The sequence below is a fragment of the Balaenoptera acutorostrata genome, chromosome 16 (genome assembly GCF_949987535.1).
Source record: "Balaenoptera acutorostrata chromosome 16, mBalAcu1.1, whole genome shotgun sequence".
Taxonomy (NCBI): Eukaryota; Metazoa; Chordata; class Mammalia; order Artiodactyla; family Balaenopteridae; genus Balaenoptera; species Balaenoptera acutorostrata.
In genome coordinates, this window is record NC_080079.1 from 76,709,968 (window position 1) to 76,998,325 (window position 288,358).

A 288,358-nucleotide genomic window follows, 5' to 3' on the forward strand; every position below is an offset into this window, starting at 1 on the left:
AAACTATGGTAAAGTGCCTCAGCCAGTAAATACCCACTACAGTGACCTTTTTTTTTTTTTTTTAGACATTTCTCTTGTCTGACTTTATTTTTATTTATTTATTTATTTATGGCTGTGTTGGGTCTTCGTTTCTGCGCGAGGGCTTTCTCTAGGTTGTGGCAAGTGGGGGCCACTCTTCATCGCGGTGCGCGGGCCTCTCATTATCGCGGCCTCTCTCGTTGCGGAGCACAGGCTCCAGACGCGCAGGCTCAGTAATTGTGGCCCACGGGCCCAGCTGCTCCGCGGCATGTGGGATCCTCCCAGACCAGGGCTCGAACTCGTGTCCCCTGCATTGGCAGGCAGACTCTCAACCACTGCGCCACCAGGGAAGCCCCTACACTGACCTTTTTTAAAAAAGTGAGAAAGATATATGAGAACTGCATTTAAAATTCAACAAATCCAAAATTGGGCTTATTAGTTCCACTCCCAAATCTGTTTCTCCTGTACTTCCTGACTCAGAGGCACCACTCCCCAGTTGGTTGGCTAAGGCAGAATCCTCAGTGTCATTCTTATCCCAACTCCCATCTCAATCAATCCCAATCAGGCAATTGTAAGGGAAATCAGTTTCCACCCTTTCAGATTCCTCACTCACTTATTTTATCTTTCTAATTTATTACAATACCCCTTAAAGTAGAATTATGTCCGTTTTAAAGAGAAAGAAGAGGGTCAGTTTGAGCCCATGGCTCCAGAGTGAATCCCTAGACCAGCAGCATCAGCTGGGAACTTGCTAGAAATGCACATTCTCAGGACCCATCCCAGACCTACTGAATCAGAAACTCTGGGGCTGGGGCCCAGCAATTGGTGTTTTAAGCCCTCTAGGTGATTCTGATTCTGTCTATCTCTGTCCATCACCCAAGACTGCTGTGTTGACGAAAATTCAATTAACAATCAAACTAAAGAGAAAAAAAGGGAATTTTATTCGAGCCAAACTGAGGATTATAACCCAGGAGACACACTCTCAGAAAGCTCTGAGAACTGTTCCACCTGTTAGAAGTCAGAGGCGCAGTCATACACATTTTCGAGACAAAAGATTGTATATCAAAATGACATATTGATATTTTACATAAAGTTCCCCAAGGATAATGCAGTCCAGGTAAGCCCATACAAAGCAGCAAGTCACCATGACCCCCTAGCGTTGGGAAAGAAGGCTATTCTTTTACATTGATAAAATTAGAAGAAAGAGGGGGAGAAAAATGACCTGTGGCCCAGCAGGCACTCTCATCTCTGAGAAAGTCTGGTTAACGTGTAACAAAAATGCACACTGCACATTAGGGAGGGAGGAAGGAGGCATAAAGGGACAGAACGAGACAATTTTGTGTTTAAAGTTTCTTGTCCTGCCTTAAAATTTAAATTTTATTTCATTAGCAGCAATCACCTGACACCGGCTCCAGACCCTGGACATCCATTTTCCTTCTTTTGCCCCCCGTTTTGATAGCTTTGTCTGATACCGATATAGCCTCTGCAGATTTCTTAGATAGGTGTTTGCATGATTTATCTTTTTCCATCCTTTTACATTTAACTTATCTGTATCTTTATTCTTAAAGTGGGATTCTCTATTGTTGCAGACAGCATAGATTTGGATCTTGCTTTTTTATTCAGCCTGGCAAACTGGGCCTTTTAATTGGAGTGTTTGGGTTATTTACTTCATATGTAATTATCATGTGGTTGGGTTTAAATCTACAATCTTGCTATTTGTTTTCTATTTGTCCTATTATTGTGCATTCCTTTTATCCTGTCTCTCTTTTTTTATAATTGAAGTATAGTTAATTTACAATATTATATTAGTCTCAGGTGTACAACATGGTGATTCAAAATTTTTATAGATTACACTCCATTTAAATTTATTATAAATATTGGCTATATTCCCTGTGCTGTACAATATATCCTTGTAGTTCATTTATTTTATAAGTAGTAGTTTGTATCTCTTAATCACATACCCTTATCTTGCCCCTCTCCCATTTTCTCTCCCGACTGGTAACCGCTAGTTTGTTCTCTATATCTGTGAGTCTGTTTGTTTTGTTATATTCATTCATTTGTTTTATTTTTTAGATTCCACATATAAGTGTTAACATATAGTATTTGTTTTTCTCTATCTGATTTATTTCACTAAATACCCTCCAGGTCTATACATGTTGTTACAAATGGCAAAATGTTATACTTTTTATGGTTGAGTAGTATTCCATTGTATATATATACCACATCTTCTTTATCCATTTATCTGTTGATTGACACTTAGGTTGCTTCCATATCTTGGCTATTGTAAACAATGCTGCTGTGAACACTGGGGTGCTTGTATCTTTTCAAATTAGTGTTTTTGTTTTCTTCGGATATATGCCCAGGAGTGGGATTGCTGGATCATATGGTAGTTCTATTTTTATTTTTTTGAGGATCCTCCATTCTGTTCTCCATAGTGGCTGCACCAATTTACATTCCCACCAATGGTGTAGGAGGGTTCCCTTTTCTCTTCACCCTCTCCAGCATTTGTTATTTGTAGACTTTTTGATGATGACCATTCTGACGGGTGTGAGATGATACCTCATTGTGGTTTGATTTTCATTCCTCTAATAATTAGCAATGTTGAGCATCTTTTCATGTGCTTGTTGGCCATCTGTATGTCTTCTTTAGAGAAATGTCTATTTAGTTCTTCTGCCCATTTTTTGATTGGGTTGTTTGTTGTCAATTGTATCCCAATAAAACTGGAAAAAAATAAAGATAAGTCACATAAAACCTAAATTCTTAAAATTTCAGATATTGTATGCTTATCTCTAGAAGTTGCATTTTGTTTTTCTAATTTTCCATTTTTTCTCATTAAATTTGTTTTTCTTTAAATCCTTGAGCATATTGAGCATATTTATAATAGCTATTTTATTATGCTTCTCTGTGAATTGCATTCTTTCTTTTCTTGGTCTCTTTCTTTGAAATAAGTTTTCTACTGTTTTGGGTCACATTTTCTTATTTCTTCCTATATCTAGTAATTTTTAAATTAGATGCTAGACATTGTAAATATATGTTGTTGTGTGCCTAGATTTTGTTGACTTAAAGAGCAGGGACTTTGTCCTGGCAGGCAGTTAAGTTCCTTATGGATCAGTTTGATAGTTCGGATATTTATTTTAAAGGACTTTAGCCTTTATTCTAGGACTAGTTTAGCCTTCCTACTATAGTATGACTCTTCTGAGGTCTACAACTGGGTGCCTGTATGTTCAATGAACTCTTCCTCTCTGATTGGTTGGAACTCAAATGTATCCCAACCCCCCGGGAGCTCTGGGAATTGTTCAGCTTACAGCTCCTTGGACATTCTTTGCTCAGACCTAGGGCATTTTATCTCCTGTACAAATGACAGCATTCAGCCAGAGCCTCCAGGGGCTCCACAACCGGGAAACTAGTTCTCTTGGTCTGGGCAGCAACCTTCTGATGGAACTCTGTGCCACAAATTCCAGTTTCTCAGCCTCCCCAAACTCTAATCTCTGATCCTCATCTCAAGATGTATTCTTCTTAGGATCCCCTTTTGCACCAAGGTTTGTTAAGTGCCCCCAGGCAGAAAGCTGAGGCAATGACAGGATTCACTTAGTTTGCAGCCTTTTTCTCAGGGATCGCAGACCTATGCTGCCTGTTTTTCACTGTTTGAAAATCCTTGTTCCACATAGTATCTCCAGTTTCCAGTTGTTTATGATGGAAGGGTGAGTCTGATCCCAGTTTCCCCAGAGTGGATAGGAGCAGGAGTTCTTGGCCTGTCTTTTTGGTTTAATTTCCCCTCATCCCTTCACTTTTACCTTCTGTCCCTGACACACGGACTGCTTCTACTTCCTGCTTTCTTACACCTTTTGAGTCTCAGTAACACTGGTTTCCTTCTACCCTGGCCCAAATCTAGTAAATTTCTGTTTTCTTCAAGATTCGGCTAAATCACTAATATCTTTGGGAAACCTGACCTGTTTGCTTTCCCACTTTCCATTTTAGTTGGTCTGATCTATAAAACCTCTATTATAAAATGTACTTCATTGTATCAAAAAAAAAAAAAAACATACCTCTTTCCACTATACAATGAGTTCTTTAAGAGCCCATCTTATAAATATTTGCGTGTGGTATGTTATAGAGGCTGAAGAAATGTGAAATGGGACTCCATGTTTAATGGGACATCAAGAAAAACCATGTGCTTATTAATCTGCTTAATTTTAAATATTTTTAAGGATTTGGCAAAGGCGGTTTGGTGTATGACTGGCCCCACTTAGGAGGAAAATTACAAAAAGCCTTGCCTTTTGAACATTTTTCCTGGATAAAAAGTTTTCAAGGATCAGTGATAGAGTGATAAAGACTGCAAAATATTGTCTGATATGGAGTGATCTGTTGCACAAAGAAAACACAAGGATTACCAGATTGAAAGAGACTGATTGCTTCTGGCACAATTCATCTCTGAGTGATAAGCAAATTTTTTGGTCTTAAACAGGGTCTAAATGAGCCTTTTTTGGTGGATCTATAAGGAGCTATTGTGATCCCTGAATGGACATGTGTACACAACTCTGTCATTCTTATCCTATTTTTATATTTGTGTAATAATTATCCTGAGATAAACATGGATCTACTGAAACAGAGGACAAGAAAGAGGGTAAGAGACTCTTTGGGGGAAGTCAAATAAGTTCACTGCATGGTAGGGAGTTTCTTAGCAAAGAAGAAACTTAGGAAAGTGTGTAAGTGAAGATAACCCAAGTGTGGGCTTCAGGTTCTGTAAAAAGACATTATCCAAAGATAAGGAAGGGTAACCTAGGACTTAGTTGTTTCTTTTGAGTTAGAACATTTTCTTAAAAACAAGCAAAGAAACAAACAAATGAGACATACTGTATCTGTCCACCCACCCATCCACTTACCCATTCACCCACCCAACCATCCCTCCATCCCTCCATCCATCCTTCTTTCCCAGTATATGCCTAATCTACCCTATTCCAATGATACTGTAAATTGCTCAAAACATTTAAAAATTCCTCTTTCAGAATTACCTGCAGAATCACACACTTTTTTTTTAATACCTTGTAATTGTACTTTGTTTTTGACTAAAACAGTTATCAAATATTTCATTTATCAGATTTAGTTCGGAATGACTTTTGGATGTTTTCAAAACTCATATATGTTCATAGGAGAAAGATTTCTCAACACTGAGTATATTCAACACAATCAATTGTAATAATTGAAAGATTTAAAATTCAGGAAAATGCAGTAGGAGAGAGACCACCAGTCTAACATAAAGCAGTGGGGAAGAGGATGGCCCACTAAGTGAGCACTGGTATAAAGCACATGTATCTAATGCAGCTGAACTGAAGTTGCAATGATGCAAATGATGCCTGTACTGAGGACCAAAGAACGATGCTTGTGTATAAAGATGCACAGGCTAGAAAGGTGTGGAAGACACCTGTCCTTTCAGTCTCAACTACAGGCTGAGAGGCATCAGACCTCACAACTGTGTTCTCCAGACCACCATCAAATATAAAGCAGATGTGTAATTCTTATCTAACTAGGAGTACACGAGTTGATTTTACTTAGGTGTAATAAAACTATGTACAATATTATCTGTAGAAAGCACATAATGAAATTAGCTAAGTAACCATTTGTGTTTAGGTCATATCAACAAGTATGAAAATTACAGTTTAGTTTTTTCCTAAAATCTCAGAAAAGATGGTCTTTTATCTTAATGCTTGAAACAGGATTCTAATGATTTTTAAAGCTCTTTTAATAAAATTAAGATCTGAGAATGAACGAATGACTTATTGTGATCAGCCTTCAGAAATTTTGATAAGACCAGTTTAATTTACTTTGGAAATCAGCCAAACTTTGCCACAAAACACTCTTTTCTAAACTCATCTCTCATTAACTTTGGTCATGAGAGAAAAAACAAGCTCAGCACTAGAGCAAGAATACTGCAGCCCAGGTTCAAATGATCTTCCAGTCACTTTGGCCTCAAAGGACACATTGTATTATTTAGTTTCTCTCAGATAGCTGAGCTGCAACCCAGCGTGGGCAAAGTGGCAGGATGTATTTTTCTGTTCAGCTCATGTAACACAATACAATTAGTGGCACCTCCTTCCCAACTCAGTGTACAGTCAAGTGTGTATATTTTGTATTGACAAATGTAGCTGCTTTTTATTTTTATTTTCTTGTAGCTGCTTTTTAAATTGTGGAGTTTAAAATTGGACATAACCTGGGGGGAAAAGCTGATAAATACCGTGTGTGTTGCTACTCTTTTGTGTGATACTCCAAAATACCAGTTTGTGCTGAACCTGAAACCTCTTTTGTTTCCCTTTGATCTCAATCTGGAATTGTTATTTCAAATGGCAATTCTTTGTTTTGTTTTATCCCCCATCTTCCCTCCTCCCCACCCCAACTGCTCCTGCAAGGTTTTAAGCCTGTTAACATTTTGAAATGCTTTGGCTTCATAGTATATGGAGTGTTATCTTGAGTATATTGAAAAATAACAGCTGTCCAAGGATTGGACAGGTTGGAAATCAATGGGGATATTTTGCCCCCAATTTGGGACAAACTGGAAATAGTTGAAGGATAATCAGCAAAGTAAGGGTAACATGGATAATTCAAAACCTCCAGTAGTTTCAATCTCCAAATGTTAAGCTATTGAATTTCTTTCCTCCCTACTCACTTTTCTAAATATTGCCTTGTAACCCTTCCTTAACTTCTGGCAATGTTATTATAATGTATCTTGGTGTGGGTTCCTTTGGGTTCATTTTATTTGGAACTCTCTGGGCCTTCTGGATCTGGACTTCTGTTTTCTTCCCCAGGTCACAGAAGTTTTCAGCCATTATTTCTCCAAATAAGTCTTTTACCCGCCTGTGTCTCTCTTCTCCTTCTGGGATCCCTATGATGCAAATACTGGCCTGCTTAATGCTTTCCCACAAGTCCCTTGAGCTCTCTTTACTCTTTTTCATTCTTTTTTTTCTTTTAGCTGCTCTGATTGGATGAGTTCCACTGCCCTTCCTGTCTTTGATTCACTGATCCTTTCTTATACTTCATCTAGTCTGTTGTGGAACCCCTTTATTATAGTTTTCAGTTCAGTTATTATATTCTTCAGTTCTGTGATAACTGTTTGGTACTTTCTGATATTTTCTTTCTCTTTTTTTGTTGAAATTCTCACTTTGTTCATGCATCGTTCTTGTAAATGTCAACAACGACAAAAAATCAATAGTCAATCTAAGAAAGAAACGGAAAATTTTTTGCAAGCCAAACTGCAGATCGTAATCTGGGAGACAGTCTCTCAGAGAGCTCTGAGAACTGTTCCAAAGCGGTGGAGGGTCGGGGAGGTTCAGTATATACGTGATTTTGGTGAAGGGTGCATGAAACCAAGCACACATCTCAGTAGAAGCTTGCTGCTAGCCATGAGGAACAGACATCTTAGTTAATGGTTTTAGTACTTTTCTAAGTGTGGAAAGATACAAGAATCCAGGTTCATACAAAATTTCCCCTGAAAATATCTATCCTAGGGCCAGTTCTGTCAGTTTTCCCAGAGCGCAGAGTGCCTCATCCTGATCTTCACCCTGAACTCCTTTCAAAGTGGATTGTAGGTCGGTGACTGCAGTGGCTAATGGCTTGATTCTCGTAGAACTGGGTAGTAAGCAATATTCTTTATTTTACAGTCCCTTCCCTTTTGCTCTTAATTTTGGCCAAGGTTTGGGAGGCATTTCATGACCAGTGTGTTCCACGGTGCTTGGGATGCTCATTCCCAGGCCAGGCGAGAATTTTGTGGATAGGCCACTTCCTGTGCTATTACTGGACTAGGCTCTGTTAACAGTAGCCAAAAGCCTCTGGACCCGCTGTCTCGCCAGTCTGTTATGGGCCAGGAAATCATTCCCTCTTGTTGCTTCTTCCCCTATCTAGAGTACACTATTACAGTCATTGTTCTTATAGAACTATATATCTGGTCAATTGTTGCAAGTTGCTTAATCATCATTAATTTTATCTGAGGCTCAGTCACACATTTGGTAACGCAAGAAACAATAAGCGTGTAAACTAGGCAGAATACAAGTAATATAGCTAGTGACATTAATGAGATCATAAGTAAGTAATTAAGCTAAGAACTTCCATTAGGTGCAGTCCAGTATCTCTCCACATCATCTGACCAGTCTGCTCTGCACCGATCACGATCACTATCGTTAAGGGAAATGATAAATTATACATAAAGTTCACCAAAGACGTCTGCACGTAAAAGGTGAGTGGTGGGTCACTGTGACCCCTTACAGGATTGAGAAACGAACGCTATCTTCTAGGCAGTTACGTGGCTGGTGTCAGAAGGAGGCCATGGGGGAGGCCTGGGTAACATATAATGCAGATGCACAATGCACGCTGGGGCCGGGGGGCGGGGAGGAAGCCCAAACGGGCAGAGAAATCGTTTTATGTTTAAATTTTTCTTGTCTTGCCTTAAAATGTGAATTTTTTATTTCATCAGTGCATTGTTCTCCCGCCCTCAGTGAGCATCTTTATGACTATTTTCAGGTAAGACACTTATCTCTGTTTCATCAAGGTATTTTTCTGAGGTTTTATCTTGTTCTTTTGTTTGGAGCATATTCCTGTTTCTTCATGTTCCTGGACTGCCTGTGCTGGTTTCTATGCATCAGATAAAACAGCCACTTCTCCCAGTCCTGAAAGAGCAGATGTGTAGGAGATAAATCTTGTTCAACCCTGCCCTAGCTCCTGGTGTTGTTTGTATGCCTGTGTGCAAAGCCAGTTTTCTCTTCTCAAATGAGGCTCGTCTGGGGAATTTTCAGGGCAAGACTTCCTTGTGTCTTCCTTTCCTGACACCCCTCTGATGTCTTGGAGAGGGAACCCCTTCAGGTTGTCCGCACTGAGAATGTGGCTCTGGTATCTACCAGAAGCTCAGTTGGCTCTCCCCCGACTTCTGGGGTAACTGGGGCTCCTTGGGGGAGATGGGGGGTGGTGTTTTGAGGGGCCAGTTGGGGAGCTCCCAGGCTGCTTCTTCAGTTAGCAGGAGCTGAAAGGAAGGGGGTTTAGCTCAGGCCTTCCCCCTCTGTGGTTGGTCGGGGCCTTCCCACTTTCTTGCAGTAAGTGCACTGACTAGGTCCCAGCTTTGCTGGTGGCCTGTGTGTCCCAAGTCCCATGTTGGGGGCAGGGGCGCTCACCTGTGGAGTCTTCTTATTCTCTCCTCCCGGGTACCTGGGGTGGTCTGCAGCGCTACTGCAAGGAAGGCGCCTTGCTTCTTCATCTTCTTTTTCTTCTTCTGCCACATCTTAGTTATTGAAAACCAGCTGGTAGGTGGGGGTGATAGGTCCCTACAGCAATCTTTTGAAGTTTGCAGTGAGTATTTGGAGCACTAGGGGCAAAGGAAAATCTAAGGGGTCTTCAGGGGATCCTTTCAAAACGGGGAGCGAGGGCTTCCCCCCTGAGTTAAATTGCTGAGCAGCCTTAAGTCTGCATTTCTTCTGCAGCCTCTGCTCTGGTAAAGGGCCAGAAAGCGCTGTACATAGGGAGTCTCACCTCATTTCTCTTTTCTCATGGAGTTAAGTCCAGTTGGAGTATGGTACTATGATTTAATGAGCCATTCTCTGGCCATTTTCCCTGGTCACCTACTTGTTATTGTGGCCAGACAGTATTACAAAAGAAAATAAGTGGATTTTTTTGTCATTTGGAGTAGAACCACAGAGTTTCTGATGACTCAGAATGCACCCTAATGGGCTGTCCGAGGGGACTGATGTCTGGTACCCACATCCTTGGATCTCGGCTGAGAATTTGCCTTCACCTACCAAGAGCTCTATAATAAGTGTTGGTGGAGACACAGATTCGGCTGTTCTCAGCCCACTGAAACTCTCCTTCTCTAGAGAGTTGGTAAGTAAGTTCTTGCAACTGACAATTTAAAAGTGCACACTCAGGTTGTTCAGGTACACCAAACTGGCGCCCCTCTACAAATAATTCAAGTTACCAGGACCCTCTAACAAAAGTCATAACCAGGGCCCCTTTGGGTTGTCAAAGCCAGGACCCCCTAACGAGGGTCAAAACCAGGAAGAGGGACACAGATTATTTCACTGAAGCTTTTAGTGACCAGGGTCCCGATCAGCCTCCAGGACTCAGGCAGACAGGGGTGAAGTTAGTATCTCCCATTTTGTTGAAAATGCAAGTACTGATACACAGAAATACAAACAACAAACACAGTCGCACAGACAAAAGATCAGACTATGGAACTGTAGCCTAACAATTCCATCCCCCCTCCCAGATGCAGACCTCAAGACCAGATTGGCCCCGCTCCCAAAAGAGAACAGCCCAGATTGGCTCATTTCTCGAAAGGGCATGAGCCTGGATGAAGGAGGGTAATTCCCAGCCTGCACGAGCCAGAGCGACTTACCCCCAGATGAAACAGAAGGCTGATGGTAGGTCAGAATGCGTCTGCTCAGAGTTCCCTGGAGCAAAACGAGCCCCAGTAGCTCCTGGGGACCCAGGGAAGGGGCTGCCCCCAGTCAAGGTCGACCTGCCACGGGCACAGGCTCCTGGCTGGCTTGTCAGAAGTTGCTGCCGAACCCAAGGTCGTGTGCCCCATGCACAGGGAGACCAAACCGAAATGTTGGAGTTTCGAGCAGAGAAAGGTTTATTGCAGGGCCAAGCAAAGAGAAGGGGAACTCGTGCTCAGAAGACCCAAACTCCCCGATGGCTTTCAGGCCAGGGTTTTTAAAGACAGTGTTAGGGGAGAGGGTCGTAGGGTGCGTGAGCAGCTCGTGGACCTTCTTTGCATTGGCTGGTGGTGAAGTAATAGGGTGATGTTTCCGGAATCTCAACCTTCCGGTTCCAACTAGTCTGGAGTCTATGGGTTGGGAGCACGTCGTTTCTGTAGAAGAGCTCAAAGGTCTGCATCAAATTGTTGTGCATTTCCCTCCAGGAGGAACTAGGCTTCCCGCGAGTCTATTGTTCTGAGCAGTAACTGCTTGAGTCTGCTCTTTGGAAGTCAGCGAAGGCCTAGGAGACTAAAGGCTTTTTTCTGAAGGCTGATTGGAAGCTGGACCCTCAGGCAGCAGCTTTTAAAGTACACCAATAGACCTCTCTTTGGGGAAGACCGGAGGATGGGCGTTTCTGCCTGCTCCCTCTGCACTGAGCCCTGGGGTGTTAGTTAATTGTTTCTTTGCTACCATCCCATTGAACCCGTGAACACAAGCCCTGCTGGCCACCAGAGCCAGGCTTTCAAGGGATATGGCCTCTGGGTGGCAATGCTAGAGATGCCCAGGCTCCTTTCTCTGAGACACTGGAGACCTGACGGGGCAGAGGGGGAGCACGAATGTGACACCCACTGGCTCCCATCTCTGGAGAGGGCTGCCCTCAGCCTCAGGATGTGTGTTTAATTAGCCGCACCCCAGCACCCCCACCCCACCCCACCGCAGCTATCAAGATAAGCTCACAGCCTCTTTCACGGAAAGACCGGGGAGTTTGCTGCCTCTGGGCTCTGGCCTGGGTGGTAGCTGGTTAAGAACTGTTTTCGCCTTGTTACAGTTCTGTGGGACCCGGGAACGTAAGCCTGGCTGGCCACCAGAGCCAGGTGGTCAGAGGGCACCCCCCGGCAGGCAGCGCCAAATCCGGAGCCCCAGACGTGCACACCCCCGTTTCTGGGAGATCCCCGCAACCCCAGGGAAGGAGAGGGGGCGCACAAAGATGGTGCCTGCCGCCTTGGCCGTCCTTGGGGCGCAGTTCAGTGGCCTCCAGAAATGTGTTAAACGCCCGCGCCTCAGGCTGAAGCTTTCAAGATAGGCAACAGGCCTCTTACACAGAAACACTGGGCACAGTTCAGTCCCGGCCTCAGTGCTGGGCCCTGGGGTGTTAGCCTGGTGCGTCCTGCAGAGCCCCTGAAGGTCTGCTTCTCAGATGCTATAGCCTCGTGGGTCTCGGGGACGCAGGCGCACTGGCTTTCCAAGCTAGATGGTTTTTGGGGGTTCATCTCTCAGGTGTAGGTCTTAAAAGCTGGGGTGCCCGACGTGGAGGTCAAAGCCTCACTGAGGGAGAAGCTGGGAGCCGTCAGTCCCCAGCCCACCCCTGACCGTGGGTCGCTGTGCCAGGAGTGGGGTTTAAGGTGAGCGCGCGTCTCGGCCTCTCCTACCCGTTCTGATGTGGGTTTTGTTCACCAGATTCTAAGAGTCGCTTTGCTAGTTCCTGGATTTCTTTCAGAGGAAATTGTTCTATGTGTAGCTGTAGATTCAGGGTGTCCGCGGGATGCGGGTGAGCTCGGGGTCCTCCTGTGTCACCATCTTGAACCGGAACCCCTTGTAGCTCTTCTGTCTTTGATTCAAAGCATTAACAGGTCATCCAAAAGAGTGACAAGCAGATCACCAGGAATGAGCTCTGAAGGGCTGGAAAGAATTCCCCACTCCTCCCCTCCCCTCCCCCATCACCTAGTATTGGGCTTGCACGTGATTGGCAATCAGTGAACGCTGCTGAAAGGAAGAGTCAAGCTGAGATGTGCAGGTAAAGTGGGGACATTCAGGTTGGCAGGCTTACACTGATAGATGCTGCTCCTGAGTTCTTTGGGAACAGACACCTAGAAGCAGGTGTGCCCTCGTCTTGAGAATCCTTCAAACACTGCAGATGCAAAGCAGAAAAAAAGAGTAATTCTGAGTTCCTGGAGTGCTGGTGGTTGAATTCACCCACCTTCTGCAGGGCCCACCAGAGGAGCTGAGGTGTTTCCCTCACTGAGCCTCTGTTCACTGACGCTCCTGCCTCAGGTCTTTGCACATGTACTGCCTGGAACACGTCTGCTCCCATCTGCGCCTGTCAAATTTCTCTTCATCCATTAGACAGCGGCAACAATTTGACTTTCCTGGATGCTCTTGATTTAGACTGAATTCTTTGGTTGTATTCTCTCAGAGGACCCTCCACTCTTCCTTCACAGCACTTACCACGTTTTGTAACGACGCACGCTGTGTTACGGACAGCATGTTGCCCTGGCAGTGCAGGGAACAAACTGGACCTCAGTGCTCAGTGTGGCACCTGGTACAAGTAGGGGCTCAGTGCAGATCTGCTACTGGGGGTGGGGACGGGGGAGGGACAGATAGTCTTCTCTTTTTAAAAATGAGTGGTTTGACCTTAGGACTTCTGTCTAAACTCCATTTAAAGGCAGTAAAGATTGAAATATACAAGTTCTCACAAAGACCACAATTAAGAAATGCAAGTTATCCTTTTCTAGTGACATAAATTTATAGGGGAGCTAAAGAGAGAAACTATATGGGTTACCAAAAACAGCCACCAATTTGAGATCTGGTCATAATACTTAAACTGCAATGAGAATAGGTCCTCAGTCTATTTTTATGAAATTTATCCCCACTCTGAAGTGGCAGTGTGTACAAAGGTAACAGAGCTTGTGATAGTTTACAGAAATATTGGTTACAACATGCATATTATGAAGTGCTTCAAACATATACATACTAAGTTTCATGCTGAATAAATAATCCCCCCAATTTTATTTTTACATAAAAATATAATATTGCACTCTTAACAAGACCAGTCATTTTGCATATTTTTCTCTTTAGATAAATGATGAAATTCAGCCTTAAAAAGAAAAAAAGATTGAGTAGCAACCTTATTCTAATAAGGGACTAATGTAAAGTTCTCAGTAGAAAAATGAAAGACAATAGCTGCGATTTTTTTGTTTTAAACAAAGCAAATCACTTCAACGTGAATAGGAATAGTCTCATCTCTGCACCTATTTGGACCTCAGAATTAATAGGTGGTCTGTGCAAACCATGATCTCAGTGCAGCCGTGAGGTGTTCTTACCTCTGTATGCAACTGAAGGTTACAAGCATACATAGCCACTTGCTTCCTCTTGTATTTACCTTGACAGCAGAGACTTTGCAATTGTATTTTATACAGTTTTTAAGCGGAATGTTTTAGAAAGTCTGGAAGTTACAAAAGTAGTTCTGTAAACACCATATGAATTAAATGTCCATAACAAACACGCAAGTAATTCTTAGGCAGGAATACATCTTTTTATCTCATGGTAACATTACTGAGCTTATTTTACAGTGTTTTCAAAGCCAATAAAGCAGCACCCCAAGTAAAAATAGAGCCATAATATCATGATAGACTATTCCAGGATTTTTAGAAATTCTGTCTTTATCATGTGTAAGTTTGCTGTGGAGTACACAGATTTTTCTATTGTTCCTAGAATTCTCAAGTGGTATAGGTTAGTAGAAACAGTGGAAACTGCTTCCTAAAAGAATTATTCTGCCTCCTGTTTAAAACGAAGTAAGCTGTGTCCTTTTCTTTTGTAATTCTGTTTTGGGGAAGAAAACTCCTCCTGCATATTAGATTAAATGCCTTAACTGGACTGCATTATTAATATCTGTGCAAACTTTTTCTGAAATGGAGGCTTTCTATTGCAAATTGTTAAGTATTCAATGCTCTGTAAATGGCAGATATTAAAAGAATTATCATTGTGTTTAAATCTTAGTGGCTCAACTAAGGATATTCCATATCTAGTGCTATGGATTTTAAGTAGGATTTTTATGAAGAAACAGAATGTGTCTGAAAATCAAAGATACTTGTGTTGTTGTTTGTGACTGTCAAAAAGTCTGGTTCTACTTTGAGCTAAGAAGGCAACAGGCAAAAACTGCCTAACACTGAGATTCAAATATTCAGATATTCCAAAAAATGGTGCAGAGGCACCTACTGAATTTCATACTTCTCAAAGAAAGCAATGATTAAGTCCTGAATTCTTTATCCTTATCTTTCCTTTTTTGGGGGTAGTGGAGTGGGTGTGTTATCTTGGCAGAAAACTTTTAAAATATAATCTTTAGAGCATTTTATACAAACAGCTAACCAATTTAAATTCCACTGGCTTTTTTGGAGTAATAGAAAATAGAAAGTAATAGAAAACAGAAATAGAGAGATGCTCATCTTTTCTTTAGAATCCTCTATGGAAAAAAAACTTTAAGAATATGATTTTAATTTACTGTGCCAGACTTCAACCTTGTTGGTTAGTGCATACTGACACACCCTCCAGGTTATTACTAAACAAAACTTTCCTCTCAGGACCTTGTGAGGCTGCAGAATTTTGTGCAGATGAATAGACTTTATCATTACTTGGATGGTTTGTTTGGTCATCCATTTCTTCGGGTTTGACCTCCTGTAACTGGCGAAGTCAGCAAATCTAGCTTGGAGTTAAAGTGCCTTGCAGAATGCGAGGTTCTCCTCACTCATCCAGCTGCATAGCTGCTGAGGAAGGAATAGAACATTGGCTGTTTCAGGCGCTGCTGGTCCTTCCGACACCAGGCGATCACGGTCCCATCACTGTTTGCGGTGTACAAATGGTGGCCATCGCAGGAAAATGTAAGGCTGTGAAAAAAAAATCCCATTTGTATATTGTGTCTCTGAAAAGTGTATCAGCATATTGGTGATCATATGGAAATCAGTGTAAGGGGGTTAAGATATCTTTACTGGAGCACAGAGACAAACAAAATGACGGCCTACAACTCATTGGTTTTGACTGTAATTCTAATATAGTTGCTCTGCTGGCATGTTTGTCAAGCTCCTTCTAACCAAGTGATACAGACTAAACCAGGACCAAAAGGATCGGTATGTTCTGTTCCTTCTTTGCATATTTTCTTTTCCCTTCTTGTTTAGCCTGATTACTTAAACAACAAATACTTGGGTATAGGAAACTTTGAAAAATACAGCAGTACTACATTTTCTCTCTATAGAAATAAATGGTGATTATTTTATGGAGGGATTTTATTTCCCTGAAAGGGGAAAGGGTAAAAAATGTAACATTAATGCATAATTAATTTAGGTTCATTAAACTTTATATTTAGTGGATTAAAAATAAGTTTATTTTAATAAAGTAGAATTTGAATCACTTCCTTCCAATTGAGTTTTTAAAGTCAAATTTGTTGACAGAGCACAGGGTAACTGGTTGTTTAGCAGTCCTGTCAAGCACACTCCTGTAGCCATCAATCACCATTATGGGATTTTCCATAAGGAAAGGGAAAAAATCCATCACTTCTGCAGTTCAAGAGGCCTTCCCTGGCGCGAGCCCAGCATGCCTGCCTGTGGGACTGTGAGCTCCTGACCCAGATTCTGAGCTCCATGAAGACAAGCACTTTGCCTCCTCTTGCCACCGGGCCCCGGACATCCTGGGCTTCGATAAATGGCCGGCTGTTTATAATGACTCTCATAACGCACTTCTGTACCTCTGTGTGCTTTACTGTCTCTCCAACAAAAGAGTCTCAGAGTATGTTATGAAGAAAAGAAGAGGTGAGGGAGGTTTTACCTTACAATAGGCTTATTTGATTTAGGAAATGTAATTTCCCGCACAGGCTTTAGGTCCCAAGTACTCCATAACCTGGAGGAAGAAAAAAGTCATCATCTAATTATGCAAACTAACGTTCCCTTCCCTAAAAATTGAACCTACGTGTTTACTTGTTAAAAATCATCTGGAAGGAAACACAATAAACGATTAACAGTAGTTACTTCTGGCAGTTTGCCCAGGTGGGTGGGGAGAAAGGAAACCTAACTGTATATTTTCATATTGTTACTCTTTCATAGTTGACAAATAATATAAAATTTCAAAAATGTACTAAAGCTATCTTTACTATTTATAAATAAAACAAAGAACTGAAGAACCGATATCCGAAGGTGATTTTAAATCTCTAAATATTAGATATTACTATGTTTAGATAGTAAAAACTAATTTTTGAAACTGCTGTGCCCTCACAAACAAAAGTACACAAAGAAATAAAAAACTCCTCTTACCTTACAATTCCATTTTCTAATCCCCCAGCAATCACGTTGATAGATATCCCCTCAGGCTGGTTAGAGAAAGCCACGGAACAAATGATCTCTCTGCAGTGGACATGTCCAACGAGGTCCCCGTTCACTGTCCAGAGTCTGAGGTCACTGCCCCCGCCAGCTAAAACGCCACAGTCACCCGCAGGTCACCAGGCTGTGGGTGTCACAGAGCCCCCTACACCGGGCCCCAGAGGGGCACCCCTGAGGGCCTAGCTTGTTTGTTTTAGTGATGAAGTTTATAGGCAACTCACGACTGAGGACGGTATAAATGGAACTACTGCACTGTAAGTCACACAGAGTTGGCATATTTATCTAGAGATGACGACCAGTGAAGAAAATGAAAATAAAAAATTAAGCTACAAGGTAGAGCAACAATGTAAATTAACCATGAATCTTTCTGTAGTCATAATATTTCAGCATACAAACTGCCAAGTCTGAATTTGAAAGTACCTAGAAAGCTAAACAATCTCCAAAAAGAGAAGAAAATATTCTGTGAAACTATCTATAAGAAGTGACTTCCGGAACTTCTGAAGAAAAAAAATGTTACAGTAAAAGCTGAGTTAAAAACTAATTCTTAAAAAAAAAAGAAAGCTAATTCTTCAGAATGTCTAAGATTGACTCTTACAAATCAATGTCTTATTAAACGAACTTTTTTTCCTTTCAAAGACCATGAGTAACCAAACTTTTTGTAGTTTTCCAGGGGGTGGAGGAGGCACTAATTGCTTTAATATCCTCTATAAACTCGGGCTGTGGTTTGGGGCCTCATGGTGATGTGTCCAGCCTTCTCTGGAGAAATATTCTCATACTGATAAGACAGAGGTTAAGAGGCATGATAAAGTTTGGATGACATAGTGTGTTACTACACTTAATTTTATCTCTCCATTAGAACTAACAGAAAAGCAGAGAATGTGTTTCTCTCTTTATTAAGGAAATGAAAAGATTTTATAGCAAAGAAATAAATATTGGAAATACTTCTTTACCTAAAGGTATGCAAAAGACCTTCAAATGTCACCAACCGAAATGCCTAGTGTGTTGCAGTATCATTCACAATAGCCAAAAGGTGGGAACAACCCAAATGTGTATCAAGAGATGAATGGATAAACAAAAATGTGGTATGTCTATATGATGGAATATTGTTTAGCCACAAAAAGTAATGAAGTTCTGATACAGGTACCAACACGGATAAACCTTGAAAGTGGTACGCTAAGTGAAATAACCCAGACACAAAAGGACAAATACTGTATGATTCCACTTATATAAAATATCTAGAATAGGCAAATTCACAGAGATAGAAAGTCGAATAGAGGTTACCAGGATCTGTTGGGGAGGGAGGAGTGGGAGTTACGGTTACAGAGTTTCTGTTCAGGGTGATGAAAAAGTTTTTGAAATGGACAGTGGTGATGGTTGCACAACATTGTGAACGTAATAATGCCACTGAATTGTATTCTTTAAAATGGTTTAAATGGCAGCTTGTATGTTAAATATATTTTACCACACACATAAACACACACACATAGTGTAGATTAAAAAATGCCCAGTGGTCTACTTCCCATTGTGGAATATCGATTAGGAGAGATTATCCAAATAAAGCATCAAGATATAGGAGACTCTGGGACTTCCCTGGTGGCTCAGTGGTTAAGAATCCGCCTGCCAATGCAGGGGACACGGGTCCGATCCCTGGTCCGGGGAGATCCCACATGCCGCCGAGCAGCTAAGCCCGTGTGCCACAACTACTGAGCCTGCGCTCTAGAGCCTGCGAGCCACAACTACTGATCCCACGTGCCACAACTACTGAAGCCTGCGCGCCTAGAGCCCGTGTGCTGTGACAAGAGAAGCCACCGTAATGAGAAGCCCGCGCACCGCAATGAAGAGTAGCCCCTGCTCACCCCAAGCAGAGAAAGCCCGCGTGCAGCAACAAAGATCCAACACAGCCAAAAATAAATAAATTTAAAAAAAAAAAGATATAGGAGACTCAATATGCTAAAGAAATACAATTGTAGATGATAAACTCATCTTTTACGTAAGTAGAGATTTCACTCTTTCTTTTGTATTTAATATCTAATAAAGATTTTAAAAAATATATAAAGTAACCAGATGTGTACTAGTAAGGTCAGAAGGCTTATTAAAGTCATTGGATACATATCCATAAAAGATATGGATGTAGGGGTTGGTAACTGTAAGACACAGCTACTGCATGGCTTAGTTCTTCAAAATAAAAAATCTAAATGTGGTCCTCAACTCTGAAGTATGGTATGGAACTTAATAGGCAAAGAATTACCCTAGCAGATTGCCCAGAAACTTGGTCTACCACAAAACCAAGTAAACACTCATCTGCCTAAGATTATAAATATATATTAAAAAAAAAAATCAAGGCCCATACCCAATACCGGATTGCTTTCATGTATAATTTAACATATCAACTAAAAGTCAGAAAGTTGGGCATTCCTGAAAAAATCTTTATTCTTCCTATACATCTTCATCAAAATTAAAAGACATTGGAGAACTACCCCCTACTCTGAATCTTAGAATATTATATTAACTTCAGAGTACCACTGGCAACACAGGAAAAGGCTATGAACCCTAGTTGAAATGCATATATTTTGATATAGTGGCAGAATGATTTAAAAAAATACAGAAACCATCTACTATAATATTTACATAGTTTAATAAATTTTACATCTTATCACTATAACAACCACATCCCATAATAAGCCCTGGGAAATTAGGATCAGGAGGAGTGAGTTTGCCAGTGTTATCTTCAGCCCTAATACAGAAATGTTTGAGATTATATATGTGTATACATACACATATACATATATTATATATACATATACATACACATGCATATATATTTATTTCTCTTAAATTTTGATTTTAAAGTTACTTGGATGGTTCTCATTGAAGTGTCAAGACTTTTGGTAGGCTACATCTGATAACTTTCTTCCCTTCCTGGACTATAAGAATAGGAGAATGAAATATATTCTGGATCACTAAACATAAATTTGTCCTCTCTTTTAAAAAATCATTATTCTTATTATGCTCTCTATATGCCACATGCTCTTTATGAGTACCCTTCTATATGCATTGAGAGGCCTCAAGCAAGTTGAGAAGGCCTTTTTGTTCAAAGTGGAAAGAAAGTTCTAGCCATTACTCTATTCTACTGTGCGCACTACCTAGGGGCACCTGAACACCCTACTAGTGAGCTGGTAAGTGTAAGCAAAAGTAATCTGGTTTCTTGTTCCCATATGACTAGCTAATATAATATCACAGATATAATAAATCACTGCTGGCAGCAGGAAAGTAATTAACTTTACAAAATTCGGTTCCCTCGGGATCAGTCCTAACTTCCAAATGTTGCCAAAACAAGAAAGTAGAGAACTCTATATAAATAATCATTATATGATTCCCCCAAATTCCCTCTTGATGTGACATACTAAAAGCCACTAATGTACAAATCAAGGAAGAACAATCAGCAAAGTCATCAATCATCTGCCCACACTTATATTACCAAAGTCAACTATTTAAGATCTTTCCCCTTAGTTATGCTGATTAGGAAATAAAAATGTTTTCATGACATTATTTTATGACTAGGGGTGAAGACTGGCAAATACTTCACATCTGAAATCTTGAAGCATGACTGAAGATGTTACTTTTCTTAAATACAAGCATGAATGAGTGTTTTGTAAAAACAAGAGCTTTATCGTGGTATACTACAAAAATAAATATTCGGACTTTGTCCCAGGTCCCTGGCATAGAGCTCCTAAAACCCTTGTTAATTTACTGTCTTTTTTATGCTAATGAGATGACTCCTGGGGGGAGGCCCAGACAGCTTCAGGATGGGAACTGCTCACCCGAAAAACCAACCCCAAGTTAGAACTTACAGCACCTCCCACTTCCAGGGAAGGGAGAGGGGCTGGAGGTTGAGCTCAGTTCCTACTGGCCAATGATTGAATCTACCTTGCCTACAGAATGGAACCTTAGAAAAACTCCTAAACAACAGGGGGAGGAGAGTTTCCAAGTTGATGAGCACACTGACATGCCAGGAGGGTGGACAGACCCTGTGACCTCACCCTACCTACCTTTTCTTCTGGCTGTTCCCATCTATCCTTTGTAATGAACCATAGTAGTAAGTACAGTGTTTTACTGAGTTTTGTGAGTCATTCGAGAGAATTATCAAACCTGGTGGGGGGTCTTGGGACTCCCAAATTTGCTAACTTCAACTAGTTAGTGTCAGAATTGAATTGTACTGTTGGACACCCAGTTGGTGTCACAGAATTGGAGAACTGTTTAGTGTCTGGAAAGACCACACATTTGGTGTCAGGAAAAAACAAACAATATGAAAAATGCAAGCAAAGGATAAAAGACCACCCACTGTAGATGTGTCAAAGATATCTGTACTGAGTGGACAAAAAGAAACAGTTTTTCAAAGGATCCTTTCAATTAATGGAAATGCAAACAGAAAATTTATGAGCTTTTCAACAGTTCTTTCCCACTGGATGCATCAAGTTTTTTTAATATGTATACATGAAAAAACAAAAACTAAAAGCCAGACCTTTGATTAGGAGATATATCTTTGTCATGTAAATTTGGGGCAAATTATACTTCCATTTTATACTACTCTCTCACAGGAACTACAAGACACATGTAGGAAGTTGATCATCTGCTGATGCTTTTCATTTAGTCAGGAGGGAGGTAGCAAAGTCAGTAGTTAAAAAGCAGAAGCAAAAAAGGATGGAAAAACAAAACCAAAGGAAATTCAGATAATTATGTAACAGTAATTTGCTTAACTTACATGTGCTCAAATGCAATCTTACATATATCTGAAAAAAAGTTAAATTACGACAATACTAACTTTTGCATAAGTAGATGCCTAAACTGATGAACTCAATCTTCAACCTTACTGGTTTTTTTTTTGGCCTCGCTGTGCGGCATGGCGGATCTTAGTTCCCTGACTAGAGATCGAGCCCATGACCCCTGCATCGGGAGTGTGGAGTCTTAACACACATACATGCTATCCCCTAAGCATACAGATCTGGCAGGGGCCTGAGAGATGGAATGCAACCGTTGCACCTGTGATGTAACCAGCTGGCTGAATGCACTGCGACTGCAGCCACCCTGTGCTTTGGTTTTGGGGCCAGCTCACCTGAGTCACACACGGTGGCAATGTCACCTGTAGTCTCACTGGCAGAGACGGCTGTGACAGGGCTTTTGTGTCCCGCCAGACTTTGTACGTAGCACAACCTGAAACACCAAAGACATGAATTTGCATATGATCATTACATATAATTATATTCTCTTATTTGTATAATTCTTTTCCTCGGTGTATATGTATCTACTATTTATAAGGCATTCCTGACTATATTCCTAACTGATTGTTTAATTCAATAAGATTACAAAGGTAAAGTCTGTATTTCATGCTTAAAGCTATTATGATATAAAGATATTATTTTAGTGCATCTATTTCTCACAGTGAGAACTGAAACATTAAAAGTAGCTATTTTAGAGTTGGAGATTTCTGTACCTGTTTAAATCCCATATGATGCAGGTTCCATCTCTGCTCACACTTATCATTATACTGTATGGTTTGCAGACAAACAAGCTGGTTATCTCTTCTGTGTGCCCATAGAGATGTATCTGAGACTCCATTTCTATCTCTGAAGGCTAAAATTAAAAACATAAGTAAAGGGCTTCCCTGGTGGCGCAGTGGTTGAGAATCTGCCTGCTAATGCAGGAGACACGGGTTCGAGCCCTGGTCTGGGAAGATCCCACATGCCACGGAGCAGCTGGGCCCGTGAGCCACAGCTGCTGAGCCTGCGCGTCTGGAGCCTGTGCCCCGCAACGGGAGGGGCCGCGATAGTGAAAGGCCCGCGCACCGCGATGAAGAGCGGTCCCCGCACCGCGATGAAGAGTGGCCCCCACTTGACGCAACTGGAGAAAGCCCTCGCACGAACCGAAGACCCAGCACAGCCAAGAATAAATAAATAAGTAAATAAATAAAATAAATTAAAAAAAAAAAAAACATAAGTAAAGTGTAAGACAAAAACCATGACAAAAGGTATCCTAGTGTCGTATCTCAAAAATAAAAACAACCCAAGTGATTCAAACATTCTTCTCAAACATCTCATTTTTCAATCTAGTTCAACTTTTTCTAAAGAGTAAAACTAATTAAACATTAAAAAATTTTTAATTGACCATAATTTCATCAACAAATAAGCTTTTCATTTTTGTCTATTCTTTTCCAGTCTTTAGCCAAATACATATGTATTTTATAGCTGTGATTATTGCCATACAAATAATTCCCTATTTTGTATTTTATACATTCTCCCATAAGCATTTTCCATTTTTGACAGTGTCTTCAAAATGATTTTTCAGTTATAATACTCTATACAGTTAGTATACCAAAATTTACTTGAGCATCCTTTTTAAAAATTAATTAATTAATTAATTTAGGCTGCGTTGGGTCTTTGTTGCCGTGCGCGGGCTTTCTCTAGTTGCGGTGAGCGGGGGCTACTCTTCATTGCGGTGCGCGGGCTCATCGCGGTGGCTTCTCTTGTTGCGGAGCACGGACTCTCGGCGCACGGGCTTCAGTAGCTGTGGCACACAGGCTCAGTAGTTGTGGCTCGCGAGCTCTAGAGCGCAGGCTCAGTAGTTGTGGCGCACGGGCTTAGTTGCTCTGCAGCATGTGGGATCTTCCCGCACCAGGGCTCGAACCCGTGTCCCCTTCCTTGGCAGGCGGATTCTTAACTACTGCACCACCAGGGAAGCCCCCTTGAGCATCCTTTATGATAGACATTTAAAATTGTTTCAAATTTTTTCAAAATTATAGATGTCATAATTAAATCCTTCATTTATATAAGTTTTGTTCCTCCTCTAAATCATTTCTTTAGAATTTCCAGAATCCTACTAGTGGATCAGTGAATATTAATAATTTTACAGTTCTTTTGTGTACTTTTCAAAGGCTTTGTACCAATTCATGATGCCACCAATGGTGATGTATTACTCATCAATAGTTGTGGACTGATTTTCTAAATCAAACATTGCAAACTGATGTTCCAAGTTCCACATGGCTCACAGACACCAGATGTCCACACAGGGTCTAACTTTTGTTTTCATTAGGGTAGCAGTTTATTGTCATAAAGTATTTCAACACAAAGAATATAGAAAAGTATAAAGTATAATAAAAAGCTGTATACTGACCACTCAGTTAAACTAATCCTAACATTTTATAAGATCAGCTTATTTTTTAAATAAAGAAAACATTAAACATTACATTGTGTACTGTTTTACATCCTATTTCCTCTCTCTTGTCAGAAGTTACTATTATCCTGAATTTTGTATTTGTTTCCCATATATGTAGAATTTATGTTCTACTATATGTTACTATAACGATTGTATTGTTTTCCATGTTGCTAAGCTTTATATATATGGTATTAATTATTCTTTAGGTATCTGCTGCATCTTGCCTTTTTGATCACCACTGCTTTTGAAACATATCTGTGTTGAGTTATTAGCTGCAGCTCATCTATTTCAAGTGCTTTATTTTTCACATAAAAATACCTATTTTAGGGCTTCCCTGGTGGCGCAGTGGTTGAGAGTCTGCCTGCTAATGCGGGGGGCGCGGGTTCGAGCCCTGGTCTGGGAAGATCCCACGTGCCACGGAGCGGCTGGGCCCGTGAGCCACAGCTGCTGAGCTTGCGCGTCTGGAGCCTGTGCCCCGCAACGGGAGGGGCCGCGATAGTGAAAGGCCCGTGCACCGCGATGAAGAGTGGTCCCCGCACCGTGATGAAGAGTGGCCCCCGCTTGCCGCAACTAGAGAAAGCCCTCGCACGAACCGAAGACCCAGCACAGCCAAAAATAAATAAATAAATAAATAAAATAAATTTAAAAAAAAAAAAAAAAAACCTATTTTATTCTTAAAGACTCAGATGACCAGGCAATACCAGGCTTACAGTTCCCCTTGGAACCACGGGCTTGAGCTGTGTGGCAGTGGCTTCTGTTTAGCTAGGGCATGTGGCCTTCAGCTGCACACAACCACAGCAACCAGATGGCTCTGAACAAGGGCACGAGTTCTGCTTCTCCTCCGTGACCTTCCCCGCAGGGCCAGGAGCCTGCAGGGCCACAGGGATGTGTCAGCGCCCTTGCAGACCATTCTTCAGGGTCCCTGGGACCAAGGAATTCCTTGCCCCAAAAGGCCTGAGCTCCTTCCTTCTCTGCCTGAACTCTGCAGCATTTCAGTTTGTGACTCAATTCCCATTCTAAATCTTTGAAAATTTCCTGAGTTTTAAACGGCAATCAAGGTTGTTTTAACTTGAATTTCTCTTATTGTAACTAAGTTTAACTTTTTCACATATTCATTTTCTTATCTGTAAATTTGTGTGCTTGGTTTTGTGTATTTGTTACTACATTAGAAAAATTATGTGAAGGAATTCCTCTATTTGTGGAATAGAATGCAAGTACCTTTCTTGTTTCTTCTGCTGGATGACCTGGATCCCCATGCCAGGCTAGGGACGCCTTACCCAAACTCAAGTCTTGAGGATCCTGGACAACCCAGGGAATTCCAATCCAGGCTGTAATTCCAGGCAAGAGTTGGTCCTATCTGACTCATCCTTACTCTTAGGGACCAGCCTTTTGGACAAGGGCCTCCTTGGGACTCCCCAGCTTGCTCTGTCCCTTGTTGTTGTTTTCTATTCCTCTCACAAGAGGCTGTCCAAGGACAGGGTCAATATTCTAGGATTGACAAATGCCCTCAAGGCTAAAGCTCCCTCCTTATTAAAAAAAAAAAAAAAAATATATATATATATATATATATATATATATATGTATATATATGTGTGTGCGTGTGTGTGTATTTTTTTTTTTTTACTTCATGATCATGAATAATATTTATGGGGTAAACACAAGATAGGTACCCTGTAGTGGTTATTGAAATTTTATAGACTTTGCACTTTAAAATGATTATAAGAGCTAGTGTTACTAGATGATTCCCTGATGGATCAGAAAATAACTTCCATGGGTAGAACAGGAGTCTTGTGCTGGCCTACTTCTTCATAAAATGTTCTTGAATGGTGTAATACTGCCTCGGATAAACGGCATATATATTCTCCTACCACCATCAATTTAGAGAACAGAAATACAGGTGTTCACTTATATGAGGACGATGTGGCCACACTATTTAATTAGGGAAAAAACGACTCGAGACCAACTATTTTAAAATCAGTTATCACTTTTAGAAGACATTCTTCTCTAATACTGTACATAAATGGCTTATAGATAACAATTCCCTATAACCAACCAACGTATTCGTCATGACACATGTAGAATGCATTTTAGCCGACTATCTTGGGATAGTCAACAGAAACTCACAATGCTCAAAGTTATATATGCTTCACTAGCTCAGGAAAGTACTTCATAAGATTCCCTTGAAAATATTTTCAGACGACAATTATTTTGGTCATATCCTACATGGTGCTACATGGGAGGTGGTCTTTCGTATGTGTCAAGGCCAACACAAACAAGAGCATAAATACTTTTAGAACCATGGCATTCAATGGGTTGGGAGAACAGAAGCTAGTAAACATGAGGTGTTTCCTGCCAACCTCACAGGCATAGGGTCACATCTGCAGCTTCGGGGACCCCAAAATGATGAGACGGTCCCCAGTAAAAAGCAACAACAACATCTACAAAAACCCAAGTAACCTTCTCTCAGATCAAACAATGATAAAACCACACAGCTAAGATACAATTTTGGACATGGTTTAAATAGTAACTGTTAATCTCATGACTTGATTAACTAATACTATTAATACTTAGGAGAAAAAGAAAACCCTTACAAATAAATTGAAAAAATCCATTTTCAGGCAAATACAGAACTGAGGAAAGGTAAGCAACCTAAGAATTCACAATAACTTCAAACTAAAAGAGGCATGTGTCTTGCTGTATTCAAATGATAATAACTACATCTTTGATCTATTTCAAAGCTATGTTGTGCAAAATGACTCCTATACCGAGTACAGCTTAATCTTTTTTTTTTTTTAACCAATACTGTATACTGTGCTAGTGTACAATTAAAATTTTAAATTATAGGAAGAATGGAAGTAAGGAAAACTAAGAGCAAGGCTGTTCATAGTGTTGGGAAAAGCAAGAGGAAATAAAAAACAAAAGATGAAGCTAGTTTTTAAATAGGTGTCTATGATGGTGCAAATGATCTGAGTGTACAAACAGACAACTGCTCTAGCAGCAGAGATTAGAATATATTTGTAGAAAAAAGGAAACAGAGGGTGAGCTCAGAAGGTGAAAGGCAATGGCAGTGGTAAATATTAGAGACGTTATAAAATAACATCCGCTTTAGGCCTTGGGGAGTAAAAAGGAGAAAACAGAAGATATTCCAAAAGTGAAGGCGCCTCTCTGCTCAGACTCCTTAGCATGCTTCTTATTGTGGCCTGTTTATAAGACCCTCACCTCACTCTACTGTTCCTGCCCTGAATTTGGCACTCCTCCCAGCATGTTATACTCTAAACTACACATAAAAGTATCTGCCATCCCCCAAACTACCATGCCTTTGTTTCCATGTGTTGGTTTACTTTGCTACAATACTCTTTCCTCTTTTCTCCACTTAGTAAAATGGTCCTTTAAGATCTAGCTCATGTGTAACTTTTCAGGCTTCCTGACATCTGGTTGGTCCCACTTCTGGCTCTTCTAAGCTGTCTGTGAATCTTTCTTAGAACACAACCTCACTGTCCTGCAATAACCTGTACATGCCGACCTCCTGACACAGAGCCCTCACCACGGCTGGCCTGTATCACTACAGCGCCTCTGAACTGGTACCCTCCCCTCCAGCCTCACACCCCTTTTAAGCGATTCTCCTTGTAGGCGCTACAGTGATGGCCTTAAAATGCTGACTGGATCATATCACTCCTGCTTCAAACATTTTAATGACTCCTTAGACTAAGAGACAGAAACAATATTATGATCACATTTATACCCCAAGGATCGTGGCAAAGAACCTTAACAAGGGCTTAAAAGGGAATAAACTTGGACAGAAAAGTAAAGAACTGAGCATCACCCTATGCTAGAAATACAGGTTTCACCCAGTAAAACATGTTTTATAAAATGATGCAGAAAATTATAATTTAAAAAAAGCACAGGGGCTTCCCTGGTGGCGCAGTGGTTGAGAATCCGCCTGCCAATGCAAGGGACACGGGTTCGAGTCCTGGTCTGGTAAGATCCCACATGCCGTGGAGCAGCTGGGCCTGTGAGCCACAACTACTGAGCCTGCGCGTCTGGAGCCTGTGCTCCGCAACAAGAGAGACCGCAACAGTAAGAGGCCCGCACACCGCGGTGAAGAGTGGTCCCCGCTCGCCGCAACTAGAGAAAGCCCTCGCACAGAAACGAAGACCCAACACAGCCAAAAATAAAAATAAATTTTTAAAAAAGCACAGAGCACATTTTAGACTAGAATGATAATCACTAAGTTATCACCCTAAACTTGCCACTAATGCTCAACAGCACCACAGCTGATTCAAGAAAGGAATGACAGACCTACAGTGGAAATGCCTCTTAGGAATTGGTCCTTTAATTAACTACTAAAATACTGTAGGTTTAATCTCTTAATAAAGTAAGTACTGTTACTGCAAAAAAAAAAAAAAAAAAGGAATGACAGTCGATTAAAAGAAGTATTGCATAATGTCTTCTTCACTAGAGTGTTTTAATAATTTAACTCTCAAATCCAAAGGATTCAGTGAATGAAAAAATTTCTTCCAGTAAGTGGTAGAAATCAAGACTGGCTACTTGGATTTTTCTGTCATTTAATTCACCCAGAGGGCACAGGAATGTTGAACATCAGGAGTTCTGTACTTCCAACTTTTATAGAATCTTGTGGAATACTTGTAAGCACTCAGGTTGATACTGAGAATGAAAGCAAGCAAGCAAGCATCAAAATGCCATGAAAAAGCCTAAACTCAAAACAGGTCATAACTCAAAATACTGTCTGTCTCTGACCTTTACAGTTATTTTCAAAACTTTTGTGATCTTAATAAACCTAAAATTAAAGAGTTAGACATGTGACCTTTTAAATTTTAAAAGCTTATGTGAAGAGATTAAAGTAAAAAAGATTAATGTACAAAAAATTTAATCTTATACCAAATTTATGCTTCATAAAGGGTTTCTTTCCCTCACTGACATGAAAATCCCACAAAACGCGCCCAGGACCTACCGTGCCGCTCATGAATCTGTTTGTGTAGGCCGTGACGACACCACATCTGCTCCCAGTAAACAGCTGGCAACTGTCCGGTACCCAAGCACAACTAGTCACCTAGAGAAAGGACAGGTCAAAGATTATCATGTGTAAAAAGCATGAGAAATGCTTCTACTTTTCTGACAATTATTTTAAACATATATGATCACAAAATTTAAGGTAAACATTTTACTTGAAATGATTAGAATGGTGTAAGATAGAATAATATTCTGTAACTTTAAGCTATCTAAAAGCTGTTTCCAAATTAAAATGTATTACAATGCATTGTCTATGATTTTACATTTTTCTGTGTACACACACACACACACACACACACACACACACACACACACACACAAATACACATAGGGCCATTTGTTCCTCAGAAATTTAAACAAAATGATCCAGGATTGACTAGATCCAAGGTTGAGAGGGGGTGTGTGTGTGTGTGTGTGTGAGAGAGAGAGAGAGAGAGAGAGACGCAGTTACCTGCACCACCAGGGAAGCCCCATTGTCATCTTTTTAAAATAAATTTATTATTTATTTATTCATTTATTTATTTTTGGCTGCGTTGGGTCTTTGTTGCTGCGCGCGGGCTTTCTCTAGTTGTGGTGAGCGGGGGCTACTCTTTGTTGCAGTGCGCGGGCTTCTCATTGAGGTGGCTTCTCTTGCTGCGGAGCACGGGCTCTAGGCGCATGGGCTTCAGGAGTTGTGGCACGTGGGCTCAGTAGTTGTGGCTCGCGGGCTCTAGAGCGCAGGCTCAGTAGTTGTGGTGCATGGGCTTAGTTGCTCTGCAGCATGTGGGATCTTCCCGGACCAGGGCTTGAACCCGTGTCCCCTGCATTGGCAGGTGGATTCTTAACCACAGCCCCACCAGGGAAGTCCCTAAATTGTCATCTTTTGGTTTTCTTATTGCATTGTCAAAAGAATGTTGTCATCTTTTGAGAAAGTATAAAAGAAGACCAAAGACACCATTTCTGTAGTCTACTTTCAGCTGTCATCGAACACATTTGGAAATTGAGAATTTTTCATTTTCCAGCAATAATAGAAAAGAGAAGAAAATTGACAGGAACATGTTTCACAATTACGAGATCAATCAGAAGATAAAGGCTAAGAGACAGCAGGACTCTAATCTGTAATGATGATGATGAAATTGATCAGATAAGTGAAATCTCAGAGTGTGAGTCTTCATATGATAATACCCTGGACAAATTTTCTCAAACTAAACAACCAATGAGTGAACAACATATTTCTAAGAACAAAATGAAATATGGTATTCTTATCTAGTTAGTTAGGTACTTGACCGGAAGTACTTTATCACACCGTGTTTGCTAGAAATCTGGATCATCCTGTTTTGCTAAAAGGACTTAATGAGAGTATTTTTTCATCTTTAATGATGTTTCTGTGCCCAACTTTACATGATAGAAATAATTTTTCAGTGCTTAAATTCTTATTAAAATTTATAATAAGGTTGTCTTTCACTGTCCTTTATTCTTACTTTTGTTAGTTTACTGGTAAGCCAGATGACAAAAGGCAGTGACCTTTCTTTCCAGGCATATTGAAGGTTAAGCAAACAAACCATTGCTCTCCTTTCTTTCACTGCCAAAAATTCCCCAAAAGTAGCTTACGCTATCTTTAAAGTGCTCAGGGAATGGTGACGAATGTTAGGACTATATGAATAGGCACCAGGTGCTATGTAGGTAATGGAAGTCAGAAAACAGTAAAAGAACTTCCTATGGAAAGACAGTCAAAGAAAGAGGGTTTAACATACAATTTAGTACCGGAAAAAGTTATGGCAGTACTGTGTGTGTGTGTACGTGGTGTTTTAAAGTTTACAAAGCACTTTCAGAAACATTGGAGACATTTTTACAACAGCTTTATGAGAGAGTGGTGGGAGTATGACTAGCCCAGTTTTAGAGAAGAGGAAAGAAACTCAAGTTGGGTAAGGTTAAATTACTTGCCAAAGGCTACATAGTAAATAACAGAGCTGGACACTAACACAGATCACAGAGCTACAGTTAGCCCCAAGGCTCTTTCTACCATGTTGTGATGCCTAAATACCCGGTTCATTTAGAAAAAACCAGGTATAGAAGATGGCACTCTGGTTATTGAAAATGACATAGTAAAGGGACTTCCCTGGTGGCACCGTGATTAAGAATCCGCCTGCCAACACAGGGGACACGGGTTTGAGCCCTGGTCCAGGAAGATCCCACATGCCGCGGAGCAGCTAAGCCTGTGCGCCACAACTACTGAGCCTGTGCTCTAGAGCCCGCGAGCCACAACTACTGAGCCTGTGCTCTAGAACCCGTGAGCCAAACTACTGAGCCCATGTGCCACAACTACTGAAACCCGCGTGCCTAGAGCCCGTGCTTTGCAACAAGAAGCCACCACAATGAGAAGCCCGTGCACTGCAACAAAGAGTAGCCCCCGCTCACCGCAACTAGAGAAAGCCCGCGCGCACAGCAACGAAGACCCAACGCAGCTGTAGAGAGAGAAAGGAAGGAAGGAAGGAAGGAAGAAAGAAAGAAAGTGACACAGTAACAAAAGGTAAGTGGACACTGAGAAGAAAGCAATGCTGATTTTGTTCCAATACTGAGCCATGAGCTGATGCTGCCTCAACAAGAGACTGGGTAGAGGACAAACTCTGGGGACACAGACAGCGGCAGTTAGGGAGTCTGTCAGCACTGTAAACAAGCATACATCCAGCATCACCAGCTCCTGGACTGACTGCAGGATATTAAAGACTGGCTGCCATCAGTCTGACTCCTTTTTAAAGCATTATATTTAATTATTATTGTAAAGCACTTCATAAAAATGTTTACCTGATACTGCTGTGAACTTTGTATAAAGTTAATTGGAGGCTCGCTTTGTTTACTCTTCAACCTTAAAATGTTATCAGCATATCCCCAGCTCAGGATGGCGGACCACTGAATATCAGTACTGTTCATGCTTCTCACACCTCAAGAAGGAGAAATAAAAGCATCAGTTGCCACTGCTCAGTTATTATTGGACAGCCGGCCACAGTGGCAGGTTAAAGGCTCAAGTTCACACAGCAGAACACGGTCATTCCAGTGTAAAATCATCTTTATATCCATTAAGATGGACCGAACTGTGTTAGTTTTATTCCTTTAAGGCTAATGGGATTCTAAGGGTGGAACTGTATTCTTTTTCACCTGTGGTGTTTTGGTTGGGATTTATATGACTTAGTACTAAAATTTCTGTTAAGAAATTTTTATAAAAGACAACGATAATCAAGCTTCCTCTATTCATGTTCTGTGACACCTTACTTTTAACAATAAATATGAACGAGAAAATGTTTCAAAAAACTTAGATACCCTGTTGAAAAATCAGTATGGACAACTAGTAATACCAGAAAGGGGCCATTGCTAGAGCAGAAGCAACCCTGAGAAGGGATAATTTAATCCTCTCAACCGCAAGGACTGCACGGGAGACCTTCGTTTAACAAGGTTCTGTTCTTTTCTCATTGGACCTGTAACATAGTATTATGTCCTTTTGGGATAAAGATCTGGACCTCCTGACATCAGCGTTTCTCATAAGCTATGCCTTGTTGGCACATTGACTAGGGCAAATGCAGCCTAAATGCTATAGCTGGTGCTGCCCTGGAAACTTAGAAGCTTTGAGTTCCTTATGGAGAGAGAATGCGAGTACCTAGCATAATACCCAGCATATAAAGCAATAAAACAAATAAATATTTGTTGAATGAATCAACAGCGCACTGAAAATGTAATTCACAGATTTCTTTTTGTTTTGTTGAGTACAATCCCAAACGTGGACATCACTTTTGCAATAAAGAAATTGGGATATCTTTGTTAAATATAAACTCCTCTCTACGTAAGCTGCTATGGAAAGGAACCACACTTCATGAGCCTCGGGACCTTGCAAATTCCACCATAAAGCCTGGCATGTAGTAGGAACTCAGTAACTGTTCCTGGTTTCTCATTCCAGCAACCCAAGAGGCACCATATTTTTAAAAAAAGAAAAATAAACTTCTGCTTTATCTGTTTGAACAGTGGATTTTAAACAGGAGTTTGCAAGAAAATGGCTTTTGTAGCATGCACAGGCTTAGACTCAAGCCCCAGAGATACTGAAGCGGTATGTCTCCAATGGGACCCAACCAAGTATCAATATATTTTGAAAAAAAGTACCTCAGGCAATTTTGAGGCATTGTCAGTTCTCAAGTAATTGGCCTATGCTGGGCTAAAGATCATGAAAACCATGGCAGTTTCGCTGCTATATTGTATTATGCATATATAGCTAAGCAAAATGACACAGTTATTTGATATAACAGTGCTTAACACACATGACCTTCCATCTGCCAGGTGCACTCCCAGTCAGTCAAGGCCTCTCTGAAACGCCCCCGTGGACGGTTCCACGCTGGGCACAGCAGTGAACACTCACACAGCCCCTGGCCCCAGGGTGCTAACTGTCCGATGGTCATGCATTTATTAATCGCTTAGAATGAGTCAGGCGCTGTGTTAATCATTCCTTATATTATTTCCTTTAATCCTTACAGTGAATTACCCTGTGAGATAAGTCCTTTCATTTACTCCCATTTTATAGATTAAAAGCCAGGATTCCAAAAGTGTAAGTCATTTTCTCAAGGTCACACAGGTATTAGGCAGCAGAAGTGGGATGCAACGTGCCGCCAGAGGCCATGGCTGTAACTTGTGTGATACCACTTCCCTGGACACACCTAGATTCTGATAAATCCCTAACACGTTCTATGAGGAGATAAAGTGTAATTTGAACGAACACAGCTATTAAGGGCCACTAAGGGCTTGTGACTGAAGTGGCCCAAATAAGACAGGTTAGCAATTATACTGGACATATTTAAGTCCCATCATTAGCATGATAATACCAGCCCTTTCTCTCTGCTCTAAAGAGATAAACTTCAATCCACCCTAATTAATTTTTTAAAGATAAATTATTCACGCATTTTGGTACTTTAAGTATTATTAGCAGTAAATTACTCGTGACATACCTCATAGCTAATTGTAGCATACTAGTGAGAATAAACTACTGATATTACAGCGATGATCAAACAGATTTTACCTTCTCCTCCTAGTTCACTAAACTTAGATAAAATGGTACGCAGCCTCTTTTAGTACTGACAACTATAAAGGCAATCAATCATTCATTTCATGACAGAATGAAGAGTGAGTCTGAAAGAACTGCAGCCTAGCCAGCACACTGAATTTCTTTAGGTGGCCGATGTTTGGCATGGGTCCTGGCATCCCTGCACTGCAGTGCTCCATGGTGGGGGAGGCCATGTGGACCATGTGGACCACAGAGCACAGTGCACAGAACGCAAGGTTCAACACTAGCCGCGCAGAACGCTAAGACATGTCTGGTCCACACGTGGGCTTCCGGGCAAATCTGCACACACCTGATACGAACAGATGGGTGCCCTCAGTCATTCATTTTAGTGCTTAAAGCCCATGCCTAGGACGTAGGAACAGTTCTTTCGCATTAAGTAAAACGGTTAATTTGGGAGGACGGAGGGATTACTTGAGCGGAAAATGTCACTAGTTTTCCAGGGTGTAGGTGACATTTAGAAATATGAAGAGGGCCTCTACTGACAGCACTTTTCCATGTGTTGCTTTCAGTGAGTCAGTGCACAGAGAGGTGAGAAAAACATTGCTTTCCAGACATACATATTTTTAAAACCTATTTTCAAGGCTATAATGACTTCCTTGTTTTGTTTTAATCTCATGACTGTCTCTTCTGAGGTACTAGATTTGCTGGTCAAATAAGTCTGTCTATTCCGGAATTCAAGAGTCTCAAAGTGTACATTTATATAAAACTGTTAATGTTTTCATTTTGTGAGACATTTATTCTTGTCTCCTTCAACACCTCCTCTCATTTCAAATGACATTGCATTTAGTTCCCATTTTTTTCATGTACTGTTTTAATTCCTACGTTGCATTAAATGAACACAAATTTGAGTTTAGTTTTTCACCAAGGACTCAGAAAACCTAGAAATAAAACAAAATATCAGCACAGATGAGAGGAAACATTCAACTCTCACGAAAGATACACCTAGGATGATTTTCATGTTTGATTTTACCTTGTTCTTTGCTGTACGTCATCAGAAGACAGAAATTTCGGGACAAACCGCAGATTGCTCTAGTGGGCAGAGCCTGGAGAGAACCAAATCTTTCTCCGTGGGGCTGGCTGAAGCAGACCACAGGTACTGGGGCACTTGGGGAACCGACATACTCCCCCCATTTCAAGCCTTTTATCCATGACAAAGGACTCTACAACCGAGGAAAGTAAAAAGTACAATTTTAAAAAAGGTAGTAAATATAGAATCACTTCTAATTTAAACTCCAAACAGAGTAAGAGAAAGCAGCCTGATTATAAGCCCTTTGTGGGCAAGAATTATTTTATAATTTTTTACTTCCCCCGTGCTTAGCATATGGAAATATGTGTTCCTGGTTGCTAGACACAGTGATGAACAAGACAGATGAAGTCCCAGTGCCCGTGGAGCTGTCTGATAGCCGGGAAGCAGGGCAGACAACAACTAAACAAATACATACACAAGATGTCAGCTGGGGCTTCCCTGGTGGCGCAGTGGTTGAGAATCTGCCTGCCAATGCAGGGGACATGGGTTCGAGTCCCGGTCTGGGAAGATCCCACATGCCGCGGAGCAGCTGGGCCTGTGAGCCACAATTACTGAGCCTGCGCGTCTGGAGCCTGTGCTCCGCAACAAGAGAGGCCACGGTAGTGAGAGGCCCGCGCACCGCGATGAAGAGTGGCCCCCACTTGCCGCAACTAGAGAAAGCCCTCGCACAGAAACGAAGACCCAACACAAGCCATAAATAAATAAACAAATAAATAAAAATTAAAAAAAAAAAAAAAGATGTCAGCTGGTGCAAGTGCTACAAAGAAAGTCAAAGAAGGGGAAGAGGACCGAGAGTGACAGAGTGACAGAGCTGCCCGTTTAGATGCGGGGGTCGGGGAAGACTGCCTGCGGAGATAATGTCTGAGCAGACACCTGAGTGAAATGAGAGAGCAAACTGGGGTTCTATCTGGGGACAGGGCACGCCAGGCGGAGGGAACAGCCAGTGCGAAGGTCCTGGGGTGGGAAGGAGGCAGGTCGGTACACGTTCCCACTGCAAACAGACATACTGTTCAGGTCCTTCATACTCACCAACTTGAATCAGTTAATGAGCAATAAGCATAGTGGCAAATTAAATGACATTTATTACTTTTCAGGGATGTACTGTTATTTTGACATGTTAAAGTAATAGATTCTAGTTAAAAAATAATGACCCTGGTAATGACAATGACTAAAATGATTTGTAAGGCTTCAAAAGCATATGAGTTTCGTTGACAAGTAAACACAAAACAAAAAATACAGCTTTCAACTATGAAACACAACACTGGTGATCTGGGTTCAGCAAAACAACATTGTCTCTCATATTGATGTTTTAAAATTTAAATTTCAATTTTACTAGTTGTATAAGTTTTGTTTGTATTTACCATGCAAATTTGATATATATGAGCTCTGAGCATAAAGAACTTACATTCAGTGTTCTATTTGTGTTCTACATTTAGTATATTTAAGAAACATCATTATAAGAAATGACTATCAAAGCAAGATCTGTAAAAAGCATTTTCTCTTAAAGTGGCTCACAGATGACTGCAGTTTGACATCTGTGCTTTACTTTATCTCCAAGTCCTTCACAACCTCTTTCCGTTGCCTTTTCATTTTCTACGATTTCCTTCTGCAAACCTTTGTAACACTTTACAATTCACAATCTCCCATCTTTGCTGCTTTTACAATGAAGAATTTAGTTGAGGATTAGAATCCATTTTACTCTTAAGGCTTGCTTGCTTTATTTTTCTATTTCAGAGTAAAAATTATACCTACTTCCCATTTTAAGAGGCAATACTTCTTATCATTACAATCTGGAGGGGCCAAAAAAACATGTACGATTTCCCCCTTAATTGTAAGCCCAAACATTCACACTTCTGGCCAGCACCTCTGGCGGAAAATGATGACCAGGACCACGCTAGGCATGTTTGCACTGGCACAGCCATGCTCAGACTCTTCTCGGGTCCTGGATGGTTCCTTTCCTCTCATTTGCAATGCCTGTTATGTCACTGCCTGGTGAGGCTCTCCCCAGTAATGACCCTCAGGGAGATTACAATCTGACCTGAGCTCTCAAAGTACTCTCTTCATAGCACTAACGCAGCATTTCCCATACACAGAACGTAATGCAGGCATCCGTGTTCACTGGCTGGCACTCACCTTCAGGCCGGGACCATGCTACTCATTTCCCTGCCCCTAGAGCCTGGGAGGGGACCTGACGGCTCAGGAGTTGAGCCAGTTTTTGCTGAATTCTATTGAAATCCAAATGACATACCGGATAGGGAACTTCCTTGACCTGTTCTCTGGTTTCTCTGAAAGCAAACTGCACTAACAACCCCACGGCAGCAGGAAGCTCCCCTTCGATGTTGAGCTTGGAGCCAGGTCTGCTCGCATGGGCCGCCTGGAACAGCTGGCGAGGGGTCTGGCCGTAGGTTTTTATCATGGTTTCCAGTGCTCGTCTCTGAACTGGATCTTCAACTGCAGAGACATCCATTCCAAAATATGTCTGAAGAATAAAAGAAAACGAGAGGTATGTAAAAAGCAAGACTTGGCGATAACACTGAAGGGGAAAACAACAACTTGTTTTATTCTCTAGGCAATGGTTTACTCTTCTCTGTTTCAAATGAAAAGGATTTTTCAATGTTTTTGAACAGGTTAACAATCATTAATAATCTCAATGAGATCAGAATAGGAATGATCAATGCTTCTGAACGGATGAATGAAAATAATGTACCTTGATTGGTGCTAATTAGGTATGTTTATAAAATTAATTTTTAATTTAAGAGAATATCATATAAGACTTCATTTATCTGCACAGCAAAGGAATCCATCAACAAAATGAAAAGACAACCTACTGAATGAGAGAAATTGCTTGCAAATCATATATCTGATAAAGGGTTAATATCCAAAATCTATAAAGAACTTACACAACTCAGTAGCAAACAAACCCATCTATTTAAAAAGGGGCTGCACTGTTGGTGGGAATGTAAATTGATACAGCCACTATGGAGAACAGTATGGAGGTTCCTTAAAAAACTAAAATAGAACTACCATATGACCCAGCAATCCCACTACTGGGTTTATACCCTGAGAAAACTATAATTCAAAAAGAGACATGTACCACAATGTTCATTGCAGCACTATGTACAATAGCCAGGACATGGAAGCAACCTAAGTGTCCATCGACAGACAAATGGATAAAGAAGATGTGGCACATATATACAATGGAATATTACTCAGCCATAAAAAGAGAGGAAATTGAGTTATTTGTAGCAAGGTGGATGGACCTAGAGACTGTCATACCGAGTGAAGTAAGTCAGAAAGAGAAAAACAAATACCGTATGCTAACACATACATATGGAATCTAAAAAAAAAAAATGGTTCTGAAGCATCTACGGGCAGGACAGGAATAAAGATGCAGCCGTAGAGAATGGACTTGAGGACACGGGGAGGGGGAAGGGTAAGCTGGGATGAAGTGAGAGAGTAGCATTGACATATATACACTACCAAATGTAAAACAGATAGCTAGTGGGAAGCAGCAGCATAGCACAGGGAGATCAGCTCGTGCTTTGTGACCACCTAGAGGGGTGGGATAGGGATGGGGAGGGTGGGAGAGAGACGCAAGAGGGAGGGGATATGGGGATATATGTATACATATAGCTGATTCACTTTGTTATACAGCAGCAACTAACACAACAATGTAAAGCAATTATACTCCAATAAAGATGTTAAAAAAATAATGGGAAAAATTACGGAACTTTTTCTGCAAAGGAATATTATAAATAAATAAATAAAGGAATATAATAAATTTAAAAAAAAAATGGTGTGGGGGGCAGAGGACCTGAATAGACATTTTTCCAAAAAAGACATACAGACGGCCAACAGGTATATGAAAAGATGCTCAGCATCACTAATCATCAGGAAAATGCAAATAAAACCACAATGAAATATCATATCACACCTGTGAGAATGGCTAGTATCAAAAAGACAAGAGATAACAGCAGTTGGCGAGGATGTAGAGAAAAGGAAGCCCCTCTGCACTGTTGGTGGGAATGTAAATTGGTGCAGCCACTGTGGAGAACAGTATGGAGGTGCTTCAGAAAACTAAAAATAGTGCTACCATACGATCCAGCATTTCCACTTCTGGGTATTTCGAAAACACTAATTTGAAAAGATACATGCACCCCTATGTTCATTACAGCCTTATTTATAATAGCCAGGACATGGAAGCACCCTAAGCATGCACCAGTGGAATGGATGGAGACGATGTGGTAAATACATGCCATGGAATTATTACTCAGCCATAAGAAAGAATGAAATCTTGTCACAACATGGGTGGACCTTGAAGGTATGATGCTAAGTGAAACAAGTCAGACAGAGAGAGACAAATACCATACAAATAAGTAATGATCTCATGTATATGTGGAATCTAAACAAACAAAAGACCAAGCTCATAAGATTGGTGGTTGCCAAAGGTAGGGGGTGGGCAAACGGGTGAAGGGAGCCAAAGGTACAAACTTCCAGTTATAAAGCAAATAAGTCCTGGGATGTAACGTACAGCATGGTGACTGCAGTTAATAACACTGTACTGCAGATCTGAAAGTTCCTAAGAGAATAAATCTTAAAAGTCTTCATCCCAAGAAAAAAAATTTTTGTAACTACGTATGGGGTGGATGGTAACTAGACTTACTGCGGTGATCATTTTGCAGATGATCGAAAATCAGTACGCTGTATACTGGAAACTAATATAATGTATGTCAATTATACCTCAAATTAAAAAAAAAAAAAGAAAAACTAAATGAGGTTTTTCTTTGGTCTTGTCTTTCAGTGAGAGTTGATGAAAAATGGTCAGGGTTTTCAATTCAGTTGACCCAAAATAGCTTCTGCAAGCAGGTTAGTAGGTGGCTCTATTTCTTCTGTGGCCGCCTGTCAGATACTGGTCAGAAAACTAGAGTCAGGGAACTGGGCAAAATCATTTCAGGTGGTCGACAAAAGCGAAAGGGACAAGAGAATGCAGCTACATGGCAACACGAAGACTGAAGAAAACTAGGGGAACCTGCCCCACCTCAGTTTCTCAATTCCTAAAAATGAGAACTAGAAGTTCAAAACCATCTGTGTCTGCCTGAAATTACATGATATCCAAATGCCCTTTTGTTCTTTGATGGGAGCATGCTCAAAGAAAGAGTCTGATTCCTCTCAAGGCACAGTGGCTGGTGTCACAGGATGACTTTGTGTTGCTACCCCATCTTGAAGATGTCTAAGAATATCAACTATTGAGATGTATTTTCTTACACACAGAGACATTAGTAAGGAACCTAGATTTTTGTAGGTCTATATCTCTTCTCCTGTCTGGGCTGAAGAATCAGGATTCTAAACACCAGCATCACTGAAACCCAAGCAAAGTCTTTGTGATTTCCATCCTGTGAGCTCAAGAGCCACTCATCCATGCTTTATTTATCCTTGGAGAGGATTAATTGAATTCTGATTCCCTCTCTCTGTGTTTGCTTTGCAGGTTTCTACATATATTGCTGAACCTGACTAGAACCTGGCAGTGAGAAGGCTGTAATGTGATGTATATCCTTCCAGCCTCCCTCAGCCAACCAGGCAAAGCTGTCAATGCAGGAAGCAGGACAGCTTCACCTCCCCGGCACAGGGCAGAAGGCTGGATGAGAAACAAAGTCAAAGTATTCCATCTTCAAACAAAACACTGCAGAGAGGTTGGCACACTTAATGTTCCACGCGACTGGTGTCCTCCATGCTGTCACCTTTCTTAGGACATGAAGCTAGAGAGAAAGGGGGTTAGGGCAATAATCAGTCTAGAAAAGGAGTAAAAATTCAGGATTTGTCACTGTCCTTTTCTTTCCCACCTACTGTTCATACATATATATAAAAAGACTTCATGTGTAATACTAAATTATTGAAAAAGTCATGTGTCCAAAGTGATATATAGGAAAAGGTATATAAAAATGAAATTGCTATAGAATGTTGGTAGGTAGCTTAAGAGACCATTATTTAGGTTCTAATGAAAACTGTAAGTGGATCTGAAAGAGCAGCGGTGAAAATCGCAAGCTTTTTAACGTGAAGCGTGTTGTTGCACTTTTCTTCTGAGTGTTAGAGTCAGATGGAGGGTGGTGTGCACTTACTTTATTATTTTTAAAGCTAGCAGTCAGTAGCTGGGTATAGATCTGTCATGCTTGTGCATCTCGCTTGTGTAATTTAGCTTTTAGCACTGAAGCAGTCAGCAAATTTCATTTTTATATCTGCATAGAACATCTCTATAAATACCAAAAAAAAGTTTCAAAGATTCTTCAGAAGTTAATCTTCAACATCCACTCCCCTCGCCACCACCCTCGCACGACCACAAGGGCTCAAATACCTGTTATAAACGCTTATCTAAGCAGGTCATTCCTAATGGTTGCTGGATTTAATATAGTTGAAAATTCAAATGAAGAATGGAATAATCCGATATCCAGGACTCTTAAAATTTACTTTAAATTAGTACTTCTTCACATTCTGTGGTATCAGTTTCTAGTGAACCCCATATATTGGTGAATGACGAATTAAGATCAAAAGGCATTTTTACATTCCTTCTAAAATATTTTTTCTATTTTTTTAAATTAATGAATGAATTAATTTATTTTTGGCTGCATTGGGTCTTCGTTGCTGTGCACGGGCTTTCGCTAGTTGTGGCGAGCGGGGGCTACTCTTTGTTGCAGTGCGCGGGCTTCTCATTGCGGTGGCTTCTCTTGTTGCGGAGCACGGGCTCTAGACGCACGGGCTTCAGTTGTTGTGGCACGTGGGCTCAGTAGTTGCGGCTCGCGGGCTCTAGAGCACAGGCTCAGTAGTTGTGGTGCACGGGCTTAGCTGCTCCACGGCATGTGGGATCTTCCCGGGCCAGGGCTTGAACCCGTGTCCCCTACAATGGCAGGCGGATTCTTAACCACTGCACCACCAGGGAAGCCCCTACATTCCTTTTTAAAAAGTTAACATTTATTTGCACTTAACTGGATGGCAGACATTACCCTGCATGCATTTTCTTATTTATGAGGCTGCTATTATTGTTCACATTTTACAAATTTGTACATTAAGGTACAGAGAAGTTAAGGTCACACTGCAGGTCACACAGTAAGTGGCAGAGTCACAGAGTGAGGATTTGAAGTCAATTGTGGATTTAGAGACTGTGTGCTTAATTGTGACACTTGGTTTTGTCCTATGAATTACTAAATTTCTAAAACAGGACTTCCCTGGTGGTCCAGTGGTTAAGACTCCACGCTTCTACTGCAGGGCGCACGGGTTAGATCCCTGGTCAGGGAACTAAGATCCCACATGCCGCGTGGCATGGCAAAATAAATAAATAAATTGTATTTAAAATTTCTAGAACAATGGTATAAACTCTATCCTTTTTAAAGCTCTAAAGTCTCAAAGAATTAATGAAAAAAATTCTAGTAAGATGAGAATTAAATGGTATATTTCAGCATGCAGATACTTTTAATGTGAATTTTAAATGAGAACAATTGAAAATTTGCACCAGTATTATAGGCACAGAGTATATTGAGGTTAATGTCCAAGTTCTTAATTGCTTTTAAAGTTACATTTTACATCAAATATGAACAAAGTGTAAAAGTTACACCTCAGTCTTTAAAACTTATAAAAATTTTATATACATTTTTATAGAGGTATATTTTACATACAATAAAACGATACAGATTTCTATAGTACCATCCCATGCAACCATCATGCAACTCAAGGTATAGAGCAATTCCATCACCCCAGAAAGTTCCCGGGTGCGCCTGTGGCAGTCACTACTCTACTCCCCAGAGGCAATTAGGTTGGAAATTATCTTAAAGAAATAAAGAACCGTCTTTAAGATAAATTCCCCATGATTTCTACCACTAAGACATTAATTTTCCTTGCTCTTGAATTTCATGTAAGCGGAGTGGATCATACAGAGTGTACTCTTATGTAAGGCGTCTTTCATTCAGCATAAAATGTTTTGGAGATTCATCCATGCTGTCACATACATCTGAAATCCATTCCTCTTCACTGTTGAGTAGTATTCCACCTACCCAATACCTGGAATTGTTAGTCTTTTTACTTTCAGTCATTCTCAAGGATATAAAGTGGTAACTCATCGTGGCTTTAATTTGCACTTCCCTGATGACTAAAGATGCCAGCATCTTTATCATTTGCTTACTGGCCATTCATATATGTTCCCTCCCTACATGAATCTTATTCACCTTCGTATCCCCAGAGCCTAGCAAAATAAATGTTTCCTGAATAGATAGATATTTTTTTTAAAAAGGTAGACTATCTAACAACATTACAAAATATATGTTAAAGTGTAACAATTCTGCTTCTAGGAATTTATCTTGAAGAAGTAAAGAGGTACATAAAGAAATAATCTGAGGAATATTAATTTTAATAGCAAATGCATACTAACTAAATAAATATCCAACAATAGGGGACTGGTTAAATAAATTATTGGATAGCCATACTTTGGAATAATAAGTAGTATTAATATTATATAAATGGAGTGATACATATGTACAGACAAAAGTCTAGAAGGTGGTTTGATATTTATCTTTGGATGATGATATCAAAGTTGATTTTAAAATTTCTTCCTTTTGCGGTCTGTATCTTATACATTTTTCTAACAAGGCACAAATATTGCTCGTGCAATAAGGAAAAATGAGGCCATTTAAAAAATAGAACATGTATTGATATATAGGACAGTATGCAGAAAAGAGTTACACGGCAGGCCTGAACTGCTCTCCTTGGGATGGCGTGCCTGCAAATGTGGTCCTTGGCTGGTGTCTGGGAACACGGATTTCAAGAGAGTTCCCACCTTCTCTACCTGGTAAGAGTGGCTCACTGCACCCAAACTATACAAACAGTGTGGTGTATACTGAATACCTGTTTCCTTCTGGACGCCTGGAATTTCAGGACTTGTGAGAGAGAGGGTGCCTGCATGACCAGTCCTCAATAAAAGCGCTGGCACTGCATCCCTCATGAGCTTCCCTGGTAGACAACATCACACGTGCTGTCACAATTTGTTTCTGGAGGAAGTGAGTGAGTCCCTTGTGATTCACTGGGAGAAGTCTCTTGGAAGCTTGTGCCTGGTTTCCTCCAGCTTTGCCCGGTGCATCTTTTCCTTTTACTGATTTTGCTTTGTACCCTTCACTGTAATAAACCTTAGCTGTAATTACAACTATATGCTGAGTTGTTAAGTCCTTATCCAACCTGGGGATGGTCTTGGGGAATCCCTGACAGATAGCATCTTAGTAATTCTTAAAGAGGTGAAATATAAAACCTGAAAAATCTTGGGCAAGTTTAGTGTCTTTGTCAGTTCTCTTTGATAACTTGGGTATTGTAAAGAAACAGTGTAACCTTCTACCTTATATAAGTGCAGAGTTTTGAAAGAGTCACTTACAGCAGGATGAAACACATTGATGGCTTGGACAGAGGCCTTCCCTTTTTGCTTATACCCGAATACCAAGTCGATCCACTGACAGATGTTCTGGGACACGTAGTCAGACTCTAGAGCCTGTCTATGGATGAGGATAAAAAGACGAGGATCGTTACGTGCCCAAGGCGGGAGGTTGACGTGATTAACCCGTTCACCATTCTGGCGTACACCAAAATCGAAACCTAAAAGAGAAGATTAATGTCAATGTTTATCTCCCCCAGAGCATGCTTCCTTTGGCCCACTGAGGAGATTGTACGAGTTCACAGAAACAGCTACTGTGTGCTATAACCTGGAGAAGGAGCAGCGAGGGGATAGTAACACCGTTGCTCACCTGCTGACTTACCCCTCACAGAGCTACATGGATTAACGCTATCTATCCTAACTGAATCTGAGATCTTTCAACTTTACCCTTCCACCACTTTATATCATATTGAAAAACAAGCAGAAAATCATTGCCCACTAATTCCAATGTTCCAGTTATCAAATCTTCAAATGCATCAAGTGAGAAAATATCTGAATTGTAAACCTGATTAAAATAAAGTGAAGGCTTTTGTATAAGCATTTCAGAATAATTGGTGTTAACATATAATAAATTCAAGACTACTTATATGTAGTAAGGATTAGCACTCTGTAGTTTAAAAACTCAACGAATACAAAGTATATACATTCCTAGAATGAACTGTCTTAGCCTATTAATTTTATGGTAAATCTATAGGTCTGTTCTTATTTCATTTCCACTAAGCATTCCTGTGGACAACAAAATTATACTAACACACTAAGAGGGTTCTTCTGCGATGTAAATAAAGTGTTATCTAATTGCCTCATTAGTCTGCTAGTGTAGACAAAAATCTCAGAAGTGTTTCTTTAAAAAATTGTCCTAAAGGAAATGTTACCTTTGAACAGAAATTTTTTTTGTGCTACCTTTTTTTTTTTTATGGACAGAAAATCCGAACACCGTAGCAGAATCCAAATTTAAAAAGACCTCTTAAAAGCTAATTATGCTCCATGTAAAATTAAGTTGCTGTCTGCCTACTTCTTGATCTTGTGAAAACAGTTAGAAGGATCTTCACTAATTTTGGAAGTACTCTGAAATGCTATGAAATAAAATATAAACTAAGGGCTTATATAAAATTAATACGGGGTGGGGGTGAGGGTCACCTCAAAAATCCCAGCAGTCATCCGACAGAGAGCTGCAGGGTGACAGCGTTAGGATGTACTGGCTGAGCACCTCCATACTCTATGTGGCGGCTTCAGGGGAAGCAGCAGAGACTTACTGGTTGAGCAATGGTGATGAGGCATCTCAGGGCTGAGCTAGGAGGGGCTGAGCCGCAGGGGGTCTCTGTGAACTCAAATCATTCCCAACTTTTTGGTGCTCTGGGGACACATCACAGAGGTAGACACTGTTCACCCAGAGCAGATGCCTGGAGGTACCATGAGAGGCCTATAGGAATGCCCATAGGAAAGAGCAGGATGTATGCTATAGCAAGTTATCGTTTCCAAAAATGGCTATAACAGCACTTGCTGTTGTGCATGCTTTTCTAGAATCTTGCTGTTCCCCTATCAAGTGGCAAAGTCTATGCTCCTTCCTTTTGAATGTGGGCAGGCACTTGTGACTACCTCACAAGTAGAATGCAGTGTAAGTGCCACCGTGTGACTTCCAAGGCTAGGCTGGAAGAGGCCATGCAGCTTCTGCTCATCTCTCTAGGGACACTTGCCTTTGGAACCCTGAGTTGCCAAGTAGGGTGTCCGAGGCCGCCATGCTGTGAGGAAGTCCACACTAGTCCACGTGGAGAAACCACGTGGAAAACCATGGACACTACCTGAAGAGAGAGATGCCCACCAGCCCCGCGCTGCTCTGCTCCCCTGGATGTTCCAGCGCCAGCCAATCTGAATGCACAAGAGACCCTGAGCCAAAACCACAAAAACCACTTGGCTGAGCTGTCCCTGACTTTCTGACCTGCAAAAGCTGTGATGGATAATACATTGAATGTTGTTCTGAGTCACTAAGTATTGGGGTTATTCGTTATGCAGCCATAGATAACAGGAACATACATATAAGAAACCACAGAGGAACATGGTTTTTGGACAGAGAAATGAGTCCCTGATTGAAAGCCACAAGGCAGGTAGCCCCAACTGCAGGTGCTGATATTTCACTGAGGCATTTCCCACTTGGGCAACACTATGAAGCTTGCTCCAGGTAATTAGCAGCATGGATTTATCTAAATAACGGATTCTCTAAATAACTCCAGAGAGGCCAGTTAATATACGAAACAATTCTGAAGTAATTTGTCCAACATTAACCTCTCTAAAGATATAATTCTCAATTTCATGTACTTCCTAAAGGTCACATAAAAATATGAAATTAAGTAATGTAGGAAAATGACCCAAAGATACCCTGTAAAGGATGAACTGATCTTACATTAAAGAACAGGTAAGATTACCAAGATTGTTGGTCACTGGCATCACAGAAAATCTGATTTTATCTTCTAGTATTCCTTTTCATTATTAGATAACTCTAGTTAGAGTGTTTTATTTCTAACTTGGTCATTCCTCATAAAATCACTGAGATTTTGGTTAATTTACATTGTTCTTTATAAATTCATGACTTTTTTTATAATCAGCATATTATAACTTTTGCAATCAGAGAAAATAATAAAGCAAGTTCTGTAACAGAATTAAAATACACGTTTACAAATACTTTTAATAGTTAAAAGCTACAGTTTTTCAGATAACCTAGTCCTCTAAAATATTTAACATCCTCAAGCTCACTTGGAAATAACATTATATACTTAATAAGTAAAGGTATTTCTCTTATTTGGGGACTCAAATTTTAGGGCTTACAAAAGGTATTTTTACTTTTGGAAAATTATAAAGTAAGTACAAACACTCAGAAATTTAAATTAGAAACGATTTACTGTTATACCTTCACGGTTAACTAAGAATTCTGGAAGATAGAAAAACTCTGGGATAAGTTCTTTCACGTCAGTCATAGACTCAAAAGAGGAGAGACGCCAGGTTGTGTTTGTAGAATGAAAAGTTCTGTCTGGGATGTCAAAACTCTGATCTGAAAAGAAATACAAATAACACACTTAAGACACAAAGACTTGATTCCATTTGAAACTTGTTACAATTAATTCACTTTTACTACTTCAAAAAGATTAAAATGATGTTTACTTTGTCTACAGTTTAAAAGAGATTATTCGTGTTCTTGAAAATAAATATTTGTCTACATAATTTGCGGCTGCATTATGTTATTTTTAATCAGTATTATGCATTCATAGTACATATAACTAGATAAATGTATATCACTTATTTGTTTAATTGATTACTGTCTGCCCAAGTAGAATGAAAGTTCCATAAAAGCAGAGACCTGGGATATCAACCATACCGAGCACATTCTAGGAATTGGATAATCATTAATTTATTGAATGAAAGAATAAGGAAGGAAAATTAAAGTTCAAATAGGTAAAATAAGTTTTTTCCCCCATCAAGAAGCAAGATTATTTCTTTACCTCTTTTCTTCTCTCTTTTCTTTTTTTTGTGGGGGGGAGGGGCATTGCTTTTTAGATGTTCTAACTCTAACTTAAAAAATTAAGTAAAATTTCCTATGAATGAAAATAAAACTAAGAATACTTCCTCCTTTGTTAAGTTTTTCTGGTGAACACTATTAATAATCAAGAACTGAGCTTTGACCCTGTCTTTTCTGTCAACAGCTATCAGACTTTCCATCCTAGAATATGAAATGATAGCTAAGGACCAGCCAGTGAAAACAGCAGCAGCGTGGATGCTTCTTCGGAACCATGCTGTACCATCCAAAACGCCTCTCAACTTGCTGAAATTTGAACACATCTTTCTATCTGGAGACTGTTAGAGACGAATTTCAGCATCAAGCAAGGCACGATTTTTAAAAAATATGCTAAATCTTCCCCAAGCCTGACCTGCTTTGCCGAGCAACATTTTCTGTTACTACTTTCTCATCTGTTCTGTTGAGTCAGCATTGGCTGGGCACTAAATAAAATCTGGGGAGAAATTAGGTTTATAAATATTTCTTTTTTTCTCAGAAAGTAGGGAGGGCCACTTAAAGAAATATTTACTAACTCACGCAGGAGAAAAAGTTATTAATCTAAGTGGAATCCGGAAAAATTAAAAGGCAGTTCTGTGAGGCTATGAAGGAATCACAGCATCTACAGTAGAGACTACAGAACTGTGGAACAGGAGAAGCACACTGAGGTTTCTGTTTGGATTTCTAAATTCTCTGCAGTTTCTTAATAAAAAAAAAAAGTATACTACATTTCCTATAATTTAGAACATGTATGAACTCAACTGGTAGTTGTTAACCTAGCACTTTTGTCCCCCGGGGGACACTTGGCAATGCCTAGAGACATTTTTGGTTCTCACGGCTGGGTGGGAGGGGATGCCACTAGCCTCTAGTAGGTAGGGGCCAGGGATACTGCTAAATGTCCTACAATGCACGGGACAGTCGCCATAACAAAGAATTATGTAGCTCAAAATGACTACGGTGCCAAGGTGAGAAACCCTGGACTAAATGAAAAGTCTAGAAATAAATTAAAAAGCCATCACACATCATTTAAAATTAATCAGAAGAAACTGAATGGGGACTTAGGTTGTCCCTGTTGTCTTTTTTTTTTTTTAATCATTCTTAAATACACAATGAGGAAAACCTAGCATAATAGTTGATTGGGAGTTTTATATTACTATATCCTTGGGCTACATGAAAAGAAACAGAGGGCAGTAACAGTTCTGTTATACACTGCAGTCATCCCAAACCACATCTGAAATATTCTTTTTTATTCTGACTGCCACCTTTTTAATAAGAGCATTCACAAATCAGAACATGTCCAGAAAGATGAGCAGAGCAGTGACAGGTTTGGAAACCAGAGCAAACACGGCTTAAATATGAGTTTTTAAACGCTTTACTAAGCACAGAACTGTCTTATTTTTGTATTCCTTGCAGCAGCTGGGATAAGGCCTTGCATATAGGAGGCTCTCAACTGGATGTCAAATTAACTAAGGATAATTAGCCTGGGAATAAACAAGAGTGAGAGGAGAAGGGGGACAGGGCAGTAATGTTCAAATATTTGAACAGCTGTCATACAGAACGTTTGTTTTGTGTACAGACAGAGGAACAAATATAAGAAAGCCCCTTTTATAGACCAAGTAGTCTACAGTCTATAAAATTCATTCCTCCAAGAGGTTGCATATGAGTATAAATATATACAGAAGTTCAAGAAGCGTTGAGTAAATGAATGGATAATGATTCCATAAATGATTCTGGGCACCAGGAGGAACAACTACAGGACTAGTACCACGGTTCTCACTAGAAACTGATACGTGAGTGTGTCCCTGTTTGCACGCAAAGCAGTAACTTCGTCTCTATCTAGGTCATCCTCAGGCCTGAGGGCTGCCACTGAAAATGCCGAGGTAGAATATTAACTAGACAGTTACTATGGTGAAGGTGGCAGTGTGGCTCTCCTATAACCACTTACAACTCACTCAGTTGTCAGAACAACTGACAATAACATATTCCCCTTTAGGAGCCAAAGATAACTTAGGTGATCTCAAATAATTATTAAGTTGAACATTTTAAAAAAGTGAATTGCATACACTTTAAAAGGGTAAAAAGGGTAAATTTTACGCTATGTGAATGACATTAATTTTTAAAAAGTGAATTGCACTTTTATAAACTTAGACATGTTCAATTTGAAGCTAAAATGTAAGACATTAGCAAGATCATGTGGCTTACTGCTGGTTTCTTTTTTTTTTCTAACATCATTATTGGAGTATAATTGCTTTACAATGTTGTGTTAGCTTCTGCTGTATAACAAAGTGGATCAGCTATATGCATACGTATATGCCCATATCCCCTCCCCCTCTTGCATCTCCCTCCCACCCTCCTTATCCCACCCCTCTAGGTGGTTGCAAAGCACCGAGCTGATCTCCCTGTGCTATGCGGCTGCTTCCCACTAGCTAACTATTTTACGTTTGGTAGTGTATGTATATATGTCAATGTTACTCTCTCACTTCATTCTGGCTTACCCTTCCCCCTCCCCGTGTCCTCAAGTCCATTCTCTACGTCTGTGTCTTTATTCCTGTCCTGCCCCTAGATGCTTCAGAACCTTTTTTTTTTTCAGATTCCATATATATGTGTTAGCATACGGTATTTGTTTATCTTTTTCTGACTTCCTTCACTCTGTATGACAGACTCTAGGTCCGTCCACCTCACTACGAATAACTCGATTTTGTTTCTTTTTATGGCTGAGTAATAATTCCATTGTATATATGTGCCACATCTTCTTTATCCATTCACCTGTCAATGGACACTTAGGTTGCTTCCATGTCCTGGCTATTGTAAATAGTGCTGCAATGAACATGGTGGTACATGACTCTTTCTGAATTATGGTTTTCTCAGGGTATATGCCCAGTAGTGGGATTGCTGGGTCATATGGTAGCTCTATTTTTAGTTTCTTAAGGAACCTCTATACTGTTCTCCATAGTGGCTGTATCAATTTACATTCCCACCAACAGAGCAAGAGGGTTCCCTTTTCTCCACACCCTCTCCAGCATTTATTGTTTGTAGATTTTTTGATGATGGCCATTCTGACTGGTGTGAGGTGATACCTCATTGTGGTTTTGATTTGCATTTCTCTAATGATTAGTGATGTTGAGCATTCTCTCATGTGTTTGTTGGCAATCTGTATATCTTCTTTGGAGAAATGTCTGTTTAGGTCTTCTGTCCATTTTTGGATTGGGTTGTTTGTTTTTTTTGATATTGAGCTGCATGAGCTGCTTATAAATTTTGGAGATTAATCCTTTGTCAGTTGCTTCATTTGCAAATATTTTCTCCCATTCTGAGGGTTGTCTTTTCATCTTGTTTATGGTTTCCTTTGCTGTGCAAAAGCTTTTAAGTTTCATTAGGTCCCATTTGTTTATTTTTGTTTTTATTTCTATTTCTCTAGGAGGTGGGTCGAAAAGGATCTTGCTGTGATTTATGTCATAGAGTGTTCTGCCTATGTTTTCCTCTAAGAGTTTGATAGTGTCTGGCCTTACATTTAGGTCTTTAATCCATTTTGAGTTTATTTTTGTGTATGGTGTTAGGGAGTGTTCTAATTTCATTCTTTTACATGTAGCTGTCCAGTTTTCCCAGCACCACTTATTGAAGAGGCTGTCTTTTCTCCATTGTATACTCTTGTCTCCTTTATCAAAGAAAAGGTGACCATATCTGCATGGGTTTATCTCTGGGCTTTCTATCCTGTTCCACTGATCTATATTTCTGTTTTTGTGCAGTACCATACTGTCTTGATTACTGTAGCTTTGTAGTATAGTCTGAAGTCCGGGAGCCTGATTCCTCCAGCTTCGTTTTTCTTTCTCAAGACTGCTTTGGCTGTTCGGGGTCCTTTGTGTCCCCTTACAAACTGTGCAGTTTTTTTGTTGTAGTTCTGTGAAAAATGCTATTGGTAGTTTGATAGGGATTGCACTGAATCTGTAGATTGCTTTGGGTAGTACAGTCATTTTCACAATGTTGATTCTTCCAATCCAAGAATTTCTCTGCATCTGTTTGTATCATCTTTAATTTCTTTCATCAGTGTCTTATAGTTTTCTTCATACAGGTCTTTTGCCTCCTTAGGTAGGTTTATTCCTTGGTATTTTATTCTTTTTGTTGCAGTGGTAAATGGGAGTGTTTCCTTAATTCCTCTTTCACACTTTTCATCATTAGTGAATAGGAATGCAAGAGATTTCTGCACATTAATTTTGTATCCTGCTACTTTACTAAGTTCATTGATTAGCTCTAGTAGTTTTCTGGTAGCATCTTTAGGATTCTCTATGTATAGTATCATGTCATCTGCAAACAGTGACAGCTTTACCTCTTCTTTTCCAATTTGGATTCCTTTTATTTCTTTTTCTTCTCTGATTGCTGTGGCTAAAACTTCCAAAACTATGTTGAATAATAGCGGTGAGAGAGGGCAACCTTTTCTTGTTCCTGATTTTAGAGGAAATGATTTCAGTCTTTCACCATTGAGAATGATGTTGGCTGTGGGTTTGTCATATATGACCTTTATTATGTTGAGGTAAGTTCCCTCTATGCCTACTTTCTGGAGAGTTATTATCATAAATTGGTGTTGAATTTTGTCAAAAGCTTTTTCTGCATCTATTGAGATGATGATATGGTTTTTATCCTTCAATTTGTTAATACGGTGTATCACACTGATTGATTTGCGTATACTGAAGAATCCTTGCATTCCTGGGATAAACCCCACTTGATCATGGTGTATGATCCTTTTAATGTGCTGCTGGATTCTGTTTGCTAGTATTTTGTTGAGGATTTTTGCATCTATGTTCATCAGTGATATTGGCCTGTAGTTTTCTTTCTTTGTGACATCTTTGTCTGGTTTTGGTATCAGGGTGATGGTGGCCTCGTAGAATGAGTTGGGGAGTGTTCCTCCCTCTGCTATATTTTGGAAGAGTTTGAGAATGACAGGTGTTAGCTTTTCTGTAAATGTTTGATAGAATTCGCCTGTGAAGCCATCTGGTCCTGGGCTTTTGTTTGTTGGAAGATTTTTAATCAGTTTCAATTTCAGTGCTTGTGATTGGTCTGTTTATATTTTCTATTTCTTCCTGGTTCAGTCTCGGAAGGTTGTCCTTTTCTAAGAATTTGTCCATTTCTTCCAGGTTGTCCATTTTATTGTCATAGAGTTGCTTGTAGTAATCTCTCATGATTCCTTTGTACTTCTGCAGTGTCAGTTGTTACTTCTCCTTTTTCATTTCTAATTTGGTTTGAGTCTTCTCCCTTTTTTTCTTGATGAGTCTGGCTAATGGTTATCAATTTTGTTTATCTTATCAAAGAACCAGCTTTTAGTTTTATTGAACTTTGCTATTGTTTCCTTCAGTTCTTTTTCATTTATTTCTGATCTGATCTTTGATTTCTTTCTTTCTGCTAACATTTTTGTTTTTTTTGTTATTCTCTCTCTAATTGCCTTAGATGTAAGGTTAGGTTGTTTGAGATTTTTCTTGTTTCTTGAGGTAGTATTGTATTACTATAACCTTCCCTCTTAGAACTGCTTTTACTGCATCCCAGAGGTTTTGGGTCGTCGTGTTTTCATTGTCATTTGCTTCTAGGTATTTTTTGATTTCTTCAGCGATCTCTTGGTTATTTAGTAGCGTATTGTTTAGTCTCCATGTGTTTGTATTTTTTACAGTTTTTTTCCTGTAATTGATATCTAGTCTCATAGCGTTGTGGTAGGAAAAGATACTTGATATAATTTCAATTGTCTGAAATTTACCAAGGCTTGATTTGTGACCCAAGATATGGTCTATCCTGGAGAATGTTCCGTGAGCACTTGAGAAGAAAGTGTATTCTGTTGTTTTTGGATGGAATGTCCTATAAATATCAATTAAGTCATTCTTGTTTAATATGTCATTTAAAGCTTGTGTTTCCTTATTTATTTTCATTTTGGATGCTCTGTCCATTGGTGAAAGCAGGGTGTTAAAGTCCCCTACTATGATTGTGCTACTGTCGATTTCCCCTTTTATGGCTGTTAGCATTTGCCTTATGTATTGAGGTGCTCCTGTGGTAGGTTTCTTCCCAGGTATTTTACTCTTTTTGTTGCAATGGTAAATGGGAGTGTTTCCTTAATTTCTCTTTCAGATTTTTCATCATTAGTGTATAGGAATGCAAGACATTTCTGTGCATTAATTTTGTATCCTGCTACTTTACTAAATTCATTGATTAGCTCTAGTAGTTTTCTGGAAGCATCTTTAGGATTCTCTATGTATAGTATCATGTCATCTGCAAACAGTGACAGTTTTACCTCTTCTTTTCCAATTTGGATTCCTTTTATTTCTTTTTCTTCTCTGATTGCTGTGGCTAAAACTTCCAAAACTATGTTGAATAATAGCATATGTCTTTTGGTTGGAGCATTTAATCCATTTACATTTAAGGTAGTTATTGATATGTATGCTCCATTTTCTTAATTGTTTTGGGTTTGTTTTTGTAGGTCTTTTCCTTCTCTTGTGTTTCCTGCCTAGATAAGTCCCTTTAGCATTTGTTGTAAAGCTGGTTTGGTGGTGCTGAATTCTCTTAACTTTTGTTGTCTGTAAAGGTTTTAATTTCTCCATCGAATCTGAATGAGATCCTTGCCGGGTAGACTAATCTTGGTTGTAGGTTTTTCCCTTTCATAACTTTAAATATGTCCTGCCACTCCCTTCTGGCTTGCAGAGTTTCTGCTGAAAGATCAGCTGTTAACCTTATGGGGATTCCCTTGTTTGTATGTTATTTGTTGCTTTTCCCTTGCTGCTTTTAATATTTTTCCTTTGTATTTAATTTTTGATAGTTTGATTAATACATGTCTCGGTGTGTTTCTCTTTGGGTTTATCCTGTACGGTACTCTCTGTGCTTCCTGGACTTGACTATTTCCTTTCCCATGTTAGGGAATTTTTTGACTATAATCTCTTCAAATATTTTCTCAGACCCTTTCTTTTTCTCTTCTTCTTCTGGGACCCCTATAATTCGAATGTTGGTGCGTTTAATGTTGTCCCAGAGGTCTCTGAGACTGTCCTCAATTCTTTCCATTCTTTTATCTTTATTCTGCTCCCTGGCAGTTATTTCCACCATTTTATCTTCCAGCTCACTTATCTGTTCTTCTGCCTCAGTTATTCTGCTATTGATTCCTTGTAGAGTTATTTTTAATTTCAGTAATTGTGTTGTTCATCACCATTTGTTTGCCCTTTAGTTCTTCTACATCCTTGTTAAATGTTTCTTGTATTTCCTCTATTCTGTTTCTGAGATTTTGGATCATCTTTACTACCATTACTCTGAATACTTTTTCAGGTAGGTTGCCTATTTTGTCCTCATTTATTTGGTCTTGTAGGTTTTTACCTTGCTCCTTTGTCTGTAACATATTTATTTGTCGTTTATTTCTTTTTCTTTTTCTTTTTTTTTTTGATGGGTGGTGCTGTATTCCTGTCTTACTGGTTGTTTGGCCTGAGACGTCCAGCACTGGAGTTTGCAGGCCGTTGGATAGAGCTGTGTCTTGGTGATGAGATGAGGACCTCTGGGAGGCCTCACTCTGATTAATATTCCCTGGGGTCTGAGGTTCTCTGTTAGTCCTGTGGCTACCACAGGAGCTTGGGCCTGACCTCCGGCCTGGGAACCAAGATCCCGCAAGCTTTGTGGCACGGTGAAAAAAAAAAAAAAGAAAGAAAGAAAGAAAAAAAAGAGCAGTACAATATCAAAGAATAAAATACAAAACAAAATTAGAAAGATAAAAAATATATCAGGAAAAATAAAACTATAATTGAAACAACTGCAACAAGGCAAAATAAAACCACAACAGGAAAAAGAAAAAAAAAAGGGGGGGGGGTGGGAATAAGCTAAAAGGAGAGAATGATAACAAAGTATAAAGAATAAAATAAAATTAGAAAAATAAAAGATTTAGGAAAAATAAAAATATAAAAGAATCAACAACAATGAATCAACAGAACAGAACCCCAATTTACAAGAGAAAAAAAAAAAACTGTTGGCTATAGGGGTGGGGTTTAGGAGAGGGGTGGAACTTAGGCAAAGGCAGGGTTTAGTGTGGCGCAGGACCTAAGCGGGTGGAGGGTGACGTTTCATTGTGGGGTGGGGCCTAGGTGGGGCGACGTTCAAGTGTGGGGCAGGGCCTCTGCTTAGGACCTGCACAAGGGGAGAGGCAGCGCGTGGAAAGAAGGGTCTCTGGAGTGTGGAGTTCTGGGGTTTGGAGGTAAGGCCCTGCCTGAGGGTGTGTGGGTGGGGTTTAGGCCCAGCACATTGGAGGGGGTCTCTGAGTGCAGAGGTGGGGCCCCAGGTGGGGGGCAGGGGCGAGGCTTGGGCTCTGCCTGGCAGGAGGGAGGCTCCGAGGGCAGAGGATTAGGCCCTGGAACCCAACAGGCTCCCCTGGTGCCTGAGTGGACAGGGAAAGCGCTGGCCCCGTTCCCCTCCGTTCCTTCGTGCCCCTCCCCCACCATGTCCCCCAGGGCCTCCCCCGTCGCCTCCGGACCCCTAAGCGTGGGTGGGTCCCGCTGGGTGTAGGCACTCCTCACCTCCCCCAGCCGCCCCTCAGGGGTGCTGGTCCTGGAGATCCAGCCTTTACTTTTGCTCCCCCTTCCCTCCCTCCCACTCCCTCAGGACCCGCGCGGCTGGAGGGGGCCTCACTGGGCAGAGGATCAGGCCTGAGATCTCAGTAGGTTCCTGGGGGTCCAAGTGGGCAGGGGAAACCTAGCCACGCTCCCTTTTGATCCTCTGCCCTCCCAGTGGTTCCCCAATTTCCCCCTTCGGGCCTGGGATCCCTTCCCCTCAGGGGGGCCAGTCCCGTCCCGCCTCCACTTCTCCTCCCCCTTCACTCCTCCTGCACCCCACGTCCTACCCGGTCGCTGGGGGTTCCTCCCGTCCCCTTAGGTGTCCGCAGTCCCCCACTGGGGCCTGGTAGGTGCCCTAGTTGTGCGGAGATGCAAATTCTGCGTCCTCCTAGTACCACTGCTGGTTTCTTGAAGAGAATTTTGTTGCGGGAATATATACAATTCTTTTTCCTATGGTTTGATTAGTTTCAGTACGTTCTCAGGACGTCAGTCAAGTGTTTTATCCCCGATGACCAATCTGACCTTTGAGGTAGTTATGAAACAACCCTTACCTTGATAGGCTAAAAACATCTTTGTGAACGGAGGCATCCTGACCAGGAAGTGGAGCACGGTGCCGCTGTTGGAGTAGTGGGAACCGTAGTGGTAGGGCTGCACCGGCGGCATCGGGTCGTCTTCCCGGGCTCCTTTGCGGTACTCCTCCTCCAGGTACTGACGGACACAGGGACCAGAACTCGTGACAGTGAGCTCCAGGCAGAGCTGGAGCCGCCTCGCTTGTCTTCTTTCCCACCCTTCTCTGCTGCCCGTTAGACGCCATTCTCCATGGCTTGCCCTCGGCCCTCCTGAGTGTCCAGGGGTCTGGTGCCCCACTAAGGCCTGACCACGCACCGTGTGCACGTTCACCCTCTCATTTGCTCACAGAGAACCCACCTGTTCTGTACCCCACCTCCCAGCCCCCTGGCTCCCAACTAATACGTAAATCTAAACTGATAATAATATCAGTTTAGATAATATATATCTAATATATCTCAACTGATCAAGGGCTCAATAAATAAGAGCTGCCATTCTCACTAGAGATGTCTGCGTCTTAAGAGGGTTTCAAGCTGTAATGCTACATTCTTTAGAGAAATGCTTCTCTAGCAGAGGAACTGCAATAGAAATGTAAAACCTGTATCGTATTATTGGAATTCTTTAATATAACATGTTATAGCTGTTTTGCAGTGGAGTTACACAGAAATAACGAAGAGTGTGGTGATTTTTCAACTACTCCTGTCTTCCCATCATAAAGTAAGAAGCTCAACCAAATTTTTAATATCTGTCACTATTCTCATCTCCTGTAGCTTCTGTCTCTAATAACAAAGTCAGGTGACAGTGAATTTTCTGGAGTCACTTCTCTTTGATTCCCATAGCACTGCTGCATTTTTAGCTGCAGAAGAATCAAGCATTGACAGTTATAAAATGCTTGGATGGACCTTTCTGGAACTTTGACATAAGATAACGTGGTGAATATGAGAAAACTGCTTCAGCTGCTCCTATCTTGATACTGTTGTGAAGAATGTAACATATGACTAATGGGTTTTTAAAAATCTCCAGCAGGATTCCATTAATATTAATTTCACAGAAATGGGTAATTAATTTCTATTTTTAAACTTTACAATCCAGTATTTTTTGTTAATAAACCTGTGCACAATTTGCTGAGATGAATAATAAGGGATTATGGTACAGTATAAATATATTGATATTATTAATTATAACACTAGGGGATACAAATAGCAGGTCCCTGGAAATCTTTGTGATTTTTATAAGGAATATAATTATTTATATATTTGAACATTACAACGGATTATGAGCTTCCAATTTATGTAACAGTAAGTGTATTTCTTTTTCTGGGCAAAGTGCTTTCAGAGAATTAAGACAGAGAATAATATTTAAAATCACATGATGATTTCCAGTTGTCTGTCAATCAAAGCACAAGGAAGTGGGAAACAAAAAAATCAATACTATACGTTTAAAATTAGGTAAAACAGTCTGCAAAACAAAAATCCAGTTTTTACTTATCAAAATACATGAGGAAAAACTAAACCTACCTTGTATGTGTCCACGTAACGATCTTCTTTTTCTTTGTACTGCACAGCTATGGGCTTGGAGAGATTTCTACAAAGGAAGAGATGATGGAAAACATCGAAGTATGCTGATACTGTCAGGATTAAGCTGCCTTAGATGTTTACAAGTAAGTAAGTGGTCAACAAAATACTCAGCCCTTGGTTTAGCGCTTACACATGTTGCTTTGCAATTAAGTCACAATGATGATTTCATAACCTATGAAGATAGAATTTTTCTAAACAGATGCGTACCATCATTAGGAATTCCTGACTTACGAGTAACCTACACAAGAAGAGCTGCTGTTCTTTCTCCCTTCTCTGGTTCCTCTACTTCCTCCAAATCATAACTGATGCTGCCCATGGCAGCTGATTCCTACCAAGCCCTGGAAGTTCCTGCCCCCATTTCCAGATTCTACACCCAGCTCGGCAAGGAAGAGTGAAGGGCAGTTTGGACAGGAGATATGATCATGAGGAGATGTTATGTAATTACTAGGTTAGTGAAAACTGAAGAAACAACACATGCTTAAAATGAGCACCCTGAGATCTGGAGTGCGAGTACTGACAGAAACATTCTGTTAGCTAATTCGCGGAGAGTGACTGACACTGTGTGCACCGTGGAGCAAACGTGTGCACGTCTGTGCTGGTGTTCACACTGTATCAGGGAGGGAAGAGAACTCAAGGATGAAGCTCCACTCTCACAAGCTACAGAGTCAAGCAGCACCTCTGTGAGGCCCAGGAAAGAGCAAGAGAACAAGACCCAGCGAGGGAGGGCAGGCTTCTCCGGCTGAGGGGCCATGTGCTCTGGCACTGGGAGGGGACCACCTGGAGTTTCAACACCTGGCGCCACCACGAGGTCAACATCGAGATTTGCTCAAGTTTCAGTTAAGTCAAACCAGGTCTGCTTAGCCAGATGCTGACATATCTATTTTTTGGGAAAATTATTTCCTAGGGATATTAAAATTAGTGATAGCAAACACATTAATTTCATTTTTTGTGAGACTTTGATAATCCTAAAAACTTTGTTAAAAAGTAAAGACAGTTTTATAGCATAGATACAAATTCACCTCAATATAGGAGAAATCATGTTCAAGATCCTGGCATGCAATTTTTTTCTAAACAGTGTAAGTAGTTTTTTGGAACACAGGTAATACTGTTGTGGTTGGAAAATCAGAAGTTACTGATGAGCGAATAGAATAAACCAAAAATCAACCACAGTACTATTACTCACAATATATCTGGAAGGGTACATACCTTTCCAGATGCTCTCTCCTTATGTGTGTATGCATAATTACTTTTTAAATAAAAATCTCCCCCTCCCCCATAATATACATTTCTACAATATCATTCTTTTTTTTTTAAATATAAATTTATTTATTTATTTATTTTTGGCTGTGTTGGGTCTTTGTTACTGCGCGTGGGCTTTCTCTAGTTATGTTGAGCGGGGATTACTCTTTGTTGCTGTGCACAGGCTTCTCATTGCGGTGGCTTCTTTTATTGCGGAGCACGGGCTCTAGGCATGCGGGCTTCAGTAGTTGTGGCTCGCGGGCTCTAGGGCGCAGGCTCAGTAGTTGTGGCGCACGGGCTTAGTTGCTCCACAGCATGTGGGATCTTCCTGGACCACGGCTTGAACCCGTGTCCCCTGCATTGGCAGGCGGATTCTTAACCACTGCGCTACCAGGGAAGCCCTCAGTAGTGTAAAAATTTAAATGTACATTAGCAGTGTATAAAAATGTCTAAAAGCTAAATAATGTGCCATTTGCTCGTTTTTAAATTGACAAATACATTAAATTGAATCTGATTTCTTGAAAACTGTCTGAACTAGGCCTAGTTCAGACTAGGCCTAACTATTCAGCAGTTATAATTAAAATATTCTAATACACTAAGTAGTATACTGGCAGTCAATTTTTCTTTAAACTACATAGATCATTTTTTAATTGAAGTGTAACGGACATATAACACTATATTAGTTTCAGGTGTCCAACATAACGATTCGATATTTATATATTCAATATTACAAAATGATCACCACAGTAAGTCTAGGTACCAGCCATCACCACACGTAGTTACAGGACTTTTTTTGTTGTGCTGAGAACTTTTAAGATTTACTCTCTCAGCAACTTTCAAACATGTAATGCAGTGTTATTAGCTAAGGTCATCGCGCTGTGCGTTGCATCCCAGGGCTCATTTCATAACTGGCAGTCTGTACCTTTTGACTCCCTTCACCTATTTTGCCACAATCCCACCCCCATAATGCTTCTGGCAACCACTGATCTGTTCTCTGTATCAGTGAGGTTTTCTGTTTGTTCCGTTTTTGTTTTGTTTTTATTTTTAGATTCCACATACAAGTGAGATCATACTTATTTGTATGGTATTTGTCTTTGACTGACTTGTTTCACTTAGCATAATGCCCTCAAGGTCCATCCATGCTGTCACAAGATTTCATTCTCTTTTATGGATAAATAGTATCCCATTGTGTGTGTGTGACATTTTATTTATCCATTCATCCACAGATGGACACTTAGGTTGTTTCTGTATCTTGGCTACTATAAATAATGCTGCAGTGAACATGGGGGTGCAGATATCTTTTCAAGTTAGTGTTTTCAATTCCTCTGGATAAATACCCAGAAGTAGAATGGCTGGATCATATGACAGATCTATTTTTACTTTTTTAAGGAACCTCCATATTGTTCTCCACAGTGGCTGCACCAATTTACATTCCCACCAACAGTGCACAGGGTCTCTTTTCTCTATATCCTCGCCAACAGTTGTTATTTCTTGACTTTTTGATCCTAGCAAGATAATGTTATTTAAAACTAAAGAAACAGAATATTCCCTCATCAACTAGGGCTATTTGGTTACTCTAAAAGGCAACTCATTCAGGAACGGCAGGATAAAAAAGCTTAATTCTTTTCCTTAGTTGTCAAATTTCAAAAGCAAGGAATTGGTGCCCTATCCAACAGTGACCAGTGAGTTTAGTTTTGCTTTGTTTTGGGGGCCTTTAAAAAGTGCCATTGTTAACTTAAGTATTTTTTAAATTCAAATGTGTTCAATCAACTGTAGTCATTATTCTTTCTGATGCTTAGATTGTCCTATCTTTGGCAGTGAGAGCCACTTCAAGTTGGCTCCTAAGTCTTTTATTTTTTGTAACTGTGGTAAAAAAAACGCACATCACAAAACTTACCATCCTAACCATCCTCAAGTACCTAGTTCAGTGGTGTTAACAATATCCACATTGTTGTGCAATAGGTCTCTAAAACTTTTTCATTTTGTAAAGCTGAAACTCTACACCTGCTGAGCAACAACCCCCTATATCCACCCCCTCTCCTCCTGTCACCCACACCCACCATTCCACTCTGTCTCTCTGAGTTGACTGCCCTAGACAACTCATGAAGAGGAATCACACAGTGTTTGTCTTCTGTGGCTGGCTCATTCCATTTAGCACAACGTCCCCAGGGCTCATCCATGTGACAGGACTTCCCTCCTTCTTAAGGTTGAATAATATTCCTCTGTATGTATGCACCTCATTTTCCCCATCCATTGATCCACAGACAGACACCTGGGCTGCCTCCACCTCCTGGCCACTGCGAATAAAGCTGCAATGAACATGGGTGTGCAAATATGGCTCCCGAGTCCTTCCGACAAGACTATAGTAATTTCCTTGCTCTCTGACACAACAAAATATCGTGGGCTCATCTTGTATGTTTTCTTCTAATAAACGCAGAAGAAATGAGAGAATAGGAAATCACCATTCTGTAACCCCTAGTGAAATAATAGACTCGAACAATAATCATCAATGAAAGAAACAAGTTCAACGGGAGGCTGAACCCACGGACCAGCCTGAGCATCCTTAGAGTGGGATATCACAGGCCTCCTGATATGGGGCAATATAAAGTCCACACCATCTCCTCTAGAGGATTCTTGCCAAAAAAAGTTGAATCTGAATCTAAGCAAGCCTTTAGAAGTAATTTGCAGTCTCTAGGAAGTACAGAGGCTAGAGGAAAAAGCTAAATGCTAAAATGGAATGGGGGACATCCTACAAGATAAATGACTTATTTTTGTTTTAAAAACAAGTCAATGTTAGGAAGAAAGAAAGAGAAAAATACATACACAAAAATAAGGGCTGTTCTAGATGTTATATCTTTAGACACAAAGCAACCAAAGGTGACAGTGGGCCTGACTCAAACAAATCAACTATAGAAAGACAACTCTGATATAATCAGGGGACATTTGAAAACAGACTGGATATTAGATGATACCGTGAAATTACTGTTGATTTTCTTAGATACGATAATGGCACTGAGGTTATGAAAGAAAATGTTCCACTTTTTTCTTAAGAGATGTGTACTAAAGATCATATGAATGACATAAAAGATTTGTGTGGTTCATCTTAAGAAGAAAAAAAAAGATGACGTAAGTTTGGCAAAAATCTTGATAATTGTTGAGCTGGGGTCATGGTCATATGGGGCTCATTATACATTCATTCTATTTTTGTGCATGTTTGAAAATTCTCACAATAAGAACTTCAGTAAAATAAATACAGCATATTGACAAAGCCAAAAGGTGATGATGTCTTTAGTTACCTGTACACTGATGGATCGCTGAGGTCAAGGGTCTCACTAACGTAGTCAGCTAGGATAAACGGGAACACTGGATACTGCATGAGATCATTAAAGGATCGGCCGGCATGTTTGTTTAAGTGAGTCAAATATTCAAAATTAGTAATTTGTCCAGTATACCACAAATTTGTCAGAGCAGTGATATTGCCATATTCCAGAAGATTAGGGAGGTTATTCGTTAGTATACTGTGGTACACATCGTCACGAACCTGTAAGGGAAGGAGAGAAAAAAACCCAGATTTTATTTTTAGGCTTGACATTTTCCTCCAAAGAATCCATGGTATTATAGGCATGTTACTAATCTCAAGTCCTCCAAGAAAATACTTTTTGCCCAATAACATTGACTGGTGGGGAACTGAGATTCAAATCCACGTCTTCCTCCAAAGGTTGGGCTATTTATTTATTTATTGAAGTGTAGTTGATTGACAATATTATATTAGTTTTAGGTGTACAAAATAGTGTTTCAATTTTTTTTATAAATTATACTCCATTTAAAGTTGTTATAAAATGTTGGCTTCATTCCTTGTGCTGTACCATATACCCTTGTAACTTATTTATTTTGTACATAATAGTTTGTACCTCTTAATCCTCTTCCCTTATCTTGCTCCTCCCCCTTCTCTCTCCCCACTGGTACCACTAGTTTGTTTTCCATATCTATGAGTCTATTTCTTTTTTTTTTATATTCATTCACTTGTGGCTCTTAATCACTATGTTTTGCAGCTGGAGAAATCAGTAAGAAACTAAGAAGTCTGTATAGAGAAGTCACTTATATACAGACCCTAAGAAAAAAAATCAATAAAGGAAAATGAAGAGTCTTCATCTAAATAAATGCAACATGATGTAGTAGAAAGAGCATAGTTTTCTGACAGACAGAACTGGTCTTTTTTCTTGCTTAAACTCTTTGTGTTACAGTTATCATACCTGTAGTATGAGGGTAATAATATTTATTTCCTGAGAATGAAATAAACTATCCTATGTAAAACAGAATACTTGATTTTCACTACTGATTGAAAACTAGTATATAAACTCTTTTTTTAGAGAGGCACAAAAGTTCTGTCACAGAAAAAAGGTATTCTGATTTCTTCTAAAGCAATTAAATGATAATTGATAATAAATGGAAAAAAACAGACGAGCCAGGCCTTTGCTAAAAACAAATTTGAATTACCCCTCTTAAATGTGTATATGCTTTAGGCATAGGAAGGTGAGCCACGGATGTGGATAATCAAAGATGAGACTAAAAGTGAATGAGAAGAATGATCTTGGTTATGGAATAAGCAAGATTACAGGGTGTTTAAGAACCTAAACCTGAAGGTCTGTTTCACAACAATGTGAATACACTTAACACAACTGAACTGTATGCTTGAAAATGGTTAAGATGGCAACTTTTATGTTATGTATTTTTTATGATAATTTAAAAAAAAAGAATCGGTTCAAAGCAAAAACAAAAACTAAACTTATATTCTAAATCTGGAGGTTACAATATGGAGGTTCCTTAAAAAACTAAAAATATAACTACCATGTGACCCAGCAATCCCACTACTGGACATATACCCAGAGAAAACCATAATTCAAAAAGACACATGCACCCCAATGTTCACTGCAGCACTATTTACAATAGCCAGGACATGAAAGCAACCTACATGTCCATCAAGAGAAGAATGGATAAAGAAGATGTGGTACATATATACAATGGAATATTACTCAGCCATAAAAAGGAACGAAATTGGGTCATTTGTAGAGACATGGATGGACCTAGAGACTGTCATACAGAGTGAAGTAAGTCAGAAAGAGAAAAACAAATATCATATATTAATGCATATATGTGGAATCTGAAAAAACTGGTATAGACGATCTTATTTACAAAGCAGAGATAGAGACACAGACGTAGAGAACAAACGTACAGATACCAAGGGGGAAGGGTGGGGGTGGGATGAATTGGGAGATTGGGATTGACATATAAACACAATTGATACTATGTATAAAATAGATAACTAATGAGAACCTACAGTATAGCACAGGGAACTCTACTCAGTGCTCTGTGGTGACCTAAATGGAAGGAAATCCAAAAAAGAGGGGATATAGGTATACATATAGCTGATTCACTTTGCTGTACAGTAGAAACTAACACAACATTGTAAAGCAACTATACTCCAATAAAAATTTAAAAAAAATAAATCTGAAGGTTGCCTACTGCTGAAGCTAAGGTTGGTGGAAGAGAATTTATGACAGTTTGCATACTAACCTCTGCAAGAAAAAGGAAACATTTATTCATTCTACAAATATTTATTGAGCACCTATATACCAGCATGTTTAAGGTGCTAAAGCTGAAGCACTTAACAAAACAAAGTCCTTATAGTCTATTGGGGAGACACTGTTGGATGCTTTTAAGTGCTGTGAGAAAAATAGAGCAAAGCAAAGGAGGTAAGGGATGCTTGGGGGTAGCAGTGAGGCAGGGGTTGCTGTTTTATTTAGAGTAATCAGGGAAGTCTCTCTGATAAGAAGACATTTGATCAGGGAACCTGAAAAAAGTAAGGGAGTGAGTAATGTAGTTCTAAGAGGAAAAGCATTCCAGGCAGCATTCTAGGGAGCAGTAAGTGCCAAGGCCCTGAGGCATCAGTGTGTCTGCTATAGTCAAGGTAAACAAGGTCTCCACAGATGGATTAGAGAGAGTGAAGGATAGAATGGTAGAAGATAAGGTCAGAGAGATAAGGAAGTGCCAGATTATTCAACACTGTAAGGTCTTTGCCTTTAATGGAGTGACACAGAAAGTGGTCGGAGGGTTTTGAGCAGAGGAATGGCACGATCTGACACACTTTAGCTGCTGTGTTGAGAACAGTCTGAAAGAAGAGGGAGTATGGAAGCAGGGAGGCCAGTTAGGAGGCTAGTGTAATGATTTATGCAAGAGGTGGCAGTGGCTTGGACCAGGATGGTAGCAGTGGAAGCAGTCAGATTCTGGATGTATTCTGAGGGGTGAGCCAACAGAACTTACTGATAGAGTAGATGTAGTAGATGAAAGAATAAGAGGAGTCGAGGATAATCCCCAGGTTTTTGACCTGGCCAATCAGAAACACTGGAGTTGCCATTTACTGAGATGGGGAAAACTGCAAAGAGATTTTGCGGGGGAGATTAGAAGTTCAGTTTTGTCCGTGTAAAATTTGAGATGCCAATTAGACTTCCAAGTGGAGATGCCAAGTAGAAACTTAAATATTTGAGTGGGCATCCAGGGAAGAGGTTTGGGTGGTGATATAAATCTGTAAATTGTTATAACACAGATAGTATTTAAAGTCACAAGATGGGATGAGAAGAGAAGAGGTCTGGAGGGTGAGCCCTGGGAACTCCCTAGCGTTCCAGTGGTTAGGACTCGGCGCTTTCACTGCCATGGCCCGAGTTCAATTCCTGGATGTTCAATCCCTGGTCCGGGAACTAAGATCCTGAGAACCGTGCACTGCGGCCAAAAAATTTAAAAAATAAAAAATAAAATGAAGAGTGAGCGCCGAGATGCCCAGAGGAAGCATCTGCAAACAAGACTGAGGAGGAATGGCTGGTGAGCTGAAAGGAGAACTAAGAAAGTGATAACTCAGAAGCCCAGTGAGGAAGGTTTTTTATTTTTCCTTTCTTTAAAGAAAGAGAGAATAATCAGCTGTGTCAAATGCTGCTGAGGAGTCAAGTAAGATGAAGACTAAGAAATATGATCATAGGGTTTAGCAACACGGAGGTCACTGGTGATGCTAGCCAGAGAAGTTACAGGCGGAGTGGTGAGAAGAAGGTCTGCCTGGAGCATTTCCAAAGAGAACCGGAGGGAGGAATTGGAAGCAGCAGGCATTCACAGTTTCTTCCAAGAGGTTTTCTATAAAGGCTAGCAGACACATAGTAGCTGAAAGGATGTGGCGGTCAAAAAAGGGTTTGCCAAAAATGGAATCTACTATCAAGGTTAAACTACTTTCAGGTTGGTTATACATTCGTTCATTTGCTTTTTACAGATACTGTCACTCTGGGGAATGAGAATTTAGTACAGTTTTGGAGGACAAAAATAATCCTAATATAACTAAGTATTAACTTTAATCAGTACTAAGAAATAAGGCAATTTTTATTTGATTTCAGAAACAAAGTTTAAATAAGTTAAAACTTCATTTAATCAGTACGAGTGTAGTTACACTGATCCATGATCGCTTTGAAAAAGTATATGTATTAATAAAGGCAAATTTACCTTGGTGTTATCAAATGCCAACAGGAGTGTTCTGCCATTTGTTAAAAAGATTTCTACTGCATTATCTCTCAATTGCCACCAACGCTTGTGAACTTCTTTAATTTCTTCATATGTCCAGGAAAATGATGCTGGTTCCAATTCTCCCTGAAGGCTCTAAAGACAAAGGAAATAACATGAAAGTATTTGCTCTACATGAAATAGAAATAATTGTTTTAATTTTAGATTGTTAAAAACTATCAAAATGCAATAGAAAGTCTTCCTTTTGTGGCCAAATGGCAGGTAAGATTCTCTGAAAATCCTCCCACTACTAAACACTTCAAAATGCTGGATTAAAAAATCTAAGAAAAAGAATTTAAGTAGACTTTGCTTAAACTTTTTTAGTAGGCTGTATTTTTTAGAGCAGTTTTAGGTTTACAAAATTGAGCAGACAGCATGGCGTTCCAATGTATAGCTTCCCCACACTCAGTTTCCCTACTGTGAACATCTTGTTCTCATGTGGTGCATGTGCTACAACTGATGAGTCACTATTGAATAGGTTATTCTTAACTAAAGTCCATAGTTTAATCTTGGTGTTGTATAGTTCAATGGGTTTTGACAAATGTTTAATGACATGTATCCACCATTATAGTATCATACAGACTAGTCTCACTGCCCTAAAATTCCCTTTTGTTCCATCTGGCAGCCACTGATCTTTTTATTGTCTCCATTGTTTTCCTTTTTCCAGAATGTCATATGGTTGGAATCATACAGTATGTAGACTTTTCAGACCGATTTCTTTTACTAAGCAAATATTCTTTTAAATGTATAGTTGAGCTTGCAAGAAAGTACGCGAAATGACATCTCCAGGAGTCAAAAATAAAGAGAAATTTGAAAAACAGCTGTAAGGAGGAAGTGACACTTTGGCCTGCTCTATGGGTGCTTTACTATTGTACTGGGTCCCAACTCATTTCTAGAAGTAGAGACAGGAAATATATTACAAAGAAAATAAAATATTTTAGTGAAAACATAATATTCTCATTCTTAAAACCAAAATCCTCCCTGTTTAGCTTCGACATTCAACATGAATTCAAGTTAATAAACATTAATTAAGTATCTACAGGCAAGGTGCTCTGCTAAGTGCTCTGCATAAAATAAATCTACGTACGATAAAAAGGGGGAACGAGATATTTGCACCCACTTTTAAAAGGCAAGATAGCAAATGTCATACAGGAAGTAAGAAAAAATGCTACAAAAGGACAGAGAAAAAAAGAAGCCTTCAATCTATTAAAAAGCAAGGGTCTTTTTAGAGTTTTACAGGTGGAATATGTAACCTTTTGGATCCAGAAAAAAAGCTGGTTCATGTATCAACTATTAAATTCTTTGGTTGCTGAAAAGATATATCTTGAAAAATAACATAACTATATTTTTACTAGCTGGGATAAATACTGTAGTAATTGCTATATGAATCATGAAGTAATGCCTGCTCAATTTTCAGGGGCTATATTAAATTAATTATTTTTTAACATGATTTGCTTTACAACCAAATTTTATGTTTTCACTCGTTAATTTCTTTGAATCAAATATGTATTCACCATTAAACCATACATAATCTTATTTACTTACATCCTTAGCAGTTTGTAGCTTTAGAAGTTCTGAAACAAAGAACCTTACTTCTCCTGTTACAGGGCTCTCAAAACAATATTTTAATGGCATGTAAATGAATTCACATGGATAAAATGCTTTTCTGTACAAAAATGTGAATTGAGTCTTTTTTGTTATTTTCCGATTGATATCAGTATTTCCAGAAGAATAAAAATCATGACTACTAAGCTATGTGAATATCAGGATTACTTAAGTTATTCAATTAGACAATATTTTTCTTTCTTTTTGAAGGCAAATGTACACGATAGTAAACAGGGAGTGGCAGGGAGTTTGTTGCTACTGAGGACAGTAGTGAGAAATCGAGTGGACATACACAGAAATAACAGGAGCACTTTAGAATATGACTCATAATACTCTCGGCTCTGCGAATCAGACCATGTGCCAGAAGGGATGGCATGGTCTTCTTTTCAAAATTATCTTTTAAAAAAAATTGGAATTCAGACAAATTTACACAGAGTGCGACAATTAATGAACTCTAACAGTTCTACAAGCTCTCTGGTTGTATTAAATTTATACATTTTGGGAATTTGTCTAGATTCATACAAATGTAAACTTAAGCCTCTACTCACGGAACTTTCAACTGTGTCAGAAGCGTTATCTTCCACAAAATACATTCCACATTTACCTGCAGAAAAGAATTGGTATGAGTTTAAAAATGTATATGCACTATTACCTTATATGGTTAAAGGCATGCCTCTGGAGTCAGTTGGACTGAATTTGAATCCCAGAACCCAGAACGAGTTCCTAATACTCAATAAATATTTTTGAAGAGCATCCATGAGATCTTAGGCAAGTTGCTTAACCTCTTTGTACTTTAGCCTCATTATAAAAAGAAGAGGGAGGACTCTATTTCACAGGGTTACTGTGGGAATTAAATTAGAATATATGTAAAATGTTTATTAACAGTGTCTGCCACTTCATGCTAAAAGGTTTAGGCTATTAATTATTACTAGTATTCTTCTTAGGTTACTAGCATATTACTTTGCTTTATTTTGTCATACATTAACTGAAGTCAAGTTATCAACTAAATTTTCTAGCAAAAGAGGAACCCTTAATTATTTTGCTGACTTAAACACTCAATAGGGCAGAAAAGGCCTTACAAGATACTTCCCCAATTTTTCCTGCTTGATAGGCTGTTGTTAATGCATGTCCCTACGTCATGTATCCAAACAGTAGAAACATCCCTGGGGCTCTGCAGTGGGTGCTGGTCACCTTGAGCACTGGCACAGCTGGCTCGGAGAAAGGCACCATCTCCACCCTCGTGACCATGGGGCTCAGCCCTGGCAAGCTTGAAACTCTACCTGTCAGGCCTTCGGGGCTATAGCTTTAGCCAACTGCAGTGACTCTCAAATTTGAGGGTGCATCAGAATCTCTGCAGGGTTCATAAAAATGCAGATCGCTGGGCCCCACCCACAGAGTTTCAGATTCAGCAGGTCTGGGCTGGGGCCTGAGAACGCGTATTTCTTAGAAGTTCCTATGTGATGCCGATGCTCCTGATTTGGGGACCGTGCTTGGAGAACAACCGGCCCAGAGCGTACAAATTGGTTCTTTAAGGGAATAGAGACTAGAGTGATAAAACCTTATTCCTTCACGTCTCGAGGAAAAAATTTCTCACCAAATGTAACTATCCATGGATCGACAGCCTTGGCCTTTCTCTCAGAAGTACAATAGAGAATATAAATTATGAACAATCTCAAGGTGGATATATTTCATATGCATAGGGGTATCTGTTAAAACAGTAGGCTTATAAGTATACCAATAATTCTTTACTTTAAAAATAAAAATTGATATATAATAAAAGGAATGATTAAATATAAAAATGTATACTCATGAAGAAAGTCAATTTTATAAAAATTAAAATGCTGTTCATGTGCTTTTCAGAGAATAAGATTGTCATTTTTCACATTCATGAGTCATACACATTATATACAATGTTAAGGCAAAATAACCTATAAGAAAGAGGTTATCTGTTATAGAAAGTTCATCTCATTTAATGGTAGTGTGTCAAAACAATGCTTCAAATTATCTAAGAATAAAATAGGCAGGGTGAACATGTGTAAATATCTGCAAAATGTGACTTACCTAACAACAATTCACCAGCTGTCTCTCTAGATGGTGCGACGCTGATACATCTTCGATTCACTCTGTCAAAACATATTTAAAATTACTATGATTAAATGTTTTGACCGATTTCAGAGAGTAAAAGCTTTATTTTATCATAGAAGATTTCAGCAAAGCAGACTAGAGTTTCAAAAGCATAAAACATCTTGTTAAAATCCACATGAAAATATCTCATTTTTTGACATTATAATAGAGGAGAAAATAGCGGAAACTTTTAGAAAAGGTGAATAATCCCAACACTCTTATGCAGAATACAGGGATTCCGTTATTTAAAAGAGACTTCAATATTTTATATTTTCCAGTAAATAAGCAAACATTGGTTCATGGCTCTGATATTTCAAACACAGAAAAGAAGCTTAGCATTCTAGGAAAAAGGGGGGCTTCAGAGTCAGAAAAGTTCCTCTATTCTTTAGTCAAGTCAATTATCTTTTTTGAGTCTCACAGTTTTTTATCTATACAATGGGCATCATAACAACCTCGACCACAACAATAATGATAAGACTATCAATAGTTACCATACTGACCCACTGAATAGTGCTATGACTTATCTTCCTCATGTAACAGATGAGGAAACTGAGACAGAGAGAGGTTAAGATCAGATGGCTAGTAAGAGGAGGAACTAGGATTTGAACCTTTAATCAATACACTAGATTGCCTCTTGCGATGCCACCAGCAGCGCTATCTATTTCACAGAGCTGTTAGAAAAATCAACTACAAAAATATATGTATGCAACCAAGGGCCAGAGCATGATGACTGAAGTCCAATGAATCCTCCCTAACAAAAATGTCTGTTCTTTTTGGATTCTGGCCATTCAGCTTTGTCTTCTCTTTGAGCCATGTTTGGGATCTTTCCCCAAACCACGGCATTATCTAAAATAAATATTACATAAGCGCAACAATAGACTATTAAAGTCTAACACTTTCAACAAAACAGAAAATGTCTTACGGATTCAAATTTACCTTATAGACTCACTTGCAGCTTTGTCCTTTACAGTAGAAGAGAAAGAAGAATGAGTTTTGTCTTCAAATAGGTAAGAGAGTGGTGGTTTGACCACATCTGCTGAGGAAAAAAGGACATTATTATCTTTGTGTAATGCCCATAGTTAATCTGCTATATTTACATGTTGAGTCAAGAAGCCACTATCACCTTCTGATTTTTGTCTATCCCTAAGGAGATACTTATTTGGAATAGTTAAGTAACATCTCTGTAAGCGCCTTCTCTCTCGATTTGGCCCTTCTGTTGGATCCAACTGCCATGAAGTTGGATAGTAGATGGGGTCATACCAGACTGCTCTGCAAGTGAAAAGAAAAGATTTTAAGTGGTAACCTGAAGTATTTGTAGTTTGAAAAAAACATTATAGAAATTGAATAAATAAATCAAAATTTATCTATGCAATTGAAAAATCCCAACCAGTTATATAATTAGACTAGGCTATGCATACACATTGTACAAAAGAGTAACATTAAAAAAAAAAGTATCCCTCTGCTCTGGAGTCCCTGTGTCCCTGCCTCGAGGCAAGCGCTGCTACCAATTTCTTGTATCTATTAAATTTTAAAAAAGATATAGCATGACTACTATGTATGCTTTAGCAATATATTAGACTTAGTATGGTTAACTAAAGAAAAAAATCAATTTTCCAAATTAATTTTCTTCATTTCCCATTTTGCCTATTATCTAATATAACAAATAAAATGAGTTCACTTTTGTAGTAATCACATTTCTTAAAATGTTTTAAAGTAAATTAATATTTTAAATGAAAGGGAATAGTAGAACCATACTAAATACATTTTTAGAAATAGATAAGAGAAAAAAAAATTACCCTTAATCCCACTACCCCAAACATACCAAAATACTGGTAGTGTTTACTTTCTTTCAGTTTTTAAAATTGCAGTTAAAATTATGTATACACACTTCTATATCCTGCCTTTTTTCACTGAACACAGTATAGTCTTTATTATTACCATTTTAAATGGCTAATGTTATATTGAGTGGATGCATAATAATGTATTTAACTCTATTACTATTATTATATATTTAAGTTGTTTCCAATTCATTCACTAACAAATAATGCAGAGATGAAAACCTTTATGCTTATTGCTTTTCCATATTTTGAATATTTTCCTTAGGACAGAATCACTAAAACAGGATAACTGGAACTAGAAATAAAATGTTTGTAGGGTTCCTGACACATGTCAAAGTGTTCAATGCCACCAAACCTCTGACCAAGGGCTAAGATACATTTCTTCCTGCTGTGGAGATTAGCACCTAAAAAAAATTTTTTTTGTAACATAAAAGGTAAAATATGGTAACTAAAGGTTTTAAATCAGCTTCTAGCAATAGTCAATATTTTCCCATCTGTTTATTAATTCTATTTGTCTTATGTGAAGAGTATATTCACGTCTTTTGCTTATTCAAACTTTTGGGATCTTGATATTTTATTTTCAAATCTTTATGCATTTTTAAAACCATAAACATGTTAACTCTGTGAAATACTTGCTAAAAATAAACCTTGATGTTTTGTTGTGGTTATGCTTGTTAAATACACTGGAAAATGTGAAAGGTCAAAGCCATTCATTTCTTCTTTGTAGTTTCTTCAATTGTGTTTGATCTTAAGAAAGTTATCTGTCCATCACCATTGATAAATATCCTATTTTCTTCTACTTTGTAAACTTTTTGAGTTTTGTTCATTCATTCACCTGGAATTTGCTTTAGTGTATAATGATTAGTGTATAATGTTTAGTGCCTTAAAGTCATAATACTAATCATTTATCTTAATGAAATTCAGAGAATAATACTTTAATTTCCCTCTTTTCCTTATTTGTGATGCATCTTTTTAACTGTGTTATTAAAGTCTTAACTAGAAAAAGGTCTATTTCCCAACTATCCTGTTTCAGTGATTTCTCTATTCTTTTGCAAAGATCATATTTTAAAATGAAAGCCGAGGGCTTCCCTGGTGGCGCAGTGGTTGAGAATGTGCCTGCTAATGCAGGGGACGCGGGTTCGAGCCCTGGTCTGGGAGGATCCCACATGCCGTGGAGCAGCTGGGCCCGTGGGCCACAGCTGCTGAGCCTGCGCGTCTGGAGCCTGTGCTCCGCAGCGGGAGAGGCCGCGATGGTGAGAGGCCCGCGCACCGCGATGAAGAGTGGCCCCCGCTTGCCACAGCTGGAGAGAGCCCTCGCACAGAAACGAAGACCCAACGCAGCCAAAACTAAAATAAATAAATAAATAAATAAAATGAAAGCCGATATATAGATTTTTCTCTCTGGAAGAGTTAATGCCTCTCCCTCTCATTATTTTTTCTCTCCCTAAAAATTAAAAAAAAATATTCTCATAGGATTATTCTTCAAGATGAAATAAATCACAAATGAGTAAACAAAACATATTTAAACTAATGAGATAATGTAATGAATCTTTACTCTGGAGTGAAAATAACACCAATATATAAAAATTCATGCTCACCTGTCATGCGTCAGTTGTTGAATAAGCTCCTGCCAGTGTCTGCTGGCACTCAGATCCACTTTATACATTCCTCTGATGTGCTGGATCACCTTTTTTCTCTCAATTCCTTGGGAAAGAGACACTGCCTGGGTGATATCCGCAGCTATTTTAGATATATCCTTTGATTTTGAATCAAGACGCTGAAAGAGACTAAACAAACAAGATGCCCATAAGTTAAGCATACGTGGAACATTAAATGTATATCAAAACATGATATTTTAAAACTAACAGTATATGTGAAATCTAATGGGTTCCTAAAAAGACACAGCTTTTAGAACACATAAAATCCTACCTTTGCTGATTATTATTAACTGTTTTCTGCCAGTTGGCTTTATTCACATGTTCTTCAGTTTCATATTTCTTTTGTTCCTAAAAGATTTGGATCATAATATATTATATAAAACTTATTATTTATCATTTAACACTGGCACAGAGCCCAACAAACTAAATTTAAAACAAAGTTAACAAAGGAAAAAAATATTGTCCCCACGAGACCAAGATATTAAGATACATTAACCACTTAAATAATGCTATAACTCCCCTTTGTTTCCACACAATTTGGGTCAGAGAAGTTAGGGTGGAATAGTTAACTAGGGTTGCCAAACCCTATGGGTGTGCGTAGTTGCTTGCTTCCTTATCTTGCCTTTTCATTAAAGAACCCAGAACTTAAGGTTGATGATTCAACTTGCTTGTCACTATTAAAATCTTTCCTTCCCTGAAAGCTAGTGATAATGGATGAGCATGACCACAGAGAATAAAATGCTCCTTAAAACAGGCTAATTTGTTCTCTCATAGTAAAAAAGCAATATAAAGTAAAAAAGAGAAAAAAAAATCAAATTCATTATCAATGGTACTCTATAATAAAAAAAACACTTTCAATCACTCTTTAGTTATATTCAATGGGATATCCTAAGAAAATTGTTTCTTATGTTTTCACTGACTCACCTCTTTAATCACTTTAATAAGGTCTGATTTTGTCGATGCACTGGGGGGGATGCACTTTTGACCACATAACTTTAAAGCACTCATAAGCAGCTCTGCTGTGTCTCGTTCTTCTTCAGTCAATTCATCTTCGTGATTATGTATCAACTCTGACAAATACAAAACTAACTTGGCTCCATGCTTTAAAAAAAAAGTAACAATTTTTTTTAATTAAAAAAATTTTTAAAGTCATAAAGAATTTTTATTTCTTACATTTAAATTATTTAACAGTAAATTAAATTACATTGCTAGATTTATTTGGTTGGATCTGGTTTAAATAAATCAGCTAAAAAAGACATTTTGGAAACAACTGAAGAAATTGTCAAACGATTATGTGTTGGGTAATATGATGACATTAGGGTACATGTTAATTTTGTTAGGTATAATAATGTTGTTATGGTTACATAAAAAATGTCTTTTGAAAAATGTCATGATTACCATAATTTACTTTAAAATACTTCAGAAAAAAGAAATGATGTTAATATGATAAAAATTATTAACAATTGTTAGATCTATGTGATGGTCATATGGTATTCATACGGTATTCATACAGTATTCACTAGTCTCCATTTTTCTTAGTATGTTTGAAAATTTTCATTGTAAAAGGTAAAAAAAAAAAGAGAGGAAAAGAAAGGAAGAAAAGAAGGAAAGGAAGGAAGGAAGGAAGGAAGGAGAGGGAGGGAGGAAGAAAAGAGGAAGGAAGGAAAAGAAGGATGCATGATTATTCTTTCTCCTTTAATTTCTGCCTGCGAGAATAAACATTGGAGAAAATTCCAGAACAAAAATGTATCTTTGGATCTGTTTGTAAGCATTCACTATTCCCTAGGGAGAACAAAAGGTGAAAAACTCTAAACCAATAAGATGTCATCACTCAGGTCTGTGCATGTCCAGAGAAGGGTTAGTTTAGGCCAATCTTCTATGAACAGACCCTATAAAGAAAATTAGAGTGTTACTTAAGGTAATGACAATGGTCCTTCCCAGTGTAAACCTAAACCAAACTTTGATTCATGATTTTTTAAGTGGCCCTTTCATGCCATAGATATTACACCTGATGGTTATGTGTACACTATGTATATTTAGACATTAATTTTGCCAACAAGTGAAACATACATAATTTTACTTTTTTAAAAATTTACATTGATACAAATATCACTGCATTTGGCTTTATGATATTTTAAACTGTGAATAGTCAACAAATGGATTTGGAAACTATTACATTTTGGGTGATATTTAAATTAACACGCTGAATCGCATCATGTCATTTCGCAAAAGCATAAGATGAACATATGCAATGATGAAAATAGCAAAGCTCATTTTAATGCAACATTTTAAATTAGTCAGGAGACAGCTGCTACCTGACCAAAAGAGAAAAATGAACAGATGCTCTGCAAGTAAAAGGCCTGAAGAGTTGGCAAATAAAGAGAAATGGTAACTGACTAGAATATTTTCATATGTGTATCTTAAAGGCAATGTTCTTGATAGAACTCTAAAAATATTTCAGTTTAGTATTCAGTGACATTTTAAAATCATCTTGAAAAACTAGCAGAAATGTTTTTATTCATTCTGGATATCCAAAGAAACACATGATTTTTCTAGACACTGAAGTTGTTTCTAATATCTCATTTTAACATCCTCTGATCAATCATTTATTGGCTGCAGTTCCTGGGACTAGAAAAGGTGTTATTGGAGACACACACACACAGAGTCTTGTTTTCAGCTCTCAGAAAACTGATTTAAGGAATCGAATCTATTAAACACAAATCCTAAGAAAATAATAAAATGTTAAAATGTGTAAAAATAAAATTTTCAATGAAGTTTCAAGAAGGAAGAGTTCTGAGTGGACTAAATGAAGAAAGGAAGGAAGGCTTTGAAGGTGGTACCACGTGATGTGGGTACGTGCCTAAATGGACAGAACGGGCATATAAACAGACAAAGGGGAGGAGAGACGGAGTTGTGTGCTGAGTGGACACCATGAATAAAGCAGCTTGTCAGTAGGACTACAGGGATGTGAAGAGGTTATAAGAGAAAAGATGGGACTATCTTGAAAAAAGGAAGAGCCATAGACTAGAGAATTAACCAGACTCAAGTTGTAATAGTAGAAGAGAAGCTTGGGGCTTTAAAAACCATGCAGAATTAAAAAAAAAAAAAAATCAGGCAGATTACAAACGGAACACAGCTTGTAGGCAGCTGTAAAAAGGCATGAGAAGAGCTCTCTATATTGCTGCGGAACGATCGCTAGGATACACTGTTACTTGAAGAAAGTAGAGTGAGAAGGATATGTATGATTCACTATCTTTCTTTGTATTAAGAAGTGAGGGAGATAATATACACGTGTGTGTGTGTCACAGATTTGCTTATATGCCCAAAAGAAATTAAAAAACCAAGTAAGGATGGTTACCTTCAGGGAAAGGGAAAGAATGAGGGAAGGGTATAGAGATAAAAGCTAGAACCTCTTCGAATGTGCTATGTTTCACAATTTTGATTTTGGAACCAGGCAGACATTTTATGTAATTAAAAACAAAATTCAACAAATAAATACCCAGTGGAATCTCTAAAAACAGAAAGCAAATTGAAGGAAAAAAAAAAAGAACCTAACTAGTTACTTGATGCCAAGTTGGTGGCATAACCAAATAGAGATAATTATTTTAAATGCTTTTACAATACACTATTTTCGTGGTACACCCATAATGGTATCCTAAGGACAGAAGAACCACCAAGAAATCTTAAACTGCATTCAGTAGGTTTGTTATAAGTGATAATGTTGTCATCTTATTTTGAAAATGTTTTATAGATAGATAAAGCAAATAAGTAATTATGGTAATGTCATCAGGAATTTAGCTTATCAACATTAATAAAAAGAAATATAAACTCCAAGAAAATCATGAATTCATGATCTATTTTTCTTCCTAAAAAAATACACAATTCTTAGCTTTGTTCACTAAAAAGGCTGAGAAGAAATGACAAACCAATAGAAATAAACGTACCTAGTCCCTAGCTTTATAGTCTCTAAATACTATTATCTCATTAAAAGGAAATAGGGGCTTCTTGGGGGAAGAGTTTGGTTCCAGGCCCAGGGAAGGAAATGTACAAGATGAGCCCGGGACATTCTTCTGCTCCAGAATGGAAGGAAGTTAATCATATTAACTTGTTAAAAATTAAAAAGGCCATGTTAAAAGGATAAAACAACTTGAATCTACAGAGGTGTTAATCTGAACATCAAACAGAAAAATAACTGCAAAGGTGTGAAACTACTTATGAAATTTATAAAAAAAAATACCTGAGTTCATGACGAGACCTCAAAAATAAAAACAAATACAAAAATTAAAGGTTGCCAGGGCACCAACTTATTATTCTAAAAACAAACGGAGGAAAGAAGCAAGCATTTACCTTGCGCCTTTCCTATACAGACTATATTTCAGGGTAGCCAAATAGCTGACAAGGGAATATTCTTCCCAATAGAAGAATCAGAGCTAATAGATGCTGGTGGAATGAGAAACATAGAGAAATCACTATTTTGCAGCTCCTAATCAAAAAATGGATCCTGGCAGCTGTATCATCGATGGCTGCTAAAACTATTAGGTTAAAGACTGAGGATGAACTTCATAACGGATGAATCACGCTGCCACCATCTCAAAGAGCAGAGCAACCAGACATTCTCTGCCTCCTGCCATGATGTAACGGAAAACGGAAAGCACTCCTACTAAAGTATTCTTTTAAAACACCAAGCACGAAGGCAAATATGAAATCAAGAACTGAAATCTAGTCAAGCCTCTAGATCTAGAGCCACAAGGATGCAATCAGCCAAATCCAGAATGTGGGAAATTCTACAGAACAAATGACCCAGTGTCACCAACAAATACATGACATTAAAAAAAAAAAGGTTTGGGGAGGATAACTGCCAGGATTAAAAAGATGTAGCACACATCAAACAAATGCAGTATAAGGGCCTTGTTTGGGTCCAGAATCAAGAGAACTATTTAAAAAAATATAAGAAAATTAGGAAAATTTAAACACTGGGTATTAGATGATAGTAAGGAATTATTGTTACAATCACAGAGAGTGATAAGTTAAAACAAAGTCCTATCAGTCAGAGATACATACTGAAGTATTTACAGGTAAAACGATTTGATATCTGACATTTGTTTCAAAATACTACAAAGAAAAATTAAAGCTGCGTAATGTCATGCGGGGTTCTTTTTCTGATTTCTCCCAACTTTTAGGTATGCTTGAATGTTGCCATAATAAACCTTAAAAAAATTACCAGATAAGAGTTTTTGGTCTTGAGGTGGAGAGGAGGTTATTCTAGTGATTCAAGCATAAGGGGTGAAAATGTAAACTAGGATGGGTGGGCAGACTATAGAGAAAGGCAGGACTAGACAAATAACTGGCCTTGGTAATAAAATGGATTCAAAAGAGAGAAGAAAGTCAACCGTAGTTCCAATGTTTCAAGCCGAAAGCAGTAAGGAAACCACCAACAGAAATGGAGCAGTAGAGAAGGGAGGCTGGTGGGAGAGGCATGGGAACATCAGGGCTGGATTCAGAGAGACGGCAGCTTTGCTAAGTATAAAGCAATGAAAGAACATCTCTTTGAATTCTCCACAGAAGGAAACTATGGGCTAGTTATGCTTCTGCCTTGGGAAAGGAAAGACAATGCCCTTAGTGCACCTGAGAGAGTCTTAATACTGGAAAGAGCACCTAAAAGTATCACTTCAAATCTATAACCTTCTGGTTCTTAGTATGATAAATCTGAGTTTCCCAGGGATATAAAAGGGATACCCGTCCTTTCTTAAATATCATCTAATACTTTATTTATAGGGGTATAATTTGCATTCAATAAAGCATATAGACATTAAATGTTCATTTCTACGAGTTCTGACAACTGCATACGCCCATGTAACCACTACCCAAACTAAGATGCAGCACATTTTTATCACCCCAGGCAGTTTCCTTATGCCCCTTTCCAAGCAACTCCCCTTCTCACTGCCCCTCTCCTCACAGAGACAACTACTGCTTGAATTTTATGATCATATCTTAATTTTGCCTGTTCTTGGGCTTCATATGAATAGAATCACAGAATGTCTACTCTTTTGTGCTTGGCTGTCCCTTTCACTGACACAATGATTTTGAGCTTCAACCATATTGGTGGGTGTATCAGTAGTCTGTTCCTTTTTATTGCTTGTATAGTAGTCTACTGTATAAATATATCACAACTTAGTTACACATTCTCCCAGTGACAGACACTTGGGTTATTTCCGGTTTCTGGCTATTAGTAAAAAGGCTGCCATGGATATTCTTCTACTAGTCTTTTTATGGACATATGTTGTAATTTCTCTTAGGTAAATACCTAAAAATGGAATTTTAGGGTCACAGGTTAAGGGTATGTTTAATTTTATAAGAAACTGCTGAACAGCTGTCTAGAATGGTTGTACCATTCAAATTCTCCATCTATCACTAGTTAAGTGATAGAATTTATAGACTTTAAAATTCTTTAAGTATTTTGATTTTATCATTCCAGATGATCAACAAATATTTTTTATTTTAACTTACTGTAAATATTTTTGAAATATGTTATATGTACTGTTGTTCGAGCTATTCACTATAGATGTTTCATGGATAATATATTGCTTAAAAAAGTCTCCAAACAGTTCTTAAAGAAAACACTTCAAGATTTAGTAACAAACTACAAAGGGTCTTATAAGAACTCAGATACAGAACTTCTTAAACCATGGAAAAAAATGGGGAATAAACAGAGAGGTCAAATTGACTCTGGTAAAGAGCATCTGAAGAAAGACCTCAGAAAATATTTATTTGGTAAGAAAACTAATTTATGGTGTTTGGCATGAAAATACAGTTTAATTTCAGTTCTTGTTTTGCACAGTTTTATATTTGACCAATAGTTTTTACTTACGAAGTACTGGGGTACTTACTTGCAGGGATGGGCTAAGACAGTCTCGTAGTATTTCCTGGTGATTTGGTTCACGAACTATTTCAAAAATTTGCTTTCTCTCTTGTGAAGGGTGGGCTGGTGACAAAATATGCACGAGCAGTCTCCCAAGCTGCATTCGGAAGGTTTCCTTACAAGACCATAAGATTTTAGCCCACTGCTGTCTGGAACCACTGGCTTTACTTGAACCCTTAAATCAAAACAGGAATGAATTAGGATCAAACTTCTTAAGCAATAATATCCTAACCTCAACACAGTCCTAAAAATCACAGAACATGTTTTACTCTAGAATTTTTAAACAGTTGAAATTAGAAAGACATGTACACCCATACAAATGGGGTTTAAAAGAGATGGATATACACCAGTGTTTACAGCAGCATTGTTCAAAATAGCCAAAAGGCAGAAACAATCCAAGTACCCACTGACAGATGAATGGGTAAACAAAACGTGGTATATACACAGAATGGAATACTGTTCAGCCTTAAAAAGGGAGTTCTGATACATGCTTCAGTATGAATGAACTTAAAGACATTTTACTAAAATGAATCATGAAATAAGCCACATACAAAAAGGACAAATATTATATTAAATATTGTATGATAACTTATATGAGGTATCTAGAAAGTCAAAGTCGAGGTATCTAGAAAGTCAAAGTCATAGAGACAAAGTAGAACAGCGGTTTATCGGGGCTGGGGGAGAGGCTAATGGGGAGTTACTATTTCATGGGCACAGAGTTTCAGTTTGGGACAATGGAGAAAGCTCTGGGGATGGATAGTGGTAATGGTTGCACAACAGTGTGAATGGACTTAAGGTCACTGATATGTACACTTAAATAGCAAAATTTATGTTATGTATATTTTACCACAATTTTAAAAAGGAGAGACAAAGAAGCTAAAGTCCGAAGCCGCTTAAAAAAATTACCTAGGGCTTGGAAATCTTAAAAGGGAAAAAAAAAAAGAACCATCAAAGAACAGTGGTAGATAAGCCTACATTGATTTTGCAATATAAAAGAGAAAGGATTCATAATAAAGACTTGAATTAGTACTAAAACACTGAGTATAATTGTCACAAATTAAGAACTACATGTAAATTGACCATCAATATCCCCTAACAAATAACCAAATAAGTTGTTTTGATTGTGGTCCCACTAAGGTTAACCCAATCCTGATCAAATATCCTGCATCTGGTTTAAAAACTGGAATCAGTACATTTTAGAGTTTATTCTGAGTTTTGGAAAAGGCTCTCCAATTACTCCTAGTCCTAAGGGCTCTGTGTGAATGATTCAGCTCTAAGTGGAACCTGCAGACAACAAAATCTAGTTTAGATTTAGAGACTGGCAGAATCATGATTTATGAGTTCTGCTAGAATGAGATTAGCCTTTGGTATCTACGGAGTGTACTGACCAATTTGTTCCCTATGGTCAATTGTGAGTGGCCCACGGAACCCTAAGTGAGTTGATGATAAATGGAGCCTGACGCTTGTCAGTGTTCTCTGTGTCACTTTGAAGCTGTTGGGTATGCTTAAGGCAACATCTACATACACTTCATAATTATTCATAATAATAATAATTCTAGAGTAGGTAGCTATAAATAAAGTCCGTTAAAAACAGGTTATTAGTTTAAACCTCATAGTAATCATCAAATTCCTACTCTTTTCTGGTGCTGTTCTTAGTTACAAAATTACAACATTAGAACATGGTTGTTGGGTTACAGGCTTAAAAACCAATGCTGCATGAAGTGAGTCCTTTTCGAAAGGATAAATTAGCAATACATTTTACTCTGTTATTAACATTCAAGTTGTCTGAGTTTCAGAAAACGCTGTGAAAGTGTAGGAATATGATTTTGAAAACATATAATACAGACATATAAAACCCCTGCTCCTTTTCTGTGAATGAACGTTTCCCATGTAATTAATTTACTTACAGTGGATACTTTGAAGCCTTCCACCAGATATGTGAACATTTCTTTCTGAAATGGATTGAAAGCAGAAGGCTGTTCATGATAAATAATTTCTTCAGAAATTTCAGTCTGGGAAACTGAGGTCTTGCTTTGCGGTGCATTTTCTGGAGTACTCAAAATGTCAATAATGTCTGGATTAAACTCTTTGAATTAAAAGAAGAATAAAAAATTAGTCAAGTCAAAAAATTAGTCAAATCACTAGCCATTACAAATGGTAATGATGCTGGCAAAAATAGTCTATGTAATTTCTGATTCAGTTGTCACAATATAAATGTGTAGTAGGTGTATTAGATGTAGAAAATACAATATACTAGAGAAAATGAATTCACCTAAAACAATGTAGAAATTTAAACATACATAAGTCACGCAGTTCTAAATCAAAGGTTTATTTTACTAATGAAGATGAATTAAACTGCAAAATTATTAAAGTCATAAAGGTTCTTGTACAAATTAAACATAAAGACCATGTGATATTTACATTAGACAGATGTGCAGACCTGTTTCACTGGACATGCTATCCCATCAAATGCCATGCATGTGATAAAAATGGTTCAATTTCACAGTTTACCCTGGAGGCTGGTTGCCCCAAATATAAATTAGAAAAGTTAAAAAAAAAAACACCTTGTGTGTCACTTGAACGTTTTTTAGAATTTTGACTTATCTATAGTGTTTTTGAGTCTATTTCTTTGCATAGCTTTTTAGTGGTTGCTGTAGGTATTAAAGTTTATATATAAATATACAAATCATTTAGCCCCTGTAGAAACGCACATTGAAACCACAAGGCTATACCCCTATATTACCTATCAGAATGGCTGAAATTAAAAACAGTGAAACTCTTAATGCTGGTAAAGACATGAAGAAAACTGGATCACTCACACATTGCTGGTAGGAATATAAAATTATACTGCCACTCTAGAAAAGTTTGGCAGTTTCTTAACAAGAACAAAACACACAACTACTGTACAACCTAGAAACTGCACTCTTGGACATTTATCCCAGAAAAGGAAAGCCCCATGTTCACACAAAAATTTTACATAAATGTTTATAGCAGCTAGCTTTATTTGTAATAACCCCAAACTGAAAAACACCCAGATCAACTTTCAACAGCTAAATGACTAAACTGTGACATCTATGCTATGGACTATTACTCACCAAAAACAAAAAAGGAACAAACTATTGATACGTGCAACAACCAGGAAGACTCTACAGAGAATTATGCTGAGTGATAAAAGCCAATCCTACACAAGGCTGCATACTGTATGATTCCATTTATTTAGCATTCTTGAAATGATGAAAATATATAAATGGACAACAGATTGATAGTTGCCAGGGATTGAGGAAGGGATGGGGGTGGGAGGAAGATGGGTGTGGTGCTAAAAGGCAACATATAGATTCTTGTGGTGACGGAAATGTTCTTTTTCTTGACTGTATCCATGTCAATATCCTGGTACTGATACTGGACTATAGTTTTGCAAGATCTATCGGGGGAAACTGGGTAAAGGGTACACAGGATCTCTGTAATATTTCCTAACAACTGTATGTGAACCTATGATTATCTCAAAGAAAAGTTTAAAAAATATATTGGAGGTGCTGTACTATTTTAAACTTCAATGGTCAGTCTAGGCCAGCATTTAACATATTAAAAAGTGGAATGTTATTCAAGGCTATTAGTTCCAAATGAGAGATTCTTTTACCAGTGTGGATGCTAACAATGAAAATATAATGCTGTTAAAAAATGTGAAACCTAGTCAGTTCTCTCTTATTTTCCTTTTAGTTCAATATCTGAGTAAGAACGTATTTATTCTCTAGTCCTACCTTGATAAATAATCCTGTTAACTGCTAAAATGGTGAGCCGCTGCAGTCTCTGTGCAAGCTCTGTTTCGGTTGCCTGGACAGGATTCTCCTGGCTCATTCTCCGTTGGATCATCATATGAAGTTCATCACTTGCTACTGAACGCATTTTCATCAGAAGAGAGTCAGTTTGAGCAAGGGGAAATTTTCGAGGACCTTCAAGTATATAAATTAAAACGTCAAACGCCAGAGTTAACAAGGACCAAAGAAACTATTCCTGCTGTAACTTTTTGATTATCAGACCATGAAAAGAACTTTAATTCAAAGGTAATTTAAACAAAGGAAAGAGAGTGATTATGAGAAAGTATGTTTTCCCTCTTTGAAGAAGTGCAACAGTACCTCTGATGTCAAAGTCCTAAACAAGAATGTTGAAGCTTGTGACACAGCTTAGTAGGGTGGATATCATTTGGCAAAATTTTAGTCCTCTGAAAAACTCGAACTCTTAGAAGGGTGTGTGTGTGTGTGTGTGTGTCTGTGTGTATATATATATACACACAGACAGTTCAGAATGTTTTGACAAAATATTTTCAAATACTGTTTCACTTCCTTGTATTCCAAAATAATCAACAGCTTTTTAAAGCACATCACATTTTAGCATGAACATTACTATTTCCGGGTAATTAACATTGCTGAATTTTATAAATTAGTTTTGAAAATCGTATATAGTGATGTAGTAGAAATCAGCCAAATAAAGTGAAGAGCTCAGATATTAAAGTGATTTGGAACATACGCATCACGTGGGATTCAATCCTAAAAAGCGTTTCCCGAGAAATGTTTCCTCGGGTTAAAGAGGCAGGAATGGGGTTTCTGCATCGTTACTGCACCTGCTCTGACAGGCACCACACAGGGAGCGGATCCAGGAGAAAAGGAGGGGACTGAGTCTTCATTTAATGGACTGAAGGAGAAGGGCATCGGAAGTTGACCACAGGAACCAAAATGACGTCTTGGTAGGTGAGGAATAATGAAATCCTTCATTGGAATTGAACCTTTTTTTAAATTATGAAAGCATATATATCAAAGTCCACAAATAGCCTCTATACACATTACTTACAATAGGTTTTAATGACTCGTCCTGCAAGATATGTAAATATTTTAATGGCATTTTAGATTGTCCAGTATTTTAGGTAATCAGTATTTTTTATCAGTTAATACATTTTGGTAGGTGGAGTCACCTTTGAGGCAAAAATGAAGCAAATAAAAAGAAGAAAAATTCATATCTGGGATATCCTCAAGAATAATATTATCAGATGATGTCCTTAGCTTAAGCAGATTCTTCCAAATGTCTACATCTCTGACAGCTTTCATGCTGTATAAGCAGCTGATAATCACAATTCAGAGACACAGCAATACACCAAATAAGGAAATGTTAAGTCTTCTTCAGTTCTATGTGCTTGAAAAAGTGGGAGGGTATCCCAGCAGTCAGGCCGTGAAGCTGCACTGAGCTGGTGTGGCCTCACATACTCTGCTTTCTAAGCCTCAGGTTCCTTATATGTAAGATGTGGATTACAAAGTAAAACAGAGCCTACCTCACAGGTAGATATGTGTCACTATCTGACACTATACTAAATATATCTGTTTACAGGCTTACTGACCATTTTCTCCAGTAAAGTATAAGTTTCATGAGACCAGAGGAAATAATAACTGATACATGGCTGATGCTCAATAAATATCTGATGGCTGAATGAATGGATAAAGAGGTTTGTTCTGTGGATTAAATGAAATAATGTACGTGAAACACAATGTCTGTCTCATACAAAGAATTAAAAGTTAATAGTTGGTATTGTTATTAATGGTTGAAATAGAAAGGAAATTCATTGGCAGGTGAATTATATCAATAACACGATATATATCTATATATATACACACACACATATATATGATTATTTATGACAGTTTAAATGTATGTGTAGCTCTTTAAATAATACCCTAACACTTACTTCTTCCTTTGTATATTAAGGTGATGTGTAAAGTTTTTTATATTGATAAGCAGACAAGGGAAAAAATACACATGTAAGAATGTACATTGCTATCCTGTTATAATAGCAAAAACAAACAAATAAAAAAAAAAAACCTTTGTTTATTGATAATGGTTGGGGAAGAAGATCATGGCAAATCTAACAGATTATTAGGCATTCATTAAATATAAGAATATTTATATTATATGGAAAAGTATACTATATTGAGTAGAATTATAAATCAGTTTACAAACAGAAGGTTGAGTGATACTAAATAGTGATGATACTATTCAAGCAGAATTCTCTCTCTCTCTTATACATATCTATGTATATTAAAAAAAAAGACACAGACACTAAGGAATCGGCGCTTTGTTCACCGGTGGTAGGGAACCATCGGAGCTGTTGAGCAGCATGGTACACGAGTCAGGCTGCAAGAAGGTTAAGCTGGCAATAAAATACTACCTAACGCCTCCAAGAGCAGGAGACCTCGCAATCTAGATGCGGCGGCCGTGCTGCTGAAGAAACGCTGGTCCCAGGCCACGGGTATCCTGGGGTCCACAGCCTGAGCGAACCTGGCTGCCGTCAAACACTGTGGTGTGCGGCCACAGGAGGAGCTGCCCCCACGAGGCCCGCGGGAGGTGCAGGGGTGGCGGCTGTGGGGCTGGAGACGCCCGCCGTCTCAGCAGTTTTCAGTAAACGCTAAACAAGTCTATCCAGGAGAAAAACATCCCTCCAAACATCTGTCACTAATGAGAACAGCGTGTATGAAATCTTTGAAGGAACAGTTCATTATCTAAATGATGGAAATATAAATCCCTCTTAGTCACTTCAGTATCATGAACAAATGGACTTCAGTGAGTTTTTAATAACCACACTGCTCAGAAGCAGAGGAGCTTCAGCACTGTGTATGTTTTGCACCGACAGTGTACAAGGCCAACACACTTTTGACAATAATTTTTGACTAATACTGAACAAATAAAGCACAGGCTTTGCCAAATACATGTGTAAAACAACATGGAAGGAAATACAAAGCAACAGTTTAACACATGTAAAATGGAGTTTTATAAACTGGATTCACAATGACAGAATTTAAATAAGGTAGTATTTAAAACAGGAAGAATTCTTGGGAGAGACCTGGGAGAGACATAAAGATACAACAGACCTGGGAGGAGTGGGTGTTGGGTAGGACACAAAGAGACGAGTGCAGGGGCCTCGCTCCAGCAGCCTCTAAGTCTAGGCCTCGGTGCATCTGCAACAGGAGCAGGCTGGACTGGACGACTTTCAAGGTCTTTTATCAAGTTCAAAATTTTTAGGATTCTATAAGCCTCATGTGGCCTTACAGTAACTGCATTTACTTAGGTAGTGTGAAAAATATAAGCCCCAGCAGCAGAAGAGGCTAGAGGAGTCAGGAACAAAAAGGAGAATGGTTTAGAGAAAGGACTAGAAGTCTATTATCCACTTTAAAATGACTCACACAAAGAAAAAATAAATAATACAAACGTGGAGCTCTGCGGGGCTCTTAGGCTTAGGGTGATAAAAGCGCTAGTACATAAAGAGAGAGATGACAGACTGTTAGAGAAATCACAGACCAAACAGAAAATAGCAAAAGGGCTGCTGTGTTAGCCCAGGCACCAGCTGATCATAAACTAAACCAGGGAACTAGGTAGAAAAGGGAAGAAACAGATATGAGAAAGAGAAACGTCAAGAAGGAAGAAATCGCAGGCATTTGTTCAGGTAGTAAAGGTATACTTTCCTCTGTCAAAGAGGGTGAATTCCATCTAAGCAGTCTCTGACTAAGAAATCCTGCAAAGGGAAAGTGGTCCAAAAGTCACCTTCTGGCATGCAGGCAGTTGAGCACTACTGCCAGACTTGGTAAAAGATGGAATTCTACCCGGGACAAAAGAGGCACAACTGGGAGGGAAGCTCATGAGGACAGATTATATTCAGATAGTACATCAAGGAAGGATAAAGAAGATGTGGCACATATTTACAATGGAGTATTACTCAGCCATAAAAGGAAACGAAATTGAGTTATTTGTAGTGAGGTGGATAGACCTACAGTCTGTCATACAGAGTGAAGTCGGTCAGAAAGAGAAAAACAAATACTGTATGCTAACACATATACACGGAATCTAAAAAAAGGTTCTGATGAACCTAGGGGCAGGACAGGAATAAAAACACAGATGTAGAGAATGGACTTGAGGACACGGGGAGGGGGAAGGGTAAGCTGGGACGAAGTGAGAGAGTGGCATGGACATATATACACTACCAAATGTAAAATAGATAGCTAGTGGGAAGCAGCTGCATAGCACAGGGAGATCAGCTCGGTGCTCTGTGACCACCTAGAGGGGTGGGATAGGGAGGGTGGGAGGGAGACACAAGAGGGAAGAGATATGGGGATATATGTATATGTATAGCTGATTCACTTTGTTATACAGCAGAAACTAACACACCATTGTAAAGCAATTATACTCCAATAAACATGTTAAAAATAATTAATTAATTAATTAATTAAAGAAGGATGTATAGGGAGATAAGTTTAGTTACGTGGATGCTTTACAAGTTTTATTTACATAAGCTTTCATTTAGCATAATGTAAACATACTCCTGCGAAACAATGTATATTTGATAGCTTTTCTCTACAGATGAGTGTTTCACATGGTTTTAAACTTTGGCATAGCACCGACCACAATGAAGTAGTTTAACCAGGTAGAAGAAAGATTTGGATTTAAAAGCTCTCAAGACTGTATGGGTGATTAAACTTCAAACAATTTACCAAGTCCTCAGTTTGGAGAAATATGTGTGCGTGTGTGTGTGTGTGTGTTTGTGCGCGCGCCTGTACCTATGTCCAGTATATACAGACGTATATATATATATATGTGTGTGTGCATGTACCTATGTCCAGTATATACAGACGTGTATATATATGTGTGTGTGTGCATGTACCTATGTCCAGTACATACAGACGTATATATATGTATGTGTGTGTGTGTGTGTGTGTGTGTGTGTGCGCGTGCATATATAGAGCCAATGTGTATGTGTGGGGGGTGTTTATGCTATCTTTCAGAATTAATGTGTATATAGGGCAGAGCAGATTTTGTGGAAAAAATAAGTCTAACAATATTAAAAATTAGAATATGATGACATGTCCTCACTTAGAGCAAGCCCTATAGTCACGTGCATAACATAACCATATCCGAGCCACCATCACCTCCTGCCCTGACTATTGCAATAGCCTCCTCCTTGCACTTCCCACTACCTTTCCTACTTTCCTCTAATCCACTCTGCACAGAAACCAGAATGGTCTTTACAAAATGAAAATCTGGTTATGTCATGCCAGCTACTTAAAAACCTCTGACAACTTCCCATTAGGATAAAATCTAATAAACTCCTTAACATGGCCCATATGATGACACATGATCTGGTTCATGCCGTCCCGTACAGCCTCATCTGGCAGCACTATCTCATCAAGGGCTATACTTCAGCTACATGGCTTTCTTTCAGTTCTCTGAACAACCTTAGCTTTTTCCTGCCCCAGGACCTGCACGTCAGCTGTTCATTCTGCCTGTAATACTCTTCCTCTGGCTCCTGCTAACTCCTTTCTCATCCCTTATATTGAAATCCCACTTCCTCAGAGACTTCCCTAACTCTGGATGTAAATCAGGCTGCCCTGTTACAGTCTCTATTCCTACCTTCTACATTTCTCTACTACTTTATGGTAGAAGGGAAGAATCTGTGTCTTTTTTTTTTTTTTTTTCATCACTGTATCGTCAACATTTAACACAGTGCTTGGCACATGGCAGGTGCTCAAGAGATAACTGAATGAGAAGAGCACTGAAAAGAAAGCAGTAGGAAAGTAGCAGTTTTCCTCCTCTGGGAGGAAAACCTTCTCAAACTTTATAGTTTAGCTTTTGAAACAAAGAAATGTTTTAAAATGTGAATGCCATCAGAATACAGGAGAGTCAAGCTACCTTCCATTTATAATTATTAAAATATTATTTCAGCACTCACCAGCAATGCTCTTTCGTTTTTGAAATATTGCATGATGGGGAGCAGATGGTGACTGAGATGAATCTGTAAGGTTTTCAGTGTCATGATTTGCGGTGGTCCTTATAAACTCCATAGCAGCCTGGAGAACTCTATACTGTAGTGCAACAGCCATATCTAAAAACAGAAGATGCTAGAATGTTTTCAAGCTATGTGGTTGTTAATTTTTTTTTAATTGAATTGATTCTTACATTCATGCAATATCAAAACTGCCAATAATGTTTTATTAGAGATAAATTAAAAATTTTTGATCAATGTGGGTTCTCAATGGTAGTAAACATTTCTTAACTGTCTTTAAAATCAATTTTAAAGCAAATTTCCAAATGATTATTATAAAAAAATTCAATAGAAAAATACTAGCTCACAAATTTATTTTATTTTATATAACTGTTTTAAAGAACAGCCTTTTTAATATATAAGGCAAAAGTTTAACCAGAAATCCTCACACTTTTCTGCCCCATATTCACTATAATATTTGCCACTAAAGAAAACTAATGTTTTATGTTACTATTCAGCATAAGCCTTTTCATTCTACTTGGTAAGAAAAATCAGCAGTTTGTTTGTTTTTTTTTAAAATATTTATTTATTTATTTGGTTGCACCAGGTCTTAGTTGCAGCATGCGAACTCTTAGTTGCGGCATGCATGTGGGATCTATTCCTCGACCAGGGATCGAACCCAGGCCCCCTGCATTGGAAGCGTGGAGTCTTAACCACTGCACCACCAGGGAAGTCCCAGCAGCTTCTTTTAGTGATGTGTTGGCAGCTACTAATTACATCAGGGCATCACTTTTAAATTTTTGCCACTTAAAAAGGCTTCTTTTTAAAGCCAGTAAACAAAGTTAAGGATGAACCTTTAGTAAAACAGTTTCTCTCCTCTATCCCACTCTCTCTACAGAAGCCAGAGAAAGAGATTAGGTTCTACTAACATTTTTGGCTATTATACAACTGCCCCCCACAAATCCATGAAAATTAAATCTTACTTTGGGTCCTCTTGCTTTTGCTATTTTGAAGATATCCAAGCAGTACAATAAGATCTTCAATAACTCTAAAATATTGTGAGCCTGAGGAACTGCAAGCATGAATTGTAACTGCTATGAAAAGTTGCTGCAGATCACAAACAAGCAATCTGTATTCATTCAAAGGAACGCTAAAGAAAAAGAACAAATAATTTAAGGCAAAAAGAACTGGTTTAAATTCCTGTTCTGCCAGTATTCATTCATTCATTCATTCATGCATTCATTCGATATTTATCCATGCTTACTCTATGGCAGGTTACATAAACTACATGCTAGGAACAGAAATAAGAAGACACGCTTTGACTCCTGTGAAAGTTCAGCTTGCAAAGGACCAGACAAGTGAACAGATAAATATAACCAGTAAGTGGTGGTAAATGTAACGACAGAGACTAACACAAGATACTGTGGGAAGGCACTGGCAGGTTCCCAACACACTAAAGGTGAAGATTCTGTGGGTATCAAGAGGGATGTTCTGAGAAGGCTTCACAGAGATGGTGAATTTGAATACATTAATTGACCTCTCTGAATCTCACTTACACAAAGTATGTTTATTTTAAGGATTAAAAGAGATACAGATTTGAATATATGTATTAATCACTTACAACTACCTAATAAATATGAATTAGTATCTTCTATCCCTCAATTTTTAACCTTGATAATCTACCTCAGTGTGTGATATTAAGCCTCTCCACTTACTTTTTCAAAATCAAGCAAGAGTTAGAAATGGTATATTTGGGCGGGGGCGCAATCAATAGAGTAGCATATAGGGACATTCCGTAAGTACAGTTTCTTTAAAACAACAACAGCAACAAACTGCTCTTAGCAGGAGCCTGCTGGTACTCTTCCCAAGTTCCACCAATTTCATGCACTGTATTATAATCAAGACTAAATGTTTTGAGGAATATAATACTTTGTATTTCTCATATGCCCAGCACACAGATCCTAAATAAAACAGGTGCCCAATAAAAACCGAACTGAGCTGACTACAAGGAGTCCTCTCTAGCACCCAGAGAGCCTCCTTGGCCTAGAGGATCACCGAGGATATGCTCTGCCTTCTCTGCAAAAATATATTTAATATTTAATGTTTTTTTTTTAATTATTAGCACCTTTAATTATTATTTATTTATTTATTTGGCTGTGTTGGGTCTTCGTTTCTGCACGAGGGCTTCCTCTAGTTGCGGCAAGCGGGGGCCACTCTTCATCGCGGTGCGCCGGCCTCTCACTATCGCGGCCTCTGTTGTTGCGGAGCACAGGCTCCAGACACGCAGGCTCAGTAGCTGTGGCTCACGGGCCCAGTTGCTCCGCGGCATGTGGGATCTTCCCAGACCAGGGCTCGAACCCATGTCCCCTGCATTAGCAGGCAGACTCTCAACCACTGCGCCACCAGGGAAGCCCAATATTTAATGTTTAACGTGCAGTAAGATGATGCTTCTGGAGATTTGTACCTTAACATTATGCTAATAAAAATGTTATACTGTACATCATAAATGCAGACACCGAAGGCACAAAAATCCAAATAAAAATATAATTGCCTAACATATTTTTTAAAGCTGTTAATCAACTTGGTGGGCAGCCATTTGCCAATGTACTTTTCGCTACTAGAAATTCATTTATGGTAGTAGACAGCGGTACAGCACGCTAAAAGTGGGAGAGCATGGTGACTGTAGAGCACAGGCTTCTGAAGTGAGAAGATTCAGCCTCAAGTTCTCTGTTTACTAGCTGTGTGATCTGCAACAAGTTACTACATCTCTCTAATCCTCAATATCCTATTCCTGATGGGGATAATAATTTTTATAAGACTACAGTGGAAGCTTGGTAAATATATTTGAGGACAGTTAAATTTATTCATCTTGTCTTCAGGTTCTAAATACCTAAAAGTACGTCATATAAATATCTTATTTTTTTTAAACCAAACTTTGTTGAAAATGATGGAAAAATATGCCCTCCAAATTTAATTTAATTTAATTTAATTTAATTTAGTTTTGGAGGAAAGAAATTCTTTGAAAGTATTATGAAATATCAGATGCTTTAATGTAACCTGCTAGTAAAGTTTTTCCCTTTCCAAAGTTTTTATCAGATGTAGTTTTAAATAATGATTTAAAACTTACTTCTTTTCTAATCCATTCAGAGCTGCTACTGTATTACATAACACGTAGAGTAGACCATTATCCAACAACATATCTGCTACCTTAGAACAAGAATTTAATACTTGGAGAAGAAGTAAGAGAGCGTTATGCAAGAGCACGTTGTCATATAAGGAGGTCTCTATTAGTCCCAGAATAGGAATGACAGACCACTTCTGAAAAAGTCCCATGTTTTTCACATCTTCCAGATCAAATCTATAATAAATAATACAGTTAAGAGCACATTAGAAGCAATTAACCATGAAATAAGGAAAAATGATTGCAATATGGGCCATTTTGTTGACTTGATTTTGAAGCTATAAAGCATAAATTAGGGAAGCAAGGATTCTTAACCTTTTTTTAGATCATAAATCCCTCCAATAAAAAGATAAAAGGTGTTGCTAGAAGTCTGTTCCAAGGCAAATACACAAATATTCAAGGGAAACATTTATACAATTTCATGGTTTTAATTGACTCACTTTAATTTGTCCATGAACCACTAAGTTGTCCAAAGATCCCCTGCTCTAGGGATCTATATAACAAGTGTGCAGGAAAAAAAATGACTATTATTTTACACAGTATTTCAGGGAACTAGTAAAAAGAGGTCTAGTGAAAGGAATGGATCTCGAGTTCTTGTTCCAATACTCTTTGTCTCTGGGATGGAGGGAAATTATTTACATGTTTTATACCTCATTTTTTTTATCTGTCAAATATGTGTGGTGATATTTGCTCTACTTTCTTCTCAAGACTGCTGTGAGAATCAAATGAGATGATGCAGAATTGCTTTGAAAGAGCCAAAAGCTGTATGCGAACGGAAAGTACTATTGTCATTGCTGCAACTAATAAGTAAATTCTTCAAGGTCTGAATTGGTCTACTTACAAATAAGTAGGAGACACTTAATAATAATACAAAGACACACATTTCTCTCTACTTTATCATACACAGAAATCACAGCTTAACTTTTCTGCCAAACTTTTGGCTTGGGAGAAAAATATTCTTTAATTTTTGTACTTATTTGCTAATCCTTCAGCGTTATACCAGGGACAAAGCTCAGTAATCAGTGTGCTGGAATTCCAGGTGGGGGATTTATTCTTCCCCAGATAACCCGGGTCTCTGAGGGAGTGAGGAGCTTGTCTACGGAGCCCTCCTTTAATCTGCTGCTGGGACCACAGAAGCCACCTTCCTCTCAGTTAACCTCAGGTTAACACTGTAAACCAAATCTTAACTATCACTTTCTTTCATCTGATGCAGCATTTCTTTCTTTCTTTCTTACTAGTTCCTAGCTAATTAATGACATAAAAAGGAAGAAATTATATTAGAAAGAATATAATATGGAAAATAATAAATTGATTCACCTGGAAAATGACTTTTAGCAGATTTTTTCTAAGAGTGACCAAGTAATTTTGTTAAGAGTCAGTTTGACAAATTTTACATTTAAGACAAAAGATCCCCAATTCTGGTGGAGGGAAGAACCCACTTACTCTTCATCAAGGCCAGCATGTCGGCCAAAGAACATTTCAATGAAGGATTCTAATAATTCCTGAGTTCCCCGATGAAGATACAACTGGTTGGCTAGCAAGGAAAAGCCACGATTCTTCAGAAATTTATCCTTTTGTTCCTTAGATGCTCTATTAAAATATGCATCTAATAGCTAAGGAAAAAAATTAAGTTAGACAATATATTAAAATTTTATATAATATATACAAGTCAGACAGTGTATTATATTTGTAGTTGTAAGTTATTGTTTAATTTCATCTGTATAGAACAGAGAAAGCTCAAAAAAATGCCACCTCCATAGCAAAACAAAAATGAACTTTGTCTCTGATTATTATGGAATGCTAATGATGACCCTGTCTTGGAGACCTTAATATTTTTGTGATGGGAAACTAGCTTATTAGCTGAGCATGGACACCTAGCAGATTGGCAGCCTTAGCTGAGTATAAGTAGAATATTTGTGCCTAATTCTAATTCTGAAAAAAGCAAAATGAATCAACACTGTATGATGCTTTCTCTGAAAAAAAAAAAAAAAATATCCCAGACCTCTATTTTTCTAGACTTCTTAACATTTTATTTATCTTGAGCATAGGCTTAAACTTCCATCCTTTCCCAGCATCTTAAATGCAACATGTGTACAATCTAAGTAATTATTTTTCCTTCCAAACTCACTTCTTCCATGGTTCTGATCTTAGAGCACAGTAGCACCATCCTATGAGACTTCAAGGCTAATCTCACTTTTGGCTTTTCTTGTCCTGATTTCCTACATGTAATTATGAAGGTCTCTCACCTCCATTCCAGTGAATGTCTCTCAAATCTGTCTGTCCTTTGACTTTCCACTTCCCCAGATCAGGGACTCATCATCTCTCCCTTGGACCACTGTGATATCCTGCGAACACAATGCTTCCACCTCTCTCTCCCCTGCAATCACTCCCTCACAGTGGTGACAGACTATTCTTCCCAAAACACACACCTCTTTACCACCCTACTTAAAAAGCTTTCTAAGTTTACAGCATAATACAAAATACACCTTTTGCATGAATCCTTCCCTGGTTCCCGCATCAGAATTATTTGCTTTTCCTGTGCTCCCGTTCTTCTTTATTAATACTACCACTGAAGCACTGATCACACAAGTCCTTACATTTTACTTAGTTGGGTATATGTCTCTCTTCCCCACTGGCCTATAAACTCCTAAATACAGAGGCTTATTCCCCTTTATATCCCACATAGCAGCTAGCCCAGTGTTTTACACATGAAATGGAAGCTAAGTAAATAGTGGGTTGCAACTGATTTAACAATATCCCACATCAAACTAAGAAAATGAGAATCTTTAAAGACCATTTCAATATTGGGTTGTCTCCTAATGGGAACCATTCATATCAAATATTTATTCTTCCAACCATGTACTTAGGACCTTTTATATATTAGACACAAGACGCCTACCCTCACAGGACTTATATTTCAGGATGGGAGGTTAAAAAAAAATGAATACACAAACAAATTAAAAAGATAATTACAAGACACACCTAGGATGCTATTATAGAACAAGTGAGGAACAGGGCTAGACAGAAACTGGTTTGAAAGGTGAACAGGGAAGGCCTCTTTGAGAAGGTGACATCTGAGCTGAAACCTGAAGTAAGTGTCTAAGATTTAACGATACTACACTGCAGGAGAGACTTGCAATGACCTGTGTGTTCCTTGTAAGTAGTAGACTTTAAAAAACATACGATATGAATCAATATATGGAGGAGGGCTTAAAGCTGGATGACAAGACATAGAAAAATAGAGGTAAGAAGTAACAAACTACATCAGCTCATTATGCCTAAGAATAAAAGAAAGCTTCAGGTCTATTTGAATACGTACATTCAAATTTTAAATTACGCATATGTTTATCGTTCCAAATGAAGACAACGTATTCCGCATTTGCCCTTACTTTAATAACTCCTTGTTGCACAGCAGGTGATGGGTGGTTAACGAGGACCAACAGCGTATCTGCTTGAATGAGCCTGTCCATCACGTCTTCCAGCATAACATCAGGCAGGATGAGAAGAACTCCGCTTAAGAGTTCATACAACCCACAGCATACAGGTACCAAACAATCTTCAGTTACACTAAAACAGAGACCCAGAAAGTCTTACCAAAACAAGATCAGGGAGGAAAGTAGTGCCTCATGATTACCTTAAGAGCTGTGATGAGTAGTAATAATTTTCACAGATGAAACAAAAGTGCATAAGGTTTAAAAAATGTTTCCTGATTTAACTGTGATTAACAAATTTGCCATCACTTTTTATCACCGGTATTTTTTAGGTATATCGTCTATTAAACACTAGTCTATTCTACATCTGTGAGTTCCATTAGCCACTTGTGCTATTTAAACTATTTAAAATTAAATTAAAAATCCAGTTGCTCAGCTGCACTGGCCACATTTCAAGTGCGTTATGTGTCTCCTGCAGTGGACAGCGCAGGTGAACGTTTCCATCATCGTGTGGAAAGTTTCACTGACGGTGCTAATTGAGATGCTTTTGGGAACGATAATAAATCGTATAATTTCCCTAAACTGAAGAGTTTTTCTCTAATAACCATATGGAATTAAATAAACCATAAGATAATTTTTTCTTCAGGAACAATTTATGGTTTATCCTTTGGTTAAATATGGAATTCAATATCACCTAGTATTAAAATAAGGAGAAAGGTACCTTTGTTTGTTATTAATATATATGTTATATGAGATCCCATAATAAAGACTTTTCTACAAGTACAGAAATTCTTCAAAGAACAGTTAAAACAAAAAAAAAGCGGGGAGGGGTTTGGCATACAAAAACATGTGAGTACCTGTGAGCACTTCTATTTCGGTTGTGGTTTGGCTCATAACGGAGAGAAAAGGCAAAGTTTTCCCAGTCTTCGGTGTTCCTGTCAACAAGACTTGGCCACCGGCCGACAGCTGCAGAGCCATTCTGTGAGGGAAAAGCTAGACCAAGGCTTGCAATAGTGCTGTGGCTTTGCTGGAACGAGGCCAGTCCCTTCAGGTAATCAGGTCGGCGTGGGCAGAACTCATCCCCAAGACTGTCATCATCTGATCTGGGTTCTGTTCCCACCTCTTTCTGATCTACTTTGACCACTGGAAGTCCCGATGTTCCTTTTGGGACACCACTGACAGAGGCATGGGCTGAAAGGACAGCTTCCATTTCACAAACCGTTTCTGCAGACTCACAGCTACTGACAAAAGCATCTTCTTTGCCTTTCTTCAGCGTCTCGGAACTCCGCTGAGGGCTCCATTTCTCTGGTTGGGAAGCAACATCATTACCTACAACGCTTTGTAACTTGTCAATACTACAACCCAAACTTCCAGTCAATTTTCGTGGTTGTATTTGAGGTGAAGAAGTAGGAAATGCTGGTAGGCTTCTAGAACGCAGCATGCTGGCAGTCATCTGCTGTGGAAGAGTACTGGAGGAATTGTTTCCTGGTGAGAGTAGACAGAAAAACAGTACTGAAAAATCTTATGAGCGGGCCCACTTCTTTACTGCACTATCGGTCCCAACCAGAGCAATAACCCATTTATCTAGCGATATTAAAGAACCCATACAGGCTAACGATCACAGTAACTAATGCTTAAAAATTCTTAAGGTTAAAACTATTTTTCTTTTAACTACTTTTTATTAAAATTTTCCCAAAATACATATCTTTACCTGTCTCCTTAACAAAATACAATATTGCCTGAGTGATTCAAAGTTATTAGGATTAATGGTGCTACTGAAGTGAAATTAAGTGAATTAAGTGAAACTCAATGTACCTCAGGCTAGCAGTCACTAGGATGCAGTTTGATACAGTGGAAAGAGTGTGGGCTTTGCAACAAGATATAACAGGATTCAAGCGATAGTTCAGCTAGTTAGGTGGCTTAGGTAAATCATTTAATTAGATGAGTGTTCATTACTGCAAATGTAAAATGAGGGTTCAGAACATCTACTTTGCAAGGCTGCTTTAAGGATTAAGTGAGATCATATCCATGATGCACCTAGCATAGTGCCTGCCATATAATAGGTGCTCAATAAATGTTAGTGATAGTTGTACTTGGTGTTGTTATTACTAGGCTGAATGTCCCTAGACTGTTCTCTCACTCCTCTCTTTCTGTAGTCACTTTTTGCTGCTATTACTGAGAAGAAACAGTTTTTTCTCTTCTTGCTATAGCTCTCGAATTTTCTGCTTCTTATATTCTATGTAGGAGGAGACCAGAAAAATCACTCTCATCCTTAGTGCATGGGATATAAGTGAATGCTACTCAAGGTATGGCCTGTGGGCCAGGAGCATGGGATCAGCATCTCTGTGTGACTGTTCGAAATGCACATTCTCAGGCTCCACCCTAGATCTACTGAATCAGAACGTGTGAGGCAGGGGCCCAGGGATCTATGTTTTAACCAGCTCTCCAGTGATTTTTCAGCAAGCTAAAACTTGAGAAGCACTGATATAAAGTAAACAAGCACTGAATGAACTGCTCAGAGCTCAGGCTTCGTGGCAATAAAACAGCTCCATAGCTCAGAAGTTTTTCCTAGTTATTTCTGGGTTTTGGCTGGAGGAATAAGGTTGCCAAAAGAGACTGTTCAAACGACCTGGAAAAAATGGGGGCATGATTGTACTAGAAAATGTTTCAGAGTGATGCACAATGATTTAAAAAATGACACTTCCTATGAAATTCCAAATAAAACTAATTAAAACATAGCTTTAAAATATTATAATAAAAGGCCATAAAATGTGCTAGAGAATAACTGAAACACTTTGGGAGAGAAGGAAAACTGGAGGTTAATACCCAGATACTGTGTCCTATCTATCCATGTCTCTATCTTACCGGTCTACTTAATGGTTTGTATTGGAGCTGGAGAGAAGAGTAGGTGGGACTAACAGTCTGGGAGAAGGAATGTCTCAGTCTGGGAGAGGATGGCAGTCAGGAAGGGAAAAGACATACAGTCAGTTCACAACCAGGAGACATGTACCTATTTTTTCTCTATAAAAATAGAGATGAGGTTGTCTGTTAAGAACAAGCTAGGAAGAAAGAAAAGTACTGTTAGCTTAAAGACTTGAATATACTTGCTACGGAGATAGAAGAGGCAACTGATTCTGAATATACAGAAAAATTATAGGGCAGCATTAAAAGGCCAACTATGCCACAGACCCTTTTAATGGCAGGAATTCTAAGCAGCGTGAGGATGGTTAGATTGAGGAAAGGTTCGACTTTTTCAGGTCAAGCGTGCTAAAAGGCCAAGAGGACAAGGAAAATGAAGAAATAAAATTATTGGCTGCTGGGATCTAGGCTGGAAGGGGAAAACAGGCAGAGGGAACTTGGGAGGATGACAAAGAAACCAGAAGGATAGGAAGTTGTCATAAAGAGTGGGAGACTGGAGTTTTAGGGGTGGGAAGCATTCTTTGATGGTGTCTAAGACAGATGCAAGCAGACTGGCAGATAAAGTAGGGGGGACGGTCCCCAGGGTCAAGGCTGGAGTACGGATGGCCACTCACATGGCAAGTGAAGTTGTCTAGAATGAGCTCAGGTGGAAAGGAGACAGTAAGCCAAACAAAGCTTTTGAAGAAAATGGGAAAATAAATCAGAAGCTTAATGAAAGACAAATGCCTATGATAGAAGGGGAGAGAGAATTCCAGAGCAAGAGAGCAGGAGGCTCATCCACTCCCTAAGTCCTCCTGAGAGTCACCTGTTATCCTGAGTGTGAGTTACTGATATCAGAAAGTAGTGAAATGGATTCCTTAAACATATTCTATTATTTTTAAGTTCAGCCTTCCATTTATTTATTCTGAATATCAGGTTGTATTATGCTGCTAAAACATGTACAATTTATTTATCTATTAAATATTCAGAACTAAATACAGAAGGGTTATACTTTCATCATTGTTTTTGTTTGTCTGTTTACCTTCAGGTGGTGAAGCAGTGAAACCAGATGGGCTTATTACCATAAATCCAGGGCTAGTAACAGACTTTCCTCCACTGCTAGAATGCCTCAGGTACATGATTGACTGTACTTTCTCCTGAAAGATCTTGCCATCTAGGATCAAAAAAAGTTTTCAGACAATTTTAAAGAAGGATAAAACAAAACTATAACTTTAAAAGCAAATCGTTAAATACAAATGTTTACAAAAAGATGTTCAAAGCAAAAAGAAAAAACGGCATCCTTTATAATAATGCACATTTGATACGTGAGGACACTCTACAACTTCTTACTCTGGATTCTTTTCTTGACTATTACTAGCCACGTTAACTTCTATTTTCTTTGAATTCTAACTGTATTTATAGTTATTCCTATAGTTTAGCAGCTAACTGTTCACTTTTTATATGCTAATATGATCTCTCCAAGGAGACTGTTCATCAATTCATTCCTTGATGGAAAGGCTGTGTCTTCTCTATTTTCACACAGCCCCAATATGACTCCAAAGTTGATACCTCCAGTTTAATCTTCATTTTTGAGCTTCATACTTCTAAATTCAACTGCTTGATTTTTTAAATGCACCACAAATGCAACAAATCTAAATGTGAGTCATCCTTCTACCCTAAAGTCACTCCTGTGTTGTTCTCTGGTTCCTTTGGTAGAAGTACCCATTTCCCATGCAGGATCCGGGAGCCACCCTTGACCACAACCTTTCCTTTAACCATGTCAAGTCAGTCTCCAGGTTCCATTGACTTTATTTCTGTTTCTGGAACTCTTCTCATCCCTAGCATAGAGCTATAAGGCAGGCTCTTATCCCCCTCACCTGGATTATTACCTCGGACTTCTAAATGGTATCCGTGATGGACCTCTGGTCACCCTCAAATCCTCATAGCTACCAGCCTTCTCTCTATCAAATGTCAATCTCTGCTTAAAACCTTCCAGTGGCTTTCTGCTGCCTCCTTACCGCTACAAGAATCTCCATGACCTGTCTCCACACCCTTCTACCAGCCTTTTTGCTTGTATTATACTTCAGCAAAACCAAGCTGTTCGCTTTGCCTGAAAGGCCCCTCCCTTCCACTCCTACTCAGTCTTTAGACTCAGAGCAGGCGTCACCACCTCCAGGAAATATCCCCTCGCCATGCTCTATGCTACCCAAAATGAAATATTGACATCGCTGTGCTTTCCACATGGTATACTTACCTGTTTATGTCTCTCTCCCCTCTACTAGACTGCAAACTCCTTAAGGGAGGGGACCACATTTTACCCATTGTTGCAACAACCCTGTGCTACCAGAATCTTGGCATTGCTTTATTCACTAAATGTTAGCTGAACCTAACACAAAGTCATGCTGTATAATTTCACTTGGATTTTTACTGCAGCGGAATCATTTTATTCACTTATTATATTGCTTAAAATGGCTGTTGGACAACCAGCTTCCCTCCCTAAATTTACTATCTAGCTTTCTCACAGGTATACTCTTGCTTGCTTTCTTACCACATCACCTTTTCCTAGTTCTTTTAAAACTCTGATTCTTCCATCTTTCTTTTACACTGAGATTACTCTTTCTTGTTCCACCCTCTGAATAGTATTATCACCAACAGTTCCATCCTTAGCTTCCTTTTTCCTTCTCTCTCTCTCGACACTTTTCTTAAGTGGTCTCATCTGTTCCCAGAGCTTCAACTCACTTCTATGCAGGTGGTTTCTCTATACTGAATTTTACTGTAATAATTTACTTACATTGTATTCCTTGGCTCAAAACAAACACAACAAAACAAAATCCTTCAATTACCCCCAACTAGAATACAAGTTCAAATTCTCTGACCTTACATTCAAGGACTCGTTTAACATGAGCTTGGGTGGGGTGGAATAAATGATGGTCCCAAACTATATTTATGGTATTATTTCTCACTACTCCTTTATAAATCCCCTATATTAGGTAAAATTCATTATTCTTTATTTTCTCTATTTTTCCTCCCTTTAAGTCATTCTCTTCACCTGGAATGCTAATTCTCCAATCTACCTATTAAATTTTACTTAAATTCTGCAATGCCCATGGCAGATATTAATCTATTAAATCTCTCTCCATACCTGTCTGATGAAACCCTAACTCCTCTGAAATCTAATTAGTTCTTCTTTTGCATCTCTTACGTACTTACCAGATATTGTTTCTTATTATAATTATTTCAGCATATATATCTCCCCTTGCCTCTTGGCATTTAAGCCCTCTGAAGGCAGAGACTATGTCTGGTTCATTTTATGGCCCTCTGCCCTGTCCCAATCCCAGTGTGTAATTAGTTTCTAGCACAGAGGCCGTTCAATATATATCAAACAAACACGAATCAAGCGGGAAGGAAGAAACAAAAGTGGAAACAGCCAAGACCTAACAAAAATGATCATACCTACCTATGTGCAAAGAAAAGTAGAAGCCTGCAGGGTTATGGCAAACGTAAGTATTGGTAGGAGGGTGAGCTGCTAAAAGGAAACTGAAGACGGCTGCCAATAATTCCAGATCTGGAGGAGACCCAAGGACTTCTGCTATAATTTTCACAAATGATCTACAAACCTCTCGGGGCATGGATGTAAGCTGCCCCTCTTTGTGTTCCTGAAAAAAATAAACACTCTCTTTAGATTTAAAGAGAACTGTCAACTTAACTAACATTTCTCACTGAAGCAAGATAATTCTGTTTAAGATAGAACTGTGTTGGTTTACTACTCCAGACTGACCATATTTACCATACAATTGAGTTGCTATTTCTCAATTCAAGCAACCTTGCTATTAAAATTCATTAAAACCAATGTCCCCATATAAATGTTAGCTACTATTAGTACTCTTATCACTACTACTACTACTACTTCTGCTACTACTACTATGGGTTCAGAAGGGAAATTTTTTGACAGGCAAAACTGATTACATGAATACACTATGTTCCAGTCTACAAAGTTATTTCTCACAACAGCTCTGAGAGGTTTTATCCATCATTTCTAGAATACGGAGGCCCAAAGTGGTTATATGACTAACTTAAACCACATAAAAAACATGTCAGAGTAGTGCAGCCATTAACTCAAACTCAGACATCTGATCTCTTTCTACTGCATCATCTACTGCCTGGAATAATGAGACTTGGCAGAATGCCAAGTAATTACCAAAAATAAAGACGGATATAAATAAACTATTTATATTCTCCAACCCCAATCTCCCCAATAGGCAGCAGCTGGCCTCTAGATCAAGGCTACCAGAGGTAAACCTCCTCATGTTTCCTGTCTGTCCAAATATACAATATATCTCTACATCCACTCTTCTTCAGCTGCTCTTGTGTACTGGTCAATCAGAAAACGTAAAATCTAGATGTTAACTTTGACACAGTTTAGTCTTACTACCTCAGATTTAAGAAGACAACACGGAGTCTACAAAAGTAAGCACAAAACCCCTTTGTCAAGATCTCACAATGGCCAAGTGGCCAAGCCAAGACAAGAATACAGGTGTCCTAACGTGCAATTCAGCGTTATTTCTGCCACAGCCATTTGTCTTTTTTCTAAATCGCACCCCTTGTGACTTCCCAACCTCAATTATTCATTCCTAAGTTCATCCCAGCTTATGTTTCTTCAATCTTGCCCTCTCCACTGACTCCTTACAAATAGTCACTGGTAACCTATCTCATTAAAAAAAAAAAAAAATCCCTTAACTTGACCTGTTGGGAAGTTTTTGTTAACATTCTGTTTCTCTTTTCTTTTGCTGCTGGACTTTTTAATAAAAACACTTTTAAATTCTCACTGCTTCCAATGATCCACCACACATGCTGCCTAAAGTCCCCAGAAATCTGGTTCTTGCCGTCTTCACTCCGCTGAAATCGTATAAGCCATTAAGAATTTCCAAGTTGATGGCCTTCTGTCTACAACATTTTCTTGGAACTTTCTACCTTATTTGGCTCTAGAGACCACCTCTGTCTGGGCAGGTTCTCCTCCCTCTGCCCACCCTTGGCTTTCACTTTGCTGGGCTTCCTGGTACTTCTTTACCTTTTCAACTACTCTTTTTTTTTTTTTTTGGACTATTCTTTCTATATCACTCTCAACAGCTCCTTTTTCCTGTTTCATGCCCTGAAAATGGGTATTTTGCGAGATGCAAACCTCAACTCCGTATGATCCTTTCACTACATTTGTGTATCTTGTAGTGCTTCTCTATCCCCATGGCTTCACGAACACATCAATGCAAACAAGTTCTACTCTCTCCCCAGCTCCAATCTTGCACATCCAAGGGCCTGGCGGTCAGTGTCGCTGAGCATCCCACCGTAATCTCCCATGCAGAATGCTCAAGTCTTGCTCAATTCATGTTCAATACTGCTTTCTTTGATGATACAATCATTCTTCTGGTCGCCCAGCTTGAAATTTTACATTATATATTTGACTTCTTTTGCAGCTTCTATTTAAACAGAATCAAGCCCTATTAATTGCTGTTACATCTCCTCCATTATTTGCTCCTTACTTTTGTTTGTTGAATTGTATTTTTAATACAGCAGGTTCTTATTAGTTCTCTATTTTATACATATTAGTGTATATATGTCAATCCCAATCTCCCAATTCATCCCAACCCCCCGCACTTCCCCCCCTTGGTGCCCATACATTTGTTCTCTACATCCGTGTCTCTATTTCTGCCTTGCAAACCAGTTCATCTGTACCATTTTTCTAGATTCCACATATGCATTAATATACGATATTTGTTTTTCTCTTTCTGACTTACTTCACTCTGTAGGACAGTCTCTAGGTCCATCCACGTCTCTACAAATGACCCAATTTCGTTCCTTCTTATGGCTGAGTAATATTCCATTGTATATATGTGCCACATCTTCTTTATCCATTCATCTGTCAATAGGCATTTAGGTTGCTTCCATGACCTGGCTATTGTAAATAGTGTTGCAATGAACATTGGGGTGCATGTGTCTTCTTAAATTCTGGTTTTCTCTGGGTATGTGCCCTGTACTGGGATTGCTGGGTCATATGGTAGTTCTATTTTTGTTTTTTAAGGAAACTCCATACTGTTCTCCATAGTGGCTGTATCAGTTTACACTCCCACCAAGAGTGCAAGAGCATTCCCTTTTCTCCACACCCTCTTCAGCATTTGTTGTTTGCACATTTTCTGATGATGCCCATTCTTACTGGTGTGAGGTAATACCTCATTGTAGTTTTGATTTGCATTTCTCTAATAATTAGTGATGTTGAGCAGCTTTTCATGTGCCTCTTGGCCATCTGTATGTCTTCTTTGGAGAAAGGTCTATTTAGGTCTTCTGCCCATGTTTTGATTGGGTTATTTGTTTTTTTGATATTGAGTTGCATGAGCTGTTTTATATATTTTGGAGATTAATCTTTTGTCCACTGATTCATTTGCAAACATTTTCTCCCATTCTGAGGGTTGTCTTTTCATCTTGCTTATAGTTTCCTTTGCTGTGCAAAAGCTTTTAAGTTTCATTAGGTCCCATTTGTTTATTTTTGCTTTTATTTCCATTACTCTAGGAGGTGGGTCAAAAAAGATCTTGCTGTGATTTCTGTCAAAGAGTGTTCTTCCTATGTTTTCCTCTAAGAGTTTTATAGTGTCTGGTTTTAAATTTAGGTCTCGAATCCATTTTAAGTTTATTTTTGTGTATGGTGTTAGGGAGTGTTCTAATTTCATTCTTTTACACGTAGCTGTCCAGTTTTCCCAGCACCACTTATTGAAGAGACTGTCTTTCTCCATTGCATATCCTTGCCTCCTTTGTCATAGATTAGTTGACCATATGTGCGTGGGTTTATCTCTGTGCTTTCTATCCTGTTCCACTGATCTATATTTCTGTTTTTGTGCCAGTACCATATTGTCTTGATTACTGTAGCTTTGTAGTATAGTTTGAAGTCAGGGAGTCTAATTCCTCCAGCTCTGTTTTTTTCCCCTCAAGACTGATTTGGCTGCTCCTTACTTTTACACTCCCATTTTTAATCTCCTACAGGTTCTTTACACTGTACTCATGGACTAATGAGACTACCTAACAACCAATATACTGCCAACTTATTAATCTTCCTTAACTATACTCAAATACCTTAAAGGCAAAGACTAAGTTCCATTCTTTATATACTTCTCACAATACCTAACATAAAGTTATTGTTAATAAATAACTGTTAACTTGACAAACAGGCTCTTTGAAAAAAGAAGGGTGAAGAAATATACTTTCATTAAAAGAAATTGGTACCTGAATTTTTCTAGCATTTTTATAAATAAAATGGAAGTGAGAATATATATTGAAATCTCCAAGTTGATAAGTGTCACTCTTCTGACATGGAAAGACTGAATAAGAACTTCACACTGTCATATGAACTCACTTAAAACTGGCCAACAAGTTTCAAAATGGATAGACAAAGAAAGTGAGTTAGAGGAAAACTGACCCATAGATGATACATAAAACATTCAGTAAGCAAGGGGTCTGAGAGATCACTGTATTGTATTCCTGAAGACAATAGTCTCATTTACCACAGGGGCCAAGAAAGGCATTAAATGCTTTTGTTTTGTTTTTTTCACAATTCATTCATTCAAAAATTATTTATTGTGTGCTTATGTGTTTCAGGTACTGGGATTACAGTGTGATCAACAAACTATAACAACCTTATCCCTGCCCTCAGGAAGTTTGCAGAGAGAAATAAACCATAAAGTCCTAAATGACATAAAACTAACAAATCGTATATGGGAAGAGTGAGAGTAAGTGCAGGAAAAAGAAAGAGTTAATTTAGACAGAAAGGGCAGGGAAGGCTTCTCTCAGGAAGGCAATTTTAAGTTGAGGCACAAAGGATAAGCAGGAGTTGGCCAGATGAAAAGAATGGGATGGATAACTTTTCAGTCGGAAAGAACATCACGTGCCCTGTGGTGGGAAAGAGGCTCACTTGCTTAAGGAAGGGAAACAAGGCTGGGGGTGGGGTGGGCCTGCAGCGGTATAAGATGCGGCTGGAGCGGTGGCTAGATCCTACAAGCCTTCTTACAGAAGTTGTCACAGATTTTGGATTTTATCCCAAGTACAATAAGAAGCCAGTAGTGCACCTGAAACAAAGGCATTTAAAACAAAGAAACGATTACTGATCCCATGGAATATCTGTCCTTATCTGACTTGATAGAGTTCTAATATATGCCTCAGACCCTGAAAAATCAAACTAACTTGAAAAATAGTTCAATACACCAACCAGCCTAAAACCAGACACCTGTGAAGGCAGAGAAAATAACTGAACTAGAAGCCAGGCCGCAGCACAGGCCCTACAGTGTGACTGGTGAAGTTAGTGCCACTTTTTGATATAATTTAAAAAAAAATAAACTTATTTATTTATTTTTGGCTGCATTGGGTCTTCGTTGCGGTGCACGGGCCTCTCACTGTGGTGGCCTCTCTTGTTGCGGAGCACGGGCTCTAGGTGCGCGGGCTTCAGTAACTGTGGCACATGGGCTCGGCAGCTGCAGCTCACGGGCTCCAGAGCGCAGGCTCAGTAGCTGTGGCGCAGGGGCCCAGCTGCTCCGCGGCATGTGGGATCTTCCCGGACCAGGGCTCGAACCCACATCCCCTGCATTGGCAGGCGGGCTCTCAACCACTGCGCCACCAGGGAAGCCCTGATATAATATTTTTGATATATTTTCAGTATACTAATTCTAGTACATATATAACAGATCTTCAACAAATACGCACTTATTAAAACAACACATACTGGTACTTGTTATTTAAGGAATATGGAACAAGTTAAAATATCACTACTGTTGATGTCCAAGAGACTACAAAATTATTATTTTACCCCAAAATAAAGAAATATCTCCGGAATTTAGTAGTTGTTCTTTTGTAACTGAGTTAGGAAAGGTCAAGCTACAAGAGGCAGGGGTTAAAAAACTCCGATACTATCAGCTGAAAGAAGGGATCCTGGAGAGCAGGGCAGACAGAAAATAACCTCACTGAAAGTCCCTCAAAAATCTGAGTCCATAGCGTTGAGTTATTAAACAGAAATCATCACAGAAAATATCTCCAGAAGTAAAGTTACATGAAAAGTACCTGCAAAACCTGGCAAGTCAGTAGAAAGTGATGCACCACTCGAGCTTTCAGTAACTGCTTAATATTAAACATCTGCTGCTGGTGATCCGCTCTGAGGAGGACTTCTAGGGCTGCCAGCAGAGTTTCCCAAACACCTTGCTGAGAAAAGAAACATACCAATTAGCACAGAGTTACTGAAAAACATGCTGCATGCTTTTTAGAAGACATGCAATACATCAGTTTAACACTGTGTATATACTCAGGGTCAAAGATTAAATTTGTCTGAAAAAGTAAATCTTAAAATCTATTCCCAGACTATTATTTTTTTTAACAATAGGTCATTCCTAAATACTTATACGGAATGCAATATTGCATTAGGTGCTTTTACTACATTAACCTTTCCGTGGCATTAAATGATATACAGTACTTTCAAAAGATGAATTATCTTGGGGGATTTATTTACTATAAAGAAACACATGAGGGGGCTTCCCTGGTGGCGCAGCGGTTGAGAATTCGCCTGCCAATGCAGGGGACATGGGTTCGATCCCTGGTCCGGGAAGATCCCACAGGCCGCAGAGCAACTAAACCTGTGCGCCGCAACGACTGAGCCTGTGCTCTAGAGCCCATGAGCCACAACTACTGAGCCTGCGTGCCACAACTACTGAAGCCCGTGCGCCTAGAGCCCGTGCTCCGCAACAAGAGAAGCCACCGCAATGAGAAGGATGCACACCGCAAGGAAGAGTAGCCCCCGCTCACTGCAACTAGAGAAAGCCCGTGCACAGCAACAAAGACCCAACGCAGCCAAAAATAAATAAATTTGTAAAAAGAAAAAGAAACACATGAAACACATTATCAATATTAACTATTTACAAATAATTTATTTTCAAAGAGCATTATTAAAAATGTACAGATTTCAATGTTAATTTCTGTATGCAGCATTTAATCAAATAATTTTAGAACAAGATGTACTAAATTGAAAAAAGTTAGACAATGTAGAAATTCTGCATTTTGGATTAATTTACTTTTAAGTCCAAATAATAGAATTCTCTGCGCAATTACTAAGTGTGCGGTTTCAAACAGCAGTTAGCATCCTTTTGAGGTGCTTTAAAATGCTTCTCCCATACTGAATCCATCTTAAATTATCCACAGTAATAGAGAAAAAGGAATCTTACATAGATAACTACTACTGAAAGATGATCTTCACCTCATTTTATTAGCCCAAATAACCTTTCAACAAAGTCATTAACAAAAAGCAAAATTAACTGCCTTGGGTTGCAGGTCTTGCTGTTTTTCTTGCCATTATTGATGGAAATGAATAATGAAAAGGCCAAGGAATTGATAGACTTAATCATACTATTCTAACGAAGGCCTCTCTCTTTATAAGACAGGGCCAAGGTGCCCTGAGAGAAGAAGACATATGAAAACTGGAAGACGAGGCAGGCCAAGTATGAAAACTTGATTCAGGCCTGAAAAATAGTACTCAAATAGAGCAGTGCCAAAGCAAACAGACAACCAGCAACAAAAACAAAACAACTCAGCTAAAAAAATAATTAGGAAAGAAAATCTTATTTCAAACCCATAGAAGTATTTGTGTATATCACTTTTGAATTCAACAAAAAATGTTTTGTTTTTTAATCACACTGTTTTTTAATGCTCAAATTAGCATCCTCTTTTTTTTTTTTTTTAAATTTTATAGCTACTTTATTTATTTATTTTATTTATTTTTGGCTGTGTTGGGTCTTCGGTTCGTGCGAGGGCTTTCTCTAGTTACGGCAAGTGGGGGCCACTCTTCATCGCGGTGCAGGGACCGCTCTTCATCGCGGTGTGCGGGCCTTTCACTATCGCAGCCCCTCCCGTTGCGGGGCACAGGCTCCAGACGCGCAGGCTCAGTAGTTGTGGCTCACGGGCCCAGCTGCTCCGTGGCATGTGGGATCTTCCCAGACCAGGGCTCGAACCCGTGTCCCCTGCATTAGCAGGCAGATTCTCAACCACTGCGCCACCAGGGAAGCCCTAGCATCCTCTTTTGAAACACTAAAATAGCTGTCCAATTTTTAGTTAAGATTTGATCTTCCAATCTACAATTGAGCTATTTCTTTATTACATGTTTATATTTATACTGCCTTTGATCCAACTTGTTTGTATTTACTATCACTATGTTTATTTGCTTTCTCTCCCTGAAACATTAAGTGTATTTTTATACATATGTATATATGTGTGTGTGTGTGTGTATATATATATATATAAATATATATATATGGATTTTTTAAATTCTGAAAGTATTTATTCAGAATGAGAAATCACAACAAAATAGAAAGTTTTAAAAACTGACAATACCATAAAACCCAGCAAAAGCAATAGTTAGCTGCCTGACACAGTTCTGTAATACTTTCGCCCTGTGTTTTGCAGGAGCATATTCTTTGACTGATTCTTCATATAACGATAATTTTGTAATATAATTTTATATAGGAAGAACAGAAAAATAATTCTGTCTTTCCTCTAGCATGTTTGGTCAAAATTTGTTTTTGTTAATGACAGATTAGAAATGTTTCCTTCAGCTTCCTAACTCATTATTGATAGTGAGTAAATCTGGGGGGACTGTTGCCAAATTTGGAAGTAACCAAATTTCTAAAAATTCTAAAGGTACACACTTTGAATTGGTCTTTAATTACGTTTGATGAACCTGTTGCTATATGCTAAATAACTCTGGACAATCTACAGTCTACACTAGAACTAAGGAGGCTCTATGAGCCACACCATGAAGACTATGCTTATAACTAGGGCAGAAAGGAAACAGCCCTATATTCATTCCCTGGCTGGGTCCTTGTGAAGACTACCTGATCCATCCAGCTGTTGAGATGCTTTGCCTAGACCTAAGTTCAAAGCATGTTCCTTAGCTTATGCCTATCATGAAGCCAAGACTTCATAGCCTTGCCCTGTATACTGATACAGCTCTGACTTCTGGGTAACGTTGCTCCCTTACTCAGAAGTGTGTCTATTTCCCTCTCCTTGACTCAACTCTCCACACTCTTAGCAGGACCCCTTTCAGAGTTTATGGTAAATGCAAGTCTCCAATTGATTCAAATGTTCTCCAGCCGAGTACTGCTCTAGCTACTACCAGCAGCCCAAGCTCTGATCCTGACCCTCCACATCAGCATTATCCATGGCTGTCTAAAACCTTGCACAGAAATTAATCTCCAGATTTCCATCTATAATTAACATTACGTTGAAGCGATAAATTTGTTCTGTTCTCCAAAAGAATGATTGGATGAATATTTAAAAGTAAATGCCTTTTTGTGCACCAAAGGAAACAATCAACAGAGTGAAAAGGCAACCTACAGAACGGGAGAAAATACTTGCAAACCATAAATGAGATAAGGATTAATATGCATAATATATAAAGAACTCCTATAACTCATTAACAAAAAATCAAATAACCCAGTTAAAAAATGGTCAAAGGACTTGAATGGACATCTCTTCAAAGAAGATATGCAAAGGGCCAATAAGTATATGAAAAGATGCTCATCATCACTGATCATCAGGGAAATAAATGCAAATCAAAACCACAACAAACTATTACCTCATACCCTATAGAATAGGCACTATCAAAAAATAACAATTGTTTGGTGAGAATGTAAAAAATTTGGATCACTTGCACATTGTTGGTAGGATTGTAAAATGGTGCTTCTCTTATGGAAAATAGTATGGAGGTTCCTCAAAAAGTTAAAAATAGAACTACTATATGATTCAGCAATCTTATCTGCATACATATCTAAAATAATTGAAAACAGGATCTCAGAGAGACCTCTGCACATCCATGTTCACTGCAACATAATTCACAATGGCCAACATGTGGAAGCAAGCTAAGTGTGCGCGACAAATGAACAGATAAAGAAAATGTGGGATACACATACAATGGGATATTATTCCGTCTTAAAAAAGAAAAAAATCTTGTCATATGCTACAACACAGATGAACCTTGAGGACATAATGCAAAGTCAAATAAGCCAATGACAAAAAGACAAACACTGAATGATTCCACTTGTATTAAGTATCTAATGTAATCAAACTCATAGAAACAGAATGTAGAATGGTGGTTGCCAGGGACTGGGGGCAGGGGAAATGGGGAGTTGTTGTCCAATGGGTAGAGTTTCAGTCCAACAAGATGAAAAAGTTCTAGAGAAGAGCCATACAACAAAGTGTATACAGTTAATACTGTACTGTACACATAAAAATTGTTGAGGGTAAATTCACAAGTGTTTTTTTACCACAAAAATAGTACATGCCTCTGCTTTATTCCATATCCTCCAGTCTAGCAATAGCTCCTCTAGCAGTTTAACATCCTGGATTATAGCATTAGACTCGGCATCCAACTTAAATTCTCCATTCTCACTGATATGAATAATATCTTCACCACAGCAACCTTCAAGAAGGGTCTATGGAAAAATAACATTAATACAAGATGCATCAACAATCAGTTAATCCAAAAATTCAACAGAAATACTAAGCTTTCAATCTTAGCAGTCATAACATTAAATTCAAAGGAAAACTAGTGAATAACTCAGCATTTCACCAAGTATCTTTAACTTGTTTTGTAAAACAATTCAAGTAATGCGAAAACCCCCAAATTTCAAATATTTATAAATGACTATTCAGTTTCAACTATGGGGTAAAAGAAACCACATCCTATTTTTTAAATTCAATGAATCTGTTGGGTTTTAAATTTTTTCCAAGAAGCATTCATGCCGCAAATGTATGGATCTTGACAGTTTCAAGAGTTGGGGTTTGGGGGCATGGGAAGAGGCATGGTCTTTTGCCTTAGTACTAGTACCCTCAGAGAGAAATACTTTCACAGTGTTACCAAATGCTTTTAGTTAGAAAGGTACTTACATATATGGTGACAGCTGGATCACAATAAAAGCTAATAAGGCTTTAAGATGCTAACTCTGTAGCAGCATTGCCTAACGGGAACGGCACAGCACTAGGTGTCTGCAGACTAGGTTCTCTTCCATAACTGGGGGAGCTGAAGCAAACAGCGGTCTCTCTGTGGGTTTCACTTTCACTAGTCTACAGAATGAGGGGCCGGCCAAGGAGACATCGCTGGCTAATCAAGATCTAAAAATCTTAATTTTTTTTCTTTTACTCTTCTAAAATGTTTTAAAGGCGATTAAAATGTAATTATTTAAATGATGAAAAACCCAGAAGAGCCTTACTTTGATTAAATATATACTATTGAGTTTCCTTCATTTTCTTCAGGAATAACTGAAACACAAAACTCTATTATTGGAAGACTTTAATGAAGAGGTATCACTGCATATGAAACTCTGAGAATAAGTTTTATGAGAACCTACCTTCAAAATGTGAAAGCCCACAATGCATTTTTGTTTGATCAACACCTGATGAATCATGGAAAGTCCATTACAATTTTCTAATTCATGTATTCTCTGTTGGTTGTATTTAATTAATGAGAGTATAATTCTCAGTGCTAATGCTTGAGTTTCTTCACAGATACTGAGTTCCACAACCTAAAAAAAAGTAGATATATTTTTTCTAATTTGTTGAGATTAAAAATTTAACATGTGTGGTTATCTTCCATTATGTAATATCAACCCATTAGTTTCATTTGAAAGCTTATTTTTTTTATTGCTGACACTGTTTGTAATTACTTAAGAATTGTAAAGAAACAAAACTAAAAAACATAAATTCTCCCCTCACACCAGTGAGACTGGCCATCATCAAAAAATCTACAAACAATAAATGCTGGAGAGGATATGGAGAAAAGGGAACCCTCTTGCACTGTTAGTGGGAATGTAAATTGATAAACTGATACAGCCACTATGGAGAACAGTATGGAGGTTCCTTAAAAAACTAAAAATAGAAGTACCATACGACCCAACAACCCCATCACTGGACATATACCCTGAGAGAACCATAATTCAAAAAGAGTCATGTACCACAATGTTCACTGCAGCTCTATTTACAATAGCCAAGACATGGAAGCAACCTAAGTGTCCATCGACAGGTGAATGGATAAAGAAGATGTGGCACATATATACAGTGGAATATTACTCAGCCATAAAAAGAAATGAAATTTGAGTTATTTGTAGTGAGGTGGATGGACCCAGAGTCTGTCATACAGAGTGAAGTAAGTCAGAAAGAGAAAAACAAATATCGTATGCTAACACATATAGATGGAACCTAAAAAAAAAAAAAAAAAAGGTTCGGAAGAACCTAGGGGCAGGACAGGAATAAAGACACAGACATAGAGAATGGACTTGAGGACACGGGGAGGGGGAAGGGTAAACTGGGACGAAGTGAGAGAATGGCATGGACATATATACACTACCAAATGTAAAATAGAAAGCTAGTGGGAAGCAGCCGCATAGCACAGGGAGATCAGCTCGGTGCTTTGTGACCACCTAGAGGGGTGGGATAGGGAGGGCGGGAGGGAGATGCAAGAGGGAAGAGATATGGGGATATATGTACATGTATAGCTGATTCACTTTGTTATACAGCAGAGACTAACACAACATTGTAAAGCAATTATACTCCAATAATGATGTTAAAAAAAAATAATGAATACACAGTGCAAAAAAACCTCCATAAATTCCATGTTCATTTGTCTCTTAAATATTCTATAAATTGACTAAAATAACACTGATAACCTTAGAAGTCAGCAGCATTTTATTAGTGATCTGAAATGTCAGCAAAATGCCTCAAATTTTGATGATTAGTCACTCAACATACAGGATCTGTGCTCTGTGCTGTGGGAGATGAAGAAGTAATAGGCGTGCTACCTGCCTCCAATGGGGGTCAAATGATAAGATGTACGTATAGAAACTACGGATTGTGAATTGTACTTTGATTCCCCCAGTGCTTTCTGGAAACTACTATATAGAAGAAACACACACCTTATTATGATGATAAAAGGCAAAGAAGAGTGAGACACACTGTGAATGCACGAGAGCATAGAAACTACTTCTGACTGCACTCTGCTTGGGACAGGCAAGCCTACGTGGAGAAGATGGCCTGGAGAGAGAGCAAAACCCTGGGAAGCAGGGATAAATGGGTGGCCAGGGGTGGGCCACAGTCAGGAGAGAGGTGAAGACTGGAAGTTCACGGTACATCTAGGAGGATGCAGATTGCCTGTTTGGTTGGATGGTGGACATTAGGCTCAAAAGGCAGGCTATACATGTAAGGATTTTTTTTTAAATTTATTTTTGGCTGCGTTGGGTCTTCGTTGCTGCGCGCAGGCTTTCTCTAGTTGCAGCGAGCAGGGGCTACTCTTTGTTGCGGTACACGGGTTTCTCATTGCGGTGGCTTCTCTTGTTGTGGAGCATGGGCTCTAGGCACGTGGGCTTCAGTAGTTGTGGTGCGTGGGCTCAGTAGTTGTGGCTCGCGGGCTCAGTAGTTGTGGCTCGCGGGCTTAGTTGCTCTGCGGCATGTGAGATCTTCCCGGACCAGGGATCAAACCCCTGTCCCCTGCACTGGCAGGCGGATTCTTAACCACTGCGCCACCAGGGAAGTCTCACGTGTAAGGATTTTAAGGAGACTGAATTTTATTTTTGTAGGAACAGATGGATACTGAACAAAGTTTCTAAGTTTTAAGTGTAAAAACATACTTTAAAAGTCTTATTGGCAAGATCCTATATGTATGCAAGATAAAAAATTAACCATTTTCTCTAGGATCTAGTCACTGTGTAACAGTAAACATAACAAAATTATATTCAATAACTTGATGAAAGAGGAAAAACCGTTTTGAAATTATACAAAGCTGTAAAAGTAGATCACAAAATGCTGATAAGTTAAATGAAAAGCTTTTAATTTTAAAACACTAGGTACTAGATGCAAAAAAAAAGTCTGAAAAAGGAAAAGGAGGAAAGACAGACAGCTTAGAGTATGGCGGGTCAAATGCTAATCAAATATTTTTAAGAACAGTAACAATAACAACAAACACTGATATGTCTCTTATTGCAAAATTAATCAAAAGGTTAAAAGAAAGAAGGCCGGTTAGGGAGACAGTATGATAATGTTGCAGAAGTTATACTTAAGGAGAAAATTTTGAGGATGAAAAAAGATCAGGGCTGCTTTAATTAAACAAGGATACAGACCACAAGGAAGTAGAAATGATTTGTACAGAAGAGAGACCATTTGTACCCCTATTTGGATTTTACCAATCCCTGAAACAGTCACATATACTATTGACTGCCTACTCTGCATCAGGAAAGATATCGTGCTGGCCCTCAGATGACTAAATAGCACAGATAATTCAACATGTTTCTCTAAAACAGTACCTATGGCATGAGTCAAAATTTTTGTATTTCTCCTTCGCTTTAAATAAACTTCAAACCCGAACAAATTATTTTTGTACTTATTTGACCTTTTTTTTCCCCATGCATCTGGAAGCTTCAAGGGAAAAAACAAGTTTCACAAACATTATTTTAAGGAATACATTTCTTCCATATTTTTACTATGGTATGCTTTTCTTTTTTCTCATTGGCAATTTTAAATCTTGTACATTTAACAATTATTCTAATTGCATTTCTGGATAATAGGAAACTTCTAAAATCTTCATAAATTAAAAAGAAATTTTAAGCAAAAATTACCTGTGGCAGAAAGTTTGATGACATTTTAAACAATATGTGCTTTTTTAATCTTAAAAGTTTAATATAGTTGATATATAGCTTTATTTGTATTCGAAAAGAAATCCTAAAATGTATCAATAATAAAGAGGTAGTTTCTCTTTAAATAAAAGTATAAGCAGTGATTCTTACCCTAGCAAAGAGAAAGACAAATATACCAGTTCCACCAATCTCGTGCAGAATGCCTTGAAGGGTTTTACATTCAGTGGGTCGGAGATTCTTTAGATGATAAGGTTCTAGTAAGATGCTGTGAACTTCTTTTGAGCTGAAGGGTCTTTGAGAGAGTTGGGTTTTCATTTGGCCTTTAAGTCTAATAACTGGCTCGTAGATGGTGTACTGAGCAGGGCAGTAAGTGGTATACACAACTGAAAGATTTTCCTGAAACACAAATATTGTCCTTCAGTAACTAAACAAAGTTTAAAAAGTAAGTTATTAACTAGCAAATGAATATTTCAAAGTGAAAAGACAACCAACAAATCTTTTTCTTTGTTTTAAAAAAGAGAGACACTACACTAAACAAAGATGGACATGAGAAGCAAGACAGCTCCCCACAAAGGAAAAGATCAGTTTCATTTAGCAGTGATCAATATGTGTAAACCACATCAAGGCTGAGAAAAATTCCAGCTTTGATCTTTTGAGAATAAACATGAAATTATACCTATTATCACCGATAACAACAAGCCCATACCACATTCATTGCATGCCAGGCACTGTTCTATGCATTTATAAATATTAACCAATCTTTACAACCCTATGAGTTGGAGACTCTGGGTCAATGTATTCATTGTATGAAGACCAATGTATTCAAGACCAATGTATCTTGGTCTTGAATTTGCTCATGGGCTGCCTACTCATTTAAACATGACTCTAAACTAGATCATTCTTTCTACTAGAATAAAATTCCAGACTATCAGCATACCTAACTGAAATTGAATGGAAGTTTCATTATTTCTCCCATGCAGAGGGTAGTTTTGATCAGATTCTGGCTGGCTGTCAAATATTCTATTAACTACTTTTAAAATGATGGTAAATTTTAAATGCAAAATATACTGAGGCACTCTCCGTGGAGGCAGCTGCAGGAGCTCAAGCTTAGGGAAATCAGGTAGATTCAAGATCTTCTCACAGAAGCCGGGGCGGGCGGGGGTGCCTTGGGCTTCGATCATTTTCAACTCGTGGTGATTTAAGCATAGTTTCATCAGGCATCACCTAGCATATATGCATACCAACTAAACTGACTACACAGTCTACTGTATATGATTATGCTGGGTAAAACAAAATTGTATATCTGTAGTAGTTTTCATTAGAAACCTGATAAAATGCCCAGTTACCTGAAACAAGTCCCACTTGACACCGATGCCTTGCCAGGAGGGCACCATCTCTGCCTGACTGCTCACTCATACCTCGTAACCCCAAAATAATGAAGTCAGGCTTAAAAAATCTGCTTTCTAAAAAAAGACCTTTCCCATAAAATCTGTATAATTTTTATCTGTGATAATTTCTGTTGAATTTTATGACTTACAACCTATATTCTTTTTGGGCAAAATAAAAGGATTAAGAATATGTAAATTTTTGTGAAAACAAATGGATTAACCAAGAACTAGAGAGTTAAAGTTATGTTTTGAACAGACATTTGCTGTACGAGCGCCTTCGTCTTCCTAAAGCAGAGATGCTCAATGTGTGGTCCCCAACCAGGAGCATCAGCACCACCCGGGATTTGTTAAAAATGCAGACTCCTGGACCACACTTCAGATCTGCTGCATCCGAAACTCTGGCCCAGCAATCTAGGTTTTAACAAGTCCTCTGGGTGATTCTGCTCGGAGAAATCATTTCACTAAAGCATGTTTGGTCAACGGTGGGACATTTGGGGTGGGATTAACTCTTAGGTGTGTGACACCGCCCACGCACTGTAGAATATTTAAAATCCCTGGCCCCCACTCAATAATAGTGGACAGCCAAAACGCCCCCAACCCCCATTTTAAAATACTCCTTAGGGAGAAAATGATTGTGTGCCTAATACCAGATCTTTAGTTAAATTCCACAGGTATCTACTCTATATTTATTTTACCACAGATATATATTTAACACCACTTAAGACTTACATATGTTTTACAAAATATCTGAACTAGAACTTCTCCTTTAGTCAAATGTTACAGCTTTAAAATATATTTTGATTGTAAAATATACACCTCATTAACACAATAACAACAAAATATATCCCAAAGTAGTAGTCTCCAAGTAAGAAATATCTCTGACCTATAATTGTACCTCTCATAAGAAAGCAAGAGAAGGAGGAACACAGTTTCATGGCTAGGCCTACCACCTTTTAGCAGATCTTCTAAGACCATGAAGGGTCAGTTTCCTAGCTGCTATAATGAAAAATATCCATCACAAGCTCCTAATCTATACTTAGTATAACAAAATATTAGAATAATGTATAAAATGCAATCAAGAGTCTCATATAAGCAGAGTTAGCAAAAATTTGAAAGCAAAATTCCTAGTTGTTATTGATATTAAAGGAAGAAACATTCTAAAATCTGAATATGTGTAATTAAAATTAATATAAATAAAAGTTAGTATTTATTTGTAAGTATGGGAAAGAAAGGTAATAAGCAATTTTTTAAGGCTAACACGTGTTATATTTTCATTATATCATAAACATTTTTCTCAAATGATTAATAGGTATAACCTAAACTAAACTGATACTTAGTATAGAAATATAGTTCCAAGGAAAAGCACATGAAAATCTGAAACCTGAAAACGAATTCTGAGGTGGTCAAAGTATTTCAATTAAAAAGAAAAACACTTCTAAGTAAAGAAAATATTGAGAAACAAAAAAGAAAAACTCTAAAAATCTAATTCCCAGCTAATAACACATTCAATAAACATAAATAACAGTTACTATAAAGTTAAAACTTATAAAATGAAAACTTACAATTAGAAGACCAATGTCGACATCTTTGTTGGTCATAAAAAGTTCTCTGATTTGTTCACACTGCAAAATTTCTTTATTAATATATTTGGAGTAGTCATTCACAGGCTTGCCATATTTACATGGCATTATGGATGTATGATTGGGTCCACAAGCATATAAATAAAATGCCTCTTGTGAGCCAATCTTAGCTCCTGAATAGCAAAAAAATTAAGTTATTTACTTAAAATACTCCAACCAAAATTTTTCGTAAAAAACAAGAAACCAAGAGGGTTTTTTTGCTAGATTAAGTCTTATAGTTGTTCACTGTATCTTACAAAATTGATAAAGCCTCAATTTCCAAATTGGTGTAATGAGCAAATAATTTACAGCAAGATTATCTGCTGGATGTAAGATGAATTAATATAGATACATATATAAAGTTAACTTGAAAGCTCTTGGTATAATGAAGTCATGAAATTTCTAGTTGCTCTTTAGGCTAAAAGCAGGTTTTGTTTTGTTTTGCCTCATTTTTTTTTTTTTTTTTTGTAAATAGAAACTATACCTCAGTAAATTCCTTTTAAAAATAACATGTGGATCTTTATTCCTTCATCCATCCATCTATTCAATAAACACTGTCTGAATGCTATTACGTGCCAGGTTTAGTGATATATTTTTTAAAATCACATATTTCTTTTTCCCCTAAAATGTGGTATTTTTTAATATAATATACTAAAATTATAAATAAAAGAGACAACCAGTCTAAGGGTACCTGTCATAACAGTGCATTTTCCAGGATTATCAAGTTGATTTAATATAAGCTTCTCTTTTGGGGAGGGTATGGGGGTAGGATGTACACCTCTACATCAAATGTATGTATCAATTATAAGAAACACCTAGATTATAAAAATGTTGAAATATTTTAAAAGTACATCTTGGAACCTAGGAAATACAGTACTTACTAAGTACAAGTGAAGGAACAGGGATTAATACTTTATCCAGGATAATTAACTTAGTTTAATATTTGTTAACTGAAAGAAAAATTTGGAAATGGTTTGAAGGGGAAAAATATACCATTGAAGAGAAGTAAATTTCCCAGGTCCCATTTGCCAGCCAACTGCAGAAATTCTTCTTGGGATGATAAACAATGGCCGACCATGCAAAATGTTTTATTGCTGTCAGATGACAAACTTGTTTTTCTCGGAAGCGTAAAATCCAAAGTAACATCAGGCTTCCTACGTTAAAAACAAAGTTAAATCAGTTACTTCAGCGAGTACTAGGGATTTTTAAAGTATGAATGTTTAAAAACGGGAAATTCTTGAACAAGTTTCTTGGCTCAGTATCAGATAGCTGGTGATGGGAGAGAGAGGAGGACTGATTCTCTTGTGTCTTGGTCCAAGGTGCTGCTGGTCCACAAACCCCCAGAGGATGGGAGCAGAACAGAGATGCCTGATGGTCCTACACCAGGCCATGGGAAGTATGACCGGACATTTGCGGCAAGCTTTCTTTGCCACTTGACTTCTGCATATTCACCTTCCTGGTTTAAGATATAAATCTACCACCTCCCCCTGATTTTATCAGAAAGTCTCCCATCTCAGTAAACAATTCCTAAAATCTCATGTCCTCTATGAGGGCTTCAAAAACTAATCAGAAAAAGAATATCACTTCTTCAGGTTTTGCTCTGACAAGGCACTAAAACGCCAATGCTTTTTGGCATTTTCTGTTTTTTCAGTGCTAAATCATTACCGAGCTTTTGATTAGTCTCTTGCTTTTCTTCATATAAAGGTTACAGGAATCCTTACAAAAGGCAGAGTAGGAAGAGGTAAACTAACGGTTTCTCCTAGAGAGACACCCATGATGGGAGAGCTTCATCCTCTAGTTGAAACGGCGGAGTGCCAAGCTCTACCCCCATTTTAGAAATGTTTTAACCTCCATATTAAGATAATGAAGGTAGCTTATAAAGACAAAGTTTGTGAATAAGACAAAGGACTTAGAATAAGCTAATAATGAGATATTCTATTTTGGTATGTATGTATTTAAAAACTTTCCCTTAAGGCTTTCTGTTTCATACTTAACATATAAATTTAACTATTTTAATAGGAATATTTTTAACAAAGGAAAGATGTGAGCTAACTTTTTTTACTGAGGTATAACTGACATACAACATTATAGTGAGATAACTTCTATTACTGTACAGGCATCTTTCTTGAACCAACTAAATGGCTGTGACTGAAACAGTACTGCCACCTAGTGGCATTATGACAATACAGTTTTTATGGGTAAAGAAAACCTACTGTAAGATCAACGCAAGATGAGCTCAACAAACCCTAAAGTAATTCATACTATCTACTATGTGCCATATATTCCTACCATATTCGTGTGCTGTTCATCAAATAAAAATTAATAGAAAATATTAATAGGTTTTTTCAGTGTCATTACATCTTGAAATGTATTATTTGTAGAAATCATTCTATTAGTTCAGAGAGTGATGAAGACAGTGCTGAATTTAAATCAACAGAGTAATATATTCATCCTTGGTCACTTGCTCATTGCTCTATTAATAGATAAAATCATTAACTTGTACCAAAGGGGAAAAAACTCCCTCAAAGTAATGAAGAAATAAGTGGGTGGGTAAAAATTAGTGCTATGTGAATCAAGTGACTATACTCGTAACTTCAGAACTGGCCACAGAGAACATCTAGACTCTCACTCTGAACATGTCTAATGATTAGTTTATGATTCCTGTATCTGTCAGCTGGCCTGATTCACCAAAACGCTGTCAGGTTAGTAAAGTGCAGGGTTTTAAAGCAGGCTCTGTCCAGACTCAGAGTCCAGTTTGAGTTTCAGCCGCCCTCCTCACTACTGGTAGGGCTTTGGGTCAGTTATCTTGCCCTACCCTGGGTCTCAGCTGCCTCACATGTAAAATACACCTCTTTCATCGTGCTGTTGGGAGGACTAACTGAGGTCATCCATGTCAAGTGCTTACTACACCGCCTGATGTGTGCTGAGAGTTTAAGAAATGAGGAGGAGAGAGTCCAGGAGACTCTCTCCCAGCCCCATCCCCAGTCCCAAGCAATCTAACTCAAGGCTCTGGAAACAAACAGTGATTGGCTACCGCTGTCATTCAGGCTTAGGCAGTTGTGAAGACAGAACTTCTCAGAAAATATTTTATTTGGACTATGGAAATTGAGCTTCAATGACATATTTTCATGTATTTTTTTAAATTAATTAATTTATTTTTGGCTGTGTTGGGTCTTTGTTTCTGTGTGAGGGCTTTCTCTAGTTGCGGCGAGCGGGGGCCACTCTTCATCGCGGTGCGCGGGCCTCTCACTGTCGCGGCCTCTCTTGTTGCGGAGCACAGGCTCCAGACGCGCAGGCTCAGCAGTTGTGGCTCACGGGCCTAGTTGCTCTGCAGCATGTGCGATCTTCCCAGACCAGGGCTCGAACCCGTGTCCCCTGCATTGGCAGGCAGATTCTCAACCACTGCGCCACCAGGGAAGCCCTCATGTATTTTTTTTTAAATGAATAAATTGTTTCCTGTGGCAGACACTGTGGACTGGCTACCCTAGAGCCGTTCACAAGCCCCTTCCCCTGCCTTCCTGAGGCTGGATGGCTGTAAGCAATCAACTCCCACAGCCACCGCAGCGCTGACTGGTACAAAGCCTTCCCTTGGTTCCCACAGGCCCTTTCCTCTGCCTGGCCCACTCACTCTTCCTCCCTCCTGCTCACGGAAAGCTCCATCTCCTTCAGGTCTCAGCTTAAATAAACTGTTCCTAGATAGGTCTTCCCTGGTGTGCCTCTCTTAAGTAACAAACCTGGTATTTTCTGTCTCAGGACACATTTGTTATCCCCACAGTCCTTGTCATGCTTTGTACACACTCATTGAATCGTGTAGGCTTGCTGTCTGCTTCCTCAAGGGACTGAGAGCCCCAAAAGGCAGGGAACGTGTCTGTCTTGTTCACCAAGCCCCTAAGCCTGATATAGCATGTGCTCAGCACATAACAATTCCTCAATAAGTATTGGATGAACGAATGAATGAAAAAAAAGGTTAATTTGTGCTAAGGGTATATGTTATCTCTATGATCTAATCTACTTCGAGGGACTTTTGAGAGAACTGGAAGATCATGTATATAACGCACCTGGCAAAAGGTCTGCAACATAATTGGTACGCAATATTTTAGACCATTCGATTAAATCTAGACTCCTCATCCTGGATTCAAAGCTGCTGTCACATAGTATCACCATGCCCACTCATTTTTCTTGCTCATTATTCAACTTAGACTGTTCCTTCCAGCCAGCTTGGGCCTTTCCCATGTTACACTAGTTTCCTATTCTGTATCCCCTTTCATGCTATTTCATTCAATAAAATACTTCCCAATGCTTACAATTTCCAAGATACCTTATAGTTCTCTTAGTGTTACAGTTTACATTAAGATATTCTACAAAACATTTCTTATTAATTTGACTCACAATTCTCCTGGTTTGTAAAAGTCATATAGTACTATAACCGAATCTATCACCTGGCATATTTCTAGGACCCTATCTTAATCTATCACCTGATACATCGGCTTATATTTTTCTCTAGTCATTCTAATTTCTTTTGCAACTCTGATTTAATTTAGGTATTAGCTTTATTAGTCATTTAATTTAAATAATTCCTTATGGATTCATTTTATAACATATGGGCTTGATGGACTAAATTATAGGTTCAGTTGCTTGATGTAATATACGTTCTACATGAGTGCCTAAATGTTCAGATTTCTGCATGCTCCACAAATCCAAATATTAATCTTCAACAATTATTTCTAAGGGGAATTAATTTTGTATGAAAGTGATAAATAGGAAAAAACATCTAACTTGACAGACTCTTATGTTAATATATAGTAAAATTTTACCTATAGTTTTCTGCAATGTTTCAGAAGCTGTAACAGAATAATTAAAATTATAACTGACATTAATAAGTATTTACTAAAAATGTTTCATACCTCTGTCCAGAGACCCATATGGACATCTTCCCATGGATATTCTTTTTCCCTTGGGGCTGCTGCAAGTAGGTGAGTACTAAATGTTGCCATTTGCTTGGAAGGAAAATATTCTCCTGTGATTCAACCTGTGCTAGTAAAACAGCTTTCGTATCGTCATTTGAATCCATGCACACACTGCACAAAAAAAGAAAAGGTATAGGCTAAAAACATGAAATTTCTGATCTCAGTTTTTAACATGTATATCAACTACAATTCTAGATATTTAAGTGAAATTAAAAAATCAGTTCTATTATTAAACTAACTTGAAGTCAGTAGGTCTTTTGTTTTACACCGTAATCTGCTTAGTTATTTTATTATACTATTACCTCAATTCATGAACTAAAATAGATTTGGCTCATTTGCTAGTGTTAACAATTTGGGCAATAATCTTCAGAATTCAATTTGCAAAAAAAATTTTTATTAGTACTATCTATACAGTCATTGCCTTTTTAGAAATTACAGTGTAATATTTGGTTCATACAAAAATTAATACATGTTATACATACATATCTAAATGCCAGGATGTACTGTTGGTCTAACCTACTTCAAGGGATTACTAAGAGAATTAAGATATAATTTATATAATGTACCAAGTAACCTTTATTACATTTACAGAGCATAGATCCTTAAGCAACATGTTTCCTTTAAAGTTTTATAAAGATAGTATCATACTAGTCATACTCACTCAATACAAATAAAAGACTTGTATCTATACTAGTCAACAACGGAGGTAGGAAAAAAAGGACAAGACAGCAAGGAGAACCTAAGCTTATTGGATAGTGGCTCTTAAGTATATAATCTGCATGAAAAACAGCTGTCTGATAACAGCATCATAAGATCACTGCAATCTGATGGAATACTTTCATAGATAAGACTTCAGTAAGTATTTGGTCTAAGATACAACTGTGAATTAACATAATGTACTTCAGAGTTTAATTATAGATTTTTAGATAGAATAAATATATTGTTACAAAGGCTGTATTAATAACTGTTAGAATGTATCTTCTTTTTTTAAAGAATTTTCTATTTTGCTGTAATGATCTTTATTAGCAGATTTCACATTAATGGCTCTTACATAAATTATTTAAATACATGAGCTATTCATGATGGGTTGAGGACAATCGTTACCGAAAGATTAAAGTGCCACTGTGGGGATCAGCCCACACTTGGATCATCAGCGCTTTGGATCCCAATGAGATCATATGAATACAGCCTTCCTCTATGAGCCTTTCACTGGGACTCACGTACTCTGCACCTTCCGGTCTGCTGTGCTCTATGAGAAAAAGATGTTAGAATGATCAGCTAAGCAACTGATAAAAAATGAGTGGAAAAGTGAATCTAAAAGATTACAAAGCATGGTTGTTCATTTGTAGTAAATTATTTACCTGGAATGTCTGAACATTTCAGGTAAACAAACAACATTTATTTCCAAACAACATTTCCAAAGTTTAGATGTTAACTCCAAAAAAAAAGCACGAAGAGTGAAAACAGTAATTGAGCGCAATAGAAGGTGTTAAATGTTTTAAAATACATGATAACCGAGGGCTAATTGCAGGAATGAAGAGACCACTGTGACGTCACTGTGCCATGATTCTTTTATCGACTGGACTGGGTCACGGTGACATCGGGGCCCCAGCCCAGGGAGAACACACCATTGTCACATGTCATGCGCCACCAAAAACTCTATAATAATAATAATAATAGCATGCTTTTTTAAAAAAAAATTGATATTAAAATTCCTTTTAGAAAAATTGTGGTGTTTGAATATATTCCTTGTTTAGACTCCCTGGTGCGTGATCTCTGAATGTAAGTGTTGAGCGATTCTGAAACTCTAACCTGTCTCTCCAAGGCAAGCGAAGGTAAATGCTAGAGGCTTTGAGCCATCGGGTTGTCATCCTGACTTCTCTTTCTCACCACTTAAAGCCTAGCACTGCCTGAGTATGTATGATGCGCTCAATCCTCAGCCATGCGACCGATTACCATGATTCATGACTTCATGTAAAGCTCCATTAAAATGTACCAAAATATAAAATGCATGCCCAAAGGCTCAGACTTTTAGAGAAGATAAACACTGCCAGCTATCAGATTGCATATATATTGGTTGTCTATTTTCTACGGGTATAACCACCGCCAGGGACTTCCCTGGCAGTCCAGTGGTTACGACTTTGCCTTCCAATGCAGGGGGTGCGGGTTGGATCCCTGGCTGGGGAGCTAAGATCCCACGTACCTCGCAGCCAAAACACCAAAACATAAAACAGAAGCAACATTGTAACAAATCCAATAAGGACTTAAAAAAAATGGTCCACATCAAAAAAAAAAAAACCTTATTAAAAAAAAACAACAACAAACCACCACCAATTTTTAATACTCCCTCTAGCAATGATAATAGTCTTAAAAAAGAACAGTTAAATTCATTGATTATCTTGAGGATTATTGCCCAAGATATAAGATATATAGAGAACTCATACCTGAAGTGATATCGAAAAAAATGTTTCCATATCAAATCTGAACTTGTACAATTAAGAGACCAGGACAGAAACCAGTGTGTATTCAGGAATTCAGAGTAGCTATATTATAAATATTTCTTAATTTAGTGCTCATGACAATCTTGTGAGGTAAATATTATCATCCCCATTTTGAGGGTGACAGAACTGAGGTGCTGAGAGGTTAAAGAACTTGCTCAATGGCACACGGGTTTAGCGGCAAAGCATGTGTTATCACTGTAATATTTTCTTCACCTTTCTTCAATTTTTTTGTATGCATACTAGTTTTAAATGTTAATTTTAAATGTTTATGCAAGATTATCTTTCTAAAACACACGTTTTCTAATACATCTTTACAATAAGAAATTTTTAAAATGTTCCCAATACTTAGTTTTCTCAGGTCATTGTATATATTTATTCATTTTATAAGAGACTGTTTATATTGTGATTGCTCCCACTTAATATGTAAGAAAGAGATCTGCAGTTTATAGTGTAGTGGTGACATTTAAGCTCTGGAATTAAATATAGGTGGGTTTAAATCCATTTCCAGCACTTACCAGCCACATACATTGGTCATGCTGCTTAACTTCAACTACAAATACGGACAGTATGAGCACTCACCTTACTGAAATGTTGTGAAGATTAAAAATGTATATAGCAAGAGCAGAGCAAAGTGACACAATCCAGAAAGCTCTCCATGTACATGAGACAGCACCATCATCAACAACATCACATGTATATCGTTCAGAGCTATCCATTCTTAGGTGGCAAAATGCCATTCACAAAAGAAAACACTGTAACTACCTAAAACATTAAATTATCTGCTAAGATTTCTTAAAAGTTCAGCTTCCTAGGCTAACCCATAAAAGTACCTAAGTGTGTTCTGCTAATAACTTGGAAATAACGTCTGTGGAAAAGTAGATTCAGAGCTCCAACTGTGGATATCAGGTGACATTTCCCACCCTTCAATCTCGACAGTGTCGTTAAGGTTTTCCGTTCCATCTACAGGTCAGCGGTAGAAGAACTCCCTGGAAACCAGATACTGGTGAAGGCCTAGTGTCCTGAAGCAGAGGCTCTGTGGGCGTGTGTAAACCTTGTGGAATGAGCAGCTATGGAGGCCAGCACCTCCTTATAATCATAACCCCCTAAACACCTGTCTCATTCAGTCATTTCATTCATTCATGGACCCTAAGAATTAGCCTACCTGCTTTACTTACCACCACCATAAACTGCTTTCTAAAGAACAGCTTCTTTCTACCTAGCAGTTTCCTAGTAGCATAATCGCAATTCGAGCAGTTATAGAAAGAACTGCAATGAAATTTATTCTCACTCTGGAGGTTGGTTGACACATTTAAACTTTCTGCGATGGGAACGAGGAGAGAGGCACTGAGGTAAGATACAGCATAAGAAAGAGAGCTTGAACTACGAGAGAGAAAGGAGATGAAATGGAGGCGGACTAATAGGAGGTGGGAAACCGGTAGCAGAAGGATGGAAAAGTGGCTACAGGGTTTTATCCTTTCCTTTTCAAACACCAGGAGCCACCCCAACCCAGTGACGGGACCAGGAAAGAGGCAAGCAATGGGGCTGGTGAGCCCCGCAGCAGTTGCAGATGTGGCCCACCTGCCTCCCCCACCCCCCGCCCCCCATACACACTAGGCAAAAGAGCAGAAGAAAATGGAGTTTTCGGGTCTAGCTGACCACCCAGGCTGCGGTAAGTCAGAGCCTGCCCCTGCTGAGGCATTCCATGTGAAGAACACGTTGAGAGTAAGTCAGAGCTTCGCTGTATTCTCAGTGCTCAACTACTATAAAACCACCGTCGGAAAAATCTTAGTGCAACAGATAACGCTGTTGTCATACCTGATCCACCAAAACTACTATCCAGTAGAATTAACGATTTGTTTCTTTTCTTTGTCTTCTTTCCTTTTTCTGTGGTACTCTCAGCTTCGTGAATGCGCTCCACATTAAACCACAGTGAAACGCTGAAACCTTCCGACAGGTGTGGCCAGCAGTTTTGTCCTAGCAATGGCAAGTGGACGGGGGCTACGTGCCAAGAGGAAAGCAGCTGCTGGGGAAAACTGTCACTGTCACCTTCCTTCTTGCTCCGCGAAACTCGTGCTCTTCTTAATAACCCCATGGCCTTACTGTTTAGAATCCCGGGACACTTTTGTGAAAAAGATGAAACACCATTGCTTAAATTTGGAGTATGTAGCAAAGGGAAGGTTAGATACTGTGAAGGACTCATAGTAATGTCACTTTCAACAATTTTCAGAATACCCAGAAGAAGAATTTCCTAGAGGAGAAGAAAACCACACGAAACTTTACAATCATGTTACAAGGTACATAATAATCTTGAAAGTCAGGTTATAAATGAAAATGCAAACATACACATATGCATATCAGCATTCCTATTTATAAATACCTTCCTATCTACTATATCATTAAAATTTTCATTTTTTGTGTGTAGTTAAGATAAAATATGAAACAGATTTCAGTCTTAAAATATATAATCTCTTGTGGTTAATTTGTTTTAGATTTAGATGCTTTTAAGGTACAAACCTAAAAAGTTATGAGTTGGTTTTAAGTACTAGCAATTAAATACAATGATTATATCAGGAATCATTTCTAGCAAAGAAAGATGTGTATTACCAAGTACACTATAGTTGCTTCTATCAATTATTTTTAAATGAGGGATAGAATCAGAGACCTTACAAATTCTTCAGATTTCTGAATGGCATTTACAGCATGAATGACTTCACAAAATTGAGTGCTCCGTTACTTTCCACCTTATTTTTCATGCCTTTTCCCTAATCAAATAAAATTTCTTTCATCTCTGTTTGGTAAACTAAAATAAGGTTTTTAGGTTTATTTATAATTACAAGTTTTTGGTTAAATTCAAACACAGAATGTACAGAAGAGATGACAGGAAACAAGTATTTAATTAAAGGGAAAAGCAACGACTAAGGAGACAAGTAAAAAAATAGAAAAGATTAACCCAGTACAATGCCCTACCCATGCATAAAATAACATCTAATGTTGATTATTACAATGATAAATGAACTCAGAAAAATACAATAGAAACATTCCATAAATATATAGTCAGTTCTCAATTGTCTACATGAGTGGTTTTTTTTTTTTAACATCTTTATTGGAGTATAATTGCTTTACAATGGTGTGTTAGTTTCTGCTTTATAACAAAGTGAATCAGCTATACATATACGTATATCCCCATATCTCTTCCTTCTTGCGTCTCCCTTCCTCCCACCCTCCCTATCCCACCCCTCTAGGTGGTCACAAAGCACGGAGCTGATCTCCCTGTGCTATGCGGCTGCTTCCCACTCGCTATCGGTTTTACATTTGGTAATGTATATATGTCCATGCCACTGTCTCACTTTGTCCCAGCTTACCCTTCCTCTTCCCCGTGTCTCAAGTCCATTCTCTACTAGGTCTCAGTCTTTATTCCCATCCTGCCCCTAGGTGCTTCAGAACCATTTTTTTTTTTTAAAGATTCCATATATATGTGTTAGCATACAGTATTTGTTTCTCTCTTTCTGACTTACTTCACTCTGTATGACAGACTCTAGGTCCATCCACCTCACTACAAATAACTCAATTTCATTTCTTTTTATGGCTGAGTAATATTCCATTGTATATATGTGCCACATCTTCTTTATCCATCCACCTGTCGATGGACACTTAGGTTGCTTCCATGTCCTGGCTATTGTAAATAGTGCTGCAATGAACATTGTGATACATGACTCTTTTTGAATTATGGTATTCTCAGGGTATATGCCCAGTAGTGGGATTGCTGGGTCATATGGTACTTCTATTTTTAGTTTTTTAAGGAACCTCCATACTGTTCTCCATTACACTAGTGGTTTTTGACCTCGTGTTCCACAGAGCTCCCTTGGGGTCTACAAGGCTCAAGTGGGGTGATGAAATGGGCAGGGCTCAGGAACATCCTCCAAACTTGCTTCAAAGAAAGTAGCTCCAAAGTTTTCTGTTTTATTTGCTTATGCTTCTAGTCAAGATTTCATTATAAAAATGGGTTTCTCAGCAAAGAACGGTCTAAAGATCACTAAGCTGCACCAATGGACAAGTGATAGAAGATAAATGAAGAGTGAATAATAATTTTCTTAAAAAAAAGGGTAACTCTCAAAATGGTTATAATTACTTATAATTATCTTTAGTAATTAAAATTATTTAGCATTTCTTAAGCACAAAGACTTGGGGTGGAATGGGGTAAAGGGACTATGTTCCCAATGATATGTCTAGCTAGCCAAAATTGAAGCAAAATGGTTAAAATTGTGTAAATAACAAAATAATCGAGAATTTCACACACAATAACATGGAGCTGACTATATAATCACTACCACATCAAAAGAGGGAGCTTAGTGATTTCTAAATAATAAAAAAATATTCTATTAGGTATCAGTGAAAAAATGGCAAATTATAGCATATTTACTGTACAAGGAGATTTCTCCAGAAATATTCTCAAAAGAAGGGTTAGCTCTTCCGAACATGTTCTTGAACTCATCAAAGATACCAAAAGATCCACCAGTACTCTCTGGCATGCTAAATTAAAAGAAAGAGAAAGGGGGAAAATTAAAGCCAATATACAATAATTAAAAGAACGGAATAAGCAATTTCACTGAAAGGGATCAAACACTATTGTCACATCTTGAATGGATTATAAATACTCTAATAATCCAAAAATCTGCTGAAGAAATAACAATATAATTAAATGCAAACCAACTAACCAACGGACAAACAACAACAAAACCACTTTTCTTAAAGATTGGTTAGCTCAAAGTAAAATAAAGGTATTATTTAAAGAAGCATAAATTAATACAGTATTTCTTAAATAAGCTGTTAGGTACCATAAAACAGTCTGCTACCTTCTCATGTTGAAAATGTTTAATTTATGACTATAACTTTCTAAATAGAAAATTAGATGACATAAGTAAAAGTGGAAGTATTAAAAATTACGAAAACACTAAAATATGACAAATGATTAGTTTGAACACTTTATTCTATCATGGGGTTTAGTATGAAATATAATTGGTAATACACACATTCATATAACTTTCTAGAGTAAAATAAATATTTGTAGCGTATATTACAGCGATCGAAGTATATTTGCATGCATTATCTCAGCTGATCCTAACCAAAAATAAGTCCTACAAAATAAATATTATCTCCCTTTTGGACATGACAAAATAATTCTGATATAAAACCTGAGAATAGAAGTCATGTTTCAGCAACATGTTTTGTAGAAGCAGTGAACTGATACAGTAGCGTAATGGTAGACATATCTAGAAAGAAACTTGCAACAAGACTAAAATAGCATGGACTTTATCCTGTAAGTTACATCAATCAGTTAAAGGTTTTAGAGTAGGAAAATAACATGATCGATGTAAAGTGTATGTGCTTAGATTTTTTTTTCCAGTTCAAAACTAACAGGTTCCAGTTCAAAATGGGGGAATAGAGATATGCACACACATATACATATGCCTCTGTCTACCACCGAAAAGTCACTGAACTGAAAGTTCAGAATAACAAAAAGGAAGAAACGCATAACAGGAAAAAAGTGGGGAGGCAGTGGGCATTGGGAGCAGGTCAAGTGAGAGATTTAAAAATACTTCTTGAAGATGGAAGGAGAGATAGATAAAAGAGAAAGCTGCAGCCTAGAATCTCTTTGAATTACAAAGGGGCTCAGAGGAACGAAGAGCCGATCTATCCCCAATCTGGGGAGGAAGTAAGACGGGGCTGCAAGCACAGGGATTAATAAAAGGTCTGTCTGTGACATCCGCCTCTCTCCTTGATTCCGAGTACACAGCACAGATAAGTCACCTTTCACCTTTATGCCCCAAACCTGTAAACTCTTCTCAAAAGAAACTGAATGGCTTCTGCCCAGAAAAAGCTGAGATGCATGGTGGGATGTTAGCATCAGGGATACCAGGTATAACTGTAAAAGTCTGCAGACTGGCCGAGTTGCCTAACCAAGGGGAAAAATAGGAACTGAAGAGTATACAGAGTACATAGAGAACTCCTAATACTCAACGACAAAAAAAGAAACACCCTGATTTTGAAAAAGGGTGAAGGATTTGAATAGACACGTCTCCAAAGAAGATATACAGATGGCTAACAAGTACATGAAAAGATGATCAATGTCACTAATCATTACGGAAATGCAAATCAAAACCACAGTGAGAAACCACAGTGAGGAAAACATCAGACAAATTCAGCAGGGGGACATTCTACAGTATGATCAGTCCTCCTCAAAACTCTCAAGGTCATTAAACAGGGAAAGTCTAAGAAATTGTCACAGCCAAGAGGGAACCTAAGGAGGTATGACAACTAAATGCAATGTGAATCCTGGCTAAGATCTTTAAACAGAAGAACATTAGGTACACACTAAGGCAATTTGAATAAACTATGGACATTAGTTAATAATAATATAACAATATAGGTTCATTAATTATAGCAAATATACTAAGGTTAATCTGGTACTCTCTGTACTATCTGCTCAATCTCTCTGTAAAGGTAAAGCTGTTGTAAAAAATAAAGCTTATTAATAAAAAAATTAAAAAGCAATCTACATTAAACCAAAATAAAATTTAAAAATGAGTTTTAAAAACCTGAAGTACTGATGTATGCTACAACATGGATGAAAATATTATGCTAAGCGAAAGAAGCCAGTCACAAAAAACCACATATTCCATTTACATGAAATATCTAGAATAGGTAAATCTACAAGACAGGAAATAGATTAGTGATTGCCAGGGGCTGGGGCACGTGCGTGGGGGAGGGTGAAGGGGAAAGAGGGAGTGACTGCTACAGGGTATGGGGTTTCTCTTGGGGCGATGAAAATGTTTTAACATGGACAGCTCTGAACCTACTAAAAAACACTAAATTGTACACTTCAAACGGGTGAATGGTATAGTATATTAATATATCTCAATTATATCACAAATATATCTCATGTATATGAATTATATCTCAGTAAAGCTGTTATGAAAAGATAATGGAATAGAATTTCTCAGAGCTGAGCTGGAAATAAGTCTTCAGATCAAAAAAGTCCACTAAGTGCCCAGCACAATAAATAAAAATATACCCATACACTAAGTAGATGGGGAAGAAGGGAAGGCTTTTCCTTACAGTGTAATCCCAATTAACAAATGAAGATGGAATGAGGGAAACAGAAAATTACTATTTGGCAAACCACCATATTAACTGTTTCAGTCAAGAATCATCAATGGATGCTAAAGCGAGTGGGTTAAAGTATGATGAAAAAAGGATATTTACATAGCCTTAAGTTATCTCCCCATAAGAAACTTCCTAATTATAAAGAGAAAACACTAACTTAACAATGGAAACACCTGGCAAAACACCACCTTAACCAAGTGATCGAAGTCAACATCACCAGTAATAAGATACAGATATCATGAACCCCTAGATATGACGCACTGTGAAAAGGCATAGCATCGCTTGTGAGGTATGCATGCCCAAAACGCATAACTTGAATTTGATCATGAGAAAATATGCGACAAACCCAAATTAACATTTTGTGTATGTCAGCCTTAATTCTCCAATTACAATTTAGGTTTCTCCAACTAAAATCTAGGTTTCTATCTAGTGTATATAATATAATCATATTACGTATTCATTATGAATTTCTCAAATGTCTGTGAAAGTACAGAGTAGAGAGCGGGCACTCAAGCGATACCTGGTAAAGCAGCAACACAGTGTTTAGACTGGGTTACAGCCCTTGCAATGCCACTTCCATGTATACGACCCTGAACAACTAATTCGATCCCTTGGAATCTAGATTTTCCTCTCTATAAACTCAAGATACTTATACTATGTCTACCGCATTGGATGGTTCTGAGAAACAAAAGAGATGATGCATATAAAGCTACTTTTGAAACCACACAGCCCTATGCCAATGGAAGCCATTATTGTCAACTCTTCACATGGCAACAACATTATTTCAAAGCTATGGTTTAAAACAGTTTCAACGCACCTTGAAAATCAGAATCAGTCTGTGTTAAAATACTCAAGAACCCTCCTAAAAGATTTTTCACAGTTCCCTGAAGATTAAAAAACAAAACATAAGAAATTAAATTTCTTACCTCATGAAAGCATGAAGCAACTGTAATATCATAATAAACTACTTGATAGTCTACTGTATACACATTTCTAGGTATTTTAAAATAAGTGGAGAGAATGCTATGTGTAGGATTATACATAATTTTCATTTTGTTTTTCATGCTGTTTTGTTTTCTGAGTTTTCAAAACAATGACTATATATTAAAATTAAATGCAATTTTTCAAATATTATCCATTCTCAGAAGCATACTAGGATTCTTATCAGTTAGCCAATGACAACATTAATTTTTATGCTACTTTGGAGAACTATGGAAATAGAAGATTTTTAGAATATCACTTGTACTAAAAACATACATTAAGGTATTATAACAGGTAAGTAATCATCTCAATTTTCAGACAAGTTGGGTTATATATAAACAAAGAGGTGAGTAATTGGGGCATGCGTGTGGTAAATATTGATCACATTTAACTAAATACATCTTTTACCTGTTGCATGAGTAGAAAAATATTCTTTTCTTTCTGTCTGATGATTTTCAAAAAACTCTCAAATACATGGGCAAGCACATCAAGTTTGGCTTTACCAGTAGAAAGCAAATTTAATTCCAGCATACAAATCTCAGGATAAATTATTTCCCCTTGAGTGAGGTTTTCAAGTAAGTCGTTTGGACTGCTTGATGCACTGAAACTTTCTACTTCAGGCTTTAAGTCTACCCCTAAAAGGGGGAAAAGAAAAGATTATTTTTATTCCCTAAACATTGAAAAAATATTTCAAATCTCGTTCATCATTTAGGAGATCTAGTGACAAAAGTGCTATTTATAAGATGCTCACAAAACCTTTTCCTACTGCTTGACTTTGGATTACAATACGTATCCTGAAAAATCAAGTCATATGGATATTCTGAAGATAAATGAGTAGCCTTAAGAATAATTTTGATCTTCACTAGAACCACGAATATTATCAACTGTAATTTTTACAGACCTGTGACATAGATTTAACACACTCCTTTGACACAACTGGAAAAAAATACTATCCCAAACTTTCTGACGCCAAAATACCTAAATCACAGGGTAGTTCATTTGTTTGCCCATATCTCTGTGAAAATAGTAGGTCTGGCTATTGGTTGGATGAATTTTATACTTTGTCTTCTTCATAAGTGAGAAACAGACAAGACTTTCAATGAATTTCAATTTCAAGTAATTTCAATGAATATTACATTTTGGAAATTTTAACTGTTATGCTCTTTAAAGAAACTGCTGTACTCTTTTAAAAAGTTCATACAGGTAAGAAATGTATAAATTTCTACCTAGACCAAAATTCTTTAAATTAAGATCTATTTAGCAAACTTACAAAAAGGAGGAAATCTATCATTATAAAATCATGTCTGTACTCTGATAAAACTAACACTGTTGGGACTTCCCTAGCAGTCCAGCGGTTAAGACTTTGTGCTTCCACTGCATAGAGCGCAGGTTAGATCCCTGGTCAGGGAACTAAGATCGCGCATGCCGCACAGTGCGGCCAAAAAAACAAACAAACAAAAAAAACTAACACTATTAAACCAATATTTTTTCCAAAGCACCTGCTCAGGAGGTGGGGGGAGAGGGAGAAGTGGAAGAAAGTGGTTAAAAGGTACAAACTTCCAGTTATAAGATAAATAAGTACTAGGGATATAATGTACAACATGATGACTATAGTCACCATTGCTGTATGATATACAGGAAAGTTAAGTGAGTAGATTCTAAGAGTCCTCATCACAAGGAGAAATGTTTATTTCTTTTCTTTTTATTGTATCTATATGAGATGATGAATGCTAACTAAACCTATTGTGGTCATCATTTCACAGTATATGTCAATCCAACCACCTTAAACTTATACAGTGATGTATGTCAATTATTTCTCAATAAAACTGGAAAAAACATATTAAAGTAGTTTGTTTAATGAATCAAGTAAGCTACATGAACATATATGTGTGTGGCTTTCAATTCGTGGCTGTTCCTTTGTTCTTTTCACTCTCTTTATGGTAAAAAAACAAAAAACAAAGAAACAAAAAATACCTGCTATGGGCCCATCAAGCCCTTTCAGTAGGACATCAGTGATTATTCCCATTCACTCAGTGGGAAAGAGAAAATAGACTTTGAGGAAGATAAACTACTGCAAACTTAGTGAAGACTAACAGTACTGGCACAGTCACAAGATCAGCAGATTAAAAGATGGAGCCTTCCCAGAAGTCTCTTGGCTCTGGCCAATCCATATTTTCCACTTTACCCAAGTTTTAGGCCTGGAAACAAAGGATCATATGCAATGTCGTTCCATCCTAAACAAGTTGGGCTGTGGTGAACTAAGAAGAAATCTATGCTGCAGCATCCTTGGAGGCCACAAAGAGATGTCTGCATTCCTTATATTATTTAATCTTTATAACAAACTGCCTGCAATGCTCTTCCTGTCAATGTCCGCTGGATAGATCTTTTGTATTTAGGCCTCAACGTAAACATATCTTCAGAGAGGCCTTCTCTGACCACCCAATCACTATCACATCACCTTGTTTTATTTCTTCATACTGCTTATTTCTGATACTTATTGTTTGTCTTTTCCACTAGAATATATATGAAAGCAGGGACTTCCTCTACCCTGTATTCTTAGGCACTCGATCAATGTTTGTGATAACAAAATATATCTCATTGTTTCAAACTGCTTACAAGAATGCCAGAATTTGTTGTCAAGATCAAATGAAATGATGATGCAATGCACTTTTTAAATGTAAGGCAATACAAAATTCTAAGGTGATATTATTATGAACCATTTGCTAATTAATAATCTGACTTCAAATCCAATCACAAGTACTTCAGTGATATTTTACCATCATCCCAGGTTTCACTGTCCTCAGGATTGCTTTCAGTATCTGCTTCATAACCTTCTTCTTCAACCAAAAGTTTAATACTGCAACACTGAGGATCCTCAGCTTCTTCTGAAAAATCACTAGGTTGGGATGACAATTCTTCTTCAGACTGATGACTCTACAAGATCAGTGTAATTAAAAGGTAAAAGCTGTAATGTTTGTTCCTTTTTTATAAATAAGGTATTTACTACTCAAAGTCATTTTAAGGACAGCTTCAGTATTTTAAGAAAAAAAATCTTAGGCATCGATATTAACCATTACACATTATGAAATTCACACAGAATAATTTTCTTGATTAACACCTCAAAAAATAGCTGTCCTAAAAGATTAAGCTATAGGTCATTTCAGTTTTACTGAAAAATAAGTCTAAGAAATTTCATTCTAGTTATATGATAAGAAATGACTAAAAACCACAATGAGGTAGAATTAAGTTGTACTTCCTACAACTTCATGTGAATAAATATGTATTAGTTTTACATATTTGTTCATGGAAAAGATTTTTTCATAGGATTTTTATACATAAAGTGTTTCATAAATTAGATACCCAGAGAAGAGATGAAAAATTTTCAAGGAAATTAATTTTAAGATTTCAGAATGCAGTTGTCTATATACAAGCATCTCAGAAATCAAGAGTTCCAGCATTAACTCCCTGTGCAATATCTTGTGGCATGAAATTTTCCTTCTCTTATAAAAATGTTACTAATATCTTCATTTTAGAAAACACACTTGAAGAAGCTCAGAGTATTTTATCATTGCAACAGTAATAAAAGGTAGAGTAAACTTTTTTTTTTAATAAGTAGGTAGGTATTTTAACCTACCTAGGTATTTTGACATTTTAGGTAGGTATTTTAACATTTTCCAGTTAACCAACTGATTCAGTAATATGATGAAGGCATTAGTAGCTATTTCAGTAAGTTTTTAAGTTATGACAAACAGTAACGTAAAATATTATGGCAGAAGATTATAAAATGCTAATGTATGTCCAGACCAAGGAATTTAAAAAGAAGTTACATACGGATAAAGGAGCGGTGACAATTAACTAATGGTAAAGAAACATGAAAGGAGAGGGAAATTAACTAAATATGTATCTGAGTTTCAGGAAAAAACATCAAAATAGTTCTTTTAGAAAACAATGTTAACAGAACAACTAAAAAACTATGACTGCTATTTTCTATGCAAGTACTAGTCATTTTTCATGCTGAGTGATTTAAAATTAAAGTGAGAAGAGAGTTCTGGAAATATTAGCTGCACCAATATAGGATCAAATAAGACCCATCCCTGAATTGTTATTTAATAAACTATCAGTTTATATGTAAGACTTACCAAATAATACCTTTCCACCTAACTAGAAGTAATTCTCAGAAAATCTCCAGATTAGATGAAGAGAAGCATGTCATCCTGCTCTCCTGTTTTTTACGAGATACGGCACTGACTAAATACAATCCACCCCACGTGACGGCGACACGGCCCATCGAACTCACATGACCAAATCCTGGCCCACATGTCCTAACCACATTCATTGGTGTCTTACTCCCATCCCACACAGAGGCTTCTGCCTCTGCCAGTCACACCCAAACAACACAACTGTCAGTTATTCATACCTTCTCAGTCACAGCATCATCGTGTTCAAAATCTGCTGAATGATTCCCCAGTGCAACTCGAAGCAGGGCATCAAATAAAGGCTTTGCTAATTCTGTTTCAGTCACCTTTGACTTGGAAAGATGGCTCCTCATTTCAAGCAGTATATTTTCCACAGACAAGTTCTAAGGTTAAAAAAAAAAAAAAAAAAAAAAGAGAGACTAAGAATATTAACATGCTTTAAGAAAAAATTAAACAGTGACAAAACAAATGATAAGTTAATAGTTACTTAAGCAAACGCTAGTCCATTTATTTGCAGTTGATATGAAATTAAAATGACTATAAATACCTAGCACTTATACAAACATCCTACTGTTACAATTAATAACAACATTTTAATTTATCAAATGCTTTACTCATCTTATTTGGTTTTGAATTTCAATGTACCATAAATTAATTGTATCGTGCGAAAAATGTTTAGTTAAAACTTCAGGGGTTTGATTAACCGTCTCTAGATTTTACAAATTCCTTCTTCTTGGAGATTCCTTAAGACTCTAAGAAGCACTTACGTTCTAATCCTTTTCTCTTCCTCCCTTCTTTACTCCTTCCCATCTGTGCTTGAGGGGAACTCTCACTGCTTGCCTACGTTCCTCTACTAGGGGATGAGGCCATAAGGATGGATAGGAGGAAACTGACTTCTTCCCTGAGGAATTATCTCCGTCCAATGTGAGACACAGATACATACAAACAAGATATGATGGTGACCATACGAGAGCTATAAATAAAGCTCTCTGAGTACAGAAGAGAGAGGATGTGCCTGAGAGACCTGTCAGAGTGTCCAGAGGAAGGACTGTATGAGATGAACAATGAAGAGCAGGTTGGAGACAGCAGGCATAGAAGCAGAGAGAGAGAACACGCCAGGCAGAAGAACAGGTACAAAAGTACAGAAGTGGTGACAAAGGATGGCATCTCGAGAAGCTGTCAGCTCAGTATGGCTGATTGCAGCATGGTGAAGGATGGCAGGAAATTAGGCTAAACAAGGAAGTGAAAGCAAGACTGTGAATGGGCTCTGCGTGCTATACTAAGGAGTGTCTATTTTAATTGTGAGCAACGTGGAGGCATCAAGATGTTTTAGACAGGAGGCATTATGGAGGCTGGGACTGCAGTCGGGAGAGCCTCCTGGCTGACAGAACGGTTAGGGGTGAGTCAGTAAGGAAAGAAGGGATCTGCCATATTCGAAGTGTCCTTAGAAGCAAGGTCCAAAACTGAGAACTCCTTTTTCTCTGAGACATGCTCTCAGGAGAAATTTGTAAAGGTGTGAGGGAGGCAGAATATGTCAGGGAAAGAAGCCAGGCAAACGTGTGGTTCCAGAATAAATGTGTAGCCCCAGCCTAATTCCACGGGAAGCTCTGTGGCCCGAGCTGCACCGCAGAAACTGCCCCCCCCAACAGAGCCATTGCCATCAACCACGGGCTCTGAGCACCCTTCCCCAGTCGGCCAAGGGCACTCCTTGGAAGATGGGTGCAGATGTGAGTCCTCAGCAGCCAACATCTGCAGCAGACGGTGGACGGGGGGATCAGCTTGGTAGGGGATCTGGGCAGGGCACCAAACAGAATCACACCAAGACTGAAGAGTCTGAACTTTGAAATACAATACTCATTATTACTCATCTGACATTCAGTGAGTAACTAATGCCTTTCAGAGTTGGTAAATTTGTCACATGTGGGTTCTGAATTCCAAACTAAAACGTAAGCTTCTTGAGGGCAAGAACAGGGTCATGTACTCCTCTGTGTCCGCCACGGTACCTGGTACTGTGCTAAGCATGCAGAAGCATCTCAAAACTTAGAATCTTTGGAAAAACAGAATGACAATAGTATTACACTAGAACTTTAAAAAAAAAAAAAAATATATATATATGTATATATGCATATGTAAAACACACTAGCTAGATGAAGGACAAGTTACTACCTGATTAGGTAGCTCCAATTCCATCTTTTGCTGACTAGCTCCGGTGCCATGAAGACAAATAGCCAAAAGGGCTTCCAAAAGTCGTATACCCTGAAGTGACGTCTCGCTTTCTCGATTCGTAAATACTTTTGCTTCCTCAGGAGCAGCTTCCGTGGCTGGAGTTTGTCCCACATTCATGGAAGAAATAGGCTGTGACTCCAATTTACCTAAACTGTCAGCACTCTTTTTCAGACTACCCAGTTCTGATGGTGTGGGGTCACTTTTCACAGTCAAAGACAATAAATCTTCCTTCACAGTGATCTCAGATTGAGAAGGTCTGTGTAAATCTTGGTTTTCATCTACATTTATATCCCCCTCCTTTTTCCCTTGCTCCTCTTCAGGACTTCTGAATAGTTCCTGTATTATCATAAATATTAATTTATGGCATACTCGGAAACCACCAAGCCTATAAAACTGTTTCTGGAAAACTGGACTCAACATGTAGATCCAATGACACATTGACCAAATGTCTGCTGCTTGGTGCATGTGTTTGCGAGAGGGCAGGACGAGGCTCTCGAGACAGAAACATGGCAGCATGTGTTGCAAAGGCTCGCTCGCTGTACTGTCGTAGCCAGAAGTATCTTCTGAATCATTGGCTGACTCTCTATCAGATTCTGCTTCTTTACTTACGCACAAGAACGCCACACAGAGGAAGAGGTTTATCGTGTTGATATGAACATCCTGGGTGACAGACTTCCGTTTCTTTGGATAAGCATCTTTGAGGCGGGCATAAAATTTGCTAAGACTCTGAGAATCTGAATAAGCTTGCTGGTTGTACAAAGTACTGATATTTAAAGACGACAGCTCCTTCTGATCAAAGTCTGTCCCATCAATACCTGGAATTGAAGAATCTTTCTGTTGTTGCCCTAGGCTGATTATCAGAGTTTCAAATGCTTTTAGCGAGTGATTTCGAATACCATCTAAGTAATTTAATTCAATTATTTGGTTCACTCCATTACAACTTAAAAACAAATCTCTTATTACCCTGTGAGAGAAAAAAAAAATACAAGAGCTTTTACATATAGCAACATCATTTATAAGTAGGTACATATACTATTTAAATATGTCATTGCTGCAAATACTAAACACTACCTATTTCAACTCATCAATTATCTGGCTGAAGTCCTCAGATATGACTAGGATCTCAAGTGGCTTTCTAGTTACTTTTACATCCTTCTTCAAACACTCCAGCAGCATTTGAAAAGAACAGATTACAACGTATCTCAAGTTAAACGAAGCAACGCATCTCAAGTTAAACGAAGCAACGCATCTCAAGTTAAGTTAAACGAAGCGCATTTTTCTCCAAATGGCAAATTTCTCTATAAATTCTCAGTGCCACAGCCACCATCACATTTGAGATGGACACTCCGGAAGCCCGGAGGCATTTGTGTGTCCATTTGTTTGTCTGCCTGATGGTTCACCCAGGACTTCTGTTGGTTTTAAATCTGTATGTCACACAGGGAAAGAACCAAACTGCAGATGTGAAGTTTTTCAGCTCTGTCTCAGGTAAGACTCACGGATCTGGATCCCTGTCCAGAAATAGGCTAAGGAGTTTAAAGCTTTCAAAGCAAAGTCAGTTCTATTTAAACAATGTCAGAATGTCAGGAATTTTTAAAAAAGAGATTGTAAAGATAATGATCACAGATGGGTTGTATTTTATTACGTTTTTTAAAATGGTACATGCATTAATTTGAAAGGCCAAACTACCCATCAGAAGCAAGCTTTATTTATAAAACTATTTTTTAAGTATCAGAGTTGAAAATCACAAAATCTGCAAAACTGGGCTTCCCTGGTGGCGCAGTGGTTGAGAATCTGCCTGCTAATGCAGGGGACACGGGTTCAAGCCCTGGTCTGGGAAGATCCCACATGCCGCGGAGCAACTAAGCCCGTGAGCCACAACTACTGAGCCTGCGCGTCTGGAGCCTGTGCTCCGCAATGGGAGAGGCCATGACAGTGAGAGGCCCGCGCACCGCGATGAAGAGTGGCCCCCGCTTGCCGCAACTACAGAAAGCCCTCGCACAGAAACGAAGACCCAACACAGCCAAACAAAAAATTAATTAATTAATTAATTTTAAAAAAATCTGCAAAACTCATTGATGGGATTCTAAGTAATTTTAATTTTCTTCATTTTGCTTATCTGTATTTTCCACATATATTGCTTAGGCAATAAATGTAGATACGGTATTTAAAAAATAATAATTCCCTTAATTTCACTACCTCCATAAATAATTATCATTTTATGTATATGCATATTTTACCTAGTTGTAAATAAGCGGATGATATTTTTATTTTTTTATTTTATTGATAAAATATTATAAGCATTTTTTCATGTCCCAACATGATCCTTTTAAACATTATTTTTTAATGGCTAATAAAATTACATCAAGAAAATATAAAATAATTAATTTAACCTTGCCCATGCTGTTGGATATTTGTGTTGTGTCCATTTTTTTCTCAGAAATACATTTAAAACTTTACTTTTTTTCAGAGAAATTAAAATCAATGGCTCTATCCTCTTCTCTATGACCACCCCAGTAAAAACAAACAAATGAACAAATACATAAATGTTTAAAAAAAAATCTGACATGGGATGGGAATTTTTTGGTAGTTGTTAAACTAAAAATTAAATCCTAGGAAAAAATAAATAATGAAGATATTCAAAAGCGTACAATGAGAAAAAATATCTACACACACACACACACACACACACATACACACACACATACACACGAACCTTGATTTAAGCAGGGTAGGCAGAGTTTTTAAATAAATCTGAACCACTTCCTGGGGCAAACACTGGTTCTGATGGCTACATACATGAGTCTGAGCTGAAGTAATGCCGAGCTGTTGACAATGATGTGCTAATTCAACTCCTCTTTGGAGCACAGGATTAAATATGTAGTTATACAATTTCCACTGGACAACTATATTGCCTTTCTGCATTAAACTGGAAATGTGACTTGCAATCTGCACACTACATAATCTGTCTTCTTCAAAAACAAAATTCTGATAAGCCTCTAAGGCATCCCATTTCCACAACAAGTCTTCAGATCCACTGCTGGGCAGGATCCCTTGAAATCTGTAAGAAGGACTGGATAAACCTGAGGAAGGTTCAGCATCGCATGCGTTTCCCTGCAGGGTCTCTTCTAATTTGGCTAGTTGATCTGAGTCAACGGTACAAATATTGCAAGCTGCTTTCTTAGTTTTTTGTGGTATCTCGGCTCCTCCTAACTGATCCAAAATAAGTTTGTTAAGAATATTTAATATATGCTGCCGACAGTTTTTCAGTGCTGGCGATTTAAAAGCATAGAGCAAAGGAATGATCACAGATTTGGGATCCATACAACAGCATATGCCGATGTTCTGAACACCCGAGAGAATCTGGACGCACGTGCTGCTCAAGGAAGCCTGCTGCAGTAAGCGTAAACACTGGTGAGCACACACTGCAATGCAACAGCACCGCTCCGGGTAATACACGTCTCCATCTGCCGTCTCTTCAAACGGGCTTTTGGAAACTTGGTTTTTAAAAGCCGAAACCAGCAGACCTGAGAGATCTCTGTGGTGATGCATGAGGTGGGAATATTCACACCGTCTGTGCCTTTTTCTTGTACACATTGAATGATGAAGTTGCTCTGATTTCACTTTTTTGACAGTGCTCATTATTTTCATCACACTATTGATGAGGGCTTTCAAATGTTCTGAGGCCTCAGGAGGAACCCCATCTCTTACAACCAGCCACTCCATTTGAAGAACTGCTGTTTCAAGTAAATGAAATCCATGATGCTGAATGAATTCTTGAACCAGATCCATGGCTTGACTGAAGAAGAAAGGATTTGAAGCTGCACTTTGAAGACAACAGATCAGGATCTGTAAAACTCCCTCTAGGAGCTCAGGTAAAAGAAGCGCTCTATGGCGATACTTGGAAAACACAAAATCTTCCTGAACCTCTTGTAGTGTTTTCTTTTGTCTTGGTGCAAAAGGGTCGGGCTGCTTTTCTAGGCAAGTTCTAATTTTTAAAGCTGCTCTAAGCAATTCCGTTAAATTTTTTCGAAGACTTTCTGGCATCATCTCTGCCATACTGATATCTACTGACATAAGATGCAACACTGTTCGAAAAAGCATCCGTTGAATCAAAGCCACCGGTTCTTCAGTCCAACCTGCAGAAACCATCCGACTCTCCAAATTGTCGCTGAGATTACAGCAGTCCCCAAAACCCACTAGGAACTCAGTCAGCGTGGGCACTACACTGGCGGCTAGAGCAGAATTATGATTCAAGGTAATGTCAAACTTACAAACTTTCTCTAATAAAGATAACAAAACATGACATAAGTCAAATGGAGAATTGTGCATGTGACTGATGATAGACAAGGCCGCTGGCTCACTTAAAATGTCAGTGTTTGACTCTTGTCTTGGAATCTTCTCTCTGGAATTTTCCAAAGCCATGGTATCAGGAAGGGTCTGTTCTTTGGTTGATAAGTGGTCAAGCTTAGCTGTAAGGTGGTCTTCTTTAGGAGACTGTGTTATAAAATGCTTCAGCAGATGGGACCTTCTATGCTTAGTCATTACTATACTTTTGTCATCTGAATTGACTTCTGAATCTGAGGTGGAGAGCTGTGTCTTTCTTGCATCTCTTACAGAATAGCGATGGGTAGTTTTACGCTGCCGTCTGCTTTGTCGAAAAACATTTACTTCTGCAGAAACCTGACCGGCTGGGGTGCTTCCTTCTAAATATAATTTTTCCTGAGTAGATCTTTGAGAACTTGAGTTCTTTTCTTTGGTCAGGATTATATCAGCTGAGAACGGTAGATTAAAATCTAACAATATGAAGAAAGAAAATTTAGAATACCTTAATATGTTTTAAAACTCAGTTTGCATAGGTGATTACCCTCTTACTTATCATTCACTTTAGGAGTTTATCCTCAGTATATTTTTATTATGGGGCTGATTTCCTTTAGCCTTTTGTTATGTCTCTACTCCCCTTCCTCCCCTTATCACTTCACTTCCTTATCCCGCTCATGTTAAGTACCAGGTGGCACTGGTTCCAAGGATACAAATTGATTCTGAAAACAACATGGAGAACAGTGTTAGGAAAGTAGTGCTGGTATTTAGCGCTACTATTCCTACCACTTTACAAATCTCCTCCGATAATGCCATTAATTAAGACACGGGTATATTATATTCTCAAAACAGTATTTAGTTTATAGCCCTGATATAACTTAGAAACTTTAAGACTTTCTAAAATTATTTTTAAATCATACAGTAGATACCAAATGTTCTCCAAGACTGAGGTTAAAAGAGTTATTCATTCACAATATCTACGGCATGTGCTACGCACTGAACTAGGCACAGGTACAGGCATTCATTCCTGTTTCATCCTCAGTGCCTAGAACCTAGGGCTGCCGTGTGCTCACCACTCAATACCTATCTCTTAGGGAAATGAATAAATTTTCCATACTAATTAAAAAGATAATGAAATTGGTCTTTCCTTTTGCAATAACACGTAATAAGATCTATACGAAAGATATAGTTATAATTCAGAATGAATAAATTTAAAAATCTGTAAATAAAAGACTTGTGCTTTAATTAAGGGAGATTAAAAGGAGTCTGACAAATTCCATGTATGCAAAAGATGCAGGCAATGAAGACAACTTCCCCAAAAGGACACAAATTAGATTTCTTAAGTGATTAACAATTTGTGAATTCTATAAATTAAGAAGAAAACAAGAGCAGAATCAGTGAATCAACAAATAAGTAGGATAACAATATTACAAGAACTTAGGTAACTCCCTAAAAGAGAGCCCCATATCAGAAACACATTAAAAATGCATATATGGCATTAAAATACAATTCAGGAGATTTTTCTTTTTTTTTTTCCAACCTGAGATATCCTTAAACATCTCACAATTCGCATATTCCAGAAGTGGTCAAGGGGGAAAACTGTTAATCCCTCCACTGAAACATTTAAGCTAAGTTTCATATACTTAATATGATATGTATACACATATTTTTATTTTTTCTGAATCAGAAATTAAAAGTATGTAGTGACCTTAAGTGTAATAATTCTACCAAGTCCTGAAACAAAATATTACTTCAAATTTATCCTTTAAAAGCAACAGTAGAAAAGCTAAACTACAGAAGTCATTGACAGAGTACTGGTAATGGAAAGCAGCCTTTAAAATAAGCAAAGAATCTTTAATTTCTTTCTTCAAACTTTTCCCTCTCCATTTCTCAAATGTTAGGCTACATATCCAGATTTACTCCGTTTGCTAAGTGTTCTGCTTCTTCATCTATTTTCTAATCATCATTACATTCAAGGAATCCCCTAAGAAGGACCATGGTTTCTGTATTATTAGAAGAAATAAAAATGTATTTGCCGAAAGAATTTTTCATATTAAGTATCATACTAATATATACCATTCTGATTTTGAGCCATATCAACCGTTACAGCAGAAGTAACTTTTCAATGGAACTTTTTTCCCCAGTGGAATTGTGATAACACAGGTGATATGATAAAGAAAAGACACATACCTGTTGCCTTTTCTAGTTGAACAGGTATCTTCCATACCAGTGGAAGGAGTGACAGAAGAAGGGTAAGGAGTTCTTCTCTACATGTCAATGCCTGTATTAGAAATAAAAGAATCCTTCATGTTCCAAGGTCATGAAACACATTAATTCCTAATATTCTGTCTTAAATTGAACCAAAAAATCCTTTTTCTTGCAAAGGAAGAATCAAGTTAACCTATTTTAAATCCAATTAAAGCTGCGATACTTTGCAACTTATAAACCCTGCCAATGACAGAAGAATGTAAGAGTATTTGACGGTATTTAGCACATTCTTGCTGATTTTTCCAAAAATAGCTGTTATTACCACCATGCACATTGTAAGAATTCCTTACCTACGAAAAAAAAAATTTGCTAGGTGCAAATGAAAAGTTAAGCCCTATTAATTAGCAAACCAATAACATAAGTTACTAGAAAACAAAGTCTTCATGCAGTTAAGTTTAAAACTCAGAGAACACAATTTTAAAAAGAGAAACTGACATTATTAATAAAATAATATACCTAAAGAGAGAAAGACGTATTAGTGAAGGTCATCCAATAAATATTTATAGACTGCACACTAGGTCCACAGCATTTAATGTCTTACCCTTTCTGGAGGATATGGTCCAAGCCCTGCAGAAGGTCCCCTCATTTGGTCCATAGAATACATATACACAAAACAGTTAAAGAACAGAAGGCATGTAGTATGTGTACATACCCAGGTGTGGTACAGGCATTCAGTTTAGGAGTTAAGAAAAAGGAGCAATCGTTATCAGTTAGAGGTGTGGAAGTGCTAGACCTGGAAACGTTGGGACATGGGTGGTCAAGGAATTAATGACAAATCAAGTTTAAATTCCTCACATCAATCAGTGGGGAGGGGGTCAGGGTGATACAATCAGATTTGCCACTATATAGAGGATGGAATTGGCAGGGAGGGGAAGGGATTGATCAGTGTCAGAGGCAGGGCAACAATACAGATGAGAGATAATAATGATCTGAAGCCTCGGATAGTAAAATTGAAGAGGAGGAGACATATTTGAGAAACTGTGAGGGAGAACTGAAATGACTTGCAGTATATGACTGCATACCTGTCAGGTATGACACTGGGAGAAAAAAAAAAAGATCAAAAAGAACTTGAAGGTTTCTGGTTTAGGCCACTAGGCAACTGATAATAGTCACCAAGGCAGGAAATTTAGCAGTGGTGTCAGGTTGGGGTAAAGATAATGGATTCACTTTTTAGACATACTGAGTTTCAGATGTCTGTAAGATATCCAAACGGAGAGAGCTTTTTAGTAAACAGCTGGATATACAGATTTGGAGCTTAAGAAAAAGATGTGAAGTAAATAAAAAGACTGGGGAGTCATCAGGGCAGAGGTTAAGGACGTGGGTGAGATTTCCTAGGGAGAGTATGCAGGAGGACAAGAGAATTCTACCCAGAATGGAGCTCTGGAGAACAACATTGAAAGAACTGTGGATGGTGGACCTGAAGAGCAGCCTACAAAGGAGACTGAGAAGTAGCTTCCCCCAAAGAGAAGCAGAACAAGAAACATCAAGGGAAGAGAGCAGTTCAGGAAAGAAAGGTCAACCAGGTCAAGACTTGCTGTTCTTTAATTGTGTAAGGTGATGGCAGGAAAGTATTTAGCAAGTAGAGGGTCACTGGTGACCTTAACAAACACAGTTTTAATGGAGTGATGAGGGTGCAGGTCAGATTACAATAGGCTGAAGAGTCGAAGGGAATGAGAAAGCAGAGACATAGATTCAGACTATCACTTTCTAGTGTCCTGGTTATGAAAAGCCTCAAAATTCTGCAAAAGTAAAATTTAAACTCCTTCTCAGGCTTGGAAGACCTTTCATGACACGATTCCTACTGACTTGTCCAGTTGTAGCTCCCATCACCACATCTGACCCCTCCCCACATGTCCAGCTATTAAGGGTTTCCTGAACACCACTGGTCTTTGCAAACGTCTTCCTCACATACACTGCTCTTGCAATTCTCTCACCATCCTCCCGTCTGCCAAATGCCAACTCATTCCTCAGGTCTTAATTCCTCTGTGGGGAGACTTCTCTAATCCCCCCTAATTCAAGCTGGGTTTCATGCCTCTAATTTAGTACAGCAACCAACTTGCTCAACGGTTAATGTCTGAATGCCCATTTTCCTTTTTCATTCATTCAACAAATACTTATTGAGCCCCTATGTGCCAGACGCTTTGGATGTAGTGGTGAACAAGGAAGACGATACTCACATCCTTACAAAGCTGACACTCTAGCAGGGGAGACAGAAAATAATGGGCACAGATAAGAAAATTTCAGACAGAATGCTGTGCGATGGAGAAAATTAAACAGGAGAGGGATGACAGAGTGATGGAAAGGGGAACATTTAAACTGGCTGGTCAGGATGGGCCACTTGAGCAGCTACTTAACTGATGAGAAGGAAGAATCCATGCAAAGACAGGGAAGCAAAGGGCTCATAGGAAGTATATAAAGGGTTGGGAATGGATTTGACTTTTTCATAGAATAGCAGGCAGTCCAGTGTGGCTGAAGCATAGCATGGGGGAGGGCGCTAGGAGATAAGCCTGGAAGGTCAGCGAGGTGGACAGTGCCAGATCCAATGTGGCCTTGGGCGTCATGTGAAGGAGTTTGGATTTATCTCTAAATACGATGGGAAACTTTTCCAAACATACTTCCCAGGCCTCTCTCAGAGCATGAACTCCAGGGCTCAGGCTCTAGTCCTTAGCAATCACCTCCCTTTTCTGCCACTCATTGCCTAGTACGTAGTCAGATATCCATAAACATTACCTACATGAATGACTTTGAATTCTGGATGTGAAGTAAAAATTATATCAAAGGGCCCCATTTTTATGTGCTTTACTTCAGAATTAAGAAGACTAAAGATGTCTAACATTCACACGTATAGCTTGTACTCTGTATGTATCTCAACATTTTTTAAGATGCCAGCAAAAGATACACAGTCTTTAAAAAAAAATGTAAACCAATTTTGGGCAGGTCATTCCTGCAGAGTCCTCCTAAGCTGAGTCTTTATCTTTAGCAGATGAACTAATAACTTTCTAACAGAGCTTGGTGAAACCTCAAGGGTGTGTGAAGAAGTGCTATAGACACACTGTCCTTATAATTCAGCCCTCGTTTCCCCATAGTACACTGGCAAATCACCACTGCTGTGTGAGCTGGCATTCCTGCCCCTGGCCTCTGCAACACGTGGCCTGTAACTTCTCTTGCTCCTTCCCACTTAGCTCAGGGCTCAATATGCCAAATTAGGCAATACGTGACACAAACAGATCCATTCCTTGGCTATTCCTAGACTGTCCAATCTACAGAAATCATACTACTCCTCATTTAGTACTTACACTTTTATGTTTCCCCCTGTGCAGGGAAAATGACTGTGTCATACATTTTTAAATTCCCCGTACCAATAATAAGCAGTGAAATCACTCTCATCCAGGTAGTAAGAAGCATATTGTAAGTACCTACCAGGTGCCAGGCACCATCCCTTTCACAATTCTATTGTTTTGACTGGATTTTATATTAACTACGTATCCTAACCATCCAGAAGTAGTGGTGGCAGGATGGGAGAGAAAGGGCAAGTTTATTGGGGGGAAAGGTTGAGATCCCAAACCAGAGGTGATGTTTAGGAAGCTACAAAGGCAGGTGGGCATCAGATCAAGGACCTCAGGATGACATGCTAAGGAACATGGAATGAAGTTATTTTAATTGGTATTAATGGTATTACTTTTAATTTTGACATGGTAATTAAATTTAATGTTCCAGACATAGCAGAAATATGTATTTATTTATTCATTCATTCATTCATTCATTCATTTTGGCTGTGCTGCACAGCATGCAGGCTCTTAGTTTCCCAGCCAGGAATTGAACCTGCACCCCCTGCAGAGGAAGCACAGAGTCTTAACCACTGGACCACCAGGGAAGTCCCAAGTGCTATTTATTTAAGTCCTTTATTCCTTCTATCATAATTTTATAATTATTTCTAAAATATGTGTATCTATACATACATATGTGAACATTTCTTCAATAGTACTGCAAACAGAATCTTTTTAAAATTTCCTAGCTATATAGCTTTAGCTAAAGGAAACAATATATTTGACTTATATTCCATAACTTTGCTGAACAGTTTTCGGGATGATCTTTCGGATTTTTCTGTACACATCACTTAAAAAATTTTTATTTCTCCATCTTTCTCACATTTAGCTGTCATTACTTTCATACTCCACTTTACTATCGAATGTTTTTAAAACGTGATGTCAAACAGAATAGTAATAAAAAGTTATTCTTATATTGGTTCTATTACAAAGCTTCTTATTAAAAAGAATTTTGGTTTTTCTATACAAACAGCTCATACAACTCAACAACAAAAAAACAACCCAATCGAAAAATGGGCAGAAGACCTAAACAGACATTTCTCCAAAGAAGACATACAGATGGCCCACAGGCACATGAAAGATGCTCATCATCACTAATTATTAGAGAAATGCAAATCAAAACTACAATGAGGTACCACCTCACACCAGTCAGAATGGCCATCATCAGAAAATCCACAAATAACAAATGCTGGAGAGGGTGTGGAGAAAAGGGAACCCTCTTGCACTGTCGGTGGGAATGTAAATTGGTGCAGCCACTGTGGAGAACAATATGGAGGTTCCTTAAAAAACTAAAATAGAACTACCATATGACCCAGCAATCCCACTCCTGGGCATGTATCCAGACAAAACTATAATTCAAAAAGACACACGCACCCCTATGTTCACAGCAGCACTATTCACAATAGCCAAGACACGGCAACAACCTAAATGCCTATGGACAGATGAATGGATAAAGAAGATGTCGTACATATATATACAATGGAATACTACTCAGCCAAAAAGAATGAAATAATGTCATTTGCAGCAAGATGGATGGACCTAGAGATGATCATACTAAGTGAAGTAAGTCAGAAAGGGAAAGACAATTACCACAGGATATCACTTATATGTGGAATCTAAAATAGGACACAAATGAACTTATCTATGAAACAGAAACAGAGTCACAGACATAGAGAACAGACTTGTGGTTGCCAAGGGGGAGAGCGGGTGGGGAAGGGATAGATTGGGAGTTCGGGGTTAGCAGATGCAAACGATTATACATAGAATGGATGAACAACAAGGTCCTACTGTATAGCCCAGGGAACTATATTCAATATCATATGATAAACCATAATGGAAAAGAATATGAAAAGGAATGTATACATGTATAACTGAATCACTTTGCTGTACAGCAGAAGTTAACACAACATTGTAAATCAACTATACTTCAATAAAATAAATTTTAAAATTTTTTTTTGGTTTTTCTACTCTTTGTATATGAAACCCTCTATTAATTTATTTTTAGAGTTTTTGTCAAGAATAGATGAATTCCGTCAAATGTTATTTTGATGTCTCAGGTTAATTGTATGTACTGTTTCTCCTAATGATGTCAAATACCATGCTAATAGTTTTTCTTGCATTAGACCAGGAGTTGCAAACTCACTTTGTAAAGGGCCAGAATGTAAATATTTTAGGCTTTGTGAGTCATATATGGTCTGTGTTGCATATTCTTGTTTCTTTTAACAATGCTTTAAAAACACCAAAACTCTTCTTAGCTTGTGTGCTGCTCACAAACAGATCACTGACAGCAGGATTTGGCCTGTAGGCCATAGTTCGCCCAACCAGCCCCCATTCCCTCTCCTCCTCCTCTCCCATCAAAAATGGTTATTAAATGGCTGCAATACTCTTAGTTAAGACTCCAGGAAGACTTAAGGTGGTACCTAGCAGACCCTGTTAGCTAGACAAAAGTACTGCTAAGAATCTTGAGGGCGTTGTTCCACACAAGCCTTACATGCCCAAGGTAGAGAGAGGTCTGTATCAAAAACTATTATAGATGTGGCTTTGGGGGCATGGAGTGAACTCCACTAAGGTTCAGAAGAAACTCACAATATTTTTCAAGAAGTTGTATTACTAAAAAATACTAACAGCTTGGACTAAAAGGGGCAGAGACAGATTAAAATGATGAGACTTCTGGGTGCCCACTTTTTTACAGGCAGGAGGCAGGATGAGAAAGCTGAAATTATGGGCTATCTATTCTGGAAAAGAGAGGACATCTCAGAGGGTGGAGCCAAGAGCCCTGGAGAACCAGAGACTAGGGAACCACTCCTAAGGAACAGAAACGTATTTCCTGCTTCCAGAGCAAGGTGTGTGATAACGCATGCCTGGCTGCATTTCATTGGATTAATGGCTGCTATGTGCCTCCTGTCATCTGCTTGTTGAATACAAGTATGTAGCGTGGTTAACTTGTTCCTATCTCATCATTGTGTGCAGGGTGTGCGGGGGGCAGATAACTTGTCTTTTTATTCACAAGCCTCTCAATCAAGAAGAGCTGCAACCAAAGTACTGCACCTGGAAGCCCCGAGTGCATCCGGAAGTGACGCACATCCTGAGCTCACGGACTTCGGGCCTGATGCCACTGTGGAGCATTACTTTGAGAGTTCTGGTAGGGAGGGGGTGTGGGAGGGACGCTAATAATCGTGGCCGGAGGGGAGACTATGGTAGATAAAACGTGGCCACAAGTCATTTCCTCCCATCAAGTGCTGGACTCTTATGTTCCCATCTCTTAAACCTGTGCCGGCCTTGTGACTTGCTTTGACCAACAGAATGCGGCAGAAGTGAGATTATGTACTTCCTGCAGCTTCCCCCTCACCCTCTTAGAATGCTTCCACCCATGGAAAGAAGCTGAGACTAGCCTCCTGAAAGATGAGAGGCTGCGTGGGTGAGAACTGAGGCAGCCTGGCCAACGGCCCCATCCGACAGCCCTCAGTCTTCTGCCAACCAACTGCACATTCGGATGTAAGCCCCGCCGACACCACAGGAGCAGAGCCTGTGATCCCAGCTGAGCCTGTCTGAACTGCTCCAGAATCATGAGCAAATAAGTCATTGTTTTATGCCACTAAGTTTTTGGAATGTGGTTTGTTACACAGCAATCAACTGATGTACTCATTGCTCCTATCTAGTAGCCTGGGTGCAAAGGGAGATAATGCAGTGGATTACCTACTGCTGTCCAGTGGCTAACATTTCCACTGCACTCATACTCCCACTCCTCCAATAAGTAGGAATGCCAGCATCCCCTACACTCCCCCTCATCCCTGCCAGACCAACCATACATAGATAAATCCTGGCATGTGTGTGAACAGAATCTGTAGAACTGGATGTAGTAAGTTAAAGTTTATTTTATTATTATTACCTTTACTAAATTTAAAAGTTTGCATTATTCTCCAAGAGAAGCAATTCTTGCTAATAATATTATCAATGACTGACTCGTCCAATCTGAAGAATACTTTTCATTGCCTATTCTCTTACTTAAAAACCTCCCCAATATTGTGAGAATAAAATTAAGACTCCTTACTGCGGTAGACAAGGCTTGCCATCACATGGTCTATGTCTTCCAGTCTCCCAACTAGCCAACCCCCCACATGCAGCCTTTGCTCTTACCCTACTAGCTGATCTTTCTCCAACCCTCAGTGTGTTTGCATTTGCAGTTCCCTTGGTCTAATGCCACCTCCCCCTTTACACTGCCAATCCCTATTTAGACATGTCAATTTCTCTAAGAAGCATTTCCTGAGGACTCTCTCCTTTACACTCCCCAAATACTTTCACACTGTTTTGTCACCATTAAAAAAATATATATCTGTCCATCCCTTCAAAAGCTATAAGCTCCCGGTAAAGACAGTCTCTGCTCTTGTATTTCTGCATCTAGCAGAGGTGCGAGCACATAGCAGGTACTTAATGGTCTGCTGAATAAACCAGTGAATGAACTGTGTAGCCACAGTTTTAAAAGTCTGATATTTTCCAGTTATACTTATTTTAGGTATTATTATGACAGGCCATTTATATAGTACTATATATTAAAGTGACAATGCTACAGAAATGTAAGAAGAATAAAGTACTCTCTTACACATAAAATAGCTATTTTTTAAATTACATTTTGTCCATAAATGTACAGCCTCTTTCAGTAAAACTTCATATTTTACTCAGCAAAATAAGTAACAACTTTATAGAACATCCATAGAATGTGAATAGGTATGGAAATTATACATACTGGAAATTTTTAAAGTATATTTATACCACATGGTTGTGTATATTAGCTCTTTTTTGGTATATTGTATTGGTAATAAATCATGTAATTTTCTACCGATTACATTAGAATTGAGCTATATATACATTCATAATTAGGGTACAGAAGAAATTAGAAACCATTATTATCAAATATTACATGGAAACAAATCATTTTTATGTTGGAAGAGATCTTTTAAGTCATCCAACTAGATGTATTTATGTTACTGATGAGGATACTGAGATCTGGAGCAATTAAGTCACTAAAGCCACCCATCTGGTTGATACTGGTACCAAGATTAAAAAATCAAGGATAATTATTACTTTTTAGGCTGGGCAGTTTTCAAGTTTACAAGTTTTAAAAAAACTTGTAAAGGTCTCAGTATAGGTCCACTCTATCTTTAACCATTAAAAAGGTTACGTTTTTTCTATTTAAGCAGAGCATTTTTTCCCTAAGAATAAGTAGATTAACATGTCTGTATATAATAAATTATGACCAAATGGGGTTTATCCCAGGAATGCAAAGTTGCTTCAACATTTAGAAACCATTAATGTAATTCACCTACATTAACAGGAAGATAATATGATAGTCTGAATAGACACAGAAAAGGCATTTGACAAAATCCAACATCCATTCAGGATAGAAACTCTCAACAAACTGGAAATAAAAGAGAACTTCCTCATTGTGATAAAAGGCATCTAGGAAAAATCTAGAGCTGACATCAGATTTAATGGTGAGATACTGAACGTTTTTCCCTAAGGTCAACACAAGGCAGGATGTCCACTATCATCACTTCCATCCACCTTTGTACTAGAAGCCAGTGCAAAAGGCAAGAAAATGAAATAAAAGGCATAAAAATTTGAAAAGAAGTGAAACTATCATTATTTACAGATGACGTGATTGTTTACACAGAAAATCCTAAGGAAACCACAGAAAAACTTTAAGATGGATAAATAAATTTAGCAAAAGCATAGGACACAAGGTCAACGTACAAAAGTCAACTGTATTTCTATGAGCAGTATACAGAAAAATAAAAAGTTTAGATGCCATTTATAATGTCATAAAAAAGAATAAACTATTTAGAATAAATTTACCCCCCAAAATATAAGACCGCTACACTAAAAACTGCAAAATACTGCGGAGAAATTTGAGAAGACTCAAACAGAGATTTATACCATGCTCATGGATTGAGAAACGCAGGATTGTTAAGATGTAAGATGTCAACTCTCTCCAAATTGATTTCTGGATTCAATGACATCACAAGTGAAATCATAGCAGGCACTCTGTAGAAATAATGTTGATTCTAAAATGTATATGGAAATGCAAAGGATCTAGAACGTTCTTCAAACATTCTTGAAAAAGAAGTACAAATTGGAGAACTTACACCATGTAATTTCTAGACTTACTATAAAAGCTATAGTAATCAAGACAGTATGGTATTAGTGAAAGAACAGATGACAGGTAAGGAGTAGAATAGAGAGTCTAGAAATAAACCATAAATATTTGGTCAACGGATTTTTAACCAAGGTGGCAAAGTTTTTCAGTGGGGGAAAGAACAGACTTTTAAGAAGAAATGTTGCTGGAACAACTGGGTAACTATACAGGAGAGAGGGGAAGAAATGAACCGTAGCTCCTACCTCACACCATACGCAAATATTAATTCAAAATGGATCACAGACCTAAAAGTAAAAATAATAACAAAAAAGCCCCTAGGGGGAAAAAACATCAGAGAATATCTTTGCAGCTTTGGACTTGCAAGACCAAGATTTCTTAGACAAGATACAAAAAACACTATTCACACAGGAAAAAAATTTTGCTTTTCGAAAGACATTGTTAAGAAATGAAAAGGTGGGACCTTCCCTGGCGGTCCAGTGGTTAAGACCGCGCTTCCACTGCAGGGGGCATGGGTTCCATTCCTAGTCAGGGAACTAAGATCCTGCATGCAGAAAGAAATGAAAAGGCAAGCCACAAAGAAAGTATTTGCAATTTAACAAAGATTTTTATCCAGAATACATAAAGAATTACAGCAACTAGATAATAAACAAATAACCTGACTTTAAAAATGGGCACAAAACTTGAACAGACATTCACAAAAGAAGATATACAGATGGCCAATAAGCACATAAAAAATGCTCAACGTCATTAGTTGTCAGAGAAATGCGAATTAAAACTGCAGTGAGATACTACTTCATATTCACTTAGAATGGCTAATACTAAAAAGACTGGCAGTGTCAAATATTAGAGAGGATGTAAAACAACTGGAATTCTCATACACTGCTGGTGAGAATGAAAAGTGGTACAACCACTTGGAAAAACAGTTTGGCAATTTCTTATAAAGTTAAATACCTACTGTTTGGCCCAGAAATCATATGCCTAGATATTTACCCAGGAGATGAAAATATATGCACACAAAGACATCTATAAGAATATTCACAGCAGTTTTATTCAAAATAGCCAAATGTAAACAACCCAAAAGGTTAAACAACAGATGAATAGTTAAAGAAATTATGGTATATCCATACAACAAAATACTAACCAGAAACAAAAAATAGTGAACTACTGATTCAAGCAACATGGATGAATCTCCGAGATACAAGAGTACATACTGCATGATTACATTTACGTGAAGTACTAGAACAAGCAACACTACACTTAGATGTTAAAAGCCAGAACAGTGGTTATCTTGCAGTGGGGGAAGGAGAGTGGCTGACTGAAAAGGAGTATGACAAAACTTTCTAGGGTGGTGGAAATGTTCTAACCACTGATCTGGGTAGTGGTTACAGAGGTGTATATATTTGTCAAAACTTATCCAACAATACACTGAACATCTGTGCATTTACTATATGTAAATTACATATCAATAAAAAGTCTGCTTAATTCTGTATATTAAATATCTGTTAATAAAGCAAAAGTATTGCATAGAAGGACAAGGGCTTAAATTGCCTCTTCTCTAGAGTATCCAAGAAGTGTTCCAACTCATGAGAAGCACAGATACAAAAGTTAAAGTTCCATGTGGAATCTAGAAAAATGGTACAGATGAATCAGTTTGCAAGGCAGAAATAGAGACACAGACGTAAGAGAACAAACGTATGGACACCAAGGGGGGGAAGTGGGGGTGGAATGAACTGGGAGATTGGGATTGACATATATACACTAATATGTATAAAACAGATAACTAATGAGAACCTGCTCTATAGCACAGGGAACTCTACTTCACTTTGCTGTACAGTAGAAACTAACACAACATTGTAAAACAACTACACCCCAATTTAAAAAGAAAAAGCTAAAGTTCCTCCTGTACAGCATCTAGTGTTTTGATTCCATTTTAAATGATTAAATCTTATGCAATTAAATTCCCCTTAAAGAGCCAAAAGATCATTCTCCATTTTCTGGTTTAAACAATTAAATCTTGAGAAGTCTCATTTTTAAAATGGCTGTTTATTTTCACTCTACTTCTACTTCTACTGTCCCTACTACCATTGCTACAGATATTCCAAAAAGTGAGTGACTGGGGGAAAGAGGGCATTAAAAAATATTACCATAGGAAAAAATGTTGTTGCAATTATGACTTGAATGCGTTCAATCATTTAATAGTACATTAAAAGATATTTCACAACTTAAAAGAGAAAGACAGAAAGTAGATTAATGTTTGCTTAGGGCCAAGGGGGATGGGAGGGGTAGGGGAGTGATGGCTGAAAGGCACCAGTTTCTATTTGAGAGGATGAAACTGTCCTAAAATTGACTGTGCTGACAGTTGCACATATGTGTGACTACATTAAAAACCACCAAATTGCACATATGAAATAGGTGAATTCTATGATATGTGAACTATATCTCAAAAAAGCTGTCATTTAAAAAAAGCCGTTGAGATTCTGATTGGGATTGCATTGGCATCTATAGATCAATTTGGAGAAAACAGATATATTTACAATATTAATTTTTCCCAATACATGAAAATTATGTAGTTCTGCCCTTATTTGGGTCTTCTTTAGTTTCTCTCAACAATGTTTTATAGAATTTTATAGAGAAATTTGTACATAATTTATCCGATTTATTCCTGGGTAACTGATATTTCTGATGCTACTTACATAGTATCTTAAAAAAAAAAGAGAGAAAGCACTGAATTGTCCTAATGTGGGGTAAGAAGATGAATAGAGCATGATATGCATACTAAGTCATAAAAATTTTGAAATAAAAAATCACTACACATGGTCTAACAAATAATTTTTTCTGATTTTAAAATTTATTTATGGAAAAGTCATACAAATATATAAAAATTAAATTACATTTAGTCACATTTGATAAACCACATTCAGAAAAAAGAATAAAATTATATAAACCTATATAATGTTATAAATCAATGCTACCTCAATAAAAATAAATAAAATTTAAAAATACATAAACCTGCAAATATTCTGGAAAAATCCATGACAGGTAGACACCACAGTGAACAAATATATCCTGGTTTATATTTGTTAGGTTCCTTAGCTTACAGTGAAAACAGATACTGTTTAATTTTAGTATCTATATTTACCCAACATATGTATTTATTAGCAAAATGCTTTCATGGCAAAGAAATTTTATTTTACAACGGTCAAGTTTACATCTAAAGCCAGTAACATTTAAAGTGTTTAAAGCTGTCCATCATATTGGTGCTACAGAGCCCTTATTATCCTTTAAATTCAAGTTAACTGAAATATTATTATCTAACTGCATTAATTAGTAGATGGTGAAAGCAGATGGTGGACTTTTCTTTCATAAAGTAAGTATTTGTTTTCTACTAAAATGAAATAGATATAAATCACATCTGGGTTTCAAGTTAACCTTGTCTGAGCTACTTAATGTTTCCAGATCTCAGTCTTTCACCTACCAAAGGAGGTTAGATGAAAACATCTCCATAGTCCCAACTAGCTTTAAAATTCTGTTAATTCTATAATAAGGAAACAGCAAAATACCATATGGTCGGGCTTCCCTGGTGGCGCGGTGGTTGGGGGTCTGCCTGCTAGTGCGGGGGACGCGGGTTCGAGCCCTGGTCTGGGAGGATCCCACGTGCCGCGGAGCAGCTGGGCCCGTGAGCCACAATTGCTGAGCCTGCGCGTCTGGAGCCTGTGCCCCGCGACGGGAGGGGCCGCGATAGAGAGAGGCCCGCGCACCGCGATGAAGAGCGGTCCCCGCACCGCGATGAAGAGTGGCCCCCGCTTGCCGCAGCTGGAGAAAGCCCTCGCACGAACCGAGGACCCAGCACAGCCAAAAATAAAATAAATAAATAAATAAAATCAAGTAAAACTTTAAAAAAAAAAAAAAAAAAAAAAAAAAAAAAAAAAAATACCATATGGTCTTACCATAGTTTAAGCAAACACAGTAGTGTATGAAAAACTAGATGTGTACAAAATGAAAGACTTAGTAATTATTAGTTTACACAAAGGATTCTCTACTTTTTTGACCCCAGAATTGGCAAGTTCCCTAAATATCATTTACACTAAACTTTTCAAAAACATACCTGATACTTACTGAAAGTGCAAATGCATGATGTTTCTGAATCGTGATCTTATCCCTACTAATAATCATAGTTATGTCACACTGGAATTAGGATAAAAAGCATAGTATATATGAAACCATTTTAGAAGAAAGGCTATATATAACTGTAAGGTATTTTAGACATTTTGAAAAGTATCCAAATAAATAATATGTTCACAAATGGGGCTACTTTTCCTTGTCTGAGTGATGTGAGAGATAGAACTTTATCTCAAAGAGACTCTCAGAAATTATGTAACCCAGAAATTACATATCTATAATTAACTAAAATTTACTGATGAAAAAAATGATTTGATATGAAAATGTTACCTGATCAATAATAGAATTTAGCTTGGTAAGTAACAGAAATCCTCGGCCGTGGACGAGGTATTGTCCAAGGGTTGCCATGTGTGTCTCCTCCTCTTCTTCCTCCTTGGCCCCCACTCTCTGGACCACCGCATTGCAAAGCCGGTTGACATCGGTCAGAAATTCACGTGCCAATGAGTTACTGTCAGTGCTCATGACCGAGCTATAAAATAAGTAATACAAAAGAGATTAGAAAAACTAAAAATTATGTTTAAAACTATGTGTTTTTGTTGCTGTTTGTTTTTAACTGAAGACTGACTTTAACTTACTGGGCATTGGTATCTAACCTTATAATCTTTTCAGACATAGTTCCGACCTAGTCAGGGGCTCCTTAAATATTCCTACATGGCAGAAATTAGTCCTGGGTGTAGAATGGCTGGGTGGAACCACGCACGGGTACGTGAAAGCGCCGGGAGAGAAGACACTAGGGAGTGGTGGCAGTTAAGGTAGATGCTGACTTCCTCTCTTAAATGTCTCACTGTAGAAAATAAACACATAACTTATAAAATATTCTTGCTGTACATGTTTTGAAAGATAAATGGATCTTTTAAAAATATAAACTGTTTTTCACTTGATAGAAGCCACAATCACTGACCCACGTCCTCAAACACAAGAGGGGTGGGTGGGGAAAAGATTTACCACCAGGTGAATAAAAATACAAGAATTCTAGCAGCTGAAGTTAGGGCACTTCATTTCTTGCTACACGTCTGAATCAAATAAAGGGCAGTGTGACATTTTAGGATTAAGGAAAACAGTATAGTAAAACAGACAAGAGAGACGCAAAACACAAATGTAAAGAAAAACATGTATAAATCTTCAGAAAAGGAAAAAGCATGAAGAACAAAATCCCCAAAGAATTTCAAAATAGTTTAATTTTAGGATTAAAAGTAATTTTGAGACATCCAGTTACCCTGAGACCCTTGTAACCTGACAGCTTAAATTAAATGAAATGTGTTTTGCAGTCCTCCTTCACCCTTTGGGGGAAGACCTTCCATCGTCCCTGCTGAGAAGGCAGTGGGCCACGTGACTATGTCTACTGCCAAGAGGCACTGCCAGTCTCTGGGCCCGAATCAGTTGACAAACACCTGATTCAGGATCAGCCAACAAATACGATGGCTGCAAGATGTGACTCATATGGTGCAGCCTGCAAAGAGGCCTTGGCCAATCAAGTTTTCTTTCTCTCTCATAGGAATTTGGATTAGGAGCACAGTTGTGCTGGAAAGTCACAGAGAGATGACCTTGTGGTGGTCACTATGAGGTAGCTGAGGCTAACTGAGTGAAAATTAACCAAGAGGATGCAGAGAGAAACAGATAAACATGAAAGGGAGAGACCGAAGAAATTCCTAATACTACTTTGGTTCCTATTCATTCAAGAGTCTGATGGTTTAATTCCTGGATTCCCATCAGAATTCTAGGTATTGTTACAATAACAATCCCCTCTAAAATATAACAAGTATCATTATTTTAAATATTGAACATTAGGAAAAGAAAAGTATAAAAAAAGGTACATCGCTCATTATCCCAAAATGCAGCAATAGCCGCTATTATTTATAATATTACTTCTTTATAAGCTTTTGTAAAGTAAAATTGTTCAATAAATCAAATAACCTGATTTATATTCAGTCTATATTCATCCAATTTTATTAATTTATTTCACTTAATCTGTCATTGATTTTAAGATACATAATTATTTAGTGTACCACTACAAAAGAAAAAACACTGCCAATTAAACTATAATACAATGCTTTCTTATCACTTAGAATTTTCCATACAATATCACCTTCTAGACCATCAGGACCATCCACCATGCAACATTTCTTAAGAGTGCTGCCCTATTGTTCCGGGGATTTTCTTCCGAAGAGGCTGACATCATTCTGTAAGTTTTGATGCTGGTGGCTTTCTTAACCTTACCAGATGAGGTCGGTAGAAAATTTCAGAAAATAACCAGGAAACATTGAAAACTCATCAGATATAGTACAACAATTCATGTTACTCAACTGAAGCGCTGACAATGTGAACAGCTATGACCAAGGTCACCTCATGGGCACGCAAGAACAACTCTTCCACAGGTGTAGCCCTCTGACAGTGTTTCTAAGACACCATCATTTGCAAGGCACACTGCAACTTTAGGAACAATAAAAATGTGAAAAACTGAAAAACTGTGGCAATAATTAGGGCCTATCTTCAAGAAATTAAGATAATGAAAATTAACGTGAATTTTTAGACAATTAATGAGGAAATAATTTCAATCCCACTTCCCAAAAGCACAAGATGCCATGTCAGTAAAAAGTATTATAATATATGCAGAAACATTTTTCCTGATTTAAAAACGTGTATAAAATATATACACAGTTACATATATCGGGTATTACATATAGACGATCTATTACCTGCTTGTTTCATTTAGATATTTCGGAAATCTTTTCCCATGAGCTCTCTTTTACTCTGTTTAATAGCTGCATGCTTACTCTTTTTAATACATTCTACTGCATGTATATATTACATATAGTTCATATATTTCATTATTAGATGTACAACCACTACGTAGCCAATCTGTCACTGTTGAACATTTAGGTTATTTCTAGTTTCTTATTATCATAAACAAAGCTGCAATAAACATCCTTACAATATTTGCACATTTATCCTATTATTTCCTTGAAGTAGAAATTGCTGTTACTTCATATAATAGGCTTCACACATTTCTGTTAGGTTTATTCCAAGGTGTTTTATAGTTTTTGCCATTATTCTGAATGGGATTTTATTTTCCATTATATTGATACATTCTTACTCGGATAGAAAACTGGTATATAGGAGGCCTATAGGAAGTAGATTTATTTTGAGATATCCAAACTTTACTCATATGTCCAAACTTCTTACTGAACTCTCTTATTGATTTTCTCAGAATTTCCAGATATAAAACCCTATCATCTACAAATAACAAAAATTCTGAATTTTTCTATCCAATATTCACACACTTTCCACTCTTTCAACTGCATTAGTACTAGCAGAACAACACTGGTAGGGGTGATGGGGACACTTTTGCTTTACACATTAAGAAATACTTATTTCTTCCTATGCATCTAATAGGAATGCTGAATTTACCTATTGCCTTTCAGCCATTCTGAATGTCAACTGAAAAGACGATTGCATGGTAATTTTTAAAGATTTTTTTGGAATATTTCAAATACCCAGAAAAGTGCAAAGAACATATAACATGAGGTTATAGCCAATGCTCAGACCTCAGATCTAGCAAGTATTAACATTATGCTATGTTCCGTTCAGTTCCCATGTGTGGGTGTGTCTGTGTGTGTGTGTGTGTATGTGTGTAAAGAAATCAAACCTTATAGTACAGGAAAGCCACACTCCACCCACACCTTTTCCATACATATTTTTATAATTTTGATATGTTATAGCCATAAAATATTCAGTATTGTTTTAGTTATTTTTAACACTTTATATAAACAGTATATTATAGGGGGGTGGGATGAATTGGGAGATTGAGATTGATACATATACTCTACTATATATAAAATAGATAACTAAGGAGAACCTACTGTAAAGCACAGGGAACCCTACTCAGTGCTCTGTGGTGACCTAGATGGGAAGGGAATCTCAAAAAGAATGGATATATGTGTATGTATAACTGATTACTTTGCTGTACAGCAGAAACTAACACAACGTTGTGAAGCAACTATACTCCAATAAAAATGAATAATAAATAGTATAATATATGCATCATTTCATAACTTTGCTTTTCCCTCTCGACATTAAGTTCATTCCTTTAAACCATTGTGCAATATGCCATGTTATGAATAAACCACAATTTACATATCTAGAAAGTTTAGCTGTTTTCACTTTGGGGTTTAAAAATTTAATGTCACATAACTATATAGTTTCAAAGTCTTGGACTGAACCAAGGATTTTGACTGCTAATATATGTTACATTAAATACTTACCAATCTTTCAACACTTCTGTAACATTTAGGGTCTTTATGATTTGAGCTCATGAACTAGACGAAACAAATAATCTTAGAACAAAGCTTGACCTACCAAAAAAAAAAAAAAAGGAGAAAGATATTAACAGCAATAGTAAAACAAATATTTTTAACAACTGAAGGTCTGACATAAAAACAAGAGGCCAGTCTTCATATCTGATGTATGAAACAGACAACGATTTTTTTGAATCTCAAGAACACACTAAAAAATGCCTGTAGCTTCAAGAATGGTGTCTTGAGAGATGGAGTCTTGGAACATATTTGATTTGAAAAAGGCAACCTGACTGTAGCTCCCCACGGCTCTTCTCCCAACCCCCAACTTATAACCTCCAGGTAAATCACTACAAAGGAAGGAGAATCAGGCAACATCAGTCTTCTTAACAATGAAATCTAGGTTGAGGATAAATGAGAATTCAGAAAATACTACAGCCAAACAATGAATAAACCACCACCAAATTTCCTCTCCTTGTTGAATTTTTAAAAATGAATTAACTTTTGTGTATAACACAGTGAAGGCTATTTCTAGGATACCAAAGGATAAATTCCTACTTCTGGGGTAGCAAGAAGGTGCTTCTCTGTAGTTTTCTCCTTCTCTATAGTTTTTACCAGGCAGAGGCATGAGAAAAAATTTCCTTATTACAGTTATAAGGCAAACATAAAGGTTTATTTTGAACCACAAGTTTATAAAATCAAAACACCTTTAATTGCTTTAAAATGCTCAAATCTAGAGAACTGTCTTGAATTCCTTTCAGCCTGACAAACAGTTCTTGTCCCACCCTATTCTAGGCCCTTGAGAATAAAGTAGGCAGGAAATAGGACAGAGCTGCTGTTAGACTACATAGGACTCTGTGTGAATTCGGGAAAAAACACCTCCTCCTAGGCTGAGGCAGCCCATGGCACACAGCTATCAAAGCACAGGCTAGACTTCAGTCCTACTCGCCGCTCCACTGGCCAAGCACCAGTGCATCAACTGCTCAACCAAACGAAAGAGCCCTGGAATGGAGTCTCAAAACACCTTCCAGACCTGCTCCTACTGCATCATCCCTGCAGTTTTAACTCTAAAATGTGGGCGGGGAAATTATCAATCGAATCATGAGCATGAGGAGGGCTTGTACGAACTGAGCTGACCACCGGCGCCCTCTGGCTTGGACTGCTGCAAGGTGGAGCCACTCAGCTCACGACACTGAAACGATTCCAGCTCACTCAGCCTGGCCATTAGAAGTGAAAGCTGACAGACAACTGGATCCATCTGTTTCTCTCTCTTACCGAGGGACATTTCTAGGCCAAGCTGAGGGATTTTTCTAATGCTCTTAAACTGACATGGCTTCTTTATCTCCATATTTTACACAGCCCAGCTTGGCTATCCATGGAGTCTCACTCCATCCAAGATCATAATCCTATCTGCCAGCACCATCAGCTGTGCCCTCCTTCACTCTGCCATGACGCTTTATTCACAGCTGTATTCTAACTTTTATCACCCTATATTATGCTGGGTGTCCATGAAGTCTGAAAATACAGGTTTTTAAAAAAAAATAAATTGAAGATGTGCTTAGGACAATATATATTTTTGCCCGTTTCCAAACTACATGGACACCCTGTAGCTACTTATCTATATGACTGTCTTACCTCCTAGGTCATGAGTTCCTTAAGGCCAGGAACCCTGTCTTATTACTCTTTGCACTTTATAGCTATCATGCCAAATTTTAAATTCATCATCATTACAATTTTCACCTTCTAATACAACTATTGTTATAGTGACATAATAAATAAGACTTGCTCCCAACAATATTACTAGAATTTTTATATTCTTAAAATTTACCATAAATGAAAAGCATAATAACAAAATGCCTCTAATCATATAAATGACCTTCCCAGAAAAATAGTAGGTTTCACTTTCTCTAATTCAGTGACTGGTACAGTGTAAAATATAAATGCCCAAAACAAAACAAAACAAAACAAAACCTGACAATGTATTAGCTATACCCCCTAGTTTTATGTCATCAGAAATTTCATCAATATGCCATTTAATTAAACAAATGTTTATTGAGCATTCATTATACGCCAGCTACTATTTTTGACACTGAGTATAGAGCAAAAATAAAATCCCTACCCTCATGGATTCTAGTGGGGTAGAGACAGAAAAAATAAACCTGTTGTAATGTCAGGCAGTAGTACTAAGCGCTATGAAACAAAGTAAAACAGAATAAGGGTACAGAGTGACAGGAATGAGACTTCAGATAGGGCTGGCGAGGAATGTCTGAAGACGTGACATCCGAGCAAAACCCTGAATGACGTAAGAAAACAGCCCTCGTGAGTCTCCGGGGAAAGAGTATTCCAGGGCTCTGAGATTAGTGTATGTTTGATGCACTGGATACTGAGTAACGAGAAGAAAGAGAGAAGCTAAACATTACCACAAAAGTGAGAAAAGTCTCTCGCTCCTACTTCTCAGGGACTGAAGTAAGATGTAGAAAGAAGAAACAGGAGTGTTCCTCTGGAACTGTCTCTCGTGAGGAATGGAAGCCTCCTTGCTGCCCACCCTCCTTTCCTTGCCCACCCACCCCCCCAAAAAAAAGAGACAGAATAGCGCCGTTCACGGATAGGTAAGACTAGTTGGGAGGGAAAATAAAGTTCGCCTTTAGCTATGTCAAGTTTGACAGGTCTCTCAGGAAGCAAGTAAAGGATATCAAGCAGGCAGCTGGATATACCCAACTGGAGTTCAGGTGGGAGGCTGGGACTGGTGAGTCAGTTTGGGAGTTATCAGCATATAGATGGAGTTTAATGAGACCAGATGGATGAAACAACCCAGAGCAGTGTTGCCTGGCAGAACGTCCTGCAATGATGGGGACTGTGCCTAGTGGCTACAGTATTGAACAGCGGGGACCCAGAGAATGAGTGTAAGTGGGGCAGAGAAGAGGTTCTAGGACTGAGCTCTGGGGTTAACACCACTGACTCAGGGAGGTTCCAGCACAGGAGACCAGGAAGAAATAACACGTGAAGCGGGAAAAAAAAAAATCAGGAGAGTGGTCCTTCCCAGAAACCAGGGGAGGAAAACTTGAAACAGGAGAGACCGATCAACTGTGTCAAATATCGCTGCGAGGTTGAGTAAGATGGAAACTGGGAACTGACCGCTGGATTTAGCAACACTGAAGTTACAGACAGCCGTGTCAGAGAGTGGCCTCAGTGGAGTCACAAAGAGTGGTGAAGAAATGGAGGCAAGGGGTTTAGAAAACTCCTTAGAGAAGCTCTGCTCAAAAGGGTAGCAAGGAAATGGGTGGTAGCTTGAAAATACATTGGATAGGGGAGTTGTTGTTGGCTTTTTCTTTTTTTTTTAAGAAAAAAAGATATAACAGCATGTTTGTAAGCTGAGATATCACAGCATGTTTGTACAGCATGTTTCTCCAACAGAGAAAGGAAAACAGATGAAAAACTAGAATGAGAGGAGATAGTATCAGGGACAGTGAGGAGGCAAAATGAAGAGGATCCAAGTGCAAGTGGACGGGATGGTGACAGTTCATCCGGTGGAGTAAGAAGCACGACAGAGCTCATGAGTACAGATGCAGGAAGACTCGTGTATCTGGCAGTGGGAGGACCAAGATTTGGAGGCTTCTATCTTCTCGGTGAAATAAACCACAAGTTTACCAGCTGAGAGTCAGAAGTGGGAGGTGTTTTAAGCTGATGAGTGGAACAGGGTCAAAACTGCAGCCCCTAAGAGATTTCCCACACGGCTGCCAGTTAGTAACTAAGATCAAGTTCCGCGGTTTAGTAACTGTACCCATACTACAGTTCCACTCTCCAGTGTGTCCCCAAGAACAGAATGATAGAACAGATGATGTCAAACACCTCGTGGAAATCTACGTATGTTACAGCTGCAGCGTTCTCCTGATGTGTATCTGTACATCCCCATCAAAAGTAGACACTGGGTGATCGGCATGAATTCGTTTTAGAGAATCCCCTTAACCTTTACTGCCCATCTGGTCCTTCTGTAAACGTCTGCAAATCTTTTAAAATGATCGCTAGAATCTTTTGTGAAGGTAACTTCAAACTCACTAAAATCTATGGAATCTACATTCTTTTTTATAATTTTGGAACTTTATTCCTCCACAGTCTTCTGAAACTTTTTCAAATTTACCATAATAACTCAAAGATTACCAGTTCAGCAATGACATTAACAAATTTTCTCAGAACCTGAACCTGAGATGTGAATTCATTTAGAGCAACCAGAGATTCTGATACAATCTCCTCCTCACTCTTGGGCTTAAATTTTCTATTATTCTTCTTACTTCTACCCTTATTAGTCTGTGTGTAGATTGTTCTTTGTGTCAGAGAAGACAGAAAGAAAACAGAAGTTGAGAAGTTTCACTTACTCTCTGTATCTGATTATAGGGTCAGTTTGTTTCAAAGAAGAATCTATTATTGGCCTGTTGTTTTCATCTTCTATATATAAAATGTAAAAAGGTCAGCCTTAACCTTTTTCAAAACCTCAGCTCATTATTTTCAGAGGTTTGTGTTCCTCTTTTATATATAAATAATTTTGTTTTTGTTATTTGTTTCATATCCTTCTTTCCTTCTTCTGCACATGTTATTTTAAAATCTGAGTTCATTTGGCCACTTTACCTCTACCTTTCTTCACATATTATTTCCAATTGTTCCATAAAGACCAGTCCATGGTCATCTTACAACCACTTTCCCTTCTAGAAACCATATCCATGGCACCTTACCTATCTTTTCTTTGAAATTTAGGAACTCTGTATTTCCAATTCTCTATATTCCAGCTTTGCTTCATATTCTTCTTCCTGTTTATTATTTATTCATTTAGCTATCATTTACTAAACACTCCCTTTGAAAGCAGTCCCAGTCTCTGCCCCGCAGGAAGATCATGTTATGGTGGCAAAGGCAAACCAACACACAGGGTACTGCATACTGATAAGGAGCACTGAACCCAATTTGAGGAGTCGGGGAAGCTTCATAAAGGAGATAATCTTCAAGAAAAAGTAGAACAGGTAAAGGGAGAAAAGGAGAGAAGAAAGGCATTACAGACAGGAAGAGAGGCTCAAGTCAAGTCCTTGGAAGAATTACAATAAGTTTGGTATCAAAAAGCAAAATGAGAAGCAGGAAAACAAGGATGGAGAGAATAGTGACCAAGGATAAATAAAAGGATTTACTGATGCGCTGAAAACGTCAATTTCTGATGGTGTCAATTTCCTCAGCTATTTGAGATTCTCCAGCAGCATTCAGCTGCTTGGATCTAACAGGAGAGAATACAGATTGTATCACTGATCTTGATGAGGGTTTTGGTGGGTGGAGGCAGCAGAAGCATAAGTAGAAGGGAATCAGGGGTAGAGGTGAAAGAACAATCCATATGGTCAAAATGTGTACAGGCTGGGTAGGGAAGAGAAAGACGCCAGGCAAATGTTGACACACAGGTAATCAATCCCTATGAGAGAGAAGAACAGAGAATGTGCTACGGAAGACACTGGAATTCGCAGATTTTTGAAGCAAGCAGTTCCAGATGATGACAACATCCAGCGTGTGACCCTGCAAGTCAGTGTCTGAGGTGAAGTGAAAGGTCACTGTAGCTAAATAACCATGAAGCTAGTTTTTTGGACAACAGGTCACTGTAAGCTCTTGAAAGCTCCTTGATGACAGGGAATTTTTCTGTTGCATTTACTGCTAAATCTACAGCATCTAGAATAGTACGTGGCACAGAGAAGGCAATCATTTGTGGAATTTGTTGAATGAATGACATGACTTTTCTCTCAGGATTCCCATTATGTTCACTGTCTAACTAAGCCCTCACAGTGGGTCAAAATTAGGCTCAGAGTATCAGCTCCCCAATTATTTCCTTTACCTTCTGGAAATGAAATGGTCAACAACATAAGTTTTGCTTTTTTGAGTGAGACTTCCCACGACATTTGGATAGCTGACTTTGATATTTTAGCTCTGATCTGCTTCTGTGATTAATTTCCACAACCTATTATCCAAAAGATCACAGAATTAAGCTCTCACCCTCAGTCTTGTGGATTTTCAAACATTTATTTTCTTGACATATAGAACGACTACACCCGCCCCTACACCAAGCCATTACTACATACATTCTTCACTTTTCGGCATTTGAAAAGACCTTGTCACTTCTGTGTTTTAATCAGTGCAACCAATGATATTACATTTACCATTGAAGACAAAATCTCAAGCTCAACAGGACTTCCCTGGTGGCGCAGTGGTTAAGAATCCGCCAGCCAGTGCAGGGGACATGGGTTCAATCCCTGGTCTGGGAAGATCCCACATGCTGCAGAGCAACTAAGCCCGTGCGCCACAACTACTGAGCCCGCGAGCCACAACTACTGAAGCCCGCACGCGTAGAGCCAGTGCTCCTCAACAAGAGAAGCCACTGCAATGAGAAGCCCAGGCACCACGACGAAGAGTAGCCCCTGCTCGCCGCAACTAGAGAAAAGCCCGCGCGCAACGAAGACCCAACAAAGCCGTAAATAAAGAAAAACAAAAAACAAAAAACTCAAGCTCAACAATATGGCAAGAAGCACTCTAAAGGTCACCAAGTTTCCTTCTCAAGAACTGTCACATAACAAGTGGCCATGGTGATAAGAAGGGTGGAGTACATTGTGCTACAGTTCACTTTTTCACTAATTCATTCAACCAATATTTATTACTTATTCAATAAATATTTACGAGTCTGATTACTCATTCTACTTTTGTTAGTTTCTGAATCTGTTCTGAATAGTCAGATTGTCAGCACTGTGACAGTGGTGAAAACAAAGGTGGCAGATTTGGAATCAAGCAATTACTAACCAGTCACACAGAGGTCTGTGAAGTTTGGCTTCCTTTTCCATAAAATGTCTATCCCATAGCGTTGCTATGTGGATCTTCGGAGATTATATAATATCAGTAAACATTCTTGGAATATGTTGTATGTAGTTCTATTTTAAATGCTTGGCACTAGCTGAACATGTTCCAACAGAGAGTGCCATCTGGAGGAAGAAAAGATCACTACAACCTTTCCTCACAGACCAGTTAGCATGGAAATGTTAATGTTCTGCTTTATGATGATGTAGTTTCCAAGGAAACACTGAAAATAAAAGCAGAGGGTACCTGCATTTTTTATCTTTTCCCTACCTTGTGACTTCTACAGAAAACAAGAAGTAAAAGGAAAAAGACAAGAAAAAAAGATTATAACAATGAAGTTTATTCTTATAGCCTGATTAAAAAGCATATTTTTTTCTCATCAAACAGTGCCACCTGAAGGACTCAATTCCTAATCTTTCATCAAGTGCCAAAAATCCTGGTAAACTGTCTTTTAAAATAATACTATGTACTTGCCTAAATCTGTTAATTACAACAGTATTAGAGAAATTGCCATTAGAAAGAATATTTTTCAGGAATGTACTATATACCAAAAAGGAGGAGAGTACTACAAATCACAGGACTATTGTGAGGCTTAAACAAAATAATGCACAGAATAATTAGTACTCAATGAATTCTGTTGAATCAGAATCTGTTACGATTTGAAGCAGCCTTCATGAAAATAAGGGTTGGTTCATATGGACGCTTAACTATGCTAAATCCCATCTCTCCAGAGTTCAATATATATTGATTAGAGACTAATTAATGACATTCCCAAAGATCTCACACATTCTTTGCAATACATTACTAAAAATCAAAAAAACTTAGGAGGAGAAAAATGATAACGCTATTTGTACAATTTCGTAAATGACACGAATAAAGGAATAAACATGAATAAGTTAGAAGCGTACATTTGCACAATGGCAGGAACTTTAGACATCATATTCTCCAACCCCACATTCTATAGGTGACAAAAAGTGAAGCCAACAGGTTCAAGATCCCATGACAGTTGTCTTGGGAGTTAAACGATATTTTTGGAGCTAATTAACTAGAACTAAAATAACCCAAGTTTAGAAGACACAGCCTTTCTTCTGTCAGGTCAATTAAAAATTAGACAGTGGGCAAAGAAGTTTCCTTAACACCAAATGCTATCTCTAAATGTTACCCAGAACCTTTACTCAAGTCCACTGGTTTGCAATCTGTACACCAGGAAACAAGATTTAAAAATCTCTTTCTACACACTTTTGTAACCACAACACAGAGCCATATGTTTGAAATACAGGAAACTTGTGTGGGAGAGGGGAGAAGATACTACGAACTGAGCTTGTTCAGATCAACAGAATTCTCTTTAAGGAATAAGCTAATTAAGGCATATCGGTTGCATTAAATTATACAACATTTAAGCAAGCACATGTCTGTTAATCTAGGTTTTACCCTGTAAATTTTTGGTCATACTACATATGTTAAGTAATAACCATCAGAATGATTCCCAACTACAGACTTAAGACAGAAAGTTTATTAGGATACTATTTACATACCAAAATTTTTTTTCTTCTTGCAAGTAGTTTGTTTTCTTTTTTTTTAATTGAAGTATAGTTGATTTACAACATTATATTAGTTTCAGGTGTACAGCATAGTGATTTAATATTTTTATAGACTATTCTCCATTTAAAGTTATTATAAAATAATGGCTATATTTTCCTGTGCTGTACAATATATCCTTGTTGCTTATCCATTTTATTATGTATATTTTTATTAATATAAGTATCTTTACAACCTATGTTATAGTAGATAATAAATATTCTCTTGAGAAAATTGAAGTAAAATTTGATAGTCATTGAATATGAAAAATTAAAATATATTTTGTGGGCTTATTTTTATAAAATTCTTGGAATTTAAAATGAGAGTTAGGGGGGACTTCCCTGGCGGTCCAGTGGTTAAGACTTCGCCTTCCAATGCAGGGGGTGCGGGTTCGATCCCTGGTTGGGGAGCTAAGATCCCACATGTCTCGGGGCCGAAAAAACCAAAACAAAACATAAAACAGAAGCAATACTGTAACCAATTCAATAAAGACTTTAAAAATGGTCCACATCAAAAAAATAAATAAAATAAAATGAGAGTTAGGAAAGGTTGTGACACTTTAACAAAGCTCTAAATTAAACAGCTGAATCAGAGATCTGTTAAAAACCACTTTAGCAATAAGATAAATCTTTTGCGCACAATCCCGTAATTACTGATAAGTCACCACACTTGAGGAGGATGCTCAACTTCCATTTAATCAATAACTTCAGCAGGAATTAGAACAGTTGTTTTAGACTAGAGCGGTTGTTTGAGCTCAGGCCCTTCTTGACAAATACTGAACTTGACTTTCTGAATTCTGCTTTAAAGAGTATCTGATTGGAAGTCAGGATGTCACACACACATCCTTATGAAGTTTGGACCGTGGCCTCCAGCTGCTTAGATACTAATGTGGTCTCATGAAAAAAATGTCATTAAGCCATTGAACTCCGCCAGACCCTACAGAGTCTGAGTAACTCCCCCAGACCCCCTGGGGAACTGAACTGACAGTTCCAATTTGGACTGCTAACAACACAGCTGGCCGCACCATCCCCCCCACCAGTACCCTGTCAGGCAAGGGGAGAAGGTGTGCCCGCACCGCCAAGCCATCTGAGGTGCCTCTGATGGTATGGGGAAATGGCTCCGAAAGTAGGGTAGCAGCATGTGAGGCAAACAGTAGGCCAGCTAAGCTTGATGAGGTAATCGCAGCACCTCCCCAAACCTTCTTTCCGGGGTTCTCCCACAACGCCACTCTCAGGTATACTGTAGATTAAACAGCCTTATGGATATAAATACCTCATATAACGTTGTCTATAAGGGCAAATCGTTTACAGTCTGAATAACTATCTTAGACATGAACCTTTGGAACACAACCATTTATAAGAAGTAACTGCCATCCTTAAAGTTTTTTCAACTAACACTGAAGTAAGTAACAAGTTGACTGCCAGTAAAGGAAAACTGCCATGGAGTTTACATTTTATGAATTATTTGAGAATGAAAATCTATTAGAGAATCAACACACAGAGAGTTAAATGATCTTAGTACCTCCTCAGAATTTTATAGATAAGAACCCTAAGGCAGATGGAGGTTAAGAGATTTCCCAAAAGTCATAGGGCTTCACACCTGGGTCTTCAGATCCTGTCCAATGTTCTTCCTAATACTGCATGAAATTTTTGAGAGACTTCTCACAGCCCAACTATGTCTTTTAGAATGCTACCTGTCAGAGCATTTTAGTGATTAGGTCTGGCACTAAGTGCAACTGTAATTAGGCAGTAACCCTGCCTGTCTGTCTGTCCTCCAGGCAATATATCCTGCCACCCTAGTCTTCTACAGGTTCATGTTATCCTTTTCCATATGCTTCCCCATTTCTCATTTACGTCAAGAAGTGACCTGAAAAAAAGAAAATTCTGCTCCTCCTAGAAACAAGTATTTACATTTTAACAAGAAGTAACACCTTCAGCTCTAGCCAGGATTGTAACATAAGAGGGGTAAAAGTTGGCTCTGACCTAGGTGTTCCATATTAAAAACATAGGACTATATATAGGCGGCCATCAAGCAAGCCACCGAGGATAAGAAAATAACTACAGTGTGATGGGGTGCACCGTGGGAGGGGGGCAGGGGACTGGTCATTTTGGTTTGCTGGGTCATACTCCCTTCTTTGGTATGTTATTTGGTATATTCTAAGCTGACTGAGTTTTCTTCACACTGATGCTTGAGTGGAGAGAAGGTGTAAGGATTCTTTTCTCTTTAGGTTTGGTTTTTCATATAAACTCTAAAGGGACTTCGCAGTACAGAATGTTTGATGCAGTCAATTCCAAAGGGTCTAGGGCGGGATGGGGAGAAAGGTTGTGTCCAACTGGACTCTGCCAGAAATGAATGCACGAATGACGAATGCCCAGGAATCTCTGGAAAGTAGATTGCTACCTAAGTTCTAGTCCCTTCCTAAAACCACTTAATAGGGTTCTATTACATAAACAGTAGGATTTTTATTCTCTTTACCTTGTCAGTTTACAATTCAATGAAATAAGTGTATGTGCACTGCTTTCTGTCTCTGTTGCCAATGGCCTCTCAGCTGGCTGTAGCTTTCAAAAAATTTCCCTAATCAAAACAGGACTTCTTCAAGGCTTGGGGGGAAAAAGTTCTTTTATCTCAGTCCTTGGGAGAGTTTTGTATGCAGTAGCCTGGACCCAGGTGATAGGTTGGTTTGAAGCCTTTTTGTTTTTATTTCTGCTGTATCAAAGCCAAGAACCATCAAATGAATGATGAAAATGGAAGAATGAAAGGTGATTCAACCCTCTTCTTGATTTTGCTCCTCCATTCTCCAATAGAAAATGATAGAGAACTTTTAATCTCGCTTGAAATCACTGCCTGGTTGTGAATGATTCATAACTGCTCATTTTCCTTGGGAGCCCCTAGGTCTTTCTCACCTTAGAAAGTAGCCCAGGCCTGCCAGCCAAGTGCAAGGAAGCTGGAACAGCCGGAACCTTCCTTCTCTGTGCACCCACCTGCTGAGGCTGTTTCCGAAGTGCTCTCGGCTGGTGTGGGAGCTCGCTGCTCCTGGCACACGTGCCTTCCCCACCGTCCCCACACCTCCAAGCGCTCTTGCTGCCTATGGCTGATATGTCATGGAAGAAGGCAATGCACCGAATGGGACACAACTTGAAAACACGTGGAAAGGAGAGCGGAAAGGACTTGGACCACGTGAGGTCACGCTTCATGCCCTGATGGTTCAGAGTATTACACCTGTTTGTAAAACTTAGCTCTTGGTGGGAAAAGCAGAAAATTTAAAAATGTTTCGAGAAGCTTAAAAATATATATATAGGACCATAATAATCCTTAACTGGTAAATATGGAAGAAAATGTTTATACTGTTCCTACTTTTATTCTGTATTATGCATTTAGGCTAAGTCAAAGTACAAAAATGTGTTGAATGAAATATTTTCAAATTATGTAGAATTGTGTAGGCTGTTCAAATAAAACTCAATAAAATGATCTGGCGGGGGAAGGATCGAAATCTAAGAAAGCAATGGCTCCAGAAAAGTGCACATACTATTTTTTTCACATTTCAGGGAGCCAACAAATACCACCGCCTGTTTCCCTCCCCTTCCCCAAACCGGTGAAGTCTTGATTCTTGCTTTCCTTCACAGCTGCTTTGAAACCTGTGATTGGCCCAAAGAGGAGAGGTCATCCTGGCTCCTTGTATGACAAAACTGGCCAGGAAATAAAGGAAACCCAGGAACAGTGTAGCAAGGCAGAATTTTAAAAGAAATTCTGAGGAAGTCACACCCAAACGTATTAAACTTAAGCCCTTCAACAAGCAGTTCATTTTCTCTAAACCAAACAAATTGGGCAACCAGATAACTCAGAAGAACCTGTGTTTGATCCTGAACACCATAAAAGCATGGAAATTCTGAGACACTGTGGTTATAGCAAGGCTGCACTAAAAGGAACTCTGAAGGCCCATCCAGGTAAAGCATCTCCCCTGGCTTTACATCCCTACTAGAAGGAATTGTGCTAGAAGTTTTATACTGAATAGTTCATCCATCTTCATAATAGATCTCTAGATTTTCACAGAATGATAATGATGATGATACACCTAACACCCACCAAGATCAACTACTACACAGCAGGTACTTCTGTAAGCACTCTCCTAGAGTGGCTGGTTTAATCCTCACAACCATCTCGTAAGTACAGATATTGATATATCCCTACTTGTCACGTGTTGGAAACTGAAGCACATGAGGTTAGGTAACTGTCACAGAGATTCAAGTGTCAGAAGCAGGATTCAGACCCAGGCCATCTCTCTGTACTCTGTATACAAATGTCTATTCTCCAAAACAGTGACTCCTACCTCCATCAAACCAGCTCTTCCTTCCTCACTCCTATTTCAGTTAATGGCCTCTACCCAGTCACTCCGGGAAAAAGAAAAAAACAAAAACAAAAACAGAATAGCACTTCGTCCGGGGCCTAGTCAATTTTTCCTCTTGACAGCTTGCTGGTTCACCTCTGCATCTGTTACTTGCTACCTCTATGACCCTGGGTACTTGACTTCCTCTAAATCTCAGTTTCTTATCTATAAAACTGAGTTCCTAAGGGCACCTCAAGTTGTTGTGAATATTAAAACTAAATGAGACAGCGCTGGGCCCGGCAGATTGTCGGAAGATCAATAATTAGTAGCTATTACGATCATCACCTTGAGTCTGGTCCTTCCCCTCTAAACTTACGCTCAAGCATTCTCCGGCCCTCATCTCTCTCACTTGCCATACCAGCAACCTCTTATTTGGTCACCGTGTCTGGTCTATTTTCCATTCACTTCAAATTCTACAACAGCTAAAAATGTCAGCCACATTCCTTAAAAATCATAAATGACACTCCAATTCCTAGGGAATAAGATCCCGACTCCTTATTATCATGCTATGGGATTCCCTTCCCCATCTAACCTTTTTAATCTCTCAACACATCCCAAAACACACTGTACTACCCCATAATTCCTCCTAAGGGTACATACTTTCTCAACACCATTTCACTGTTGTTGCTGTTGTTTTTTTTTAAAATCCTGTTGCTGCTGCTACAGAAATTCCCATTAATTCCCAATTACTTTTCTACATGCCTTAATCCTAGCACTCACCACATTGCATTACAGAATTATATTGTTTCTTTCAAAGCTTGATTATACTTTCCTTAAGAAGGGAAATCAGGTCTTATTTGTTTAAAAAAAAATCATTTGTGCCTGACACACTGTCACAAATGGGAAGAGCTCAATAAATTAAAACCAATTCATTTAATACTAACTTTGATAGGAAACATTTTGTAATTCAAATTCCTTTAGGAAATCTTCCCACAGCTAAAGCATGGAGAAATCAACAGGCACGTTTACAAAAGTCTTTCTCCATTCCACAGCAAGAATTTGATGTATTAAGGAAGTGCTACAGAAACACCTAAAAATCTTACCAAAATTTTTTGATTATTAAAAACAAAAAACTTCAGCAATAAAATCTTGGATGTTTATTCTTCCTATGTTAAAGAGTATAATTCAGAGTTTACAGTTTCAAAGTTCTTTCAAATCAGTAGTAGACATGATGGTTTTCCATACCTCCCAAAGAAACACTAAAAAACATCTTGGAGCCTTATCCTAAAGGTGAAATGAAAAAATAAAAAATAATTTATAGAGCAACATCATAATGATCCACAGTTTTTAATATATACTTTGCATACGGTAAAAGAGTCTGCAAAATAAGTTTCAGAAATACTGAACGTAGATATTTACAAGCTTTAAAGACCCCTTGCAAATGTACATAGTACTAGTTTCCTCATTCCTCTGTAATTCTTACAGACACAATGAAAATTCGCTTCCCTTCTAAAGAAAAAGATTTAGCTGAGGCAATTATAGACAAATGTGTTTACTATTAAAAAAACATTTCACACCAAGAAAAATAACAGTGAGACCAAACTGAGATCCAGTTGTTTCATCTATTGTTCTCTAACCATTCATGAAGATAGACAGACAGCAGGAAAGAAAGGCACAGGGGTTGGGAGTGATAGAGAACAGAAATAAAACAGGAATATGTACTAAACACTTCCTGAGCGAATGCATTTCAAATTCAACCTACACTTAATATTTTTTTTCGACCACGCTGGTATCATTACAATCTAGTTTCTATCACTGTGATCTATATGTAGACACGTGCAAAGAAAATGGTTAAAGTTAGAAATAAACTACACACTAGAAACCAAACCCTTCTGTTTTCCATGTTGTATAAGGCATCTTTTGGCTATGGGATTACTTTTTCAAAATGCATTAAAATGTTCAAGAAGTTGATGGTATAGGAGAAAGAATACTAGACTGAAAGTCAAGAGACATTCGGTTTTCTGTTTTGCCTCAAGCTCTTTAGCATCTCAGGCAAAGTGCTTAACCTTTCTGATCCCCATTCTTCTTATACATATTTAAACAAAAACAAAAACAAAAACAAAAGTATATGATCTCTAAATATTTTTTAGGCTATGGACTTTTGTGACAGTACAACAGTCAGAAAATAGCAATATAGTAATAGTCATACAGTAATAGTAAACATCAAGATTAATTTAGGATTAAAATTACACATTTTAAATGTTTCCTTAAATTGTGCATAATCAGGTTTTGTCAAAACCACTGACATTTTCTTTTGAGGTTTTATTTTTAAAAAAATAAGGTGTAGAAAAAAATAAATATATTTCAGTAGTGTGGAACGTATGACTTTAGAAATATTCTCCAAAATATTTAAATAAAGCTAACAGAAAAACAAGAACAGTTATCAGCATTACTGTCTTTGGAAGCATCATTAAGAGGAAATCCAGAAAATGGCAAATGATTTTAATCTTTAATAGACTAAAATAAAAATAAAGTCATAGTGCATTAAAGGTTCAGATAAGCAAATATCAATAAGCAGTATAAGAGTGAGCTGATGAATATAAACAGCTGTCCTACAATTCACAGCAGTAAAACCTCCTTTTACCATTGGTGAGGATACACTGAATTTTGTACTTCAATGAATGAATACCCAGAAGCAATAACAATGAATGCACTTTATGAACTGATAAACATGTTTTGCTGGCCTTTCAAATAAAGCACCTAGTTATAATAAAGGAGGAAATCATTCTCACCATTGTTTTAATTTTATACTCATTAAACTTTGTATAATAATTATCCTGTTGAAATAATATCTATGCAATTACAACTATTACTCTTCCATCTAAGGAACCAAGACAAGTGAACTACAAAACTTAAGAATTCCACTGCAGCAAATCACATTTTGATCAGAGCAATTTTAAAGAGGGAAGAGAAAGGAAAAAATTAATATACTATTATTGCCCTTTAAAAGTTCATAATATAAAACAAGCATATAGATTGGAATTCACTTTTGCTAAATAGAAACTACCAAGAGCAGTGAATTCAGCCAAGAATCAAATGCTACCACAACAGAAAATTTAAATATATTTAACCAGAATATATTTCCGATGTACAAAGACACAGTTAACTTTTAACAAGAAGGAAGTATAAGGACAAATCCCTAGAAAATAGCAAACCCATCCCAACAACAATCTTGGGGGTGGAACATGGTTAAACCATTCCAAAAAAACAGGCTTAAAAGTAGAGGAAAAGGGACTTCCCTGGTGGTCCAGTGGTCAAGACTCCACACTGCCAATGCAGGGGGCCCGGGTTCGATCCCTGGTCAGGGTACTAGATCCTACATGCCGCAACTAAAGATCCTGCATGCCATGACTAAAGATCCTGCATGCTACAACTAAAGATCCTGTGTGCCGCAACTAAAGATCCCTCATGCCACAACTAAGACACGGCACAGCCAAATAAATACTAAATAAAAATAAAAGTCTTTAAAAAAAAAAAGTAGCGGAAAAAACAGAATCCTAGAGTTAGTCCACAACCTAGATGTCACTTTCCAATATTTCACCCAAATTAGGACTTTGATCCCTTCAATAAACACTCCCCACCCATTCCAGCTTCTGACAAATTATAGGCATTATGAAGTTTGTCTTTCTTGATCTAAAATGTTCCTTCCTCTTACTTTCACTCTTTTGATTACTACAAAATTACTGACTAGACAATATTAGGAGGCACAGCTTGGACTTCCATCTCCTTCTCAGTTTTTAACCCCTCATCTCCTTTGGCTTCTTCACTGCCTACATTTAAAAAGAAAAAAAGTCCTGGTGACACCTTCCTCTTTCAAGATTACTCAGGGGAATCTGCACTGGAAGTAGTCTTCTCACTTCCCCTCCACCCCTCTGTGCACTGCAGTGTGGCTTTTGCCCACACTGCTCTACCAGAACTACTCAGGTCAAGACCAATCCAACAGGTATGTTCCAGTCCTTACCTCATTTGACCTCTGTGAGGAACATGAAGCATATGAGACTATTAATCATTCACTTCTTTTTTTCTTTAATATTTATTTATCTAGGCTGCGCTGGGTCTTAGTTGTGGCGCGCGGTCTTCTTAGTTGCGGCATGCGTGCGGGATCTAGTTCACTGACCAGGGATCGAACCCAGGCCCCCTGCATTGCAAGCATGGAGTCTTACCCACTGGATCACCAGGGAAGTCCCAATCACTCACTTCTTAAATCTCTCTTCTCTGACTTGGAAGATGCCAAATCTCTTTTGGTTTTCCTCCTGCCCCTCTGACCACTCCTGTCTCCTTGGCGGGATGCTTCTTTGCCAGCTCCTTCATGTAGGTGAGCCTCTGCATTTTCCCCTCCACCTCACTTCCCTTTGTGTTCTGTGACAATATCATCCACTTCTAAGGTTTCAGGTACCATCTATATATTAATGTCCTCCAAATTTTCATCTAGAGATGAATTCATAACTTCCTTCAGACCCTTATAGAACAAGGCATGCCCAGAGCATTCTGGAGCAGTATTATGGGGCTAAAGAATAATCTTAGGCTAGTAAGCTCCATTCACATCCCTCAAATTTAAGGCTCAATTCATTCCTTCTCAACATCCACAACCCCTTTCCAGGGTGACAGGTCCTCTGGTTACCCATGACTGATATGATTAAACATCTCTATTTCCCCAGGACAGTCCTAGTTTATGCTTCTTGTCCCAGAGTAATTATTAATGACATTCTTTTCATTTTCGAAATAACACCTGTTTGGTCAATACATTATATAATCACCCTACCTGCCATCATCTTTTCTGATTTTTCATTCACAGCTAGATGAGTCCTCCCCCTCCCCCTGAATTCTTTACTCCCTTACCATTAGGATCCCTAGTTCTGTTGCTAAGAAACTTCCCTATATCCTCTACCTTCACACAGGAAGATCACTTCATCTCCTCCTCTTAATAAACCCCTATACACACCCAGATCCCAGGCCAGAGGACAGGTCAGTACTATCCTGGTTTCCCAAGGTGATTTGCACATTATTATTATCCCATTTCATCTACTTTTAATGTTATATTATAACCATATTTAAAGTTAACACGACTGACCTTTGAGTCATTCATCTGCATTTACTGAGAATTTCGTGATACAACTCCTATCTTCCTCTCCACACAAGACCTGTTATTCTGGGGGCTTCACTATCCATAAGAAAAATTAATGCCAACACACTGGGATTTAGAGCACTTTGACTTCCTTTCCTTCAGTGACCCCTACTTTGCAGAAGGCCAGCATGGTTTCAATAGCTGGGCATGAGGGCTATGGGGCTAGAAAGACTCAGGTACTTCCTGTGTGCCTTGGGGAAAATTACTTAACCTCACTGAGCCCCAGTTTCCTCATTTGTAAAATGGAGCTCCTACTATGTACCTCACAGGATGGTTGTGAAAAATAAGTATGACAACCTACGGGAAGCATTCAGTATAGTGACTAGTATACAGTACTCAATAAACAGTAGCTTTTATTAATATTACTATTGTTGTAATTAGCACTATTGATCTTAGCTACTCACCACCATTGGTCGTACTTTGGCCCTTATCATCACCTGCAATTGCTCCAACTCCAGAATCTTAAATTTAGGACTCTCACATCACATTTTTCTGTCTCTAGTTCTTCACTTCCATTAATCCTACAGCTTACTCACTGGGATGCTTCATCCTCTTCATTCTCCACATTCATCAGCCCTGTCTTGGCTTCACTTTCTTCCTTAATCAAGCAGGATACCTAAGGTTCAGCCCTTCAGTCAACCACCTCACTACCACCCGCAATCCCCTGACTTCACAGCACCCCGACCCAAGTTCTCCATCATACCTTCCCTTCCAATCCCCTTCCCGGTTCAGCCTATTTGCCTTTTGCTCTGTTATGGGGAGCTGCTGGAGAAAACTGCTTCAGCACTGACAGCCGCTTCCTACATTTGTGATTGCAGGGGTGTTAAACAGTATCAGCAATTAGGTCACTGGTCCCTGGTCAAGGCCGTTTTCCAATCACAATGGTAAATTTTCTTTTCCCCTCAAAATTACCCCGATCCACGCTCTTCCTTCTCAATCTCGGCAGATAACCTTGCTTCACAGAGACAACTGATGTTATCCTGGATACTTATCTATAAATCTTTATCTGTATCTACTCCCTATTTCCTTTTCTTTTTTTTAAAGGAATATGCATCACTGCTTTTCTTCAGGATAACCCTTTCACCTGTGCTCTTGTTCCCAACCCTTCCACTTCCTCTGAGATTATGTCTAATTACCTTCCTTCTCTTGTGACTTCAATTTTCTCACCTCTTCAATGGCCCCCTTCCTTCAGTCCACTAAAGTATCCTTATCTCTTCCATTTTTAAAGAAAAACAAACCTTCCCTGATCACACCTCCCCACTCAAGCTTCTACCCACTGTCCTCCCTTCTTTACCAAAAGTATTTGAAAGAATATATTTACTGAATGAAGACTTTTTTTATTTGGTTCAAACTTCTCTCCTGAGCTTCAGACCTACATATGTTAAAATTTTTAATTATATGTGACTCATTCCAGATTCAGTTCCAAGAAAGAAAACAGCTACTTCCACCAAACTGATGTGAACTGATGAATTTCACATCTCCCCATCTACTCCTCCACTTGTATTTTTATTTATTTATTTTTATAAATTTATTTATTTATTTATTTATTTTTGGCTGTGTTGGGTCTTTGTTGCTGCGCATGGACTTTCTCTAGTTGCGGCGAGCGGGGGCTACTCTTCGTTGTGGTGCACGGGCTTCTTACTGCAGTTGCTTCTCTTGTTGCAGAGCACGGGCTCTAGGCGTGCGGGCTTCAGTAGTTGTGACACACAGGCTCAGTAGTTGTGGCTCGCGGGCTCTAGGGCGCAGGCTCAGTAGTTGTGGTGCACGGGCTTAGTTGCTCCGCGGCATGTGGGATCTTCCCAGACCAGGGCTCAAACCCGTGTCTCCTGCATTGGCAGGCGGATTCTTAACCACTGTGCCACCAGGGAAGCCCCATTTGTATTTTTAGAATTAAGATCAATTACCAGCATCACCATTCCCCCAGACAATCTAGAATCCTTAAAGCTCACTTTGATTCCTCCCTCAACTTTCCCCCATATCTAAGCAATTCCTTTCTAAAATCTCCCATATCTGTCCCTTTTGTGTCTCCCCAGGACTCTTACTGTTGAGGCCCTCCTCACCTAACAGTACTTCACAGGGGGGATGACGTGAGGGTTAAGTGAGATGATAAATGGGAATGCACTCTGTAAGATGTGAGGTGCTTACAAAGATTATTTAATATTATTATATCTTTGGCAAAGTGAGCATGAGGTTAGCGTAATACAACGTGTTCTTTAAAAACCAACTCTGCATCTTAGTAATCAGTGCTTTTTTTTCTAATCACAAATCACAAAGCATCTGTTTGGCAATCTGGTCTACAATTTTTCTAGGAATCAGTCAGTGTCAAGATGTTTAATGTATAGCTTCTGGGCTTCACCTCCCCACACATATTTTAATTTAAAATATGCAATTCTTCAGGTTTCTGGCAAAAATCTTCTATTCTCTTTACTTTTTAAAGACAAGCGGCAGTAGTTGTAGAAGTATGTGTAGTACTCTACCTTATCATTCATCTATTTCTTCCACTCTTCTAAAGTGGCTAGAAGTTCTCTTATTTCCTGGTCTATCTTGAGTTTCAACTTCAAAGAATCACATTTGAATGGAAGAGTGACTAGTCTTTTGGAAAATTGTTCGATTCCTTTCTTGGCTAATTAAGATGGTTACACTTTAAGCATTACTCTTTCGTATTATTGGATAAGATTTTTCTTTGTTTTTGTTTTTGTTTTCCTTTTCCCAGAAGTTAGATTTGGAGAGCATTCAAAACTTCCAAATATCTCAATTACTGTAAAACAAAGTCAGGAGAATTAAGAGGCACAGGACAAACACTGCTGAGAAGCAATAGCAAAAGAAAGTAGTATCAAAGAGAATACAGCATCCCTATCAACTCTAAGATCGGTTTATAGCTATTTATCTAACAGATTTTTATATACTTTCATGACACATTTAGGTTAAAAATCCATTTAAAAATATTAGCATATTACCTGGTTTCTTAAAATGTAAGGGGCAGCCTTAAATTCTAAGAGCTTGATATATTTTTCATACAAGTTTTACAGGTCAAATTCTATTGCTCCAAATACTGCATAATTTGATGAAAAAGATCTCCATTTAACATGTGATGGCCCATTTATTTCAAGCCATCTTTAATGAAACAGAAGAATTAGGATAATCCCTGTATATTACTATTAGTAAAGTATTAAAAATATAGGTCATTACCATTGTCATTTTGCAAATGGCCAAGTGAAGCCACATTTGATAACAAGATTTCTGAGGCTTAAAAAAAAGTTCTTGAACTTAAGCCAGGCATCTAAATATAATTCAGAAAAAGATTAATCAGATGAAGGTGTTCAAGTTAGATACAACACTCTGAAATTCTGGATTATATGGCTTTCTCTGCAAATGAAACTAACAAACAGATGCTCTAAGTGCAAGCAAATAAAAGCAAAGCTACATTTGGTGAAAAAAATGATTAGGCTGGTCCAAATGGCTAAAAAGAAAATGAGCGTGAAAAAACGTTGGGAGTTCATGGTTGAAAATATTAAACCCCTGTTATAGCCAGGATAACATAAAAAGTGTCTTCAATACGAAGTCACTAGTGTCTACTACTACTAATCTCCACTTGGAGTCTAATTTCATTATTTTCTAACCAACTCCTAACCTTCTCCCCACCAAACTGCTCCTCTCATAAACCTCATCTCGGTATATGTCTACTCCATCTTTCTAATTGCTCAGGACAAAAATTTTGGTGTCCTTTAAGTCTCCTGTTGACCCTACCCTCAATTTGTCCAGAAATCAACCACTCCACCAATTCCTCTCTGGTCCAAGGTACATCCTCTCTGGCCTGGATTATGGCAAGCGTCCTGGAATTGATATCCCTGCTTCTGCCCAACCCCTCACCCTACCCCAGACAAAATCTATTCTCCATCCAGCCACCAGAGTGACCCTTTTAAAAGGCAAGTCTGATTATATCCCTTCTCTATTCAAAAGTGTGAGCCCCCTTCTCACTCAGAGTGGAAGCCCAAGTCCTTACACAATCTGATTCCCCATTCCCACTTACCGCTCTCCTTCATTTCTACTACTCTTACTTTGCTCACTCCACCACAGCCAAATCAGCCTCTCTGCTGCCCTCAAACGTACCCAGTCCACTCCTGCCTCTAAGCTTTTTGCAAGTGCCTTTCTTTCTGCTTGAACACTCTTCCCTCAGAGAGGTGCACGGATTACCCTCTCACTTCCCTTTGGTCTTGGGCTCAAATGTCATCTTCCCTAGGAAGTTTTCCCTGGCTACCTCTAGTTAGAACTGCAAGTCTCACAGAGGACAGATTTGTGGTTGCCAAGGCGGAGGGGATGGAGTGGGAGTTTGGGATTAGCAGATGTAAGCTATTATACGGAATAGATAAACAAGGTCCTACTGTAGAGCACAGAGAAATATATTCAGTATCCTATGATTAACCACAATGGAAAACAATATTTTAAAAAAAGAATGTGTGTGTATATATATATATAAATAAATAACTGAATCACTTTGCTGTATAGCAGAAATTAATACAACATTGTAAATCAACTATCAAAATATACTTCAATAAAATAAAATAAAATAAAACTGCAAGTCTCTCCCTCTTCCCTGCTTTTTCTCCATAGTCCTTAATACCATCTGACATAGCACATATTTTGTTTATCATCTGCGATTCCCCACTAATGTAAGTTCCATGTAGGAGGGGAGATTTATCTGTTTAGGAAACTGTCTTGCACACAGTAGGTGCTCAAAAAATATTTACTATATTCATGTACAATTTTATAGTTTACAAATTGCTTTCATGTAAATTAAATTACATAGCAACTCATTTTCTCCTTATGCTCCCCCCCCTTCTCCAAATTCTCCAATCTTTGCAGTAACAATGTGGATGACAACAAAGCTATCAGAAAAGTTGCTGGCTACTTGCAAAGCTCTTTAAAACAGATCCCCCATAGTAATTAACTACATTTATAAAATGAAAGCTCAGAGTCAACATCTTTATTAGCATAAGGTTCCTGGGTATGGAAGTTTAAAGTAACAGAGCAGAACAGCCAAGGATCATCAGGAAGACAAGCCCAATTCAGTTTGTCCTATCAGTCTGCTAAACAAACCCTAAGGAAAGTGCAAGCTGAATTCAATATTCGAGGAAACACTGGTCTGAATTCAACACCGACGTATTCAACACGAGATTCAACTCCTTTAAAATGTTCTATCTGCTTAAAGCAACCTCATCAACTACCAAGTGCTGTTACTAGGTGTGTATGGTCTGCTGAGCATATAGGGAATGTTTTGTTTTGTTTAACCTGGTAAGACTCAGAGCTAGGAAGCGTTTTTTAAAGCCTCTGAGCTTACCCACTCCGCCACTAAGCAACCCGTTGGCCTCCACACTGTGGTGCCGGGGTCTCCCTGGGTTGTTTCCCATACGGTTTAATCCCACCAGAGGCCAACGGGCATCTCAGCCAAGGCTCCAATGATGCCCGGGACAGACGGCAGATGTCTCAGAGGATCCTCTGGAGAGTCTCTCGCCCGGGCAAGGGATGTTACAGGCAGGAGGAAAGCAGCGGACCAAGGCGCACGGGGGAGATGACAGGTGGGCGAGCAACCGCCGGGCAAGATCGTAAAGAGCGACCCGCAGAGTGGTGGCGCGGAAACTGTCAACTCCAGCCGTCAACCTGCCAGTGTGGGCCCGGCCGGGTGCAGGTTGTGCCGCGGCACAGGATAATGAATACAATCAAGATCGCAGCAAATCGCCCCCAGCCTGCTTGACCTCCGCCCTCCAAGCGCCAGGAAATAAAGTTAGTGGCTGGTGGCCGCGCGCCCACCGCAAAGGTCCGGAGAGGCCGGGCAGTGCTCCTGCCCTCGGCTCAGTTGCTGTCAGAGGCGGCCCGGGCACAGCAGGGAGACGTCCCGGAGCCGGACAGAAACCCCGGGCCGGCGCGTCGGGCCGAGTCTCCCGCGCCCTCAGCCCGGCCGCCGCGACCCCCATTCCGGGCTGACTGCTACCCGCCCCCCGCGCCAACCGCCTTCCCATCAAGCCACCGATTGGGTCCGGGACCCCTAGCCCTCTGCCGGCATCGCCGGGCCCGGGGGCCGCCTTTACCTGCTCTCTGGCCGCCGTCGCCGCCGCGCGCTCCGTCTCACCGGGAAAATCCCGAGTCGTCGCAGCTGCCGCTGCCGCCACCACCGCCGCGAACTCCCCACCCCCGCCCCCTCAGGTAACCCAGGAAACCGGGAACACCACCCCCTCCCTCCCCCCGTCCGGCCCCAGACCCGCTCGCCTGCGCCTGCGCACTTGCCCCCCAGACGCGTCCCGAGCCCCGCCCCTCGCCGGTAGGGCAGCGCCAGCGTCGCAGGCGTGACACGTAGAGCACGGGAGCCAATGAGGAAGGGAGGAGGGCGGGCCGAGCCCCTGGGCTGGGGCCGTGGGGTTCCTCCCCGCGCGGGGGAGGCTCGCCTAGTCCTCACTCTCCAAGGGGCTTGCGACGAGACTGCGTCGCCCCCTAGGGTGACCCTGCTCAGTTTGAAAAGCACCAAACACATGCGCAGCGTCCTCTTTCTCTGTTCAACACAGACTGTCATCCCGTCCCCCTTGTGTGGCTCCGGAGGATGGGGGTAGAAGAAATATGGGAAGGGGTCGCGAGAGGGAGAAAGGGTTACCCACGAGGAACCCTGCCCTTCCTTTGGGGCTGGAAAAAAAAAACAGTTTACAAAGGTTACTGTAGGCTTCTCACAAAACCGGAAAGAGGTTTACGAAGCTACCCTAGAATTAATTCAGCGCAAAGGTGTATGTTTCAACTTAGTCCTTTTAAAACACAGTTGTAGGCAGCGTGCACTGTCAACGTTGTATGTCTTATAATAGCAGTGCCTCCAGAGGGCGGGAACCCTACGTTACATATAAGGATGTTTTAGCTGCATCATTGACTGTCAGGTCCAGCACAAGGCTGACAGACTACTGATGCCGGCAGTTTGGCATTTTAGAGGACACCCCTCGTTACCACCCAGTCACTGAGGCTGGCCTTGCGGTGCAATGTCAAAGGTATTGGGAAAGAGCTTGGGCTCTGAGGTCTGAGGGTCGGGGGTTCAAGTCCTACCTAATACAAAGTACAGCTGACCACTGAACAAGAGGGAAGTTGTTAGGGGCACTGACCCCCTGCTAGTTAAAAATCCTGCATATGGCTTTATAATCAGCCTTCCACCTGTGGATTCAACCAACCGCGGATGGTGTAGTACTGTAAAACAGATTAGTGAAAAATTTTGTTTGTAAGTGGACCCGTGCTGTTCACACCTGTTGTTCAAGGGTCAGCTGTATAAGCAATGGTTTACTAATTGACAGGAGCTGCTTTAGAATCAACAACTCCAGTAATTTTTGCATAGGAATCAAGAAATAGAAATAATTCAGGATATTATATTCTAAGGCTGTATACCAAATGCAACTTCCATCCGCCCCAACGACAAACCAAGTAAATACGTGCCCAGTGATGTGGTTTGAAGGGGCTCTCAGAGGAGATCCTGTACTTTAAAATATCTCCCCACTGACATCTGAAGTGCAACTATTAGCAATTCATACGTTTGTGCAGAGGTCGCACACTTCCTACAGCAATCTTGTAAAACTGGAATACTCCAGGGATGGGCAACACACGAAGTCCCCAGCAAGTTAGTGAAAGAGATGTTATTCACTTAACAAGTATGTAATGGGCACCTACTATGTGCTGGGTACTGTGTGCTAAGTGCCCAAGATGCTTTGGTGAATTTCCCTGAACTCAGAGGAAGCCAAACTTGACATATTTCACAGTTTTACCTATAACCAAACCTACTCTTGTTTATAGGTCAACTTTCACACACTAATCTCAAAAACACCTCTTTTTTTTCTTTAATGGAAAAAATAAGCCATAGAAGTGTTAAGTAACAAGCCGGTTTCTGTTTCTCTTGAATGGCAAATAATAGATGGTCACGATTTCGTTAAAGTCAAAGAGAACGAAACAGACTTTATATGACAATGGTACACAACCGGCCCTCAAAGTATTATTTTTTTGTAAAAGGCACAAAGTAATGTCTTTTGTGACTATTCTTTTCTCTTCATATCTGAGTTACAAAGTATTTTAACCAAGCTACCATCCTATTGACTCTTTGCAAGAGTATCTTAGAACGTAGATATTAAGTATACATATTAGATACAACTTAGTTTAAAATATTTCAAATGAACACACAAAATAATGTGTAATCAAGCGCATGCAATAGAAGAAAGAATAAAGAAAGGTAATAAGAGATCTAGAAGGAAGCCCTACTTATGTATTTATCACATACGGGAAAACTTTGTAAGTGGGCAATTCTCCAGATAATTTGACTCTAAAATTAGAATCTAAAAGGAGATTCTAAAATCAAGGTTTTAAAAGATGCGATTAATGTATATGTGCATCATTTCACACTGAATTCACCAAAATATGTTAAAATAATTATTTCGTGACTACATGCATAGGTAAATCAGACCATGTCACACCTCTGCTCAAAACCCTGCAATGGCTCCCTATTTCACTCAGGTAAAACCAAAGTCCTTATAATAGCTTGCAGAAGTCTGCACCATCCAGCTCCTCACAGCTTCATCTCTTCCTACTCTGCCATCCCGCAGGCATACTGGCGTCTTTACTGTTTACCAAACATTCCAGATACATTCCTGTCCTAAGGCCTTTGCACTGGCTGTTCCCTTTGCTTGCAATGCTTTTTCTCCAGATAGCCACATAGAGAACCCCTTTACCTCCTTCCTGTCTTTGCTCAAATTTCATCTTCTCCATGAAGTTTACCTCAACACTGCCCTTAAACCTGAACAAGATGGGACTCTGCCCTAGGCCCCGTACTTAAGTCTCCCTCATGTCACAAATGCCATCTGTTACGAGTGGAATTGATTCCCGCTCCCTTGACCACATTCATATGTTGAAGCACTAACCCATACATGACTCTGGAGACAGAGCCTTAAAGGAGGTAATCAGCCTTTTAATTAAGGTTAAAAGAGGTCATAAGGGGTGGGGGGCTCATCCAATAGGACTAGTGTCTTTATGAGAAGGGGAAGAGTCACCAGAGCTTTCCACACATGCACAGAGGAAAGGCCATGTGAGGACACAGTGAGACTGCGGCTGTCTGCAAACCAGGAAGAAAGGTCTCACCAGAAACCAGCCCCACTGGTACCTTGATCTGGGACTCCCAGCCACAGGAACAATGAGAAAATAAACTTCTGTTGTTTAAGCCACCTAGGCTGTAGTATTTTGTTATGGCAACCCTAGCAGACTAACATACCCCCCAAAATAATTTTATTAAAGAACATACAGGTTTTCTGTCAGCTTGGGATCTGGTGCCGAAGTCAACACTGTGTGATCCTAAACATCATCTTTCTCATTGAACCTATCAACTTCAAACATTCATATTTTAGCCATTTATTATGTTTATTTTTATTGTCTCCTGCATTTAGACTATAAGCTCCACGAAGGCAGCAACACTTGCTCTGTTTATGATGTATCCCATGTGCCAGAACAGTAGTACCTGGCACATAGTAAGCACTCAGTAAATATTTTTTGAATGAATAGTTTAATTAAGAAGATTTTGTTCAAATTCAAGTAAATATCCAAAGAATGAGTTATTCATACTTTGAGATGAAGTTTGACAACTCTAATGCCTACTGCACTGCACTGGCATAGAAATGGATTTGTAAAGAAGTGGCAGAGGGGATGCAGGGCTGTCATTTCAGGAACAGTAACATGGTCAAAATTATACAGATGGTCCACCTTTGCCTACAGACCAAGTAATTGCTACATTAAAAAATTATAGTTGGGGGCTTCCCTGGTGGCGCAGTGGTTGAGAATCTGCCTGCTAATGCAGGGGACACGGGTTCGAGCCCTGGTCTGGGAAGATCCCACATGCCGCGGAGCAGCTGGGCCCGTGAGCCACAATTGCTGAGCCTGCGCGTCTGGAGCCTGTGCCCCGCGACGGGAGGGGCCGCGATAGAGAAAGGCCCGCGCACCGCGATGAAGAGCGGTCCCCGCACCGCGATGAAGAGTGGCCCCCGCTTGCCGCAACTGGAGAAAGCCCTCGCACGAACCGAAGACCCAACACAGCCAAAAATAAATAAATAAATAAATAAATAAATAAATAAATAAATAAGAAAGAAAATCCTTTAAAAAAAAAAATTTCTATAAAAAAAAAAAAAATTATAGTTGTATAAATTTAGTTTCGGAGTGCTTTACTTTATTAGGATGTATATGGATCTTTAAAAAACATGCTTTTTAATAGGTACCTTGAAACGTTATTGAAGAAGTCAATTCATAATTAATGTCTCCATTAGGTTACTAGTAACGTCCACTCTTTTTTGCAAAGCTTATCAGAGTAGGTTTTAATAAGATTCTTTTATGTACTTTTCTCTACTAAATCACTGATAACATTTTAAATCCCCCAAAATATGTGTACTTTACTTTAAAACTCTTATAACATTGCATTAAAAGACTGGTAAACAGCAAAAAAAAATTTATGGGAAGATCTTTTCAACCAGCTAAAAGCGTTAAAACAACCCAAATATTCCCTTCTTTGCTGTGGAAACTTCATACTGAGTGTGTCTTAGTGTCCTACTTTCTCGCTTGCCATTTCTTATTTTTATAGTTGATATTTGTCTGTCTTAATTCCCAATATATTCCTGTGGAAAACAAGTTTCTGATTAACTTTGAGCTATGAGCTGCGTGAGCTGTTTATTCTGGAAGAGAACACTAAGTCTATCCTATACAACAGACAGGCTAAGAAGTGGAAGGAAATTAAGAAATGTTATCATAAGAAATGCATGTTTGCTATCCATTCCTGTTTAAAAGCCAAGAGCCCAGGGGATCAGAGCAGATTAAAAATTCATAAGAACCCTCTAAAGCTCATGGTAGCTCATTCAGCAGACCAGAAAAACAAAGAAACAGTTCAAGGTATCAGCAAGTTCACAGAACAGAATATTACTTGACCAGTTCAAAGCAAGAGTTGGAAAGGGCCAGTCAGGTTCAAAGTAAGGAAGAGGTAAAGATTTTATACATATATATATGTGTGTGTGTGTGTGTGTGTGTGTGTTTCACTGCCTACTCAAAGAAACCTGTGCTACATAAGAATATTCTTAATGTACATTTTCTCTATAATTTCATACATGCCACTAGTTTGGACCACTTCAGAAAATGTCTCTGATTCTACCTAACACCACAAACGGAATCCACTAGTGAGATTGTAACACTGATGCCTTATTTCAGGCCTTCATTCAATTACTGACTCTTTTCTGTGTACTTGCAATGTTTGAGGCTTTGGGATATAGAGGTAGATAAAAGACATTCTATTATGGAGAACAGTATGGAGGTTCCTTAAAAAACTAAAAATAGAGTTACCATATGATCCAGCAATCCCACTCCTGGACATATATCCAGTGAAAACTATAATTTGAAAAGATACATGCACCCCAGTGTTCATAGCAGCACTATTTACAATAGCCAAGACATGGAAGCACCCTAAATGTCCATCGACAGGTAAATGGATAAAGAAGATGTGGTATATATACATACAATGGAATAATAGCCATAAAAAAGAATGAAATAATGCCATCTGCAGCAACATAGATGGACCTAGAGATTATCATATTCAGTGAAGTAAGTCAGAGAAAGACAAATATATAATATCAATTATATGTGGTATCTAAAAAAATGATACTTATTTACAAAACAGAAATGGACTCACAGACATAGAAAACAAACTTGTGGTTACCAAAGGGGTAGCAGGAGGGTGGGGGGAGAGATAAATTAGGAGTTTGGGATTAACAGATACACACTACTGTATATAAAATAGGTAAACAACAAGGACCTACTGTATAGCATGGGGAACTATGCTCAATATCTTGTAATAACCTATAATGGAAAAGAATCTGAAAAAGAATATACAAATATATGTATATGTGTCACTTTGCTGTACACTTGAAACTAACACAATATCGTAAATTAACTTTAATTTTTTTAAAAAGACATTCTAGGACTGTTGGGAGCTCCAGACAAGTAAACAAGCAATTACAGTGGATGGTGATGAAGGTCATGACAGTGTCATGCACAGCGATCCCTGAGGCACTGTGGAGGGACGTCCAACCCCACCTTTGGGATCAGAAAAGACATCTTGGAAAAGCTGACTCTAGACTTCAGACTTAAAAGCCTCAGTAGGCTTCAGGCAGGCCAATTTTTCCTAACTGCTTTTAGTGCCCCCAATCTAGGATAAAATTTTAAAAATGAGATCAGTGCAGTGAGTCTTTCCGCAAAGCTGAGTTTATTCAATTCAAAAGACTGTCCTCTAGTATTCTGAAACTATGCCCTTCCTACTTTTTTGGAATTTAAATAACCTTTCTTTATGATACAGCAATCAGAGCCATGCATATGTTTAATGGCCTTTCTTGACCAATTAAGTGGCAATAAAAAGTTGGCGAGCTGACTGGTCCCTGAAAGAGTTTATTGTTTTGTTCTTAATTTTTTTACTTTTTGGTAGCAGTCTATAAAATCCATGTGTCCAGAAACCAGGATGGGCCGGCAGGGAGTTCTAGGCCCATGCTCCTCCTCAGACCTGCAGCACCAGCATGTGAGAAATCCAGAATCTCAGGCCGCGCCCCAGACTCACTGAGTCACACTGGGCATTTCAACAAGATGCTCAGGTGATTTCTATGCACATTAAAGTTTAAGAAGCACTCTTTTAGGAGGGGGAAGAGCATGTGTAAAAACCGGTGAGAGAGCAGACACAGAGAGCAGACTTGTGGCTGCCGAGCGGGGCGGGAGATGGAGTGGGAGTCTGGGGTTAGCAGATGCAAACTATTACATATAGACCGCATAAACAACAAGGTCCTACTGTAAAACACAGTAGGGAAGTATATTCAATATCCTGTGATAAACCATAATGGAAAAGAATATGAAAAAGAATGTGTATATATATATATGTATAACTGAATCACTTTGCTGTACAGCAGAAATGAACACATTGTAAATCAACTATACTTCAATTGAAAAAAAAAACTAGTGAGAGAGACTGTGGTGGCTTGAAGATCCTTTTTAAAATAGAAAAAGTAAAGGCCACATTTCAGGGAGGTTGAGAGTGATGTTAGGAAGGCAGGTGGGCAGGTGGGTGAAGATAACTAATATTTCCCTCTGCTCCAACTGCAGCCAGAGAGATAATTGCTCCCTATTTCATCCTGGTTGTTCTTAACTAAGCCATATTCCACGCTGCTTAAGATGTCTAATCACTAGGGACTTCCCTGGTGGCACAGTGGTTAAGAATCCGCGCTCCCAATGCAGGGGGCCCGAGTCCGATCCCAGGTCAGGGAACCAGATCCCACATGCATGCCGTTAACAACTAAGAGTTTGCATGCCACAACTAAGGAGCCCACGTGCCGCAACTAAGGAGCTGGTGAGCTGCAACTAAGGAGGTCTGGAGACGCAACTAAGACCCCATGCAACCACATAAATAAATGAATATATTTTTTAAAACGTCTAATCACTTGTTGAAGAACCACACAACACAGGTTAAACTCTTGTGGGGCAAATATCTTATCTGGGGCCTATTGTGTGGCAATTAGTGGGATTCTGATAAAGCATATCGTAACTATTAATCATAGGTTGGGCTGACTCTCCAGAGGGACTGGTGGAGAGTCTGTTTTAATAAGGACCAGACACCAAAGCATAAAGGTTTACCCTAAGCCAGCGTACTGCTACATCACAGAGGTGGAAGGAGCCTGTCCCACCCAAGTGCTGTGATGTCTCAATTAGTCTCTGTCCTGTGCCACACTGAATGCACACAAGGCACATCTTGCCCTCTTGGTATTTGTAAGTTAAGATATAAAGTATGCATTATCTCTTTTATCTGCTAATAGGGAAAGAATATCCCAAGTGAGTGTGACAGACAAGCCAGAACACAATCGAATACAGTAGTCTTTCCTATGTTCCTTAACTCCCAGTACCTATCGTTATTTTTGTAATTTGTTTCTCTTCTCAAATATACTTGGAGTTCAATAAGTTGTGAGGACTGCATTTTAGCATTCTGTATTCCCAAGTGCCTGAGACAGCAGCTGCGCAATAATTTTTTTTAATAAATGAGGAGGAGGAGGATACAGAAGAATACAGTAGCTGAAAGAATTCTCCATGACCTGTGGTCTCGTGGTCAATAGTTGTTAGAGGTTATATATCTTTTACACTTTGGGAGATTTTATTTAAACCCTGACTTTTGTGCCTGGAATATCAGAATATTTCATATCTATGTGCATTCTGATGTGGCATCCTGATAGTAAAGTGCTATTTTATGAATGGATAAAGAAGATGTGGTATATATATACAATGGAATATTACTCAGCCATAAAAAAATAATGAAGTAATGTCATTTGCAGCAGCATGGATGGACCTAGAGATGATCAGACTAAGTGAAGTAAGCCAGGCAGAGAAAGATGAATACCATATGATATGTGGAATCTAAAATATGACACAAATGAACTTATCTAGAAAACAGAAACAGAATCACAGACATAGAGAATAGACTTGTGGTTGCCAAGGGGCAAGGAGGGGAGGGATGGATTGGGAGTTTGGGGTTAGCAGATGCAAACTATTATATACAGAATGGATAGGTCTTACTGTATAGACCAGGGAACTATATTCAATATTCTGTAAGAAACCGTAATGGAAAGGAATATGAAAAAGAATATATATATATATAACTGAATCACTTTGCTGTGCAGCAGAAATTAACACAACATTGTAAATCAATTATACTTCACTAAAATAAATTTAAAAAATAAAGTGCTATTTTATGCAACGAGAAACCAAACTTCTAAAACTTACATCATTTCCCCAGTTCACAATGTGAACTAATTTGAGGGGCATAGACCTGTCATATATTTGGAATCAGAACTGAATAATAATGTAGTGTGACCCCCATCTTCAGCCTAAGCTATATTTACCTGTCGAATTCGGATGGTGGGGGTTGTAGGGGTCCCGGTGGGGCTGTCCAGGAATAACCTACATGAGCAAGTGAAGGGTATTCTGGGGAAGCTCTCGTTCTAAGTTTCTCTGGTACACAAGCTCATCTAATAATAAAACTTGGGCCGCAGAAGGGAAGGGATGAACGTATGTACAGCATGGTGTCTGGTGTCCAAATCTACTCCTCACCAGCACCTGAGATATTTCTAAGTCCTGAGCTTTCAAAGATATTTCAAAGGGATCTGAGATGAAAAACCGAAAGGCCTGTTTTCACTAAAGTGTCTGTAGAATCCCTGGTCCCAGGCAGCTCTGCCTTTAAGATCCATGCAAGCAAGCAGTCACACCAGAGAAAAGAGAACAGCTCTACTCTGCCATGGGGAGGGGCCTGCAGTGCACCAGCCACGGCGGAGGGAGGGCACTCATCTCCTTAGCTGTCTGCCCGGAGCCCTGGCTTGAAGCAAAAACCCTTCTCCCTGCCCAGCGTGTGCTGACATTAGAGCAACGCAGGAAATGAAGGACTCCACGGGAACACAGAATTCACTCTGTAAACAGCTAGCTGGTGGCCAGCTTTTGCCTTTTTCAAGCAGCTACTCCGTGAGCAAAGTTCTGAGACAGTTGTACCACTTAGTCGTAGAGATGCAGCCCAGGCATGCTATCTTATTGAAAATAAAATATAGACTCTTGTTTGGAAGTATAACAATATCCAACCCGTAAAAAGTAATCTGAAACACACGATAATATTGGGAAAAATGCAGACGTTGTGTTGGAAAATCAATCACTGAAATATAGAATGAAGAAGACAGGGTGGGGACTTCCCTGGCGGTCCAGGGGTCAGGACTCGGCACTTTCACTGCTGAGGGCCCAGGTTTGATGACTAGTTGGGGAACTAACATCCCGCAAGCCACGTGGCGCAGCGGAAAGAAAATTCTAAAAATCTGAGGAATACAAGTAAGACATTTTTAAGCACCTTTGTGAACTGTAAAGGATCTTAAATAAGCAAGGTATTTAAAAGCATCTGGGTCTATTTAATAACATAATCTTCTGGATTTTCATCCATATTTTTTAAAAGATCATGTCACTTCACATGGGTCACTGTGGTAGAGTAGTTTAGTCAGCAAAGCCCCAAGGCAGTCACACCAAGCAGTCACACTCAGGAGCAAGTGAGCTCAGTCTTCAGCTGGATAAAGACTCCCGGCCAGAAGAGAAGTCTTGCCAAAATGCAGTGCCTCCCTGGGCAAGGGGAGAGCTGCTTTGTGGCAAGTGGCTCTGGCTCTCTGGGTGGTTTTTGTGGCCGGGGTACAAGCTGCCATTTGACTCAGATTCTCCTGAATTCGATGTGATTTCTGGAATATACTCCCCTATTCCATCCCACTCTCCCTCCCCCACCCAACATCCCTAAGAATCAGATACCAGCCACCTGAAAGAAAAAGAATGATTTTAGACTGCACGAGTTTCTTCTCCAGACCTTAAAAGCATCAACCAAGAATGTGAGGTCACCAAATCAAAGGAATAAATGGCCAGGAAATGTACTATAAAGCACTGTCACAGGACCACTCGCCCCTCAGGATAACCTCTCCTGACTTTTGTCCTGCCCAACCTACAGCACCATTTCTGGAACTCAGCTGCTGACTGATGATTAGGTCTAATAGAGAGCGAGAGTTTCCTGACGGGATGCAGACAACACTGTGTTTGCTGGCAGCTGTGCCTCCGCTAATTGTTGGAAACCTGGCTTTTGACCCTATGCTCGCTCTCCACCACCACGCCCAACTCAGGCAATTTAGCGAAGCCAGCTCTTCACACGATGAAGGCAGCTCTCAGGTAAGTATCCTACCCACCACCGTGGCTGATGCTTTTTTTTTTTTTTCTCTTGGCTGTGCCAGATCTTAGTGGCAGCACGCGGGCTCTTCGTTGCTGCCTGCGGGATCTTCTTAGCGGCATGCGGGATCTAGTTCCCTGACCAGGGATCGAACCTGGGCCCCCTGCACTGGGAGTGCGGAGTCTTAACCACTGGGCCACCAGGGACCACTGGACCTTGTGGCTGATTCTTAATAAAGAGACCTGGTTTTAGAACATTCATCCCCAGGGCGAATGCACTTGCAGGTATGTGGGAGTTTCCTGAAATAGGATAAATTCAAGTCAGACCTATAATAGATGTCTTCGAAAATAAGATAAATCCTTGGCCACTGGAGACCGGTTTACAAGCAGGAGCATTTGATGGAAAATGCCATCATCCCAAGTGCCACCTCTGTTTCTGGGTTCCCTAACCAGATGCCTGAGAATTAGTGTGAAAGACACCATTTAAAGGGAAAGAGAACAGGGAGAAAGATTTTCCTCCAAATAGTCTCTTGTTTGAACACCATGCATTACACTCATCTTTTCCCCTCGAATTAGAAATGTCATCTTTATTCCATACTAACGTTCTTTTTTCCAGGCTGTTTCTGAACTCTCTAAAATACAGAAATATACACCTGTAAACTGATAGCCCTGAAAATGGATCTCAATCTTCAGAGGAATAACTGCTGTCTCATTTTTTCTTTGATTTCACTGCTATTACATATGTAGCACTGTGCCTTCTGTCTTGTATACACAAGTGATTGATTACATCATTTGAATTCTGTAATTGTTCCAAACCTGTATTCTATTTACCGGCCACTTCTTCAGTTTCAGGGAGTGAAGAGGGAGAAATGCAGGAGGAAGAATATATCCCATTCAATGGTAATTTACCAGTCTATGTGAAAAAAAGATCAGTAGTCTTGCCTTATCCTGCCTTCCCTTCTAAAGAATCAATAACACAGACATTCTGAAAACACAGAAGAGAAGAATGTAGGCTGTAAGATCTAAAAGTAAGTTCACTGGTCATTTCTTCTAAGGTAAGAAAGCTATGCCGATTTATGACTCAGGAAAAGTTTCATGGTTTGGCACCAACATCTTAACAGTGACTCTCCACAGTCTTTACCACATGTAATATGTACTATAGGCCAGAAATAACCATGTGAAGCAGGTTTGAGTTTTTTCTTCTATCTACAAGTTTTCATAAAAACGTAAAGACTGCCTGGATGAAATACACGCCTAGTGTATAGGACTATTACCATCTATTTTTACCGAGAGTATTTTTTAGTAATCTTGGCTCAGGGCTTTCTTTCTCTGTGCCTATTTCTTATTTATAGAAAGCTGTCTCCTCAACTGCCCAGTGTTAAAATCCCTCCAGCAGCTTTCCTATCACTCTTCAAATGTCCCTGGAATTCCACTTCTTACTCAAAGATTTTTCTTATCCAAATGGGAATGATGAAGTATGGCTGCACTTTCAATCCCACTCCTGGGCATATACCCGGAGAAAACCATAATTCGAAAAGATAATGCACCCCAATGTTCGTTGTAGCACTATTTACAATAGCCAAGACGTGGAAACAACCTAAATGTCCATCAGCGGATGAATGGATAAAGAAGATGTGGTACATACATACAATGGAATATTACTCAGCCATAAAAAAGAATGAAATTATGCCATTTGCAGCAACATGGAGGGACCCAGAGATTATCATACTAAGTGAAGTAAGTCAGACAGAGAGAGACAAATATCATATGATATCATTATATGTGGAATCTAAAAAAAGGATGCAAATGAACTTATTCACAAAACAGAGACAGACTCACAAACTTAGAAAACAAACTTATAGTTACCGAAGGGGAAATGTGGGAGGGGGGAGGGATAAATTAGGAGTTTGGGATTAACAGATATACCCTACTATATATAAAATAGATTATCAACAAGGATCTACTGTATAGCACAGGGAACTTTACTCAGTATTCTGTAATAACCTATATGGAAAAAGAATCGGAAAAAGAATGGATATATGTATATGGATAACTGAAACACTTTCCTGTACACCTGAAACTAATGCAAATTGTAAATCAACTATACCCCAATATAAAATAAAAATTAAATTTAAAAAAAAGTTCTATTCAAACCTCAAAAAAAAAAGTATGGCTGCACTTTATCCTTTAAAGAATTCCATTTAGCTTCCTTTGAGGAAGGACATGAGTTCAATGTACTATCATTCAGCTTGGCTAAATAGGCCCCAGTGTTGCACGGGATGCCAGTCACTGTGATAATTCAGACGATCCTTTTTTTTTTTTTTTTTTTTTTTTGAGGTTACCAGAATGCTTTCATTTGGATTGCTCTTCTCTCGTGAATGTACAGGGGCATTTGTTATTTTACTGATGGTAAAATTAGAGCCTAGAGAAATTAGGTAACTTAACTGTTAGTAACCAGCAGGGTGGGGCTGGAACTCAGGTTTCCTGATTCCAAATTCCTAAGCAGGTCATGACAGAGTAATAACTACAAAACTTACTAACCGGATTTCTTGAAAGGATTTTCTTAAAAGCATTTTGCCAGAGTCTAATTTTAGAGTTCAAGTGTTAACAGCATTGTCACGTTTCAACTGGTTTGTAACTTCTCTATGTGAAAAACATACTTTTACTTCAGGGAAGAGTTAAATATTCTTTCCAGGGTCTTTGCTGTGCTTTAATTATTGAGCATTACTCCAAGGGTATTTATATTATGATACTGAAGATGCACACTTACCATGCACAATTACTTTCAAGGGAGGGAAAAGAATGGGAGTTAGAATTACCATATGATCCAGCAATTCCACTTCTGGGTATATACCCTAAAGAACTGAAAGCAGTTCTTGGAACTTGAACAGATACTTGTAACTCTGATGTTCATAGCAGCGTCATTCACAACAATCAAAAGGTAGAAGCAACCCAAGTATCCATACATGGATGAATGGATAAACAAAATGTGATCTATGCATACAATGGAATATAATTCAGCTTTAAAAAGGAAGGAAGTTCTGATATTTGCTACAACATGGATGAACCCTGAGGATATTATGCTAAGTGAAACAAGCCAGTCATAAAGGAGAATATATGATTCCACATATATGAGGCACTTAGAATAATTAAATTCATACAGACAGAAAGTAGAATGATGGTTGTCAGGGGCTAGGGGGAGGAAATAATGGGGAGTGAGTGTTTAATGGGGACAGAGTATTACTCGGGGATGACGAAAAAGTTCTAGCGATGGATGGTGATGAAGTTTGCATAACAGTGTGAATGTACTTAATGCCACAGAACTGTACACTTAAAATGGTTAAAATGATAAATGTTCTGTTTTATATAGTTTAACACACACACACACATGAGACAGAACAGTTAACCCTAATCTGGAGGGAGGAATATAAGGAAGGCTTCTCAGAGGAGGCGGTTTCATCTTGAAAGATGAGAAGAGGTTTGGTAGGCAGGAGAGTAGGAAAAGTTCCTCTAGGCTGAGGGAATAACTTCGGGAAGTAGGAAGGCAAATCACAAGGTCGTATTCAAGGAATAGCAACTTATCCAGGTGACTGGACACTTGCAGGTGACTGCGCACTTATGGGTAAGTTACAAGAGATGAAGCTGCAATGGCAAGGTGGGGGGAATCTTGAGGCCCCCTGCATGCCATGCAAGAAGTTTGGGCTTTATTCTGTAGGCAATGGGAAGACTGGAGTCCTTTAAGCTTGGGGACACGATCAAGCTTGCATTTTGGAAAGATAATGCTTGGCAGTTGAGTGAAGAATGGGTTGGAGGGGAAAGACTAGAGGCATGGACGCTGGTGGAGAGGGTCTGGCAATCGCCTGAGAGAGAGACAATGAGGGCCGAGTTGAGAGGACGTGGAATGGAGGGGGCTGTTTAGCAGGAGGTGGAAACCAGCAGGAGGTGGGGAGTGAGAAGGCTTGTGGAGTGGAGGACGGCCCAGGCTACTTGGCTTCTGAGTGCACGGAGTTGTCTTTTCATCCACTTCCGTCTTTTCATCTTCATCCACATCCCCAGCCCAGGTGACCCACCCACAAGCTCTCCAGGTCTCCTGTCTCAGAACAAGCGCTCAGTACCCCTCCCAACCTTGACTCTACTTGGGCTTACTCTTCCCTCCCGATCCCTAAACCCCTGACTTCCATACTGTTCCCAGCCGCCTCTCCATCTGGCAGGCATTCTGGCTCTTGCTAGCTTTCCCTCCAATCTCACCCGTAGTCTTTCCCTTCCCCTCCAACTCCAGCCACAGAATTTCTTATTTATCCCTTCATAATTCCCCACTCCGATCCTTAGTTCTGTGCTGTCTCCCTCCTCCTCCTAGACCAGTCTCTAGCCTCTGAGATAGAGGGACTTGAGCTATCCTTAGCACAGATCAGGAATATGGTAGAGGCTGAAGGGTTAGCGATCTAGCAGTGGGGGTGAGAGTGAGAGAGAGAGAGAGAGAGAGAAAGAAAATGCACTTTGGATACGTTTGGGTTTGATGTACTTCGTCTAATAACATCTCACGGAAGTCCACCTGCACCCACTTACTGCTTGAGTCCTTGTACCTATGCCAGGCCCAAGAGAGTCAACCTCAGTTTACTGGCATCCAAGAATCAGAGCTGGACTCTCTCCAATAATGGTCACTGGCTCACCGCATTCTCCTTCCTTTCTGCACAGTATCTCCGGGCAAGCAGTCTGTAGGAACCAGCTCCTGAAAGCACCAAGGCTGCCAGGAATTCAGCTGTTAATCATCTTCCTCAGTGGTTCTAAAGCTCTCAGCCTGTACCCAGCCTGCCCACCAAATCTGCGCAACTGCTTGGCTGGCACTGGGAGGTCTCAGAAACACTTTAACCTACCTGTACAGTGACTGTCTTTTTCAGGTGAGCAGGGAACTCTTCCCTTTGGTCGTCACTCTGTAGGCAGTTTCACTGAAGGCTCATTAGCAACCACCTACGCTGTGTTGCTGCAGTGAAACTGGTCTCCTCCATGCTGTTATGCAAGCCGGGTCTCTTGTTTGCAGTTCACTTCTGGCTTCTGTTCAGCTGACTTAGGATAGAATCATTCTCCTGGCATTATAAGAACATGCCCAGTTGAGTCAAACAAACTGAAACCCCATTAAATGGCAAAGGCAAATCCTGCTGCACTCTCTGATGTCCCTGGGAGCAAATGGCAGAGGAATAGCTTCGTGCACCACAAGAACCTCCCAACACCACTTCCCCATGGAAGAATGGATACTCGGCCAAAAGAGGCAATGCACCAAACACTCCGGCACTACAGCTGCTCTTTTCAAAGCCAGATCGTCATTGGAAAGGACTTCTTGTGAGCCCTCTGCTGCTTTTTCATTTGGTGATGGGGCTAGGCAATCTCTGTGTTGCCGGCAAGACGAGTGGCCCTCTCTCCCTCTGGCTCTTTGGCAGATGGCCATGCTTGAATCACATGGGGAAGTTGGCAAATCGAGTCCGATTCCTTTGCAGTGTAGCTGCAGCAAGGATTTCCAGTTAGTGATTTTGTGATGGCTGCGGTGAGTCATAGCGCCCTGATTCTCCAGCAGAGGGTGAGGGCCTGAGTTTGACCCCATGAGGATCATCATTACTCTTGTTCTGAGAATTCTGCAGTCCTTGGAGGACCTAGAACCAAACTAAACGCCAGAATGTGGGTCCTGAGCCTAGCTGCTGCCACTCACCATCTGGTTGCAAACTTTCACCAAACTTGCAGTGTAGATTTTTCTGGCCCTTCTTTTGTGCTGAAATCTGCCCCTGTCCTTTTCTTTCTGCTATTATTCTTTTTTTAAATTTTGATTTAAAAATACTCTCATCTTTTTAATCTCATGCCTGTTATGGATTTCTGGACTAATATTTTTATTAACAAATTCATGTGCATATAGGTATATAAAACAATAAATTGTTACCTTTTATTCAGCATTTAAGCCAGGCCCTAGGTTAGCACCTTACAAACATTATTGTATTTAATTCTCACGACAATTCTGCCAAATAAGTATTTTTGTTCCCATTTTATGGATAAGAAATCTGAGACTTGCCCAATGTCACACTGCTTTCTTTCTTTCTTTTTTATTCTCAAGTAGTTGCTTTATTCCTGTCAATTATCTGCTTTAATATTTACTTTATTTTAAAAAATTTACTGAAGTATAGTTGATTTACAATGTTGTGTTCGTTTCAGGTATACAGCAAAGTGATTCAGTAGTGTGTATATATATATATACACATACACACACACACACACACACACATATACACATACATATATTCTTTTTCAGATACTTTTCCATTATGGTTTATTACAAGATATTGCATATAGTTCCCTGTGCTATACAGTAGGACCTTGTTGTTTATCTATTTTATATACAGTAGTTTGTATATTCTAATCCCAAACTCCTAATTTATCCCTCCCCCACCCTTTCCCCTCTGGTAACCATAAGTTTGTCACACTGCTTTTAAATGGTAGCACTAGCTAGTTTAACTTCCAGTTCCAAGCTCTTAACTACTTACTAGGCTGCTCTGTGTGTGTGGTGTGTGTGAGATACATAATACATATAAGTATATATAGACTATAAAGAAGGTGTACAATAAGTGTTTGTTGTTACTATTATATATTATATGTATTTGCTCCAAACTTTCAGTGTTATTACTGTACCTAGAAATTGATGCTAATTACGTTATATTCTGGACACAGATTACAGCTAAACAAATTCATATTATGACATCATGGTGGCACCTAGAACAGTGGCTATTAAAGTGGATGCTTATAATAGGTTTTATCACATTACTTATGGTTCTCAGTTTCCATGCCCAGCTGAACACCAAAGCACCTGGCATAGTTCCTAAACAAATAGCTGTAAATGTATTCAAATATATTTTGTGCCATGTACGTATTAGGCCCTTGATGAATATCTTTTCAATGAATAGTGATTGCAATCTCTGCTTGTAATGACTGTCACTGCTTGGGCCGTGTCTGGGACTCCGCCAGCCACGCTCAGTGAAATGAGTGTAGGTGGACTGTATTTACCATCCTTGTGTCAGCTCTCGTGTCTAGCTGACAACTCAGTGACACACACCCAACAGAGATGTCAGGGTCAAAGGGACTGAGAGAAAGTACCTTATCTTTCCAACATGAAAATTGTCTGAATGCTATAGATAATAAAGTCACCATCAATGTATACTTCTAGGGGAAAAAATTCCTTCTTTACTTTGAAAGGTCTGTTACCTGTGTTTCACGTTGTAACACACAAAAAAAGCCCTGAAGTATTTCGAATACCTCTGAAGACTTGGCTCTGCAAGAGTTCCTTGCGTTTATCATGATGCTTCCTGACTCATTTAATACTACTGCTGTATGATCACTTACTACTGCTCGATGTAATGAATTAATGTTTTCTTCCTGGAAGCTTGCTGGAGGAAAAAACTGTCTTGGCCCAATTAGGAACTTAGAGACCCTTGTTAATGAACAGGATGCAAATGATTCCTTTGGAAGACAGAGTACCTTTACAGGTTTCAACCATTTAGTTAAACACTCTTCTGAGGCACAGGATGATACCGAATGGCTTGAGAGTTGATGCAGATTCTAAAATGCCTGATTTATTGATATATTTTCAGTAGCAGTGATCCTTCCTTGGAGGTCTTAGAGGTCCTGATTTTGCCAGATAAACAGTCAGGGCAACACAAACAGTACACTAGATTTTCTCTAAGATATTTCTAACTTGCAGAATCTGTGCAGCTCAATTACTATAATGCACTAAATGGGACTCAGGTAGTTTGAAAGAGTTACCTTCGTAAAGGTGTGTTATTCTTTCATTTATTTAGAATTTATAATCCTGCCTAGTTCTGAAAGGGCACAAGATAGTTTTCCAAATATAAACATAATAAAAAATAGGGTAATTTAAGATTGAAAATACAATAGGGACTCTGTAAATGGGTGAATATAACCAGTTACCTGAGATGAGCTGATTATTTTAGTTGGGCTCTGAAATTGGCCTAGATTCCAGGTAACCAATGCACAAAAGGAAGGAAGATGGTTGCCATAGGTTACCATAGGTCAGACCAAAAAAAGGGAAAAAGTTTTAATCTTGTATCTGATAAAGATAAATGGCACTAAATCAGCATTAAATTAATTGGCATTAAATTCAAGGGGGGGATAAACCATTTATCCCTAAAGAGTTATTGTACTCTTTAAAACATATCAACAGGAAACGATAAAAGTTATTACATATTTCCCCTGTTTATAGGTTGTCTACTATTATTATTAGAGATGAGAGAATGGCATATTAAAAACATGTCAGGACTTCCCTGGCGGTCCAGTGGTTAAGACTTCGCCTTCCACTGCAGGGGGTGCAGGTTCAATCCCTGGTCAGGGAACTAAAATCCCACATGTGGCACGGCCAAAAAAAAAAAAAGTCAGAGTTACGGGGAGGAGTGGAGTGGAGAGAAAAGTTCAAGTTACTATCTTTCATAAGCCTTCAATACCTGTTCATGTGGTTTGGAAGGGTTGAGAGAGCAGTTGGGTAGGAAAGATGTAATGGTTACTCCCCTGTTGGGTGGCGTGTAGTGCGCTGCCCTACAGAGAGGACTGAAAACTCAGTTAACCTCCTTTCTAAGGAATCCTGCTTCTTGATTCTTGGAACTACCATCCCTCTTCCCCACCCTCCCATCCCCTAGAATCCTTTCAAAGTGCAGTCATGAAGTTTATTGTAGGCCACTTACATACAGGCAGGACCAGGAGGAAGATGATCCAGAGGCGTCCACAGTTGCACCCCGGGACACCCAAAGGGGTTCAAGGGAATTTAAAGGGGCCAAAGACAAAGATAGAATCTGATTACTAAGGGAAAAGCAGGTCCGCACCAATGAGAACTGGGGTTTTTTCTTCCCTTCCTCGAGGACCATTAACCACCTGCATCAGCAAAAGGAATTCTTCCAGTTTTCATATCAGATGAAGGCAAGGGTAAAAGTTGATAGGGAACTTATCTGGCTTGGGCGTATGGCTTGTGAGTCAGGCTAAAACTCAGTCAACCAGAAAAGGGAGGGGGTAGGACTACGGGCCTAAGATGGAGCGGACAAAACAGAGTCAGTGTTGCTCAGTCACACAGAACTATTCACTTAAAAGGATAAATTAAAGAAGAAAGCGATCTGGCGGGGACTTGCTACTCAGTGCCCAAGGATGAAAGCTAACTGTGGACATGGTCCCAGCAGAGCTCCAGTGAGAATGCACTGGAGTTTTCAGTTCAGCCCTGGGGATGAAAAGTGCTTCCAGGCCTCTGCCCTGCTCATGCTCTTGCAAAGAACTGTGCAGAGAGCTCTTTCTTTGCATCTTCATCCACAGGTCCAGGCACCCCTGCTCTACGCTGGGAGCCCTCCACGCTGTTACACCATCTTCCCGTCACTGCTGAAGCCTTGCTCTGAAAAATGTGTCTCTCTCATCCCAACGCATGCTGTGCTTCTGCTCTGGCCTGAGCCCCCCATTAAAGCTACTGGGAGAGCTGCGTACTCACTCAGCTTACTTTCCCATTCCTTATTTTGTCCTTCCTCCAGACTGAAAACACTTTAATCCTGTGCTTGCCATGATGGGCTAAGTGGGGTCCACTGTTGGAGACACAACAGAAGCAAATTATAATACAATGTGGTATGTCGTATAACACAGGTAGTGAATGTACAAAGAAGATTGGGATTTCCTGTTAAAATGGGATCCAGAAAAGCTCAAAGGAGCTATTTTTTTTTAATGTATTATGATAGCCAAGACATGGAAACAACCTAAATGTCCATCAACAGATGAATGGATAAAGAAGATGTGGTACACATATATGATGGAATACTACTCAGCCATAAAAAAGAATGAAATAATGCCATTTGCAGCAACATGGATAGAACTAGAGATTATCATACTAAGTGAAGTAAGTCAGAAAGAGAAAGACAAATACCATATGATATCACCTATATGTGGAATCTAAAATAGGACACAAATGAACTCATCTACAAAACAGATGCACAGACATAGAGAACAGACCTGTGTTTGCCAAGGGAGAGGGGGCACAGGGGAGGGATGCACTGGGAGTTTGGAGTTAGCCGATGCAAGCTCTTATATATAGAATGGATAGACAACCAGGTCCTACTGTATAGCACAGGGAACTATATCAGTAACCTGTGGTAAACCATAATGGAAAAGAATCTGAAAAAGAATGCATATATATGTATAACTGAATCACTTTGCTGTACAGAAATTAATGCAACATTGTAAATCACCTATACTTGAATAAAATAAATTTTTTAAAAATTTAAAATGTATTGTGAAATATTATATATGTAATTAATAATAATGGCTAACCTTTATTGAGTGCTATTCTAGTTGCTTTACAGGAATTAGTACATTGAGGCCTCAGAGTAATCCTAAGGGTGCTGTGGTTACCCCTATTTTTGAGATAGGAAATTTAGGCACAGAGAGGTTAAGTAACCACCAAGTAACACAGCTGGACAGTGCTTGAGCCAGAATTTGAACCTGGGCAGTTTCTTTCCAGAGCCTCCCTGATAGCCACTACATTATACTTTCTCTCCTATATTAACCAGAAAGTAATATAATGAACTTTCTGTTCTTGCCAGAAAGTTTAATCAAATCTTAAAATTTGCTGTGATTTCTTCAGACTCTTTAAAAATATAAAACAGTACGGCTGTGCTAAATGCAATGTAGTATCCTGGACTGAATCCTGGAACAGAATAAAAAATAGTGGAAAAACGGGTAAAATCTGAATAAAGTCTAATACTTAGTTGTACCAATGTTAATTTCTTAGTTTTGATCCATGTTATGATGGTTATGAAGATGTAAACATGAGAGGAAGCCTGGTGTAGGGTATACGGGAACTCTCTGTACTCTTTTTGCAATTTTTCTATAGATCCAAAATTATTCCAAAATAAAACATTTATTGAAGATAATAACAACAATATTATGGATATGAAACATCATCGATACCTTTCTCTTATGGCTCCTCCCCAGAGGTAATCATTATCCAGAATGTAGTGCTAATCATTCAAAAAGCCTAACAACTATCCCTTCCCACCATCCTTACCCCCTGGTAACCATAAGTTCGTTCTCTAAGTTTGTGAATCTGTTTCTGTTTTGTCAGTAAGTTCATTTGTATCATTTTTTTTTTAGATTCCACATATAAGTGATATCATACAATATTTCTCTTTCTCTGTCTTACTTCACTCAGTAAGACAATCTCTAGGTCCATCCATGTTGCTGCAACTGGCATTATTTCATTCTTTTTTTTTTTTTTTTTTTTTAATAAATTTATTTATTTATTTATTTTTGGCTGTGTTGGGTCTTTGTTTCTGTGCGAGGGCTTTCTACAGTTGCGGCGAGTGGGGGCCACTCTTCATCGCGGTGCGCGGGCCTCTCACTGTCGCGGCCTCTCTTGTTGCGGAGCACAGGCTCCAGACGCGCAGGCTCAGTAGCTGTGGCTCACGGGCTTAGTTGCTCCGTGGCATGTGGGATCTTCCCAGACCAGGGCTCGAACTCATGTCCCCTGCATTGGCAGGCAGATTCTTAACCACTGCGCCACCAGGGAAGCCCTATTTCATTCTTTTTAATGGCTGAGTAATATTCCATTGCATATATGTACCACATCAGGGAGTTTGGGATTGACATGTACACACTGCTATATTTTAAACGGATAATCAACAAGAACCTACTGTATAGCACAGGGAACTCTGCTCAGTATTATGTAACAACCTAAATGGGAAAAGAATTTGTAAAAGAATAGATTCATGTACATGTATAACTGAATCAGTTTGCTGTTAATCAACTATACTCCAATATAAAATAAAAAGTTAAAAAAAAATGCCTAACAGAACTAACTGCAAGTATACTGAACTGTTGGCCAAGAGCAGCAATTTTTAAAGATTTATTTTTTTATTGATTAATTGATTGATTGATTGATTGCTATGTTGGGTCCTCGTCTCTGTGCTAGGGCCTTCTCCAGTTGTGGCAAGCGGGGGCCACTCTTCATCACGGTGCGCGGGCCTCTCACCATCGTGGCCTCTCTTGCTGCGGAGCACAGGCTCCAGACATGCAGGCTCAGTAATTGTGGCTCACGGGCCCAGCCACTCCGCGGCATGTGGGATCTTCCCAGACCAGGGCTCGAACCCGTGTCCCCTGCATTAGCAGGCAGATTCTCAACCACTGCGCCACCAGGGAAGCCCAGCAATTTTTAAAGATTTCTTTCTTTTCAATTTTTTTTTCAGATGAATGTATTTATTTATTTATTTATTGAAGTGTAGTTGATTTACAATGTTGTGTCAATTTCTGCTGTACAGCAAAGTGATTCAGATATAGACATAGATCTATATATATATAGATATACATATACATTATTTCTGAAAATATTCTTTACCATTATGGTTTATCATAAGATATTGAATATAGTTCCCTGTGCTGTATAGTAGGATCTTATTGTTTATCACTTCTATATATAATAACATACATCTGCTAATCCTTAAATCCTAGTTCATCCCTCCTCCAACCCACTCCCCTTTGGCAACCACAAGTCTCTTTTCTATGTCTGTGAGTCTGTTTCTGTTCATAGATAAGTCCATTTATGTTCTATTTTAGATTCCACATATGAGAGATATCATATGGTATTTGTCTTTGTCTAACTTACTTCACTTAGTATGATCATCTCTAGGTCCATCCACGTTGCTGCAAATGGCATTATCTTGTTCTTTTTCATGGCTGAGTAGTATCCCATCGTGTATATGTGCCACTTCTTAAACAAGATTTCTTAAGGCCTTTGGACTTCAGTGAGAGGTCAGGAAGGAGGTTCCTCCTAGAGACCCTGCCCCTCCTTCAGGCAGCAGCACTGCTCTGAGCCCCTCCCCTTCATCAACTCACTTTCATCCTGACCAGCTGCCCAGCCCACAGCCTTGGTCCCACCACAGACCTCATCGAGGAGGCCACCTGTAGGCCACTGCCACTCCCCACCCCCCGCAGTCCCTTCCCCTCAACCCTTCCCTGAACAAATTTCTCTGAGCTTTGGGACACATGAGGACCTCTGAGAGTTGCCAGTCTCTATTACAATCCAGGCCAGTAGACAAGAGCCCCGAGGCTCAGCCCTTTTCTGTAGGAGAGACAAGAGTCATGCCATGTGGCGTGTTCTAAATGGGAGAACTCCCACTGAAAGCCCGGAAGGCTATTTCCTCAGCACTCAAACTGTGCGCCTGGACAACTCCCCCCCCCTCCAGCCGCCCACACACACAGGGTCCTGCGCTGGGACGGGGGAGGGACAGGGCTCTGAGGGCCCATTTCCTTGCTTCTGAGGCCAAGGTATTTCCCTTATGTCTAAAGGTCATTAGAAGGGCGATAACTCTGAGACCTCATTTGTCTGTTTATTTAAAGATTCCATTAATTTAAAAAAAAAAAAAAGGCTTCCCTGGTGGCACAGTGGTTAAGAATCCACCTGCCAATGCAGGGGACACAGGTTCAAGCCCTGGTCTGGGAAGATCCCACATGCCGTGGAGCAACTAAACCCGTGCGCCACAGCTACTGAGCCTGCGCTCTAGAGCCCACGAGCCACAACTACTGAGCCCGCATGCCACAGCTACTGAAGACCACGCGCCTAGAGCCTGTGCTCCGCAACAAGAGAAGCCACCACAATGAGAAGCCCACGCACCGCAACGAAGAGTAGCCTCCACTCACCACAACTAGAGAAAGCCCGAACACAGCAGCAAAGACCCAATGCAGCCAAAAATAAATAAATAAAATTAATAAATTATAACAAATAAATAAAGATTCCCCCAGAATATTACTAAGCAATAAAAAAGAACAAAATAATGCCATCTGCAACAACATGGAAGGACCTATAGATTGTCATACTGAGTGAAGTAAGTCAGACACAGAAAGGCAAATATCATATGATATCGCTTATACGTGGAATCTAAAAAAAAAGGAGGGGTACAAATGAACGTATTTACAAAACAGAAGTAGAGTCACAGATGTAGAAAACAAACTTATGTTTACCAGGGGGTAAGGGGGGTGCGGATAAATGATAATTTCATGATAACTTGCTGTATAGCACAGGGAACTCTACTCAATACTCTGTAATGGCCTATATGGGAAAAGAATCTTAAAAGAAAAAAAAAAAAGAAAAGTGGATCTATCTATATGTATAACTGATTCCCTCTGCTGTACACCTGAAACTAATGCAACATTGTAAATCAACTAGACTCCAATAAAAAAAATTTTTTTTAATTATCAAAAATAAAAGCAAAAAAAAAAAGATTTCCCCCTTCATGTTGTTTATAAAAAAGTAACTATGAAGCTAGAGATTCACAGAGGCCCTCACAGAGGAGGCATAGACAGCCTGCCAAGTAGGACTGGTCAGGGCTGTGCGAGGCTGACCAGGAGAGTTAAGAAAGGGGAAGTGTCTGGCCAAAGTCTCTGGGAAAATAAATAGGCTTATCAGTTATCCTTTGACCTGCAGATACTGTTCTTTTGTCAGGAAAAACAGACCATACAGTTTTTGGATTCCTGAAAGGTAACCCAGAAAAGTGGGAGGAGTGGTGTCTCCTACGTTCTCCCACACACGGGGCACCTATGCTAGGTTCAGAGGCAGAAGGAGAGCAGACACGAATTACTTGTCTGTGCTTTTTCTAAAATTAACACAAAAAAGAGAATATCCACAGGAAGGGCAGTAGTAATGGGGAAGAAGGAGAAGGGGAGTTCAGACTAAGCCGCGTGTTTACCTCACTTCAGCTTTTAAGGGCTGACAACCCTACCAGTAAAACAAGGCTACTTGTGTCAGCACTGAAGTAAATGTCTGCGGTGATAGGTCTTTGTTTTCTCTACTAATTCACCTAATTTCTTTTGAAAAGTCTACAAAGCGTACTGGATTGTGAAATTTGTTTCACACTACAGACACCTAGAATCACAAGATTTTAAAGAAGGATCATTGTGGATTTTAGAGTGAAATGTGATGGTAAGATACATAAAGCTAAGTCATGAAGTTCTACGTTATAGAAAAAAAAAAAACCACGTTCACAGGTTTCTTAACAATCAGGACCATCATTGTTTATGTTTCCAAGTAGAAATGAATTTTCTCACTTCAGGCACTGACGTGTGGTCCTAAGACCCGTGAGCCGGAACGCCTGAGTTCTACCCCCATCCTGCTGACACCAGATATTTGACCTGTACATGAGAAGTGAACCGCCTGTACATGATTGCTAAGAGGCTGCAATCAATGTTGTTCATAAAGCTGGAGAGCAAAGTGGACATAGGCAAACACAAAATCCACATGGCAAGTATACAGAGATTACATACACAACGTAATGATGAAGGCACTGTGATTAATAATGTGAAATGAGAAGTGTTGCTCTCACAGATTATTAGCAAAAGAAATTCTCTCCAGAGATGATGCATGTTGAAATTGGTTGAATATTGATGGGACCTTCAGCTTCTGAACTGGAAGGGTCTGTGTATTCTATTCTGAATGACTTTCAGAAAAGGAGTTTAAACAACTTTCCCACGTAATTGTCTCAATGTCTAAATGAGTCTAATGGTGAGAAAGCTATTCCTTTCATTTACTCCACTGCTACCTTTGCTCTTAATCTCATGAGGTGGGGCAAAAAGCGCATGTATTTAGAAATGAGCCTGTCCTGGCTGTGCTACTTCTCGCTTTGTGCGTGAACCGGAGGGAGGGAAATGACCCTCTGCTCCCAGTTCCCTTGTCTATTAAGGCACCAGTGAGGGTAACAATAATACTTGGAGCTAGTGCCCATGAAAAGCACTCTATACAGAGACAAAAATGCTGACGATTATCATTCTGAGGTGTCACATTTAGAAAAGACAAGTATTAACATGATAAGATTTTAAGCAATTAATGTACTGCAATTCAGTTGCAACCACATGGAAGAACTGCACAAAACATAATGTGAAGTGGAGGAAGCCAGACTCAATACAGTAGGTTCTATGTGATTCTACAGAGGGGCTTCTGGGGGCTGGGAACATTCTCTCTTGATCTGTGTGTTGGTGACACGGGTGTGGTCAGTTTGCGATCACTCATCCCTTCTGAGCATAGGATGTGTGCCCTTTTCTGTACGTATGTCCTACTTCAACAAAAACTGAAAATTTTTTATTTAGAAAAATTAGATACCGCGGATAAAAAACAACAGCAACAACGATAAAAATCTCCAGATTTCACCATCTTCCAGAGACAGTGAAGGCGTTCCGAACAAGCCTGCCCAAAATGTGCCACTTTGGCACATGGATCATTTTGAGCAGGAGGCAATCAAGACACAGCAGACTCGAGGAAAACTTTTACCCCCCTCTTGACTACCTAAAATAATTTAGATCAGGGCCTGGCCCAGAAAGAGAGCTTGTACCAGAGGTAACTTTACATCTGAAAGACCTACTGTATGGCAGGGCGAACATCTAATGACCAGACCTCTGCTCTTCCTATTGTCCTGTGAATGGCCCTCCTCCCCTTTGAAGCCCCTATCCCATTGTAGTTCCTTAGCTCTGGATGGCGTAGGAGTCTCAACTGCCCAACTTGCCCTGAGTCTCACTGCCTTTGTAGGGCTCCTGTATGGTACGTACATAATTAAATTTGTTTTTCACCCATTAATCTGCCTTATGTCATTTTTATTGTTAGACCAGCCACAGAACCTAAGGGTTAGAAGGGAATTTTTTCCTCCCTGACAATAGCTACTCTAAATATTTGGACATAGATCCTTCCAGAATGTTTTCTATGTAAACATATATTTTGTGAAAATGAAATCACATTCTACATCTTTTGGTAACCCAGTTTTATCACCAGGCAATATAATGTAGGGTCCATGCAATAATACTGCATGTTATTAACTGCATAGTACTGGAGTCTATTTTATCAATGCCCTATTATGTTACTACAAACACTGATAAATAAGACTTGCTCAGACATCTCTGCTCAGTATTTGGTTTATCTTTTTAAGATTCTGAAAATGGAATTGGTGACTCTAGGGCACACATCTTTAAGGCATTGGGTTTTCTTCTAGAAAGACTGCACTGATTTACATTCCCACCTACAGGGGTTGAAAGTTCACCTTCCCCCTGTTGCCTTGCGAAAATGGATATTATCATTCTTTTTAATCTTTGCCAGTCTGGAAATTTCATGTAACTGAGCACAAGGGTCACAGAAGAGGCAACAGGGCTTGAAGTTCCAACTCCGGGATAGAACAGACTTGGCTCCTCCTTCCAGCTCAGAACCTGTTTCCTCAGCTATAAAATGAGATAACTGAGGGACTTCCCTGGCAGTCCAGGGGTTCAGACTCCACGCTTCCACTGCAGGGGGCGTGGGTTCCATCCCTGGCTGGGGAACTAAGACCCCACATGCTGTGAGGCGTGGCCAAAGATTTTTTTTTAAATGAGATAAATGACATTTCCTAAAAAGAAGAGCTTGATAGCTCAACACTAGTCACGACCACCTCCGACTCTGAAACTCCTTTCCTCTCTTGTTTCCTCCCGGCATCCTGGATGTTCCCCTGTGAATATAAATCGCGTCCCATCACTCCATCACACCCTTTCTTAAAACACTTCCTCGGCCACTGCACATAGAACAAAATCTAAACCCCTTAACCCGTCTGACCTGACTCCACTCGCCCTGCCTTTGCCCGCCTCCCCGGCAGGTGCTGGATGTTGACAGGCCTCGCTTTGCCTTGCCCGGCTTTTCGAGGCTGCACCGGCCCCTTTCAGTTCCCTGCTCAGTCCCTAGGCCCGTTTCCTGGACTGCTCCTCCTCCAGCTCCTTCCTGGCCTTGTCTACTTCAGCTTAAAAACCACGCCCTTAGAGAGACCCTCCCTGCCCTGCCTGCCGTTTTCTCACAGAGCATCCTGTTTCGTCCCTTCACAGTTCTTATCACTATAGGTAATTATATATTTCTTTGCTTGGGGATTTTCTGTCTCCCCACCACCTGGTAAGCTCAATGACAACAGAGACAAGGCCTGTTTGGTTCACTGCTGTATCCCCACTGCCTGCCTCCTTAATAGATGCTCAATAAACGCTAGTTCACTGAGCGAATAGCCGTTTCACTTTTCCTCTGGTTTGGTGGCTTATAAACCCATAGCACTGTGATATGCAAGGTAGCTGTCAAATCTCTGTGACCTGTCCTTCTGGGCAGCTCTCTTTCTGATCTGAGCCTCCCCCAGGCCATTTCTGATCCCTCCCATCTCCCCGGTCCCTGAGTTCCTGTTTTCTATTTCACCTTCTGCAGCTCTGAAATGAAATATCTGCTCTTTTGTATTGTTTGTTCAGTGTTTGAAGTCCCTCCCCTCACCTCAGGGAACCATTCATTACACTAATCTAGTTTCTTCAAATGGCACTCCATCCCAGTGGGTACTGGGACGGGGGTTCAATAAATATTAATTCACTCAGCATTTACTTATGAAGTGCCAGGCAGTATATTAAGCACTCAGGATACAAAGATACATAAGATACAGCATTTCCTAACTTCAAGGAACTCCCAGCCTAGCAACGGAAGCACATAATTATAATATTCTGTAGCAGGTGCAATGATTTGCTATATAAAAGACAAAGACAGTCTCACAGGGGAAGGAGATGTAATCCAGTTTGAGAGAGAGAAAGATCCTTCTTCCTGGAGGACATGTCATTGGGTCTGAGCCAGATAAAGGGGAGGAAGGCATTACAAGCACAGGGAACTGCATGAGCCCAGATATGGAACAGAAAAGCAACATTCTGTGGACAGGAAAACAGTCAGCCCTTTAGCACTGCTAGAAAATCAAGTGCAGTCAGAGAAATAAGTCAGACCAATGAGCTGGGGCCTGATGAGGAGGCACTGGAGTCATGGTTAGAAGCTTGGATGTTTAAGTAGGAAGAGGTCCCTGAAAGTTTTAATGAGGGGTGGGTGGTGGGGCGGGAGGTGGTGGATTTGAGAGGATGCATTTTGAGGCAGGAGACCCGGTAAATCTGATGAGGCTCTGACCTGGGGCAGAAGTCACAGAGAGAGAGTCAGAAACAGTTTCCAGAACCTTTAAGAAGTCAAACTGGGGCTTCCCTGGTGGCGCAGTGGTTGAGAATCTGCCTGCTAATGCAGGGGACACGGGTTCGAGCCCTGGTCTGGGAAGATCCCACATGCCACGGAGCAGCTGGGCCCGTGAGCCACAACTACTGAGCCTGCGCGTCTGGAGCCTGTGCCCCGCAACGGGAGGGGCCGCGATAGTGAGAGGCCCGCGCACCGCGATGAAGAGCGGTCCCTGCACCGTGATGAAGAGTGGCCCCCACTTGCCGTAACTAGAGAAAGCCCTCGCACGAACTGAAGACCCAACACAGCCAAAAATAAAAAAGAAATAAATAAAAATAAAGTAGCTATAAAAAAAAAAAAAAAAAAAAAAGAAGTCAAACTGGTAGGACTTGGTTACTGATGAAGTGTGGGGCAGGTTGGCTGAAGGTTGCTGAGAAAGAGTCAAGAGCTTGGGGGATGCAGAGATGATGATGGGATTGCATCAACCAAGGGCACACTGGGGAAGCAGGCTTGGCGAGCCGGAGAGAGTGAGGGGACCCATCAGGTTTGGGATGTGTTGAATCTGAGGTGCTTGTAGGAACCTGGGAGAAACAGGCCCAGAAAGGAGGGCTGGAACTCAAGGTTTGGGAGTCGTCACTCTCCGGAGAGCATGTGAAATGCAACAAGCAGTGGCCCAAGGATGGTACCCAGGGAAACCCCAACATCTGTCCTCAGCTGGAATGAGAGAAAGACAGATGTAGTTAGCATCCTCTCTAGTTATCTGTTCTTCCATGCTTGTTAATCTTGTTCCCATTGCCTTCCAATTTCCCCTAGACTTGGGTAACCAACCGCTAATTGCTAATGATAGCTATCATTTATTGAGCACTTACTATGTGCTACGTATATTCTAAGTGCTTTGCTTGCATTGATTTCTTTACTCGGTACAAAAGCCGCAAGAGGTGTTCTCCCCATTTTGGGGGGATGATGGGACTGATGCACAGGTGAGCAACCTGCCGCAGCTCAGACTGTTGATAAGCAGGTGTAGCCACTGTTATGTGGAGACAATTCTCTCTCTCGGAGGAGAGCTGCTCACCCTTCATAAATCAGATGCGAAGCTCTTTCTTTCATTTTCTGTCTTTCTCTTAGAGACAAAAAAGGCAGCTGTGGTGTTGCTTGTTAACATTTCTGGGCCCTAAGGAATGACTGAAGGGAGAAAGAACTTTTTAATGAGGTCTAGAGTCCAATTAGCCTTATCGTGAATTAATTTTCATTTTTCTCTTAAGTACTAGGGTTCAAAACTGAAAAAACGTTGCTGAGTCTGGCAGGGTGCCATCTATCTAATGCGCACACAATTCCTATAAATACCCTTTGTTTGGGAGTGCGCGTATTAGGAGAGCCGCAAATCATGTGGATAACACGTGTTATAGCTACTCCACGGTTGAACGGGCCTTCCCCATACTCCCTTCGTGCTCTCTAAGGTTGAATAGTATATTGTGAAACACTTTGCGTATAAAGGAACTTTATTATGTAGTTTTGGGGAATAATCCAAGACTGACTTTATCAGCTAGTCGTTTCATAGAGAGCTTTTTCTGTAAATTTTTGGTAATGTTGTATTTTCTGACGTTATATCCAAAGCTGGATAATGATGATCTGATACAAAGCATTCAAAGAAAAAACATACAAAGCTAGGAACATGAACCTTTATCAGTGTGTCAGTGAAGGTCTGGAAATATTCTAGAACTCTTTTATATGCTTGCTGGTATGAGAGTGTTAATAAGAGTTCTGTTTTAAATTAGAAGTAAGACTTTATTCACAAAAAACAGGTGGCTGCCCACGGGCCATAGTTTGTCAATTTGATTTTTTTTTAAATACTGCAATAAAGTATTATCCATCTGAAAGCTTTTCCTGTAAGACCAGAAACAAGACAAGGATGCCCACTCTTGCCCCTTTTATTCAACATAGTATTGGAAATCCTAGCCAGAAAAATTAAGCAGGAAAAAGAAATAAAAGGCATCCAAATCAGAAAGGAAGAAGTAAAAATGTCTCTTTTTGCAGATGACATATTATATATTAAAAATTCCTAAAGGCTCCACCAAAAAACTGTTAGAAGTAACAAGCAAACTCAGTGAACTTGCAGGATACAAAATCAATATACAAAAATCAGCTGTATTTCTATACACTAACAACAACTATCAGAAAGAAAAATTAAGAAAACAATCTCACTTACAATTGCATCAAAAAGAATAAAATATCTAGGACTAAATGTAATCAAGAAGGTGAAAGACCTGTACACTGAAAACTATAAGACACTGATGAAAGAAATTGATGATGACACGAATAAATGGAAAGATATTCCATGCTCATGGATTGGAAGAATTAATATTATTAAAATGTCTATACTACTCAAGTAATCTACAGCTTCAATGCAATCCTTACCAAAATTCCAATGACATTTTTCACAGAAATAGAACAAACAATCCTAAAATTTGTACAGAACCACAAAAGACCATGAATAGCCAAAGCAATCTTGAGAAAGAAGAACAAAGCTGGAGGCATCACATTTCCTGATTTCAAACTATATTACAAAGCTATAGTAATCAAAACAGTACGATGTTGGCATAAAATTGGACACATAGGTCAGTGAAACAGAATAGAGAGCTCAGAAAGAAACCCACAAAATATGGCCAATAATACACAATGGGGAAAGGACAGTCTCTTCAATAAATGGTGATGGGAAAACTGGACAGCCCCATGCAAAAGAATAAAACTTAACCATACCCCAAAATCAACTCAAAATGAATTAAAGACTGAACATAAGCCCTAAAACCATAAAACTCCTGGAAGAAAACAGAGGTGGTAAGCTCCTTGACTGCGGTTTTGGCAAAGGTTTTTTTGGTTTTGACACGAAAAGCAAAAGCAACAAAAGCAAAGATAAACAAGGGGGATTACATCAAAGTTCTGCACAGCAAAGGAAACCATCAACAAAATGAAAAGGCAACCTACTGAATGCAAGAAAATATGTGCAAGTCAGATATCTGATGAAGGATTAATATCCAAAATACACAAAGAACTCACACAACTTAAGAGCAAAAAACCAAATAGTCCAATTAAAAATGGGTAGAATAGAAATTTTTCCAAAGAAGAAACAGAAACAGAAACCAGACTCACAGACACAGAAAACAAAGTTGTGGTTACCAAAGGGGAAAAGGGATGGGGGAGGGATAAATTAGGAATTTGGGATTAGCAGATATAAACTACTATATATAAAATAGATAAACAACAAGGTCCTACTGTATAGCACCGGGAACTACAGTCAATACCCTGTAATAAACCCTAATGGAAAATAATATGAAAAAGAATATGTGTATATATGTATAACAGAATCACTTTGCTGTACAGCAGAAACTAACACAACATTGTAAATCAACTATACTTCAATAAAAAAAACCACAATGAGGGCTTCCCTGGTGGCGCAGTGGTTGAGAATCTGCCTGCCAATGCAGGGGACACGGGTTCGAGCCCTGGTCTGGGAAGATCCCACATGCCACGGAGCGGCTGGGCCCGTGAGCCACAACTACTGAGCCTGCGCGTCTGGAGCCTGTGCCCCGCAACGGGAGGGGCCGCAATAGTGAAAGGCCCGCGCACCGCGATGAAGAGCGGTCCCCACACCGCGATGAAGAGTGGCCCCCACTTGCCGCAACTAGAGAAAGCCCTCGCACGAACCGAAGACCCAACACAGCCAAAAATAAATAAATAAATAAATAAAGTAGCTATAAAATTAAAAAAAAAAAAAAAAACCACAATGAGATATCACGTACCTGTTAAAATGGTTATTATCAAAAAGGCAAGAAATAACAGGTTTTGGCAAGGATGTGGAGAAAAGGGAACGCTTATGCACTGTTGGTGGGAATGTAAATTGATGCAGCCACTATGGAGAACAATTTGGAGGTTCCTCAAAAAATTAAAAATAGAACTACCATATGATCCAGCAATTTCACTTCTGGGCATTTATCTGAAGGAAACAAAAGTACTAAATTGAAAAGATCTATGCATCCCTATGTTCATTACAGCATTATTTTCAATAGCCAAGACATGGAAGCAATCTAAGTGTTCATTGATGGATGAACGGATAAAGAAAATGTAGTATACATATACAATGGAATGTTAGCCATAAAAAAAGAAGGAAATCCTGCCATTTGCAGCAACATGGATGGACCTTAAGGGTATTACGTTGAGTGAATAAAGTCAGACAGAGAAAGACAAATACCATATGATCTCACTTATATGAGGAATCTTAAAAAAAAAAAAAAAAAAAAAAAAAACGTAAAAAAAAACCACCTAGGGGGCTTCCCTGGTGGCGCAGTGGTTGAGAATCTGCCTGCCAATGCAGGGGACTCGGGTTCGAGCCCTGGTCTGGGAAGATCCCACATGCCGCGGAGCAACTGGGCCCGTGAGCCACAACTACTGAGCCTGCGCGTCTGGAGCCTGTGCTCCGCAACAAAAGAGGCCACGATAGTGAGAGGCCCGCGCACCGCGATGAAGAGTGGCCCCCGCTTGCCACAACTAGAGAAAGCCCTCTCACAGAAACGAAGACCCAACACAGCCATAAATAAAATAAATAAATAAATTAAAAAAAAAAAAAAAAAACCACCTAAAACCAAAACCCAAAAAACTCATAGATACAGAGGTGGGGCATGGGGGTGGGCGAAATGGGTGAAGGGAGTCAAAAAGTGCAAACCTCCAGTTATAAAATAAATAAGTCCTGGGGATGTAATGTACGGCATGGTGACTATAGTTAATAATACTGTATTGTAAACTTGAAAGTTGCTAATAGATCTTCTTATCGCAAGAAAAAAAATTGTAACTATGTGTGGTGATGGATGTTGACTGGACTTAATGAGGTGATCATTTTACAATACATACAAATATTAAATCATTATATGGTACACCTAAAACTAATATAATGCTATATGTTAAGTATATCTCAAAAACAAAACTGCACAGAATTTCTAACTACTCTTTGGGCAGAAATGGAGAGCCATAGAACTTAAATACTATTTCCAAATAAGTTGCAAAGTAAGGCAAAAAAGGAGAAATCATCCATTTTACCTACCAGTAAAAAGCTAAAATACCAAAATCCATCTTAGAATGTTGTAGGACAAACACATGCTTTTATAGAGCTAGCGCATTCAGAGGTGTTAAAAATATATATGTATGTGTATATACACATACACACACACGTAAAATGTATCTTGATGACTGAATTGTGTTCCTTTAAAAGTTACACCAGAGCCTAGTGCCTCATTCACCTCACCCTAGTCCCAGCCCCGAAAATTAAAACCATCTTGAGGAACTTGTATATCATAGGGTTTAAGGCACAAAGGGAAAGCAGCCCACACAGACTCTCTTCTATCAACACTCAAAATTCTCCAGCTCGAATTTATGACTTTCTGATGATTATTGTTCTTTTTCTCTCTCTGACACACACACATAAGCACTCATACAAACCCACATTCTTTCTCTATAGTCCTTTATTAAAATGTAAAAATGTAAACACAGTGTTGTAATAATAGCCCAAATCTACTGATAATAGCTAAATTTTTTGACTGTTTACTTTATGCATGATGTCATGTAATCCATGGAACACTCCTATGTGGGAGGTGTTTTCAGCCCCGTTTTCTGATGAGGAAACTGAGGCTCGGAGAGGTTAAGAAGTAAATGCAGCCTCTGGCGACAGACTAGCTTTCACCTTTACCTCTATCACGGTTCCTACGACTTAATCCCCCTGAGACTCAGATTCCTTTCGAGAGTAAAATGTGAATGCTAATTGTCTATACTTCATAGATCTACATAAGGATTAAATAAGATAATATACTTGAAGCACTCAGCTCAGTGCCTGGCACATAGTAAGCGTTCAATCGATGATGATGATGATGATGATGATGATGATGATGATGATGATGATGATGGTGATGGTGGTGATGTAATTGGCCAAAGGTCAATAGCTACTAGGAGGTGACATCATGCTGCTACAGAACTCCCAGAATCCCTTCCTCCAGAAGTAAGGCCTCAACCCTGGGTAGGTGGGAAGATAAGAGGTGAAGGGTATCTATTTACCTCTTTCAAATTAATGACAGATTTTGAACTATCACAGATACTATGCTCCAAATGTATCATAGCCTTGACCTTTCCCATCCGCTGAGCCAGTCAAAGACCCCGCAGCGGGACAGCTCCCTGAGTCATCAAGAAGCCCAGCCCGGGGAGTACTGGCTTCTGCGCCCCGTCTCAAAATTCCAGTTCTACCGTCCAGCCTAGTTTGGCAAATGTTGCTATTTACATCTCTTCCTTTGAATGGCTATTTCACAACTGCAACCTACACAATTCACATATTTCCCCTGCTACGCTTCCACCTCCCCTCTCCCCCACCAACACACACATTTTTTCCAGTGTGGACTCCACATTTAATCATTTAGTCATAAGGTTTTTTTTTTTGTTTTGAACATCTCCTTTGCTGAAATTCTGTGCAATTACTGAGAGCACAAGGAACGAAACTGAATTTCACATCAGCCTCTCTCCCCGTCCCTCTCAGCCTTTCTCCTTGTTACCCTGAATGAAGACCCTACCCCTTCTGAGAAGCCTCTAGTTTTCTCAAGGACTTTCCTCCCTCAATCATCCCTTCTCTCCAGCATCATAAATTTCTCCTTATGTCTATCAGTCTATTATTTCCAGGGTCCTATCTTTATACCAAAAAACCTACACTTTCCTCCAGCTATGGCCCCATGGCTTTGCTGCCCCACCCAGGAAACCTGTCCACATCCTTTTCTCTCTTCCTCTCTTCAAGCTACTGCAGTTCGCTCTGGCCCCTCCCCTTCCACTAAGACTGTTCTCTCAAGGTCGTCAGAGACAACACACTGCCTTATAAAACTGCAGTCCTATCAGAGTCGTTTCCCTGTCCTCTTTTGACTTGACTTCTCAGCAGCATTTGTCACAAAGACCACTCTCCTGCTTCAACACGGTCTTTCCTTGGCTTCTGGGATATTACGTTCTCCTGGGCTTTCCACCGGCCACTTCTTTGCTGGCTTCTCCTCACCCACCGGATCTCTGCATAGTTTTGGTGGATCCCAGTTGTATTAGTTTGCTAGGGGTGCTGTACCAAATTACCATCGACTGGGTGGCTTAAACAACAGAAATGTATTGTCTCACAGTGCTGGAGGCCACAAGTCCAAGATCAAGGTGTGGGCAGGCAAGGGGGAGGAGGGTGGGAGAGGGAAGGATTAGGATTCTGGGGTTAGTAGATGCAAACTCTTATATATAGGATGGATAAACAACAAGGTCCTGCTGTATAGCACAGGGAACTATATTCAATATCCCATGATAAACCATAATGGAAAAGAATATGAAAAAAAAGTATATGTATAACTGAGTCACTTTGCTGTACAGCAGAAATTAACATAACACTCTAAATCAACTGTGCTTCCCCTGCAAAAAAAAAGGTGTTGGCAGGGTTGCTTCCTTCCGAGGGCTGTGAGTGAGGATCTGTTCCAGGCCCTTCTCCTGGCTTCTGGAGGTTTACTGGCAATCTTTGGTGTTCCATGCCTTGTAGATCTCTGCCTTCGCCTTCACGTGGCATTCTCCCTGTGTGCGTGTCTCTGTGTCCAAATTTCTCCTTTTGATGGGGCACCAATCATACTGGATTAAGGGCCCACCCTACTCGAATGTGACCTCATCTTAACTAATTAAATCTGCAACCGTCCTATTTCCAAATAAGATCACATTCTGAGGTACTAGGGGTTAGGACTTCAGCATATGAAATTTTTTTTTGCAGGGGGGGATACAATTCAATCCATAACATCAGTCTTGGGACTTTGCTCCATCTCAGATGATCTTGCATCATCCCATGGCTGAAATGTTGTCTATATGCCAAAGCTTCCCAATTCTAGGTCCAACCCCGGCCTAGAACTCTAGACCAGTTCTTCTCAAAGTGTGCTCCCCAACCAGGGGCATCAACGTCACCTGGGAACTTGTGAAAAATGCAGATCTGGGGACTTCCTTGGTGGTCCAGTGGTTAAGAATCCGCCTTCCAATGCAGGGGACGTGGGTTCGATCCCTGGTCGGGGAACTAAAATCCCACATGCCGTGGAGCAACTAAGCCCGTGTGCCGCAACTACTGAGCCCAGGCACTACATGGGGTCACAACTAGAGAGAAGTCCGCGCGTACCTGAAGATCCCCTGTGCCGCACCTAAGACCCGACACAGCCAAACAAATAAAAATAAATAAACAAATTAAAAGTGCAGATTTTCAGGTCTTACCCCAGACCTATGGAATCAGAAACTCTGGGGGCGGGGCCCAGCAGTCTGCTTTAACAAGCCGTGCCGGGTAACCTGATACAGGCTGGTTTGAAGAACCACGACTCCAGAATCACACATCCAAGTGTCTGTCTTGACAACTCTGCGTAGAAACCTAATAGGTTTCTCAGAAAGAACTCTTGATTTCCACCCCCCCCTTCAGACCATTTCGCTCCATCCTCCCCTCAGAAAGTGGCGCCACCATATCAAAGCGCAGGAATAGTCCCGGTGGAAAAAGAAAAGCAAACGAGCAGAGAATGAGCTCGGTGTGTGCTCAAGGAGCACAAAGACGTGCAGTCTGGCTGCAGTGCAGGATACAAAGGGCGGCGCAGAACAGGCCAGGTGTGAAGGGCACGGAGGGAGGCAGAGGCTTTGGGTGATGCGCAGACATAACAGCAACAAACACGTTTTGTGGCATCCGCATCTCCCTCGGTTGAGCTCCCTTGCGTTCTGGGAAATGGCCTTTCCTGACACAGCAGTGAAGACTCAACTCATCGGTGAGCAGTGTTCATCCTTGTAGATGTAAGGACCGCCCCCCGCCCCCCCCCCCCACCGATCCCTTTTACCGACAGGGGCCTCTGTGCCCCAGCTTCCATGAGTGTTGGCTGATGACAACTCCCAGCCCCTTTCTCCTGGGAATGGGTCTCTAGCAAACAGGAATCATGGCTCCCGTGAGGCCATGCCCCACCCTCACCAGGCTGTGTATACTGAGGCACAAAAGCTTGGGGCCCTTGAATTAAGGGGGATTGACTACATGGTGTAATTGGGGTTTCCAGGGCTGCCTGGAGGGATGAGCTTGAAGCTAGCCTCCAGCTGAGAGCCCCACCTTGCTTGGGTTTTCCCCTGTCCTATCTTACTTCCCTCATTCCCCTTTTCCTAAGAATATTTCCCCAATGAATCACTTGCTCAAGAAGCCTCCTGCTTCTCGAGAACCCCACTTGCTTTGGAGGGGAAGGTTCAGGAGAACTTGAGTAATTGGGGGGTTGGTTGGCCACAGTTGCAGAAATACACAGAAGTAAAGAGGGTCCTGAAAAGGAATATGATTCTTCTGGACAGAGGCTGGGGGTGGTGCTGATGATAGTAGAGTTGCCTTTATCTAGAGTGAAAGGTCACTTATGTTAGGATTATTGGTTTTGTTAAACACAATTCTAAATCTCTGAATCCAAGGCATTCATCAAATGCCAGTAGTCCCAACCTGTTGACTATTAAGGTTCCTGAGGTATGGGACAAGTTCTTTTTCTAGAATATTCTGCAGTACCTTCCCTTCTCTGCTCCTCATATTTAAAAATAATGTGACTGAAGGCAGGTGCTCTTTGGTGGTTGAGACTGACCCCCTGGTACCCCCAGACTAGGCTGGCATCCTCCTTAGCTCTCTGGTATCCTTTGCTTCCCTAAACCAGCACTTACCACACTGCATTGTCCATATAATTGCCCATTTATTCCCTAATAAGGCCAAGAAGACGCAAGAAAGCTGAGCGTAACTCAGGCTAACGTGGCCTGCTCCCTTGTTGTCTCATGGAAAATACTTAGAACATATTTGTGGAATGATAAAAATGAGAGAGTAAATGAATGAATGGTCAATATACCAAACTGCATAAGTTCCATGTAAAGGCAAATTTGTTTTCCCGTATGCAATGTCCCTCTGCTATATGTCTGTTTAATCTGTTTGCTCTCTTGCCTCCCATGGGTGGCAAAAACTGTCTCTAGTCCCCTCTGATCCTTGCAACAGACAACAGAACTAGTGCTTGATTTAGTGCTTAATTTTGAATACTTAATTAACCAGTTAACATTTATCTCAGCACAAATTATTTCAAAGATATTTTAAAGGTAGGGATTTAAAAAGAAATAAAATTAAGTGGTCTTCAAGAAGCTCATGGTGGCTGATTATACAATTCATTCTTCTCAAAAAGAGTGTCTTGCTGAATGCAAAACTAAGTTTGGTTTAATATTTGTTCCTTTGTTATACTTTCTGTGGAAATACATTCACATATCATTAAAAATTTCTTCTGCAGACCACGTGGCCTAGTTTTGTCAGCAAACATGATAGGCATACCCATCAGGCTCTGGCTGTGGGTGCGATCAGTACACGTTACTGCTTGGCTAGAAAGGCAAGGTTGCTGGTTCAAGTCCTACTCTGTGTATCTGCAGGGGAATCAGCGTCCCAATAGCAGGACATGTTTGAATCTGAATCCAAGTTGTAGGGTGGGCAGGCCCACTTTAAACAGCAGGCACCTTTAAAGTTCCGGCACTAGATCTCCTGCTCCAGGCTTTGAAATAAAATCAAAGCTTGCTTTGGCCTTGACTTGAGCTTTCATCTAATAATAGTCTGATAGGTATGTCTACAGCGGCTTTTTAAAATTTAAATATTACCCTTTAATGACAGGAACACAGAGTCTTTGAGTTCCTTGGCATCTGAGAGGTGAGTCATGCATTTTATAGGTACAGAATTGAAAGAGGAATGACTTGCATGAGGCCAGACGGCAACTCCAAGGATATAGTGGCTCCAACGCCATGAGGCTGCCCAGAACTACTGGGCCAGCTGCCCATCCTTTCATCCCTCCACTGTACCAAGTATGAACATTAGTAGAGAAAAGCAATTCTGGCCACTGAGATGAGAAGAAACAGATGCCAAAGTTCACAGCTCTTGAAAAGGTAAAGACAGACCAGGTTGCATTTCTGCTCTGCCCCATTGGGGTAAAGACATACAGGTGGCGGGTTTCTTTCTTCTCACCTGTTCCTGTCCCACTTGGCCTCTGAAAGTCAACCAGCACTCTTTCTTCAGCAAATGTGTGCTGGGTTCTGGGCAAAACAACATTATAATAAAAATAGAAAAGGTGAACCATGACATTGACTCTAATTGCCCCGAAGGGTCTTTGTCCCTAACCTAGAAGTCATGCAATCTTGCATTTTCCCATTAAGGATGGAGACATTTTACTTGTCACCCATAGAAATTTTCCCACTTTCTTGGGCATAATGGGTGTTAGCAAAAGCATCCTTCATCTACTGAACACCTATTTGAGGCAGGTACCACTGGCATTTTGTATGGTCTCCACTTCATCCTTATGACAAATATATATTTATTGAGCAACTGCATGTGCTGGACACTGTTGGGGACCAGAGATACAAAAATAAACTGGGCACAGTCCCTGCTCTCCAGAGTTGTATAGTCTAGTGTACAAAATATACTCATGATGAAGAAGTTACAATACAGTATAATACAATGAGATGTCACCTCACACCAGTCAGAATGGCCATCATCAAAAATCTATAAACAATAAATGCCGGAGAGGGTGTGGAGAAAAGGGAACCCTCCCACACTGTTGATGAGAATGTAAATTGATACAGCCACTGTGGAGAACAGTATGGAGGTTCCTTAAGGAACTAAAAATAGAGCTACCATGTGATCCAGCAATCCCAATCCTGGGCATATATCCAGAGAAAAACATGGTTCGAAAGGATACATGCATCCCAATGTTCATTGCAACACTGTTTACAATAGCCAAGACATGGAAGCAACCTAAATGTCCATTGACAGATGAATGGATAAAGAAGATGTGGTACATACATACAATGGAATATTATTCAGCCATCAAAAAGAATGAAATAATGCCATCTGCAGCAACATGGAGTTTATCATACTAAGTGAAGTAAGTCAGACAGAGAAAGACAAATATTATATGATATCACTTATATGCAGCATCTAAGAATGATACAAATGAACTTATTTACAAAACAGAAACAGACTCACAGGCTTAGAGAAAGAATTTATGGTTACCAGGGGGGAAGGGTCGGGGGAGAGGGGTAGTTAGGGAGTTTGGGATTGACATGCACACACTGCTGTATTTAAAATAGACAACCACGGCTTCCCTGGTGGCGCAGGGGTTGAGAATCTGCCTGCCAATGCAGGGGACACGGGTTCAATCCCTGGCCTAGGAAGATCCCACATGCCGCAGAGCAACTAAGCCTGTGCACCACAACTACTGAGCCTGCGCTCTAGAGCCCGCGAGCCACAACTATTGAGCCCGCGTGCCACAACTACTGAAGCCCGTACACCCAGAGCCCACACTTTGCAACAAGAGAAGCCACCGCAATGAGAAGCCCACGCAGCGCAATGAAGAGTAGCCCCCGCTAACTGCAACTAGAGAAAACCGTGCACAGCAACAAAGACCCAAGACAGCCAAAAATAAAAATAAATAAATAAATTTTAAAAAATAATAATAAAATAAAATGGATAACCAACAAGGACCTACTATAAAAAATAAAATAAATATATCTGTATTTATAAGAAAAGAAATTACAATACAGTATAATAAGGGCAAAAAGGTGAGCCCAGATGGCTATGGGAGCACATAGGAGGAAACGCTAACCCAGTTTTGGGGTGCCGATGAAGTCTTCTTGCGGGAAGTGATGTCTAAGCACCATTTGATGAAAATTATCATCTCCAGAGTTACCTCTGAGCCTCAGAGTTTGTGGAAGACAGAATACTGGCTCCCAAAGATGCCCACATTCTAATCCCCAGAACCTATGAATACGTTACCTTATATGGCAAAAAAGACTTTGCTGATGTGATTATGTTAAACATTTTGAGATGGGGAGATTATTTTGGGTTGTCTGGGTAGGCCCGATGTAAGCACATGTAACCCCTTATAACAGGGAAGCAAGAAGGTCAAAGTCAGTAGTGGGAGATGTAATGATAGAAGCAAGAAGTTGGAGTGATGAGAGGAAGGGGCCACAAGCCAAGGGATACGGGTGGCCTCTAGAAGCTGAAACAGTAAGGAAACAGATTCTCCTTGAGAGCCTCCTAAAGGACACTGCCCTGCTGACACTTGGTTTTAATCAGTAAGACTCATTTTGGACTTGTTCTACCACTGTAATAGAATACATTGGTGTGGTTTTAAGCCATTAGGTTTGTAGTAATTTGTCACAGCAGCAATGGAAAACTAATATAAGGACTTCCCTGGTGGTGCAGTGGTTAAGACTCCACGTTCCCAATGCAGGTGGCCCGGGTTCAATCCCTGGTCAGGGAGCTAGATTCCACATGCACGCCGCAACTGAGTTCGCATGCCACAACTAAGGAGCCTGCGAGCCACAACTAAAGACCCAGTGCAACCAAATAAATAAATAAATATTAACAACGAAAAAGAAAACTAATATAGATTTTAAGTCATAACTGGTGCAACGTCACAAATTAGATAGGATGAACCCCGGATTAAAACCAAGAGTGAATATTCCAAAGCCTGGGTGGGCTTTCCCTAAAGCTTATGTTACCTCTTAAGAAACTTCTTGGGTATCTGCTCAGTATGTTTTGAAGAGCTTGTCTGCCAGGCTCCTTCCATTCTCTCTTGCCTAAGGCACAAGTGTACCTATGAAGATAGTGTGTGGTATTAGATGCTAACGTGCTAGGATGTTAGACAGAGGACATGCGTGGATCAGTGCATTGTTTTTTGAATAGCATAGTAGAAAGAGAACTAGATTAACTCTAAGAGACTTAGGGTCTCTAGTCCTAAAGCTGTAATCAGCGCGGGGACTTGAGCAAACCCCTTCACGTTTCTGGGCTTCATTTTGCTCATCTGAACAATAAGGGCTTGAGTGAGATGGTTTTTGGTGCTGCTTTAGTTTTTTGGGTTTTTTTTTCCATGCGGGATCTTAGTTCCCCAACCAGGGATGGAACCCGTGCCCCCCGCAATGGAAGCATGGAGTCTTAACCACTGGACCGTCAGGGAAGACCCGATGTGTTTTAGTTTTAACGTCCTACAGTTTCTAAAGGCAGGATGTCCTATCCCTCCTCCCCAGCACGTACGCTTTGAAGCCAGTAAGCCCCCAATGCGAGTTCAGTTTTAGCAGCTTGGATGCCAGTTCATTTATTATTTAACCAAGGAAAAGGAAAGAAACCTCTCCTCTTCCAAAGAGGCCAGTGTTAGCAGAGATCGTCTGAAATTCCCTGAGTTCCAGAAACTGTGCAGATCAAGCTGAAAGATTAATTAGCAACTGGCAAAGTTGAAGAGAATGATCTTGGTTTGTAAGTTCTGTCACTGCACATAAAGTATTATGTGAATGGTTGTAAATGAACAGTAGTTCTAGCTAATTCTGGAAATGGCCATATTCCCATGTTATCTGGTGCTGGAGCCTGAAAGGAGAGCTTGAAATAAGATCTGGATCTTTAGCAAATGATCTTAGGGGCCCCAGTACATGAGAGTCAAGGCCGTCTCAGATCGTGTGTTCAAACTAAATGCCAATTTGTTAATGCAGAGCGATTCTGAGGCTTTAGCTCTGCTGGAGAGATACCCTGTGGGTTTCAAGCAACCTTAATACTTGGCATGTCACAGCTTTGTATCTTTGATGCATGGAACCCAGAGTACAAATTTGCCTCGACCTTTCTGTACTGGTCCTGGTACAGTTCTATGAATGCTGCTGATGCCGCCCAAATTGCTTCCTTGTCATTTCCCTGCTTTCTGCCTGGAGATGCCTGGGAAGACTTAGGCAAACATACAGACTATTAACCCGACCAATCAACAAATAATAAACAATCCCATGGCCTTAAAATATTTTTCCTTCTTGACCTCTCTATACAGCACTGATGCGACCATCACTCTCTTCCAAAACATGTTTCTACCTTCTTCGAAGATGCTTTACTCCATTCATTCCCCTTCTCTGCTGTTCCTGCTTCATCTCCACCTCTGTCTTCTCTTCTTCCCTTGGCTGCTCGTCTTAGTCTTCCATTTCCAACCTTGGTTCTCAACTCCTTCCCCTGCATGTTATCTCCCTTGATAACCTCATCCAATCAGCGTTCGATTAGCATGCTAAAGTGGACGGTCCTGAAATTGACAGAGAGCTCGGAGCCTCCCTCATGCCCCAGTTCCCACCATACTGAAGGTGCTGGGGTCACAGAGCTCAGGCTGGATCCCGTCTCTGCCACCCAGAAAAGCTGTGTGAATGTGGACCAGTGACAAGCCTCAGTCTCCTTATCTGTACAATGGAAAGAATCATAGAACGGACTTCCTGATGTTGCAGTAAGCATGAAGGAAGTGAATGCTGTAAAGTGACTGGCACCTAGCAATCACTTAACACATGCTACCTGTAATTTTTATTTGAATAATTAAGCTTTTTAACTTGCATACTTTGTTAGCAGATCCAATGCACACCTCTCCTCCCTGAAAAAATGAAACACTTCACACAAGCCCTCCAATGGTTCCTGTTTCTTTGAGTGGTGTCACCTGCCTTTCCATTTTGTATTCTTTTTTTGAATTTTTTTTTTTTTCTGGCTGCACCACACGGCATGCGGGATCTTAGTCCCCTGACCAGGGATCAAACCCGCGCCCCCTGCAGTGGAAGCGCGGAGTCGTAACGACTGGACCGCCAGGGAAGTCCCTGCCTTCCCATTTTCTAGACCCACGAGTTTGAAGTCAACTTTGAGCCTTTCTCTTTTTTGTCTCTGTATCTGATGAATTGCCAAATCCTACATCTCAGTTCAAATCTGCCTCTTCCTCTCCATTCCTACCCCCAGTAACCCAATTTACATCGATTAGTTGTCACCCTTCCCTAACCAGCCTCCCTTAGTCTCATGTTTTTGTGCTGCCAATGCATCCATCTTCATCTTGGCCCAGAGCTGTAATTTCACGCTCCCCTGATCTTAAACGCACTTCTACTGATTCACCCTTCTTGTTGAATGAAAGCCAGTTCCTCAGGGTAACATTCAAGTTCCTACACAGCAGGGTTGAGACTTGGCTGAGAGTGTGTGAGGAGTGGGAAGAGGACCGCCCTCGGGATGCTGGAGTAGGTGTCAACTTGGGGTGGGGGAAAAGAGGAGTCACTCGGTTGTTCTAAGTGGCAGAGAGTATATATACAAAGAGAATGGATAACTGCAGTTTACATAGTGACAAATATCAAAAATCCTATGGGCATGAATAACATTCAATCACAGATATTTATCAAGCATCTACTAAGTGCCAGACACAATGGCTGGGCGTTGGGAATGTAGCAGTGAAGGGCTTTGCTCTCAAAAATTTACAGTTGGAGCGGGAGCCAGAGAAATCCACAGGCAGTCATAACACAGCAGGGAAAATGCTGAGCACTTCCATGGGAATATACAGGAGCAGCTCCCACACCTGCGGGGGTTGGTGGGGAGGGAGGAAAGCTTCTGGGAGGAAAGGACACCTTAGCGGAGACGAGACAGATGCACAAAGACTCACTCAGCCAGGTGAGGATGGAGGGGTAAGGACGCCAGGGGATGTTTCAAGATGAGGGGCCTCGTGGGCCCACCAAGAGACCGAGAAACCTTGGTGTGTTGGTGCCTGAGGGCTGAGGTTTAGCCAGGGGCAGAAGTCAGGGGTGTTGAGAGAGAAGACTAACAGGTAAGCAGGGGACAGATTAGGAAGAACTTTCTTTACCATGATAAAAGGGTTGGCTTTTATCCTGGGGGGAAACCGGCAGCCACTGACAAGTTTTAAGCAGGGTAATGGGCTCATCAGATTTTCTTTATTATCAGAAACTGAGAAAAAGCAAGGACTTTAGCTGAGGAGAGTCTAAATACACCAATCATTAGAACTCAGAAAATTTCAGTAATAGACACACCTCGGAGATATTGTGGGTTTAGTTCCATCCCACTCCAATGAAGCAAGTCACACGAATTTTTTGGTTTCCCAGTGCATATAAAAGTTATGTTTACACTATGCTATAGTCTGTTAAGTGTGCAATAGCATTATGTCTAAAAAAAACAATGTACATATCTTAATTTTAAAATACTTTATTGCTGGGACTTCCCCGGCGGTCTGGTTAAGACGCCACGCCTCCACTGCACGGGGCATGAGTTCGATCCCTGGCTGGGGAACTAAGATTCCACATGCCGCGAGGCGTGGCCAAAAAAGAAATTAAAAAAAAAAAAAACAAAAAACTTTTATTGCTAACAAATGCTAACCATCAGCTAAGACTTTAGTGAGTTGTAGCAGTACCATCAAAGATTACTGATCACAGATCACCATAACAAATAGAATATCAATGAAACAAACAGTTTGAAATATTGTGAGAATTACCAATATGTGACACAGAAACACAAAGTGAGCAAATGCAGTTGGAAAAATGGCACCGATAGAGTTGCTCGATGCAGGGTTGCCCCAAACCTTCAATTTGTAAAAACGCAGTATCTGCAGAGCACAATAAAGCAGAGTGCAATTAAATGAGGTCTGCCTGTCATTCTCTTTCAATATCTGGAACTTCAATTTTAAGACACTTAATTGTCCTTGGTTCTTTACCTCTGACCCTTGCAGGTTTATAAGTAACATGGGAAGTCATCAACTGATTTATGTGCTGTTGTCCAGATAAATATTTATTAGGATCATAATTTAGGATGTCAGAGTCAGAAAGGACTCCAGCCGCGTTTGGCATAAAAATAAAGACACTGGTGCACTAAATGATGGGTCCTCGCTTTTTTCTGGTTTGCTGCCTTGATTTAGCACTGTCTGTCTTCTGTGGCCCCGAGTAACCATAAAATAACCCAAGGTGGAGGCATGTTGCCTGGATAGGCACTGAGGGGGCCTATAGACCTGGCCCAGCCCAACACCCCACTCTCAGGGAGACTATGTCATGGTAGATGCCCCACAAGGAGCCTGAAGCAGATTCACCAGGGAAGAGAAGAGAATGAGCTGGCGGGGTCAGGCTTCCTAGAAGGAGGGGACTTGGGTCGCATTATGTTAATAGATCCTGGCCCTTTGAGCCCAGTTTTGAAAGACAGAGATATAATCTCCCCTCCAGGTCCAGACTCAAAGACTGGCTTAATAGAATTAATAGAATTTGGTCCTATATAGCATATATCATCAGTAAAATGATGGCTTAGTCTTGATGGCTTAGTCATCACAGGGGTTACTGTAGCGTAACGGGACAGCCCTGGAAAAGGGAATTTGTCACAGAGTGGAGATGACTTATATTTGATTATTTCCCACAATGAAGGTTGAAGAAGTGGCTCCCCAAACCCCATGTATTTTTCAAGGTCATTGAAAATCTCAGCGTCACAATTATCCTACAATAACTGGTGTCACCAATCTGGGGGACATCTCTAGAATCTGAGTTAATGCTGTAGAGTGTACTTACCTTACAGAAAGCCGCTGCATTTTTGTTGCATCTGTGTAACAGTGAGATTTCACATACAAGCAATATTGTATAGTGCAGGCTCTGTGAGATGCCTACCTGGGTGCGTCATCTGGAACCATTTATCTACCGTGTGACTTTAAGTTTCTTAACCTCCCTGTTAAGGAGCCTCTCGCTAAAATGGGGATAAAAATATCTAAATGGGGGTATCTAAAAGGGGGATTAAAGATATCTACATTATAGATTTATTGTGAGGATTAAAGGAGATAATTCATGGACGGCGCTTAGCACAGAAAATGCGTTTCAGAAAGTGACACTGGGTGATTAATGTCAACCTAATATTTTACTTCTTCTGGGGGAATTTGTGTTTCTTCTGTGATTTACCAGCTCCTGTCATCTATCCACTTTTCAATTAGGGGCAAGTCACATTTTCCTTATTAACCTCAATTGAAATCTACCTGCATGCATTCACATGACAACTGTGTCATGGCTCTTAGACCTTGAGAAAACAAAGCAGCCCTGGCTTAGGTCTGCACTGAAACCTGGAAGATTTCACAGGCCCCTTTACAGTTTGCTCATCATCCTCTCACAGGCTTTCCTTCTATGGTATCAGTTCTTCCGCAAGAACACTTAACACTTCTTTTTCTTTCTTTTAATCCTTTTGACACTTCCTGTTCTCCCTAAATACTTAGGCTCCCTTCCCCCACTAAAGAGACACTGACCATGAGATTTTGTACATAAACCACTATGGATCCCAGAGGGAAAACTGAAATCAAAGGAAAAACAACATTCCAATTACTTGGGCGTCTTCCTCACATGGTTGTGAATTGTATTTATTTAGCCAATCATCTACCATTGACTCAGCGCTCACATGTGTCAGGCAAGGTGCTGGCACCTGTCCAAGATGGAAGCACATGGACCAAGGCTCAAGGATCTCAGACCAAATAGAAGACCCTGGAGGGTCTTCCAAGGCAATAGAAATAGAAACAAAAATAAACAAATGGGACCTAATCAAACTTACAAGCTTTTGCACAGCAAAGGAAACCATAAACAAAATGAAAAGACAACCTACAGAATGGGAGAAAATATTTGCAAATGATGTGACCAACAAGGGCTTAATTTACAAAATATACAAAGAGCTCATACAACTCAATAACAACAAAAAAAACCAACCTAATCGAAAAACGGGCAGAAGACCTAAATAGACATTTCTCCAAAGAAGAAATAGAGATGGTCAAGTAGGCACGTGAAAAGATGCTCAACATCACTAATTATTAGAGAAATGCAAATCAAAACTACAACGAGGTATCACCTCTCACTGGTCAGAATGGACATCATTAAAAAGTCTACAAATAACAAATGCTAGAGAGGGTGTGGAGAAAAGGGAACCCTCCAACACTGTTGGTGGGAATGTAAGTTGGTGCAGACACTATGGAGAACAGTATGGAGGTTCCTCAAAAAACTAAAAATAGAGAAACCATATGATCCAGCAATCCCATTCCTGGGCATATATCCAGACAAAACTATAATTCAAAAAATACTTGCAACCCTATATTCATAGCAGCACTATTCACAACAGCCAAGACATAGAAACAACCTGAATGTCCATCGACAGGTGAATGGATGAAGGTGTGGTACATATATACAATGGACTACTACTCAGCCATAAAAAGAATGAAATAATGTCATTTGCAGCAACATGGGTGCAACTAGAGATTTTCATACTAAGTGAAGTTAGTCAGAAAGAGAAAGACAAATACCATATGATATCACCTATATGTGGAATCTAAAATAGGACACAAATGAACTTATCTATGAAACAGAAACAGACTCACGGTCATAGAGAACAGACTTGTGGTTGCCAAGGGAGAGGGGGGGAGGGATGGAGTGGGGTTAGCAGATGTAAGCTTTTATGTATAGATTAGACAAACAACAAGGTCCTACTGTATAGCATAAAGAACTATATTCGATATCCTATGATAAACCATAGTGGAAAAGGATATTAAAAAAGAATGTGTTATGTGTATAACTGAATCACTTTGCTGTACAGCAGAAATTAACACAACATTGTAAATCAACTATACTTCAATTTAAAAAAAAAGACCCTGAAGGAAGATACCAGGCTTGAAGTGGCTGCTGTGAACCTATGAACGGGGGCAGAGCAAGGACAAGGAGCTGCGTGTACTTCACGTGAAACATGTCTGTACTGAGGGCATTTGTGTTTTCATGTTCGTTTGCCATTTTCTCCTTAGTGAAGCCCTAGAAGACAGAGTCCTGGTCATCTTCTTTCTCGGGGGCTCCAGGGCTTTGCCCCACAAGCAGTCCTTCCCTTTGATCTGTACCATGAGCTGTGTGGGGTCAGAAAACCAGGACGCAGTCGAGCCCGCACAGATCACGTGCCAGTTGACTTCTTTTTCCTGGTGAGGTGGGTTCAAGCCCAGATTCTGCTCCATCCCGATAGAGCAACAGAAATCTACACCTGACACAGCAGTTGCTTTCTGAAATGCACTTACTGTGCGAAGCACTTACACAAATTATCTCTTTTCATTCTCATTACAAACCTATAAGGTAGGTATTATCATCTCCATTTTTAGAGATGAGGAGCCAGAGGCACAGAGAGGTTAAATAACTTGCTCAAGGTCACACAGCTGATAAGTGGTGCTTCCAGATTATGAACCCAGATAGGTCTCTCACAAGATCCTACGCTATGCAATACTGCTTGCCCATGAAATCTCACTGTTATACGGGAGAAATTTAAAAAGAGAAATAGTTTATTCACTTATTAGATTGGCAAAGACTAGGAAGCTGAGTGATGTCTAGGGTGGGGAGGGCTTGAGGAAAGGTGTGCTTTGCTACCGCTTGTAGATAAAGATGATGGACTTCTACTCCTCCTTTCCTAAGTCAGAATTTGTTCAGGTAGCCTCCTGTCTCCAGGTCCAGAATGGAACCTAAGCATTTTAAGCCAGTATTTTTCAAGCTATAAACATGAAGTTTGTTTGGTGGGTCCCAACCAGCGTCTTTCGAAAAACTGAAGTCGAGTAAAAATAGAGTGTATTGTCCCTTTCATCTGGAGTTCTGGTTTGTGTGAGAAAATAAATGTCTTTATTCTTTAAGCGAACTTGTATTGGGATTGTTGTTCCTTTGCAGCTGAAAGCATCCTGGATGATTCACTGAAGTGTGAACTGTGCAGTATTTCTGGAGGGCAATCTGACTACATGTATCAAAAATTTCACTAAACATACTCGGCAATACCACTTCTAGGAATATATCTCAAAGAAGGAAATGTTTGCATGGACAGTTTAAAAGGATGTTCATGGAATCAATATTTTTAATAGCAAAAAACCAGACCTAAATAACCATCAATAAAGATTATATAAAATGTGTTGCATCCTAAGTCTGGATTCTATGCAAGGAAAAGCTACGCAACCAGTAATCGATGAGATTTATAAGTTAGTGAATTGTTCACACTAACAGGAAATTGTGCATAAATAACACAAATAGGAAATTAGTCGAGCCACTGAGTTAAAAAGTTAAGACACCTGTGCTTTTTGCAACCTTTGATGTATACTAATTGATACAGACAAAGATCATCACTAGATGCTAAAACCATTGGATAAAAGATTGCAGGAGCACGATGTGCACGTGATCTCAAAGGATCACCCCTAAGGTTATTTATTGATTACAAGGGAGTCGGGGGACTTTATACTGGAGAGATCTGGCAGATGCCACCTTAACCAAGTGATCAGACTTTGCAATCCCAACGAGACGCTGGGAACCTCCTGATGTGATGCCTTGTAAAGTACCGATACCACCTAGGTCATATCCTTGTCAGAAAGATTAAACCAGATCTAGTCAAAAGGAAACAAATTCAGATTGTAGGGACTTCTACAAGACAACTGGCTTGGACTCTTCAAAAATGTCCACGTCACAAGAGAAAAAAAAGGCGAGAGAATATTCTAGAACAGTGCTGTCCAACAGAAATATAATGTGAGCTATACATGCAATTTAAACTTTTTAAATAGACACAGGTAAAACTAATTTTAATAATGTATTTTTAGCCCAATACATTCAATGTATTATCATTTCAATATGCAATCAATATACAGAATTACTGATGAGATAATTTACATTTTTTGTGTGTGTGTTAAGTCTTGAGTACACTCAATTTGGACCAGCCATATTTCAAGGGCTCAAGAATCACATAGGACTGGGGGCTTCTGTATTGAAAGGCACAGCTCTAGACTAAAGATGGCTAAACAGACATAACAACCAAATGAAATTAGGATCCTGTATTGGAAAAAAAAAAAAAGCTATGAAGAAAACTGTGGGAATAATTGGGGAAATTTAAGGGTAGAATGTATATTAGATAATATTATTGTATATATGGTAAAGTTCTTGGTAATAATAGTACTTATATAAAGAGAATTACATTATTCTTAGGAGATAAATGCTAAAGTACTTGGATGTCAAGTATGATGTCTGCAACTTACTTTCAAATGGTTCAACAAATTATAAATAGGTGGTAAGTCAATAAATAGAGGTTGACATAGATATTGATATATAGAGGGAGGGAGCAAATGTTAATAATTGGTGAATCTAGGGAAAGGATATTCAGATGTTTATGGTACTGTTTTTCCCAACCTTTTCAAGCTTTGATAGGCCTAAGAGAAAAAATAGATTCCAATAATGATAATGACATTTTACATTCTTTACAGTTTATGGCGTATTTTCATATATATTGCGAATCTGATCCTTTCAAAAGTCCATGGAGGTAGATATATGGTGTGTTTTATCTTTATTTTATAGTCAACGAAAACATTTCTTCAGCACCTAACCACATGCCAGGCACGGCACATGCATTTTCTCTTTTAATTTCCCAAAGAACTCCCAGAGGCAGGTGGAGTCTCTCCCCTTCACAGCGGGTGACATCGGAGGCTTTGGGAGGTCAGGGGACTGTCAGGGCTGTGAACTGGGCAAGCCCCAGCGCTGGGGTTCAAATGCATCTCTGTCCCACGCTGGGGCCTGAGCTCCTTTCTCTCTTTGCATCCTGTCTGTTAAGTCCTGTTTCACAGATGTAGAAGTGGAAGCCCAGAGAAGTTAACTAACTTGTTCAAAGTCACACAGCTACCAAGGGCAAAGGCAGAATTCAAGCCCACGCTTCATTCAGTCTCTGATTCCAGGGCTCTTTTTTCACAGCACACTCTGAAGTCGGTTTGGGCTCTAACGGGGTGGCTCATGTGAGAAGAAATCTTGGAGAAAGGGCCCCCGGCACAGGAAATTAGTCGAGTTATTGAAGTGGAGACAAGGAAAGGCCCTTGAGCTCAGAGCAGCCCTGGCTGGGGAAAAGCTTTGTAAAAATAAAAGCATGACTGCACCGACTAAATCATCTGATGCTCTGATTAAGAAGCATGAGTTGCCACACCATGTGATGGGGCGGCCGTAAGCTCCGGCCCTGGAGACATGACCTGGCACAGATTCCATCATTGGAGGGTGGTATTCAGGTAGGATTATGTTTGGGGGGATGGGAGGAGGGGGGTAGCTGTTCAGAACTCCAGTCTCACAACTGTGCTGCATTGTTGTAAATGTAAATACTCTTCTTCAGTTTTCACTTAATTTTCAATGAAGTTTAAATTTTTCAAATAAAAACTAAATTTTCCATTTAATTTTAATGATCTGATTAAAAGATTGGGTGCTTTACTGAAAGTCTTAGCCCTGAGAACAATGAAGTCCTTTGCCAAAATACTCAAATAAGAAGAAACTAGCGGACCTCCCTGGTGGCGCAGTGGTTAAGAATCCGCCTGCCAATGCAGGGGACACAGGTTCGAGCCCTGGTCTGGGAAGATCCCACATGCTGCGGAGCAACTGAGCCTGTGCGCCACAACTACTGAGCCTGCGCTCTAGAGCCCACGAACCACAACTACTGAGCCCACGTGCCACAACTACCCCACACCTAGAGCCCATGCTCCACAACGAGAGAAGCCACCACAATGGGAAGCCCTCACACCACAATGAAGAGTAGCCCTGCTCGCTGCAACTAGAGAAAGCCCACGCACAGCAACAAAGACCAAACACTGCCAAAAATAAATAAAAATAAATTAATTAATTTTTTAAAAAAAAGAAGAAGAAACTAGCCATCATAACACGAATCTAAGGGAATTGTGCGTTTTACATCACAACAGGCTCAGGGCAGTGAGGACTTCTAAAGGGAGATCGTCCCTTCAGGGACTACCCCGTCCTCTCCCACTGAGTAGGGGACTCCAGCAGGGACCCACCAGGGGGCTGTGAAGCTGAGAAGGTCGCCCCCGTGTCACCGAGCCCAAGCTCATACTGCTCACCGCACGACGGCAGGCCAATAAATCGGGAGATGAGGTGCTGGGGTAAGGAATAGCGACTTGATTTGGAAAGCCAGGAGGCCCAGAAGCCGGTGGACTCATGTCCCAAAGAACCATCTTGCCTGGGTTAGAATTCAGGCTTCTTTTATATTGAAAGGGGAGGGAGTAAAGTCAAACATCTGCTTGTTCCCGTCAGCCTCCTGGAGGGGAGGTGTTCATTTCTTCCTCCCTGCAGTCATTCCCAGGTGGGCCTGGTCAGGATATTTCCTGTGAGCTAACCAAAGGTATCTTAGCTAAATGCTCATGACCTGGGGAGCAGGGTTAGGGTTAGGGTTAGGGCTCCCAGAGATGGGCCACTATGTATAATTGAAGCTTATAGGCAACATCCCTTTAGCGATTAACTTGTAACAGAATACAGAAGGTTCTTCCCTATTACATTCTGAGCATCGATCTGGAACCACAAGGCACTGCCTGAACTGCTGGAGGGAGCTGGCTGGCTGTCCTGGAGACAGTGGAGCTCTGGGTCTGTCCAGGCTCAGCCTCCCGAGAGAGTGTGTGTCCTTTGAGAAGCCTGGGACGCACCCAGGACCCTCACCCGGACTGTGGCAAGGCCTAGGCTGGGAGTCACGATGGCCCCTTTTCTTTTTTCAATGTTACGGAAGTGTAGTTGATTTACAAGGTTGTGTTCATCTCTGCTGTACAGCACAGTGACTCAGTTACACGTATATATATTCTTTTTCGTATTCTTTCCCATTGTGGTTTATCACAGGGTATTGAATCTAGTTCCCTGTGCTCTACAGCTGGACCCTGTTCTTCATCCATCCCATGTATAATAGTTTGCCTCTGCTCAACCCAAACTCCCAATCCTTCCCTCTCCCACCCCTCCGCCCCCTTGGCAACCACAAGTCTGTCCTCTGTGTCTGTGACTCTGTTTCTGTTTCGTAGATACGTTCATTTGCGTCGTAATTTAGATTCCACATATAACACAACGGGCTCTTTTCAAATGACTTCTCAGCTGGGATTCTGCACAGTTGTCAGTCCAGGCCCTGAATCCGGGAATGGTCAGAGTCAGAACTGAGTGCCCGTGAGCGGGACATAGGTGTAGTCCGAGGTCTGGGAAGCAGCCATTGGTTATGGGTGATGTTGGGGGCGGTGGCTGAAGCCCACCAGTGGACACCAGCCCCCAGCAGGGGGGTCCTGGAGGCGGCAGTCTAGGCCAGCAGCCAAGGTCAGTCATTCCGACAGCCTGCGTGGGTCTGACGGCTGAGTTAATGAATTGTGCAGAACTCCATTCTCATACTGAACGGGTTTTGTTACACGGTCAACCCTGCCTGAGAACTTCACCCAGGCTCGTCTGAGAGGGACCTGACATGGGGGCAGCAAAGGACTTGTGCTGAAACCCTTCCAAGTGGGACCTCTACACTGACTACCAGCACATCTTCTCTGTCATCCACCTCAAATCCCCATCGGGGTTTGTTGTTTGTTTTTTAATCCAAGTCTTTACCCTGCCAAGCACTAGGAAAAGTAGGATTTACCCAGTTAAGAGCTGACAAGAAGGAGCCCCTACATGTGGGCTTGTGACCCTGCAGCCCAGAAGGGCTCACACTCCCCTGGGTGCCCCACGTGCCCACTGAGCCCCGAGGTGGGAGACCAGACCCCAGGGCTGGAAGAACCTCGTGTGGCTCAGAGTCTGAGCAGAGTCCCCTGCGCTGGGGAAGACTTCACGCTGACCACCGCATCTTGTGACTCACAGTACCAGAGGCTGCTCTCAGAGAGAGGAAACGATGACGCTTCCAGCCCTCAGAGGAGATCTGCGGTCGCTGTAATCAGAGTAATACTCTGTTCTGTTTCAGTGACACAGGGTCACATTTTCCTTTACACTGAGAAAATTCACATCAGGCGTAATCATATCACCTCCCGCCCTCTCTTTCCCATTCTTCCTTCCTTCGCTCCCTGACACGCTCCTCTACCCTTTCCTCTGTTTCTACGGATGTGAAATTCACATAACACGCAACGAACCATTTTAAAGGGTATGACTCAGGGGCATTTCGTGCATTCACTGCTGTGTGACCATCATTCTTCTCTGGTTTCAAACCTTTTTCATCACCCCAGAGCGCCCCACAGGCAGTGAGGGGTCACTCCTGTTTCCCCTTCCCCCAGGCCCTGGCAGAAACCACTAATCTGCTTTCTGGACATTTCATATAAAAGGAAGCACACAATATGGGACCCTTTTTGTCTCGTATCTTTCACTTAACTTTCTATGTTCAAGGTTCATCCAAGTTGTCGAATATAACAGTACTTCATTCCTTTCTGTGACTGAATAACATTCCATTGTGTGGATATGTCACAACTTGTTTATCTAGTCGTCTATAGATGGGCATCTGGGTGGTTTCCACCTTTTGCCTATTATGAATAATGCTGCTATAAACATTCATGCACAAGTGTCTGTGTAGACATGCTTTCCTTTCTCTGGGGTGTACACCTAGGAGTAGAATTGCGGGGTCATGTAACGCCATGTTTAACATTTTAAGAAACTGCAAAACTGTTTTCCAAAGCGGCTGCACCAGTTTGCATTCCCACAAGCAGAGCAGGAGGGTAACTCTTTCTTTCATCTGATGAAACAAAACAAAATTAAAACAATTTGCTCATCGCAAAACACTGAGTCCGCTAAGGACATTTAAATAACCAACCAACTTTCGCAACGATTCACCAAGTGTGGGAAGGTAAGCCTGAAACAAACTCACCCAGCTGGTCCACAGCTTTCCCTGAAAGGCAGAACAAGATGCTCTTGAGGGAGAAGACTGCGCACAAGTTGTTCTCTCGTGTGCTGGCGCCCCGGTCAGCTGCTCTTCTCCACATTTTATTCTGGCCCATCAGCAGGTCAGCTTGGCTGGACGCCCACTGAGCAGAGAACACTCACCTTGCCAGCTGGTGGGAAGACACATGGGAAAAGATGCTGGAGGTATTCAAGGAGAATACGGTAATGCAGACAAGTCTGAACTGACAAGACAAGGGTTGGCATTTTAGAGCTGGCAAGGACTGTGAGATCTCAACTCAAAGTCAGGCACAAGGCTGGAGTTGAGGAGACTGAGCCCTGCCCCCCAACACTCCCCAGGTTCATAGACTTACACCTGGCCAGTCAGCGGCAGGGTATGAGAAGCCAGGGCCTCCACAGGGAGAGCAGCCCCGGTTGACTTTGCCAGGGTTCCCGGGCTTGTCCCATGAGGCAAGATGAGGAGGTGGGAAAATGTAGATCCCTCAGTCCCGCCCAGACCAGCTGGACCTGGCTCTCTCAGAAGGAGATCTGTGCTTTTAATGGTTCTGATCAGGAAGTTTGGGGAACACATCACCAACTGTAAACAAAACGATAAGGCCGATTTAGCAGCACCGAAAGTGCCTAGTTTGTGATTTTCGTGTTGATATCGCCTTGCCTTTGAGTGAAAATTGTAAGTTATTATGTTTATTTGATGTGTGGTTTCTGTTCGAGTCTGCCTTAGGCTCTGATGGTCTGACGGTTTAGTCAGTCTACGGCATGCACGCATGGGCACACACACGCGTGCACACACGTGGACACTCACACACACACACGCACAGAATGGATGGAGGGTTACCCCACCTCTTTTAACCCAGATTGTAACAACTAACTTCACTGCTCTGTACCTTGCTTTGAAAACAAAACTTTAAGTCCCTCATCTAAATCTGATAATAATTACTGAGAAAAAGCCTGTGTAGTAGGTATTTTTTTAAATCCTGGTTTCACAGATGAAGAAACTGAGATTCTACAGGTCTCAGTAACTCGCTTAAAGTCATGAAACCAGTTACGGGTTCAACTGTACCTCCGCACCCTGAAAGGCTATGTGGGTGTTCTAACACCCAGTAGCTCAGAAGGTGATCTTATTTGGAGAGAGGGTCATTATAGAAGTAGTCAAGTTAAAATGAGGTCATTAGGGTCTTATATAAAGTGGGGAAATTTAGACACAGATACCCACACAGGGAGAACACCACATGAAGATGAAGGCAGACATCAGGGTGATGTGTCTACAAGCCAAAGAACGCCAAAGACTGCCAGCAAACCACCAGAAGCTAAGGCACAGGCCTGGGACAGATTCTTGCTCACAGCCTAGAAGGACCTAACGCTGACACCACCTTGATCTTGGACTTCTACCCTCAGAAGGGCGAGACAATACGTTTCTATTGTTTTAAGTCACCCAGGCTGTGATCTTTTTTTTTGTTGTTGTTATTTTTTTTTTGTAATTTTATTTTATTTATTTTGGCTGCATTGGGTCTTCATTGCTGTGCGCGGGCTTTCTCTAGTTGCGGCGAGCGGGGGCTACTCTTCGTTGCGGTGCGCGGGCTTCTCATTGCGGTGGCTTCTCTTGTTGCGGAGCTCGGGTTCTAGGCGCGCGGGCTTCAGTTGTTGCAGCATGCAGGCTCAGTAGTTGTGGCGCAGGGGCTTAGTTGCTCCGCAGCATGTGGGATCTTCCCGGACCAGGGATTGAACCCGTGTCCCCTGCATTGGCAGGCGGATTCTTAACTACTGCGCCACCAGGGAAGCCCCAGCTGTGGTCTTTTGTATGGCAGCCCCAGCAAACTAATACTCCAAAGAGAGTCAAACCTGGGTCTGTCCGCATCTGACTAGAGTGTACATGACCAACTCAAGGAGCCCGGAGTGTAGTGGGGGACAGACGTGAGCAAAAACACCCGGCAGTTCTATGACAGCTCTGTGCAAAGACCATGCGAGCACAGGGTAGGCATGTGGGGATGGGAGGCAGGGGTTTTAGAGGCACCTTACAGCAGGTGGAGTCCAGATGTGGCCTGAGTCAGTTCCAGGGCTATGATCTAGAATGCCGTGCAGCAAGCACACATTGAGGGCTCATGGATCTCACCATACACACACGGATGAGCGGTCCCATGGACAGTGGAAAGAGAAGCCCCTAGGAGGCAAACACACAGTGTCCTAGCTCCGCTCTGCCTTTGGACAAGCCACATAGTCTCCAGGGCCTTGGTTATTCCAGCTATAAAACTGAGAACATCACACCTTCCTACCCTAATGGACCAGATGCCCACTTAAGGTCCACTTATGAGGTTTATGTCTGGGAGAGGGTGGCCTGCTAGTAGGGCAGTGGTTCCCAAACTTGGTTCAGCCTGGGGAACTATCCAGATTCCAGGGTCCCTCTCCCAGAGCCTCTGATTCAGAGGTACTACCACAGAATATACACGAAACAAATGCTCTCCATGTGATCCCAGTGGGCTGCCAGCTGTGGGCACCACTGGGTTAGTGAACACTGCTGTGTAAAATGGGGCCAGCCAAGGGTTTGGGTTCAGATATGAGACGAGGCATTTGGAGATGCTGTCATCTAACCTGTAGAGTACTGAGCTAAAGTTGACACTGGAACACAATGGAACACAAATGTCAAGTGCGTGGTGATGTCCAAGGCTAGTTCCTCATGAGGAAATGAACACTCTCGGTAGGAGTGAAATGATCCTTGTGTGTAAACCCAAACACGCACACGTGCACAAACACATGTATATGTATATATATATACATACACATACACATGCATACATATCTTGTGCAGTCGAAGGGCCGTGCTACAAAGGAATCTGAGAGTTACCCCAAGCAGGTCTGGGGAGATGGTGAGAGCTCTGCCGGGGTGGGTGGGTAGGTGGGAAAGGGGAGAACTGTAACTGCAGGATCCACACCCAGAGCGTGAGTTAAAATAAACATTGCCGTGCCAGAGCCAGGGAGAATTCAGGGCCTGGGGATGCAGGCAGTGTGAGGGCTACAAAAGCAGAAACCAGTGAAAGATGTTTAGGAAGACTTCTGTCACCATGAAATGACATGCCAGGCCTGGTGGCTACTTGGGAGGAGTCATGGGGTCAGAGAAGAGGGTCTGATAAGGAGCCCTGAGCAGGCGCATCTGAATGGGGGCCGGGGAGACCTGAGGCAGGTAAATGGGGAGACGGGGTGATTGCGGACGGTGCGGTGGAGAGTGCTGACCTAGAAGTCGGAGTCTGAGGCTGGGCTGCTTGTATAGGGATGTGTTAACACGGACTGGAAGAAACATTCTGAAGTTTTAATCAAGGGGAAGGAGTGTTTAATATTGTCAAATATAACAGACATACTTAAGTTAAAGAAGCTTATTCTGGGACTTCGCTGCTGGTCCAGTGGTTAAGACTCCGAACTTCCACTGCAGGGCGCGCGATCCCAAGTCGGGGAACTAAGATCCCACATGCTGCGCCGCGTGGCCAAGAAAGAAAGAAAACTAAATAAGCTTGTTTGGGCATTAATTGACTTGCTAACTCGATCACTAGCAGTCTATCACATTTACCAAGTAACATGTAGGAGTTACAGGAAAGTAGATTTGGGGATCAATATAAAGGATATTAAACTAAAATATACTCCAACATAACTCTTCATAAATAGCATCAGCTGACTGATCCCTTCTGGCTGGGGCCTGCCTAGGTTAGGGGTCTGGGGAGCAGAGCTGGGTTGGGCAGTGAATTTACTGTAAGTTATCCAAGTGAGAAAAACCAAGATGTGAACAGAGCCTGTAACCTCTGGGGCATTTAACCTTGAAATGTCAGGCGAGGGAAGCAAGGTTCAGACTTCAAGTCCTAGGGCTCAAGGCGGGTCAGGTCAAAGCAGCACTGGAACCAGGTGGGAAAGCCCAGAGTTGGAAGCCGATCTGAGCCTGGAGCAGAGCAGGATCCAACGCAGAAGGTCCTAGGTAATCGCTGGGTGCAGACGTGCTGTGTGTGATTGGTGGGGAAAAGAAGCTTACGTGTCCTGCCAGGATGGCTACGTAATTTGTGAGGCCCAGTGTGAAATGAAAATGCAGGGTCTCCTTGCTGAAAAATCAAGAATTTCAAGACAGCAAGAGCAGAGCATTAAACCAAGTGCAGGGCCCTTCTGAGTGCGGGTCCTGTGCAACTGTACAGGCCGCACCCATGAAGCTGGCCTTGGGTGCGGGTTAGGTGGGGAAGGAAGGCAGTGAGCCCCTGGCTGTGTGTGTTGCAGCAGAATCTGCTGAGCCCGCAGTGGCAACACCTGTGCTGGATGAAGCAGCCCAGAGAATGCCCACTAAAGCCATTCCAATGCTAAGAGTCTTTCATTCTACCAGCTAAAAGCACCCTGGGAGTTTGTAGATGGTGTCATGTGGTCCAGACAAGTCAGCCAGAAAGACAAAGCCAAGGTCCCTCAAGGCCCATGTCTCCCAATCCAATTGCAGGCTCCTCCCCATGTCATTTTCTGCAGCCTGTCCCAGTCAAAGACTACAACTCGGCTGTAATTGAAACAGGAGAGCAAGTACAGTAGCAACGGTTCAAATAGCCCTGGGCAGGTTGGGTTCAGCTGACCCACAGTCATGACTTTCCTAAGGTTTCCAATAAATTCTTGGTGCCAGAGATCAAAGGCCTCTCATCTCTTTTGAAGGGTCTATTTCCTTTCTGTCACGCACAGTGATGCTGACAGGTGGGAAGAGAAAAAGTGACAGTGAAGTAATTGGATTCACGCTCTGATGTTAACACTCCTGCCTGAGCATAGATCATGGGGGAAAGTACATTCAATCTTCAATCACACGCGAGAATAAGCAAACTATTATCCCTTCTCCTCCTGGAGGAAAAAAGATCTGAAATGTTGAGGTTAGCAGCCCGCAGATGTAACTTACAGGTCACACTTAGAAGTCAGTCTTTTAGCCATATGTGTGTAGACACACACACACACACACACACACGTATATATATATGTGCATGTATGTGTTTATGCATAGGTATACATGTATATATGGGTATATGTTTGTATATATGTATATGCAAGTATATGTATATGCATGTATATATATTTATAAATGTATACATGTAAACATATATTTATATTTCATATATGAAACAGTGACAAGAGGTATGGCTATGAAACAGCTTCAGTCAGTAATATGTATTTCAGGGAAAAATAATATATTAAAGATGCTGTAAACCCAGTTCTGAGAAAACTCTCACTTATATGGGGAAACCTGGTTTCTCCAATGTCTGCCAGCAGCTGGTGTTGAAATCACCTAAGTGCAGGTCTCAAGCTTACTCCTCGCCGCCTGGATTTGCCAAGCCACGTGGTTCGTAAAGCATGTCTCTTTCTCATGCAAAGAACCAGGAACTCGGAGGTTAGGCAGAAGACCACCAACTGGTGAAAAACCACCTCAAAAGATTTTGGAGGCCAAGCTGTCTTGAAGCCCTGCACTGACAGAGTTACAACTTAGCTTTATATACACTCCAGGGGTATTTTGACTCCAGAATAAGGATCGGGTGTCTTCACCGTCCACTTTCTGCATAGGTCTGATGATGCATGGTTTAGACAAATCAGATACGAAACAGAAAGCTGAAGAGCATGAAAGGGATCTTCCAGGGGTTTCCTTGTATTAAACAGAGGGTTGGGACTTCCCTGGTGGCACAGTGGTTAAGAATCTTCCTGCCAATGCAGGGGACACGGGTTCGAGCCCTGGTCCGGGAAGATCCCACATGCCGCGGAGCAACTAAGCCCGTGCACCACAACTACTGAGCCTGCGCTCTAGAGCCCGTGAGCCACAACTACTGAGCCCGCGTGCCACAACTACTGAAGCCCGCGTGCCTAGAGCTCATGCTCCGCAACAGGAGAAGCCACCGCAATGAGAAGCCCGCGCACTGCAACGAAGAGTAGCCCCCGCTCGCCACAACTAGAGAAAGCCCGCGTGCAGCAACAAAGACCCAACGCAGCCAAAAATAAAAAAAGAGGGTTACTCTACAGATAGCAGTATTAATGTTTTGCATAGATATAGCAGCAGTATTTCAGGCCATTTATTATTTTACTTTAACAATTTGTCAAAGATGTCGATGTGTAAAGAGAAAGAGTGAGGAAACTGCACACGCATTTATTTTACTTCACGCCAACTGGACACCATTTGGTTTGGTCCTTGTGGCGATAGTTTACAGGTGCCACTCCTTACCAAGAAAGAGGGACTGAAGTTACAGCTATTTTAGGAGAAAATAATTATTTTTCTAGATAGTCTTAAAAAGCAAAGCCTACAAAGTCATGGTATGCATAACTGCATGTTTAAAATGATGCTAGAATAAGAGAAAATCAAGACAAAAAAAATATAAAGACACATTAAACTTAATTGTTGTTTTCCCTGAAAATCAGTCTAGCTGTTTTCATTTCACTCTTCGACTCTGAACTCAATGAAGAAGGCAGGGTTGTTTCCATGTTTGTAAAGTGTTGACTGTTGCTTGCAAAATGGGGCCCTGTTCTCTAAGAGCCTGTAACAGACAACCTCCAAAGGGATGGAAGAATAAATTAATGATGGGGTGGTGAGTAAGTACTGGAACAAGAGAACGCTGATAGTTGCACAACACTGTGAATGTACTTAATGCCACTGAATTGCACACCTTCAAATGGTTACAGTGGTAATTTTTATCTTGTGTGTATTTTCTCATAATAAAAAAGTAATCAATGCACATCCATCAGACACTGATTCAGAAATGAAAATTCAGAAATGAAAAAAGAATCAAAAGCTCAAAGCTGCCCAAGTCCATTATCACATGAGTCTATACCGTAGTTCATAGATACACAAATGTTATGAGCAAAATCACATCTACTCAAGGAGAAAGAACCGCCACATACATCGTGGTGAGCCTGTCAGGCTGGCATTACATCTGACATCAAATTAGAATAAAAAGTCGAAAACAATGACGAGACATTATCAAAAGGAATCCCCTAGACTGGCGAAGGGATCTGTAGGGGCTGGCAAACACGTGGCCCTCGGGCTGAATCCAGTCCCATTGCCTGTTTTTGTGTTGCCTGGGAGTTAAGAATGGTTTTCACATTTTCCAGTGGTTGAGAAAAAAAGCAAGGGAAGAGTACTGTTTCGTGACACATGACCATGAAATGAAATACACATTTCAGTGCCCCTAAATAAACCTTTACTGGAACACAGGCCACACCCCCCATTCCTTTAGGTACTGTACATGGTGCTTTTGAGCCATAATGGCAGATTTCAGTAATGGCGACAGAGACCATATGGCCTGTAAAGCCAAAAATATTTTCTACATGACCCTTTGAGCCATTTGCCGGCCCTTGCTCTGGAGGGTGGACAGTACTTCTAGATGAAGGTGGGCCACCCTGGAGGGGACCCACCTCAGGGTCCAGACTGGGGGACCCCTTCTTAAAAAAGCCACCCTGCAGAGAAATGTTCATCAAAAGGGGGAATCCAGTTCAGCGCCCTAGAAGGGCCTGCTCCATGCGGCTGCAAGGCCAGAGGCACAGCGGACGCCCGGGAGGATGGGGCCACTGTGGTATCAACAGCCCCACCTGCCCGGTGCTCCAACACACCCTCACCTGCATTTCATTTTTTTTTTTTTTTTTGAAGTAGATTTACAATGTTGTGCTAATTTCTGCTGTACAAAGTGATCCAGTTATACACATATATAGTCTTTTTTTTATATTCTTTTCCATCATGGTTTATCACAGGATATTGCATATAGTTCCCTATGCTATACAGTATGATCTTGTTGTTTATCCATCCTGTATATAATAGTTTGCGTCTGCTAACCCCAAACTCCCACTCCATCCCTCTCCCTCCCCCCCTCCCCCTTGGCAACCACAAGTCTTTTCTCTATGTCTGTGAGTCCGTTTTTCTTCATAGATAGGTTCATTTATGCCATATATTAGATTCCACATATAAGTCATATCATATGGTATTTGTCTTTCTCTGTCTGGCTTACTTCACTTAGTATGATAATCTCTAGGTCCATCCATGTTGCTGCATGCACTTCTTTTTTTTTTCTTTTCTTTTTTTGTCTTTTTGGTGCACTGTGCAGCTTTCGGGATCTTAGTTCCCCGACCAGGGATTGAACCTGGGGCCGTGGCAATGAAAGCGCCGAGTCCTAACCACTGGACTGCCAGGGAGTTCCCACACCCTCACCCACATTATCTGCTTCCTGCTTTCTTCCCTTTCAAAGCTTCTGTACATGTGTGATAGTCAACATCCCACGTATAGCAGCCTTAGGAGGGGGAGGGATGGAAGCATAGCTGAGGACCTAGTTGGTGCCCAATATTTAAATATTAGCTCTTTGAATCTTCCCCACAGCTCTCCTAGAGAGTGGGCATTATTAGCCCCTCTTTGTAAATAATATTAGCTACTATCCCCCCCCTTTTTTTCTGAGTGATTGCCATGGTCCCCGGCATTATTCTATGAGCTGTACATAAATTAAATCATTTCATCCTCAGAACAACTCTACATATAAGTACAAGTATTATACTCATTTTACAGCTGAGGTCACTGAGGTCAAGGTATATTAAGTAATTTGCCCAGAGTTGCTCAAAAAGAAAACACAGGGTCAGGATTTGGACCCAGGTACCTTGGCACGGAGCTAGGGCCTGAACTGTTCAGCTGGGCCGTCTGCCACTGCAAAAGTGCCAAGAGGTTCTGGATTTTGCTAAGGAAACACAGATGGTAACAGCAGAGCAGGTGGCATTTCAGTTCTTTCTACTGCTTCTTAACCGATCGTAACCCAAGACATGGGAAACCAGAAAACGGCCTTCGTTTGTCAAGAGACCACTACGTTTTACAATTCTAAATCTCCTCTTCCGATGCCTAGCAATGGGGACCAGCTGTCGTGGTCCTCTTCTTAAAGCAGAACTTGACTGGTAATAAAGTGGAAACCTGTCCTTTTTCTGATCAGGTTGACCTTCCTGCTCTGAATTGGAATACTGGCTTTTCAACCAGATCTTTTCAGAACCGAGACTGATTTGCTGAAGGAGAAAAAGAAGAATATCAACTCTGTTGCTGTTGTACATAAGACAATGACTATAGGAAGACCAACTTTCCCTGATGGATGAAGTTCATCCAGAGACAGAGAAGTTCTTCAGCTCCAAACAGGCTAAGAAGGCTGAAGGAATCTTTGAGGGAAATTGTATGTGTATGGGACGTCCCTGGTGGTGCAGTGGTTAAGAATCCACCTGCCAACGCAGGGGACACAGGTTCGAGCTCTGGTCCGGGAAGATCCCACATGCCGCGGAGCAACAAAGCCCGTGCGCCACAACTACTGAGCCTGCACTCTAGAGCCCGCGAGCCACAACTACTGAACCCATGCGCCACAACTACTGAAGCCGGAGAGCCTAGAGCCTGTGCTCTGCAACAAGAGAAGCCACCCAATGAGAAGCCCGCTCACCGCAACGATTTATTAAAAAAAAAAAAAAAAAAAAAAGAAGTTTGCTGAGGACACCAGCTCAGCACAATGGGTTCCTGCGACTTGTGTCTGCCTAAAGTGGATTGCAGCTTGTCAGCAGCTCCTTAGAAGAACCAGATGCCTTGGAATGATGGGGAAGACCAGATGCAAAATGCCAGCGCGCAGAAGGAAACTTTGTTTCTTGTTTCTGGAAGCATCAGGGGGGTTGACTCGACAGATTAAGGGCAGGCTGGCCCCCCAGGTGTCTCCTCCCTCGCCAACAGCACCTCCTCCCCTCCCGCCCTGTTCCCACCTGGAGCCTGCAGCGGAGACTGAGACGCCCCAGGGCCTTGCTTGGGACAGTGAAGCAGAGAATGAATCGTCAGAGGCATTTTGCAGGTGCAGAAGTGCTACCCGGATGCAAACAGGAATATACCGCTAAGGTGACAAGAATGCTGGTGTGAATAACATCCAGGAGAACCCTGCAGTTTGCATTTCTAAAGTGAAAAAAAAAAAGATCAGAGGCCAATAAGGTGGCAATGAGATCCTGTTATGTGCATAAGAGCTGGTATTCGTTCCAGCCGGCTGCACTACAAAAAGATGTGAGAGCTACTTTTTGTTTTACGCTTCAATCATATTCCTTCCACCCTTGTTTCCATTTTGCCAACACTTACCGAACAGCTAATTTGAACCAAGTCCTGTGCCGGCTTCTGGGAGAACAGGATGAATTAGGCACAGTCCCTGACCACAAGGAGTTCAAATCCAGCATCTCCTGCAGACCTCTGAGGGGTCAACCCCGAGTGCTGTACTTGCTGACTTGTGCTTCTGAGGGGAGAAGCACAGCAGGCTGGGACTCACAGCTGCCACCCCACAGTCCCAGGGTCCCCCTCTGTCCTCTGTTCCCCACCACACAGAGGGTGGAACAGCTTGCACGGCTCTGTAATCTCAGCCACCAAGAGCAGCCCCACCCTTTGTCCTGGTGAAACTCTAGGTTGGCCTGTAACTACGGCCACACTGCAAGCCGGTACCATCTGATAAGGACAGAACTCAGAACAGTGCTCACGGTTCCCGCCAGCCTCAGGCATGAGCGCTGGCCAACCTACCGGTCTGGGCTGAGCATCAGGCGCGGGAGACGTAAAATGAAAAGCGGAGGTGAGACCTCAGCCACCACCTAGAACGAGAGGACACGCACGCACACGCACACTGGCATCCACGCGCCCTCTCCCCGGTGCTTTGACCCGAGCGCTTACGTGATTCCATCCCCAACTTCTAGAAAGAGGAAGCAGTGCTGAGCACAGGGCTTTGAAAACTAAACGTGAGCAATTCAACAGCTTTGCAGAGAGGAGATCAACAGGGCAGTGCTGGCTTTCCTCTGGTTCTTGCACAGGAACACGCCCAGCTGGAGTCTGTACAAGAGTGATCTCCAGCCCCTGATCCTGGGAGCTGACTGGGAAGGTGTTTAGAAAGTGAAAGCTGCAGGCATCGTTTGGCAGAAATTACCGGAACCCGGCCCGTCTTATATCAGCTGTGTTCCAAACATACAGAGAGATGTTCTGAAACTAAGCTAGTTTGGCAATCATTTTAGGGTAGCAAAAGAGAAGGAGGCTGGTAACTAAGAATTTCCCAGAATGCCTGGTGGTCCAGGCCTTGCCATGAGGGCTTTCCGTGCATTGTCTCATGGAATCCTCACCACCACCTTCTGAAGTGATTACTCTTACCATTTCCATTTCACAGAAGGGGAAACCGAGCTTTAGCGAGATTAAGCCCTTTGCCTAAATGTCACGTATCCCTGCCTCGTGCTTGCCCACCTCCTCCTGCCAGCAGGATTGCCCCTGCTGTTCCCCTGAAGTGGCAGAGGGTGAAGCAGAGACCGCCCAGAGGGTCCTAGCCCCGCCCAGAGAGCCCTGGCTCCGGAATGCGAGGAGGAGGGCAAAGTGCATTCATGTCTTTGCACTTGGCAACAAAACCTCCCTTCCCCATTCTTCTCGGACATCGGGTGCATTCAGCTGAGATAACCCTACCCCTCAGTTCCTGGGGGCAAGTTTGAGAGGAACAGGATATTTATAGTTTCATAGTATCTCCCCACAGATTAAGTTTCATAGTATCTCCCCACAGATTAAGACTAACATCACAGATTAAGCCTCTTAGTGTGATGCACTAAGAAGATATGGTTATGAAGCATTTCTGCCAAAACACATCATCTGAACCTAATCATGAGGAACAAATGAGACAGGTCCAAATAAGGGGCACTCTACAAACTCTGCAGGAAATGACAGGAGAGACAGAGGCAGGCTGAGGGGCTGTCCCCCATTAAAGGAGACTAAGGTGACCCGGCCACCGCAAGCATCGTTGGATTCTGGAACAGGGAAGAGCAACTTCTCTAAAGGACGTTATTGGGTCAGTTGGTGAAATTTGAATATGGCGTGTACATTAGATCCTACATTGTATTAATGATAAATTTCCTGACTGCGACAACTGTATTGTGGTTATATAAGAGAATGGCCTTGTTCTCAGAGGCAAAGGGCAAACTAATACGATTTAACTCTCAGATAATTTAGGAACAATAACAATAATGATAGCATGTATAGATACAGAGAAACAAAAAGATAAAGCAAATGTGGCAAAATATTAACAATCAGTGGATCTGTGCCATTTGCAACAAGACGGATGAAACTAGAGGGTATTATGCTTAAGTCAGACAGAGAAAGACAAATACTCTATGTTATCACATATATGGAAACTAAAAAAAATAAAACAAATGAATAACTATAACAAAAACAGACTTACAGATGGAGAAAACAAACTAGTGGTTACCAGTGGGGAGAGGGAAGCGGGGAGGGGCAAGATAGAGGTAGGGGATTAAGAGATATAAACTACTATGTATAAAATAGATAAGCAACAAGGGTATATTGTACAGTATAGGGAAATACAGCCATTATTTTGTAACAACTTAAAAAAAAGAAAAATACACCAAAACATTAAGAGTGAAATTGGCTTATGTTTTTGTCTTTGGCTCTTCCTATCAGGGCTAAAAAATAAAAAAGTAACAATAATAAAGAACAAAAAAGCTAATAATAGAGGGGAAAAAAATAGTACCTTGTAGAACCCATAAGGTGGTTGCTCTTAAATTCTTGTAGGTGGCTGAGAGCAATTAAACAGAAATGAATGACTACAGAAGAGAAAGCAGGGGCAAGGAAGTCATAAAGTGCAAAACCCACACAGAGCACCATGCACATTCCCTAGGAAGACTAGAAACCACTACAGAACATTCTGGAGTTCTTCTAACCTCCTTCCATTTCTAGGCCCTTTCCTGGACTTCACAGTAAATATCCACAGCCAGAACCATCACCGACATGGAATCCCAAAGGGAGACAATTATTCAACAAGCAAAACAGACGGCTCATTCACTTTTGGGTCCTGTCTATACTGACAGAAGCCACTGGGTGAGAGGTAAGAGTGCTTGACTCTGCCTGCCTGTCTGTCTGTCTGTCTCTCTCCACACACACACACACACACACCATTGCACCATCACACCATCACACCATCACATCCTCCAGGGTTCTCGGTCTGAATCCCCGTAGGCGTGTATATAACAGCACGGTGCTCTGCCTGACACGCTAACCACCCGCTACTCTGAGAAGCTCTTCTGTTGGGCATGATACAGTTCCCACGAGTCCCTGTAACAACCACCCCAGAGGTGAGAACAGGAAATCTGCTGTTTCAAGGCAGATAGGCTCAAAGGGCTATCTGTGACCACAGTTGTTCCTTGAGGGATAGAAAAAGCTTAAGTTGGAGGTTATTTATAGAGAGAGAATATCAGCAACCCCAAAGTGAATTAGCAATCTGGAAGTCAAAGCTTGGCGAAAGTGATGACCAATAGGTCGTGGCTGGGGAAATTAGATCAAGATATCCACATCTTGAAAGAGGAAAGAGTTGGAAAATCTGAAAAGTTTCTTGTAGCCCATCAACCAAAACTAGTCCAAACATGACGAGGAACAGGTCAGAGGAAATGAACTCAGGAATTTGGGTCTTTTGGAAGCAACCGACTTAGCTAACTGGAACTGGTTCCTGTTTCCCCTCGGAGCCTGGCTAGGCTGAAGGCGGTGACTTTCCCACCCAGCCTGCTGGTGCAGCATAGGGGCCAAGCTGGATGGGCCTGGCTGGGGGGAGCAAAGGGGCTCATATATCCTGCAGAGACGACAAAACTTTGGAAGGGAGGCTTCAGGTAATGAAAGTTTCGAAGCACATGAATGCAGGTTTAAATATTTGTTTTTTTAAAAATTTATTTATTTATTTATTTATGGCTGTGTTGGGTCTTCGTTTCTGTGTGAGGGCTTTCTCCAGTTGCGGCAAGTGGGGGCCACTCTTCATCGCGGTGCGCGGGCCTCTCACTATCGCGGCCTCTCTTGTTGCGGAGCACAGGCTCCAGACGCGCAGGCTCAGTAGTTGTGGCTCATGGGCCCAGTTGCTCCGCGGCATGTGGGATCTTCCCAGACCAGAGCGCGAACCCGTGTCCCCTGCATTGGCAGGCAGATTCTCAACCACTGCGCCACCAGGGAAGCCCCCCTCTCTGTTTTTTTATTGAAGTGTAGTTGATTTACAATGTTGTGTTAATTTCTGCTATACAGCAAAGTGACTCAGTTACACACATACATTCTTTTTTATGTTCTTTTCCATTATGGTTTATCCCAGGAAATTGAATATAGTTCCCTGTGCTACACAGTAGGACCTTGTTGTTTATTCATTCTATATGTAATAGTTTGTATCTACTAACCCCAAACTCCCAGTCCATGGTTTAAATGCAGGTTTAAATGATTTTTAGGTGGCTGCCAGTGAAATGTTAAGTGTCCTCTGGGACTTGATGTAATTCTCTTTAGTTTAAATCTCACATTATATCCTTGCTGTCCTTTGCCTCCACACTGCCCATTAACTGTGACCTCAACCCAGCCCAAGTTCTTAAGATCATTAAGGTGGACAGTCAAACTCATATAAACATCCCCACCAGAGTGAGTAATCACAGGCCCAACTTCCTTCTGAAGGTGCGATTGTATATTTATATGAAACGTACAATAACAACCCTTGTGTGTTACTGACCTGCCTGTGTTGAAAGAGAATGTTTTGTTGAGGGGGCTGAGTGCCCTGGAAGGAAGTTGCTCAATCTAAGTGAAAACCAAACCGTGGCTTTGGTTTCCTCGGGAAATTTTGCAGTAACTGCTTCTCTATAATTAGTGAGCATGGGTTTGACCTTAGCCGTCACCTAGACCCCACCTAGCATGTGTAGACATGAGCGGTACACAGGCCGGGGCCATCACACCAGTCATCTTTGCCATCCTATAGCCATGGACGTGTTTGAGTCTTGGAAGGAACCACCCAGTCTGGGGGGTTTTCAAATTTTTTTCTAAGTTGGGGTAGGGGGGGATGGATTGGGAGTTTGGGGTTAGCAGATACAAACTATTATATATAGAATGGATAAAGAACAAGGTCCTACTGTATAGCACAGGGAACTATATTCAATATCCTGTGATAAACCATAATGGAAAAGAATATGAAAAAATATATATACGTATAACTGAATCACTTTGCTGTACAGCAGAAATTAACACAACATTGTAAATCAACTTTACTTCAATAAAAAAGAAGAAAGAAAAAAAAGAAAATCAAAATTTTTTCTAAGTCTACTATGGTTGGAAGGGAAGGGAGGGGAGGAGAAGGAGGAGGGGGGGAGGAGGGGAGGGGGAAGAGGAGAAAGGTGAGAGTTTGGTTCATAGCAGGGTCACTTCTCTCTGTCGCAGGTTAACAGGTCCACATTCCAAAGGGGTTCCATTGTCGATAAAAGGTAATTAACAACCATGGGTTAGTCTTTGCCATTTCACGGATGAGGAAATGCAAGTCCAGGGCAGTTAAGTGGCTGGCCTCAGATTGTGAGTTACAGGAAATGGCCAAGGCTTCTGACTTCACATCCAGGGCCCCTTCTCCCTACTGCACACCACCCAGTAACACCAAGGACAGACCAGTGACAGGGGCTGTGGATAAGTCTCCTGATGGGCAGATCGACTGATCAATTCTCCATCAATTCCTACTACGCAGGCAGCATTGTGCCGGCTTCTGCGAGGCACAGAAAAGGGTTTAAGTCATACCCTCTTTCCCACAAGGAGCTTACTCTGTATTTGCAGAGAAGTGACAGATGTTCAAAACATGTAAATAACAGTGCAAATCCAGGATGGTGGAGCGCGGAAATCAACGCCGTGGGAATCAGAAGAGGGAGAGCGCTCTCCGAGGAAGCTCAGTGGGGAGGCTTCCTGGGGGAGGTGAGCCTGGCGCTGAGCCTTGGAGGAGGGCAGCCCTGGGGACCCCATGAGGACAGTGTCAGCTGCAGAAATGGAGGGGTTGTGAGGATATAAGGAGTATCCTGGCACTGGGATTTGTTCACACTAGGAAATACCGAGAGAGAAGGCAAAGAGGCAGGAGCCAGGGGGTTGATGCGCACCCAGAACGAGGTGCCGGCAGACAGAGGGAAGATGAGGAGAGACATTGCTCAGAGCTGCCTGGACCCATCGGCTTCTCCATCCTCTACCCTCCCACCCACTGATCTGCGAGTCACAGTAAGGCAGCATCCCGTCGACACCCACTGCTGGGTCCTTAGATCAGACTTTTATCACCCCACCTGCTCCTGGTCCTCTCACTGCTGTTCTGGCCCCTGATCTGCCTTCCTTACCCTTCTAATGGCCACCAGAATTCTCTCGCTAAAAAGCCAATGCTACCATGTCCTCACTCTGCTTTAAGACCCAAGGAACCCATTGTCTGTAGGATAAGGCCACACTCCTTTGCAGGGCAGACCAGTCCCTTCATAGTCTGACCACACCTACTTTATGGCCTCTTCCCGCTTGTACCCTTGGCCCCAGGCTGATGTCCTTATAGCCCCTTCCTGTAAACCACATGCATCACCCAGCACAACCCTCTGAATCCTCCATGCCTTTCTGGCATAGTACCTTATTTTGTAGCTAGTCTTTGACTGTCTTCTAACTTTTCTTTGAAACTCACCTCAAATGCATCACCTCCTCCAGGAAGCCTCCCTTCCTTGATGCTCAGGTTCCTGGCCCTGAGCTCCAACAGCACATCGTTGGGCCTATTCTGTCCCCATTTGTTTTTTGTTTGTTTGTTTGTTTTTTGTTTTTCCTTTTTTGGCTGTGCTGTGCGGCATGCAGGATCTTAGTTCCCTTACCAGGGATCGAACCCATGCCCCCTGCAGTGGAAGCACAGAGTCTTAACCACTGGGCCACAAGGGAAGTCCCTGTCCCCATTTGTTTAAATATCTACCTCTACCAGGCAGAGCTGGGAACCCAGGGCTGATTCTCATTCTGTTCTGCCCAGGGCCTGATGTGGATCACGGTTCATAGAAAACTGCTTAATAAATGTCTGGTGAATGAATGAATAAGTGGAGGAGTGTGAGAGAGGGGTAGAAAAACGAAGGCAGATTTTCAGGTTATTGGGGTTAAATGGGTAGAAGACACCATGGACAGATGTGACGCCACAAAAGGCTCGGGTGTGCCTTGCTGGGGCCGCCCCCCCCCCGTTACTGACACCTCCATTCTCTAAGGCTGGGATTAGGGTTCCAGGACGGGCATCTCCGGCCCCAAGCTAACTTCAGTGATCACAACAGTGGAGGTCTAACATACTTTAAGAAGCTATTTTGATGTGGAAAGCCCAAACATAACACAGTAAATCAGAAAGAAGAATTAAATTTAGCCATAATCCCATGACCTCAATACAATCACTCTTTTTAATTTTTTTTTAAATTTATTTTTACTTATTTATTTTTGGCTGCGTTGGATCTTTGTTGTGGTGGGCGGGCTTCTCACTGCGGTGGCTTCTCCTGTTGTGGAGCATGGGCTCTAGGCACGCGGGCTTCAGTAGTTGTGGCACGTGGGCTCAGTAGTTGTGGCTCGCGGGCTCTAGAGCACAGACTCAGTAGTTGTGGCACACGGGCTTAGTTGCTCTGCGGCATGTGGGATCTTCCCGGACCAGGGCTCAAACCCATGTCCCCTGCATTGGCAGGCAGATTCTTAACCACTGCGTCACCAGGGAAGCCCCAATCAATTACTCTTATTTTTCACTTTCCCTTCCAGTCTTTGCCCTTATGTCTTGTGATGGTTAGTTTTAGGCATCATCGTGACAGGGCCAAGGGATGAACTGGTGAAACATTACTCTGGGTGTGTCTGTGAGGGTGTTTCGAAGGAGATTAGCATTTAAATCAGTAGACTTCGTAAAGATCTTTCTCACCCTCGTTGGAGGGCATCATCCAATCCACTGAGGACCGACCTTGATAGAACAAGAAGGCACAGGAAGGGTGAATTCTCCCTCTCTCTCTCTCTCTCCTTGAGCTGGGACATCACCTTCTGCCCTTGGACATCAGGCCTTCAAACTCAGGCTGGGGCTTACACCGTTGACCCCCCCTGGTTCTTAGGCCTTCAGATTTGGACTGAACCACACCACCAGCCTTCCCGGGCCTCCAGCTTGCAGATGGCAGATTGTGGGACTTCTCAGCATCCATAATCCCAGAAGCCAATCCCTCATAATAAATCTCTTCCTCAAATCAACACGTTGTACGCCTTAAACTTACACAATGTCATATGTCAGTTATATCTCAATAAAGCTGGAGGAAAATCTCTTTCCATATATCTATACACATCCTATCAGTTCTTTTTCTCTGGAGACCTCTGACTAATGCATGTCTATCATTGCAATTATCGTTTTTTAAAATATACTATTGGGTTGGCCCAAAAAGTTCATTTGGATTTTTCCATAACATCTTACAGAAAAACCCGAATGAACTTTTGTGGCCAACCCAATACATAAGCAAAGTCAAATTTCTTGAGAAGACGTCTTTGATTTGCTTCCCAGTGCTCTGCACACAATGGGTGCTTAATAAGTCATTGGAAGCAGACTGGCACGTATCTTGAGTAAAAGCTTTTCTCAGAGGCAGTGTCGCCCCGGCCGTGACTCTTCCAGAAGGAAGCTAGTGAGAACATCTCTCATCACTTCCAGCCTTCTCTTTCCTACCTCAAACCCACTTTTTCCCTTTAAATCTTTTTTTTTTTCTCCCAGCTTGTGGGATCTCAGCTCCCTCACCAGGGATGGAACCCAGGCCCTCCGCAGTGAAAGTGCAGAGTCCTAACCACTGGACCGCCAGGGAATTCCCTCCCTTTGAGTCTTATTTTTATTCCTTCAATCAGTCATTTAGTCAACAGACACGAGTGCCGACTACAGAGCGGGCCCCCGGCTGGGCCCTGCGCTCAGTGCCCGGGGGTTGACTGCCTGCAGCCTGTACGTCCACCCCAACCGACACTCCTGCAGCCCCACTGCCCCCTCGAGACCCTGGATCAGTGGCTTGTTATTCAGGACTTATCCAGCTCCCAACTAGGAGTCCAGGTGCACCCAGGCCCCTTCTTTTGTGCGAGCTGCACACAGAAACAGAATTGTCCAGCTGCCCCGAGAAAACCCACAGTTGAGATTGTGTCAGCAAGCCTCTGTTCTGTTTCTATAAAGGACAGCCTATTAGGTAACAATCCATCCCAAGTGGAAAACATGCCTTTTGTAAGGCCTGAAATGAACTCTTGCCTCATCTCCCTTCAAGCCCACAGTCCTCTCCCTCTGAAACAATGAGGTTGACCAACTACAGAGAGTCACCAAAATGTCTTTTCTAGCTTTAAAGAAAACGGGGACTCTAGCCTCAGGGAGACAAAAGATGACACTGTGTGAGGGGAGCTCCAGGGAGTGGGGTTGAGCCAGAGGGGCCCTCGTCCTGGGTGGGAAACCACCTTTCCCAAACTTCTGCTGCAGGGGATGTCCGGGAGGGTAGGCTCGGGAAGGCCAAGTTGCTGCTGCACGGGGCTCAGAGGAAGGGATTGCTTGGGTGGAGGCGAAACGCTACACCAACTGGGGAGGAATTCATCTCCAATCCTGAGACCTAAAGAACCACGCTCCCCTGTGATGGGGTGGGGGGCATCTTGGCCTCCCCATAAACTCACGAACCTAGGATGAGGCAGGAAAGAAAGTCACTTCTCACTCACCAGCACTCTTACAGGGAGGGTGGCTGAGCAGGGTGTCCTCCAGAACTGTGGGCTTTCTGTATGCATGTGCGCGTGCACACGCACACACACACACGCACACACACACACGCATGCGCGCGCACACGCGCACGCACACACACGCACGCGCGCACACACGCACACACACACACACACACACTGTCGCGGCTGAGCTGAGTCCCCCTGATATTCATGTGTTGAAGTCCTCACCCCCAGAACCTCAGAATGTGACTGTATTTGGAGACAAGGCCTTTAAAGAGATGATTTAGGTAAAATAAGGTCATTAGGCTGGGCCCTAATCCAGTATGACTGGTGTCATTACACAGACAGACAGAGGGAAACCGTGTGGACACAGAGGGAAGATGGCCGTCTACAAGCCAAGGAGAGAGGCCTCAGGAGAAGCCAACCCTGTCGACACCTTGATCTCGAACTTCCAGCCTCCAAATCTGTGAGACAACAGATGTTGGCTGTTTAAGCTGCTCAATCTGTGGTGCTTTGTTATGGCAGCCTGAGCAGACTACCACGCCCTCCCACAAATTCACACACACACACACACACACACACACACACACACACACTCTCTCATACAAAAATCACTCACACACGTGTACACAGGCTCACGCAGACGCACACACTTACCCACCATGTGCATGGACACGCTCACGAACCCTCATCTCCCAACCCCACACCATCTACACAACACCGCTCCCTTCACACACTCACACGCGCTGCCTGAGGCCAGAGACTCAGGCTGCACGGCTCAGGCCCACACCGAGGCCGGTTCCCTCCCTCGAATAGTGGGCTTTGCTCTCCATCAAGCTCACTCCTCTCACTAGAACCTTGGGTCCATCCCGGGCCCTTTTCCTGGACTCTGACTTCCTGCATCCTGACCCTCCCTGGTGCCTGGCAACGTGCTCTCCTGTCCTGACCTTGGCCTGCACCAGGAGCTGCGAGGCCTAGACTCCGATGCGCACGGGCAAGGAGCAAACATTCGGAACCTCAGGATTCTCATCTCCAAAATCAGTGTTTACACTAGCACAGCAGTTCTCAAAGCGTGGCCCCCAGACCAGCAACATCAGGACCACTGGGAACTTGCTAGGAACGCACACTCGCAGGCCCCACCTGGACCTACTCATCAGAGCCTTCGGGTGGGTGGAGCCCAGAAGTCTGAGTTTTAACACGTCCTTTGGGCAGTTCTGGTGCAGGCTAAGGTTTGAGAACCACTGAACTGGGTGATCTCTAAAATTCCTGCTAGGGAATAAACCTCCCAGACTAAGCATTAAGTGTGGTCATTATGATGGGTAGTATTTATGAAACGCCTTCAGCGTGCCCAGCCCTTTGCAAACATTAACTCTACAACAACCCTCTAAAATAGGTGTCATTAAACATATTTTCCAGATGAGTGAAATGAGGGCCAGGGAGGTTAAGTAACTAACCAAGGGACACACAGCTGGAGGTGAGCCGGAGGAGGAGCTGCACCAGGGCTCCCTCACTGTGTGGTCCCCACTACTCCACTTGGGCTACCACAGTGACAAGTACCTGGCCTGCTGTCAGTTCTCAGTGCAGGTCACTCACTTTCTGGGGGTCCTATGACCTATGACCTGCTCGTCCCACCTTAACCAACTTTGCCAGCCCCCTCACCGCCCTACCTGTTATGGTACCTTGGAGCTCTCCCCCACCTCCCATCCTCTGTCCAACACTGAGCCCTGCCTTCCTTCTCTTTCCACGGTAGTGGCTGGCGGGGCATCACAACCTTTCCACGGGTTGACACCATTGTTGGAACCAGCTTGGCTCCTGAAGGAAAGAGGCCAGGCCTAAGTTCAAGACCTGTGATGGCCTGAAAAAACACAGCCTCTCCCCTCACAACTTCCCCTAACAGAAAAACATCCTGCAGGCAATGTTGAGATTTCCAAGGCCTTGATGCTCACACAATGCAAAAGCCTGTGGGAGAAACAAGGTTTCCCTAGTGTTTCCATAGGTGAGGCCTGGGGCACGTGGGCACTGAGCAGACGCAGGGCCCTCCACGGGACTGCTGTGAGCAGCGAAGCCCATCTGCCCCGAGGCCGCCCTGCCTGGTCCCCTAGCACCATCACCCTGGGCGCCTCAGCAGTGCATGGCCGGGCTGGGCCCCATGAGGAGGACAGGGGTCTTGTCTGTCTGCACTGCTCTATCCTTAGTTTTTACATATAGGAAGTGCCAAGTCAATATTTGTTGATTGAATGAATGAATTCTTGTTCTATCTACCAGAGTTTACATCAGCGGCAGCTTTGTATACACGCATGTACACACACACACATGTGGTCATGCTCCGGGGCTGGTGGAGACGCCAAGGGGAGGAGAGAGTCAGGAAGCAGGACAGGGCAGCTGGGCAGAGGGAGGCTGGTGTGGAGCAGGAGGAAAGCACAGAGGGACGGAGCGGGGTGAGAATGGACTGTCCCACAGTTGAGGCCTGTAAAAACAAAACCGAGGGGCTTCCCTGGTGGAGCCGTGGTTAAGACTCTGCGCTCCCAATGCTGGGGGCCTGGATACAATCTGTTGTCAGGGAACGAGATCCCACATGCATGCTGCAACTGACAGTTCACATGCCACAACTAAGGAGTTTTCAAGCCACAACTAAGGAACCCACCTGCTGCAACTAAGACCCGGCTCAACCAAATAAATAAATATTAAAACAAAGCAAGGGGGAGACCTTCAAGATGATGGAAGAGTATGACACGGAGATCACCTTCCTCCCCACAGATACATCAAAAATACATCTACATGTGGAACAACTCCTACAGAACACCTACTGAACGCTGGCAGAAGACCTCAGACCTCCCAAAAGGCAAGAAACTCCCCACGTACCTGGGTAGGGCAAAAGAAAAAAGAAAAAACAGAGACAAAAGAATAGGGACGGGACCTGCACCAGTGGGAGGCCGCTGTGGAGGAGGAAAGGTTTCCACACACTAGGAAGGCCCTTCGCGGGTGGAGACGGCGGGTGGCGGAGGGGGCAAGCTTCGGAGCCACAGAGGAGAGCGCAGCCACAGGGGTGCGGAGGGCAAAGCGGAGAGATTCCTGCACAGAGGATCGGTGCCAACCAGCACTCACCAGCCCGAGAGGCTTGTCTGCTCCCCCGCCGGGGTGGGCGGGGCTGGGAGCTGAGGCTCGGGCTTCGGAGGTCAGATCCCAGGGAGAGGACTGGGGTTGGCGGCGTGAACACAGCCTGAAGGGGCTAGTGCACCACAGCTGGCCGGGAGGGAGTCTGGGAAAAAGTCTGGAGATGCCGAAGAGGCAAGAAACTTTTTCTTGCCTCTTTGTTTCCTGGTGAACGAGGAGAGGGGATTCAGAGCGCCGCTTAAAGGAGCTCCAGACACAGGCGCAAGCCGCGGCTATCAGCATGGACCCCAGAGACGGGCATGAAATGCTAAGGCTGCTGATGCCGCCACCAAGAAGACTGTGTGCAAGCCCAGGTCACCATCCACACCTCCCCTCCCGGGAGCCGGTGCAGCCCGCCACTGCCAGGGTCCCATGATCCAGGGACAACTTCCCCGGGAGAACGCACGGCACGCCTCAGGATGGTGCAACGTCATGCCGGCCTCTGCTGCCGCAGGGTCGCCCCGCATCCCTACCCCTCCCTCCCCCCGGCCTGCGTGAGCCAGAGCCCCCTAATCAGCTGCTCCTTTAACCCCATCCTGAGAGAAGAACAGACGCCCTCAGGCGACCTACACGCAGAGGCAGGTCCAAATCCAAAGCTGAACCCCGGGAGCTGTGCGAACAAAGAAGGGAAGGGAAATCTCTCCCAGCAACCTCAGGAGCAGCGGATTAAATCTCCACAATCAACTTGATGTACCCTGCCTCTCTGGAACACCTGAATACACAACGAATCATCCCAAAACTGAGGCGGTGGACTTTGAGAGCAACTGTAGACTTGGGGTTTGCTTTCTGCATCTAATTTGTTTCTGGTTTTATGTTTATCTTAGTTTACTATTTAGAGCTTATTATCACTAGTAGATTTGTTTACTGATTTGGTTGCTCTCTTCTTTTTTTTTAATATATAGATTTTTTTTTTCCTTTTTCTCTTTTTGTGAGTATGTATATGTATGCTTCTTTGTGTGATTTTGTCTCTATAGTGTTGCTTTTACCATTTGTCCTAGGGTTCTGTCTGTCTGTTTGGTTTTTTTTTAATATAGTTTTTAGCTCTTGTTATCATTGGTGGATTTGTTTTTCGGTTTGGTTGCTCCCTTCTTTCTTTCTCTCTTATTACTTTTTAATATTTTTATTTTTAATAATTAAAAAATTTTTTTTATAACTTTATTTCTTTTTATTATTTTTTCTATCTTCTTTCTTTCTTTCTTTTTTTCTCCCTTTTCTTCTCAGCCGTGCGGCTGGCAGGGTCTTGGTGCTCCAGCCGGGTGTCAGGCCTGTGCCTCTGAGGTGGGAGAGCCGAGTTCAGGACAATGGTCTACCAGAGACCTCCCAGCTCCACTTAATGTCAAATGGCAAAAGCTCTCCCAGAGATCTCCATCTCAACGCTAAGAACCAGCTCCACTCAATGACCAGCAAGCTACAGTGCTGGACACCCTATGCCAAACAACTAGCAAGAAACGAACACAGCCCCATCCATTAGCAGAGAGGCTACCTAAAATCATAATAAGGTCATAGACACCCCAAAAAACACCAGTGGATGCGGTCCTGCCCCCCAGAAAGACAAGATCCAGCCTCATCCACCAGAACACAGGCACCAGTCCCCTCCACCAGGAAGCCTACACAACCCACTGAACCAACCTTAGCCACTGGGGGCAGACACCAAAAACAACGGAAACTACGAAGCTGCAGCCAGTGAAAAGGAGACCCCAAACACACTAAGTTGAGCAAAATGAGAAGACAGAGGAACACACAGCCGATGAAGGAGCAAGGTAAAAAACCCACCAGACCAAACAAATGAAGAGGAAATAGACAATCTACCTGAAAAAGAATTCAGAATAATGATAGTAAAGATGATCCCAAATCTTGGAAATAAAATGGAGAAAATATAAGAAATGTTTAACAAGGACCTAGAAGAACTAAAGAGCAAACAAACAATGATGAACAGCACAATAAATGAAACTAAAAATTTTCTAGAAGGAATCAATAGCAGAATAACTGAGGCAGAAGAATGGATAAGTGACCTGGAAGATAAAATAGTGGAAATAACTACTGCAGAGCAGAATAAAGAAAAAAGAATGAAAAGAATTGAGGACAGTCCCAATCACCCCTGGGACAACATTAAACGCACCAACATTCGAATTATAGGGGTCCCAGAAGAAGAGAAAAAGAAAGGGACTGAGAAAATATTTGAACAGATTAAAATTGAAAACTTCCTTAATATGGGAAAGGAAATAGTAAATCAAGTCCAGGAAGCACAGAGAGTCCCATACAGGATAAATCCAAGGAGAAACACGCCAAGACACATATTAATCAAACTATCAAAAATTAAATACAAAGAAAAAATATTAACAGCAGCAAGGGAAAAGCAACAAATAACATACAAGGGAATCCCCATAAGGTTAAAAGCTGATCTTTCAGCAGAAACTCTGCAAGCCAGAAGGGAGTGGCAAGACATATTTAAAGTGATGAAAGGGAAAAACCTACATCCAAGATTACTCTACCCAGCAAGGATCTCATTCAGATTTGACAGAGAACTTAAAACCTTTACAGACAAGCAAAAGCTAAGAGAATTCAGCACCACCAAACCAGCTTTACAATAAATGCTAAAGGAACTTCTCTAGGCAGGAAACACAAGAGAAGGAAAACACCTATAATAACAAACCCAAAACAATTAAGAAAATGGTAATAGGAACATACATATTGATAATTACCTTAAATGTAAATGGATTAAATGCTCCCACCAAAAGACACAGGCTGGCTGAATGGATACAAAAACAAGATCTGTATATATGCTGTCCACAAGAGACCCACTTCAGACCTAGGGACACATACAGACTGAAAGAGAGGGGATGGAAAAAGATATTCCATGCAAATGGAAATCAAAAGAAAGCTGGAGTAGCCATTCTCATATCAGACAAAATAGACTTTAAAATAAAGACTATTACAAGAGACAAAGAAGGACACTACATAATGATCAAGGGATCAATCCAAGAAGATATAACAATTGTAAATATTTATGCACCCAACATGGGAGCACCTCAATACATAAGGCAAAAACTAACAGCCATAAAAGGGGAAATCGACAGTAACACAATGATAGACGGGGACTTTAACACCCCACTTTCACCAAAGGACAGATCATCCAAAATGAAAATAAATAAGGAAACACAAGCTTTAAATGATACATTAAACAAGATGGACTTAATTGATATTTATAGGACATTCCATCCAAAAACAACAGAATACACTTTCTTCTCAAGTGCTCATGGAACATTCTCCAGGACAGATCATATTGTGGGTCACAAATCAAGCCTTGGTAAATTTAAGAAAATTGAAATCATATCAGGTATCTTTTCCGACCACAATGCTATGATACTAGATATCAACTAGAGGGAAAAATCTGTAAAAAATACAAACACATGGAGGCTAGACAATATACTACTAAATAACCAAGAGATCACTGAGGAAATCAAAAAATACATAGAAACAAATGACAATGAAAACACGATGACCCAAAACCTATGGGATTCAGAAAAAGCAGTTCTAAGAGGGAAGTTTATAGCAAGATAATCCTACCTCAAGAAACAAGAAACATCTCAAGTAAACAAACTAACCTTACACCTAAAGCAATTAGGGAAAGAAGAACAAAAAACCCCCAAAGTTAGCCGAAGGAGAGAAATCATAAAGATCAGATCAGAAATAAATGAAAAACAAATGAAGGAAATGATAGCAAAGATCAATAAGACTAAAAGCTGGTTCTTTGAGAAGATAAACAAAATTGATAAACCATTAGCCAGACTCATCAAGAAAAGAAGGGAGAAGACTCAAACCAATAGAATTAGAAATGAAAAAGGAGAAGTAACAACTAACACTGCAGAAGTACAAAGGATCATGAGAGATTACTACAAGCAACTCTATGCCAATAAAATGGACAACCTGGAAGAAATGGACAAATTCTTAGAAATGCACAATCTTCCGAGACTGAACCAGGAAGAAATAGAATATATAAACAGACCAATCACAAGTACTGAACTTGAGACTGTGATTAAAAATCTTCCAACAAACAAAAGCCTAGGACCAGATGGCTTCACAGAAGAATTCTATCAAACATTTAGAGAAGAGCTAACACCTATCCTTCTCAAACTCTTCCAAAATATACCAGAGGGAGGAACACTCCCCAACTCATTCTACGAGGCCACCATCACCCTGATACCAAAACCAGACACAGATGTCACTAAGAAAGAAAACTGCAGGCCAATATCACTGATGAACATAGATGCAAAAATCCTCAACAAAATACTAGCAAAGGGTTTCCCTGGTGGCACAGTGGTTAAGAATCTGCCTGCCAATGCAGAGGACACGGGTGTGAGCCCCTGGTCCGGGAAGATCCCACATGCTGCAGAGCAACTAAGCCCGTGCGCCACAACTACTGAGCCTGCGCTCTAGAGCCTGTGAGCCGCAGCTGCTGAGCCCATGTGCCACAACTACTGAAGCCCACATGCCTAGAGCCCACGCTCCACAACAAGAGAAGCCACCGCAGTGAGAAGCCCGCACACCACAACGAAGAGTAGCCCCCACTCTCTGCAACTAGAGAAAGGCCGCGCACAGCAACGAAGACCGAATGTAGCCAAAAATAAATAAATTAAATAAATTAAAAAAAAAAACTAGCAAACAGAATCCAACAGCACATTGAAAGGATCATACACCATAATCAAGTGGGGTTTATCCCAGGAATGCAAGGATTCTTCAGTATATGCAAATCAATCAATGTGATACACCGTATTAACAAACTGAAGGAGAAAAACCATATGATCATCTCAATAGATGCAGAAAAAGCTTTTGACAAAATTCAACACCCATTTATGATAAAAACCTTCCAGAAAGTAGGCATAGAAGGAACTTACCTCAACATAATGAAGGCCATATATGACAAACTCACAGCCAACATCGTTCTCAGTGGTGAAAAATTGAAAGCATTTCCTCCAAGATCAGGAACAAGACAAGGTTGTCCACTCTCACCACTATTATTCAACATAGTTTTGGAATTTTTAGCCACAGCAATCAGAGAAGAAAAAGAAATAAATGGAATCCAAATCGGAAAAGAAGAAGTAAAGCTGTCACTGTTTGCGGATGACATGATACTATACATAGAGAATACTAAGGATGCTACCAGAAAACTACTAGAGCTAATCAATGAATTTGGTAAAGTAGCAGGATACAAAATTAATGCACAGAAATCTCCTGCATTCCTATACACTAATGATGAAAAATCTGAAAGAGAAATTAAGGAAACACTCCCATTTACCATTGTAACAAAAAGAACAAAACACCTAGGAATAAACCTACCTAAGGAGACAAAAGACCTGTATGCAGAAAACTATAAGACACTGCTGAAAGAAATTAAACATGATACAAATAGATGGAGAGAGATACCATGTTCTTGGATTGGAAGAATCAACACTGTGAAAATGACTATACTACCCAAAGCAATCTACAGATTCAATGCAATCCCTATCAAACTACCAATGGCATTTTTCACAGAACTAGAACAAAAAATTTCACAATTTGTATGGAAACACAAAAGACCCCGAATAGCCAAAGCAGTCTTGAGAAAGAAAAATGGAGGGCTTCCCTGGTGGTGCAGCGGTTGAGAATCTGCCTGCCAATGCAGGGGACATGGGTTCGAGCCCTGGTCCGGGAAGATCCCACATGCTGCAGAGCAAACTGGGCCCGAGAGCCACAATTACTGAGCCTGCGCGTTTGGAGCCTGTGCTCCACAGCAGGAGAGGCCGCGATAGTGAGAGGCCCGCGCACCGCGATGAAGAGTGGCCCCCGCCTGCCACAACTGGATAAAGCCCTCTCACAGAAATGAAGACCCAAAACAGCCATAAATAAATTAATTAATTAATTTTTAAAAAATGGAGCTGGAGGAATCAGACTCCTGGACTTCAGACTATACTACAAAGCTACAGTAATCAAGACAGTATGGTACGGCACAAAAACAGAAATATAGTTCAATGGAACAGGATAGAAAGCCCAGAGATAAACCCACACACATATGGTCAACTTATTTTTGATAAAGGAGGCAGCGGTATACAATGGAGAAAATACAGCCTCTTCAATAAGTGGTGCTGGGAAAACTGGACACATGTAAAAGAATGAAATTAGAACACTCCCTAACACTATACACAAAAATAAACTCAAAATGGATTAAAAACCTAAATGTAAGGCCAGACACTATAAACTCTTAGAGGAAAACACAGGCAGAACACTCTCTGACATAAATCACAGCAAGATCCTTTTCGACCCACCTCCTAGAGAAATGGAAATAAAAACAAAAATAAACAAATGGGACCTAATGAAACTTAAAAGCTTTTTCACAGCAAAGGAAACCATAAACAAGACGAAAGGACAACCCTCAGAATGGGAGAAAATATTTGCAAATGAAGCAATGGACAAAGGATTAATCTCCAAAATTTACAAGCAGCTCATGCAGCTCAGTATCAAAAAAACAAACAGGGGCTTCCCTGGTGGTGCAGTGGTTGAGAATCTGCCTGCCAATGCAGGGGACACAGGTTCGAGCTCTGGTCTGGGAAGATCCCACATGCTGCGGAGCAACTAGGCCCGTGAGCCACAGCTACTGAGCCTGCGCGTCTGGAGCTTGTGCTCCACAACAAGAGAGGCCGCGATAGTGAGAGGCCCGCGCACCGCGATGAAGATTGGCCCCCACTTGCCGCAACTGGAGAAAGCCCTCGCACAGAAACGAAGACCCAACACAGCCATAAAGATAAAAATAAATAAATAAATAAAATTTAAAAACAAAAAAACAACCCAATCCAAAAATGGGCAGAAGATCTAAACAGACATATCTCCAAAGAAGATATACAGATTGCCAACAAACACGTGAAAGGATGCTCAACGTCACTAATCATTAGAGAAATGCAAATCAAAACTACAATGAGGTAACACCTCACACCAGTCAGAATGGCTATCATCAAAAAATCTACAAACAATAAATGCTGGTGAGGGTGTGGAGAAAAGGGAACCCTCTTGCACTGTTGGTGGGAATGTAAATTGATACAGCCACTATGGAGAACAGTATGGAGATTCTTTAAAAAACTAAAAATAGAACTACCATACAACCCAGTAATCCCACTACTGGGCATACACCCTGAGAAAACCATAATTCAAAAAGAGACATGTACCCCAATGTTCATTGCAGCACTATTTACAATAGCCAGGACATGGAAGCAATCTAAGTGTCCATCAACAGATGAATGGATAAAGAAGATGTGGCACATATATACAATGGAACATTACTCAGCCATAAACAGAAATGAAATTGGGTTATTTGTAGTGAGGTGGATGGACCTAGCGTCTGTCATACAGAGTGAAGTCAGTCAGAAAGGAAAACAAACACCGTATGCTAACACATATATACGGAATCTAAAAAAAAAAAAAGGTCATGAAAAACCTAGGGGCAGGATGGGAATAAAGACTCAGACCTACTAGAGAATGGACTTGAGGACACGGGGAGGGGGAAGGGTAAGCTGGGATGAAGTGAGAGAGTGGCATGGACATATATACACTACCAAACGTAAAAGCGATAGCTAGTGGGAAGCAGCCGCATAGCACAGGGAGATCAGCTCCGTGCTTTGTGACCACCTAGAGGGGTGGGATAGGGAGGGTGGGAGGGAGACACAAGAGGGAGGAGATATGGGGATGTATGTATATGTATAACTGATTCACTTTGTTATACAGCAGAAACTAACACACCATTGTAAAGCAATTATATTCGAATAAAGATGTTAGAAAAAAACAAAAAACAAAAGAACAGAAAAACTGAGCTGAGGCTAAAGGAAAAGAATCACAAATTGGAAACTGGGCCTGAGACCTGATCATGCTTGAGGTCTGCTTACAAAAATGATCATTTGCGTTGAGTACAGAAAGGTCACTGATGAGACCAGAGATGGTCCCACGCCTGTGAACTTTGCTGACAGTCTGGACTCAGACCCAGCCGTCGGGCTGCCTTGTGGGCAGGGCTAATCTGGCGGGATCTAGAGGTGCACCGAGAGGGGTTTTGTGGGCTGGACTTTCACCCTAAGTGACTCTAGGTTTGGTCTCACTTACCGTTTGTGGACGAAGCTTTTCATTCAGGGAAACATTCTGCATAATCTTACACCTGGGGTGTCTTGCACAAGATGTCCTTGCAACGTGACCAGGCTGGGGACCCCACACCTTCTAAGTCCAGGTTAAGACCAAGTCCTGCTACCCCCAACTCCTTCTCTTCCCCTGGGCTTGGCGCCTCCGTCTGGATGAATCATCTGGTGAACCCGGGTAATTCCAGGACCCGAGGCCCAGCCCTCAGCTGAATGGGCCTGGCTCGTCTGTTTCCCTGCAGCCACTGTAGTCTTCTTGGACGGTCTAGAACTTGGAATAGGTGGGCCACTGCTGCCTTCTAGGACCTGGAAACGGCTACAGAGAGCACCTCCCAGACAGACGGGCACTGCACACAAAGCCGAGCAGCTCCTTTGCAGCGTTAACCTCGTGTGTGAGGTCGACGAGTGGACACACCACAGGCCATCATGCCACCATGGGCAGGTCCCCCAGGGCCTGTCAGGAGGAGACTGAGGCTCGTTAAGGTGGAGCGACACAGCCACCAAGAGGGAAAGCCAGGGCTCCGGCCTGTGTCCTGCAGCTCCAGATCTGTGTTCCTTTTACCCTGCCATAAAGCCCCGGTTATAAATGACGAGCGTGGCTCCCGGACAAACTGCTTCACTGGAATTCAATCCTGGAGAAGACAAATGGCCCCTGCGATGGGTTTACTCGGTCCTGGAAGCTGCATGTCCTGTGTGATCCAGCCTGTGGGCAACTCTCCCGCTCGTGTTGTGTTCCTGGATTAGGGGTGATGGATGCCAGCTGAGGTTCCCACTGAGGCTCGTGCATAGCAGTAAAATCACAGGTGTTGGGTTCCTCCCGCTCAGCACAGCCAGGCAGATTCCTTCTTACATCCTTGTAAAGCAAACAACACATTTTATTGTGACAGTACCTTTACTGTGAAGGGGTGAAGGGGATCAAAAGGTACAAACTGCCAGTTATAAATAAGTCCTGGCACTGTAACATACAGCATAGTGACTATAGTTAATAATACTGTATTGTGTATTTGAAAGTTGCCAAGTAGACCTTAAAAGCCCTCATCACAGGAGAAAACAAAATTTGTAACAACGTGTGGCGACAGATGTTAACTAGACTTATTGTGGTGATCATTTTGCAATATATGCAAATACTGAGTCATCATGTTGTACATCTGAAACCAATAAAGTGTTATATGTCAATTATACCTCAATAAAATTTTTAAAAAATAGCTGTGAAGTTTTGTCAGTAATAATATACAAGCACTGGGTGGGTCTTTGAGAAGTAAATGAAGAAAATAATATGGCAAAGGGCGTCTAATCACTAATAAAACCTCTACTAAAATTCCTAAATCCCTTACATTTTCGAAGGACTTGTTATAATGAGCTGGTGATACATTGCCCCAGGGCAAGAGGTCAGTTTCATCTCTGCTGAAACTCCAGATGAGAAAGTAAATTCTTTAAAAACTAAATGAGTGGGGCTTCCCTGGTGGCGCAGTGGTTGAGAATCTGCCTGCTAATGCAGGGGACACGGGTTCGAGCCCTGGTCTGGGAAGATCCCACATGCCACGGAGCAGCTGGGCCCGTGAGCCACAATTACTGAGCCTGCGCGTCTGGAGCCTGTGCCCCGCAACGGGAGGGGCCGCGATAGTGAAAGGCCCGCGCACCGCGATGAAGAGCGGTCCCCGCACCGCGATGAAGAGTGGCCCCCGCTTGCCGCAACTGGAGAAAGCCCTCGCACGAACCGAGGACCCAGCACAGCCAAAAATAAATAAATAAATAAATAAAATCAAGTAAAACTTTAAAAAAAAAAAAAAAAAAAAAAAAAACTAAATGAGTGACCAACAACCTGTAGCTTTTCAAAAGAGGAATTATTCCTCAGTTTAACACTGGAGTTTATCAGCAGCAGGCAGAGCTTAGGAAATCAAAATATTAAAGTACTAAGCTCAGAGCCTGGATGATCATAAAACCCAGGTGAAAACTGCTAAAATACAGACTTAAACAGGAGGGCCAGCTTCTGGCCTTTGAAGGGGGCAAGCCGATGATCTGACCTTCCCTGCAGAGCCGTAGGGCTGCTGGTGAGAGAGGCCCAAGGTGGCCCCTTCCTCAGACACCCCAGAGTCCTCCCTGAGACAGTTTGCTTTGTTCAAGCCTATTTTGTTTCCTTTTCCACTTTCCATTTCAGGTCAGGGTCAAGGGAACCCAATATGAAAACTGTTACAAAGCCTTTCAGTGAATTCCAGAACGCAGAACTCACACCATACAAAATATCAATTTCCCTTAAGATAAGGGCAGCTGTCTCAAATTCTTTTTGGAATAAGGTGAGGTATAAAATATTTATATTCCCTAAATAGAATTATTTGTCCTAAAATAATGTAAGTCGACTTAGCTCTGGGCAGAAAGCCTCATGTGCAGACAGGCACGCCCACCTGTTTACACTTAGGGCCACGGTGTCTGCCAAGAAAAATAACCCCCTCGGTGAACAAGCAGGAGTCACGCTGTTCCCTCACTAGGTCCAGTCACCGGAAGAAAGTTCTTAACTCCCAAGGGTCTCCCCAGGCTTGCTTTTAGGTCTCCTGTTGCATTGACTCTCTGGCTCTGTTGGGTGAAGATTGGATGTGGTCCAGGAGGCTGCCGGCACCGCGGGGGATCAACCGCGCAAGTCGCATCCAGCCTAGACCTGTGGCCCATGTGTTTTCCATTTAGTGACACCCACGCTACCGGCACAGCGGCCAATAGCGCCCACGGCAGTGGTCCAGCCTCCACCCTGCATCCGCAAACCAGCCCTTGGCGGGACTGGGCAGGCCGTTCCTTCCGGGTTTGCACTGTCACCCACTGCAGAGGCAGGGACAGGGGTCTTCTCAGAGACCTGCTCCCGGCCCTACAAGGGCAAAGTGGCCTCTCTTACGATGCCCTTGGGTGGCAGGTGTGGGTCCAGAGAGTGACCCTTGCACCTATTCCGCTCATCTAAACGAATTAAATCCGTGCATTCATATGCTCCAACAAGTCCCACCCAGGTACAACTCAGTTAACTACTTCAAACAACTCACTTACAGCGGTCACACCGATTACCGGACTCCCCAGAGCTGCCACCGGGAGAAGCTTCAGAGAGCTGTCAGGGACACGGCCACGCCAGCCGATCGTCCAGCCACCCGTCATGGCCTCGGTGCCCAGAGCTGCCGTATTTTGTTACACTTGACCCTCCTGATTCGTTCCCGACCCCAGCCATTCTGATCAGAGCAGGGGTGGGGGACAGCTGGCCCAAGGGAATAGGACAGAAATGATGGGGAAAGCAACCAAGTGGGGGCCACAGCAGCAGCTGTAAGAGAGGAGAAGGGAGAGCCAAGTGGCAGGAGTCAGAGCAAGCTCGGCGGAGAGCCAAGGGCTTTCTGAGCCCATCCGCTCTGGGCCCTGCTGACCTAGCTTCCCTGGAGCGCCTGCACTGGTAGCCATTTTCCCGAGGAGACTGAAGCATCTCTGTGTCCTTTGCGTCTCCCAGGACACTGGGGACCTGGCAATTCATTACTGTAAGAACCTCCTCCGTAGCTATTGGATGCTCTGGTGTTAAGGGCTGAATTGTGTCCCCCTAAAATCGTCTGTTGAAGTCCTAACCCTCAGTACCTCAGAAGGGGCCTTATTTGAAGGTATGGTCTTTATAGAGGCCATCAAGTCAGAGTGAGGTCATTAGGGTGGATCCTAATCCAGTTTGACTGGTGTCCTTATAAAAAGGGGGAATGTGGACACACACACAGAAAGAATGCCATGTGAACGTGAAGACGGCCGTCTACAAGCCAGAGAGGGAGGCCTGGAATGGACTCTTCCCCACAGCCCTCAGAAGGGACCAGCCCTGCCCACACCCCTCCATCTCAGACTTCTAGACTCCAGAACCGCGAGACAATAAATATCTGTGGTTTAAACCAGCCATTCTGTGTGCTCTGCTCTGGCAGCCCCAGGACACTGACACAGCCGGTGGGGTCCTCTGCCTGGCCCAGGGGCCCTAAAACCAGCACAATCCCCCATCTGCAACCACTTCAATTCCAGCCCTTTAATCTCTGGTCCCAAAATGAAACCTTTGATTTCGTGTTTTATTTTATTTTGTTTTAAACATTTTGGGAGGACTGTATGTGCAGTTTTAAAAGTCAGCCCGTAAAAACAGTTTTCTATTAAAAGGCAGCGGCTCCTGGCCTCTTGCCTTCCCAGATCTGTTCCACTGCCCAGAGTCAAAGGGCTCTAATTGTTCCAGTATTTAGCTGTCGGGGGCCGGCATGTCTGAGCAGAGAGCTGACTTGTTCTCTGTTCCAGGAGTTCCCTCACTGAGAGCATCCCTTGGAAGACGCCAGAGAAGGTGAAAGGAGATGTCTTCGTGCGGAAGCAGGACTGCTCTAAATAGCCTGCTGGCTTGCTAATGGGAGTCAGGTACTTCAGAGTGGGACGCTCAGTCCCCAGAGTTCCTGTGGCTCCTGTCACAGAGCAAGGACAGGACCCAGAGCAGACCCTGAGCTGGCCAGACTGGAGATCGTGACCATCTGTCCTACCAGCACCTCTGCGCCCCTCCCCCAGCACAGTCCCTGGCTCAGAGAAGACCCTTGACTTGTAAATATCTGATGCTAATGGTTGTTGCAGGGAGAGGTTATCTGACGCTTCTATGTGTCTAATAATTAGTTGGCAGGGGTTGCTCTTGCTCTTTTTTTAAAAATAAATTTATTTATTTTATTTTTGGCAGTGGCAAAAGTGGCACTGGCAGGCAGATTCTTAACCACTGTGCCACCAGGGAAGCTCTCTTGCTCTTTTTTTTAAACAGACTTTATTTTTTTAGCTATTCTGCATTTACAGGAAAAACTGAGCACAAAGTGCATAATTCCCATATACCCTTCACACACACACACACACACACACACACACACACACACACACACACACACACACACACTGTTTCCCGTTATTAACATCTTGCATTCGTAAGTGTGGTACACTTGTTACAATGGATGAGCCAATATTGACACATTGTTCTTACATAAAGTCCATAATTTACGTTAATGTTCACTCTTGGTGCTGTACATTCTATGGGTTTTGTCCAGTGTATAAAGACATGTATTCACCAACACAATATCATACACAATAGTTTCATAGCTCTAAAACCCCTCTGCACTCTACCTATTTAGTCATCCTTCCGTCCCTCCCCACCCTGAAACCACTGATCTTTCTACTGCTCCATATTTTTTCCTTTTCCAGAATGTCATATAGTTGGAATCATATAGTATGTAGCCTGTCACATGGGCTTCTTTTACTTAGTAACATGCATTTAAGTTTTCTTCGTGTCTTTTCCTCGCTCAATAGCTCATATCTTTTTAGCACTAATATTCCATTGTCTGGATATACCAAAGTTATTGATCCATTCACCCACTGAAGGACATCTTCGTTGTTCCCAAGTTTTGTCAGTTATAAATAAAGCTGCTATAAACATTCATGTGCAGGTTTTTGGGTGGACATGAGTTTTCAACTTCTTTGGATAATACCAAGGAGCATGATTGCTGGGGCGTATGGTAAGAGTACATTTAGTTGTGTAAGAAATGACCAAGCTGTCTTCCAAGGTCTCTGTTCCATTTTCGCATTCCCACAGCAACTAATAAGAGTTCCTCTTGCTCCACCTCTTTGCCACCATTTGGTGCTGTCCGTGTTCTGGGTTTTGGCCATTCTAACAGATATTTAGTGGTGTCTCATCTTTTTTTAAATTAATAATTCCCTAATTATATATATTGCTGAGCATCTTTTCACATGATGTTTGCCACCTGTACATCTTCTTTGGTGAGGTATCTGTTTAGATCATTCACTTTCCTACTGTTGAGTTTTAAGAGTTCTCTGTGTATTTCAGATACTGGTCCTTTATCAGATGTGTGTTTTGCAAATATCTTCTCCCAGTCTGTGACTTGTCTTCTCATTCTTGTGAGTCTGTTCTCTTTTCAGACGCTCAGGAGGGCCAGTGAGGACAGACACCCAGTATCTCCAGGATGCGCTGTGTGAGCCCACACGCACTGGACAGCAGGCTGATGTATGGGGTCACATCTAGGCAGTGGGAGAGAGTTGGGGCTGGAGGAACATGTGTTTTGGGTGGGAGTATGTCAGATTCCACTGCACTAGCTCCGTCCATCCATCCGCCATCCACCTGATATGTACGCTGTACCTGTTTTATACCCTGCATGACTCTAGGCATTAGGAAAGCAAAGATGAGTAAAACAGGGTCCTCGCCTTCAAAAACCACACAGGCTGGTCTGGAAAGTGGACAAAGAAATGGGTCACTTCAGTGCAGGATGAGAAGCGCCCCGTAGAGGGAAGGGTGGGTGCAGTGGAGGTGGAGAAGGCTGCTGGGGGACGGCAATGACAGAGGGAGAAGGAGAATCAGGGTGAAGGTCTCGCCTACTCTGCGGTCTCCAGGGACCCCCAGGGCAGCACGGGGGAGCATCCCCGGCCAGCTGAGCCTTTTGCAGGCGTGTCCAGGAGCTTTCCATCCCCAAAGGGCAAAGAGCAGGCCTCTCCACCCTGCACTCTCACTGTCACCGCCGCAGCTTCCTCTTTGTCCCTTTCACGTGGTCCCCAAACAGGAACTGCTGCAAAGCCCTGAGTAGCTGCGGGTGAAGACGCCCTGGAGATGGGTAAGGGGCTTTCACACCCCAGGGGGGACAACCGACAGCTCAAGCTTTAGGGCAGCAGCTACGGCTACGCTCATGGTCAGTCGAGCAGAGGACCCGGGGGCAGGGAGGGACAGGTGTGTTCCCTCGGGTGGGTGCCTCTTCCTCCCCCACCCCCTCCCCACAAGGTGATCCTCAGGAGGGTGAAATTACTGCACAGTTAGTACAGTTGCGAAGGGGAACCAAGGAACTTCCCATTTTCAAGGTTCTGCAATCAGCAATATGGGGGAAATCTTTCCCCATCTTTCTCTCAGCTAGAAGTTCTTTTAGTTGTAAAGGCAATGCATGCTTCTGGTAAAACATTCAGTGACAGTAGAGCATAGTCTGTGCTGAAAAGTTAAAACCATTCTCACTAACCCACCACATCACTCGCCCCAGAGAGGACCATGGTTATCAATTTCTTGTCTCCTTTCAGACCTTCCCTAAGTGCAAAACACACGTCTCTAGTCGTAGGGAAATAGGCAGTCGGATACAGAGTGTTCTGTGACCTCCTTATTCACTTATCTCTACATTTTGGACATTTTTCCATGTTACTACAGATAACCCGATTCACCTTTTGTTTTTATCAATCCCTTGTCTGTTTTTTAAGGCAACTGCTACGCCAATGAAAGGCCGTAAAGTGGAACTGGCTGGGGGCTGTCAGCCACTTTAGTAGCAAGAAGAGGCCACAGAGTGAAGTGGAAAGAGCATTAGACAGATCCAGCCGGGAATTCCAGCAGGCTTGCTGTGTCGCCTTTGTAGATTTCTTTACCTCTCTGGGCTCCCATGCCACAGCAATAAAATGCAGATTATGCTTGATTTAGGCTAAGGGTCAGAGTGTAATAGTTGCTCAAGAATTGTAGCTCTTCTCAGGGCTTCCCTGGTGGCACAGTGGTTGAGAATCCACCTGCCAATGCAGGGGACATGGGCTCAAGCCCTGGTCCAGGAAGATCCCATATGCCGTGGAGCAACTAAGCCCGCGAGCCACAACTACTGAAGCCCATGTGCCCTAGGTAGGGCCCACGCGCGCCCTAGGGCCCGTGCTCCGCAACAAGCCACCGCAACGAGAAACCCTCGCACCACAACAAAGAGAACCCCCGCTCGCCGCAACTAGAGAAAGTCCACGCGCAGCATCGAAGACCCAACGCAGCCAAAAATTAATTAATTAATTGATTTTAAAAAAAAAGAACTGTAGCTGTTCTTAACTACATGGAGAGACAT

General features: G+C 40.5%; 1 protein-coding gene across 4 annotated transcripts; it reads right to left on the reverse strand.

Moving 5' to 3' along the window:
• Positions 1-13,313: 13,313 nt before the first annotated feature.
• LYST (lysosomal trafficking regulator) lies at positions 13,314-208,541 on the reverse strand. Of its 4 annotated transcripts, none has more exons than XM_057530732.1 (53): positions 208,048-208,541; positions 168,396-168,485; positions 164,404-164,602; positions 150,397-150,487; positions 146,603-148,682; positions 143,830-144,853; positions 141,885-142,046; positions 140,245-140,401; positions 137,876-138,102; positions 137,304-137,370; positions 133,743-133,852; positions 131,138-131,570; positions 127,926-128,070; positions 126,759-126,932; positions 122,848-123,008; positions 121,798-121,988; positions 118,998-119,243; positions 115,575-115,748; positions 114,510-114,659; positions 110,248-110,385; positions 104,615-104,813; positions 102,200-102,331; positions 99,117-99,744; positions 98,218-98,395; positions 96,272-96,441; positions 94,775-95,005; positions 92,631-92,797; positions 91,615-91,767; positions 85,613-85,804; positions 83,762-83,940; positions 81,823-82,029; positions 75,860-76,036; positions 75,207-75,283; positions 74,876-75,064; positions 72,563-72,708; positions 72,376-72,475; positions 71,377-71,438; positions 69,864-69,919; positions 67,654-67,806; positions 63,411-63,655; positions 58,816-58,882; positions 57,283-57,439; positions 47,541-47,681; positions 44,582-44,799; positions 37,427-37,657; positions 35,122-35,311; positions 31,856-31,992; positions 29,013-29,111; positions 22,323-22,462; positions 21,945-22,042; positions 16,766-16,922; positions 16,284-16,355; positions 13,314-15,349 (listed from the first exon to the last, which is right to left on the reverse strand). In XM_057530732.1, the coding sequence occupies exons 3-53, from the start codon at positions 164,593-164,595 to the stop codon at positions 15,211-15,213; spliced, it is 11,409 nt and encodes a 3,802-aa protein (XP_057386715.1). In that variant the 5' UTR covers positions 164,596-164,602; positions 168,396-168,485; positions 208,048-208,541; the 3' UTR covers positions 13,314-15,210. The 4 variants fall into 4 exon arrangements, with proteins under 4 accessions (XP_057386715.1, XP_057386714.1, XP_057386713.1 ...); XM_057530731.1 differs by lacking the exon at positions 208,048-208,541 and adding an exon at positions 192,466-192,601; XM_057530730.1 differs by lacking the exons at positions 168,396-168,485; positions 208,048-208,541 and adding an exon at positions 164,727-164,887 and having other exon boundaries at positions 72,376-72,472.
• Positions 208,542-288,358: the final 79,817 nt, after the last annotated feature.

Excerpts from the sequence above, each read along its gene's own strand:
- LYST (XM_057530729.1), bottom strand. The coding sequence starts at position 164,746 with ATGTCTGAAAAGATTATAAG. Across the intron at positions 164,603-164,726 it reads ATGTCTGAAAAGATTATAAG|CTCGGTCATGAGCACTGACA; the intron begins GTTAGATACCAA and ends CTTATTTTATAG. Across the intron at positions 69,920-71,376 it reads AGCTGGTGAATTGTTGTTAG|GTAAATGTGGAATGTATTTT; the intron begins GTAAGTCACATT and ends TCTTTTCTGCAG.